Raw genomic sequence first — 288,358 nt, 5'->3', positions numbered from 1 at the left:
GTCTTTTGCATCAGAATGAAGGTGTATATCTTTTGGTTTGTCTTCTGATACAGAAATGCATAGAAGTACCCTCCTCTTCATCAACCTAACAGCAGTCTAATGACCAACCAAGCAAAATTGCAAGTGTATTTTGGATGAGGAGTACGCAAATAACAAATCATATATAATGACACTACAAATTGGAGGCACTGAGGATCTGTGGTGATAAACATGAGAAAAGAAACTATAAAAAATGAAATAGAAATATATGAGCATCATAGTAAGTAATAAAAATAATGAAAATAAAAAGCTGATAGAAGAAATGTTATCCTGAATTCTATTAATAAAAAGTAACTGACTTTTGACACGTAAAAAGAGGGGTTTGTTGTTATTAAGTTTTTTCTGCACCTTAAATTTCATCTCAATATGCTTCAAGTAAAATAAAACAAAAAACTGTCTTAGAAATTCAATTTTGCATTACCCATCATAGTAAGTGCTTCAACTTGCCTGATGGCTCTGAAAAACTGCTAAATCATTTATTTATATGGTAAAAACAACAAATGGCCTCGTTTAACGTAAGATGTAATATATTAGTTTTATACTTTACGTGGATAGTAAATCCAGCTAAAATAACCAAAGAATGCCAGTCCTACACATGGTTCTGAAAGAGCTCTAGAGTGAAACATGGAAAGGTGACACCGTATTTCTCAGCAGTGATTGGAATCATCTGTTCAGGGCAATGTAGTGTTAAAACTTTCCTGCTAACAGATGTGTTAAACACTTCACAACCACTTAAGTATTAACTCACACAGCAGATGCTTGGTCGATCTGTGTTCTTTCCCCTGTCTGCTCATACATACCAACCAATACAATAAACAATAGTTGGGCTGAACTGTATTTTGAAATCAGGTTATCACTTGAACCTGTATTTACTCTGAGGAATGTGTTTCTTATTCTAGTAATTTTAGGAAAAATCTGTATTTTTAATCCTCTTCTTATAAGGGAAGTTCAAATTTCTAGGAAAATACCAGAAATTTTTCCCTTGAAGTTTTCAAATGTGTCTTCAGTTAATAAGAAAACAAAGCCATCTCCTTATTTAATACAGTTTGTAGAACTACAGCTCTCTAAAATGAAACTTGACGCTGAACTATAAGGCTTGCATTTTCTTACTAAGCTTTTAATGCTGTATCATAGCAATCTCAAAATGTAATAAATTTGGGAGTGTTTCTGCTTTTATTTTTGTGAAGAAATGGGAAATTTCTTAATCTTATAAATGTCAACACAGCCTTTTACATATTTTTAGTGTCATATTGGTAGTATTATTTTTTTCAAAGCTCAGTCTGATGTTTGCACTATAAAGGCAAGAACTTTATTTACATGTTCATTCAGTCTAGCTGTCTGCTATAATGAAACTATTGCATTTGTTCAGAGTTCCTCATTTGAAGTAAAAAGACTAAGCAGTAACTGAAAAAAAAACAAGAGTTTGCCTTTTATTTTCCTTCTGTGTGTAGGGGGGGGAAGTTAGAAAGGTTGTGAAGTTCTCATTATAAAGACTGAAATGTCAAAGAATTCTATTTTAAAAATTGTATAGACATCCAAATATATAGTTACCTGCCCAGTATGACTACATGCATGTATATACACATGTCTAGGCATCTATCTATCTTGAAATTTTGCCCAAGGATTACTTTGGCCAAAACTTATTAAATTCTGTATATTGATAACTTTTATTCATGAACAGGCATATGTGATATTCTGAACATGTTTTCACATGTGATGGGTGTGCTAGGAAAAAGAAAAGTAAACTTATTTAAAAACTAAACAATTCTGTCTTGTTTGTTTTCAATTCAATTGCAATTTTCTGCCTCATACAATCTGAGAAATCTCAGACTGAATTGTGAAAAAGGAATTTGCCATTCTTTATTCTCTAAAATATCAAGAGAGAAGCCAAGGTTATAATAATGGATGCCAATCTATACCCTCTCAGATAAATATAAATGAAGACAATATACCCTTTTACTCAGCAAAAAAGATCAAATACGCTATTAAGGTTATACTAGATGGCAAATAAATAAGTTTTAGAGTCTGTGCTGAAGAAGTAAAGTTTGGTTAAGAAGGTGATTTGGATCAATTGACCTGAGTCAGTTTTCCTGGGTGATAGAAAACAGCTTTTTATAATTACCTATAAATATTAAACATGACCTGATGTTTCATGCTTTTGCGTTTGGGGGAAAAAAAAAATCAATGCAAGGCTTTTATTGGCATGTAGTTGTACTGAGTGCCTTGGTGCAATCCTCACTCACACAGACTGTGCCTAGTACATGACTAGGATTTAAATACTATTTTAGGATGGATATCTGAGTTCTGGGGAGGCAGGGGTTGTGTGATTCTGAAGCAAATCAAGCATTCATAAAGGGGGCTAGTCTCAATGCAATTAGTGCCTCATTCTAATTTCAGCTGTTGTTACTACAGTGCTTGTAGGAGGAAAGTATGTCTCCCTCCTTTGCTTCTCTTTCTTCATCTGATGGAAAATGACAATGCCATACACTAGTAAAATATGCTGAGACACATTTCAGTATGTTAAAAAATACATGAGACTTCAAGACTATTTCCAGATTCCATTAATATGTTACAGTGTCTTTGCACAGTAATAATGGCCTAAACACTACATATGCGGGCACAAGTTGCTATTTATACAAAATACGAAAAGGTGTGCAGTTGCACTATACTTTTGGTACTATTAGAAGAGAAAAACTGGCTGAAGATTTCCAGCATAGAATATAATCTGACCTATTTATAACAAAACCTATATACAATAAAAACCCATAAACCTTGCTTAAAGGAAACCCATTAGAGTAATTAGAACAAGATTCAACTCTTACCAAGGGTGACCTGCATATAATGGCCATACTTATTTTTCTCTCTTTGCATTGAATTTTTAGATCCATATAGGGCAAAAATGTACATGTGAAATGCTTGCATCATTTTCTTTAAAAGCACCCCTTAAAGGCTACTGTGCTCAGTAAGTTTCCCCAAAGTTATGAATATTGATGTTCAGTTCAGACTGGGACTTATTATGCTGAGCATTAACTTGCCAAATTCTATTACAGTGAAAACCTTGAGATAATGTTTAATGGCATGAAGTGAGACAGCTGTAGTGAAGTTAAACAATATGGGCCTGAGGAAGATAAGTGATTTAGCAAGAATCTTGACATCTTTAATCTCTCACAGTTTCTTAAAAGTGTGTTTATAGAGCAAAATAGAGGTTTCCAGCTCTAGGAGAAAAAGTGAACAAAAACAATACCAAAATGAAACAGCTATTTTTATTTTGAGATATTTATTTCCTCCAAAAGGGAAAATATGCAATGAGTCATTTAGCAGCTAGTGCTAAAGCTGGGCTAGTCACATACCTATGACCCTCTTAAGATGGGTCTAAACACCAAAAGTTTCCTGAATGAAATAAAACCAGAAATGCATAAAATATATGAAAGACCATGACCAATAGATATCATCTATTCACGTCATCTCATATTTATCATCTTTTATACATCTGTCCATGCTTTTAACCAGTGCTTCCTGCATCTGTATTGTAAGATGAGCATTGTAGTCAAGCTGAATTAAGGTTAGGTTGCTAACAACAGCTTTAACTAGTGTTACACCTAGTAATATGTATTAGCCTGTAGATTGCATGTGCCACGGATCCCAAGAAGTATGGCAGTGTCTGTCTTTTCCCCACATCGTCAATGTTCAGCAATTGCCTTTGGCATTATATTACCCATTTTTCTTTCCAAATTTGGAACTTCAGTTGGTCTTCTAATGAGCTCAGGAAACTGAAATTATTATTAATTGCTCCTTAGAAGTGCTTCCAGACTACTCATAGGAGCTAAGAGCAGCAGCCTGATTGTAAAGAGCAAGTAGTTCCTCACTGTGCAAGAGTGGCTGAGATGTCAAATCTCAGTGAATTTTTTTACAGGTTAAATGATGTGAGTCAGCCTGATCCACAGCAAAGAGCCCTAAGTTCTCTCACATATGTTGTGTACGTGGCTGAGCTGGCAATGCTGGCGTCTAAACACACCAACAGACAGGGATTAGTTACACAAATTCAAGCAACTGAACAGTTGGTAATGTTTATTTAAAATGCTGAAATCATTGCAAATGATGATAGATCACAGCCAGGCAATGATGTGTGATGTCTCAGTGACCCTGCTCCACAACAGAAACATGAAATCATTGGGGAAATAATTTTAATTCTAGTAAGAAGAGGAGCAGCTATTTAGAGGACTGCAGTTGGTCAGCCAGGCTTTCTGTTAGGCAGTTCTAAAAGGGAAAAAATAATAGCCAAGTATTCATTATTTGCAACTGTTTCACACCTTCAGTATTTTTATATATTGCTAATTCTTTATATATTTTTTGTGTTAGGATGTGCTTATTAGAATAAGTCCAAACCAACCTAGTTTGTTACTGCCGTGGAGAAGAGTGAAGCACTGAACAAAATGCATTCAGATGTCAAAATGAAAGACAATTTCATCAGTATTTTTCTCCAGTAGTCCATGCCATGTCAATGCTTTTTTTTTATCCATGTGAAATTTTTATTTAACTTGAAAAATGTGATTATATTTTCTAGAAAAGCAGGTAGAGAGACTTATGTGCATACATTTTTATTATAAACTTACTCTATTTGAATTCTGGTTATTGCCATGATTTTCTTCTCAGTATGCACATGTTTCATCTGACCCAAATTTCCAAATTACTTTTATTTCTTTTTTTTAACAATATATAAAATATATGACAAAATTATTTGCATATATTTCATAAACTATTCATAGATTCTCTTTTATACAGAAATCAAGAAAGTACATTCTACCTTGCTACTGGGGCAGTGTGCACATAGTGCAGAAACTCACTTGACAGGTGGCCCCTTGTTAAGATTTTAACATATATTCTTGAGTGATGTATCTGAGCCCAAAACCTGACTGGTTCTTAGATTTATCAGTGACAAAAACAGTGGTTTTGAGTTGGCCAGAAACCTTTCAGGCTTAGGTGAATTGTTTTTCTGTGCTACTTCTAAGCTGGTTTATTTCTTCTACCATATTTTCCCATTTTCTATTAGAAAAACAGTTTCAATTATTGAACTGTTGTAACAGGTTTTACATTCTTCCAATTCTCCTCATCCTGTCTGGGGTGGGGAGAAGTGAGGAGCTGAGCAAGCAGCTGCATGGTACTGAGTTACCAGCTGGGTTTAAACCATGAACCCTATACAAACAAACACTATTCCAGTGAGGAAACTTCACTTTATATATATAATGTTACATTTCTACATCCCTGAAGCCTCCATTATCTTCAGTAGCACCCCACAGGTTTATGCTAAACTATTTGAGTACTGACAAGAAGGTATTAGGTGTGTGTTGGTGATTGTCGTTGGTCCTACTTTATCTAGGCAATATGCTAATATTTCTCACAATACTGGAAACTGGTACACATTTGGTTATACATAAGCATATCTTCTTTTAATATGTGTAATTTGGAAATGCAATTCACCTTGATTATGCTATACAGGTCATTTGTACAGGTAAAGTGTCGAATTGTCACATCAACACACAGGTAATCTTGCTAGCCTTCTACGTGCTATCCTGCTGGTTCTTTGTAACAGCTTCACACCATCTCATACTACTCAGCCAAAAGACCAGACTCCAGACTGTATATGAAATCAAGGATGGTATAACACAGTAGTCCCATCTGTTCAACAATTGTTTGTAATAGTTTTTTTTACTGGATTAATCTTTTGACTGTTCTTGATGTTTCTGCATATTACTTGTACCGATGTAAGTGAAATCGGAATGGGTCCATGATACTGCATTCTTTCAAATGAGCCATTGCCAGACCGATGACCACATACATCAAAATCTGTAGTCGTTAGTGATCAACTATAACACAGCCTATCAATTCAGAACCAGTTTTATGGACATGCAGGATGCAGTAGTGTGGTGGGTTCATTCTGGCCAGCAGATAAGTACCTGCCTACACAGCTCTCACTGACTGCGCACCCTTGTTGTGCGGTGGGGAACAGAACAGGAAAAGCAAGAGTGAGAAATCTTGTAGGTCAAGATAAAGGCAGTTTAAAATGAATAAAAGTTTAAAAGGAACCAACAAAGCAACAGCTGACGCAAAGTCAGTCACTTACCACCTCCCACGAGCAGACCGATGCCCAGGCCATCTCTGGGGGACAGCTACTGTGGAAGACAACCCACACACATCTTTTTTTGGTAATTGCTGACCATGTAATCATGTGATATGGAATATTCCTCCAGCCAATTTGAGTGAGCTGCCCCAGCTGTGTTCCCTCCCAGATTCTTGATAAACCCTAACCTTACTGACCATGGGCAAAATGACTGTCCTGGGTTCAGTCAGGTAACTTGTTCACTCACTCCCAGTGAGTGGTGCCGAGCTGACAACAATCGAGGTCCGTCCCCCCCTCCCCCTGCACCGGGGCTCTCCGCTTCCCCGCTCCCGGAGGAACGGGGAGGAGGATCGAAAGAGTGCAACTCCTACGGGTTGAGACAAGAACAGTCCAGCAACCAATGTACAACGCAAATCACCACCGCTACTATCAACTACAACAGTGATAAGGGAAAATAACAAGGGAAGAGAATACGACGCCACCGGCCAAGAAAACGAGCTCCACCCGGAAGCCTGTGTCCTTCCGGGTAACTCCCAGTTACCCCCCACCCCGGGCATGACGTGCTGTGGTATGGAATACCTCCCCGGCCAGCCCGGGTCAGGCGCCCCATCTCTGCTTCCTCACAGCTTCCCCTCCTCCCTGGCAGAGCATGAGCCTCACAAAGTCCTTGGTCAGGGTAAACATCACTTAGCAACAACCGAAAACATCGGCTTCACCAACACTGTTCTCAGGCTGGAAGTCAAAACACAGCACTGCACCAGCTAACACAAAGGAAAAACATGACTGCTACTGCTGAACCCAGGACAATGACAAAGCCCTAATGCTGTGTAAGCACTGTTCAGCACCAGGCAAAACATCACTGTGTTATCAACACCGTTTCAGTCACAGATCCACTACATGTAAACAGAGTCCTTAGTGCCAAATCTATTGGACTTAAATTCAGTTAGTGAATGGACTGCAGACCTTAATCTTTCAAAAGGAAGTGCTGCTCATTTCTTTGAGGCTATGACTATAGTCTGCTATTTTTCTGTTAACTATGTAGACAACAGGTGCTAAGAGTGCCCAGTGCCTCCTGGCAGCCTTCTCGCATATGGAAAATGAGGAGTAGGAGAGAAGCAGCAGGAGCTGCTTTGTGCTCAAGTCTCCACATGTGGTGAAGTTGGGAGGCAGCTGTGTTGTGCACTTGGTTCCTGGAACTAAAAGATTTCTGGGTTTTGTGGAACAGATGTAGTCCAAAAACCCCCCTTTATTTCCTCTAAGACTGGCAGTGAGCCAGCATCCTATGACAGACTCAGAGCTGGAGGACAGTCTCATCCACAGGTGAATTTGAATGGGATGCCTTCATCTGCAAAGCATTTAACCACCCAAATACTTTCAATGACCTAAAGTCAAGTATTAAAAGTAGCAGCGTCAACTTGCTGCCAGAAAGCCAACTGTGTCCTGGGCTGCATCAAAATGAGCATGACCAGCAGGTCCAGGGAGGTGATTCTCCCCCCTCTACTCCACCTCCATGAGACCCCACCTGCAGTCCTGCATCCAGCTCTGGGGCCCCCAACACAAGAGGGATATGGACCTGCTCCAGCAAGTCCAGAGGAGGCCATGAAGATGATCAGAGGGCTGAAGGACCTCTCCTTTGAAGACAGGTTGAGAGAATTGGGCTTGTTCTGCTTGGAGAAGGCTCCAGGAAGACCTTATAACAGTCTTCCATTACCTAAAGGGGCCTACAAGAAACCTGGAGAAGGACTTTTAACAAGGGCATATAGTGACAGGACAAGGGGGAATGGCTTTAAACTGAAAGAAGGTTGATTCAGATTAGACATTAGGAAGAAATTCTTCACTATGAAGGTAGTGTGACACTGGAACAGGTTGCCCAGAAAAGCTGTGGGGGCCCCATCCCTGGAAGTGTTCAAGGCCAGGCTGGATGGGGCTTTTAGCAACACTGTCTAGTGGAAGGTATCCCTGCCCATGGCACAGGGTTGTAACTAGGTGATGTTTAAGGTCCCTTCCAACCCAAACCATTCTATGATTCTATGATTCTGTGATTCTATGATTCTATGATTTGATTATTATCATTAGCCTGCGGCTGAAGCAAAGTGTAATTCTGAATTTGTAAGCAGGCAAAGAAAAGAGAGATTCACAGACTTGAATCAATGTAGTGTGCTTAGTTCTTATTTATTACCTTTTCTATAACTTGCCACAGACTTATGTTTCATTAGCAGTTCTGCAAATCTGTATTCACTTGCATTGACTTTTATTTCAAGAAGGATGAGATGTTCCTGGAGCAGCTGTGATATAAGTGTTATGAATATAAGGGTGTTCAATGCATTCTGTTAACAGAGACAGGAATTGTTTCACTGGAAGCGTTGGACAAACTCTGTGTCATCCCTTTGTACGATTTCTACACAGGAGTTGACAGAGAACCATGCTTTGTGTTTATGAAAGCACTGCGTGGCTTCCTGAATTGCTTTTTACATACTTAATCTGAATGCAAATCGCAGCTCTGTGTTCATTATAGGTACTCTAAAATTGAAATAAGTGTTGAAATTTATAACTGATTGAATTTGCTATAATCGATGTGCGCTTTATTGCCTGTTAATGCACAATTGTTGCAGTAAACTTTGCAGTCTTGTTATTTTATAACATTTTACCATGCACATTTGAACAGCATGCTCACACTGGCATAGTTAAGAATGAGTTGCAGTTTCCATTACAAACCTCTGTCTTCAGTCATAAAGACTCATTCACTGCTCTAAGATAATGCATGCAGTTTAGATCTGCACTTTTTTCTTAGAACCAGCAGAACTGGCTAATTCCAAATAATTTATGTATGAATACAAAAGAGTTGGGTATTGGTTAGAATTTGGATTAATTTTCAGTCTTGTATTTAAAAATGCAAGTTGTTTTTATTTAAACAAGGAAAACAGTTGTTTACAGGAGCTGTTCCAGTTTAGTTAAGTGAATTCTTTTCCACTCTTGTTTCCCAGAAAGTAATGGACAGTCTACATTTTGTAAAGTCATGACGATTTGATGTAGACCTGTCTTTGAAATGAGTCAGTCCAGCTGGCCAGTGAGGCTTCTGCCTTAGAGAGGAGTACAGGACCAGTTTTATTATGAGTTGAGGTCCATATAGACAGATGTTTCCAGAAGTGAGGGTGAAATAAGGCATAACATTCCACTGAGATGGCAACTAAGAAATTAAGTTTAATATCCATGAAGTTATGTATTAATTGTCTAAGTAGAAGTTCATGTGCTCAGCTGCAGCATCTTCAAAAATGTTAGTTACTTTTAACAAAGACTAAGGGACTATTGCATGTGCTGAAATGTTCCTCTGACAGCATATTAAGAAATGGTGGAAGCGATTAGCCTATAAAAATACTTGCTATCTGAGAACACTTCAGGCAAAAATGAAGCACAAATCATATTCCCCACTGCTGAACTGTTGTGTCACAACGGGGACTTCCATTTCCTCTGCAAAATACCTGGAAAGTAACACAAAGAAACAGCATTCCTTGATTGCTCAAAAGGCATACGGATACACAAGAATTTAAAAAAAAACCACACCAATGTCATTGTTTCAAGAGCCAAATATTTCCTGAGCTGAGAGAGGGAGAGGTGGCACAGCCCTTGGTCTTCACCCTTGTCCAGAGCCTTTCTCCTAGCTGGGAGGTGGCCCTTCATCCACATCCCCACCCTGCACCACTAAGTGCTCATTAAAGACATGTTTTGTTTAACAAGAAATTCCCCTGCATTGTCTTCTGTGTAAGTCAGCTTCCCTTGGTCTTCCTCTGAGTTACAGCATTACTTTTCTGGGAGCTGATGACAGCCCCCAAGGCAGTTAAACTGAGCTGAGGCCAGCTGAAAAAAGAGGCAGTTTCCATCTGCATAGGATTTTTATTGAACTTCAACTTTGCTCTAAATACTTTTCCCTTTTGAAAGGATGAATTAAGCAATGCTTTGCAGTGACAGAGACATCTCCAAATCTTTCAGCATCCACGTCACAGGGTGACCCGTAGAAGGTGATGTGGTTAGTATTAAAGGGGCCTACAACTCATGCTCTTACTTAACCTCTTCACCCAGCATTTAATACCCACCACTGGAGGGGCTGGATCAAGTAAACCATAGGAAATCATGTGGTGCTGCTAGCCAGGTAGACAGAGGGTGGGTAGTACTGGGGAGGAGAGGAGATTAGCAGCAGCCACTGACCCCTCCCCTTGCCACCACCCCTGCTCCCCCAGTACCAAGTGGTACACAGAAACCATGCCTCCAGGGACACTGAGCCATGTGGGCATTTTCCATTAGATGTCTCTCTCTGCCCGGAGAGGCAGAAAGACCCAATTATTTAGCACTGTGAATTTTTTGTTCATCTGCCTACACAGCTGATCTGCTTTTAATGACACCTTCAGTAATCAAAGGTGGCACACAAGCCATGAGATCAGTACAGTTTCTTACCCTTTCCAGTTGTTTCACATATAACATGATTAGGAGTGATGACAGTCTTCATAGCTCTTGTGAGATCCATGTGGAATTTATTTTCCAGCTACCTCAACTGATCTGGCAATGATATTAATAATGTTGATGTAGCTGTGAAAGATGCAAACAGTGCAAGGTCTAGGAAGAGTGGGTACAGTTTTTAACAGACCTACTAGTTGCAGCTGAAAACACAGATAAGCTTCCAGGCACGCAAGGCTCTAAATTACATACAGACCCTGTTTTCTCCATCTATGAGTGAGTGAGCCTAATAAAAACAAAAAAGGAGGGTTCGCTGTGTGATACTTCTTCATTCTGACAGGGGTCAACAGTCCTTAAGGACACTGTAGTATGGCACATACAGACACCAAGCTAGAGAAAAGAATTCTTGAGGATTAATGTGTTTTCTTCTGTACACAGTGGGCCAACCCCTCAGTGACTGCTGCTCCTCTGCACAACAATCATCTGTGCAGGGGATGCTGAGCTTCCCTCCAGAACAGCTCAGGTGAAAAGCTGTATCTGCTAAAGCAGCCTGAAAACAGTGGTACAGCCTTTGATATTGATGTTTGAGGTCAGCTTCAGAAGATGCTAGTGTACAAGTCCACTGCTCTGGCTCTCCCCTGCCTGCCTCAGGCTGCAGTGTGCACAGAAGCAGCCCAACACAGAGCTCTGTATTGTGCAGCCCAACAGACTTTTTCAAGATATTTCCAGAGCTGTGATTTCTGCAGCACATATTTCTCCTAATTCAGTTGCCATCAATTCTTCTATAACTCTTCCACAGGACCCAGGTGTGGTCCTGTGTGGAAATCCCATGTTTAAATCCTATTTCTAATGAAAGAAAAAGCAAAATCAGAGCAAGCTGAACACCAGGATGAATACAAATTCTTGTGTGTACTTTGTGCCCCAGGGAAATAATATTTCATCTTGTGCCTTAAGATATCTGTTTGCAAAGAGACAATGTAAACAAACATGCTGTCATAGAAAAACACTTCTCAGAAGTATTGTATAAATCCTTCCGATGCAAATGAGTGCACAAGAGTTTAATTTGTCTACACAGCTCAGGAGCCACTTTGTACATGGTGTTATTAAACTATCAATTATAGACAAGTCAGCATGGACTGAAGGGAAAGTAAGGTTCAAATTCAGAAAAAGGAGTATTACCACAGTGACACAGGGGGAAAAGAGAGCAAATTGAAAGTAACAAGGACTCATGGCAGGTGGATTGGAACTAGATGATCTTAAGGTCTTTCCAACCCTAACTATTCTATGATTCTATGATTCTGTGAAATGCAAGTTGCAAAGAGGAACTGCTGCATAATACTTTCCTATTTAAAGCATCTGAATTTTAGCTGTAGCTGAATGTAATCTTGCCATTCTAGTCTGACAGGACATAACTTTCCGAGAACACTTGGAACGTAAAACCTTGAGGTAAAACATGGTGCTTTATCTGAAACTAATCAAAATCTTTAATCAGGATGGTCACGTACAAGGTGGGCAACAGCACCTATGGTTATGAGGGGTCTACAGTTATGAGGATAATGTAACACTCAGACACCTCTGTTGTTTGTTTTTGTTTTGTTTTGTAAATTCTATTTCACTTCCCTGGTTATTTTATTATTTCCCAGTGTTATTTTTGTTTGGTTTGGCTTTGAACATATTTATTTATACATACACACAAATGAATATATATTTTTGTATATTTTTTAAAATATTTAAACCTATATATGTATTTATAATTTTCCTTCACTGTTGTTCTAAAACATGTACTCTGCTGGAGAGTATCACTCAATAAATTTTACTAAAGTGGAAGACAATGTTGCCTCTCCTGCCTGCCCTTATCCACCATTTTTAGTGTGCCAGGTCTGAAGCAACAGAGAAACTGTAGGTGGGAGTTTAACACATACAGAGATTTCCTTACTGAAAACTTGGACAAAGTATAAGCCTTTCCTTTAGCTTCACAGATAAATATGAAATAAAATCCTAGATCCAACACCCTTCAATTTTGAGAAAATTCAGACCTCAAATTGAATTGGCAGATATGCTTTAAGGTTTTCTGAGGCATATTTTAGGCTGGAAGAGACATTGCTGCAAAGATTGTGACTTCAGATTTATACAGCAGCTGAGCCAGAAGCTTTCAGAATTTCCATTTAGGACTTTCTTGACTGCATCCTCCCTAAATGCTACTTTAGGTACCAGAGGGTTTTGGGTTTTTTTGCATTTTTGGCCATCAGATATATCTGAAAAAATCATGCAAGCCCCTGACAGTCAAAAGAATTGCTCAAAAATTGCTAGCAGTAGATTCTTATCTTTTACATAGGCCAAAAAAGCAAAATGTAATTTTTGGCAAGTTTACAGCAGGGTGAAATATACTGTTTGTCCAGTATGGAATGCTTTTCACATTTAGTAAGAGTATAAATTAGGTAAACTTTTCAATTAATTATGGGAGGTATGTTATAAACAGACATTATAAAAAGAGGAAAAAAACCCTACAAGACTGAATGTCTGGAAAAATACTTCCTAAATGTGAAGTTCATTAAGCTGTGGGAAAATGTCCCAAGAGTAGCAGTGGTCAGCTGCATTTCAGTTGAATAAAAGTAGTCTGGACAAAGTATTGCTAAATACACTTTAGGGAACAATTTTGTAATGGCCAGAAAAATGGAGTAGGCAAACTAATAGGTCTTTTTCATCTCCATGTTCTATTACAGTATGGTTGTTTGAAGTGAATTTGTGTATTTAACTTCCTGCTTATGAGTCTGAGAAAGCTGTTGTAAAGTCTATCTAGCCATTAAAATATATACAAAGGTATAACGGAATCTAAATTTAAATACAAAGGGAACCCAAAAAGACAGGTATAAAATACAGTGGTGTGTGATGTTAAAGTCCTGGTCATCTATGACTCACATGGTAATTTCAAGAAGCTTCTGGCATTTTGTTGAGGAGTAATTCCCAGCAGCTATTTGGAAAGCTTTAATAAGTAATAACAAATTCTCACTGCAACCAACCTAAAGCAACATCTTCTTAATGCCCCACTGTCTTTTTAATTGGCATCTTTGGAGCTGTGAACTGAACAGAAGGAAATAGTTTAAATGTCAATCAGGTTTATGTCTTTTTCAGGGCATCTAGGGTAACAAATTGACTAGTGTCTGTGCAAATGAGGTGATTTGTTAGTGTGGGCATGCCTGCCTTGATTGTGCTACAGGTGAGAATGACCCTGTGTGCTGGTTTTGGCTGGGCTAGTGTTATTTCTTTGCAATCACTACTACGGGGCTATGTTTTGGATTTGTGCTGAAAACAGTGTTGATAATATATGGATGTTTTACTTACTGATGACCAGTGCTTACACGGAGTCAAGGCATTTTTGCTTCTTACCCTACCCCACCAGTGAGTAAGCTGGGGGGTGCACAAGGAATTGGGAGGGGAGACAGCCAGGACAGCTGACCCCAACTAACCAAAGGGATGTACCATACCATATGGTATCAGGCTCAGCAGTAAAAACTGGGGAAAGAAACAGAAAGGGATGGATGTTTGGCGTAACGGCATTTGTCTTCCCAAGTAACCATTACAAACCCCTGCTTTACTGGATGAACATCTCCAGGGAAGTGGTGAATGAATTCCTAGTTTTGCTTTGCTGGTGTGCGTGGCTTTTGCTTTACCCATTAAACTGTCTTTATCTCAACCCACGTTTTCCCACTTTTACCTTTCTGATCCTCTTCCACATCCCACCTGGAAGGAGTAAGGGAGTGGCTGGGTGATGCTTAGTTGGCAGCTGGGGGTAAATCACTACACCCTGTATTGCATATGTGCTGGTGTGAGTAAGGTTTTGAGTTGGCTGCCTGTCTGGTGAAAGGTTATGTGTCACTTTTACAACCATCTTATTTCATCAAAACTCCGCCACTAGGCTCCCTTTATAGCTGGTGCCTTAAATCAGTTGCATAGAGGCTCCCAATGTTCATGCTGCATGAGAATACCTGAGCTACAGAGGTTATCACCAGATTACACCAGCAAAGATCCCACAAACATGACGTGCTTGCTTACGTTTTATATTTTTCACAAATGAATTTTGGAAGTGATGTGATGAAGGGCTTTGTGGTCCCCTTGGCTGTTCTCGTTGCTTCTCCACTTTTGGTAATGGAGTGTGTGGCTCTGTTGGGCAAACGTCTCATTCAGACACCTAATCCTGGTGTCCACATTTTGCATTTAGTCTCAACATTATTGTGTCTCAGTTTCACATTGTCTATGTTCAGGTTAAAGGAAAGAAGTGTCTTCCTGGCTGTAAACCATATAGGCAGAGTTGAGCTGGCTCTCTCCTTCTGGTGGTGCCTCTGTGGGGGCCAAAATTTAGCAGCTCAGGCCATACTTTCTGCAATATCCCCTGCTGTCAATAAGTCTTATGAGTGTGAGTGACAGGTTCATTACCTTCCAGCTATAGGGCTCTGTAAGGCTTCTTTCAGTGATGAATAATGAGGAACAGGAACCACAACATACATATTCATAAGGTTCAAGACTCTGCAGGCTCTTGGGGGTAAGAACAGCCAAACACACCTTTTTGTGATCATGTCAGAAATAACTATCCAGCAACTCAGCAATTGTTTACAATAATAAGACCAAGGAAGAGCTGAGTTTTCTGCCTAATACAGTCTGAGAAATCTCAAACTGAATTGTGAAAAAGGAATTTGCCATTCTTCAGTCTTTAAAATATCAACAGAGAAATCAAGTTTCTAATAATATATGCCAATCTATACCCTGGTCTCCAATTTCCCCTACAGGCTAAACAGAAAGAAAACAACTGAACATGCCACTGCTATGCCTTGCTCTGACATGCTGAAATGGATCATATGTCTTGCTCAAGAGTGAAATTCATTATAGTCTTCTTACAAGAAGCCTTGCACCATGTAAAGCAAAATGAAAAGCAGCATAATTCTGACACCAGTAGCTGTTAAAAAAAGTATAGTTCCTCTCTGTGTAATGAAGAAGATGAAGGGAGGCATTGTGCACTGAAAATAGGAGGAGTGCAGCAGATCTGTCATGAAAGACCACCAGACCTAGGTGAGCTACAGTGGAATTTCACTCGGTTGCAGTTCACTTTTGGCTTCTGTGCTTCAGTTGGGAAAAGATAATGGATTTTAGATTATTATTCAGACTTGAAGACATAAGAGACTTGAGTACTTTGCAATATATGGCTATGATAAACCTATGCATTTACCATACATATTGGTAAACTGATTCTTGTCTAACACTAGGGGTCCTACTGATTTATAAAATGTGCAAGGACACACAAAGGGAGACATTCCTTAAAAACTAAACCACAAATGTGAGTTCTTAATTTCAGGTTTAATTCTCCATGTCAGGGAACTTTTGGTGCTCAGTTTGTACTTACCCTCTGCCTCACATCAGTGAGGAAAACTCATCTGTCCTTGATTATGGCACCGAAACCAGAAGTTTGGTAACATTCGAATTCCCACTTTACCCTGAGGACTAGTCTTTAATTTTCAGTTTCTTCTGATTGTACACTGGACCTCTGGCTTGCAGATTCAGTATCAGGAAGACTCTTCGTTTATGCTGCAGTTCACTATGTTAACCATTTTTTGTGCATTCATCCTATGTATTTGTTCCTAGAAAGACTGTGGTGGTTACATCTATTTTTAGAAGTAAACAGTGACAAATATTTCCATCTGGAGAATAATAAAGAAGTTGCTCCAGCTGAATCTAAAGTTTGACTCACAAGCAAATAGACTTTTGCCATACTTTGAATTTTTAAAGTGGAAAATTAGAAGACAATTTAAGATAGGACTGAAGAGGATTTTCAATGGCTGCTGGTTTGTCTGACTTCTAAATGCAAATGACTTTTCTTTGGGAAAGTTTTAGGCCCCTGGCTGGTCTTTGCTGCCTTTGAAAATCTCTTCTTGCCTAGTCCTGTGCTGTACATGCCATGTGGAAGCAATTCTGATTATCCCAGAGATGCTTAGGATGGTCTAAATGCAGTCCCTGAAAAGGCACACTGTTCCCACGAGGACTCCCTGGTAGCACATTTCTGGAAAGGTTTAAAGGCGGGCATGTATCCCACACAAACACCCATGTATGAAGAGCGCTGCTCTCTGAATAGCAAAACTAGCAAGATTGTTACTTTGAAGACACAATGCAAGTTGGCACTGCAATGTGTCAGAGTAAGGTTAAGTGAGCTAAAGACTGCAGGACTATTTAATTAAGTAAATAGACTATCAATCACAAAGAATAATAGTCCCACATAATAGGTTTATAAACCTTGCAATCTTGTTCCATGGATTCCAGTGTTGTCCTGTTTTCATTATGCAGAGCTCAAGATTTTCACTGAAGAATCAGTTCTCAGCAGGACAGCATCTACAAGATCCTAGCAATTTAGGAAAAAATATGACCAGGTGCGCAAAATAAGTTTGGCACTTAAAATGAAGAGATAGATACAGTATCAGCAGTCCCAACTGTGCCAAGCACGCAGGTGACTTCAGAATTTTAAGCTTTCAGAAGGTAGTAAATATACGTAGGACTTCCCGTTGTTTTCTGAATTCTAACACTTCTTAATTTATAGTTTCAGTCTTGAAGGGGGAAGCTTGCTTTATATATTCTAAAGCAAAAACTGAGGTTCTGCTATTACTGTGTAGCTTTTATACCTCAGCTCAAATAAAAATGGCAGAATCTCTGAGATAAGATCATGAGTGCTTGCAGCAGAGTGAGTTGCTGAAGAAATTCCAGGGAGAAGACACAGCAATAAATTCAAGCTGTTAGGAGCCATTTATAATGCAGATGCCCTAGATCTGTTGCTAAATTCTGGAGTATTCAACAGATTTATGATAACTCATGTGCAATCCACAAAATGTTCTTCCCCTGCATCCCGTAATGATGCCACACCTCTGTAGGCAGGGATGATGATGGGTGTCCAGTGGTCTGAAGAGGTGGCTGGGGCACCTGTCAGTGTGCTCCTCTGTTCCTTCATGAATGAGGATGAATGCTAAATCACACAATCTGACCAGTAATGACCATGTGAAAAATCAGACCTCAGCTGCAATTCCTCTGGTCATAGGGTGGCAGAAAAGTTGCCTTAGGACCTTTGCCTGCCTTAAAGAATTACAAATACATGTAGAAAATCCCCAATCAATGTTTTTCTTTTTTTTTTTTTTTTTTAATCTAAAGAAGGGAATTTTCCATCATTCCTGGCTAGCCAGCTCTACTGTTTATTTGTCTTAGACTTGTATTAGAAACACTTTCTAAATATATATAAAAAAAGGTTAACCTAAAGGTTAATGTTCTGGTCCTACTCGGAGCAGCACTGGGGAAGACATGCTAACAATTCCATAATACACTGGCTGAGTTGAAGCATACCTTAATTTTCTGTGTAGGTTTCCTTTTATCTTCCTCTATATGTCAGATCTGCACTTCATCTATATGGTCCTTAAATTGTTATGTGGGAAATGGGATACATAACTTTTTCCTAGAGCAAAGTGAACAGAAAAGATATTTTTCTAAGGGTTGATATGTGTGCTGCATGGGGTAATAGCCTGGCCAACAATATTTATGGGTTGATTTTCCATTTTTTCTCCTAGGTCATAGCATGTTGGGGGAAAAAAAAAAATACAAAAAACAAACAAACCAACAAACCCAAATAAAATAATGCAAACAAAAACTACCCAAAACAAAACAAAACAAAAAAAAAAACCTACCCCCAAAAAAAACCCAACCAAAATCAACAACAGAAAAAAAAAAAGTAATAAGGACAGCTTTTGTTTAAACTAAATTTACTTTCCCTTATCTGTCATACATCACCCCTGATCCTGAGAAAAGCTGACCTTTCATCCTCTCCTGTTCCTGCAAAATTAATGGAAGTTATTCTGTTGTATTATGAGTGATTGTGAGCTTCAGCTGTATGGCTCCAAATTAACTTAACTGGCACTGAAGACAGTGTTGATCCGTGACAGTCCATAACAGTTACATTGCTTTTTATCTGCTTTATATCTTGGACTAAACCTCCTGTTTCTGCTTTCAGTAAACATCTAAAGCCCCATCTGTTATGAAATGCATTAAAATAAACTTTGATCTACCTGAAGCATGATTTATTTTTGTAGAATGGCTGTTCTGAAACAGAAAAAAAAAAAGGCATGTTGCTTGCTTTTACACTGAAGTCACCAATATCTGACATTGAAAGGTCTGATTGCTTAGATCACCAGTCAAGACTGAGTATCTCCTAGAGCAGGATGCTTGCAGGTAATCAAGAAATTAATTAGAATGCTATTAAGGAAATATTCTAACTTCTTTGCTGATGTTAGAAGTAAATGCCGAGGTTTAGAGTCCTATTTTAGAATGTAATTGGGTGAAAATGTAGTAGAGAAGTGGGTGGCAGCAGGAAGACAAAATTTTATAAATGTTTGATCAGTTCAAACTTAAATAAGGGAGATTTAGGTTAGATATAAGGAAGAAATTCTTTACTATGAAAGTGGTGAGGCACTGGAACAGGTTGCCCAAGGAAGTTGTGAATGCTCCATCCCTGGCAGTCTTCAAGGCCAAGTTGGGCAGTGCCTTGGGCAATATGGGTTAGTGTGAAGTGTCCTTGCCTGTGGCAGGGGGCTGGAACTAGGTGATCTTTACGGTCCTTTCCAACCCTAACTATTCTAAGGTTTTATGGTTCTTCCTCTGTCTTTTTAAACTCCTGTTTGTCTTACTGCATTTTGGGTACCTAGTAGTCTAGGGTGAGCTACTTCTGGATTTGCACCTTGGGGAAAGATGGGGGTTGCATTTTTGTCTGCTGATCCAATCCCACAACCACTGTGCTGTTTCTGACCTGAACTCATGGGTACTTAGCTCTTGTTTAGTTTCAGCACCTAATAGAAACACTTTTCAAAGTTCCATATCTTTAAAGTTTCCCTATTGTCGTGCTTTAAACCCAGCCAGACAGCTTGTTCACTCACTTCCCCCCCTTCTTGCCCTCCCCCTACTCCTGGAGGGATGGAGAGGAGAATCGAAAAGAATGCAACTTCCATGGGTTGAGATAAGAGCAGTCCAGTAACTAAGGTATAACACAAATCGCTACTGCTACCACCAATGATAATAATGATAAAGGGAATAACAAGGGAAGAGAATACAACACCTCAGCACCAGCCAACCGATAGCTCACCCAATCCTGCAGTCTCCCAGCCCTTCCGGGTAACTCCCAGTTACATCCTGGGCATGACGTGCTGTGGTATGGAATACCTCTTTGGTCAGTTTGGGTCAGGTGTCCTGTCTCTGCTTCCTCCCGGCTTCCCCTCCTCCCTGGCAGAGCATGAGGCTCACAAAGTCCTTGGCCAGACCAAAACATCATTGTTATCAACTCGGTTCTCAGGCCAAAAGTCAAAGCACAGCACTGCACCAGCTACCAAGAAGGAGAAAAATGACTGCTACTGCTGAACCCAGGACACCTACACTCAAGGCAGTGTTTATCTGATAGTTTTATCTGCTTTATCTTCTTTTGGTCAATGAGAAGCCCAACATGAGCCAGCAGTGTGCTCTAGCTGCCCAGAAAGCCAATTGTGTGCTGGGTTGCAGCAAAAGGAGAGTGGCCAGCTGGTCTAGGAAGAGGATTCTACCCCTCTGCTCTTGTGAGACCCCACCTGCAGTGCTGTGTCCAGCTCTGGTGTCCCCAACATAAGAAGGATATGGACCTGTTAAATCAAATCCAGAGGAGGCCATGAAGATGATCAGAGAGCTGGAGTACCTCTTCTAACGAGGGAATGAGAAAACTAGTGTTTGGAATTTTTAAGTAAGTCTGAAGCTGATTTCAAAATATCTTGCATTAAAAATGACAGGAAGCTGCCTATAAGTCATCTTAAACCCTATGTCCACTAGAAAACTAGAAAGGTGGATGCAAACCCCTACCCCCAAAGAAGGTGAAAAGTAACTAATATTTCACAGGCATTTAATTGCCATGTTTATTTTTGTCTAGCTTTTGTCCTAGTGTTTTCCTAATATTAACCCACTTCTTACGTCACCAAATTCAGCTTCCTATTGAGTGCATTATGTCCTCTCTTCAGAGCTGGATCCACAAATAATTTGAGGGTCACAGCCTCTAGTTGTGCAGTTTAAAAGCAGTCGTATTTTAGATGTGGGGTACTGGGATATCAGATGGTATACCAATATCAAACACCTACTCACAGAGGTATTTGCAACCATTCCCAAGGGACAATCTCTACAAGATGATGGAGGAGGTCCTGGAGAGGGACTCTTCATTAGGGACTGTAGTGATAGGACAAGGTAATGGGTTCAAACTTAAACAAGAGAAGTTTAGGTTAGATATAAAGAAGACGTTCTTTATTGTGTGAGACACTGGAATGGGTTGCCCAGGGAAGTTGTGAATGCTTCATCCCTGGTGGTGTTCAAGGCCAGGTTGGACAGGGCCTTGGGTGACATGGTTTAGTGTGAGGTGTCCCTGCCCATGGCAGGAACTAGATGATCTTGAGGTCTTTTCCAACCCTAACTATTCTATGATTCTATGATATGTATCTGGAGGTATAATGGTCCAGAACTTCACTGGATATCAAACCCTATGTGGATGCCCCTCTCTATGACTGTTAGCTAAGAGCATAAATTTTCCTGCAAAGTCAGAGTTGAGGAGCTGATTTTTTGTGGAATTAGGTGGGAGGAAGGAGGAGATGTGCATGGTTACTAGGTAATCCTGCTCTCCCCTATGGGATTATTCCTGGATTCCTAAATATTCCATGTCTATGATGACCTTTTCCAAACTAGTAGTATTACGAAGAATTTCATAGAAATGTCACTGGCACTGTGAAAACTGTTAAAATATAGGCCTTCTGGTGATCTGCATGCTAAACAAAAGTTTGCATTATCTGACAAGCATGTAAAGTTGATTCTGCACCTTCAGCAATCTGACTGCTTGCAAGTCTTGTTAAAAAGTAAAATATAGTCCACCCCTGTGATTTCTGCTAGTATGATCTACCGATGCAAAGGTAGCCTGGGATATTCACTGTCTCCAGGCAAAGTTTAAGACTGCAGCTGCTCCCTGCTACATGCCTGCAGGAACTGGTAAATGGGAAAAGACCATTTTTTCATGGGAAGACCAAACGTCTAAGCTAGTCTGAACATCTCAGTTCTATACCTGGAAGAGCTCTCTTAACATGTCTTGCTGTGGGATCATAGCATTTATCATCACTGTTGCTTGTCAGGAAAAGTTACCTGCATCCTGACAGGGAGGGAAGAAAGGCAGGAAAGCACCAACAGCATTTAGATGCAAAGTGTACATTAGCATAAACTGTCAGATAGTGAAATACTGCTCTGTGTTGCTCCTGACTATAACTGCAGTATTTGTACTCTAGACCGTAAGGCAATGTATTAGTTATATTTCTTGAAATGCAAGAACACAGTTAATATTCCTTGTAACTACCATATACTATAGTTTTGTTTGCTTTTTGTGTATTACAGAAGTTTCAGAGATTTCAACAAATTTGCATCTGATGTTTTCCCTCCCATGACTTCAATAAGTGACCCTAATCCTTCACAAACCAATGTAAGGGCATTTGCACATAGCAAAGTTCTGCTCAGGATTTTTGGTTAATAAGATGTTTTCTTACTAGGAAAGAACTAATGTAAGTTACTTTTTTCAAGGAAACTGCCTCTGAACAGGAGTTATTTATCAAGAACAATTTGGTTAGTAATCAGTTTTCATTTACTTGTAAATAAAATAGCTCAGATGAAACTGCCTGAATCTTCGTCCTAATCCAAAATTTAAAGAAAAATCCAGGCAACTTTTTATTCTGTTTTGCAGTTTCTGCTGGTTTCAGATGTGCAGTTGTGGATCATTACACGCTTGCATTTTGTGGATCATTACAAAATCCTTTAAGTGGGATCCATGAAAAGTCTCCAGTACTGGGCAAGGGAACACAGCAACTCTGGTGGGTTCCCTCTCCCACAGAAGCCGGTAGGAGTCCTTGCACTTACTGTGACCCAGACCAGCCATGACAAAAAGTGTTTTGTTCCCTTTACTGCTAGTCCTAGGCTTTTCTGTAATGTAGAAAAGTCCAGTGTAAAGTGTTTACACCATATGCGTGTGACAGTCTTAACCAGAAAATCAGCTCAAGGATGAGGTTTTTTTTGTTTTTATTCAGGTTTTGGTTCCCACTTAACTGGTATCTTAAGATTTCTCATTTCTCATTCTCATCTCATGCTGCTTGGTGATTGCTTTTAAAGTGCCTAACATTTTTTCTGTATCATACAATAGAGTAGAAATAGGCATCTCATTTCTTTACTGAGGAATATTGCAACTAGAAATACTGAAAACTTAATGAGAGACATTTCTTTTCTAAGATTTCAAACCAGCTTCCATGAATGCACAAAGCTTAAAAATTCTTATGAAGTCTGTAGATTAGGCATGGACTCCTTATTTGGTTTCTGTAGAAAAATTTTGTGCCTGAGCTCATTATGTGGCCTCTCTTGACAGGTAATGGAGACAAAGACACCTTCATGTTAGAACACAGACCTTTGCCCATATGAGACGTCTTTCATGGATGAGATAAAATGCTATATTAAGGTTCTTATTTCTCTTTAATGATATAGTTTAGATGATAGCTCCACATAGTTAAACAGTAGTTGTTTAACACTTAGCTGAAAGAAATTCATTTTGATTAATCCAGTTATGCATATTTGCATGTCCTAGGGTTTTTGTTAAACTCAGGTAGCAAACAAAATGATTTGATGTTAATCTTTGATTAGCCAGATATGATTTCTTTACCTAAGGATATAACTTTCCATTTCTGGCATGTGGGTATGGAGTCCTAGAAGCCAAACAAAGGAAAGTGAAAAATTATTGCCTATCTTCATGTTTTGTTTTCTGAATTTGGTCATTCTTATTACAATTTGAAATGAAAAGAAAAAAAAACACAAAATCTCTAGTAATTTTTAATGGGTTAAATAATAAAAGAATCAAAATAATATTAAAATTCTATCATTATAATTAAACTAATTTGAATAATGTATTTCTCCATCCTGAAATAACTGAAACCTAATCAATAAATCGATGAATTAAGAATGGTGTGAAATTAAGTCAACAATTATTCACCAGTGTTGGGCAACACTTAGGATCCCCTTAATGAAAATCTACTACATATAAATAACTCTTACAAACTATTCATTACAGAAATAAAAAATAATGTAACCTGTTCCCCTACTGTCCTCCATGTAGAAAGGAGGAATCTCATGTTTCCTGTTCAATAAGGGATTATAGTTAACCCTTACTCCCTGCTTCAATATAATGCAATGCTTTATTTTATGATTTTTGGTAGATTTCTTTTTTTTCTGGGGTTACTTTATTAAGTTAAAGTGGAGTTAATGGAGTTTATTAAGTTAATGGGGTTGTGAAGTCATGTTTGCCAAAAATAAAGATGAGCGATACCTAGGATACTCTTAGGACACCTATTTTAGACAATAAGAAAGTCATAATTCAAACAGGAACAAGACACAAGATTACAAAATGAAATCCAGTGTACTTTACAGGTACCCATGTGCTACATTCTTTCCTCAGCTGTTTGAGCATTATGAAAAGATACTACAAAATGGAAAAAAATAATTAAAAGGTAATTCCAATTTATTTACCATGTATTTTAAGATGGAAAATCTGTGAATAACATGTAAAAATTACAGGTGATAATTGCTGAACAGTTTTTGTTAAGGGTGCTTAGACTGTAGTGTTGTTTGAAGCTTGCAAGTGAAAGTTTATTTATCTCCTAATGCCAATGGAATAATAATTCAAATTTACATTCAGCAGAATTTTTCCCTAAAAAACCCTACCAAATTAGATAAGGAATGAATTTCACTTGTTACATTTTGTAAAGAAATCTTTCTAATTTGCAGTTACACAGTGCTTCGTATCAGAGGATCTCAAAGCATATAACTGTTAATTAAATTTCATGACCTGTCCCTGTGGAAGATATGCCTAGTGTTATCATTTAAACTTTTATTATATTCATTAAAATCTTGGCATTCTTTTTCAACAGTGCCTTCTCATGGAAAATTATGAGCTAAATTTGGTATGAAGTTTGTTTTCCTTGGTTGCACCTCAGTGGGGTGACTTAATAATAGTCAGTAAAGCCTATCAAACTTTTACGCATGGTGGTGCTTGGAATGGATCTCAAATCACATTTTAGGACTCAATAAAAGTATCCTGAATGTGGAACAACCTAAAACAACTCCAGGAAATACTGAGTCTTGAGGTCTTTCTTCTTACACCCCTTGTTTAAAGGTGCAGGATATATTCCCTCCATGTGGGATTCACAGTTCTAAGTTTGTCCTGGAAAATTGGTATTCCCCTTTATTTGAAATATACTTTTAAATGCAGGCACTGTAGAGGGTGATAATGCTGCCTTTCTTTTCACCGTTAGTTCTTTTTCAAGAGTAAGCATAATTTTGGATTCAGGTAATTAAAAGTTCACTCACATACCACTTACTGTACTACTAGTCTTTTCTGGGGCTGGCTTATTAAGAGTAAGTAACAGATCAAATGGGTAATTTGGCAGAAACCAGCAATGAATTGTTAGTGTTTTAGCTATGATTACATTATGTCCACCCAGCAATCCATCTGTGAGCAGCCAGGTTGATTCTGGGAGGTTGATTTTGGGGAATTGTTATTGCTCTGGTTCATTTGGGTTTACCATGTATTCAGTTTCTTACTAGATTTTGTCTGCTTCTGGGCTCTACCTTCTTATTTATCATGAGATACTCAGTGGCATAGTCTTAATGGCATTGTAAATACAAACCAGAAAACTCAGCTCTCAGTCCTTGTGATGCTGTCTGCACTGAGCAGCAGCATTTTCAAAAAGGCTTGTTCTGGGCTCTACGAGGAAAATGGAGCACAGCATAGTTATGGGAATTAAAGCTCTGCTTTTTGGCACTGTTGAAACCCCAAGGCTTCTATGCAGTGATCAATATTCAGTAGTCAGTACTATTTGCAGACATCACTCATAAATTATAGGCTAGTTTATTTTTCTAAGCATTTAAGGGGACACAAAATCATATATAATGCTTCCACTTTGACTGCAGCTGAACAACAAATATCAATACAGGACCTTTTTTCTATATTTTTGTAATTCACTGTCAATAGAAGTCCTCAGTAGGTTTGTAAGACTTTTCAAGGTTGTGATCAATCATTTGACTTCCATCCTGGTTAAGAATTAAGAGCAGCAGTCATCAAAGTCAGGAGTTCATTTGAAGATAAGGCAATTAGACAGTCACTGGCAGTTTAAAGCAATTTGAAGATAAACTGCAAATATATGTGCATAAATATATATAAATACACATAGCACAAACATATTTTTAGTATGATCAAAACTACCAGGCAGAAAAGCTTGGGTTCCATTATTTTCTTATCCTGACTTTTTAATTAAAATTTACTGCTTGGTTTAATAAAGATTGGGATGAATCCCAGTTACCTACCAGTAACTAATTTCAAACTATTTTCTCTCTATTATTAATGGGGAGAAAGTGGGCACCATAAAACAGTGTTTTATGCTTTAGGTATCTAACATGGATGCATGGATACAGGACATGAATCCTAACCAAAGCCTTCCCACTTTATCTCAATTGTCATCAATGTCATCATCTTCTTAGGTAATTCTTCCAGGAAGTGAATATTCCAGGTTCCAAAACACTTGAAATTTAAAACCATGGTGTGGTATCTTCTCCTTTCTTCTGTATGGTGCCATACATGATCTTAGTAGATTCTGTCTCTCTTCATAAGACTTACACAAGCTTATCTTTCTCCAAAAATCTACTGTGAACAGTTTTCTCTTTCTGTTTAATTTTATACCATAATGATTTTATAACTACTATTTGTTTCCTTTGTTTGGAATCCTCATTTGAATTCAGATATCAAGTAGAGAAGCAGAAATCGGTCTCTGTTGTCAGAAATTGATATATATTAGGTAAGAAATTGAATATGAATAAGTTCACAAACAATACAAACATTGAGGAATAATGCATCTTGCTGTGAACTAAAATAAGAAGTGAAAATAGAAATTTTGCCTTGGTATATGTGCTATTTCACCTATTGCTGAAATTAATTATGTGTGAATTTAAATGTGTGCATTAAAAAATAAAATCTGATCACTTATGCCTTCCTACATATATTGATCACCATATTCATATTTTTGTGTTGATGCATCTAATTTGGACTTCCTAACTGAGTTAATGAGTCACTCATTACATGAAAATTCTAAAGAAGAGATGAAATGAAAACTATGGAAGAAGAAAAAATGGCACTTCTCTCCTGTAAAGTCAGCAGTAAATTTGGTAAAGTTCATAGCTGTGAATTAGAATTGAGTGAAGAATCATGACTAGAAAAATGTATTTCCATGACCTATTATTGACCATTATTCATGAGCTGAAAGAACAAAGATAGTTTCATATGGTTTCAGCTAGTGAGGAAATATGCTTCATATGTATAGTAATATTAGATATTTCATAATAATTTGTATTTATGTAGGGGCTTTACTATTACTTTTTGGTTTCTTTTCTTTATTAATTTCTCCATATCCATGCTTCCTGGGACTTACCGGAAAAGACACAGTAATCATGAATTACATGCTATTATGGGAAATATGACTCATGAGAAAATGTACTTAGCAAGATAAGGATGACCAGAAATGTACTAGAAGAAGAACTTGGCAAAGCTAAAGTAAAATTACAGCAAAGCCAAATTCCAACTATTCTGTCCGAAACTTCCTGATTGATCCAAGAAAAGCAGTTGTTATGACTCAGGGAAAAATTCAGTCCTCTAATTTTTAGAACTTCACCCACTCCTTGGAATTAGCCCCCTTGCTTTGGAAAAAAAGGTTTCACATTTCTCAGGAGCAGCACTTATGCTAGAGGTTACTATTTTACTCCTGTGGAAATTGCTTCAGTGTTACAGATGCATCCACAAAACGTTCAGTTCTCACAGGCTCCCAAGTGACTTGATGCCTTTTAGCAGCTGTACTCTCAGTGCATTCCAGACAGTTTTGAAAATCCTTCGTCCGCTTTGTTTTTCTAGACGATGAAGCTGTTATCACCCTTATACATACTTCAGGAGCAAAGCTGAACCTTCTCATTATTGCTGCTTCCTTCTGCTCTGCACCGGGGTGCTGCTATATACCAGAACAGCCCAAGAAACTCTCTCTTCTGTATTTTTCTGCTAAATAAAAGTCTCAGACAGTGAATTTGAACTCTAGAACTCTGACCATCCTGTTTTGAACCATTTAGTTTAGACAAAGGTAATAGTCTAGGAAGTTCAGTAGGACATTCATTTCAGGGACTGTTTCTATTAAGGTAGTAAGAGTGGCTCTGTACCAGGTCCTTCTGGCTTCTAAAGGTGTCCCAAAAGACTTTGCACTCTGAAATCCTATGAGGAATATCTTCACCCAGTGAAAGCTATATATGCTCTCAGTTTCAAGCAAAATCCCTTCACTGTATGTACAGACCTCACATTATTTCAGGTGACAAAAGAAAGAATCTAAGGTGCTGTACAGCCACCGGATGTCCAGAGGAGACCCCAAATCAAGCACTGTGTAGTATGGGTTTAACAATTCTGTGCTGTCAGTGGAAAAGTCTGGATATAGCCTCTCTCCTTAAAGCTTCTTCCTTCTATTGTGATCAGCAGGAAAAGAGTCAGGCACTGCAGAAGGTCCGCTTGGCTGAATAAGGACTCCTGAGGCAGTTCAAATGCAAAAAGGAAGCTCAGATGGAAGCTTTTCCAGGAGATGGAAATGAGGGCAGGTTACGACCCAGCTCCAGATCAAGATATTACTTCCTATTCATCTTTTACCTACTCCTATAAATGTATAGTTAGTGACCTACAGTTTGTGTTTGGGTGGTGTGAAGGAAGAATTCATCAGTCTGAAAAAGATTAAGGACACAATCCAGACTGGGAGAGGATGAAAAGGAATACTTCAGTGCAAGAAACCTCAGACTTCTCCAATGAATGAAAACTTTATGTGTGAAGCTTAAGCTGTGGATCATATAATTAAGATGACTTTCTGTTTACTCAATGGATATAAATATGGTATGTCAGTATGGACACCACTGGGGTACAGATACTATCAAAGAAGCTCCACAGCTTCAAGTTTTTGCTGGAGAAAGTCAATAGTGGCATAGGGACCTGGGAACAAAGAGAAAATAAAGGTACCATATTCACTGTGTAAAAAAATGAATACTCCAGTTAGGAAAAGAACAGGCAGGCAAGGTCTGGTGCCCATGAAGATTGTTGAGCATCACTGGGAATGGAGAAACTGTGAAATTAGAAGTAGCTGGAACTGACAGGATGGGCAGCCTGTGCAAGATGGGCAGAGAAGTGAAACTTAGTACAGACTTGTCAAGGAACGAGACTGAAATGAGGATGTGGAGAAAATGAAAATAAGCATCAAACCTCATGGGAAAGGCTTCATTTCTCACCCTATTTGAGAAATGGAGCACAGATCTGATGAATATACCGGCTCTCTACCATCAACAGTAGTGTGTGAAACCTGCTAGGAAGCATGTTTCTCATCCCTCTCTTACACTTTCTGGTATAGGTTGTTTAAATTAATCTATACATGTATATATATACCTTGCAGCATGCTGAGGACCTGTTTTTCTGTTTCTCAGCTTAGTGATAGCATGCTGCACCTACCGAGTACCTGATTTTCCTTTCTGTAGAGACCAACATGCAAGGACATAAGGACAGGAAAACAGTGCAGATCTGTTGGCTGGCAAAAGCCTGGAGTAGGGAAGCAGCCAGTGTGTTCAGCTGGTTGTGGGAGCTTGAAAGCACTCTGACAGTTCATACTGGGCTGCAGAAACTGCACCTCAGAGTACTGCTAGCAGCCACTACAGTAGCTCAGGCATCTGAAGTATGCAAGTGAAAGTTCTGAGTGTCCTTTCTGTGTCTGAGGGTTTCTGCAATGCAATCTGGTTGAACTTGGGAAGTAACAACAAAATGGCTCCTATTTCTTTTATAAAATCTCATACTCTGAGCTTAAACAAACCAGCTCAGAGACCTTTCTGCATGTGCAAGTTCTTATTCTCAAGCATACCTGCCTGCAATGCAGCCAGGAGGTGAAGGCAAACTACAGCAGTGTTAATGGTGATGCTTACTTTATTAGATGTTGAAGTGCCTCACTGTATTTATGAAAAGGTTGGTAAGATTTTATTTCTGTTACTGTGGGTGCCCTAGGCATGTGCTGGTGTTGTAAAGTAACATGCCCTACTGCAATACTTCCTTATTTATAGGATCCGCCTTTTTCCTTCCCACCTGAGGTGCTCAGGGTTTTTATGGAAACAACAGAGGACAGGAAACTTAACAGAAGGGGTGTCATGGGGTGCGCCACAGGAGGTCAGTGAGTGCTAACAATGTTTGGTTCATGAATGCTCACAGGTATATTTGGAATGGAAGACACAAAGCAAAATACATTCTTTCTTTTATTGCCAGTGGCCAGGCCCAGACTTCACAGGAAGCCACAATCCCATAATAAAGAATAATAGAATAGTCACTAGCACAGAGGAATGTCTTTTCTAACCTGGATAGTTTGTATTTTATATTTGAAACATGAAGTTTATGTCCCCTCATAAATTTTACAGTATTCTAATGCGACTCAGGGATTCCTTTTTTAAAAAGAATCATCCTACTTGTTATAAAATAAATAAATAAATAATAAAATATTGAACTCTTCATTTTGGTAATTTTTTGTGGCTGTTCCTCAGGTTAATTTGATGCCACAGAAACACTATTGTGTTCGAAAACTTCTGTATTTGTCAATTTCTATGTGAGTCTTTTTGTGGATCTTGCTCCTAATGCTAGAAAAAAGTGTCAAGGAACAAAACTTTTCTTCTGTGCAGTTGCTTTTCAGTCTTGGTTCTTGCACTCCCTAGTTCACAATGCATGGACGCAAAATTCTTCCCAAAGACAGAACTGTCACGAAATGTTTCTTGGTTTGGAATATGAAAAGTAGCCAGAGGCTACCTTTGTTTTATCAGTGTTTCTTCCTTTCTTTCAAGTTGAGTTTCAAAAAAGACCTGAAACTCTATAATCAATTCTTTAGTTTGTTTCCAGCTTCCCGTGCCTGAATAAACATGTCAATCAGCCTCAAATCCTCTGTTTCTATCTTTCATATGCTTGGGAAAAGAATAAATAAGAGAACATTCTCTCCTCTTTCATCCACTTCCCCTGGTTTCTTGAGTCCTAGTCCACAGGGTCTGATTAGAAGGAAATTAAGAGTTTGGTCATCTGCTTTTTAAAAATCTGAATCTGTTTAAACTAAATGTTCCCCAGGCCTCATGCGCAAAATATTTAACATTAGCAGAAAACTAAAAGAGATCAGTGTCTGGCATCATAATGGTCCAGTTTATTAAGTGATGCTGAAGTGATCTCCAGTGCAGTTAGTTGTGACTTCTCATGTGCAGAGGAGTAAGCTAAAAAAAAAAAAAAAAGGGAAATGGGAGGTAAATCAGGTAGGTAGACATTTACAGTCTAGATACTCGGTAGAGATGTCTGTATGTGTTTTTGAGATTCACATGGAACATTATGATCAATGCCATTCTTTCGTTATGTAGCGCATTCTGCCATGAATTAGGTATTCGTTTAAGGTATCTATGAGTCATGAATGGTCAGCTTACTCGTCAGGCGCTTCTTTGTCCTGTAAACTGGATATCATATAAATGAACAAAGACCGCAAAATTTCATCATCAATCTGTTTGGCTATATTTTATGGAGCCTCTACTATTCATGTGTATTTGCTCTGTGCTGCTGTTCTACTCATTTACTTGTATGCAGATTTTGTTTTACCTAGGGCCCTTCCCAGGTCCTTCTGGAGCATTATCAAGGTTTTAGTTCTGAATAGATTACACAAGCAAAATTTGACTTCATCAAGGGATTTCCTTGAGGAAGATGCACTCAGAGCATTTGATTTACCTCTACAAGAGCTTAGAAGGGGAATAGCAGAATTTTATTTCAGAGAAAGGCAACTCTAAAACAATGTGAGTAGCAAGTGCTTACAGAACACATTTAACAGTATAACACAAAGTTTTTACACCAAGAGATATCTGTGTCTGTGAACAAATATTAGCTGACAGCATGTTCCGTTCCCCGATCTGTATGCTGACTTTGTACTTCTGTTAATTTTCTTTCCTCTGTGAGCCACAGTAATATAGTTCATGGTGTAGAAGCTCTAATTGGCACTTGTTGAGAATAAAAACCTTTTGTCTTTTCTTCAGTCTTCCTGAGCTTTGACTATAATTTCAGGTTAGTACATGCCTTGTTTGCCTCTGCTGAAACTATACACCTGTACAACTCACTTTATGTTAAATTATGTATATCAGAAACTGAAAGAGGCAGACTAAAACCTGAAAGCTGGTTACGCAAAGAGGTTCTTTTCATTTTGATGACTATAACCTGAGGAAGTGCAAGGAAGTTGCAAACCCACGTTTCCAAGTCTGTAGTTGCATGTTCAGTACATTCAGTACAGGCAATGGCCTGGAAATAGCAATACTCTAGAAAATTTTTATCAGAAGGATACAAGACAAATAACATAAAAGATGAGGTCTTGTTCTAGCCCCTGAGGTGTGGAAATCCTTGTGTCCCACTAAATGTTCTGATAACAAACACTGGTTGATTCCTGGCTTTAGAAACTCCCTACAGCAATAAATTGCATAAATTCATATTTTATGGGAAAAGTAAATTTGTTTTTACTAGATTTAAATTTCTTATTATATAAATACAAGCTGCCTTGTGTCACAAGACATGGTGAAGAACCAGCTGGAAGCTCCTTTGGTGTTCCATGTGGATCCATTTCCTATATGTATAGCTCCCTGATATGTATAAAGTGCAGAAATTAAAAGTTTTGGTAAACAGATATAGGAAATGATAACTGCAAAGTAAAAGACTCTCGCAAAGTGACTTTACTTGTTAATAAAATATATCCAGAATGAATTTTATTTTGATATATTTTGTTTTTGTTTTTTTTTTTCTCAACTTTTCTATTCACCTGGTAAACCTGAATCAAACTATCAAATTAATTTCTCATTAGCTCAGTGGTCACAGGTAATGTCTGAAGACTGCAGGTCTTCCAGCCAGAGGTGGTGTGTACGCGGAAGCTTTTGTGTCACAGAAGGACAATAGGATTTTCTCCCTTTGCTGCAAGAACCAATGTTCTTTTGGACTTTCCTTCTTATTTGTACATGAATTAAAAATCCCTTTAATTTGCCTGACTGGCTGCAACTTCAAGAGCATCTTGATGGCTATAAAAGAGCACAGGGAGCACCAGTGTAAATCCATCCATCCTGTTGTGAGCCTTTCCGAGAACCTCCTTGACTAGTTTTCCATGTTAAGACTGGCAGTTCGTTTTCCAATAAAGGTTAACTCTAGCTGTAGCTTCTGTAAAGTGAAGCTACAGGACTCCTTTCATTGAGCCACTGAGCAGCTTTTCATGCATCTTTTCGGCTCTGTCACTGTCAATAGGAACTGACACCAGTAAGGGCCAAACTTGTCATTCTGACATTACTGGCTGTGTCTCAGGCACCCTTAATTATTACTTAGGTGTCATTCAGTTTCAAAGGAACCTATGGCTTGTATATCACCTTAAAATTGCTCAACTGTTATAATCGAACAGCTGACTCAGGAGGGGCTGCAGTAAAGTCTACAAAGACAGTTGTAAACACTGAAAGAAACTGGCTGCTGGCCACTCAGTTGTGTTTCTCTCTGTGGGTTTGGACACTGGGTTCTGCCTGCCCCCTATTCTAGGAGTGAAAGGCTAGGTATGTAACCAGAATCGACAAATGCACTGGAGCTCAGTGGATCTTAGTTCCTGAAATCCAAAACCATGTTCCAAGGAAAGTTTGCCTAGGATCCATCTAGACTTGCTAAATTTCTTACTCTGAATCTGATTAATTTGAATTCTGAAGTTTATTTCTCTTCCCAATCAAGTGAGATGCTACAGCAACAAGAAACAGGCTGGAGCCCTTCCTCTTCAGTGGAAAAGAAATAGTGGTGGGCAGAATTATGGCAGAATCTATATTATCTCTAAGCCCCTTAACAACTAAAAATAACAGTTTGGCTAATTAAGTGCTTACCCCTGAGGCAGTCTATCACTTCTTCCATGGATGTGATGGCTTTACTTCAGGGTGATGGCTGAGGCCAGATGCTGAAATGGCAGTCTGGCTCGCTCTTCAGTGGGTCTTTCAGGTTGGCTGAACAAAGGAAAATGTCACACAGAAAATGAAACTTTTCAATAGCTCTTTTTATTGGAAAATGTAGGGATAAATTAGACTTGAGACTGGAAAAAAAAAAAAAAAGGCCTTTTAATTTACTGCATCTACACCAGCTTAGATTTTCTCCATATTCTATGTTGGAAATCACTTAGTAATGTTAATGTACATTTTTCAAAGCAGTGATTGCAGGGACCATTTTGACAGTTTTTCTTATTTATTCTGCTAAGATATACACCTGGAACTCTTTCTTCTAGCTAGTTATAGTCCCCTGCCTTACAGACTGTTCCGTACATTTTTTTCTCTGCTAATTTTTTATTGTTCCTCATTCCTGAAATATGAAAGAGACTTATCAGAGGAAAAAAATATTGTGGTTTTCCGCTCCAAATTCAGAACATAATTACTATTATTTTGTTTTGTTTGGATGCTACGGAAACTCTTAATTTACTTTTAATTAATAGCCAAGCTAGCTACAATTTAATATTCTTTAACTGCCATATATACCTTCAGGATTTACACACCACTACTAACCCACTTTAAACTGTGCTAGAGTATGCTATGATTATGCAGAGTTATTCACAGAAAGGAAAGCTAAGAAGGGCAAAAGTTGCAGCCATATGCTTCCTGGGAACTTATCAAACAGAAACAAAGTTTATTAAAAAAAAACCACCAAGGTTATCCCTTTGCCCAGGCTACTCTGTTGTGTTCTGACAGCTCAGAACTTGAAGGTACAAACACAATTGTGGAACAGAGAACTGCTCTAAGCCATGGGTTGGCAAAGCAGTGAAGGTGAGCAGGCTGGGTTTAGCTTTAGGTGTGTGGTTTTAGACAACCTCCCTCACCTTCAGTTTCTTATTTAAATATGTATTTTTAGCCACAGAATTTTTGCATGAAAGGACATTACATCAAAGCTTTGCATAATTTGTATCCCTCCCCTTCTGATCTTTGTGTTGGTTGCTTACAAAGGAAACCATAATGTATTATCACTGGACTAATCAGGAAAGGCAAGAATACCAATGCTACATTTTGACATTTTTAATATCTCTCATATATTTCATAGTTATGTCTAGTCATCTAAAAAATAATTTTAAACTTTTTCATGCAGAACACCTACAAAACTGTACCCATAAAACCATTGTTGAAATATTTAATGCATACAGGAGCTGTCAGCATCTGTTCAGGATATCGGAGCCAACCTTCCAGAAAAAATCATCTGCATAAGTCTGTTCCCTCATGACTTTTTTCTTCAGAAGCCCTCAGATGTTTGGTGAACACTCAGCCTGCTATTCGTCATTTGTTATTCGATGAGCATTCAACCTGTTACGTGGTGGGTTTAAGTTGAAGTGGCTGACCAGCTTGATAGAAAGAGCTTAGTTAGCTTGATGTGAAGAGCCTATGATTGATGGCAATGAAAATTTTGTGCACCAATAACAGGGAGCTGCACAAGCCTATGCTATTTGGTTTTAAGCTGCAAAATTCAATGATTGTGAATAGTGTTTGGCACTCCAAAATAGCATGGGGTTGTGTAACTACTCCACACACTCCGTGTATTCTCTTCTCCTCATCCATACAGCTTCTTTATCACCTTTAACTCCTCTGCAGCTTCATGAAAGATTATTCTCTTCTGTACCTTTTCTAAAAAATAAGATTGCATTTTTATTTTGTATATATTTATATACATGTAAACACACTATAATATGCACTAGTGTGGCCCAGTATCTAAAATGTGTTTTGATTCATAAAACTCTTAAGAACTTAAGAGTTTGGACAATACTTGTAGGGTCCAATGTAGTATATATGAAATAGACCTGAGGGGTTGATCAGGCCTTAGAAAGTCTTTTTTGCTGACTTTCAAAGTGTCTTTTGAACCTTCATAGAGAGGAGACTCAGGTGTATTAGCTTTTATGAAATCAGTTTCTTTGATGGCAACATTTCAGAAATGTTTCTCATTATCTAATAGCCTGGATAGCAAGCCTAAGTACATTATTCTCTACACTATTTTAATTGTTTTTATTACATAGATCAGATTACCTCATAGCAGCCTTCCAGTATCTGAACGGAGCCTATAAGGATGCTGGGGAGGGACTCTTCATTAGGGACTGTAGTGATAGGACAAGGGGTAATGGGTTAAAACTTAAACAGGGGAAGTTCTTTACTGTGAAGGTGGTGAGGCACTGGAATGGGTTGCCCAGGGAGATTGTGAATGCTCCATCCCTGGCAGTGCTCAAGACCAGGTTGGACAGAGCCTTGGGTGATATGGTTTAGTGTGAGGTGTCCCTGCCCATGGCAGGGGGGTTGGAACTAGATGATCTTAAGGTCCTTTCCAACCCTAACTATTCTATGATTCTATGATTAATCTGCCAGTGAATGATTATTAATACAGCTTGATATCGTCTTTTGGGGTGTGAATTTTGGTTTCATGATGTGTCAATTTTACTGGAATTACTCTCAATTTAAACTGATGAAAAGGGAAATTGGAATAAACCCAAAGTTTTTATGAACCAAAAGGATTTTCCTCAGTGTTGAGGGGACATGGTCGAACATTCATAGGCAGAATCGGCTGTGCAGCAATCATGGTATTTTGCAGCTCTCACACTATCTGAATAGAGAGAATGAGAAAGAAGTTTATGCAGCTCAAATAGGTCTCATTACTAAGTGATGAATGAATACTCTTGTGTGCACAGTGTGCAGCACGTAGGAGATATGAAAAATTAAGAATGGCATAAAATTAACACAGAGCTTGCTGTTCCTGTATCTCTTAGGATGTAATTTTATGATTAATTCTCCTGAGAATAGACTGTGTCAACTGATCAATGCAAATGAAAACTGTTGACTGGCTAATACCTGCAGTAACGGTTTCAGCTGGCTGTGGCTAGAAAGTCTTAAGTGTCAGAAGTAAAATTTGTGTTTCATTAACATAGACCCTTTCATCCTCCTTTATGCTTCACTCAAAAGGAAGTCTAGTGTCCCTGTGGAAACTAGGAAACACACTCAATTCTGACAGGCATGCTCTGCAACCCAGGTTAAGTCAATAGGGTTTGATGGGATATGGGACATCAACCCATGTTGAGCATGCCCCTATATCTTCTGTAAAATATCTTATCCCTTATATCTCATGAGAATATAATCTTCTGTACCTGTGCTGATATATCCTGTCCCTACCTTGTTTCTGAGAACCTGGAAGTGTCAAATTGGACTTAAAGCAGGAAATCATAAGGATTTTGGTATCTAAATATCTTTCACTGGTATGTTGGGAAACACATAACAAGTTTCTCAGCTTTCCTGCCTGAAAATACCTGCATGTTGTTTTTTGTTCATACTGCACAGTGCTTTTTTAAGAATTTCATCAGTAAACTTTCACATACAATGGCATCATTATTCATATTGCCTTGAAATCCTTAAAAATTCAGCATAGTATTGGACCTTATTAAAAAAGAAAAAACTGAAAAACAAACCCCAACCAACCAAAATCCACTTTTGGTCAGCCCTGACATGGTCAGGCATTGGAATAGGTAACAGTTGTAGGTCCCTTGCAACGGAAATATTCTATTGTATTCTATTGTAGTCTGTTTTGTTCCATTCCAAAAATGTCATGCATGGTCAGCTTCTGATCCTTTGTCCCCCACTACTGATTTTAAGTTGATCTGAGAGCTCTTGGTGAATCTTCATTAGGATTTTTTTTGTATTAACATTACATTATTGGTCACTACTGCACTTGTTCTTTATTTGTTTGCCTCAATTAGCTGGTGCTGCTCTGAATCTCCAGTTGCTTATTTCTCATTCCACTGTTTTCTGTTTTACTCCTGTCATTTTTATAGCCTTAAATTTAACTGATACATATTTTGCAATTTTCCTATTCTTTCACTACATTTATTTCATGGACTATTACTTGCAAAAACTTGCACATGACTATAGATAAAATCTCTCATGGTTGAATATTGCAGTAAGCCATACTCATTCAGAAAGTCTTGCCAGATACCATCAACATACATATGTCCATTTTTTTTCTGAAAAAGCTTCCTTGCTTTTAGAACTTTAATAAAAAACTGCATTCTTTATTTTTTTATGCTTTGGAGAATAAGAGATAATTTAAAATCTCCTTTAAAGATGGCATAGAATTGAGAGCAGTAAAAGATCTTTTGACTGCATACATATACTCAAAAGGGAAAGAGCAGAGGACAATATGGTGTGCTGTAGTGTACGATTAACTATCTCAAGAACAATCTATTTTGCTGAGAAATGGCATCCAACAGATTTAGCTTTGTCACGCATAGTGAGATTCCGGCTAAACTAGGCAAACTGAGAAGCAGAAATAATTGCCTGATGCATATGTTTGCTTCTTTCTACAAGAACAGTGTGCAACCATCATAAGAATTTAGGTGTCATCTATGATGTACTTCTCAGAGGAAACCAAAAGCTATTACCCTGAGCTCAGTGAGCTCATCAGCTGTACCCTGAAATCTTGTTAGACTTTTCTTTTGGGTGCACATATAAGTTGGGATACAAGTCTCTGACTTCATGAGATGGGTAGCACAAGCAGCAGACTATATGGTTCTTTGTGAACTTGGTTCTGTTTTCCAACAGCTGAAAGCAAGAAAGGAATATTAAATGCATCTAATTTTTTTTCAGTTACCTTAGCAATACAAGTCATGTTGGAATAACCTCTGGCACGTGTGATTATTACTCTTGGCTGGGTCACTGCAGGACTTAACACAAAGCTGCATCCAAAAGTCAACCCAACATTGCCTAACAGCTGCAAAGCAAATGTTTTGGAAAAATTACATGGCAGGAAATCATAAAGAGCTAGTCTGAAACTAGCTGCTGAATCTGCTTCTGAATTTTTTTCCACTAATGATTATATCACAAAGAACAACAAACTTTATCTGATGTTCTCTTGCCCTCATCAAACTCCTAATTTGAGTGATACAAAAGTCATTTGGTTAACAGTTGCTTAAATAGAATCACAGAATCATAGAATCATAGTATCACAGAATAGTTAGGGTCGGAAAGGACCTTAAGATCATCAAGTTCCAACCCCCCTGCCATGGGCAGGGACACCTCACACTAAACCATCTCACCCAAGGCTTCGTCCAACCTGGTCTTGAACACCGCCAGGGATGGAGCATTCACAGCTTCCCTGAGCAACCCATTCCAGTGCCTCACCACCCTAACAGGAAAGAATTTCCTCCTTACATCAAATCTAAACTTCCTCTGTTTAAGTTTTAACCCATTACCCCTTGTCCTATCACTACAGTCTCTAATGAAGAGTCCCTCCCCAGCATCCCTATAGGCCCCCTTCAGATACCGGAAGGCTGCTATGAGATCTCCACGCAGCCTTCTCTTCTCCAGGCTGAACAGCCCCAATTCTCAGCCTATCATTTGAGGAGCCTGTTGCTGGTTTAGACAAGCTGGAATAAATGGGTTTCAGTGTCTTCCTGATAACTTGGAAAGATGGTTAGATACTTGATCCAGCAGCAACCTCCCAACTTCATGACTCTATTTGCTTCTTTATCTGATTGATGTTCATGAATGTTGTTCTCTGGACTTTATAAGGTGTAAGTCACATCAAAGACTTTAAGTGAAAAAAGAACCTGACAGTAGCTGACTTGGTCTTCTCTTGAATGTTCTGGGCTGACTGGAAAAGAAACTTCTAGACTCATAATATCGCACTGGATAAAGTGCAAAAGACAAGCACCATTTTTTACGGCTTGAAAGCTCCTTGAAGTGTACCCAAGGCAGTATCTAAAGAGTTGAGAATTTTGTATGAATTTGATGATAGCATTTGAAACAGTGAGACAACTTGGATTTCAGAGCATCATGGTGAGACTGTCTTAGTCAAGAAAATTTTGTTCAGCCCTGAGATAGACAGCTCTGTGGTGGTATATATGGAACAGTCCTTTCCTGTGTGTCAATAACCCAAGAGTAATTTAAATAAAAATTCAGTTTGTTATGGAAAAAAATGTAGGTTGTTTTCTAGTACTAAAATCTAGTTTGAGAGTGTTCAGAATCTTTTCAATATATTTTGTCTTTCATTAACACACTTCTGAGTCCACACTGTCTCTTACACAACACTGACAAGGTATTTTGGAGCTGCAGCTCAGCAGATAGCTTTTTATTATTTCAGCAAGCCACATCAGGCACTCTAAGTAAAGCCTGTAAAATACACCTAGCTTTGAAATTCTTTTTTACTGCCCTTGTTTTAGTCACTACTAGTAGGTAAAATCTTTTTATCTGAAGAAGTTTTTCAAGGAAGGCCTATTTAGAATATATAGATTACGTGTTTGAGAACCAGTTGTGTAAGTTTCATACATGTTAAGAGCTAGCATATTCCCAAACATTCCCTCCAGGATAAATATTGGCAAGACCTAACCAGTTTATTATATATGAAAAGTTTAATTTGCATCTACACATTTGCATTATTTTAACTTGCATCATACACCTAAATATGTTATGATTTGCTGTAGTCAAACTAGCAGACTAGTTTTTGAGATGTCATCAAGTTCTGTGGAATGTTCTCCTATTGCCATTGGCTGTTACTTAGTTGACTCTTTCCCATCAGCTTCAAAAAAAAAAAAAGAACCTCAAGTTCTCACATTGCGCAGAGAGCTTCTGGCCACCAAAAAATAATGTTTATATGAATATAGTAAAAAGGTCCACTCCAAAAATTTCTTTTATAGTTCCTGACTTGGCTGCTTTCACTGTATCAGATGTGTTACATTTATGATCTTATAGCACCAGAAAGCGTATTAGATGCTTTCTAAAATGCCCAGGTTCATGGTCCCTCTGACTCCGAGACAAAAACATGGTTCAGCTATTTAGACCTGAGAATTTGAAATGATTCTGCATTGCTGTAAAAAGAACTAGCTGATGGAATCAAGTGATTGCATATGAATTTAATTTTTCACATAAAACTTTTCTTCTATTTGATTATTGTTAAGATATAAACTCGAGCCAAATGTAGCCTCAAATACTCAAGAAATCTGTTTTTTCAAAGACTTCCTTCAGAAAATGTAGGCTTATGTCATGCTTTTTAAACACCAGGGTGTTTGAGACTATTAGGAAAAGATCATAGAAAACATTTAGCCTGACTTGCATTTCCCAGACTACTACATGCAGGAGCTTCTGTGTTAACCCACTTTTATCCTCATTACAATCAAGGATGAAATTCTTTCCTGTTAGGGTGGTGAGGCACTGGAATAGGTTGCCCAGGGAGATTGTGAATGCTCCATCCCTGGCAGTGTTAAAGACCAGGTTGGACGAGGCCTTGGGTGATATGGTTTAGTGTGAGGTGTCCCTGCCCATGGCAGGGGGGTTGGAACTTAATGATCTTAAGGTTCTTTCCAACCCTAACGATTCTATGATTCTATACTATTGAGGAAGAGGTAGTTGACTTAGTCAAGTGTGTCTGTGATAATCACAAACATTTTCCAACAAAATTTGCAGAACTACCCAAAATATACTGATGATGGTCCTCCTCTCCCACAGTGCTACAGCATATTCTTACATATATTTATAACTTTGTTATACATAGAGTCTTCTGCCTTCTGTTATCTGAATGTTCATTGCTATCTATTAAAAAGCAGAAGATCAAAGGAGTTCCTTCTTAGACAACTGAGCTCCCTCAATTCCCTCCCTTCAATTCATTGTACAACTGTCGCCTAGACTTTTCTACATCTTTCATCAGAAGCACAGGAGGAATTCATCTTATCTAGCTGTAGACATCCCTATTATTAGCAGCCATAGCTGAGTTGTTCTGGGGGGAAATGGTCATCTGTGTTGTGCATCATATAGTCCATTCTAGACATCTATTCAGGATAAAACCCATGGCAGATACACTACATACCTGAATTCAAGGTATTGGCATTTACTCAGATGACTTTTTAGTCCCTCAGTATATATTATCAGCAGAGAATTTATTCTACTGTTTAGGATAGAGCAAAGCGGTACTTAGCATGAACATCTCCAGCAGTCAAGCCTCCTACACAGCATATAGCGCTGGTCTTTCAGAGTGATAAGTGAATTGGGTTTCATTGACAAAGAAGGTTGTGAGAAGGATTCAGATTGAAAGAGTGGTTAAGGAAAAGATGTAGGTGTAATTTTTAGCTATATGCATGAGAAAACCGCTAGCTAGCCATACTTTTTGCTTGGCTTTGGGTATTTTTCAAGTGCTCCGAATTTCAGTTATCTAGTCTGAAATATTTAATATTTAGGTAAAAGTATCCCATTTTCAAATATACCAAGCACCTAATGATCCTTTTCAATTAAATGGTTCTTGTTAGACAGAGTATCTAAAAGCCGGACAAAAAGTATGTTTAGGAATCAATTTCAGGCACTGAAGACAGAGTCTGGGTCACAGGTATCTACCATTTCTAAACTAATATTCCTATATAGGAGGATAGATATTAAGTGGACATAATCAGTACTGATGCAGAAATCCAGAGGTTTCAGAAATACTTGGGCTGCTTACTGGCCTTTTGACAATGGAAACTATTATTCAACCATTTCACCATGTACATGTCTAAGAGCAGAACTAAGAATACATAAGAGCTGTAGCCATGGAGCTACAAAATATACAGTGCCTGCAGTATCCTACAGTAACACACTTCCAAAACTAACGAATAATAACATCAACCTGAAGTTTGGCAAAAATAAGAGCTTTCCTGGAATAATAAAAAGCTTTAAAAAATAAAAATTATTTACATCTGGTTTTCACCTGCCTTTTGCAGACACATTGTCTTGCACAGAATCTGGAATAGAATCTTGCAGATCTAGAATACAGTTTACTTGGTAGATTACAAGTATCTCAGTGCATCCCTCATAAGCACTGCCATATGCATTCATACAGCACCTTGTTATAATAAAAACTGAATAATAAGCATGCATATTATGAGGTTTTTTATGAGTTTATATGATTTTTTTTTTAATCCCATCTGACCAGTGTTCTATTCACAGTACAACATGCTTTAACATGCCCTCAGGGAGGTGTCTATTTATGGTTCATTAATAAGGGCTGTTTTTACTAACAGCTATCTGTTATATAATTATAAAGAATACTAAAAAATTACCTCCTAGTTTCTGTGATGGTCTTGTTCAATATTTTCTGATGGCATAGAGAACAGATGAAAACATCTGTGCAGTCCTACATGAGCTGCTAATTAGGCAGCTCGTGTATATTTGCTTTTCCTTAAACCATGCAAAGACATTTTTCAATTACATTACCATATTTGTAGTCTGTTGGGTGTAGGGGTAAGATGTAAATTACAGTAGTTAACCATCTTTCTGCCTGCAGACACGTAGCATTTCTCCCTTTTATTTTTTGTGGCTGTGAGTGGCATACTGGATGTTGTCTGGGGACCTCAGGATGTAACTGTGCCTGACATATCATTAAGGAAAATAATATGCAGCAGGAACAGCAGCTGAGAGATGAAACTCCTTTCTTTTGACATCTGCATCAATCTGAGAAAAGGAGGCATGTCAGTCCTGGGGATGGGCAGCAACCTGCTTAGTAGGCTGAGTGAGCAGGGTGAGTCCTGCCAGTCTTCACTGGCAAGAAACACCTGAAGCATCTATTGAAGACTTTGCTCTGAATCACTGCTTGAAGTACTCAGAGCAGCTCTCCTGTCTCAAATATTTGTGTGACTTTGAGCAAGGTGCTGGTTTCCTTGGCCAGTTTGTGAAATAGTAGTGCCAATATATAATTATCCAGCCTACTATGAAAGGGTGATTTTGTGTGTGATAGGCTTTGAGCTTTTGGAATAAAAGCTGCCTAGCAAACACAAGATATTACCATGGTTGTAAAACTGAATGGTATATCAAAAGCGTAAAGGAAAGAACCCTTCTGAAGACTACATAGTGCCTCCAAATATACATTTCCATTTATGTTTTCCAAGAGTAGTTATTGCTTTAAAGATCCTTGTACGGGTGTGAGGAACAATGGGGTGATGAGATCCTGGGTTTATTTCTACCGGTAGGTGACAGAATTACCCATAAAGGAGAAAGTCTCTCTTTTCTTTTTTCTAGTTTTCATCCAATCTCACAGTGTAGTTCTTAGTAATAACAAATCAACATGAATACTGCCATACTGTATTTTCCTTTTCAGCTCTGGAAAGCAAATACTAAATATTATATTCTTTTTAGATCACCTCATAACATGCACTGCACTGCTCCCTAGTAGATGTTATTAAATAACATTACCAGATATATTCTGAGTCACTGCTGCATGAGCAGGAAAGGAGTCATTTTTACTAAAACTTCATAAGTAAACTAATGTATAAGGGCTTATTGGATGACTAATAAGTAGTTGGATAAATAACAGATTATTATAGATTTCAACAGGTCAATAGTTTGCCAATTATCATGGTACTTACGTATATGATGTACTTAAAACCATCTGGTACATGTACAATTTAGACCTGTAGCATGGTCTTGATATCTAATAATAATTTCAAATAATGTATAAATGTAATATTGGAGTTATGTGTGGTTTTTAGAATGTGAAAAATTGAGATTTCAGGTTTCTTAAAAGGAAAGAACCAGTTAGTTCTTGATTGTATCTTCAATATGCTTAGCATCTAATTTGATTTGTAGCTGCTCTTGGTTTATGCCAACGTGATGTTTCCCTGACAGCTTTCCTTTGACAGTGCCAATACTTGCAGTTGCTTGTTCATGTGTGAATACTATTTGATAAGTCTCTATATTCATACGCTGTCATTCTGTGGCAGTAAAATAAACCATCTTTTTCAAAGATGGGTAGAATCAGATCAGAGCTTTTCTTTTCACAGGAAGATAAAATGCTGAGGGATACTATTTGTGTGTTTTTGGAGCATTGTGAACTGAGTTGATTAGGAAGTAATTAAAGGCAGGAAAAAACAATCCCACTGAATCCATCTCATACAAATTACAGGAATCAGAAAAACTTTTCCTATACAGAAGGCTGATTTAAAAGCTTTGAGGGGAGTTTGTTTTTTTTGTTGTTGTTTTTTTTTTTTTTTTTGCAAAAGCAGTCTTTATTTGTAAGCAATGCATAAAATCAGTGGATTGGTCTGATTAAGCATCAGCTCCTGGAGCCAGGAAACTGATTCACCTCTATTGTGTATAAAGTGTTTTGGGGAGTTAGATCCTCAAGTCCTTCCAGATTTGGTCACTGAATCTGAACAATAAAAAAGAATTCTATTATGATTGCCAAACATCAAATATTTCCTACTTACATTTCCTATGGGATTAAAGGTCAGCACTTTAACATCCAGACTGAAAGAGAAGTCAAAAAGGTGAGACTGACAGGGATTTAAAAAGAAAGTCTAATTCGCTGCACACTGGAAGTAAATAGAAAAGGATAATGCTACTTATTAAAGACTATATACAGCTCTTCTATATGATTTTTAGGGACACACACATGATCTGTGTGAGTCAAAGTCAGGCAGTTGCCTCAGAAAGTGCATATTGCTCAACCTGGTCCTAGGCTCTGACAGAATCACACCACCAGTTTACTGCTGCTGAGAATGTCACAAGTATCATGCATGAGCTTGCAGAGTCCTCTGCAGACAAAGGGAGGACTAATGCAGCACTGGTTAAGACACAGGGCATGGTTTAACTCAGAAGGCTGATGGAGGAGAAGGTGACTTTCATAATTTTTCTATGTAGCTAAGCTATGTGTAGTAGTCCACCTCTCCCTAACAGCTTCCACTGGGATATATCTGTTGCAAAGACACTGCAAGTCTTGCTGCTTCGAGGGTAGAGTTAAAGGAAGCTCCAGTAAAATATGAAGTACAAAAACACAGCAGATGCCTTTCCTCATCCCTTCCTCCACCACAGATGTTTGTGGACTAAACAGCAATGAAAAAATATTTGTGGGCACAGGAGATTATTTAGGGGGCACAGGACCTGTTAGTAGGTTCCCCAATATGCTTTTTGTTTGTGCCAGTTTATCCTTGCCCACACTATTCCTGGATACGGCACAAGGGCTATTTCCAAGAGGCTGCCTGGATACAGCCGCCCAATGCTGGAAGCTTCAAGCGGTTGCTCTATAGATGCAAGCTAGCCCAGGTGAGAGTTTCAGGGCCAAAGAAAGACCTTGGGCACATGTAATTCACTGATACATGTGCACACTCTGTGCTTACCTGGTACATTAATGAGTCCGGCTCCTCCATAACCCCTTAAAGTGAGCAGGATGGAGCAGACTGTCACCCCAGTTCTCCCACTCCAGGTGGATTTGGCAATGAAGAGTACTATGCACAGCTGCCTTATGGGGATCTTCACATGCCTCTTCACACTCTCATTAGTGGCTGCTATTCTTGTCAGTCCCACTGTTAAGACACAACTGTGTAAAAGCAATGAAAGCAAAGGAAAGAAAAAGGTCTCTGACTATCGTGAAACTAACACAGTCAATGAAAAGCTGGTGAACCAATATGTGGTGAAAGTTGATATTGAGTGCATTAATTTTGTTAAATGGGTGATAAGGTACAAGTTTTTGGAAAGCACTGCACAACAGCACAGTGTTGCACCACACTGGGAGGATGAAGGTGGACACCAGGAGCGCGGCGAACAGAGCGGGCAAACAGAGCGGGTCGAGGCAGTTTGCGCGGCAGTTTGCGCGGGCAGGCGGGCGGGATGGTGAGCACTCGTCGTATGAGCAGGGCCCAGTCCGGGAGCTCTGCTCTGGCTGCCCCGGCGGTGGCCAGCATAGGCACCCAGACAGAGCCGATGAGAGGGGAGGCTGCAGTGCAGAGCTCGGGGTGTAGAGAGTGCCTGCACTGGTCTGGTGAGGGGAGGGTGCACAATGGGCAGGGCTGCACTCGGTGCTCCCTGGTGCAGGTCCTCCTGCAGCAGGGGCTGAGCTGCGGGACGCTGTCCATAGGCTGCGAGATGTCAGGGAAGCTGAGAGGAAGCAGGAATGCTTGCTCCAGGCCCGAACTGTGCAGGGGCCTCGAGCTTCACCTCTACCTCATGAAGGAAAGAAGGAGGCCGTTAACCTGGGAAGCTGGGAATTAGTGACAAAAAAAAAAAAAAAAAAAAAAAAAAAGAAGGCAAAGGACAACCAAAAGCAAGGGGCTTCCCCCTAAATCCCCTGTCCCCACGCAGAACCACTTTGCTGCCCTGGAGGGGGCTAATGAGGAAGCGCACTCGAGCCAGAACCAGCCGGCTGATGCACTGCTAAAGAAGATCTCTACTGGTGCTGCAGGAAAAAGCGGCGGGTCGTAGTAGTAGGGGACTCTACACTGAAAGGGACAGAAGCACTCGTCTGCCGTCTAGACCCCGTCTCAAGGGAGGTGTGTTGCCTAGCAGGGGCACGGATCAGGGATGTGGCAGAGAGGCTGCCTGCTCTAGTAAGTCCCATGGACTATTACCCACTCCTGGTGATACATGTGGGTGCTAGGGATATAGACAGTAGTAGCCTGGGGAACATAAAGAAGGACTACAGAGCCCTGGGGGAGGTGGTTAGGGGCTCTGGAGCTCAGGTGGTCTTTTCATCAATTCTCCAGGGTACATGGGAGGGCCTAAAAAAAGCTGGGAGGATTGGCCAGGTTAATAACTGGTTAAAAGGGTGGTGTCATAGTCAGGGTTTGGGTGTCTTGAACACGGGACCCAAGTTTGTAGGCCAGGTCTAGTGGGGGCTGGTGGAGCTGGTCTGATTAAATTAGAATTTAAATTAGAATTAAACTTAGCTAGAGGTATTAAAGATAACAGGAAGGGATTCTACAGGTACATAGCAAATAAAAAACAGACTAGGGAGAATGTAGGCCCCTTCAGGAAGCTCTCAGGAGAGCTGGCTACACAGGATTTGGAGAAGGCTGAGGTTCTGAATGACTTCTTTGCCTCGGTCTTCACTGGCAAAGGCTCTGACCACACCACCCAAGTCTTGAAAGGCAGACGCAGGGACTGTGAGAATGAAGACCTTGGGCCCACTGTAGGAGAGGATCTGGTTCGAGACCATCTTAAAAATCTGAACGTGCACAAGTCCATGGTTCCTGATGAGATCCATCCATGGGTCCTGAAGGAGCTGGAGAATGAAGTTGCCAAGCTGCTGGCCATCATATTTGAGAAATCATGGCAGTCAGGTGAAGTTCCCAATGACTGGAAAAAGGGAAATATAACCCCCATTTTCAAGAAGGGGAAAATGGATGACCCGGGGAATTACAGACCAGGCAGTCTCACCTCTGTGCCTGGCAAAATCTTGGAGCAGATTCTCCTGGAAGGCATGCTAAGGCACATGAAAATCAACAAGGTGGTTGGTGACAGCCAGCATGGCTTCACTAAGGGGAAATCCTGCCTGACCAATTTGGTGCCCTTCTATGATGGGGCTACAGAACTGATGGACAGGGGTAGAGCAGTTGATGAGCATTCGACACTGTCCCACACGACATCCTTGTCTCTAAATTGGAGCGACATCAATTTGATGGATGGACCACTTGGTGGATAAAGAACTGGCTGGATGGCCACACAAAAAGAGTTGTGGTCAATGGCTCATTATCCGGCTGGAGACCAGTAATGAGTGGTGTCCCTCAGGGATCAGTGTTGGGACCAGTCTTGTTAAACATTTTCATCAACACTACAGCTACTGCTGTCCCCTCCAGTGGAGCCAGAGTGTGGTTAGCAGAGGCAGCCCACCATGGGAGGACCAGATCAATTCAGTTCATGGTTTCACCAGGACCTCAGTGCATGGACAGGCCTCTAGGGATCTCCAGTTTCAAGATTTGTAAAAGCTCAAAGGTGATGATGTCTAGAGGTGAAGTATTCTTACAGCGATCAGTGGGAGGATCTCAATGCCAGGGAAACATGCCACCATTCAGAAAAGCAAGGTGGTGTTTTTATGCTCAGACTTTTTCTTGAATGACCAAATAGCAAAATCTAAGACTGATAAAATAGCAAACTCTGAGACTCATTAACTCAATAAAGCATCATAAATAAGTACCAAGTCCAACAATTGATTTTCATGTTTGTTTTAGTTTCCATTCTTCTTGTTCATCTGATTGGCAAATAAACTTCATAGTAGAGTGCTGCAAAATCAAATCTAGCACACAATAAGATATACATGATAAATAATGTTAATTATAATTTATCTGTATCTTACAAGCATAAATTTCTATTGCAATTGGTGCATTTGGACTCTTATCCCTGATTTAGGGATGATCTGGAAACCGTGTAGTATTATAAATAAGTAAGATCAAGCCTGATTAGAGTTCATTTAAAAGATTGAGTTCTTTCTATCTGTTACAGCGGTCCTAGGTAATTAGGTTCTAAATTCAGTTATCTAAAAGCAAGTGATGTGACTAAAAAAAAAAAGAGGGCCTGTTCCTAATGAAAGTTACATGTAGCTACAAAATTTCTTGCTGTTTTTGCTGTAATCAGGAAGAAAAGCAGACAGCAATTACTCCCTTCTGTCCTGCAACAAGAGAAGGAGAAAATGTGTGGTAAAAGGGTTTATTTGTATAATCCCTGCAGAAGGGACTGACTTGTAGTCTACCACCACTGCCATGATGAGCACTGGGAAAGTCCATAAAGTCCATGTCCTGTCTTCAGTGGGGGGGGAAAGAAAGAAGGGAGTGGGCAAGCAGCTGCAAGGTTCTGAGTTACCGGCTGGGCTTAAACCATGACAGTACAACACACCATTGTTACTGTAATTGCTGTTATTGCAGTAACATCAAAGAATACCTGCCTTACATCCACAAATCACGGTGTCAGGCTCTGCTTTGTACTAACACAGGTCAAAAGATGATCCTTCCATCAGAGTGTTACCATTCAAAAGCACGACAAAATATTCTTTGGGCTAACACTTGGTCCATGCTGATCTGAATTGAAATATGTGAGTGCATGTGAGACAAGCCATTCTCTTCAGCAGTGTGAATACTAGCTGGATCTTAAAGTTTAATTTGCCTTTGTTCACTGCTGTCCCAGCTCATGTGGCTGTCAGTGAGCTGCAAGGCCACTTCTGCATGCTGCATTTCTGCATTTTCTGCATGGCTGCTGGACCTATCCATTCTAAGTCATTTGAACTTCCATTTTGTCTGTTTTTCTTTTTAATGTATCCACTGATCACTCACTCCTCATTCCTCCCAAGATGAGTTTTATTCTTTCCATTCTCTCTCAACAGTTTCTCCAGCATCTGGATATTTCTGGCATCTGGAAACTGGAAAAAAGGACAGCTTTTAAAAATGTCATGTAGTTACCTCTTACATTATAAGGGATTGCCAACTTTGAAGGCCTTTTTTGAAGATAATCAGCATTGAGGGAATTTATACTGGGTAATTAACTGGCTATGGTTTAAGTTTAAGATTGCGTACCTGAAACAAGTGCATTAGCAGTGATTCTGCTTTCACCAAAATGGGCAGAATTTTATTTACCTCGGAAAAGAATCATTGTGTAGAAGGGTATGAAATGGCATTGATGTACAACATGGGGAAAAACAGTCTGAGTTTGGTTGTGATGCAGCAGTAAACAAAAGCAGGTAAACAGAATAGTTTGTGCACACAAAATAAATTGCTTCCAATTAATAGCATAGTGCACACACAGCTGACAATAAGCACAGCCACATATTTGTCTTTGTCATAATTTTGCATTAAATATTAAATCAACTCAAAAACCAAAGCAAGTTTGGGACGTAAAAAGCTTGTGTCTAAGTCATCAGCACAGGAGTGCCAGTGTAGAGCCAGAGTAATGCTGTAAGAAGCAGGAGCTGTGATTATATCTGTTGTCCCAAGCTGCTGCAGTTCACAGAGAGAAAATAATTTATTACTTTTGTGTGGGTCTCTGAGTAAAAACAAAGAAATGCATTGGAGTAGTAAGTGAAGAAGCTTTGACACAGCAAAACTGTAGCCTGGTCCTATAGAATTAATTAGAAAAAAGGATGCTAAACTCTCCCAAGTATTGAAAGATACCAAAAGAAGCAGTACCTGTTTCCTGTGTTTGTTTTCCCTGTTCATTTTTGACCACATTCATCTTTACATATAAATGAGCATAAAGTCAAGATAATCTGCTTAGGACATAGACAGTCCTGCCTTACCTCCATTTATGTAAGCAGAATCTGGACCTTTGATAGCAGCAAGGAAGAAACTGTCTGAGATGGACTGATAAATCACAAAGCAAGGCTTTGTGATTTTCCTCAGCTGGAACTAGACTTCATCTATGAAGAGCTGTGCTCTTGACATAGTGTGGTGAGACGCTTTTGTCTGTGGATTAATCTAAGTAAAAGTCAGGGGACAGAGAACAGGATTCAAAATGCGGACATTAATTTTCTCCTTTGTCCATCAGAAATGAATTGGAACACCTTCAAAAACCTGACGAGTGGGAGGATCCTTGCCTGACTCAAGTGCAGGAAGTTGGCTTCAGCATGGATGGTTGTGGGTTAATGAACCAGACATGGTACAGGAATCAAGCACCCTTCTGTTGTTCAGAAATATTTGAAGTTTTGAGGGTTTGTTCTGAAACAGAAAAATAAGCTGGGAAATGTATGGAGCTTTCTTAGCCTAGATCTGGTAGCAAGCAAAGAATTGGGCAGACACGAACAAACTGTGTTGTCAGTCAGCTAGGCGAATAGAAGACATCCCTCTTAACTCCAGGTGTCCAAAGATCTTGTTTCAAGTAATCACAGTTTCCTTTTGAGTTACAGTAGAGATACCAGGAAAGCCATTCAAAAGACCACAGATTGCTCTCTAGATGCATGTACATTTTTCCACTGACAGTAAAGGAGCTCAGACATCAGCTTGGACTAAACAGCCAACTCAAGATGCATGAAATTAGTGAAGTCCTATCTTTAGTAACACAAAGCATGCCAGAAACTTGCCAGTCAGAGAGGTATTATTATTTGTCATCAAAATACAAGTATATGCAGAGTGACCTTTTTTGATCTCCTATATTATTTGCAGAAATGAACTTACCCATATGTACACTAGGGCATATCCCAGCATGAACAAGGCAGGTAAACAGAAAGGTAGTTTGCAGTATAATGGTAGTGTTCAGTTCTTAACCTTGACTAATATAAACTGATAAGGTATGAGATTTAATTGACAAACAACCCTGAATGGAGGTAGATCTTGAAGTTCAACACAGAACACAGTATTAGGCCAGGGTGTGCAGCCTGTCTGAAGATGAAATATGGTTTATTCATCCATTGAAGAGTAAAGTTCAATCTAGAACCATTACTTTGAGAAATGCATTGGCCTGACCCAGGCAGAACTGTTCACGCTTTCAAGCCACACACCACTCAGACTCTTTGCAATCGTTTTCATGCTTGAGCTGTTCTCACAGCACAAGTCACTATGATTTCTGGGCTGGGGGCATGCTACAGGGCCCTTATGTGTGCCCTCCAGTGAACAGTCCCTCCTGGAATCATCAAAGCTTTCACAATCCCTAAACAAGAGTTTTCTTAAACAACTGGAAGACACATTTTTATTTTTTTTTTCACCTGTTTCCATCACAACCAACAGCACATCCTGGTATCAGCAGCAGCAAACTGTGCATCAGAAGCAGAATTTAAATTCAGGTTTTGTAACGAAGTGAAGGGAGTGTGGACAGCAGCTCAGGGTCCTCAAATTTTGCAGCTACATGTAAATTGTCATCTTTATGTATGAGATGGTTGACTGAAGTTATGATGCTTGTGGATTCCTTTGTGCTCACCAAACGATTGGGGTCACAGAGCTCTGGGGCCATACCATGCTTGCAGCTATTATCAGGACTTCCAGGATTTCTGTGTGACAGTAGAGACAAGCAGGCTCTCAGTTTTAGCCTGCAGTGAGATAGGTCTACCAGTTCAGAAGCAGGTTTCCACAGCCACCTGGAAGCTAATTGGCCCAGACTCCTACATGCTGGTTGGTGTTCAAAATTGCTGATTCAGTGCTGTCTTGTTTGGGGATGGTCAAGACATGCTTATAGTCTACCCGAGCTGGTGGAAATCACTAATTTCTGGAAAAGGAAATCTAAAAAACAGGTCCTAAATATAAAATCTGTTTTCACAGGAGCAACTTTTCCACGAGGGTGCACAATACACCCTCTTCACATCCCCTGCATATCACAGAATATGCTATGCATTTGTTTTTCCATTTTAAATTGGTGAGCTTCTGATACATTCTGATACTTTGTAAAATACTTTAAGCTCTATGGACAAAATATGGTAGCTACGATCCAGGTATGCTTATCTTCACTGTTACTCTTTAATCCCCCAATAAGTTTGCTGAAATGACTCTATATATTACTTTTGAATGTATCCGACTTAACTTTCTTGTGTGCACATGTAAAAAGGCAAGTGCCAGATGCTGACTGCAATAATCGTATGACCAAAGTTAGCAACCATTCTGTATTATTTAGTTTGTCTCCCACCTTGAATGTATAAATCAGAAATCAAGTGGTGAGCACTGGCTGCCATGACCCCAGATATGGGAAGAACAAGCATAGCAAAGCTTTACTTGGGAGTCCAAGGCCTAATTAAATGAGAGGCTGGAGGGAGGAAAAATAAAACCGCTATGGAGGTGGAAAATAAATTAAGTGTTTTACAAGTTTGCACATACTCCAGGGAATAGTTTTAGTTCAAAACATAAAACGGATGCTTTGGCTTACAAGCATATGGCATGCTTGTTCAACTTAGAGGCATTAAATCTGCAAAAATTAAGTAAATATTCTGGCATCTTTATTAAGAATTCCACTTTCTCTAGAAATGCATATCCTGGATTTGACTAAATTTGGAGATGGGTTCCCAGGCTTTACTCAAGGCATAAAATGCAGCAAATGTATTACCCAATTGGTGGAGCTGCCATCTCTTCCCTTGGGAGGCTTTTTAAAGTCCAGTAGACCACACTACAAAGAAAATCACACCAAAATGTCAGGTTGAGATGCAGTCTATTTTTCCTTTTTTTTTTTCTCCTCTCTTTTTCTTCCTTCAAATTCATGCAAAATATTCTTACGGTCATCACTGAGTTATAGGCTTTTGCACGTCTTGATTTTTTGAGCCTTTTGGGTTAAATAATAATATACGATATATAATAACATATACTATATAATATTTTTATATATAATTATAATTAAAATAGGTAATATAGCTATTACTGCCAGCCAGGAAAACACCTTCAGCATGTGGACTCCTCTGTGCAATGCAAGAAGACATATCAGCATGTAAAGAAAATTTTCAGAGAAAACAGTGAGTTAAACATGGTATGTGTAATAGAAGAGGACCCCTCACAAATCCCTACCATTTAAAAGTAGTGGATACTGAGCTGCACTTGGCATTTCCAGTCAATGCATCCTCTTTGGCTGCTGAAGCTTGAGCCAGGTCAATCCTTTACCATGAAAGACTTAAAAGGCTGTAGCCAATGTGGCCCATAGGTGTCGTCTGTGCCCTCCCTTCTTTCCCATTGTCTCTACTGGGGCATACCTTAATCCATGGCTCACTCCCTGCCTATGCTCCTATGTTTCTTTCCAGAGAGAAGGAGAGTGTACATCCCTACTAATTGTTGCCTCAAGTCACTGAGCTCCTGGGTTGAACCTGCTTCATGAAATTTACTTGGCTGTGCTTTGTGATGACAGGAAAGGCATTGACAATTTTTTAGCCTCAAATGGGGTTATTAGTGAGGCAGTGGGCTTGTGATGTGAGCTCTGAGCAGCTCAGCAGAGACATATCATTGGTGGCTTGGAACAATTGCACAGACATGAACATAAGCACCTAGTGGGTGTTGCTCTGTTTAGGCTTTAGGCTACTGTAGTGTTAGTTTGTAGCTGGGCAGAAGGCTAGAGGGCTGAAATGGTGCTTAAACAGTCGTCAGCAGAGAGACTTGAAACTTTATCTGCTGTAGCAGGGCTGTAGCAGGGTGTCTGTTTCCTTGAACTGAGACACACTTCTACAGAGAAGAAAATAAAATGGATAATTTGAAGGAGAAGGGGAATTTATTGCAAGATTAATGCAAGAAACTACTTTTTTTTTTTTTTTTTTAACAAAGCACTGAAACGCAATAGCCAAGTAGGTCCTACAAAGAACTTTCTTGGTGATGCGAAGATTGAACAGCTTTACATGTTACAGGTTTATTCTTGGATCTGAGGGGGATTCTGCAGCAAAGCAGCACTGTCTGTGGTCTGTGGTGACACCTGGCTGCCATAAAGCCAGTGGGAAAACTCCAGTGACCCTAGAGGATAAGCAGCCTTGATGGTGGGAATCAGTGAGCAGGATCAGGTTTGCTGGCTGTCCTGCCTGTTACTGAATTTCTAGCAGTGCTGAATTATAGGTACTTTGGAAGAATATGCTTAGTGTAAAATATTCAATTTCTAGGGAAGTATCTTGTAGCCAAGATATTAAGACATTGCTTTATGTCCTTAACCACGGTTTTAGATTCTTTAGAAGTTTCTCTCTTTAGATATTTCATAGATTCTTCAGACACAGAAAAGCCATGTCCTCAGCCTTAGAGACAAAACGGTTTCACATTTCAGCCTTTTTTCACCTGGATGCAGGTGATACTTTGTGCTTTCTTTGAAGAGAAATACATTTATTCATGGTCCAGAGTACAGTTTTGTCATATGTCTTCTAAGCTAAACAACTTTTGCCTTCCAAACCCCAATAACTCATCAACAAAACCCACAGGACATCCAGGGTGCTATGAAGTTTTTTCTTTCTGTTTAGCTTTTAACATGTGAATAGGAATGGGAGGTACAGAGGATGTGGAGCCTCAGACTAGCCTGGTACGGTAGCTGAAACACGTCAAGTGTATCAATGCATGTTAGCCTGCACCAGGTTTTGCACAGGTTGAGAGCTTATGAAGCCTTTGTCCAGGTGACCACCTCCATCACAGGGGAATTCAGTGCATTCTTCTGAAACACCACTGAGGTGATATCTCTGGCTGGGAGGGTGTGAGAACAAGGCAATGGACACAGCTGTTTTCCTCATGCCGTGTACAGAGTGTTTTCCTTTCTTGTTTACAACACCATAAATTATTCTGTAGCTGGGCCTTTGTTCTGTGCCTTCAGCTGGGTTTGCTTGTTTGTTTCTGTTCCTGCTCCGTTTCCTCTGCCTGCCTCCCAGCATGACTAACACCGTCTGTGCTGCTTCCCTTGTCTCCACAGCTTCCCCTTCATGCTCTGCCACAGACACAGGCAACTGCCGTGCTGCTCCTCTGTGTGCTGTAATGGAGTGACCTGTTCAGTATGGAGCAGCATGAGGAAGAGTGCTAACAACAACTGAAAGGTGATCACTTCATAGAGTCATAGCATCAGAGAATCATAGAATTAGAGAATCACTTGGAAAAGACTTGTAAGATCATCAAGTTCACCTGTTAACCCAGCTCTGCTAAGTCCACCACTATATCATGTCCCTAAGGGCCCCATCAAAGCATCTTTTAAATACCTCCAGAGCTGGTGACACAACTACTTCCCTGGGAAGCAGACCTTTATTTTCAATTAAGAAAATGAAAACTTTGCTAAATTTTCCTTTTTTTTTCCTCTCACATGTATATGAGCAAACCAAGATGCATGTTTAATGTGGAGATCTTATTAACTGCATTACCTGATGTCATGGTTTAATCCTAACTAGCAGCTACGCCACCCAGCTGTTGACTCATTCCACTCGGTGAGGTGGGGGAAAGAATCTGAGAATAAAAGGGAAAAAACTCATGGGTTGAGATAAAGACAGTTTAATGGGTAAAGCAAAAGCCAAACCAGGAATTCATTCACCACTTCCCATTAGCAGGCAGGTGTTCAGCCGTCTCCAGGAAAAACAGGGCTGCATCATGTGTAACCGTTACTTGGAGACAAACCACCATCACTCCAAATGTTCCCCCTTCCTTCTTTTTCCTCCAGCTTTATATATTGAACATGACTCCGTATGGTATGGGATATCCCTTCGGTGAGTTTAGGTCAGTTGTCCTGGGTGTGTCCCCTCCCAACTCCTTGTGCAACTCCAGCCCGCTCCCTGGTGGGGTGGGGTAAGGAGCAGAAAATGCCTTGACTCTGTATAAGCACTGGTCACCAGTAACTAAGACATCCATATGTTATCAGCACTGTTTTCAGTACAAATCTAAAACATAGCCCCATAGTAGCTACTGTGGAGAAAATTAACTCTAGCGCAATCAAAACTAAAATACCTGAGGTAATTTCTGATGGAGTTGTCTGAGCCTGGGAGATGTAAAACAGCAGGTGTCTTAATTTGATCATTCACATCCCTTTGTACCTGGATGTGTTTTCCTATTTTTGCTTTGTCTTATATTTTTCTGGTCTAGGCTAAACCTTTTGCTCTTCTATAATTGATATGATACATCTTCTTAAATGACAGCTCACTATAGCATTTCAAGCCTGTTAAGCCTCCTTGTGGCCCAGCTCAGCAAACCCCTGTTGCAGTGCTCCAGATGCTGCAGCACCTTTGCTGCCTCTGCAGATGCCAGCAGTCCTTGAGCTTAAATTCTGGTTCATGGTTTTTCTCCACTTCTTAGAAAGTGCAGAATCCCCTCTTAGCACAGGAATAGCTTCACATGCTGATGGATGTCCATGCACTGCAAGTATGGACCTGAGCTGACTGGCTTGAGCAAAAACGTTGAATTATTTTGCTTGTCTACTACTGCTTGTATTTCATGTCTTTTGCAAGTTTAAATGAAGATTAACTTGAACCAAATTTCACTATGGTCATTGAACGGATTCCTGATGATTTCAGTGGATACCGGAGTGTGATCCTGAAACCTACAGCTCCTCAAGGTACTCACCTTGACCAGCTTTGCATCTCAAGATATCCCACAGACTTTAGGCAAGTATTTAAAAGCTTTGCTGAATCCTTTCTGGGTTCACAAAGGCCATGCTTCAAAGCTTGTGTGGCCACAGACTGATGACAGCTCAAATACAGGCAAGCAATAGGAAAAGAAAGTTTTGTCTTTAATGATTCAACAGAATAAGAAAAAATCAATATAAATTTAAAAGCGGATTTAATCTAAGGTTTTCCAATCCTAGTGCATGTTTTGTCATGTACAGGTTTTGCCAAAAGAGAATGTTTTATCTCTGTTTTGCTGATTTCTCTGCTATAAATTAGAATGTTGATAGCAGCATTTTTCATTCTGGACTGTTGCCTGTATCCTGCTGTCAAGATAAAGGCTTTTAATGATTATGAGACACCATAGGCATGATATTGACTGAAAGCACATATGTGGATAGATGTAACCTGTTGGGAGACTCAGATTGGAAATTGGTCTTGAAAAAAATAGATGAGGAGAATCTAAATACAAAGAATGGTTTTCTACTGAATTTCACTGTAATAGATCTGATATTACACACATCACCCTAACAGACAAATGCCTATGTTGTGTACATCCTTTATTGGAATAACTCTGAATGTACATATCTTCACGATAAGCAAAGGAAAGCAATTCAGGATATTGTCCCTGAACAATCTCAGTCATTACTCATTGGTGAAAAGTGAGCAAGTTGAGCATTTCCCCAGCTTGTCAGCTCTCTGGCCACATTTCTGGGCAGAGCTGACAGATGCAGACTGCTGCCCAGGACAGCTTTCACACAGCACCAGTTGCAGCATGCTCCTGATGTGCTCCTGCTCTGGGAACCCATATACAGCCCAGCTCCCAGCTCTGGGAACCTTCATGTCTTGCATGAAGGATGGTGGAAGGAAAACAGAAGTAATGTTGCCATATGTGAGATGTGTGAGACACAGAGAGGGATCATGAAAAAGCAGGCATGTGTGTCTGATGTGACTGTATCTACTAGCAATACGTTTATTCTTTTGTGGAGCAGAATCATGAAATAGGCTTTTCAACTACTAGGGGCAATTTTTTATTTAAATAAAAGAGGGATCAAACTCTCTGGCTATCTCTATGCTACTGAATGAAATGGGCCAGGGATTGCTCTTTGGCCAGGGAACAGAGGACATGGCATAGTTTATCTCTGCACAGCTAAACTCTCCTACGTCAGAAGAGGGTAGGCTCCATCCATTCATCTAGCCAGCCATTCATTCACTGGGAAACACTTCCTGGCACTTGCCTTCTCCAGACTGTGCCTGAACATGGTAAGGGAGAGGACTAGCAGGTCTGAGCTGAAACTATTCCAGGGTTTGTGACCAAACCCTGGCTGGTTACAGAGCAGGGCTTAGGCCCTCCACCTCTTTTACTTTTACTAGTGTAGATATACTGAGTAGGTAATTAGTAGAGATCGTTGCTCCATTCTGTGTTTGTAAAAGGCCTCAAATAGAAAGGTTGTGGTCACTACATAACTGTAGTGACAAATCTTCATCTCAGTGTAAAATAATAAGTAGCAAGAAAGACAGCAGTGTTGGCTTCTTCCATAGTATTGTTATCTCCTCGAGCATATTCTTGTCTCAGATGCAACATGGATGAAATTTAGCCCTATGGTAATAGCCAGTATATAAATATTGAAACTTTATGAAATTGTAGGAGTGATTCCAACTTTTCTATGAGATACACACATTCTTCATTTCTAGCCTAAGTACAAGGACACTAAGAGATGACATTTTGTGGAAGCAAAAGGTGTTTCATATCATTTACAGAAGGTTTTATGGCTCCCTCTGAGTCTGGCTTTATTGAATTTGTGATGAGGATGCACGACTTTAAGACCAAAAGGATATGAAGGTAAGTTGAAATAATTTTCAAACATCCTTAAACTTTCATAACATAAATACCCCAGGATGCTGGAATCCCCAGGGAGTGACTGTCAGTATTAGCATGTAAAATAGGACTTGCAAGGGGAGCATGACTTCAAAGAGAAGGAGAAGATACTGAGAAGGTTTTTCTATATAAAACCTTTAACAGATATTGAAGTTTATCTGTATTAATTTGAGTTATAAGTCCACAGTGTTCTTACTAAGCTAATAAATTGGAATTTTAGCCTGTTAAAACATTGATTATGCTAACTATAAAATTCTTGTCTTCACATGTAAGTTCTTCTCTCCATTCTGCTCACAGTAAAATCCTGAGCCAAAGAGAAGGTAAGAGGATGGTATTCCCAAAAGCTGCATGTAGTAATTTCAGAAATAGTAAGAAAGGTGAAAGAAAACTACAATACCAAGAAAAATTCAAGGAACAGATCAGAACAGAGAAAATAGCGCTTAAAAACTGAGGGTCTTCTTGGAGCTTATATCAGTTTTCTGCCTAAATATTATGACAAACTAAACTTGTGGAATTATAGAAACTGTCAGCATCAAAACATAAAGTGAAAGGACTTCCAATAGAGCAAAAAACCCAACCAACAAACCAAAACCAGAAAAACAAACACCAACAACCCCCTTCCTGCCCCCCTTCCCTCCCCCACCCCCCCCAAAAAAAAGCAAAAAAAAGGAAGAAGTGAACTATGAGAAAGCAATGTTAGTTTTTATATCTGTGCTATGGACTTTTCATTAGCTAAATAAGTTCCTAAGACCAACTGTTTTGTAAAGTCATACTGCCTTCTCAAATTGTGATTTCTTATCTGTAGCTTAGATGTGTCTTGGATCTCTTCAGAATTATTCTTTACATTACAAATAATGTACCTTGGTTTCTAAAAATAACCTAGCTGTTCAGCAAAGCCACTTAAGATCCTCAGACCATAGGGAGCCTATCACCTTTTATAAGATGAATTCACACATCGTAATTGTTCTTCTTTGCAAGGCTAAAATGTGTTTTACTTTTCTCTCACAGCATTATGTACTATGATAAAAGCTTTGGAGCACAGTATTTCCATTTAAGCAAAAAGCTTTCTTCACTGGATCATTGTAATAAAGCTTTTTCTGTAACTAAATTACAATTGTGCTAGCAGCTCCCTGTTCTATTTTATTATTATAAAAAGAATAACTTCCTATTAAAAGGAGGATAGAAGAATATAAAAATCTGGTTTACTTAGAAGCTCAGACACATCAGAATGTATTCTTTTTTGCCATCTTGTTCCCAGACAGTTAGTTTGGCCTTTTAGAGGGCTCATGCATAGGTGAAGTTTGCAGTCACCCATGTACTTCATATCAGCCCTGTAGGTAGAAACACTCGTGGTATCACAGGAAACACACTTCGCCTGGAATAGAATTTTTATAAAGAAACCCACTTCAACATGAAAGTACATTTTAGGAAATGAGTACATTAAATGAATTTCTTCATTTTCAAATGTAGATTTTTTTTTCAATCAAGAGTTTGGAAACTCAAAATAGGATAAGTTTTTGAAACCACCTAAACATCAAAGCTTTCAATGAAGTAATTGGTCCACAGAAAATATATAGCCTCAGACAAATTATTTAATAGTTTTTGTGTTAGGTTTTGAGGTAAGAAGCTGATCTCCATGCACAGAGAACACCCCAGGGTCACTGAGGGAGGACCCCAATTACACCCCAACAAGCTGCTCCTGGGCATCGAAAGAAAGCAGTTGCCATCCCAAAGGCTCATCCCCTGTCCCCCAAGTGGCTCATCCCTTGAGGCACAAGGATGGGAAGAACACCAATAACCCCATCACAGACACAAGCCCCAGCTTGATCCCCTGGTCTGCCCTGGCGAGCCTCAGCCCATGGGATCACTGCCAGGGGCATGGGGATCACTATGGAGGGCAGGGGAAGGGTGTTTTAGGATTGCATGGGACTTATGGAATGTTCTGGGCAGGATGGAGAAAGGGAGAATCAAAGTGGTTTGGGAAGGAGTGAGTGGGAAACAACCTCCCTGCTCAAGCAGGGTCACCTAGATAGAGCACATTGTTCAGGATTGTGTCCAGATGACACCTGAATATATCCTGGGAAGGAGACTCCACAACTTCCCTGAGCAACCTCTTCCAAAGTTTATTCCAATGCTTACTCTCACAGTAAGGAATTTCTTCCTCATGTTCGTGTGAAACTTCTTGTGCTTTAGTTTATTCCAGTTGCCTCTTGTCTTATTGCCTGGCACCACTGAGAAGACTCTGGCCCTGTTATCTTGACACCCTCATTTCAGATACTTACATACATTGATCAGATCTCCCCCTGAGCCTTCTCTCCTCTGGGCTGAGCACACCCAGCTCGCTCCGCCTTTCCTCATATAAGGGATGCTGCAGACCTTTAATCATTCTAGTAGTCCTTTGCTGGACTTGCTCCAGGAACCTCATATCTCTCTTGTACTGGGGAGCCCAGAACTCCAGGTGAGGCCTCACCAGGGCTGAATAGAGATGGTGGATTACCTCCCTTGACCTGCTAGCAATGCTTTTCTTAATGTAGCCCAAGGTAACTGGCCTGCTTGGCCACAAGTGCACATTGCTAGCTCATGGACAACTTAAAAGACCTCCAGCTCTTCCTCTGCAGAGCTGCTTTCCAGCCGATCATCCCCTAGTGTGTATTGGTGCATGGCGTTATTCCTCCCCAGGTGCAGGACTGTGCATTTGCTTTTGTGAGATCCTGAGGCAGCTACTGGGCGAACTGAGTGTCTTAAGCCCAGCTGCTGGAGGGATCCACTTTACATGGCTGTATTCCCCAGTAAGGGACCTTCAGCCTGAACTACCAGATGGAAAGGCAGAATGACACTGTTGGTGCTGTTTCCTAGAGAGATGAGGATTTTTGTATTTCATATTTCTGCCCATGTTTGCTGCCTGAATGGCAACATTAATGACATGCAAGATGGATTACTTCAGCGACAGAGTCAATGTGAGAATATAATACTGTGTCTTTTGGAGTGCTGTGTTTTCTGTTTGTGTAGGTCTGTGTGGCCAGCTGAGTTTTTGTATGCATATATGTACGTATGTTGCAGGTTTGTGTGCTCTGTGCATGTGTACCTTTTGGGAACACCAGTTCAGCCTTACTGCTGGCTGGATCTGATGGTATGAGATGTTATAGACTTGCCTTTGTTGGGCCACAGGATTTAACAGCACCCTAATATCATGTGTGGCTTCACATGCCTATAAACACTAATAACAAGGCAGTACCCTGCTCCTCTCAAATAAAGTCAAAGTTTAAATTAAAGAATTTGTCCTTAACAATTTTATACTAAGAGCAGAAATCTGGTATTCGGGGGACTCAAACTGATCTATGATCTGAGCTGAGACGTGAGGCTAGGAAGCTTAGGTGAAAAGGAAATTGCCTGGTTTCCAGGAGCAGGAGCAATGAGCCATTCTCAGTTAAGTCACTGGGAACCCCACAAAGAGGAGGTGCATCTGCAGGAGGCTGTGCTAGGAGTGCTCACACTGAATCATGAGAAAGCTATAGATATTTGACTGTAGACTTTTGTATACAAATTGAAAACCCAAGTCATGGCAACTTCCTTATCTGTGTTGTGCTTTTGTTTCATGAGTCAGTGCAAATGATTGTATTGAGAATGGCAGTAATTGCTAGAAAACAAAGCTGAAATCCTAAAGGGTGACTCTTGGGTCACCCTTTATGCAGCTTTGACATTTATAAAAGATTTTTTCTATCCTGTACCCTAGCTGCACAGATGTGACAACTTCCTCTGAACAGACAATAGGGAATGATTCCTGGAACTGAAAACACCAGACTTACACAATGACCAATTTTCATTTTCTGTTTCCTCGTGAGACAAGGATCATTTTATATTCCATACCCATGTCTTGCTGCCTGAATGGCAACAACATTAATGACATGCAAGATGGATAGCTGTGATGGGTTACTTCAGAAACAGAGTCAATGTGTGGGGAATACAAACAACCTACAGAGAAAGAGAAAACAAAGGAACCAGCAAACACTGGGATGCACCTCAATAAGAAACCTTTGGCAGGCACCAAACAGGAGCTCAAGATGGTAATTTTATACCCATATTTTATGCATTGTCTGGTGCTTGTTCAAAGACTCACCACATCTGCTGTCCAGAGAGGACAGGTTGCAGAAAAAGCTAGCAAGCAGTTACATGTGAGATTTGGTCCATGGGCTCTGAATTAATTTAGTAACTCATGTCTAATGAGCAGTGGACATTCAGTGATGTGACAATAAATGTTAAAAATGAAGATCAAGTGGTTTCCTGTTTCTCTGGGTCTCACAGCCCTGTGGGTATACTGTCCTATCTTTGCATCCCTCAGGTTTCCTGTAGAACGCAGTTATAAATTCTATCCTCCACGGCAAAAAAATCCTGACCTTACAAGCATCTCTTTGACATTCTGTAATCACAATTATTGTTCTGTATCTCTCCTGGGCACTATTTTTCAAACTTGTAACAATACCCTTAGACATGCTGTTTGATTATTCTTCTGTGGTTTACCTGTTTAATTACAGAGCCTGGAGAAATCTAGACCCATGTCTGGAAACTTGTTCTTCAATCTAAACTATGAACTAAAGCAAGCTGAAGGGGCTGATTGATAGATCCTCCTGAAGACAAATGCAGCAAAGGCCAGGTAAGTAATATATTCAGCTTATGGGTGAGTATTGCACCTGGGAGAGGCATTCTGGCTTCCTGTGCAGCGCAGGAAAAATGGGACTGTCTGTCCTGCCTCAGAGAGATGCCACATGCTACAAGCAAAGAAATAGACAACGTGGTGTTGAGGTGCAGGTCTTTTATGCACTTAGTGACCTTCTCATATTTTGGTACAATACTGCAGTACTCAGACAGTTATGTGCATAGGCAAGGGGATGCTCAGGAGCCAATTATGCCCATGTGGTTACCACACTTTATAAGATGGGCTCCAACATTTACAAGTTAGAGTAATTTATTACCACCCTGCAGGCTTTTGACACAATGTCTTAAAGAACAAACATTTTGCTGCAGGGCACAGTCCTGCAATTAGTACCTGCACTGACTTCCCAGGACCTACATATCTCCCTAGAGTGGATTACTGAAGCTTTCTCTGCTCTGGCAGTGTGGTGTCTGTCTTCTCTTCTGGCATCAGCTATTGAAGCCTAAGAGCAATATACAGATTACAGCACGTAAAGTAAAGGCCTTGGGTATTTGCATTCACAGAAAATTGTGTTACAAGATAAGGGTTTGGGTCCAAAATGTTGCTGACAAAAAATATGACAGGGTACACCAGTCTCTGAGTCTTTGGGTGCTTGTTTTTTTTTTTAATTTTTTTGAAGGGCAACATAAACTGAATTTCAGCAGTTTCTTTCCTCATGATGACTGCTCATGTCTGCCAGATTTTTGAGAGTTTAGAAGGTTAAAATGGGTTAGCTAAAGTGGCACAAAGTTAATCTTCCAATCCTCATCCTGCAGTAGAGTAACGGGCTAACTGTGCTGATTACTAATGACTGCTGCAACTTGTATGAGTCTGTGTGTATGTCTGCATTATTTATGCATGTGCATGCAGTTTGGCAGTGGCATGGTGATTTGTTAATCCTGCATCTTTGTTAATCTCAGGAGATTCCAGGGTGACCCCAATATTTTGGCTTTGGAGGGCTCCCCTTGGTGGCCCCTGGACATCCTTTACCAGCCACCCCTGCACTGCCTTCAGCCTCACAGTTTGGCCATTGGCAGCCAGTAGCCGGGCAGTGAGAGCTGCTGGCACAGATAAGGCTTCCACTGCCTGAACTTGCACCAACACAGCCAAACTCACAGCTGGTCAAGAGCAGGGCAAGCTGGCAAATGCAAATTGTGACATTCTTGGGTTTTGCCAATCTTTCATAGAGAGGCAGGGGCTGCTTCGCACCTGTGGCTGATGGGGATGAAGCTTATGTAGACATAAAATGTTAGCTCATGGTACTAAAGTTACCATGACAGGCATGATCAGATTCATCATTAGATGGCAGTATACAAACCTTACAGACAGAGAGATTGTATAGTGACAGTGATCTAGTATCTTGGTGTCTAAATGCATAGCGCTCATAGAAATCAATACTTGTTAGTTATCTGAGCACCTCTGAAACTCTGGGCCAATGTACTCTAATGCTTCATCAGCCCAGCAAGTGGAGCTTTTCCTTTGAAAAATAAGGACAGAGGCTCCTGCTGAGTGTCTAATAACACCTCATTATGCCTGCTGATTTTACATAAAAGGTGCTCAGACCATCTGCAGGTGGACAGCAGCAGAAATTTTGCAGAAGCTGCCTAGAAAACACGGCGTTGGTTTTCAGTCTATTGGATGCTGCTATTTTACATCAACTCTGCTTTTATTTCTCCTTATTACAGCAGTGATAAACTGTCAGGATTATCAGCAACTTCTCCTCAAAGGTGTGACTTGCATATGCATTTAAAAATCTCTGTTTTCAATCATACTCTAAAGTTATCTATCAGCATAAATTTTAATCTTTATCTCAAGAGGAAATGCTATACTCCAATTAATGGCTCAAATAATTGTGCTCAGTATGCAGCTTGGCTGACAATCACAGCTTTCATTAACTATATGACTGCTGCTGTGGCTTGTACTAGAAAATCATGTTAATGATAATCAGCATTTACTCTGCAAATTCAGAGGCTGAACCGGGCAGAGTCGCATTCTGTGTAACACTGCATTGCAGCAAGACAGCTAATAACAGTGCAGCAAAGCACATTAGCTGTCAAGAAATATACTGTGCTATGGAGAATAGACTGATACCATGTCATACATGTCAATCATGAATACATTGGGGGATTCTTTAAGAGCTGAGGTATATTTCTAACAGGGAAGCTAATATAATGAGCAGTCAAATACATTTCTTTCACTCTGGTTGTTTGTAGCATATTATCACTCTGATCCTTGTAGATGTTGGCGAGACAATTCTCTATCTGTTAGACTGTTTTTCTGATGGCACGTTTGGTAGGGAAGAAAGAATAATGTGACAACCCTGTTGCAGTAACTATACCCCAGTTTATAACAAAATCCAGCAGCAAGTGTTATAGAGCCACAATATTTTTGGATGATATAATACCTTTTCTGTGGGGATATTTTCAGTCACACAAACCAGTTATACATTTGTTTTCCTGGTGAATTTCAAAGTCTGACACTTAAATATCAGCTGTGCCTTTGGAATAAATGGTAATTTCACTGGATAGTTGTCATATTGTAATGGTCGTCACAGTTTTGCCTCATAATTGAAGAGGCAAGCAGCGTAGAAAGTATCAGAGATAGACCTGCTCCTGTGAGCAGAAAACTGAAGACCACACTACACTTTGCCATCTCTTTGCAGGTGATTTGGAAACTCCCTGTTAATCTGTCTTCATGTTAGCTGTACTGGCCAATGTATAATACAGGGGGTGGTGGGAAGAAAGTTAAGTCATCTCATGGATGCTTATGCACCCATGCAGACTTAGGCACACTAATCACAGTTTGCAGCACTCTCCAGACTTTGAGTTGATCTTCACCTGCACCTTTTGCTTTGCACCATTTCCTTACCCAGCAATAAGTGCTAATCCCAAGAAATGGAAGTTTTCCCTCCCCAGTGCATGTCACTGTTTCCTATTAGTAGCTACCAGTACAAAAGGACTGGCTAATAAACTTTCAGCTAAAAAAGTCCTTAGCTTGTCCTTAAAAATCTGTCCTGAACAACTGTGCTTCCACTATCTACACACAAGCTTCCCAAAGAAGCACATGGAGTCCATCCAATCATTTAGGAATGCATTGCTACGTAAGGTGAAATAAAGGCTGAATATTGCTTGACAATATAGCTGTACAGTAACAAACACTTGGTATTACTAGGGAAAAATATCTGCTAGTTTTCCATGAATACATGGAGAAAAATGTTCAAAATACCTTCAGAAATATTAATAGAAGTTGTCATCTTTTAAATGGGAAATGAATCAGTTTGTAGATTTTTTTCAGATGTAATTTTATTATGATGAATAAATAAAACAGCTTTTACAATTTGCACTGAAATTCTGAAACTGCTTTCAAACTACACAGTGATCCAAAGGAAGAGAATGAGCAAATTCACAAGGACATAGTTAACAAAACCACTCTCATTTACTGTACACAAGAATAACTCCCCAAGAAAAGCATAAAGGAAAACATCTTCTGTATTATGTATATCCAATATATTGTTACATTATATATAAATTATGTATACCAAGTTTTAGTGAAATTGTAGAAAAGAGACAATAGCAGCCTGGAGGACTTTTGAATTTACTGATGACTCAAAAGGGTATTAACATAGAGGGGAATTTAACTGATCTAAAGCTTTTACATTTTATTGTGAAACAAATGCATCATGCATAGAAAGTCTAATCTCTTTAAAAGTGGTCTATATGAATAGAAAACGTTACTATTTAATTAAGCAAAGAGCAATAGCAAATCACAAAGGCTTTATTTTACTATTTAATGACCTTGAAAAGATTTATTCTTGTCTTGTCAGAGATACATACAGGAAACTCCAGGTTCAAAGAAGGCTTTTGAGAAAATTAAGAAGTATATGGTAATCATTTGCCCAAGTTCATAACCTTAAAAATAGTGGTTATTTTTTCAAAAAAAATGGATTTTTTTATTTCAGGAATACAGGTTTCACTTTGTGTTCATAAATTCTACAAAAATAAATATATTTTTATTAAGGTGTTTCCCTAAGTTGATGATTATTTTCCAAACATATTTTATGTTATGGGTCATTTGCAAGTGGTTCTCTTTATTATTTCTTCAACTGTGTGACAGTTATAAGCCAACATGATGAGTTTCAGCACTGAAGAAGACAGAAGGTAAAATTGATTCCATACAAAGAACCAGTGCAAATTATTCATACCTGCTATGAATAAATTGAGATTGATTCCCCCAGCATTATAGCTCAAAATATGACCAGGAAGAAGTTTAAACTTGCTTTTTATTCTACTGTTGCCATTTGCATTTTTGCAATGGGTTTGTGTAGCATCTATGAATATCTTGTCTACTTCTTTGGTCTTGTCAGCATGTCAACATGTTAATCAAAATATATTCTGTTCCAGGTTTCGGAAGTTGTTCTTCAGAATTGCAATTGCTGAGCAGCTCAAAAATCTACTGTAGAGTATATGTGTAAGGAAATATTAAGGTAACTAAAAAAATCTGGAGCTGAACAAGCTGACCTTTATCAAAAGTTATTGATTTCATAGAGTATTGAGCTGTAGAGATCCTCATAGTGAGGGTTTTGTTTTTTGTTGTTTTTTTTTTCTTTTAACTAATTTTAAGGTTTTGGTTTGGACAGAAAACACTATAGCTCAGATAGGAAACATCATTTTCTCACCAGTAGCCTTGAGCGTTTTTTCACCAAGTAGTTACTGAGTCAACATTATCTTTCTTCAAAGTTATTTCAGCAAAGGAATGGCATCAAAGAAACATTTTCTATAGAGGATGATGGGCTTCTGGGATGGCTAGTTGCTAGTAGAGGCTTTCTGTGCTCTTTCGGGGTCAGTTTTGGCTGAGGCTTAACCTGTTAATGTCTATCTGAAGCATGAAATGCCATGCTTATCTGAGAATAGCCTTTCTCCATCCTCTCAGTAGCCTCACAGCAGCTGTGTGGCTACAGAGACAGCAATAAGTTCTCCTGCTCTCTATTCTCTTCCTCTGGTGAAACAGTCTAAGCTCCCTTAGCCTCTCCTTTTAAGACAGATACTCCAAGCCATAAATCAGCTTTATGGCCCTTTATTGGACTCACCCCAGGATGTCCATGTCTCTCTTGTACTGGGAAGAATCCTTCCTGTACAAGTAATTCTTAATATCACAGCAATATTTCCTTGCCTTGCCTTCCTCTCCCTTCATTTCCTCCTCTTCTCCTCCCCTCCCCTCCCCTTCCATCCCATCCCATCCCATCCCATCCCATTTCCTCCCTACAGGCTGGGGCCACTTGTGCTCTGTGGGAATTGATACTAGCAAAGGATTTATGTATTTTTGCATTTCCTCTTGATTTCAGGAGTTGCATTCTGCAAAGCTTAGTCAAAACTATCACACCAGTGAATCACAGCTAAACATTGGCTGAAGAAGTGAAGGATTTGTGTGTTCAGCATCCATTGATCTCTGCTGTCATTGGCCTGAAAGTAAGACTTTTAGCAAATTCAACATAATTAGCCCCACTGTTTAAAAAAAAAAAAACAACAAAAAAAACCTCATTAAATTATTTTTGGAAATGGTCCTGGCTTTTACTCTTTTGATCATAGAAAAAGAAAGTGTGGTTTTGAGTCACTTCGCCATTCTTGTGAATTATAAATTTCTTCTGTTTTTATTTGCAGAGAGCCTATCCACTTTTCACCTGCTCTGGTTTGAAACACATGCTGAATAGTCATCTTATGACAGAAACAATGCATGTTCCCTATCTACTTCAGGAAGTTGCTTTTCTGGGCACAGGTATAACAAAACATCCATAGTTTAATTTGCTCTGTGCTCAGTGAAAGAGTGTTAATCATGATGAACTAATGTGATTTTAATGGGAATGTCATAAGTACCCTTATGCAAATTCAATTTTAATGTAGCAATTAATTGTACTGTAATTTCACCAAATGAGATAGCTTGCAGTGCAGCATTGCAGCTAGTGCACCAAAATATTGTTACCTTTGATGCAGACCTGTGCTTTTGACAGGACTTTCTTACAAGGAACCTTGGAAATAGAATGGGGGCCAGGCAGCTGAAAGGGGGGGATGTACAGACCAGATCTGATTCTTGACTCTTGTACATGGTAATTAATCCAACTAAAGAAATCAAAAGCAGGTGAGTAGAGTATGACTGGACAATACTTGTGAGAGACCTAGTTTATAACAAGAATTCCTATTTCCCACAAGGAAAAGGACCTCTGCCTCTGCTGAGCAGCACGACTTATTCCTTCGTACTCACTTCTCTCTACTTGCACCTTTTTCCTACTACTTGCAGTATTTCCAAAAAGCAGACACAGAAGAACAGACCTTCCCATTTTACCAAAAAATATAGACATTCCCTCTGTAATACTGATGAAATAACTCTCTGTCTTCCCAGGGAAGGGAAAGGAAGGGAAAGGAATGGAAGCGAACAACCAAGAACTAGGAATTCAAACCCCCACAGCCTGCAGAGAAGAAAAAAAAAAAAAAAAACAACTTTTTTTTTTTCTGGGCAGTAACCTGATTGATAAGGAGTCTTCCAAAGCAGAAGAATCCATCTTCTGAGGGCATTTTGGATGATTAAAAGTGCTGCTGTGCTGCCCAGGATCAGTCGCCCACTGGACAGACAGCTCTTCAGCCAACAGGCAGAACTTTGGTTTGTCCCCTAGAGTATCACAGTGCACATCATCCAGGTTGTTGTCTGAATCTCTAATATTTCTGCAGCACCCTTTTGGGCTGTAGGAACCAGAACTGCACCCAGCAGTCTAGATATGGTTGAAATACAGTTTTATTCAAAGTCAGCTTGCTTTGTGTTGCTTTCTGAGTAATTCTTAACATTTGGTTTTTGTCTGCACTTTTAATGTGCAGGTTCTCATTTACTTATGTATATTAGAACAAAATCAAAAGAATTTAAGTCTTAGGACAGATGCCAAAACAGTCTCTGGCATGTCTGAACTTTAACCTGATTATAGAGTCCTAATAGTACCAGATGAGCACAATTACTAACAAATGCTTTATTCTGACTTCTATTGTGAGGCTTATACATGGCCTTTTTCTGGTTGGTTGTTTTGTTTTGTTTTGTTTGTTTGTTATGTACACATTATGAGCTCAGGCCATTGTCCTGGAAATATGCAGAGACCTCAAAAGTGATTTCAAATTTAGTGGGAAACCAGAGCACAGACTACAGGCCAGACAGATATAACTGTCTCAGCATGCATGGCTAAGACACACTACCTGGATTTCTACTAGGTAGAATTTCATACGTGCTGAAAGTTCATGCTCACATTTTGCTTTCCAAAGCTCCTCAAACTGGGGAGAGAAACCCAACTCTGTTTAAGGTAGATTTTGTTAAAGATAATGAGAAGAAACTTGTAACAAGATTCTAAATATGGCTGAATGTAACATCAAGAGACTGAGTGATTCAGGAAGGCCTGTTTTGGTTTATAGTCTTATAGTCATCATCTTAGCAAGTGCCTCTGGGGCAAGATTTGGCAGCCTACATGGAAAGATGCTATTAGGAAATTGCTATTTTTCATCCAGTCTATTTTCCCTCTTGTTTCTGCCATTTCATTTCCACTTTTCATCCAAAGTGATATCTGTGATCAGGGTTTGTTGTTCTTGTTTCCAATTAGGATGAACACAGGCAATAAACACCTGAGATAATACCACAGCTGTTAGCAATTGGATTTCTTTTTTTCTTCAGGAAAGCCTTGCAGCTACTGGACTGGAATCAGAAATGCATTTGGAAGTCAAACAGTTTCCTGACTGATGCACATTCCTGCTTTCTAGATGAGAATGCCTTCTCCCAGAGCAATGAGAACTGCATACAACTCATACAGAACTTGAACCTTCTCTTGTGGCTGTTTCCCGCATAATGTTTTCAGATCAAATTCACTCTGCAGCATAGATCTCAATTACACATTTATTCTGATTGTTAAATGCATTGTCAGGAGGAAAATAAGGATAGTGGGGATGGGGAAGATTTATCTGGCTAGAAAAATCACGTTGTGCTCAGACTCCCTGTAGAGCTTTTATTGACTCTGCTGCCAGCAGAGATTAACACAATGCAAAACTGTTAAATACACAGCCCAACACTTCCCCCTATTTAAGTGGTTCAAATAATTAGCAGCTCTCAGCCTCTCCATTTGCATGGGTTTTCCTGCTGGCAAACTAGTTTTAAAAAATATATCTGCATGGATTTGTGTGCCACTTTAACATTTTTGAATTCAAAGGATTTACTGTGCAGTCAATCACTTGGGCTGAATACCTTAGTGCAACATCTTCAGGAGATTGTTAAACACATTAAGTTAGACCCCCTTCACAAAATTACAGAAGACAAGTGTCACATGTAAATTAATTCATTCATTTATATTCAGTCACATAACCACTGCATCTACAGTAGTTTAGATCATATGGTAGCATGAATACAATAAATTACTTTCCAATCAAAGGCAATGCACCCCTTCAGGTAGCCTGCTGTGCAGCACAGGATGAAAGCAGGTGAAGGAAAGACTAAATTTCCTAAGTGCATTATATCAAAGCCAAAGGTTTATGCTTCAAGACAGGGGCATTACTGTAGTAAACTGCTTCTGTGTCTTCTTCGATATTTCATTATATTCTGTATGAGCAGCATTTCCTCTTCATGGGTTTATACAGCAATGTAAGACTTTCCTTCTGCTCTTGTTCTTTTCTGATGGAATGATAATCTAGTTTTACATTAGAACAGGCTCAGAATTTCAAAGATATTTGGGGAAAATGGTGATGGAGTGGAAGTACATAGCATTATTAAACTGTCTACCTAAGAGCAAGATTGCTTCAGACAGTGTGGGACTCTGAGAAAAAAAGAGAAATGGGACCCTAAATTATTCTTAAAAAAAGACATACAGCTGTCCCTAACCTGAAAATCCATGGATCAGACAGTTCAACTTTGTTTCTTCCTTTGCATTAGCCCACTATCCTCAAGAAGTATCACTATTATGAACAGAGAACAGCACATACTTTGGCTGTACCGTGCGAAGACTTCAGATCCAGCACTAAGTGCACTGGTAATTCATTATTAGCTTTGATATATATATTGCCTCCTTCCAGACTCTTTTGAGTCTGATACTTCACTTGAGAGAATTGCTCCCCTGAGAACTTTGCTTAATCTGTTTTGAAATTGCAGGTGACTCCAGGGTTTAAAATGGCAGTCATTAATTGGTAGCTGTAAACACCACATAGCTGAAGTCTAACCCTGTAAAAGTTGCTGCCTTCAAATCCTCTGACCTCCATACCATTGTACGCTCCCAGGTAAAAGGTCTTTGCACTGCTGGCTGTGGAAAATCAATCTCAATTCCCTAAAGATAGGAGTGCTACTGCTGAAGGTCACTAAAAGTTACCACTTGCTTTTTACTGCTGGAGTTTTGAAGGGAAGTTTTAAAATGCAAACACTGATTGCATGCTGGTCCAAGTGTTAGTGTTGCTGTTTCAGCTGTGACGTTTAATACTTGGTATCCCCATCTGAGATGATCTCCTCTCTTTGTAAACAGTCATTTACAGTTTTCTAAGCTTTTTAATGTCTTTTGAGAGCAATTCACAGAGTTGTGTGTTTGTGTGGTTCGTTCCAGAATCAAGGAAATGAAAGAGAGTAGGAGTGATGTTCACACAATTTTGGTCCAATAAATAACTCTGTGAAGACCTGGTCAAACAAAAATCATGTTTTCACAAGAATATTTTATTTAATCGAACCAAATCAAACTCAGAATTGGAACAAGCTAGAAAACAAACAAACAAACTCCCCAAAAATCCATGGATAAATAAGTACAACTGAAAGGTGCCTATGTGTACCATCATATCTGAGTCTGCGCTTTCTGCTGAGTATAGTAAGCATTGATTGAGTCATAGAATCATAGAATCATAGAATAGTTAGGGTTGCAAAAGGACCTTAAGATCATCTAGTTCCAACCCCTCTGCCATGGGCAGGAACACCTCACACTAAACCATATCACCCAAGGCTCTGTCCAACCTGGTCTTGAACACTGCCAGGGATGGAGCATTCACAACCTCCCTGGGCAACCCATTCCAGTGCCTCACCACCCTAACAGGAAAGAATTTCTTTATGTCTCTGTTGGTGTCTGGACCATTTATATTATAGAAAAATAAAATAATAAAAAACCCCAAGCAACCAAAAGAAGAAAAAACAATACAGGTGTTTAAATATGGAATTAATTATGTAAATTCTAGCAGTCCCTATGTTTTAGCTAAACCCTTTATTTTCTCAGTGTTTTTGGCAACACTTGAATCCCTTTCCTCTCTGGAGTGTGGGCATAATAACAGCTATTTGTCTGATTCATGTTGAGGTTTTCATAATAAATATTTTCTTTATGTCTTAACTATTGCAACTCCAGTCTTTTCAACACTCAAAACTGCTGAAAAATACTGTGAACACGATATCTTGGAAATAAAAAGCTATGATTATCTTCTGTTTTTCTTTGGCTGTTTAACTTCTCCTTCAAATTATGATTGCAAACCAGCAAATTATAACCTGCCCAGATAATCTTTTGTCTTTCCATTCTTTCCAAATTTTTGGTATTACAATTATTAATTTGAATGTCTGTTATTTGTAATCATTGGTGTCACTCTTGAATACACAGATTACAGGGTTAAATGAAAATAGTTGTTAAAATACAGTAGTGCTCCCCAACGTATTCATAAATCCTTTTCACTGTGTATTTGATGATAAATACTTGAGGAACTATCCTAAGACCTCAAAAAAGTCTTTAAATGAGATATTGCAGTTTTATGTTTTAATCAGCAGTAGCAAATTATTGCTAGCATTAAATGTTCATCACAACTGACACATTTTAACAAACAAGCTCTACCAAAATGTTATTCTAGCTATTCTGGCACTGTGTCTTCTCAGGTGTACAGTTAATTATTTGACAAACAGGGTGGGATGCACTCTTCTAAATACAGGTTTCAAGCTACCTCCCTAGAAGGGCTTGGGACTCCGTAAACCTTGTTTCACATCTGCTAGTCCCAGTGGGGTGTTTCTGATATCACAAAACATATGAGCAATGTGGTCCTGAATACCAAAGTTCAGGCAGCTGGACTTCACTCCTTGTGTGCCTTATCTATCAGTTAATCTGTCCTGGTAGAAGGAAGGTAGAAAAAGAGGAAGAGGATACAAATCTGTTACCATTTTCATAACTTGTGTAATTTTAAAAGGTTTTGAAATTACTTAATGAACTTCTGAAAATCAAATCCTCGTTCATTCCAATTTTTCCTACACATCAGGACTATGTGGAATTTTTAGAGTCACATAAGTGGTTAGAAGGAAGTTCTGGAGTCTCTTGTTCAACTTCTTGCCTGAAGCAGGGCTGTTGCTGACAATAGATGATGGCTGCATGGCTTTACTGAGCTAAGCCTTGAAAGCCTACAAGGATGGAGATTTGACAGCCTCTCTCGGCAGCCTGTGGCAAGGCTGCACTGCTGTAACACTGAAACAGATTTTCCTCATGTCCAGGCAGAATGTCTCAAGCCAGGAACTGTGACTGTTGCTCCTTGTTACACCATCTGTTGTTACCAAGCGGAGTTTCACTCTGCTGCTTCTGTAACTCTCCTTCAAGCAGCTGCTGATAGCTGTTAGAATTTCCCTCAGTCTTACCTTCACCAGACTAAAAACCCCATTTCCCTCAGCCTTTTGTTATGGGCCATGAGCTCAAAGTCCCTCATCATTTTGGCAGTCCTTCACTGGACTCTCTCCAGTGTCTCAATATTTTTCTTGAACTAGGCGATGTAAAAACTGGTGTTGCTGGTCTTGCCTCATCAGTGGTAAATGGTAATGGTGGCCCACCACCTTCTCTTCTGCTGATGGCACTCACTCTAAGCTATCCCAGGATGAAGTTTGTACTATTTGGACTGAGAGCAAACATCAGACATAGCTGTCTGATGCTCAGGCTGGTGCTGACAGTAACTCTCTACAGGCATGGCTACTACTTGACCTGTCATTACCCAGCTTGTACTTCTGGATAAAGCTAGTCCACCTGGGCACAGCGATTTGCACTTCCCATTACTGAATTCTATGAGATTTCTGCTGGCCCAGTTCTCAAAACTGTCAGGGTCTTTCTGGACTGACACTTTAACATGCACTGTCTTACATGATACCTTCCTTTTTTCTATCTCTGATTTAATGTCATCCACAGATTTGCCAAGGTCTTGCTTTTTCATAGAATCATAGAATAGTTAGGGTTGGAAAGGACCTTAAGATCATCAAGTTCCAACCCTCCTGGAATGGGCAGGGACACCTCACACAAAACCATGTCACTCAAGGCTCTGTCCAGCCTGGCCTTGAACACTGCCAGGGATGGAGCATTCATAACTTTGCTGGGCAACCCATTCCAGTGCCTCACCACCCTAACAGGAAAGAATTTCTTCCTTATATACAATCTAAACTTCCCCTGTTTAAGCCTGAACCTGTTCCTCCTTGCCCTATCACCACAGTCTCTAATGAAGAGTCCCTCCCCAGCATCCCTATAGACCCCCTTCAGATACTGGAAGGCTGCTATGAGGTCTCCAAGCAGCCTTCTCCAGGCCGAGCAGCCCCAGCTTCCTCAGCCTATCATCATACGGGTGCTGCTCCAGTCCCCTGATCATCCTCGTGGCCTCCTCTGGACTTGTTCCAACAGTTCCATGTCCTTTTTATGTTGAGGACACCAGAACTGCACACAATACTCCAAGTGAGGTCTCATGAGAGCAGAGTAGAGGGGCAGGATCACCTCCTTCAATCTGTATTCTTTACATACAGGTCTATGATGAAGACAAAAGACTGCCCTAGTACTAACCTCTGGGTAAGGTACCACGTTTAGAATATTTCAGAGAATTCATTGCTGTATCTGGTTTGCATTATTTTAATTTCAATAGTTTGTCATTTGTTTACATGTATTAGATTACATTGGCACTGTATCTTATTAACATTTAATGGACCTCTTAAAAACACAGTTTAGGTATAAGTTCTGGGAACATGTTTTCCACAGAGAACAAAGACAGCTGGGTGAACTCAGTAACTTTGAAAGAATTGAAAAACTATAATCTAAACATGGACTTAGGTACTAAATTTTTGTGACTGTCGTATTATGTATGAAATTTATGGCTTGTACACTTCCCAGACAACATATTGAGTTTTAAAGTCAGATACTTGACATAGGTTTATCCATATTTTACTACTAAAGAGTAGTATCCATATTCTACTACTAAATAGTAGTATATTTTACAATTAAAGTCAGTAAAGAAAAATAGGGACAGAGAAAGACATCTCCAGCCACACACACTATTCTCCAGTGGGTACTTCATTCCACCCCAGAGGCACCTTTGACTCTTACTGTGATTCATCTCACCTGTTGTTAGAGGTCTACAATGCAGATAGTAAGGTTTCCTGTTAAATTAATGTGGGGAAATAAACATTTTTGGGGCATAATTCTTCTGACTAAATTTAGAAATTCATTTTCAGTTGCCTTTTTCTCTCTCTTGGTTATATACGGGATGTTCTTATCATTGATTTAACTGTAGATGCTTCCATTAAGGACATTTACACTTGGTCAAGTGAATCTCACCCTTGTTGACTATAGAGGGACCCCGTGGTTTACACAAATTCTACACCTCTATGCCTAAATGCAATTTGAATAAATATGTTTCTTCTTTGTGCTCTGCAACTGAATGCAGAAATTGAAACTGTCTTTTACTGATTTCCTTAACCTCAGATCAAATCAACTTCATCTGTTGCTGTGAAACTTCTCATCTTCATGCTTCATGCTGTAATCTAGAAGACCCATCTTTGCTGTACTCATCTGTTCTTCATTTTGGTCATTGTAAGAATAAGTGTCTGCAAACATCAGAGCTATCCCTCTTTCTGTACATCCGTAGAGAGAGGAGACCTTAGGAGGTTATATGAATATGGTCTAGAAAGACAAGCAGTGCTGTTATCCCAACTATAAAGTAAAGAGAGAGCTAATAGTAGTTGAAACTAGGGGTGACAAAAAAAAAGTCCTTGATAGAATCAGAAGGAAAGGAGTCAGGAGGAGCCCTTAAAGGGATGACAGAACTCAATAAAACACAGCATCCATATGGAAAATTAAATGAATTTAGCTTCTGCTTAGCTAGGCAAGACAGTCTTCATCAGAGTAAATAAGTCACTTACTGTCGTGGTTTAAACCCAGTCAGGTAACTTGTTCACTCACTCCCAGTGAGTGGTGCCGAGCTGACAACAATCGAGGTCCGTGTCCCCCCCCCCACCGGGGCTCTCCGCTTCCCCGCTCCCGGAGGAATGGGGAGGAGGATCGAAAGAGTGCAACTCCTACGGGTTGAGACAAGAACAGTCCAGCAACCAATGTACAACACAAATCACCACCGCTACTATCAACTACAACAATGATAAGGGAAAATAACAAGGGAAGAGAATACGATACCACCGGCCAAGAGAACGAGTTCCACCCGGAAGCCCGTGTCCTTCCGGGTAACTCCCAGTTACCCCCACCCCGGCCATGACGTGCTGTGGTATGGAATACCTCCCCGGCCAGCCCGGGTCAGGCGCCCCGTCTCTGCTTCCTCACAGCCTCCCCTCCTCCCTGGCAGAGCATGAGCCTCACAGAGTCCTTGGTCAGGGTAAACATCACTTAGCAACAACCGAAAACATCGGCTTCACCAACACTGTTCTCAGGCTGGAAGTCAAAACACAGCACTGCACCAGCTAACACAAAGGAAAAACATGACTGCTACTGCTGAACCCAGGGCATTATCCATCCCTTATTCCATACCATTCACGTCGTGCTCAGATCCCACACTTTCAATACACCATCGCTCTCCCACATATATACATCCATATACATACAGACCAAGAGGAAAAATCATTTTCTTAGTGCATGGACCAATCCCTATAATGCTGCCGAGTCCATTCGGTCCATGATGTTCAAAGTTCATTCTCTGTTGGGATGATGGCTGGAGGAAAGTCAGGGCCAGTCGCTGGTGACCTGGAGACATCTAGTTGATGGGCTATAAAAGCATTACACAGCAGGCAACAGCATACAATTGAGTTCACTGGCTGTTTTCCCCTAAAATCAAATCCCCTTGAGGTATACATCGGACTTCCCCATCTTCCCGCATTACCCACCAAGTATATCCAGGTCCCTGAGCAAAAGCAATCCCACGAGTGGGTTTGCCTTTACCTGAAGCAGGAATTACCCAGACTGTCTTCCCCAGCGAATTCTTCATATGCACCACGGGAACTTTGTCCCCCCTCTACAATATGTAAAAGTTCTGACTGGGCTGGGCCAGCCCTGTTGGCAGATCCTCTGGTGTTGACCAACCAGGTGGCCTTTGGTAAGTGTGTATCCCAATGCTTGAAAGTTCCCCCACCCATTGCTCTCAGTGTAGTTTTTAACAGCCCATTGTACCGTTCGATTTTCCCAGAGGCTGGTGCATGGTAGGGGATGTGATATACCCACTCAATGCCACGCTCCTTGGCCCAAATATCTATAAGGTTATTCCGGAAATGAGTCCCATTGTCTGACTCAATTCTCTCTGGGGTGCCGTGTCGCCACAAAATCTGTTTCTCAAGGCCCAGGATGGTGTTCCGGGCAGTGGCATGGGGCACAGCATGTGTTTCCAGCCACCCGGTGGTTTCTTCCACCATGGTAAGCACATGGCGCTTGCCTTGGCGGGTTGGTGGCAGTGTGATATAGTCAATCTGCCAGGCCTCCCCATATTTATACTTCAACCATCGTCCTCCATACCAAAGAGGCTTTAACCGCTTGGCTTGTTTAATTGCAGCACATGTTTCACACTCATGAATAACCTGGGCAATAGTGTCCATTGTTAAGTCCACCCCTCGGTCACGGGCCCATCTATATGTTGCATCTCTGCCCTGATGGCCTGAAGTGTCATTGGCCCACCGGGCCAAAAATAATTCACCTTTATGTTGCCAATCTAAGTCCATCTGAGCCACTTCAATCTTAGCCGCTTTATCGACTTGTTGGTTGTTCTGGTGTTCCTCAGTGGCCCGACTCTTGGGTACATGGGCATCTACATGACGTACCTTCACCACCAGGTTCTGCACCCTGGCAGCAATATCTTTCCACAGTGCAGCAGCCCAGATGGGTTTACCTCTGCGTTGCCAGTTGCTCTGCTTCCATTGCTTCAACCACCCCCACAGGGCATTTGCCACCATCCATGAGTCAGTATAGAGATAAAGTACTGGCCACTTTTCTCGTTCAGCAATGTCCAGGGCCAGCTGGGTGGCTTTCACCTCGGCAAACTGACTCGATTCACCCTCTCCGTCAGCAGTTTCTGCAACTTGTCGTCCAGGACTCCATAGAGCTGCCTTCCATCTCCGATGCTTTCCCACAATACGGCAAGAGCCATCAGTAAACAAGGCATACTGCTTTTCACTTTCTGACAGTTTATTATATGGTGGGGCCTCTTCAGGGCGCATCACCTCCTCCTCTGGTGACATTCCGAAATCTTTGCCCTCTGGCCAGTCCATGAAGACTTCTAGAATGCCTGGACGACTGAGATTTCCTATTCGAGTTCGTTGTGTAATTAGTGCAGCCCATTTACTCCATGTAGCATCAGTTGCATGATGTGTAGAGGAGACCCTGCCTTTGAACATCCAGCCCAGCACAGGCAACCGGGGTGCCAGGAGGAGCTGTGCTTCAGTGCCAATCACTTCCGAAGCAGCTCGAACCCCTTCATAGGCTGCCAGTATCTCTTTCTCAGTTGGGGTATAGCTGGCCTCAGATCCTTTATATCCCCGACTCCAAAAGCCGAGGGGTCGACCTCGAGTCTCCCCTGGAGCTTTCTGCCAGAGGCTCCAGGTAGGACCATTCTCCCCCCCCCACCGGGGCTCTCCCCTTCCCCGCTCCCGGAGGAACGGGGAGGAGGATCGAAAAAGTGCAACTCCCACGGGTTGAGACAAGAACAGTCCAGCAACCAATGTACAACACAAATCACCACCGCTACCACCAACTACAACAATGATAAGGGAAAATAACAAGGGAAGAGAATACGATACCACCGGCCAAGAAAACGAGTCCCACCCGGAAGCCCGTGTCCTTCCAGGTAACTCCCAGTTACCCCCCACCCCGGCCATGACGTGCTGTGGTATGGAATACCTCCCTGGCTAGCCTGGGTCAGGCGCCCCATCTCTGCTTCCTCACAGCTTCCCCTCCTCCCTGGCAGAGCATGAGCCTCACAAAGTCCTTGGTCAGGGTAAACATCACTTAGCAACAACCGAAAACATCGGCTTCACCAACACTGTTCTCAGGCTGGAAGTCAAAACACAGCACTGCACCAGCTAACACAAAGGAAAAACATGACTGCTACTGCTGAGCCCAGGACAGTTACATAGCTGTCATTTTTATATTAAAATATGTGCACAGTATTTTAATTTCTTGTAACTCTACAGAACTGAATAGAGAGCCTGAATCACTGATATTACAGGATTTAGGTAGATAAGCACTGGTATTGCATCAAATGCACCATACTTGAAGAATAATGGGGAGCATATTAAAATATAATACAGTGCAATACCATTAGTAGTGTCTACTAACTATTGTCTCTTCCATTTTTCTCAGGGAATGTGGACAGAAAAGATATTTTCTGTTACTTGGGAACTGCTGCCCTGAAAACCTGCCTTTTGCTTGATGTGGAACTTCTTTTGCAATCCTCAGCATCATTCTGGGATGGAAGAGCCCTGTGAGACACACCTGAGAGTACTCAGAGGCCTTCTGGGCTATGGAACCATGACTTCAGACTTCAGTGGGGAAATGCGATCCTTCACAAGGCAATGCTAGACATTAGCTAGAAGTCATAATTTATTTGAAATACAACTATTTTTGCTGTTTCATATTCTGTTTATTACGGAGCATCCCTAGTCTGGGGGTTGGACACTTGCCCAATTGATCTCAATGAGAATTTGTGCAGTGTAAAAATGATAGTTTATGTAATGTTGCATATGATAAAGGTCCTTAATGAAATCATATTTTTATTGGCAATAAAACATACCCCTCCTGTGTGTAGTAAAGTACTGTACATTCTACAGAGGGTTCTGGCATGGGTTGCTTGGATAGTATTTCTTCACTGACAAGCTGTTCAGACTCCTGCCTCAAAATCCGAAGGGGTAATGTGTGCATTTTGCAACTAAGAAGGTGGTTAATGTTTCTACTGCTTTAAAGACTGTGCGAAACTCAACACATATTTCTTCTGATTGCAGAGCTTTAAGAATCATTTGCTGAGTACAGCACAGCATTACTCAAAGAAAATTTGTTGAGGAATTGGCACTGTTTACAGTGAAGCCAGCAGGGGCGGCAGGTAACATTTAGTTACACATTTAAAAGCCTACATGTTTTGCTATGAACACTCAAATAAGAAAAAAATATCACATTTTATTAATAACACTAATGCCCAGTCTGATTATTGTTCCTCATAGCAGGTGGTATTGCTTGGATCACAAAGCCGTAATCAAAAGGGTATTAAAGCCAGATTGATCATTTTATGAACACTTACTTTTTAAAATTTGCTGTATTTTTACCGTTGTTCAAAATCATCTCACTGCATAATTTCATACAGCCGCAGCTCTTTTCTTAGGCAGTGGATTTTTTTTCTTTATGCATGTATTCCATTCCTTCTAACCAACTTTCTTTCCTCCCTCCCTCCCTCCTCCCATCCCTCTCTTCCTTCCTTCTATAAACAGTGAACAATAACTTAGAACTTAGTTAACTGAAACAATTAATTATTAAAATTAACAAATTTGTAATAAAAATTTACTTCTGAATGCAAGAATATAGTTGAAGAAGCTCAGCACAATGCTGTCAGGGAACAGGGTGGTACTGCCTTTCCTCAGCAGCTTTTTCTACCAGCTTAGAAAGCTGATTTTGATTTTATTTTTCTTTTTGGTTAATCTTCATCCAGATACTTCCATGGTCTAGCTCCCTGCATGGTTATGTAAATGTTAACAACAGTGGAGATGAAGAAGAAGAGACTGTTATCTACTAGAGCGATATCAAAGATACTGGAACTTAGTATTTTGAATGAAACACAGACTGTTCTAAATCAAAATGGCATTAATTTAAGCATGCACACACAAACTTTGCTGAATTTCAGTCCTAAACAAGTCTTTTTGAGGTTCAGAGATTGAAGCTCTAGCCTTTAGACATGCTCAGTTTCATAAAACCAAACCAGCAGTACCCAGATTAACAGCACTCAAATTAACCTGTTTCTAGTTTATGGTGAATTTCCTTCTCAGGTTCTAGCTTTCGGACCCTTCTACCCCTCCAGCTATATCTTAAATCAAAAATCTTTTTAGCTGAAGAATCTTGCTGCTTTATATATTCTGCATATAGTGTACTGCTATTTCTAGCTCATTGTGGAATAGTTATTGCAAGTTGTCTTTCTGGCTAATGTTGTTTTCTGTCTCAGAAATTCCACAGGTAATATTTTTAAGCTCACTAATGATACTTAATGTGTATAACTAAAAAAAAAAGTTTTGAGAAATAAACTATAGCACAAACTGGTTTTAGGGTTTAGAAGCCATGTCTGTTTACTAGGTCAAAACAAAATTAATCTGGAGTTTCTGTACAGTTTGAAAGCAGCACTAAATTAAATGCTATCTTCTCTATCATGCTGCCAGGGCTGCTAAGAAATACAGCATTAGAAATAAGATGCCACAGTAACTCTCTTGCACTTTAATTCCTGCAAGGCTTCTAGCATTTGTTTCTCTAGCACTGTAAGAAGCACAAAGAAGACTTTTGAGAGGGCAAGAGTATAATTTATAACATGCCACTTGACCCGTTCCTCACTAATAAGATCAATTCTACCCTCTCTGATACCTGAATGTCATGGGGCATTAATCTTCACTACTTTCGGTCTTTACACAGTTCCCACCAGGCTTACTGCACGATGGGTTCCTTTAACTTAATGTTTCTTCTCAAATTCATATTGCTCATCCTTTCCATGTTATCCTGCTGAATTATTTCTCTGTCCTTTTTAGAGGTGCATCACAAACTCCAGTGGGCACAATACTGAGTAAATTACCATATTAGTAGTCTACAAATATTCAGATTTTCAAAGCTGATTTTAAATATTGATTATGCTCGTTAATGTGACTAGAAATTGTAATCAGCAGTTTTTATTGGTACCTTTTTCTTTTTCTCTCCAACAAATGAATTTGGGTGAGATTTTATCTTCATCCTCTAAGGAAAACCTCTACAGAATATAAATATTTGTAGGGAAGACATAACAAGAGTTTCTAAATGTCACTATTTTTCCAAATAATATCACACATCAGGAAAGCTGGGGAAACTGAACCCCTGATTTGTATTCACTTCCTGATGTGGCAGTTTGAATGTTTTTCTGGCTTGTGGTGATATCATATTGATGCATGTAAATAAATACTCATCACAGACTGAAAACTTTGGCTTAGGTGGAGCATGGTTGCTCTGAATTGCACAGAGGTGTTTGCCCTGTCATTTCAACATAATATCTTTCTTACATTCAAGAGCTAATGCAAAATAAACAGCGTGACTACAACAGAAAGAATAATTCACAGAATCACAAAACCACAGAACCATTAGGGTTGGAAGGGACCTCTGGAGATCATCCAGTCTGACCCTCTGTAAAGGCAGGGCCACCTAGAGCAGGTTACACAGGAATGCTTCCAGGCAGGTTTTGAATGTCTCTGGAGAGGGAGACTCTACAACCCTCCTGGTCAGCCTGCCCAAGCAGTCTGCCACCCTCAGTGTAAAGAAGTTCTTCCTCCTGTTGAAGTGAAACTTCCTGTGTTTTAGTTTATGGCTATTGCTCCTCGTCTTGTCACTGAGCACCACTGAAAAGGTTCTGGCTCCACCCTCCTAGCACCGAACTTTAAAATATTTAATTGTTTCTTTGTAGATCAGAATCAATTAACTAGTAACTGGGATTAAAAAAAAAAGGGGGGGGGGATGGAGGTGAAATGAAATATCTTGCTTCTAAACACTGCCTGGTATGGAGGGACCCGAAAAAAACAGTTGTGTTGGATTGGAATAACAGAAATATAAAGCTGAAAGTTGTAAGCGCCAAACTAAGCTTGGGAGCTGGGGTTTTGGTATAGAAGGATCTCTAGGAACAGCTGTAATGATCTGTGCCACAAATGACATGATATATGGCATTGTATGCATGAAAAGAATTAGTACTCTACAAGCATGATAAATCCATCTGCTGTCCATCCCGAAGGAAAGAGGTACTTGTATAGTTTCCTCTGTATCACTCCATCCATTTCAGTTGAATTCCAAAGAGCATTAGGGCATGGTAGGTTTCCCAGCCACTTGTACATTCTCTCGTAATTATTTTATGGGAACTTAGTCTTTCTGTTATTAGTTGGAATGTACTTTGTAACGACCCATTGCTCTAGCCTGTCCTAACAGTTCAGAAATAATAGGCAGGAAGTTTATATCTTCTGCAGGTTTTATGACCTTTTTGTTATATTGTTTCCTGCCATTCAGTCATCACTGAGAAGTGAATGGAGATCATTGTTTGCCCATAGACAGGGAAGGGAACTTTGTGTTTCTTTTTAGTTTCACCAGATTTTAGCATGAAGTAATGGATGATGTAATCCTCATAGCATAGTGGGCAAACACTTCCTTGGAATAGGCAGTGCTAATCAATAGCATTGTAACACCCACTTTTTTTCATTGAGGAAAATTATTTATTTGCAATGCAATAGTTTGCTTGTGCTTAAATTTACCTTACTTCTACAAAGCATGTCAATGTCTGTGCATTCTTCTTATAAATGCTATACCAACACCACATTTGACATGTATAACTGTATTTAGCATCATATTTCATTTCAAACCTGTATAACTATGGCATGTTAAAACACTGTGTTGGAAAGGGTTGAGGAATCTTTACATAATCAAGTAGTAACAGTAAATCTAGGTGACCTTTATTCAAAGCCCAAGGAGTGATGTGTTTAGTTACCAGTTACTCCTCTGCCCAATTATTCAGCTTTCCATCTACGATTGTGTCTCCTGGGACTAGCCTTCAACCTTCAACAAAAGCAAGACTTAAACTCACCCTTCTGTATTACCTTGTATGCGCTGCTCTCCTTGGGTATCATCCGTCCCTACTCCTTGCAGTACCACCTGCTGGTCAGCTGTATGTACTAGAAAATGAACACAGGATGGCTCACCCATAGCACTTGCCCTGAACTGGGCTTTTGGGTGATTTTGTCAAGGGAGTGCTTGTTCCTCTCTGTTCTCCTTCCCTGAACTGGTTTAAATGCTTGTGTTACAGTCAGCGAAAGTGCCTCTTATGGACCTGTCTCTCTCCTGGGATCTTAGGGATGTAGGCATGTAGGCTCAGCCAGAGTTGTGCATTTAGTCAAAGGAATCCCCTGTCTTGTCAGACATCTCAACCTTGCTGGGTTTCCAGGCCAAAGACACAGTTAAAGACACAATTAATTTTCCAGTGCTAATAAGTAATGCACAATCATAATGTCACAGTAACATAATGTTACTTAAAATAATGTTACTTAAAATAATGTTACTTAACATAATGTTACTTAACATAATGTTACTGAAACTAAGTTTCTTGAGGCCAGACTAACCTTCTTGCTGCTTTTAGAGGAAAGAAGGCTTATATTCATCATTCGTTCTCTGTGTGTCTCTTCCCTTTCTGAGAAAGCTGGTATAGCATATATCAGATAACTGTTTTAAGTCTTCCTCTCTGTGTAGGTTATGGCCCTATGAACCCAAGACTCGTTATCCACTTAGATAAAAATGATAATGCTAGAACATTTTTAAGGTTTTACAGCTCAAGGTGTTGTCTCTTGAGAGTGAAGTGAGGTAACGAGGATGTTCAGGCTTTCATGCAGTTCACCATTTCCCTAAGATCTTCAAGCTTTACTAATATCTTGAGACAGTAAGACCTCTGGGTTCTTCTAACAGATGTCTGAGGTCAACAGCAAATCCTAATTCAAAGACCATGGCAGAGTTGTATGCAACATTTCCTCTTTTCTTATTCACTGAATTTCTCCATCAAAGGCACATTTCTGTGATTTCTTGAAGATGTAAACACCCAAAAGACGAAGCACGGCTGTTATTAGTCTTTCAAGACTTCTGTAGACTTTTGAAGAAACAAAACTGCAAAATTCATAGCAAGAAATTCATCTAAAGTGTTTCAAAGAACTATGACTAACAGCCTTCAGTAACTGTGTTGGCACTGAACAGACTTCCCAGAATTTCCTCTCTGAGCAAATGGAAGCCTAGAAGAGGAGAAAAACGAGAGGGTCTTGCATAGTGCTTGTACTGAAAGCATTCAGTGATTTTCGAAGGAATTCAGAAAATATAGCTGTAGTGTACGAATAATATTTCTCTTTGCCTGCTGATTATTTTTATCTTGATAGAGTAGGATTTAATCTTTTTTTTGCTGTTTTTTTAACTTGGATTTATGGAAAAACATATATATGTATATGAAAAAATATGTATGTGTAATATATATTTTATTTATATTTATGCATACATGACTATATTTATATACACAGATATATTGGCAAGATTAATCTGCTCAGAGGATTGTTCCATTTTGGATTAAATGGAAGAGGAGCAACTGCTTGGAACCAAATGCAGTTAAAGGAATTACCCAAAAAACTTTCAGAGACTAGGAAAAAGCTACACAATTTCAGTCTAATACATGGTATAATATTGTAATGGCAGTTTTCTCAGTTATTCAGTACCATATAAGGTGCTCTACACTCAAGGATGCTAGTTTTCAAGGACCACTCAGATAATTCGGTTTTCCTGGAGCATGCAGTCTCCATGAGTTTCTCCAAGTTAAAGGCTTTAGCACAGCCTTTTAAATTGCCAGCATTTATCTGCAGGCCACTTTTTGCCTAACTTATGCTGCACCCTCATAATCGTACAGTTGACACAAGTTTTTTTAGAGAGCAAATAGCAACGCTGCATGCCAGCCTTCACTCTGATAAGCTAAATAAATGTCAGGTTGCTTCTTTGGTCAAATCAGTTGTGGAAGTGTCTACCTGTATGCCCCTGAAAGCCGGTGTCACTGGATGTCAGTCACTGTAGAGTGTCATAATGCAAGTGGAAAAGGCAGGAGGATCAACGGGTGCAACAGTTAACTTAGAAGATGCCTCACATGATTTAGAGATTAGTTATCACTTTGCCAACTCCTGATTATTCAGTAGGGTCCTACATAACTAAACACTCAATTTTGGACACTAAAAGCAAATCGTTACCTTTAAAAACATGCCAGCAACAAGTAAACTCCCTCAGCACATATATAAATCACTCCAAACATGGTTTTGGTTTGTTTTTTTTTTTAATGTAGACATTTGCATGTCCATGCAAGCTCTGCTACATGCAAGGAGTACTCTTTTGTCTGTGTTATTCAATAAGAACTGCTGTGAAGGGCAAAGAACAGCAGTTTAGTATTTGATGAAACTAGCATGGCTTGTTAAAATGCTTGTCAGACAAAAGAACTTACATACTCAGAAGAAATAAAAAGTACTTGTTGCTGGCCAGAGCTCAGTTCCATCAGCTAGTGATATTAAAATACAAGGACTAGTTTTCATTTGTTCCTTGAATTCGCTTTATGTAGAAGGACTTTTTAAGGGATACTTGTCTTTTGATTATCAAAATTGCTGACTTAGACTACATTGTTCAATCCTAAAGATTTCAGGTATGCAGTACCTGCATTTCTCACTGAAACTAATTTGCTTTTCTTGTCAGGGTCTTAATTTGAACCCAATTGTCCTCATTTTAATTGGAAAAAAAAAAAAGTCTTCTTCATGGAAGCTTACATGGTTTATTTTCATTTAATAATCAGTTATGCAATTGGTGTTCAGATACAGTTTAACTGGGAAAATTGCAGCATTTTGCCTAAGTGGAATTATTTGAATACTAAAACTGCAGCTTCCTATAAAGCAATCAGTTCCTTGAGGGTACACAAATCCTTGCCTGACCTTTTGAAACAAATTAGCAACAGAATCCCAGGGTTGGTATTTTGATGCAAAGGTTGAAATGAATGCCATCTGTCGGGTATCAGAACAGTTTAATGAAGGCCTCTTTCACATCAGGTGCTCTCTGAGTTCAGGAGGATGCTCTGAGGGCTGTGCTGCAGCAGAGCCTTTGTGCTGCAGTAAAGCTGGACAATTTGCCTACCTCTGACTTAATGAGAAAATCTATCTGGAAGCTGCAAAATACTGCAGCCTCCAATTTTGTCACAATTATGAAAGATCTCCCTGTGATGGCTTGCTGAACAGTGGTAGCAGCTGCTGAGTCTGGTGGCCTGATGGAGGCAAGGCTGCCACAGCTCTGTGCATCTGTGTTCAGCCATAAGCAGGGACAAACAACTGTTCCCATAGACGCACTCTCTCACGTGCATGCACATGGGTCTCAGTTGATCCCAAGGCCCCACAGTCTCTCAGACAGTTGACTGACGCTCTGGTCTGCCCAGCAGCTGACTTGGTCTCTCCAGTCACTGGCATCTTGGACACATAGGCCTCCAGACTCCTGTCACACCCCAGGGACTATCACTAGATACTACCACCACCACCACCCCCAGGACAGAGCCTCTTGCCTGGCAAAATGGCTAGAAACAGGGTTTAGTGAGAGGCTAGGACAGACTGTGCTGGTCACACACAGGGCACAGCCAGGCAAGTGCATGTACCAGCCCCTACTTGCATATGACTGTCCCTTTTTTTCCCCTTATCCTGCTGTTTTCCCACTCGCTCCTCCCCAAACCACTTTGATCTTTCCTTTCTCCATCCTTCCCTGAACACCCTATAAGAAATCCTGTACAATACTGAAATACACTTCCCTTGCCATCCCATGGTGGTCCCCACGCCCCTGGCTCTGACCACCCCTCAGTCTGTCAGGTGATGGGGACCCTCTTGTAAGAAAGCCAACAGGATGCTGAGTTATGCCAGCAAGGGCAACACCAGCAGAAATAAAAATGGCATCATCCTACTCAGTGCTAGTCAGGCCACACCTGGAATATTGTGTTCAGTTTTGGTCTCTGCTGTACAAAAAAGGTGTGGACAGGCTGGAAACGATCCAGAGAGAGGCCACGAAGGTGATTGAAGTGATAGAAAACTGTATAAGGAAAGGCTGAGAGATCTGGGTTTGGTCAGCCCAGAGAAAAGAAGGACCTTATCTCCATGTTTCAGTATTTGAAGGGTGGATACAAAGAAGAGGGAGACTCCCCTTTTACCAGGAGTCACTTGGAAAAGATGAGTGGTGATGGGTACAAGTGACTCCTGTGGAGATTAAAACTAGACACAAGAGGAAATTTATTCACAATGAGAACAATCAACCACTGGAATAATCTCCCTGGGGAAGTGGTGGATTCCCCAGCACTGGACAGTATTCAGATTTGGCTGGATAGGGTGCTGGGACATCTACTCTAGGTCATGGCTTGCCAAGAGAGATTGGGGCAGATAATCCTTGAGGTGTCTTCCAACGTGGTATTAATAATTCTATGATTCTTCTGTGGCTCATGATGATAAGTGTTCCCCTGTCCATGTACTGAGGCTCCACAGGGCAGCCTGGGGCTGTGGGGGTTGTGGGCTCCATTGGTCTGATGAGGTGACAGGGGCTATTTCCTGTGCTGGTGTGCCCCTCTGTTCCTTCTAGTGTGTAGGGACAAGACTTCAGTCATGTAAGCTAACAAGTTATGTCTTTTTTATTAATGAGCCAGACATTTACTACACTATTAGTGAGGGAAGAATCCTCCTGCAGGTATGGTTGGCCCATCTACCCACACCACCTAAGATACATGACTCTGTCTCGTCCTTCAATTACCATACTGCTGATACTGTTGGGTAAGTATGGGGCCAGAAGCTCAAAGTCCTGCCTACCCTGGCATGAGAAGGGTCTGATCACCAACGATTGGACAGTCTTCCCTGAGCCAGAGCCCTCCGTAGAGGTTCGAGACTTTGTCAGACTTTTCTCTGTCTCTTGTTTCCATCCAGTTTGTCAAAACAAACTAATGTCTCCCTTGCTCTACATGAAGTCTAATAAATATAGTGGAGTCTCCAGCCTTCAGAAATTCAAAACCCAACTGGACAATACTGAGCAACCTGTTGTAGGTGACCCTGTTTTGGGCAGAGGGTTGGAAAAGACAATCTCCAAAGGTCCCTTCCTATCTCAGTATGTGATTCTTCAGTGCATAATAGCTTTTTATTTCTGGGGAGAGAATACTCTTTCTTCATGTATTAGGTACAAGTAGAAATACCATATTACCAAAGCAAATTTATTTGTTTATTCTTTGTTTGGTAAAAGGCAAAGAAATTACGACAGTGGATAGAAAGATTTCATACAATTGTATTGATATGACCATCCTCATTATGGAGAAGGTTAACTGATTTCAGACTGGGCTGAGAGAGCTCATCTTGGTGTACCCAGTACTTGAGATGATATCCTCCAATCTAAAACAAAGAACAAAAAGGTTTTGTTGTCTACTCTTCTTACTTATCTAATAAAATGTAATGAATAAAAAGCAAGGGTTTTTTCTTATGTCATCATCCTTTATATCAAAGTATTTGAAAAGTACCCAGTTCTTTTTGCCCCTTTCTCTTCGCGCTGGCTCTGAAACTGAAATTCTTTCAACTGAAGCAGAAATCCTTTGTCAGTTTGAAATTGGAGCATCTAACACAGTAACTGGTATTACATAACTAGTTCCATTTTTATTAAACCATGTCTGTGCCACAACAACTTTGTATAAGCAGTACATAAAAGAGGTTTTGAAACTCAGTTTCAAAAATCAGGTTTTATAAATTTAGTTTTGAAATACCACTTTCACTAACTATAAAGGAATTTCAGACTAAGTCAAGTCAAATCAATTTCAGAAGATAGTCTAAACCCTAGAATACTTCTTTTCTACTATTCGTGGCAGAAAATTTGTGGCTTTGGAAATCCTCTTTCTTGAAGAAGTCTGTGAAAATAAATGCAAAATAAAATCTGTATTTTAAACACTTAAGACAGATTTTCAAGGCTGGTCAATGAATAACCAAACATTTTATGAATGTTCTGTATTTCAGCATATTTCACCAAGACTATCAATAAACAAAGTTAAATTTAAAGTTCCTCGAATGAGAGACCAGAATGCTAATTTTTGTATTTTCATTACATACTGCACTGGAGTCCCTGGGAGAATAAGTACGAACTGGGCATCTGCTGAATTTATGTTACAGCAGCGTGCCTGGGCAATGCTCTCCAGAAAGAGCAAGAGAAAAGGGAAATCTTATATGAATTTGCAGAGAAGTATTTTTATAGCTGTCGATCTTAAAATCAGGTAAAAGATTCGGCATTCTTCAAAAATGGGAAGAATAATTTTTTAAATATACTTATGTTTAAAAAGGAAAGGTAATGGTGAGTTCCTGAATGACCTCAGGAACCATATATTTTTTCAGCTAGAGACACAAAGCTACTTTTTATGTTGCAGGTTTCTAAAAGCTTTCACAAGGACAAACTAGTAATTTTAGCTTGCCATTAGTTACGCAGGTACATAGCAATGCTGGATGGGAGGAGCTTTGTGCCATCCTTGGACACTTGCTTGAACATTTTCTGAGCTGCTCTCTACACAGTGCATTTCTGAAGGGGAAAAAAAATGTATTCTTTGCCTATTAAATTCATCCTTGTGCACTGTGCAGAACAGAACTGCTTCTTTTGTTAGTGAATGGCTCTTCAGACTGCCTTCCTCCCCCCTCCCCCCCAAAACCCCCAAAATCAAGATATATGAATACTTTCTCTAAGGAACAATGACAAAGCAAAAGACAAATATGCTTATCTGAATGGCTGACTGTTCCATATCAGTGACATTACTGTACATAACAATGTGCACGTGCATGAGGACAGGCTGCAAAGCTGGGTCCCTGGACTGTATGCTATCTGTATTTCCTGTATCAGACTGTCATCTAGTTAATGAAGAATTAATTTGACAAAAATTTCATGTTCTTATTCAGTTCAAGATCAAGTGAAAGCCTAAGGCAGCTTTAGTTTAGCACAAGAGACTTAAATTGGAAGTTAGTTATCAAAGCTAAGAAAGATATGTTCCAGATGCAACACAACAAAATTTGTGTCTGCCAAAGCTGGGGGAAGTGCCTGAACTCACAAGGGTGGATTGAATTTCCCCACCTTGAGAGGCTTTGGATTTCTCCAGCTGCCCTGCACACAAAAATTGGATGCTTAAGTCTGCCTTGTTTAAGGTGAGTTTCAGACCTTCAGTCAGTAAGAAGCTGCTTCAGTAGGGCAAGCGAGGACACCTCTGCTGGAGCCAAGCCCGTGGGGGCTGAGACCAGCACTAGGTCTGGGGAAGCACCCTGATCTGGCCATGTGAAATGCCGTGCTGCTGTCATGCTGTTTCACAAGGAAGCTGTCCGCTCTTCTACCTCAGGCTTCAAACTGGATTACCCCAAAATTTCCCTTCAGTACTTCCCTCTTGCTCCTGGGAATGACTGCTGAAATTCACAGAGATCTAGCATGGAACGTGTCATGTTGTGGAAATGTCTTCCAGTAAATTGCAGGTTTTAGTTCATCTGAATTCTGAATAATCACTCAGAGTATCTTCTTTCAAAAGCAGTATTTATTTTTTCATCAAGGTAAGACACATTACATACTGCATAAAGTAAAAAATACTGCTAGGAAAGCTGCATTTAACTGAGATAACAAAAAATGTATATAGATTGCACTTAAGAAAGTAGGCTCCATCCCAGAAGAATACAGTAAATAAGAAGCTAGTGAGTGGTTTGAAACTAGGAATCTTTCTGAACTTCCATTGAAAAGGTATTTATTTTGGGGGGGGGGAACAGGTTCCAATTCCACCAGTAAAATGAATCAGATTAGTTTCTTTAATAACTTTGCTTTTTATGTTAAAATAGTATGCAAACAACATAATTACATAGACAAAAAAGAGAACAAAGTTATGCAAAAGAAATCTTTGCAATTTCTGATAATAAATAAAAAGGAAACAATTTGCTAATATTTGGTTTCACCTGCAGCTCAGGGCTTGGATTTTGGGGAGTTTTAGTTCGTTCACATGTGTGTTATCCTCCCCCACTGCAACATAAAGCCCATCCTTGACTCTCCTGCACATGCAGTCTGTATGGCAGGCAGCAGCATGAAGCAGTGAATGGTTCCCTTCATTATGAAGTGTCCCAGTAAAATTTTGTGACAAATTTAGTCTATATTTAAGAAAATGAACTCAAGCAAGAGGATAAACCCTATTATATCAATCTCTTTACAGCTGCATTTTCTGCTGGACCCTGGTATCTACTGCTGCCTGTATCCAATGCAGTTAGCTAAACTATTAGTTGTTCAGTCTTTAAAATGAGTATTCATACCATCTACCTTTGTGTATCTCACTTAGATGCCCAAATCAGTGTTCTGATCTTGCTACATAATCAAAAGAGAGAAAGAAAACTTGCCACACTAGGTGTGGGCTAAGGCACACTTTGGAAGAGCCTCTTTCTCCCAGTTGCCTGCAGCAGTAACTCAGGCTTACAGAAAAGGCCGGATCTCCCAAATTAGGAGGTGTAAATACCCCTCTCAACACATGGCTATTGGGGTGAAGAATGGGTAAGCAGGCAGAGGCTCATGGGAGATGCCAGGCACAGCTGATGCCTGGTGCACGCTCTTCCCCTGGCAGGTGGGAATTAAAGGACCACTCAAAGCACAAAACCATATGAAACTGATTTTTCCCACAACCATTGCTAACTACAAGGGCAGAGTGCTTAGGCATAATCTGGGCATAATTCAGTCAAGAATATACATTGGAGTGCACTGTCTCAAACCCAATCAATAATGCCAAGGTTTCACATGCAAATTTCTTCCAAAATTATCTAAAAATTATGGAAGGGCTGGGTCAATCTGGTTATTAAGCTAGTGACAGAAAAAGAATGAAGTCTCCATTAAACAGTCCTGAACTATGAAATGAAGCTGGCAATCTCTGGTTACAGTGCTGTTCTTTTAATGTGAATTGCTTTGAAAAATGATGAATCACTTCCCAAGTCAGCATTCAGGAACATCTTTAAATAGACATCTGGGAGCCAGAGGGGAAAAATTAATATAAATAATAAAACCCCCACACTTTTTGAATCTCAAAGGTTAAAGTACAGGAAAGAAAGAAACACAACATTTCTAAGGGATGTTTCAGTAAAGTTTTGCTAAAATTGTTAAAGAGCACTTATACTTGAGCTGTTAAAGAGGGAAAGGCAGAATATTAGGGCACTTTCGTAAAAAAAATCGTAGATTGCTAACACTTACTGGCTTGAAGGCTTTCAATATTATATTATAGCACATGCCAGTTTCCACGAATTATAACACACTACTGTCAACCTACTTCACTGTTTAGGAGACAGAAACACAAGAGGCAACAGAAACAAGATGAACTGATGCAGTCTGTGACTGCTATTAAATATAAGACCTCAGCCATTAAATATGCTGCCCCTGCTACATTCATGATCAAAACTCCAATTCTTCGCCAGGCTTAAATCTGTCTGTATTTTACACTTTTGGAGCAGCATGTAAAAACTTTTAAAGCTAGTTTAGAAGGATATTTTTTTCCCTTTTTCAGCTAGAGCACTTTCATAATATTTTAAAAGGCATAGGAAGCTATGCTGTAGCTTTTAAAGTGCTTATTTTATTATGAGGTGGTGTTTAATAATATTCTTGTAGAAGTTATTAAATGATGCACATTTTCCATGACAGACAGACATTGCTTAATGTGCCTCAGCAAAATGCAATCAAAAAAGAAATTCACTGTCAACAGTTTAACCATGGCAATACACAGATTTGAAATAAGACAACTAACCTCAGATAACTAAGATTAATGCATATATGACAAAGTTATAATAATCCATATTTAAAACAAACAAACCAATCCCAAACCAAATAACGATAATTAAATCTCAAGCACAGTTTTGTTTCCCAATATTACAACTGCAAAACAAATCAATATTTTCAACAAACAAGTGCCCTATCTTCATTGCCTGTGTGGGGAAACACGATACTCCTTGAACTGCATTGAGGAGTATGCAAGGGGAGGGTTGTCTCTCCCTTTTTTTTTATGTAGAAGGGGCTTCTCCTGGGCAACTGTGGGCAGCTCTGGGCAATGGGCAGGAGTCCAGTCCAGGTAGGTAGAGACAAGAATCAGCCCCAGTCCACAGGGATTTACCTGGGGACTTGGTGGGAGCCCCATCTTGCAGAAGTGATGGGTGATGGCTCCCACGGAGCCACTATGGCAAAAGTACCAGCCTCCACACGCCCTTACCAGCACCAATGTCCTGGCTTATGCAAAGCATCTACTAATTTCAAGACATGATTTGCTCAAGTGCAAAAAGTAAGATTTGATTTTATCGGTGTGTTATTTTATGTAGTGATGGACTTCCTATGCTACATCTCACTCTGTTGGGCCAGAATGCTGGGAAGTTCCCTCTCAGGGTGGAAGAAGCCATTTTACACTCATACAGGCCCAAATTCTGTCTTCATTTATACCCACAAAAGCCTACTGACCACCAGGAGAGCTAGGCAGGTAGAAATGGCAGCAGAATTTGAGAGTAGGAACTGGTGAGTGAGAAACAGAAACACAACACTATTTCATTGCCAGCTACCACAAATACCTAACTGGTGTTTAATTTCAGTGGGCATTGCATGCCTAAGGACTGGAAATGAGCTTTGAAAATCTCAACCTTCAGAATCTAGATACAGATAACCATAATCCTATTGTCTTGGATGCTGATACATAAAAATCTATGATATACCTGTTTGGCTGCCATGGCACTAATCAGCAAAGCTATGCTGAAACATAGCAATCATTTTTGCTAATTGCAAAAGGCAGGCTAGTAGCAAAGTTCAAATGATTAGTGAGTAAAGGTCCTCAGAGCAATCCTGCTTAAAAGTAAACATCTGGTAAGCTGCAATTAGTGTGTCTTGGTTTTTTTTTTTCTTTTCTTTATTTTTTATCGGGGTGGTCTTGAACTGCAGATACAATCACAACGCTCATGGTGATCCAGCTGTATATCTACTAAGGCCATGTTGTTCCTGGTTCTGCCTTTTCTTCTGGGATGGCCAGCCTCAGGGACGAATTTCAGCACCTGAGAGGATCAACAGAAATGCACTGGTTAGAAAACACTGTTAGATTTGAGGATGAGAGTGTTGGGGCCCTCAGGGCCCCAACAGCCCTTAATAACCCTAACCAGCATTAATTTGGACACATTTTTTGTTTTACTTCCAGCTTTTTCTTTCTACTCTGTGACATCCTGCTGCACTGTTTGTCCTGGAGCTTTGACAGATTGGATTATTTCCTACATCAGGTGTCTTCAGATCATGCAGTTCCCTAACCATGTCCAGAGTTGCTCCTTTGCATGCAAATTATCAAGCATGTTTCCTTTGGCTCGTACTTGTAGTCTCATACATATTTGAATTGCTTTGCTCCCTCTCTCACTTGTATAATGTTTCTGCTCTGAAGAACAAGGAACACTTTTAAATGCAATTTGAAATTTCTGAAGCACATATCATTAGAATTGGACCAAAACTGAAATGACTGTGTGAGGCAGAAGGAGATGTATGGAGCTTGTTCAAAATATGTGCCAGATCTTATTGTGTTTCTCTGAAATCTGACTTTTGTTGGCTTATCCTACAAATCTCTGACTCAATTCAAATTATTTCTTAAGAATTTACTGTGAAAAAAAAGACAAAACCTCAACTAATCAAAAAATTGTTTCCTAGGGAAATATACATCATATAAAAGGTTTCTATTGCAACAAAAAGAATCCTATTTGGGTATATAGAAGAAAATACTAAAAGTGGTTAAACACTGGAGCAGATTGCCCTAAGAAAATGCAGAAACCCTGAGGACAGTCAAAATTAAAAAGACAAGGCCCCAGCAACTTCTTCTAAGTTCAAATTACTCCCTCCTCTGAATGGGAGATTGAGCTAGATGAACCCGAGGGCTACCTTCCAACCCATATCACTTTATGAATCTGATTCCCTGAAAATGATTCAGTGGTTCTAAAATGGCTTTTTGGTTATAGGAAAACAGAAACATCCTATCTAATCTTCTGTGACAGTATAAGTATGGAACTAGACACAGCTGGCTGAAACAGCACAGACTGGAAAGAGCTGAGGAAGATGGCAGTTTGCAGGGGTAAGTTTTGCAAGCCCACCGTTGGAGGTTAAGTTGCTGTGAAAGAGTGCATACCTCCACTAGCATGGTGGTGCATATTGAGGGGGGTAATTTGCTGTTTCATTAGTTTGCTGTTGATGGGCCTACAGTAATTTAAGAAAAGAGATATTAATTTCTACTTTCTGCCCTGAAGCTCAAATACTAGTTTGGATTAGGTAAAACAAATGAGTTAAGACTAAGAACACTAACTCTCACACAGCATTTTTCTTCCCAAATCTCACAGCACATTGCACAGAACGATATGCATCATTGTCAAACTTATATAGAAGGGGAATCTGAAACTGATTTGCTCAAGGCAACATACCAGTAGAAAAACTACCAGTGACATTATATGGGCCTTTCCCTTCTGAAATTACTTATTTACTGATGGGGAGCAGAACAAGACAATTTCAAACATTGACTGAGTCAATATATGCAAGAAATCCTGATGGACACCAGGACAACTCACTGTACAATGTCATCAAAAAAAAACAGAGGAACTGAACCCAATCAGGTTGCTGCAATTATTACAGAGCTGAAAATAGACTGGATCTTCAAAGATACTTTTTTAAAGAAAATATACTTTTAAAATCAGGTACAGCTGCTGCTGCTGAGCCCATGATAAAATTCTTTATTTAAAGAAGTCTTTCATCAAAACCTGGCAAATTCAGGTGATTGTCACTTTGGGTACGTAGGTCTGCTTTTTTTTTCAATTGAGAGCGAATGAAAGTATGCAATGGGATGAGAGCAAAGATGTGGGCTGTATTTAAGCTAACAGACCTCCTGACAGCTTGCAGATTTTCCCTGTGTTTTATGTTTAGAAACATGAGCACAGTATATAGGCTTTGCTGATAAGAGTAGAAAAATGAATTTGCAGGCACTTCCCCAGACAAGATGGAAAAACAGTGTTTGAACACAGCTGAAATTATAGAACCGTAAGATCACCGAGATTGGGAATGACCTTTAAGGCCCCCAACAGTGGGCCAACAAGGCCAACTGTTAATTTAGCAGTGCCAGGTCCACCACTAAACCATGTCCCTAAGTACCATGTTTAAATGGCTTTTAAATACACACAGGTGATTCCACCACTTCTCTGGGCAGCCTGTTCAAGTGCCTGACAACCCTTTCAGGAAAGAAATTTTACCTAATATCTTGCCTAAACCTTCCCTGGTGCAAATTTCTTCTGTCACCTGTTACTTGGCAGAAGAGACCAACACCCGCCTCGCTATAACTTCCTTTCAGGTAATTGTAGACAGTGATAAGGTCTCCCCTGAGTTTCTCTTCTTCAGACTAAACAACCCCAGTTCTCTCAGCCGTTCTTCATCAGACTTGTGCTCCAGACCCTTCATCAGCTTCCTTGCCTTTGTCTGGACGTGCTCCAGTACCTCCATGTCTTTCCTGTAGTGAGGGGCCCAGAACTAAACACAGGATTTGAGGTGCAGCCTCACCAGTGCTGAGAACAGGGGGATGATCACTTTCTTGGTCCTGCTGGCCACAGAAATATCAGAAATAGTTCTGATACAGGTCAGAATGCTGTTGGCCTTCTTGGCTGCCTGGGCACAAGCTGGCTTATGTTCATTTGGCTGTCAACCAACACCCCCAGGGTCCTTTTTCTCTGGGATCTTCTCAGCCACTCTGCCTCAATCCTGTAGTGTTGCATGCGGTTGTTGTGACTCAAATGCAGGACCCAGCACTGAGCTTTGTTGAACCTTATGCATTTGGCCACATTCCATCAATCCAGCCTGTCCAGATCCCTCTGTAGAGCTTTAATAGATGATCACAGAACTGATGTTCAAAGCTCTCCACCTAGTTTCCATCTAATAGTTTTAGTTCCAGCTAAATACAAGGGAATTGAAAAGAATCAGAAAGTAAGGCCATTTCTTGTGACTAGAGTAGCTGAAAGAAAACTCTTTATTCTGAAAATAGCTTATGTTTATTCATCACACGGTCAGGTCCTTGGAAGGTGAGGAACTACTGAATTAATGAAAACAGTTCAAAGAAATTTTGTTCAGAAATTTTATTGCTTCTTTTTTGATGGGATCAGTAGCAGATCGAAAATATGGATGTGAAGAAGATCTGGAATGCTCAGAAGGTTTGTTTTACGTGGGCAAAAAAGAGTAACTTTGCAGTTTTCAAATTAAAGGAGCAACATCTGTCACTACCAACCAGAATGTGGTGCCTTGGTTGTTCAAATCATTGCCTCACAAAGAGTACCCAACTACAGCCATATCCCCCCCATCAAACACTGAATTAATTATAGTCATAAAAGCATTAAAGTAATTAAAAAAGAAAAAGACTAAATACTTAGCTTTTGAGCTGGATTTGGTAGTGCAAAATAGTTACAGGTAGTGCAAAAAAAGGTATCAGGGCCTTGTAGCATTTACTGTGCAAAGAGGTCCATAGAAGTGCACCAATATGCTGGATGGCATTTTACTCTGTAGATGTGCCTGAGCATCTGAGAGGTTTTGAGGTGAAGTGACTGTGACTACTGCATAATTTTCCTTGGGGATGGTGGTGAAGAAAACATAAATAAATGCTTACATGGGCTTCCCTGACAAGAATCTTGCACATTGGTCGTGCATTGAATGTGCATGCCAGCTTCTGAAACACTCTTTAAATGAGAGAGAAAAGCCATCACAAAAAATAGCATCTAGAAGCTGAAGCCAGAAAAACTCAAAACGGAGTTAGGGCACACTTGTTTCAGGCTCACTCATTGCTTGGACAGCCCTTCAAGGAACCGTGGCTGCCTTTCCAGAAGGTATACAGCAGAATTCTGGGTCTTGCTTTGGGGCAGAAGGGTACTCTTCAGGGGCCTCTGGAACACAGACAGCCCCTCTAATCTCAGCAAATCTGCAAGAGCACTTCATGATCAGGGGTCTGGAGAGCAGAGCAGCAATGACTGCAGGGAAAGGACCCAGATGGAGATAACCTGTTCACCCTGAACCAAAGCTGGTATTTCTCCAGTAGAAGCAGAAATAAAGAGGTGACTCCAGAGAACAAGTCACCTCAAACACCCATCTCTGGTGGTGCTAGCTCTGATAATTAGGAAAGGAGCCTAAAGGCTGGACTTGCAGCTTTAGATGGGTAGAGTTGGATGAGGTGAACCACTCCCTCGAGTACTCACTGATGTCCCTTGCCATATGTCATTTACCTTTGAACTCAGAAAATATTTAGCCATGACAGTCCATGATTGATGATTTCTGCTTTAATAAGAAGCAAGGAGTAAACCCAGTAACACTTTCAAAAATCATAATAACAAAGGGGTATCCGGTTGCTCATATCCATTTCTTCCTTATTATCATTTACTTATTAGGAGCAATAATAACATTATTTGTTAAATTCCTGACCAGCAGTTTAAACACCAATAGAAATCTCAAGTCCCATTTAAAAACTACCTTTTAGGCTTTTTTTAAATAATTATTAACTTAAGAAGACAGTAGATAGTCAATAACATGACTATGGCTTAGCAAATTTCTGGTTAGCTTCATATTCCAGTGACAGAGGATGGAGAGAAACTCTGGATGCTATTTTAGATAGTGAAACTTGTACTTTGCAGAAGTTATTTTAAAATCCTGCTATGCAGCATTATCTAATCTCCTTCTGCTCATCTAAAAATACCATCGTTCTAGCATGCAAAACAAATTATATTTGTCTGAGATTCATGAAAGAGGAAGCATCAAAAGTGCAAAATGTTCAACACAGATCCAAATTCTGATAAAGATGAAAAACCTTACTCTGCAGTTTTTGGAAGTTATTTAATCCAAAGGTCACACACAGTTTAGCTGTGCTCTGAGCGTAAGAAACCAAGCATTATGGGAACGTGGTTCATAATTTAGCATAAGGACTTTTATTTCAGTAGTAACATAGCCTAAAATAATGACACAGACCCTAAACTGTATTCTTTCTTACTAGCTATAATTATAGGCTATCAGGACAAAAAAAAGTTTGCTGATCAGTGGTAGAATTCAAAGTAAAGGATTATTAAATGTAAATGGGATTATTGATTAAATTTTCTTTTATTTGTATGAATAAGAAACACTTGATTTTAACAGAGGAAAGATAAGAAAAAAATTAATTGGCTTAAAATTCAGGCATCTGAAACAGTCACTAAAGCTATGATGCTTTTGATATATGTGGCATCGAGACTCTCACTTTTGATGATCTTGTCATACATTATGGCTCCAGCTATTGCTTTTTTGACCAGACGCAAGGGTTTCCCCTTCCCAAATTGCCACTCTGCCCAGACACATATTGCAGGATGTCTCACTTGCTTAACTGCCAGATGTCATCCAAAGAGCTTTAATTTTAGTAAAAAATGAACCTTTTCTCTTTCACTGCACTTCTGTGCTCTCTGTGCTCATCCTGTGACCTAGCAGTTGTTTAGGACTCAGTTTCCTTGTATTTGCATTCCAAATAAATCCCATTGCTGTTTCTTATATAGTATTTCTATCCATTAATTTTTTTGTCAGTGTAATTCTGTGCCTTTATTACCATAACAACGTTTTATTTCCTTTATACATGTGCTATCAGCTCCAAGACATACAAAATCAGACCATATTCCTTGCAGACTGGTTTGATAATGCTTGCTTTACTTAAACTCTTAGCAAATTTCCCTTTTTGTATCAGCAGCATTTATATGATTTTCATCCAGTTATCTTATATTTCCCTGTGACAGGGTGAGAATTATTGTCTGTTCTCTCAGGTGCCTCCTTAAGGTTTGCTTCCCATTTCTCGGAAAAGAGGAAAAAAGACCAAACCCAACAACAACAGCAACAACAAAAAAAGTCTCCACAGCACTGCTATCTCTTTCAGGGCAGCAAGAGGCTATATGATGTAGCCATCCTAACAGTAAGCTAGACCTTGTCATTGACAATTAATTGCATGTATGTCCTTGTGAAGGCACCAGACAAGTTCCAGTCAAAATGGGAGACGCGTAACATTTAAAAAACGGTTGAAATTCTATTGAATGCTTCTATTCACCATAAAGAAAGTGAAAAATGCATCAGTCTTTACAGGAAGAACAAGTAGGTAAAAGATGCAATCACTTTCACCACTTGCTTTTTTCTTTATGTGCCTGTTAGCTGTGCTGCTCAGCACTGTGTTTGTGGAGGTTTATACACTCTGACAAATTCTGGTTGCTACCTTAAGAGCATTTATTCCTCATGAAACTCATTTCACATCTCATCAGTTACAGCAATGAGATGGGGAAACTGATTTCTTGTTTCTTGGAGGTATGTGCATGTTAGGTTGATGGCACAGCCACAGCCTGAGCTGAACTGAGTCCTGGCTTCAGCTCCCCCACACCTCCTTTGGGCTGGGTGTTACCCAGGTTTAGAGTTTCATTCTCTTTAAAAACAGACTTCAGGCATTTCCAAAGAAAAGCATTGCAATGGAAAACACACTTTCATTTCATCTCCCCTTTAGCAAGTTGGACAACAGTAGATGTGAACATTTGATTAAGGTGTGCTGCAGCCATTTTGATGTATTGCTTTGTCAGTCATTCTCTTTCATGAGCCCTGCTACATAACTCAGTATCACTTATGGTAGACTGTGCTGAGATGGATTTTGAGACACTGCCAGCACTTGGCCTGTTTGGCTTGTGGGGTTCGTGACACTATGTGATAAGTCATGAGTATCTGTGCATGAGCTGTGATCTCAAGCAAACCCAGAAGCCGTGGAAAAATCACACAGCACCACAAAAGCTCCCCCTCCCATAAAACTGTTTACTCAAGTTATGAACCCATTTACTTCTGGAATCTGCTGAGTGTTTTGGCAAAGTTATGGCAAACTTCGAGGTCACAGAAAAGACCCGAGATCTCATTACTAGACTTCCCAGCGAAATAAAGAAAAAGATACCTCTTACCATGGCATTCTCATTTTCCCATTTTCCCTGCTGTTGCATTACTTCTTACAATTGGACATCGAAGGAAAGAGCTGTACAGTCTGTTCAGGGAACAGGAACAGCACTCACAGCTTGGGGAAATTAAAGGCTACACGTGACAGCTATTAGTCCTGAGATACTAGGAGGGAGTGCTTGGTGGTGAGTACAGTGTGAGGCTTTGAACAGGAACTAGGGAGGAACTAAAAAATATTAAGAGCATAAGGAGAAGATAACCTTGAAATTTCGGGACTAGGAGCCTCTCTCTCAACAAACACTCTAAGCATTAGTGTCCCAACAGCTGCTGGCATGCAGCTACTCTAGCACTGCAAGGCACTGACCACAAAGTGGTCGAAAGGCTTCAAAAAGGAGCTTACTACTTCTGGAAAATTTGCCTGCCTGTCTTTCTCATCCAGAAATATTCAGTCACTCAGAAATGCCAGACAACTTCTAAGTGATTCCCAGTTGCATTTTTACTGTTTAGGACAAGCACATTAATGTGCAAGACAAACTACTCTGTTGGGTCTGGGAGCTCAGTAGATAAAGCTCCAGGATAGCAGTTAGGCAAAATCAGCCTGGCAAGAGAAGTGGTCTGGGGTCTACAAGATTCAGTTTCAGCTGCTACAAACACTTTCTTTGCTCCACTACCTTACATTTCCTTCTGGTGTCTTTTGCAAGTAAATCAATGAAATTGAGACTTGTGTTTGAATCTTTCCTACATGCTCCTGCGGCAGAAGGCAGAGATTTTTAACCAAATTAACAACAGTGAGGCCTTCATAAAGTATGAAGCTCTATCCTTCATTATGCAACTAAGTATTTTTTGGTTACCGTTAGTGTATTTCAAATTGGCTTCAAAAAGTGTAAACCAACTCCATGGTTTTAAACCTGGCATGTTGAAATGCCCCTCCTCAGTGCCTTTACTGGAAGGCATTTAAATAAAATTAGTGTTAATTGCCTAAGGATGATAAAGAATAAAACTGATTAGCTGTGTGTGGCTAATAATAATAATAATAATAAAGTAGAAAATATTTTGGACTAAAATTAATGGACACATCTTTAGTATGTCATATGTGAATTTAACTGCATGACTTCCACTCATGTTAATGGGAGCCACTTGGCTAAATTTCTGCTCAGTGAGCTATTAATTCATCCCTAAGGGATTAAGCTTAAATTTAAACTTACAAAAGCTATTTAATGTTAAAGCTGAAACACTGTTTTGAATTCATAGGGTTTTCAGAGAACAAAGGAGTAATGAAATAAATTAGCAGTGATGTATTAGTTGAATATTGGATTTTCTGAATTTAGTGTTTAATTTGTGGTGGTCAAAAGTCATGACACCCTGGATCTGACCAATACCTGGTCAGTGTAATATCCTGGTGCCCCAGCACCACATGCTCCCAAACATAGAATAGAAAAATAAGTGCTTGATAACTTGATAATGTTTATAATATTTTTTTTTTTTCTGGCTACTGTCAATAGTTGGCTTGATACAGATGTGACCAATGATTCTTTAGTTTATATTTTACTTCCAGTTCTCTCAGAATCCTTCTGAATTATGTGCCACTCATATTTAAGGGTTGAAATATATAAATGAGTTTCCTTTCAATCTCTCTTGCTCTTTTCTATCATTCACTGTGTCCTAATTCCCATTTTTTTCTAAATTAAATTATCCAAAACTTTTGAGCCACTTTCCTTACATATGTTTTTGATGTATATCTTCTCCCATATTTTCCTTGATGAGTTTTTTCTGTTTCTATACATATTTTCTGCTCCTGCCTGTATCCTTCTAAGCATCGGTGGTCAAAACCCAGTATAAGTACCCCACCAATTTAAGCGTGCCATCATATTTGTGTTACTTCCTGTTCACCTTTATTTCTGCAGAAGACTGTCACTTCCTTTTTTCCTATCATCACTGCACTAAACAACTATTTTCCTGAAGATCTTCACAGTGATTCATTATTCAGCTTTTACTTCAACTTTCACCCTTTATTTCTCCCTCCTCTCCTCACACATGCAGTGTTACATGAATAGTTTAGACTACTCATCCTAACGTCTGCTGCTTTTCTAAACTGCATTTAGAAGTAGTTACATAGGCCTTCTGAAGTCCCTCATAGCCTTCTCTGCTGTTACAAGTGTATTATCTCCTGTGCTAGCTGTCATTTTTGCCACCTCTCTGTTCACCTCTCTCCAGATTGTTCATACATGAAACAGCACTTAATCTGTGTGCTAGAGGCACCCACAGATAGCCACTTCCTATGTAGAAAATTTTGCATTTCTTCAACCTCTTTGCTCATTATCTCTTAACCATCTTCTAATCCATGTCTGATCTTGCCTGATTGCTCTCTGAAGGAAATGCCAGGTCTTTTAGCATTCTTGTACAGTGTTGTTCTCTACAAATATTTATTCATACATAAGGCATTCTGAGTTCATTTTATCAGTTCATAGTCATCTAAGTGGTTTATACTATTAATTTTTTTCTAATTAACTTTTCTACCACTGAGATAAGACTTTCTGCTCTGTAATTACCAGGGTCATCTGCTTCATCTTGTTTAAAATTAGATAAACTATTAACTATTCTGTAGTTGTAGCTGATGCTGTATTCTGCAGTTAATTGTGCTAAAAAAAATCTCTTCCCTTGGAAAAGAGTAACCACATGCTCACAGCAAGGCAAAGGTTTGACCTTCAATGGCCATCTGCTATTGCAGCCCTAGTGTCTCCCAAGTTAATGCCTTTAAAGTTAATTTTCACTTAAGCCAAGTGGTAAATCAGGTTCTTGTAAGAGATATATGTTAGAAATTAAGTCAGAGTGGCATGCAGCCTCCTACTTTCAGACAATTGAAAAGATAATATCAAGTAACTTTCCTAGATATGTTCACTTTGGTAAACATTGCTCACACTGGTTCTGAAAATACTGATTTAGAGGCAAGAAGATAAAAAGCTGTTTCCTTGTTTCTTTCCTCTCTAAATGTATTCTGAATGGGTGAAAAATATATCACAGAATCATAGAATCAATGGTTTGGGTTGGAAGGGACCTCAAAGGTCATCTATTTCCAACCCCCTGCCATAGGCAGCAACACCTTCCACCAGGCCAGGTTGCTCAAATACATGTCCAACATGGCCTTGAACACTTCAGAGATGAGACATCCACAACTTCTCTGCCAACCTGTTCCAGTGTCTCACTGCCTTCACAGTAGAGTTTCTTCCTCATATCTAATCTAAATCTGCCCTCTTTCAGTTTAAAGCCATTCCCCCTTGTCCTGTCACTACATGCTGTTGTAAATACTATAAGGGACTTTGCTCTTATGCAAACATAAAGTCTTTTAAAAAAATGCTGACTGGGAAAGAATCTAAGGCTGAAAGATTCAGCTGCTTCCTACAGGTAATAAATCTGGAGGGAAAAGAGTTTACAAGTGACTTAGCTGTCATTTCCAAGCATGGTTTAAGATGATGTAGCATACACATGGAAAGGTGGCAAAAGTTCTCTCAAAATTCTTCTAAATCAACTTATCCATAAATACCTGTTAACATTCCTGTCTGACATATATATAATCTCTTTCCACTCTGCTCATTCACTACTTCCAAGTACAATTTGCTCAGTGATGTTGAGGCATCAAAGATGCTAATATTAAACTTACTTAAAATCAGGGTTTCCTGCCATACATGGCTCTGAGAAAAGCCTCCAGCAAACACGCAAGCAATAAATACCCAAAAGAAGTACCAAAGAAAATAAAAAGAGTGAAAATACCTCATGATATTTTTTCACCGTTTTCCCTGACATGCACATGCAGGATTTCCAGTTTGAAGTCCCGCAGCCACAGTTTCCTCCACAGCGCTGGACAAGGAGGCATCGGGGGAAGAAAACGACATTTGTCAGCTTCAGTTCCTCCCTTAAATTGACAGAGTAGTTTCTCGGAGTGCAGCTGTAACGTTTCACATCATCATTCAACCTATCCAGGTCAACTGCAATGCAAAAGAAGTTTCATTAGTAAGGTCTGAGTGGGACATTCTTCTGATTTGAACCACTCCCCAGGCAGTCAGTAAAACAAGTGGTGTGACACTAGTTGGAAAATTTGTGAAATATAGCAGTGATTTCCAAACAGACAGACATAAACCCACCAATTTTAAATCATTAAAGGTGGCCATCCAGGCTCTCATCCTGTGCCCACTGACTCCCATAGCAGAGATCACACTGACTATAAAGGTGAAGGGAAGGCTTGCCTGAAATATTGGCCTGAAAGCTGAAGGCTGGTTATTTTATTTGCTTTGTCACTGATCTGTTGGATCCTTGGGTAAGACATTTTCTCCCTGTTACTCTTTTCCCTCCTCTGCTTATACCTGGCTTACTTGGATGATGAGCTTTTTTTTTTGTTATTATAGGCATAACTCCTTTTGCCTAACTGCTGGCATTCAAAAGGGAATACTTTAAACAAGGCTATTGCTGAGCTTATTAGAGAAAGGTCTTTGGACAGTGATTCATCTCTTCCTCACAAGGGCATTTAGGACAGGTGGCATGACTTGCTTTCTAAAGTTGCCTGTCTGTATTGTTTATGAATAGAGTCTAGATAACTCTCTTTTAGATGGTCAAATCAATCTAAGCAATATTAATTCCAGCTGGTAAATGTTACTACAATAGGCATACAGATAAATACAATTAAAACTAATGAACTTCATTGAATGCCAGTAGTTGGTTGATGTTTAAACGCCTGGTATTCTCTGTGAGATATGTCATGTAAACAAGTAGTAAAGACAACCATAAAAATAACTTGTAGACTAACAACTGTGAGTTTAAGTGCTGTTTCTAGCTTTAGCTTGTAAACCTAAAACAAAATAAAAACCCCCATCCATATTTTCCATAATTGTAACACAGATAAAAGTAACAAATTTAATGGCTTTCATTTCTCTAGAAGTTTTCAGAGTTCTTTTTCTCTCCTTTTCTGCTTTCTTCTTTTCCTTATGATTCTGTCCACCAACTAAGCGTTCAAAAGCTCAGGAATTCAATCAGGACTGGAGGACATGTCAACTGGTGTTGCATTCCCACCCTCATTTGCTAATAGAAATATCATCAGGAAAATAGGAACTGTTTAAATGAGAAATGAGATAATGATGTAATGTAGGTGAACATATATTTTCATGGGCATGTTTAATAGGTCAAAACCTTTTCTGGTCCTGATGGTACATACGCATTTGTTTTACGATAAGCATGTGAAAAACTTCCACAAAGATACCTCTGTGACTCAGTCCTTGTCAACATCACAAAGTAAACTGTGGAAAAAGCTGTGATTTGTAAATATCATGCACCTTTACATTCTGGCCTGGAGATAGTCACAAGGCAGATATGCAAGATGCAACTCGTAAATGTCACAAGTGCTATTACAGAAAATCATAGCAGCTTCACTTTTCTCGCAAGGTGTTAGTCAATGGAAATTTAGCAGATAAATTGTGATTTTATAGCAATTGTGATACATCTTACCATGAAATCTCAGTGGCTCTCTGCAGAGAGCTAGCATCTCTTCAAAAGAGGTATATATCATCCTCCTGATAGAAGCACAAAATCAATGGGGCTGCTGGTATACTCACGCACTGGGAGAAAAATACACTCCAAATGTCTACAGCCAAGACTTACAAGTCCAGAGAATATTGATTTCGTTGTTTTAACAGATGATATTTTCTTGTCTACTACCATTCTCCAAAGCCAACCCTTCTCACTGCAGGGTCTCAGGCTAATTCTTCTCACAGGGAAGTGTTTCCCTCTATTCTAAATGTTCTCATCGGGACTTTTGCCATCATCTTTGCTTGCCAATATACCAAAGAGGTATCTGGCTACTATTCATTTTAGCCAGTTGACGTGAAAGGAAAATTAACCAATGTAAAAAGAGGGCAGATAATTTTGTGTCTTCATGATTAATTAAAATTCTTGAGAGGAAAGCCTGGATCATCCACACTCATGCAGCAGTCCATAGGAATGGATACTGATATGAGCAGGCTCCTATCAGGACAGGCTGAACAAGGACTAGGATGGCATCTGCTGTTGGTGCCTCTCTATACAGTTAGAATAAAATTCCTAAAGGCTTAAGTCAGCCTTAATTCAGCTGAAGTAATGTAGGTAACAAGGCTTCCAGTAACAAGCTGGTAATTAAAGAGGGCCCAAACACAGGTCACATGAACTGACTGACATCTATGTCCAGGAGATGTCCAAGGGACTGAATAAAATTTGATTTATCACAGATGAAATTTCCCCTCTGCCTCAACAGTCCCCCTTCCTGCATTGAGCTGATACCTATTATCACTGATGCATTATCAACACAGAAATGAGTCTGTAATAAGACTGGCAGAGAGGGAAAGCATCAGCATTCAGAGAGCCAGGGTGGGGGGGCTTTCCTGCAGACACCATATTATATTCATCACAGTGTTACAAATATTAGCTTCAGTACTTGAGCTACTTCATTTAAATGGCAAGGGGTGACCTGGCAAAGGGCTTTCACTGGAGGGAAGGCTTTGTTCACTAGCCTTCAAAAGCCTCATTTTGTTGACTTTCAGAAGTCTTTGCAAGGTCTCTTAAGACTGTAGCTGAGTCAGTACTGTGGAGAGCTGTTGACTTGCTTGAAGCATAGGAGGGAATAACCAGATAATTAGGGTAATTTTTTTTCCTATGCAGTATGAAGGAATCAGTTGTTTTCAGTGAGGGCTCAAAATTTTCTCTGGATGCATTCTTAAGGAATTCTGTAATCAACTGGTAGCAAAATACATTTTATTTAGTGTATTTTAATATGTTGAACTATATTTGAAAAATCTATGGGAAATTTTCCAGTGGAAAATTGCATGAATTCTCCTTGGTGTCTTCTCAAGACATTCTGATCCTGACTTATTAGCATTTTTGGGGATCCCATATCTCAAAGTTATCAGTTGAGGTATGAATTCTCTGCACTTTGTCACATCTTAGGTATCAGAGTCTAGGCTGGAATGGACAAATACAATAGCAGAAAGGTCTTATTTTAGTGATTTTGAAATAATAAAAATAACTTCAAGCAGTGGAAGAAAGGCTAAATAAGGGGTTTAAGAGATACACAAGTCATTCTCCATAAAAAATCATACGGACATAAACAACTACACTCTTTTTGACTCTGGTCTACAGAAACCCACTGCTTGGTGGGACAAGGTGAGCACACAATGTCTTCTGTGAACAGGGCATACTATACTTTGATAGCATCAGACTGATACACAAGAACACTTTCGAATGCCTAATTAGCTTTAGACCATGGTTTGCAGTGCCCTAACAAAAGAACACAGTTTGCTCTGAACAACTCTCTGCTGAAAGCTTCAATATGCGTTTTTCCCTGTCTTGGGATTGTGTTACTGTCTGGAGCCAGTCCATTTCCTCATATAACAATGAGATTTTACAGTACAGTCAGTTTTATGCATCACTTCACTGCTGTAACTAAAATGTAATCGAGCCTGTGTGATTGGTGTGAAATCCTACGGCTTTTCTTATAAGGACTGAAACTACTGGAGCCCTTAATTTAAAACTAGAACTAAAAGGTTCTCTAGACTAGATGCAAATAATTTTGAAGTGTTATTACAGAATGTCTGCATCAGATTTCAATTTAAAGGCAAGGCAGACATGAAAAAATACACTGGAGCAGTAATTTGGAAAGTTGGGGTGCACTGTTTGTCCCCTCCTCCCTCTTAAGTCCTATGTCTACATGCATACCCATTTCACATAGTACTATGGCATGTGCTTGCCTTGAAACATTGATCTTAATCAGAGGAAAGGACTGATATCAGGGATTGCAGCTAATACCAAGTTTTATTTAAGAAGGGACAGCCTTAAAGATTCCAGAGAAACCCTGTGCTGCTGGTCACTGATTAATTTTAAAAAGACAGGCAGTCTGCTAGGGTTTCTTTTAACAGTTCATTATTCCAAGTTCATACATGGCCCTAACATTGCTGTATCTGAATATTTCACTATTTTTTTTCATGCATCAGCCACAGACCAGAGCTGAGGTGTAAGACATGGTAGCCACCTTGCCACAGTATTCCTATACCACATGTCAAGGTCATCTACAAGGCAGGCAAGAAGGATTCAGGCAGCCTAGCCTCATCCCAGCATAAGATAAAGGGGCAAATTCTCCTGAAAGCAACATTCAGGCACATGAACGACAAGAGGGTGACTGGAAACAGCCAGAATATATTTACCAAGGGCAAATCATGATGGACCTGCCTGAGATTCTGCTATAATGAGATAACTCTTTTGGTGGATGAGGTGAAATCAGCGGTCATCTGCTGGGTCATCTGCTGATTTTTGGCAGTGATCCATAGCATCCTTGCAGCCAAACTGCTGAGATATAATGGGATAGGTGGACTACAAATTTGGCAGATAACCAGAAGGCCTTAGAAGCTTGAGCAAAATGCCCAGCAATTCCAAATACAGCTGGTGGCTGGTTACTAGCATGCTCCCCAGTCAGTAATGCTGGGATATACACTGCTGAAGATCTTCAGTAATGATCAGAACAATGGAATTATATGAACCCTCAGCAAGTTTGTCAGCGACATCACATTGAGGGAATTCGTCCATGTGCTGTAGGGCTGCCATTCAGAAGGATCTCAGCAGTCTGTATAAATGTGCTGGCAAGAACCTCATCAGGTTCAGTGATGGCAAATGGAAATTCCTGTGCCTGACATGGAATAACCCCATGCATCAGTCCAGACTGGGGACACACTGATTAAGCAGAAGCTTTGCAAAAAAAAAAGCTTTAGCATCCTGGTAAACAGCAGGTTGAACATGAGTCAGCTGTCTGCCTTGCAGTGACACAGGCTGCATGCTGAGCTGCATCAGGAAGAATTTGGCAGCAGGTTGAGGGAGATGAATACTCATGTTCATTCAGCTCTTGTGAACCTGCATCTGCAGTACTTTGTGCAGTTTTGAGTCCCCTCCAGCAGAAGAGGATGAACAAACTAGGCGTTCAATAACAGGTGACCATGATGGTTAAAATGCTGATCCAAAACAGCCACAGTGAGGCCTAGAGAACCATATTTGTTTAGTCTGGAAAGAAGACTAGAGGGGGTTCTAATAATTGTCTTTGGCTGTCTAGAAGGTGCTACTGGGAGCATGGAGTCTCTTCTTGAATGTGCACAGCAAAAATACAAGGGAAAAAAACAGAAGTTGCAGCAAGGAACATTTCAGTGATCTCTAAGAAAAACTAATCACCATGAGGTAGTCTAACACTGGGACAAATTTATCCAACAGCTTGTGGAATCACTTACCCCTGTTCATATTTTGTGCATCAGCAAGGGATGGAACTGTAGTGTGGTTGGAGTATTGTGTGTCAAGTGGGGATCCAGAGCTCATCATCTGTTTTCATGTGTGGTTTAGTTTATAACAAAGGTTGTGCTGCTGTTTTAATTTTGACTTTCGGGTTTAAAAAATTCCTCCTATAAAGCATGGCATTTCACAGAGAATTATGAATACATTGAACTCTTTCTCCCCAGCATTCACTTTCCACTAGCATGAACTTGTGTGTCAGGGCTGTGACAGGTAGAGCAAAGACATTCATTCAGAGCAGTGCTGTAGCTGATTGAAGCTATGGTGTGGTTGAACTTGAATTGGAAAATGCAATCTTGTACATACAATAAACAGTTACATCTTCCACTGGGTAAATCACCTAAATGCACTGGCACTGATGAAATTATTCTCCATAGTAAATGTTGACCAAACACTGTGGCCTTTAGTCTTCAACACATACAGTTAAAGGTTTTCACTGTTCCACTGCACATACTTAATGATACCACAATAAGTACTTTGTTAAATCTACCTGAAAACTTTGGTAGATATCCAAGTCTTTCTCTTGGGAGCTGGGGAAAAGATGCTGCAGTTTGGATTTACTACAGAATCACAATGCCAAAACAAACCTCGTCAATACAGCAACTATTATTTTAGAGGATGAGAGATCAGAATTGCAGTGGGATAATAACTGTCCACGTAAAACATGGTTCACAATATATAGGCCTATTATAGACTGGCAAACCAATTATTAGCTGTGGTATGGGTCAAGTAGCAAAAGCAGGCCAAACTATGAGTGTCACAAGTGGATGCAGCTTCATTGAAATCAATGGGATTGAACAGCTTATTCCAGCAATAAATAACTTGCTGCAAGTTTCACTAGCATTTTAAAAAAAGAGTCTAATAAGAAAAGCTTTCACTGCAGTGACCAACAGGAATGTCACATAAACCATGAGGGAAAATCACATTTGTTGCAGAAGGGGAAGAGTACAGGTACAGATATGAGTTAGATGATTGTAAAATGAATGGATGTGTGTAGTTTGCATGCAATAGACAAATTGGCTCCCAGATGAAGATGAGTGGAAGAAATACCCTACTTTTTTAAGCATGGGGAATACTTTGCAGGTATTTGGGAAGGTACCTATAATATTCACATTTCCTGTGAATAAGCAGGCATTCAGCATTTGTGATGCCTGCACATTCTATCTGGTGCACTGAAACTTGCTGGCAGCCATCCCAGAACCTTTCAAGGAAGAGTACATGAATGTTTGCAGTAATTTATTGGCCACTGTTTGCAGCCCCCCTGAGAAATTACATTCCTGAGTTAAACTTTTAACTTCTTGCTAGACCACTGTAAGTAGTGACAATTAAAAACTATTGTTAAGGACATGGCGAAACTTGCCTGATCTTGGGAACCTGTTTGGACAGCAGAAACATTCCATGCAGATTTCTGGTCTCATCTTGCTACTCCCCTTCTAGAGAGCAGTGTGGCTATGCCAGCAAGTGTCTATTTATTTAACCTGTAAAGCTGTCATTGCAGACAGATGTTATTGCGAGAATGTCCCACCTGATTAATTTCCTCTGATAGCCAAAGGCTTCATGCATACTATTTCCAGAAAAGAAAATGAGCACAGAGGCATGTGTAATCTTGTTAATGACAAGAATGTATCTATCTGCAGCTGCTCCTGCTCCCCAAATTTATTCATAAAAAAAGCCCAAACAAAACCACACAAATACAAAATCAATAAAAAACAAAACAAAACAAAACCACAAACCCTGAAAAATAAACAACCTTCCAAAAAACACCCAAACCAACAAATAAAAACCCCCTCAAAAGCCACAAAACAATAACAACAAAAAACAACAAACCCCCATTCTTTTTATAAAGATGATCCCTTTCTCTAGGTACTACCCCCTCGACATTTCTGTGAAGAGAAACAGTGAAATTTCTCTTTGCTTTCTTCATTTGTAGACAACTCATTTCACAGGCAGAGAACTTTCAAAACCCGTATTTTTCAGTTCAAGGTAAAACTTCAGAATGACCAACAGAAGATAAATACAAGCAAGCATGTGGGAAAAGTTAGATGTTTAATTGATGGTTGAAACTGTTTAGAACAGTATCTCTGAGGAGTTCTAATATTGTCAAGCAGATACATCGGTGCTTTCAAAAATTTAAATTATAAGATCAAAAGTTTTCCTTTTAACACTTCTGAATATACCTTATGACTCTGTAAAAGAATATAAATCTAGAAGTTAAACAAAATTATAGATGTTGGCTGTTTTTTATATCTACCTATGTTCTTGCTTAGAACAGTATTAAATAACCTAATAGCCAGTGATATAGAGATGTTTTATATTTGTAACAACCAAATTACTATGACACTGAGATGAGCTACAACATATTACAGCAATGCAAAAGGAATTATTTTAAAGTATATACTTTATTTGGTATGACCTGCTTTTTTCCTAAGAGCCTAGGATGAGCTTAAGGCTGAATATTCACTTTCAGAATGCAGCAATGGATAGCAAAACTTTTTGAGTATATTTACCACTGCTGCAAAGGGTAAAACATCTACTTGTCATATTTTCATGAAGGAGGAGTATACTGTAGTTCGTAGTTTACACAAGGCAGCTCATTCCAGGATTTTGAAAATGTGCATGTGTGTCTTCCCCTTTTCTGTCCTTTTCTGCCTGTCTGAAGCGGTTAACAGCAAACCCCATTGAACATATGTAGAATTAAATTTCAGACTTCATGTGGTTAAGAGCAAGACACACCTGATACCAATATCTCACTTCAGTAGTGTAAATAGAAAGAAATGCATTTAACTCAATAGAGCTGCATCAGTGCTGTAGAGGTGTGAGATCAGATTCTGTAGATGGAATGGAGTTATCACATATACACAGACTTAATCAACACACTTTTCATCTTTAAGGTTCTTGCAGGAGGTATTCAGGGATTGATCTATCTGTGATGGAAGGGAGTAAAGAAGATGGAGCCAGAATCTTCTTTCAAAGGACAAGAAGTGATGGACTCAACTTGTAACATAGGAAAACCTATTTAAATGTTTAAAAGAAAACAAAGACCCCTCCTTTGTTTGGAGGGTGGTCAGACACAGGCTGTCCAGAGAGGTTGTGTATCCTCCATTCTTGGATATATGCAAAACCTGACTAGATATGGTCCAGAGCAACCTGTTAATGGTGACCCTTCCTTAAGCTGGGTGGGTGGACTATGTAAACATCTGAGATGCCGTCTCACTCTGTCTATAATGTGATTCTGAATTTCAGTTGTGCTAAAACACCGTGCTTCTTATTTCCTTACCCTGATCCTTACCTTTATAGATGATTGATTGCCAAATTAGGAAAACTTAACATTTAAATATCATTTATCATAGAATCATAGAATCGTTAGGGTTGGAAAGGACCTTAAGATCATCTAGTTCCACCCCCCCTGCCGTGGGCAGGAACACCTTACGCTAAATCATATCACCCAAGGCCTCGTCCAACCTGGTCTTGAACGCTGCCAGGGATGGAGCATTCACAACCTCCCTGGGCAACCTATTCCAGTGCCTCACCACCCTAACAGGAAAGAATTTCCTTCTTATATCCAACCTAAACTTCCCCTGTTTAAGTTTTAACCCGTTACCCCTTGTCCTGTCACTACAGTCCCTAATGAAGAGTCCCTCTCCAGCATCCCTATAGGCCCCCTTCAGATACTGGAAGGCTGCTATGAGGTCTCCCCGCAGCCTTCTCTTCTCCAGGCTGAACAGACCCAACTTTCTCAGCCTGTCTTCATACAGGAGGTGCTCCAGTCCCCTGATCATCCTCGTGGCCCTTCTCTGGACTTGTTCCAACAGTTCCATGTCCTTTTTATGTTGAGGACACCAGAACTGCACACAATACTCCAGGTGAGGTCTCACGAGAGCAGAGTAGAGGGGCAGGATCACCTCCTTTGACCTGCTGGTCATGCTTCTTTTGATGCAGCCCAGGATATGGTTGGCTTTCTGGGCTGCAAGCACACACTGCCTGCTCATGTTCATTTTCTCATCAACCAACACCCCCAGGTCCTTCTCCGCAGGGCTGCTCTGAATCTCTTCTCTGCCCAACCTGTAGCTTATACCTTTTATTAGAATTGGCATTCAGCAACACTACCTCTTAAGCTCAATTTTGTGGCATAATTTGGTACATGAAGAGAGTTATATAGGAGCGAAATCATTAGAGATCCATTTACACTACATATATGACATGTTCTGAAAACTCTGTGAAAGACAGGCAGAGATTACATCAAATTGTTGTTATCTGCCTCAGTGCTGTTCCAACTAGGGATAAAAAATGAAACCCAAGCTAGAAGCAGAAACAGATAGATATCTGAAATAAATGATGATATAATCTGTTGCTCTCTTTGCTGCAAGGTTGTCCTATTGCCTATAAACATCCCTCAGAGATCCAGTGTCTGTGTTTAAAATCCACCAAGCATTTCTAATATAAGGACTTGTTAAAGCTATTCCCCACTCCTGACATCATTCAAGAATAAGCGTTTAATCTTGCCAGAAGTTTACGACTAAGTAAAAATTCGTAACTGAATTTTTTTAAGTATCTGATTGTGGTGAGGTGCTTTTGTCCAGAGAGCTGCTAACAGTCAGGGAATTTTGCCTGTAGTTTGAAGACAAGAGAAAAACTATTTTACAACTTTTTTTCTTATTTCTGTAATCAAAACAATAATCAAAAAAACCCTATTAAAATAAATCAAGTGTTACAATAATAACTGGAAAACTCTTTATGTTTTTTACACTGCTTTGTTATGCAAGACGATGAATTACATTTACACTAAATGGAGAAAACGTTATGCATCTGAATTTCTGAGCACTACTAGATCAGATTAGTAACTCTAGCCTACATAGTCTGAACTAATAAAACAGCAAATGCTATTTCCCATATATTTCGTCATTTAAATATATGGAGTACTAGGCCAAATGTGATCTGAGAGTCAAACGAAATCCGAAGAGCAGAACCAGTACAGTATTGAGGTTTCTAATCAGCTTCTATTAAAATCAAATCAGACCCTTTATTTTGTTTGTATATGTGTCTGTCGATGTCAAATCCAGCCTGGGAATAAGGGACACACAGAACATGTTTCACAGACCCCTAAATGAGGTCAAATTGATGTCAGAAGTGATGCAGTGGCAGTTACATGACATTTTTCACAAAATGTGCTGTGTCATGGATGTGCCACAAAGGTACAGAATGAAAAGGTTCAGTTTTCACTGGAGGGGTACTCAGGGCTATATTGCAGATTCCTTTGAAGTGCTGAGCCTAAAACCAAAGATGGCCAAAGTGCCTTGGAAACCTTACACCAAGCTGGCTGCACATCTAACAATATATTGTATGTGCCTGAGATCCTTCTACTGCACAGAGGTCAACATCCATGGGACAGCCCATATCCCTACCATTTATCTCTTAGTCTTTAATACAAGGTGGCCGGTGCAAACTATCACCAAGAATGGCAGCTGGCTTGTGCCAGCTCCTGTTTCAGGTCCAGCAATGACCTGAGGTAATGACATTTGGCCTAGAAATAAGCAGAGACCAGGCCAGATAATTTAGCAATATGGTGATTGGATTTCAAGTCCTGAGAACACTCCTCAACGCCATTTTCCCTAATACAGATGCAATTTACATATCTCTTTTAAGATCAAAAGCTTATCATTTAATAGCAAGTAAATTTCATAGAATTAAAATCCTCTCTCCCTGCCCAGCACATGCTTAACATAGGGAGGATGGGAATTAAGATGTAAATAAATGTTAAATTTCACAGAATCAGAACTGTGATTTGGGCATTATAATTCTAAAGTTGTAAAGAAGAATGCATATGAATATATAACTTGGAAGACAATACTAACAGGAGAACTCACTCATATCAAATATTTCACTCCAGAGCTCCTGTGGAGACTACAGTAATTGTCATCTCAGGGAACCCTAACAGACCTCCTAGATCTGTTCTTGCACTTAAAGGGAAATTTCATCAGGCCCTTCAGCCCATGGTTACCCCAGAGCATGACATACTTCTAAATAGTGTTTCTTTATCATTATGAGTTTGTACTTATACCTTAACATCCCTTAGCTTTACCATTTGGTGGATGATTTGACCTAACAGAAGGAAACAAGAAACATAACCCAGAATGTGCGCTTTGCTCAATTACAAAGATGTTAAACCATAATAATGTTCCCTGCCAACATAATGAAAACCAGTGAGATGCTCACATCCTGAAAAAACAGCTGCACATACAGGTGTCTGCACCAGATGCTTCCCTAAGCACAATGTGATAAAAATTATTATTCCTCACTCAACAGAGAATGATCCCTAAGCAGGGTATTTAAGGAAAGATGATAGTGCAGGTAATTAGGAGCCCCATGTCTTACACACAAAGCATTGTTTAAGAGGGTGAAGCTGAGAACCATCTGTCCTTTACACATGGGCTTATGTTTTTATTTGTGAATTCATCATAACGATGGGCAGTTTTCAGCCTGATTTCTCAGGCGAGTTCTTAGTCAGAAAATGATTAAGGATTAAATAGCTTATCCCTGATTTTAATACCCTTGATGTTTTATTGTCACACTTGCCCTGTGACTCCAACAGGAACATGGGCACAAGAATCTAATAACTGCCCAAAGGACATTTCTATGAAGAGTGAAAGAATATCCTGGTCTTGCCCCAAATCATGTATACAGTGTCTTTTCCTACCTTTTGACTTCCTGTCATGGTAGCTCCTGCCTCGATAATGGTGGCCACTCTCTGTGTACAAATTCTCAAGATCTTCTTGCCAGGAGTCCGGGTTAAAGTGTTTGAGCAGATCCTCCACTGTGTCAAATGCAGCAATGGTCTGATCCAGTGCTTCTGCCGTGAGGGTAGGATCAGTCACTGATGGAGAGGGATAGGATACCCCCTAAGAGTGACATACATCTCAGTGTACTTGGAATAAATTATAACACCACTTAAAACAATTCAAAGCAGTTACTGAGAAAATCATTATTGACTGAAACAGCTATTTTGGGCCATCTTTTGAAGTCCTTAGGTGAGCCATGCTGTGTTATATCTGTGTTTTCTTTTTGTAAGGAGAAAATTCACCAAGGAACTTCCAAACAAGTCCTAGAGGAGATGCAGGGAATGGAAGCACTGCCACTGTTGGTCTGTCAACATGCACACCCACTCCTCAAAGGAGATAATGGTTTGCACATACACAAAGATGTAATGGAAATATCTTTGGAAACCACTATGGTAGCCATGATCAAAGACCAGAAGTGCCTTCACAGCTCTGCCAGCTTTGTTAGCAAATCCATAACAGGCAGAGGAGAAACCACAGCAGAGAAAGACAAAGGCAGCAAGTCCACTAGATCTCCCTCCTTTCCTTGGTCAGTTTGGATGACAAATTTGGCTTGGTTAAAGACTTGAAAAGATGGCCTTTTATTCCCAAGAATTAAATGTATTATGAAACACTGATTAATGTCAATTCTCCCACCTTATTACAAAAAATATAAGTTACTAAGCAAATGAGAAAAAGTGTGATATTTGGATCTCAGTGGTGTAACAATGAATGCTGTGATTGCCACCACAGTTGTATCCTTACAGTTATATCACAATACCGAATGGAATATTATTTTCCACCAAGAAGGGCCAAGTACCATTTTCTGAGTGCGTTTGGCTCCCACTGAACTAGTGGCACAACTTGAATTTGTCAGAAAGATTGCAGCACTTTCATTTTACTGGAGAGGACTTCAAACATTTTTAATAATCATCAGTTAGAATCACAATATTCACTACCCTGATATCACTTTTTCCTCTGTCCAAGCATAAGGCCTAATAGTATGTGTAAAATACATGCAAGTAAGCTATTAATGCAGATCTGTTTCTCTCTGAAGGACCACAATCAAAATACCTGATTTTGTCCAAGCAGAAGCATAAAAAAGAGCAGGACTTGTTTGAATTTTGGTCTTGTGAGTAAAAGCAGTGGGGGAAAAAACCCTAGAAATCCTCTTATCTTATTAAAACCCATCTTTGAAGTAAAGTGGCAGAAACATGCCATTTAAAATTAAATATTTTTTCCCCAAAAAATGCATATGTTAAGCTATTGATCTTTGTGATCAACTTTACTCAGCTGGGTAGTAATGGAAATGTCAACTCATCCAAGTAAAGTTACTTACTTTTTTGCAGGATTGTGTCCTTCAAAGCTTACTAAATCGTTTTAAAGTATATATGTCTTTTAAAACAAACCAGCTGTCTGTAATGGTAAGCTATATCACAGAAGTAACAGCCCTTGATATTTTACTGCATATGCTTACTGAAAGTATGGACTGTTCAAATTATAAAAAAAAAAACAAAGAGAAGAAACAGAAAACAATACTTTGGTCAATAAAGCATAGCTGTTCTTTACTGCTTCTCATGAACAGCACAAGAAGTTTTAGAGGGCCCACTTGCGACTGCAATGCCTCTACGATACAGAGCTAAATAAGACACAGTGCAGATGGCTGTAAAAATTCATGACCCACTAAAAGGGAAAGCATACCTCAAACCATCTCTCCAGACTCTCTAAGTGTCTTGGAGTAGAGACTGTCAGAGAGACAGGAGCTCAAAGAGTTGAAAAGCTCACACCAGCCAAGAGAACACAGCGTTGTTGCCTAAAAAAAATGCTGCAGGAGACACTGTGCTGTGCTAATGCACTCTTTGAGGTTACAAAAGAAAAATGAACCCAAATGTTATTGCTTACTGAGGAGAGCTCCGTGGAGCTCATGGCTCATCTGTGACTGCAACCCAACAGGGAAATGTCAGGCCCCGATTGCCTTTCAAAAATAAGTGAGATGGTGCAAGGATGCTCAAGAGACAGCAGCAGAAAAATCAGGCCATAGGTGTGTGGCTGGGATGATGCAAGAGGTTTTTTTTTCACATGTTCAACTATGCATTTAATTACAGAACTGCAGGTCAGGCTGTGAATTTGCAGGGCATTTCAAACTAAAACAGGCAGCAGGGATTCCCCATTTTCTTTTCATACAAAAACTTCTACTCAAGAGATTTGTGCTGCCTCATTCACACACAGAAGAAGGCTTAACTTTTTTCTCAGTGACAGTCTAGTCAAGAGGAATTATTTCAACAGCTCACATAACCTACTGGCAGTGACACCATGTGACAGGCCCAAAAGCAACTTCAAAGCTGCCAAACCAGCTGGCTCTCTTCTGTCCTGCCAAGAATGAGGCACTAGCTTTAGAAGAGCTTGTGCTCATCATAATCTGGCTTCCAAGACTGAATCCAGAAAAAGGGCAAGAGGAGTAGTGAAATGCAAGAAGCATTGAAGAGCAAACATTTTCCACATTATGTACCTCTTGTACATTTCTTAAAAGCACTGAAAGTATTTTCAGTTTCATGGGAAACAAAGGGGTTATTTTTGTGGGAGGGGGTTGCCAGTGCTCTTACCCTTGATTTCTCTTCCCCCATTCTTTTCCATTTCCTGTCTGTACTGTGAGGTTGACAGACAGTTCAACGTATATCACACCTGTTTGTTGGTCATAACATTACTTCACAGGTAATGGAAATTAACCTAACAAGGAGTAAATTTTATTTCCTTTTTTTTTTTTTCCTGTGTTTGCCATGCTGGGTTATGGGCAAAAGTATTAGTTTTAGCTTTCTGAGGGAAAAAAAAAACAACAAAAAAAACAAGTACAAAATATGACTCTGTGATATGACCACAGACAAGAAATAATTTGCTCCCTCTAAAGTTTTCATTCTGAGAGTTGTACCCAGATACTAAAATGAGTCTTTGGGTTCCCTGTAGGTTTGAGCAGCAAAACTGCCACGCAAACTGAGCTATCAGCAGAAGAGTATGTCAGCGTGTTGGCAGGTCTGTGTTTGTCCTTCTGCTCCTCAGGACCATGGCAGAATTCCTGAATTTTTCTGTCCTGAAGAATTTGGATGTTCTCATACTTTTTTCATTGTGCCTTTGGGAAAAATCACTCAACCTCTCTACCTTATTGTACCTGAGGATAAGAAAAGGCTCATGGGTGCAATGGATGTGCAGTAGAAGAAGATATGTTTTATTGGATAGGGGACAGCATAGGAAAACCAATGAAATTGGAGTTTACTTCTGGTTTAGCTGCAGGTTTCCAAGTGACTTTGGGCATTGGCTGGTTACCTGTAATATTTGTACTGAACTACCCTACCTGTAACACATTAACAATTTTTCAGTAACAAACAGATGTGAAAGATAAATGAGCTTTTATATATATGTGTGTGTATATATATATATATATATATGAAAAAAATAATGGATTATTGTTTGGTGTATTGTGCATCTTACAGTGTAAAGGATGATAACTAACATGGTGTTTACCATATACTTCATCTCATTTTCATACTTACCTGATGAGGGAGCCCTAGGCTTACATTTTCAAATACCACCCTACCATATTTTTAAACAAAACGTTCTAGATTTTCTTTTCCAGCCCAATATTAGAATGAAAATTGAGTTTATGTCTCTCAATAACATGTTGTTTTACCATCTTGTACTTGGCATATCCAGTAGATCTCAGCCCTGCTAACATTACTACTCAGGACTTTCAACACAATTAGTTTAAGGCTATAAATGAATTGTATCATGAAGTGCAACTGTTATTTGCAAGCTCAAGGGTAAACACAAGTGAGATTGGATTAACCTCTTCTAATTTTGGCAATACAGAATCTTCTCTCTACTTGCTGCCTGGCTTGCACATTAGTCGGTAGAATTTGCCATTATTTCATTTACTGCTCCTCCACTGGCAAGTCCTGGCAGTTACTGTAACAAAGGTGCTACCACTAAATCCTCTTCTATGAATGCTCAAAACATTGGTCTCAAGTCTGCTTTGAGCACTGACCCTTGTCTCATGTGTTTTAAGAGGCACTTACAAGAGCTGTGACATGGTTCTGACCAGCAAGCAGAGCACATATGAATTATGAATTCTGATGCTACACTGACATTCCCCAGCATTTATCTTTACTTTGGAAATGAAAGAGGGGAAAATTTCTGCCCAGTGACACAAATCAAATGTAATAAAGAGTAAAGTAAAATTTTATACCAGATTACTTGTTTTCCTGATTTCTTTCAAACTTTTTTTTTCCTAAGTTGCATTTCACTGATGAATAAGATACTTCAGATATAATACTTCGCTACAAACACTTAAAAACCCCCATAGAATCATAGAATAGTTTGGGTTGAAAGGGACTTTCAAAGGTCATCTTGTCCAACCCCCTTGAAATGAGCAGGGGCATCTTCAACTATATCAGGTTGCTCATTATTGACAATGAAAAGCTAGAATCATCTTCCTGCCAGTCTGTTTTAATATAGTCTTCTATTCAGGTTAAGACATTTTACAGTTGAAAAATGTAAGTTTATATCTTGTATTTTCATCTTGGCAGCATGAGTTTGAAAGCAAGAAATGTTTCCCAGTAGCTATCTCATGTGGTTACAACAGCTGAAGGAATATCCTCAGTATTTTCTCCTTAAAAACACACTGGTTGAGTTGGATAAATACTTATTTCATCCGTCCTCTGCCAAAGGTGAATACATGGTTCCTCTGTACAGGTGCCATTTAGTGAGTGGGATTCCTATCACCCCATCCATGGGCAAAATAGTAACAAATTACTTACTGAGACAGAGCTTGTGACTGACTCCCAGTTGGTTTCTGAGGCTGCATGCTGGAAATCATCCTAAGGGGAAAAACCCACAGGAAAAATCACCATTAAGGTAATGTCCTAAATTAACTGCAGAACCTAAAAAGTCTTTCAGCATTCATTATCTGTCATCTTTTTCAACCTTGTTTAATGCAAGAGCCCTCGCTATGTGCCATTTCTAAATAATACTAGTTCCATTCAGGCTCCTCCCTTTTCACTGTTTGTAAACTAGCTCTTTCTGAGCTTGCTGAGGCAAAAATAGGTATTATTATTATTTATAATATATGTTCCTTTGCATAGCAAGACCTAATTTGGTCAAGACCATTACATTCATCTTCCATCAGAAATATTAAATACCACCTCTGTATGTCTACATACAGGTATTAATGCTGTTCCTCAAACTGATCCATTCTGGAAAGAATGTGGATGTGATAATACTCTGGTACTATTTAGACAACATGAAAATCAGGACAATCTAAGCCATTTGAAATGTAGTCCTAACATCAGTGTACTGCCACTGGTGGCCTTACTGAACAGAACTTGCTTATCTGTGCAGAGCACTGAATAGCACTATGTCCTTTGCATAAAAAAAAACAGCCACAGTACGTTTACATTGGAAGTGTCATCACACAAAACCTGTGGGCATTCATGATTAATTGGAGCACAGGGATGGGATTCATCTCATCTGCCTTTGGAAATCTACACAGCAAAAATCTAAGCTAGTCACCCTTGTTTCCATTTATGGTCAACTGAAACTAGCATTTCCAGGGTGCAAGTCATAGAATCACAGAATCATAGAATAGTTAGGGTGGGAAAGGACCTTAAGATCAACTAGTTCCAACCCCCCTGCCATTTAGAAGCTTAATTTGGGATGACATTGCATTCTAAAAATGTTTTTTTTCTCTCCATTGTCTACAGAGGGAGTCTGAGAGGACTAGCTTAGACACAGATATTAAAAATGTAGATGTTTACATGTGGTCACCTGAATCTGAATCCACTTATCTGACCAGTGATAAGCAATCATTGCTTAAATAACGAAGTAGCCATTTCTTTAATCTTTTGGCACTTCTACTCATTTCCAACTGGAATAATTAAACAACTAAAAATGGAAAAAAAAGCAATATTACAGAATGGTTATTTAACAGACACATGCAGTGAATAGCTAATGATTGGCATGCAGGTAATGAACGTGGACTGAAATGACAGCTTACCAAATTTTTATTTTTAATAACAGAATTTATAATGAAAGCACTTAAAATGGATCAGTGCCTGGGCTCACCATTCTACACTGACTATGCATTTTTTAAGATGGCAACTGAAGGGGAAAATGGAAAGGCAGCTGCTCTGCTGACGTTCTTGAGACTCGGTGCTGCATTGCACCATAAATATATGTTTATATTTCAATTCTTTCTTCGGAGTGGAAAGAGAAAATTGATCACATAATCTGTTATTTCATCAGTAAAATTCTCCTCTAGTCAAGAAGAATCACTTTCAGATCCAGACTCAATATACATGGTATTTTATTTTTAAATTTCCTACAGAAAAATATTCAAATATCTTAAAAGTCACAAGATTGTTTATTCAGTATTGTTGATGATTCTTCTTCTTAAAATGTTCCTTTCTCGCAAATTTGAGGCGTTAGAAGTAGTAGAAATAGAAGCCCTGCATAACAGGGCTAAGGGAGTTACTGAGGCCCAAAATGCCATCACATTACAAGTCACTAAGTGACCACTGAAAATGCAGAGCTATTTAAGCATTAATAATTAAAGTGGTAATTTTATTCTAAGAATACAAAAGCAAAATATAATTGGTGAAATTTTAAATGCAGATTAAAAAAATTAAAAAACAAACAGTAAAGAGATCTGCAAATGCTATGACCAGGTTATAAATAATTCAGGAACTGTGGCCACATTCTTTACACATTTTGTTGCCCAGTTCTTGACAAGCCATGACTTAGAGTAAATAAAAATGGATTTGAAAAGCTCATGCATCCTTTTGTAACGGTTGCCACTTGTAAAACTTGGAAATCGTTTCCTTTCTGTCATTAGCTTCCATTTAGCACTTCCAGAAAAAAGTGGCATTTTGCTCTGAGGCATTATTTTAAAACAGGAACAATCTGCCTCATTGAATGTCTGGAGAAGACCACAGACAAGGAATAATTTTGTGTTTGAAGCGATGGTGCCCTTGTGTTATCTAACTGTAGATGTCAAAACTGTTGCTTTAGTCTATGATTCTTTGAGATGGTTGATGCCAGGAAACCCCTCCAAAACTCTGAGATAGACATGTACCACCTGCTTCTTGGATCAAAAACCTGATGACTGCACATTTTGACTATGATTTTATTTCATCTGCATAAACTATTCACAACTATATGGCTTTGTTCCACCATCACTCAAGGCAGCTGTAGTCATTTTTGGCTTCTCGAAGCTTTCAAACTCTCCAGTTTGAAGATTATTGTTATCTATGGCTTCTTCTTGTAGCTATTTCAAGTAATAATACTAAAGTGGTTCTCATCATTACAAAACCCTCTCTTCCTTTATCAGCATTGTCCCTAGCAGAACCTGAAGGACAAATCTATTTTCAGTGCTATGTATTCAATTCATGCTACCCTGTTTACGCAAATTTGCATGTGATCACTTGACTATTTCATTATGATCACTTACAGATCACTTGACTATTCTTCATTATTTAAAATGGTATATTATATTAAATATTATAATACCCAATTAACAAAAATTAGATCTTTTTAAATGAATACTGGAAAAATAGAGTAGTAATAATTTAGCTACATCAGCCTGACAACAGTGCTTCTATATTTGCATATGTGTCATGGTAACATAACAACATTAATGAGACTTCAGCAACACATTGCATTAACTGTCCTAGAAACAGCAAAAATACAGGCAAAACAACAGGGCTACCAATTACCTTCTAATAACAGCTACTTTTACTGTAGAAAAATGACTTCCATACCTCAACTTCCAAAATTACACCTCAGAAAGAGAAATCCTGAGTAGTTCTTAAAGATGTATAAATACATAAATATGCATGGACATTGATATAATGTTCTTGGCTCTGTTTGAGACAAAGATAAGCTACTCTTTCCTTTGAAGACTCTGTCTATAGCCTGTCTCCCCCCCATTGTTCTCTAATAAGTGACAAGGACTCAAGGGGGATACTCTTTGCCTCACCTAGGGCTTTTACAAGTGGAGATCATGACGCAAAATCACTGCTATCAAGGATATATGAGACTGTTGTCGTGGTTTAAACCCAGTCAGGTAACTCGTTCACTCACTTCCCCCCCTTTCTTGCCCTCCCCCTGCTCTCGGAGGGACGGAGAGGAGAATCGAAAAGAATGCAACTCCCACGGGTTGAGATAAGAACAGTTTAGTAACTAAGGTATAACACAGATCACTACTGCTACCACCAATGATAACGATGATAAAGGAAATAACAAGGGAAGAGAATACATCATCTCACCACCAGCCGACCGATAACTCGCCCCCCAAGCCCGACCAATCTCTGACCGATACCTCCTCCAACCCTGCAGTCCCCCAGCCCTTCCGGCTAACTCCCAGTTACCTCCTGGGCATGACGTGCTGTGGTATGGAATACCTCTTTGGTCAGTTTGGGTCAGGTGTCCTGTCTCTGCTTCCTCCCGGCTTCCCCTCCTCCCTGGCAGAGCATGAGGCTCACAAAGTCCTTGGCCAAACCAAAACATCGCTTGTTATCAGCTCTGTTCCCGAGCTGAAAGTCAAAACATTGCACTGCACCAGCTACCAAGAAGAGGAAAAATGACTGCTACTGCTGAACCCAGGACATTATCCACCCCTTATTCCATACCATTCACGTCATGCTCAGATCCCATATTTTCAATATACCATCGCTCTTATCTCAGTGCACTCTTATCTTAGTGCATAGACCAGTCCCTATAAAGCTGCTGAGTCCATCTGGTCCATGATGTCAGGCTCCATCTCTTGTAATAGTCTTCCAGAGCAGGAGAGACTGTGTGCAGTGTTCACACTCGTGAATAACCTGGGCAATAGTGTCCATTGCTAAGTCCACCCCTCGATCATGAGTCCATCTCTGTGTTGCATCTCTGCTCTGCTGGCCTGAAGTGCATTGGGCCCACCAGGCTCAAAATAATTCACTGTCCCCTTCAGCAGTTTCTGCAGCTTGTTGCTGGGGACTCCACACAGCTGCCTTCCATCTCCGATGCTTCCAAAGCACTGGAGGGGCCCAGTGGACTAGATATTTGCCCATACTGTCACACACACCCTGCCACTCATGACTGTCCAGCTTTGGGGAAAATCTCTTGGTCCCCCCATATCGTCGTCTAACCCCAGACAAGACCCAGACCTGACTCTGCTTAACTTTTGAGATCAGACAAGATGGTTGTGGGTAGAACACAGTCTGTGTGTGTGCCAACATGCTGATCCCCATCACAATCAGCAGGCAGGTCCCAAGGATGCCCAAAGGCCATTCAAAACCTTCAGAACTCTCAAACGATGCTGCTGTACTTGTCACTGGGGCTGGTGTAGCTGCTGTGCTTGCCGGCTCTCCCACCGCCAGCTTCTCTTTTCCTGAGTCCAGCTCTTCCTCCTCTGCCTTGCTGGGAAATGCTGCGGGGTCTCCTGCATCCTCCTGGGGCTCGGCGGGCGGCGTCCGGGAAATGCTCTCGGCCGTCGCGGGGCTGGGCTCCTCCGCGGGGCTGGGCTCGGCCGCGGGGCTCGGCTCTGCCGCGGGGCTCGGCTCCTCCGCCGCCTTCTCCCGCTGCTCGGCAGCCCCTTCCTTCTGCTCCTCGACCGCCCCGACCTCCTCCACCGGCAGCCATCCCCTCGCGGCCTCCGGCCCCGCTCCCGCCGCTGCTCGGTCCCCGGGGCCGCTCTCCCGGGCCGGTTCGGCTGCCGCCGGCTCCCGGGGCCGCTCCCACTCTGCTCCCCGCAGCCTCACGAAGATGGAGAGTAGGGCGAGGGCCAGGACGGTGAAGAGCAGCCGGACGGCCACGTACAAGTCCACGGCCACGTCCGTCCCGCCCTGCTGCTGGAGCCCGCCCGTATTACAAGCCATTGCCATAAAGCACAGTGAGACAAGAACCTTAGCCCAAGCCCCATACTTGATAAACACTATCACAGCAAATACCGGCTCTACATAAGTTACAACATTCTGAAGCTGTGAGATCAAGCAAAACAACTCTGAGACCCAATAAATCAGCATTGTGACGAGTGACTATTAATCCGGTCAGATCTGTCGTTATCTCAACCCTTCGTGCCCCACGTTGGGCGCCAAAAAGAACTGTTGTGGTTTAAACCCAGTCAGGTAACTCGTTCACTCACTTCCCCCCCTTTCTTGCCCTCCCCCTGCTCTCGGAGGGACGGAGAGGAGAAGAAAAGAATGCAACTCCCACAGGTTGAGATAAGAACAGTCTAGTAACTAAGGTATAACACAAATCACTACTGCTACCACCAATGATAACGATGATAAAGGAAATAACAAGGGAAGAGAATACATCATCTCACCACCAGCCAACCGATAACTCGCCCCCCAAGCCCGACCAAGCTCTGACCGATACCTCCTCCAACCCTGCAGTCCCCCAGCCCTTCCGGCTAACTCCCAGTTACATCCTGGGCATGACGTGCTGTGGTATGGAATACCTCTTTGGTCAGTTTGGGTCAGGTGTCCTGTCTCTGCTTCCTCCCGGCTTCCCCTCCTCCCTGGCAGAGCATGAGGCTCACAAAGTCCTTGGCCAAACCAAAACATCGCTTGTTATCAGCTCTGTTCCCGAGCTGAAAGTCAAAACATTGCACTGCACCAGCTACCAAGAAGAGGAAAAATGACTGCTACTGCTGAACCCAGGACAACTGTAAACACAGATAGCACTAGTTGCTGCAGAAAATGGTTTGCAGCCTGGGAGTTCATGACCTGTATCAGCACAGGCTCTGCCAGGGTCAAGCCATTGGGTTTGGCAGGGGTATGAACAGGGAGGTATCAGGGAGACACCAGGGATGAGGTTGGAAAGCTCATCAATTTGAGAAGCGTGTTGTCCATGACTCATTTTTCTGCATCACAACTATGGCAAAACACGTGAGTCCTCCAAGCTATGGTGAATTACTACCTGGTCCTCAAATTAAAAGCAAGAAACACTTTCTAGCATTCCTGTGATTCTTCACTTTTTACATACTTTATCACTGTAGGCCAGCCTTTAGCCATCTTGGTACATGACATCTATGAGGCATGATGCCTGGGAAATGCAATGACCGCCACAGCATGGGCAAAACACATGAGCAGTTCTCTCCAGTGAAAAGAAGCAGACCCATATCTCTATAAGATCCTATATAAATTCTTTCCCTTAATCTGCAAGTCTCTGGGTGATTAGATTAGGTTTGGTAAAAGATTGCTTATCTGCCAAAAGGACCATAAACTACGGATAATAAACGCTGAGGTGATGCCCTCTGCTTCAGGGAATGGGAAAGGTTCACAAAAGCGCTGTGGAAAGAAGAGTCCAGACAGCATCCTAGACTGATGTTTAAGGCCTACTGGTTTAATAAGGTCCACTCCAGAAGGAAAAACCTTCTCTAGTGTGACCTGGTCACGGAAGCGGAAGAGAAGTAAGGGTGGAATGGTGAAAATGCAGGCATGTTCTTGGGGCAAGTAAAGATGAGAAAGAGGAGAACAGAAACAAATTAAGGAAAAATTACCAATATTTTCTCTGATCACTGAATTTATAGGGATTACATTTTATATATAAAGCAACAGGCATTTCAAGCAAATAAACCCCGAACTCTGGAAACAGTAAAAGCAACAGCGTTTGGTAAGTAACAGACAAAAGAAAAGTTATAGTTCCATTAAAAAAATTGTTATGATAATCAAGTTTGCACACTTCCACTGATTAATTATAATTTCCTATATAGCATTTTAGTACACTCCAATTTCTATTCTTAAAGATAACTGAAAGCACAGAGATATACACCTTAAAATGCCTTTTTCTTTGATGATATTTTCAGTTCATCACATTGCTAGTTTTCATATTCACATCAGAATGATATTTATCACCACTTCGAATGATGCTGAAAGATGCCTATTTTCCTACATCTGGCTACTGACTAGGAAGTCAGAGGCTGCATTTTCCTCACCTGCATTAATGGGTAAGTAACTGCTCTGTTCAGTTCTAGTGACCAGGCTTTAAAATATAAGATATTGAATTTGGAAACGATGCAACAATGATTGTTCACTATCTGGAAATCATACCTTGTAATGATTGCAACACTAAATGGAGGCCAGGGTCTTTCAGGAAGGTTAGAGGTAACTTAACCTTATTTCTCCTGATAATAATCTGTAGTTAGCTACAAAAGGCCATTACCAATGTCAACAAGGTCTTTTATCTGGCAGTGCAAAGTATTTAACAAAATCAGGTGTTTGTACTCTGAAGGCAGTTAATTTTCAAACTGAAAGTACAAGCACATTTTACTACTGATGGCAGCTGCCACTGGATCAGATAAGAAATTAAGAAATAACTTTAACCATACTGATTTTTCTTTTCTATTTTTCGGTGTAGTCCCATAAAGGCAGGCCATCCATGACATCACGGTTTTAAAGCCAGTAACAAGAGGTCAGACAGCCACCAAAGTGTCTGATCCCTAACGTGATAGTATGATTGTTGCCCTTTAAAAAAAGACATAAATTGAGTGTCTAAAGCCCAGCTGCCACAACATATCAATAGCTACAACCTTATCGGTTATGACTAAGTTAATGCTAGTGCAAAATGACGTATAAAATAACTCTTTGATTTGTTCTGACACATTTACTAGCTATAACTTAGTGGGAAGAACAAGATACTTAAAATTTCAAAAGTTTAAGGCTGTAATAATGATTTAGGTTAACTGCAGTTTGATACATTTATTTATGAAAATTTGAAGTAAAACTGAAGCAGAAAAATATACTTAGTAACAGTTACATTTGGCCAATATTTCTGTTCATCCTTCACCTAGTTATAGAATTAGGCAATACTGGGTGCATGTTAAGAGTCCCCAGTACACTGACATTTAAATGATCTCTCTAAAAGGTCAGATATTACTTGCTCAAAAGAGATGATAGCTATGCCTTTGAAAACTCAGATGTCATCTAACACTACAGTGACAATGAACACCCTGTTGATGCACATACCCACAGGAGAGTGCACAGGCATTCACTGCCATGCAGTGCAAATTGTGCATTACCTTTAATTTTTCTGTTCATCACAGAAACCTCTCCTTACATCTACAAGGGATTTTCTTTGCTAACAGCTACTCTGGGTCATACTAAAGTTAAGCAATTGTAAACAAATTATAAATGAATCCTCTTTTTGAATTTTTACCTGATTGGCAAATTTTACTTCTGCAGTTAAACACTGGGACACAAAACTTGAAAGGTCCTTCCAGGTTGTCATTTCCAAACCCCTCACACTGGTTGGCTGTTTCCAAACTAAATTTATCCTTATTGCACTTATGTAAGTGCCAGCTTTGCCCTTTTCTTTCTCTCCCAAGTTTGCTTCCTGCAGTACTTCTGAAGAGATGCTACATCTCCTCTCAGCATCCGCTGTATTACACTAAGAAGCCAAGTTGTCTTGGCCCTCAGTAAGAAATGTCCTCTTTTCCCCTCTCTGTCCTCTAGCTGTTCCCTGAACACAGTCCAAGAAAGATGTGGTTGTTCCATGCTGCAGGAACTGAAACTGTACAAATCATTCAAGAAAAGATGCAAATACTTCCTCACTGGTCCTATGCCTAGTACATATAGAAATTTTCTTCTCCCCTTTTTGTAAACCAATAAGATGCCATTTAACAGAAAATGTTTTTGTTGTTAATCCCTACATGAGTGACCTCTTTGATCTTTCTGGGCTGTTGCATTTCACTGAAAATCAATTCTCCAGTGCTCAAGGTCATTCAGTCATCCTATCTGACACTCATGAATTCCCATTCATGAGTAATGCAATTCAGCTCTATGTGTGCTGCAAAAGCCACTAAAATGCTACTATGAAAGGTTGTGCTCTGGTCCCTAAACTCCCCTGAAAATAAAACCAATCATAAGACCAACCCTTTAGAAACTCCCATTAGTGAGCTCTCCCTGGCTGGATACTCCCTTTTGCATTAAAGCATATTATCTCCCCTTTGACTGCCTCACAGCTTTTTTATTAATTGCTATCTCCTCCAGCGTGATTGTTTCCTGTGTGGCACTGGGTGAGATGCTCCCCTGAAGTCCAATTAGATTTGCTATACAGCATTTCCTTCCTCTCTAGACTATTCTCCAGTTTGGCATGAGCTCCTCTGATAAAGAGACCTGGAGTTTTTTCTAGTTGACAAGTGCCCTATAAGCTTTCTAGGTCAGACTAATGAGGGTACTGCTGCCCTGGCCATTCTCATGCCATTGATGCTACAGAATGCCAATGCATTCATAGTTTGTACATGAGCTATAACTCACCTTATCGCTATCCAAAGATGCAAGCCAGGTGTGTTAAGAATCTGGCTGCTCCCTGCTTGCTTCCTTTATATTACTATTGTATAGGAGACGCTTTCAGCAGTAACTCTGTGCCTTATGGTCTGTGGTGCCCACTTCTTGGCAGTGACAGCGGAAGATGCTGAAGGCAACTAGGGTGCTTTCTCACCTTGTGTCTAAGCATACTTGGGCCACAGTACTGGTCCATTTCACATGGCTTGCTGGTGTCCCTGTGATGTCCCAGCTCTGCTAGGGCAGTGGGAAGTGGACGTCAAGAGGAGTCCTGGTCAGTGTGGTGCTGCACATCGAGATGGTGGAGTTGGACTGCTGCCAAGTGGAAAAAAGCTTGGGAGGACTGACCCTATGAGCCAAAAACTCTCTCCCAGGTCAGAGTCCAGTGCCCTTGGGAGAGCTTTGGTGGACTTATGCCATGCTGACTGACAGAAGCAGCCTCTCTAGTAAAAGGCGAATCTGCCTGAGCAAAGCTGAAAAAGCTGACACTTCACTTGCCTGGCAGCCTCCAGGTGGAAAAAAGTCCTTCAGAGTTAACAGAAGGCAGTGGCAGCTGGTTATTTCAGGTCCTCCTTCTTGGTGTGACTCACACCAAATGGGAATGCACTGAGAGGCCCCAGTACTATGGGTATAAGGAAAAATATTAATGAAAGAAAACCTCCTAGGAGCTACCTATTAATTTTCAGTCTACTTCCCACTTGGGTTTCTACCTATTTTTTATATATTTAAGCATGCTCTATAATCAGTGGAAATAATCATTTGCAAATAGAGCCTAATTTCATTTAATATTCCAACTTTTCCATGGTTCTACTAGGAGGATCTGCTAAGTGCTCTGACATGCACACTCATATTTTCAGTTGTGATTTGGGAGAAACATGGGAGGAATAATAACAGTAATGAAAAACTCTAATGGAGCTAAGCAAATTTAATTGCAAAGCTGAGGACACAATGTAAAAAGGTACTGGTAAGGGACATTACTTGTCCTAGCAGCAATCCCAGCCTATTGATTTATTTGTGAAAGATCCATTTGTTTTTGAGCTCTCTCCCAGAGGATGCTGCTTCATTCTGCAGTAAGCATGCAGCAGGAGCATGTATTATGTTTCACAGATAATGCAAAGAAAAACAATTTGTTCACTCTCCTGCTTTGACTGGAAGGCATCGCTTTTTCTAGGACAACAAGAAGGGACTGATATACAAACTTTCAAGATGACAGCAATAATCACAAAACCAGCAAGAATACATAATCTCTGAAGGATAAAAGAACTGTTTTCTCTTAGCTTTTTCAGGTTTTCAATAAGATCAAAACCAGTTGATTCAGAATCACAGAATCATAATAATAGAATCAGCTAGGTTGGAAAAGACCTTTAAGATCACCATGTCCAACGATTACCCCAGGACTGCCAAGACCACCACTAAACCATACCACTGACGGCCTACCTGGCTACCCCCTCTGTAAAGAAACTTTTCCTAATATCCAGGTTAAACCTCTCCTGGAGCAGCTTCAGGCTGTTCACTCGTCTTACTGCTTGTTACTTGGTAGAAGAGACCAACCCCCATCTCACTACAACCTCCTAGAGATCTATAAAGTCCCCTCTGAGTTTCTCTTCTCCAGAATAAACAACCGCAGTTCCCTCAGCAACTCCTTGTAAGACTTGTTGCCCAGACCCTTCACCAGCTCTGTTGCCCTTTTCTATACCAGCTGCAGCACCTCAATGTCTTTCTTGTAGTTAGGCACCCAGAACTGAACACAGTGTTCGAGGTGCGGCCTCACCAGTGCCCAGTACAGGGGGATGATCGCCTCCCTGGCCCTGTCGGATACGTTATTTCTGATACAAGCAGGATGCTGTTTGACTTCTTGGCTACCTGGGCACAAGCTGGCTCATGTTCAGCCGGCCGCCAAACATCACCCTCAGGTCTTTTTCTGCAGAGCAGCTTTCCAGCCACTCTTCCCTAGGCCTGTAGCATTGCATGTGGTTGTTGTGGCCCCAGCGCAGGACCCAGCACTTTGCCTTATTGAACCTCACACCACTGGCCACAGCCCATCAATCCCGCCTGTCCAGATCCCTCTGCAGAGCCTCCCTATCCTTCAGCAGATCTGTAGCTTCACCCTGGCTAGGTGATCTGTAACAGAATCTTACCAGGATATCAGCTTGGATGGCCTTCCCTCTGATCGTCACCCACAAACTTTCAGCCTTCTCACTCACAACATTGAGTTCAAGGCAGTTGGTGTACTCCCTGACATACAACACAACCACCTCTTTTTCCTTGCCTATCCCTCCTAAAGAGCCTGTAGCCATCCATTGCAGCACTCCAATCATGCAAATCATTCCACCGTGTTTCTGCGATGGCAATTATGTCATGATTTCCCTGCTGCACAGTGGCTTCCAGCTCCTCTTGTTTGTTGCCCATGCTGTGGGCTTTGGCATAAATGCCTTTAAGTTGCCTTGTGGATCTCTACTTCAACAGCGGTATGCTACCCCATGGCTCATTTCTATCAAGATTTATTGCAAACAGCATGGGTTCAACTTGGGTTTCATCAAGCAGCTAGAGTAAGGAAAACTATCCAGACTAGACTTTCAGCCTATTCCTAAAAATGCCATTGACACTGTTAAAGCTAAGTACCTTAAGAACACTTCTCATTTCTCTTACGCATTTCTTACAAATATCAGTTATAAGTAACACAGTGAATGAACACTAGGTAAAAAGAAAACACCTTACATTTGTCATATTTTTTTAAACAATCTGACTAAACCATGTTATCAGGTTTGGGATCAGCTTACTAAAAGCCAGCGTGGGAAATCCTTCTAAACATTAAACTGAGATCATGATCTCAGAATCAGGAAGGTATGCACTGGATCAGAATTAGTCTGTGACACATTTTATTTAAATTCTAACTAAATACAAGCATAACCAAATAGACTAAGTATTGCTGTAGAATTATAATAAAGGTTTTCCAAACAATGAAAATCAAGAGGAATAGGTCATTTCATTTTTATACTAATGACCTGGAAATTTTCACACAGTTGAAGCCAAAAAAAAAAATATTTTTTTTTTTTTTAAAAAAGAAGTTGTAAACACATTTAATACAAATAAATATTCTGGGACTACTGGAGGTCAGAAGCAGAGGCAGGAAATAAGAACAAGTTCTTATTTAGAAGAATGCAAATGGAGAAAAAGATACAAGCCATAAACTCTATTTGATGGCACGCACGGGCTCAGAAAGGAACTAGTGCCAACAGCCTGGGCTGAGCAAAGAAGAAAAACAAGAAACTAACCGGTAATGTGACATGGTGACATGGGATACATGATGACTTATGCCTGCACACAGTAGATTTCCCCCAGGATGCAGATGATCTTCTCTATACCAAGGCAGTGCCACACCATCAGAAATCACTACCTCCCAGGGGACAACAGGCAGAGGTGGGTGTGTGTGAACATCTATATGTCTTCACCACCTTCCCATGGGTGCAGATCTGGGTTGTGCTCACAAAAGAGTGAGGTCTGTGGGTGTAAGCAGCTTTTCTGGAAACCAGTAATGGGTATTCTCCAGATAACAGGCACAGACAGTTTTAACCTACTTGGGTGCGGTATCAGATCTATAAAAATTTCAGGAGGTAGCTTCATTCCCCACCTACAAAGATGCCAAGGTAGCACCAAACACATGACATCCTGGCCTTGCAGTGCTGGTCTGAGAAAGCCAGGTTTTTAGGTTGCTCACCTCCATCAGCAATGCAGGTCTATGGGAAGAAAACGGGGAGAGTACTCCTGTACCTTCTGGCAGAAAGACTTTGTGATTCAAAACTGAGTCTTTCTTGAACACCAGAGAGCATATTTAATGTATCAAACATACAGTCTGTTTTTACTGCTGGTTCTAATAGAGCCCTCCTGGCCATACTGATAATCTTTGCTCAGAATGGCAAACCCTCCTGGATAGCCACTAAACCAGAGGAAGACCAGCAGCCATGCAATTCCCCAGATTTCAGCTACTGGCACTACAAGTGCTTTCTCTGTTTTTAATCTACTTCTTAATGCACCTCAAAAATGTAACTGAACCAGCACTGAAGTAGCAATACCAGCACTCAAAGTTGCTGCTAAGGCGGGAAGGCAGAGTGTTTACTTTCACATATTTGTGATGGAGATAAATTACATATATAGAGAGCAGTGTCCTATTTTCTGCTGCTTTGTATTATCTGCCCTGTCTGCTCTTTTTATTTTTTTCCCTTCAAAGCTCAATAGTACCATTTTTTTTCTGTATGAACTCATTCATATGCAGAAAAGGGGTGGAGGGCCTGAATATGAATGTGACTTATATATCCGGGCTCTTTGCTAACCATGAGCATAAGATAAACACATTAGACCTCGTGTTCATCATGCCTGCCTAGAGGATAGGCAGCTCAGAGGTAATATGGACATGCAGCACACTGTTCATCTTGAAATAAGGATATCATTTCCAGTCACATGCAAAAGTTTCACCTCCTCTGTAAAAACAACAATTGTTTTCTGTTTGATTTAGGTATTCATACCTACACAGGATTTCCAATTTCTATTCACTTCTAGAGAAAACAAAATTTTCAGCAGCCTATTTCCATCACAAGCAGCTTCTTCAGCATGCAACAAAACCCATATGGAGCAGTCAGACTATCTGTCCTCTTCCAAGGATTTTTTTTGTTTCAAGCTTATTAGATGGATCTTGGTGTGAGATAAATTTTCATGGCCCAAAGGTGGTTGTCCCTTTCTTTTTTTTGACCCAGGATAATATTCTCTTTTCAAATTGCCTGTAAGCCTGCAAACATTGAAAGCCAAGGCTAACAGATGCCATTAATTCTGTCACTCACTGTGATGTCAAGCACTGATGAGAAAATGAAAGATCGACCTCAATGTGTAAGAACTTTTGGGCTACATGTATATTAGTAAGTAAAATGAGGTAGAGATTGGTCAGATATAGTATGACTGTATGACTGTCCTAGGACATAACTATTACTCTGCAAAACAGAGTGGCCACAATAAACTACATATTGAAAGCAGCCTGAGGCTTGTGTTGGCCTCAAACCAGACATGCCGAAAATGTGACAGTGCAGACAACCTTGTGCCTGTGCTTTGGCTCACATCCAGCCTGTTTAAGTCTTTGTTAACAATTTGGGATGCACAGACTTCTTTATTAGAGGGTGCTGCAAGAGCTTGTATTTATGCTTCTTTATATGACTGATGGTTGGACAGCAACAATACTAGAATCAAGAACACACAATGAGACAACACAGTGCCTGACTCCTACAGTCCAAGGAAAACTTTCACTACAGAATACTTTTTTTACATATCAACTAAGAAATACATCAGGACCTAAATGTTGATTTAAAGGAAGCATGTTTATAGCCACTGCCTTCAGAATTATTATTAACACACACTAAAAAAGGCTTCTGCAGCTTATGAAAAGAAGGGGACCTAGAAAATAAGTTTTGTCTGACATAAAATATCAATTTGTACCTTTAAAATATTTTCCCAAACAAAAAGGATTAGAATGAAAAAAAAAAACAAAACCAAAAACAGAAAACCAACCCTGCTGTCACAGAAAAATTGGATATTATTTGATTCTGCTTAAAATGGTCTGACAACAAGATACACAAATTCCCCAGATCTAACCATTATATTTAGCTTCCAGTGCTGCAGATGAGTTACAAAATCTGAGCTTGTGTAGTTACAGGCTCAGACCTTTTCTAGTTAAGCATGGACTAGTCATCAAACTGACAACCCAGGAAAACAGAACTACATTTTTCTTGGTATTTCAAGAGATAGAAAATGTGTTAATTTTGGGGGGTTTTGTTTTAATGTTTGTTTGTTTGTTTTGTGTTTTTGTTGTTTTTTTTTTGCATGGCATGTACATTCAAGATCAGCTCAGCATGGAGAGAAATCTGTGGCATGAAAAACAGAGAGGGTTGTAGGCAAAGGATTATGCTAACAACCCAGGCACTGGATCTGAGGAGGTGTTCAGTTCAGTAGCACAAAGCTCAGCACCAGGCAGGGGCTTATTTTATGTAACAGTGTCATTTAGCAAAGAATTTTCTAGTAAGATTTATCCTATCAAGTCTAAAGCGACAGGAACTCTGCAACTAGTAACAGATGTGTGTGTGAATATGCATGTGTAATGGAAAACCAGAAATACCCTGTGACATATCTGTCATCTGTGTTATTATGAAGACATGCATGGACTTTATCGAGTGCTTAGAGCAAACCAGAAGGTTCTAAATTTAATAAAGATGTATGCATAGAAAATAAAAATTGGATTTATACAGCGTTATGGGTGCCTTTGGAAAGCTAATATATAGCACTAAGGTTATTTAAGCTAGACACAATGTGCTGAGCAAAGAACAGTGCCCGCCTGCAAGCACACCAGCTTCTGCAGCATGGAGGAAGGACCTTCTGTGATGATCTGTGCCTGGAACAGCAGAGTCAGAATAAGACTAAGAACTGCTAAAAGGAAGTGTAGACATCCCAAGAGCTCTAGTTATTATGCAACCTATGAAGATGGGGAGGGATGAGAATAGCTGCAAGTCTTCTCCCACCCACAAAAACAGTTGCAAGTGGCTTGGTATAGTCTGAAGCTAATTTTTGCTGGTTTATCTTCCTGGTTTGGAATCTGGGATTCCTGTTCTCGATTTTTTAATCATACAATTTCTCAAACTAGAGAGGACCTCAGGTAATTCTGGCAGGCACAAAAAAAGCAAGCATGCAAATAAAAGAGCAAGCAGACAAATGGTTTTGCTCATCAGCCTCAGTTTGGCAATGAAGCCCACCCTTGCTGTCACAGTGTGACACACTAGACTACAAGCAGGAGCAACACAGTGTGCCTTTATAGCGTCTTTTAGAAGTTAATCCTGTGGCATTTTACAAAGGCTCATGGTGCTTGTGTTTGAGGTTGAAAGACCTGAGAATGTGAGAAGGTGTCAGGGCAAGCAGTTGTGGAGCCTGGCCTGGAGCTGCAGCTGTAAGGCCAGCACCCTCAGGACATGATGCTGCATCCAAACCTGCAGGCAATGCAACAGGAAGCACAGCCATCCATCTCCACTGAGGACATGGAAAAACCACAAACACTATCACAACCCAGGAAACGGAAAGCTCACCCTGGAAAAGGGCAACCTAATGTGTTCCTAAATTACAAGCTGAGCACGAGGAGGAACCTAAGAAACTTGGGAGCGTAAAGATGGACTTAGCTGACAGCAGAAAACGCATTAAAAGATACATTCCCAGTGTTAGGGCAGCCAAGCTGGCTACTGTTGTATAGACCTGCTTAAGCAGGGTACTGCGGCAGCTGACACTCCACCCATAATACAGCCCTGGTGATGTTCGAACCACCAGATTCAGCTCTCTTCACTACCACAATGACATTGTAAAAAGCTGGGAAAATCTGTGGGAGTTTTGAAAAGAACATTGGAAAAAAAGCTCTGAGGGGATTGGATAGCCTGAATTTTTAAGAAAGATTAAAAGCTAGAAACAGACATAATTTCTTGACTAAGCAATATGCAAAGAAGTGTGAGAGCACTCTGAAAATATATGAAGGAGATGGACACACACAACAAAGAGAACAGGCTTCTTTTATCAAAAATTAGGAAGGACTATAATAGCAGGCAATGGTATGGCACTAAAAAAAAGGAAAACTAAAACTGATTAACAAACAAAAAATGTCTTTCCAACAGTGATTTATTAGTCTATGGCTTAATCTCCTGTGAAGTATGCTCCTATGCTTGTTATATTTAAAAATTATGCTAGATGAATGACCAATGAATTTAAAAACGGAAAATTCTTGTCCTTAATGAAAAATGGGCTGAATGACCTCACATCTTTAAATCATCACATTCTAGCTTTGGCTGCATTATGCATTACTAAACAAATAAAAAAAAAAAAAAGCCTACAATCCTCCTAAATTTAGACTCAGAAATCTTAAAACAAGCACTATAATTTGATCCAGGACTGTATTTTCCAGCAGTTACAGCTGTTGCAACAAACAAGGCAAAGATTTTTGTCTGTAAACAATTAAACACACATTATACACAATGCATTGTTTTCCCTGGCTTGCCAAGAATGACAAAAACACATTGAACAGTGTTAAGGTTGAAACAGACCCTGAAACCCAAACTTGGGCTAGAACAGTACAAGAGCAGGATTTGGCTGTCAGGCTTCCTAAGATAACACTGACACATGATCGAAGACATAGTTTGGTGGAACACAAAACATGAAGTTGAGCCTAGAAGCCCACCTCTCCACCAGACTGTGAAGACATGCAGTTCTGGTTTTGATTTAAAAAACAACTTGCAACCAAAACCTGCAGTGATGGGTTTTCACAAGCTTTTCAGTGCAGGTTGGAGATCTAGCATGTTTCAATTCACCAGTCACTTTCTCTGGGAGTCTGTCAGAAGAAAATCCTGAATCAGACTGACTTTCTGCTCTTCTCCAGCACAGTTGGCATACATTAAAGTTAAGCTGCACCTTCAGCTTTTGTGTAAAATGTAGAGCAGAGACAGGAAAAGGCCCTGCGAGGAACAGGCTATCTCCTCTTCCTTTGTGGCCACAGTGGTAGGGGGGATAAGCCTTGCCACAATAAAGCACTAGGAGTTAATACATACCTCTTTGCAGCACTGCAATACAACCTTGTAGTGTACCCTGTATTTTTCTTTAACAGATTGCTTGACCCTAACTAACTGATACGTGAAGAACAGGGAGAAGATTAGCTTTCATATGAATATTTTTTTATGTATCCAGCTATGTTAGTTCTAGAAACTAATTCAGTTTATGGACTGGGAAGCAGCATGGGAAGCAAGCAGACTGGGAAGCAAGCTGAAGGGACAGACAACTCACCACGAGTCTTCACACATTCCCTCACTTAGCCAAGATCATGGCCAGTTACTATGAGACTGGTGTTCCCTTCATTCATTTAATTAAAAACCCCAAAGTCACTATTCTGTCGGTATTACACACTTTCCAACAACTGCAACATTCCTGTGGCCTTCATCTGCTGTTCTTATACACTATGTAGTTGCTTGATCTCATTACTAATATGGTTGCATGCTTCTTGGAATTTTCATTTTCCAGTTTGTTTCTGCTGTATTTGCAAGAAAACATGTTGTGGTTGAATAATGCTTTTGAGCTTCTACAAAGAAACTATGATTTCTTTCTGGCTAACATGGGTAGTGCACATGATGGTCTTTTCCTGGTTTTGTCTTTGTATCTTTAACTTACCTTGGAAAAGTAGGAACTTCCTCTGGGTCACTGAGTTCCCCAGGAATTTTTAAGACAGGTAAGTACTGCCAGCAGGAGCTGCAGTCCTTCAAAATCTAAAGCTGTCCTAAATGAACAATGCCTCTAAGTCTTGTTACAATCAAGTATTTGTGACAGGATACTGCATTTGAGAACAACACTTGTGTTCGTATAATCCTTTGAAGATGTGAAGTGCAACATTTTCTTGTCCTTGGCCACTAACAGGAGTTAGGTGAATTTTCAAATAGTGCGTAACACACCACTAAATTAAAGATGCAGCATTTTCAACAGGAATTGGACATCAACAGGATTGCTGTTATGCTAAGACAGATTGATGACAATGATGTCCTGCAAAGGAGCCATGCTTTAAGTGAGCTGTCAACAAGTCAGGGATGGTGGAGAGTAAATGTCCACTTCTTCACCATGCTGTTCATATAACAAAACTGCCAAGCACACATGCTTGCAGCTGGGAAAACACAAACACTAAGGTCTATTTTCCTTTCTGATTAAAACAACTGTTTTATCAGTTGAGGTCTGGCAGCTTTCAGGAGCTTCTGTATGCTTACTGGGTCCTGCTGTTTCTGTTTCTCGTATCTGTATTTCCCAGCCATAATTCAATTTTTCACCATGTTCCCAGCAAGCCTTTTTCCACCTCTGACATATCCCAAATCCAGCTCTACTGCTGTTCAAGTTCAGTCAGAGGTTTTGCCCAGAGTGGCTGATATAGTGAAATGGTCCTACTTTTGTCCTGCCTTTTACACCTACCCGATGCACACCTGCCCTCTCTCCTCTCCTAGACCCAGTCTTTCCTATTTCAGGTCCACTGCCTGTTTAAAATCTTCAATTCATTTACCTCATTTCCTTCACTGGGCAGAGAAGAGATTCAGAGCAGCCCTGAATTTTGCACATGGGTTGTTTTTATAAAAAATCTTTTTTGTCTATCATAGGCAGGAAATCAAAACCAAAATCAGAGAAAGAACAGCAGACAAACAACTGATAAAGCATCCCCGTGTAAGTTCTTGCTTCTTCATAGTGAGATCTCTTTCATGTTCAACCATTTTATCAACCAAGACTTTGCCTGTCTTGTCCCCCTCCCTTCCCCCGCGCCATTCCTCTCCTTTTGTACACCCAGCAATTTACTGGGATTACTTGTGTGGATTATTTAAAAGCAGGGAAGGCAGTCATGCATCATTATCATGACTGTTGTCACATGAGATATATTATAAGGGTTTTCAGGCAGAATATTTTGTCTTGGAGACAGAAATGAAATGTCTATTTGTGAAAGAAGTGACAAGCTACAACAGAAGCACAGCAGCAACGACTCATGCAGCTTTCAGGCTGGATCCAGTTTTGTAGCCGGCGATAAAGAATTAATCATTCTTTATGGTCTTTATGAATCTGTATTCACACTGGTAGCTGAATCTTTTTGTGATCATGTTGACTCTTACAAGAGAGTTTATTGATTTATTCAAAATCCCTGCAGCCTGCTGCTGCACTACTTGTACAAACAAATCTGGTAAAATACAGGGAGCCAGTTTAATTCACTGACTGCATGGTAGCACAAGTATCAGGATGAGGATCGTATTTTGCCCATTTTTATTTTCTGATTATGCTTTGAATTTTTGGTATTTTCTTGAGCTTAGTAGGAAAGCATCAAAGAGCTTAAGTTCGGTATTTGACTAACTTTGCTTAGTCAATATTTTTTATATGGGAAAGTAATAAAATTTTATTCGACTGACTGTGGTGTCTTACACCACTTTTTGACCAATGCTCATTTTTTTTAATCATATAACTGATGACCTATAGCCTTGGAAAGTAGCAGAACACTATTTTATGTAAAATTCCACATGATGGGTCAAAACCCAAAGTTGTGCTCTCCTCCATTCCAACAATTTCTTTATGGGTCCTTCATTCAAAAACTGTCATTTCAAACAAGTAAAAATTACTCATTATCTAACACACTGATACATATTTTGACACATAAGTTTATCCTGGAACAAATGTACTTATGTTCTCCTGTTTAGCGCAAGATGTCCACCACTGTTGGTTTGCGATTCCAAATAAGTAAAGATTGCTTTTAATGCCATGTGATGTTTTCTAGTTATGAATTACAAAGAAAAGAAAGTTAAAAGCACACAGATATATGTGTATATATGTAAAAAGATATAAATATATATTTAAACTTTACATCTCTGTATATATGCATGTTTGCACATATACATATGTTCCTAGCTTTTTTGTAGCCCTTGTTTCCAATAATGATTTTAGTTGAAGTTCCAAAATATGGGTTCCATTTAGGATTAATGAAACAATTAGTAAGGCAGTAACAATTTACTGTTATAAATGTATAACAAATATGTGCCTTTTACAATAAACTTAATGTTTTTAATTAGCAAATGGAATCCAACATTTTCTAGTTGTCTCATTAAAATGAAACTAGATGCAGGGTTGGGAATTTTAATTCAAAACATTCACCTTTATCGTTGGAACATATTCCTGGGTGAGTTCTTAGGTTATTTTAGTAAATATCCGTGCTAATGCACTTGTAAAACACGGGGTACAGTCTTGTTAACATTCCCTTCCAGAATTAAGACATAGGAAGATTTTCATTTCAGAAGGAAAGAGGGGATTGTGTAAAATGCCTTCAGTCAATCAAATATCTTTTCCATGTGTAACAGTGTAACTTAATTTACATTCCTACATCTCAAAATAATTGATGCTGTATTTTTAGTAATTACTGAATACTTACTTGCTACACACAAGATACCTCCATTGAGGTAATTGCTCTGCAAGCAGCAGTGGAATGAAATTTTATATTTGTGGTAATGCGAAGTTTTTGCATCACCTCCTTCAAGGTGGGGACTTTCTCACGACAGTGTTACCTCCCATCCAGCAACTGTGTAAGTAACTTAAGATTACTTACCTTCTTCTGAATTGCATATTTCTATAGTGTTTTATACGACACAGTATGTCCTTAGAATCATAGAATCATAGAATAATTAGGGTTGGAAAGGACCTTAAGATCATCTAGTTCCAACCCCCCTGCCATGGGCAGGGACACCCCACACTAAACCATGCCACCCAAGGCTTCCTCCAACCTGGCCTTGAACACTGCCAGGGATGGAGCATTCACAGCCTCCCTGGGCAACCCATTCCAGCGCCTCACCACCCTTACAGTAAAGAATTTCTTCCTTATATCCAATCTAAACTTCCCCTGTTCAAGTTTTAACCCGTTACCCCTTGTCCTGTCACTACAGTCCCTAATGAAGAGTCCCTCCCCAGCATCCCTATAGCCCCCCTTCAGATACTGGAAGGCTGCTATAATTTCTTAGAGCAAGAAATTATATAATGTGTGAGAAAAAAGTCTGGAATACCTCAGTGCTTTCTATACTGAAAATTAATGTTTCTAAGCCAACTAAAAAAAACACACACAAAAAAAAACCAAAACGCACACACAAAAAACAAAAACAAAAACAAACCAAAGAAAATATTTGAGAAATAAGCAGTTTGAGTGATAATGGCAGGGAAGGATTTCAAACAAATCTGCACCTAAGGGAGGCTCATTCCTAATTGCTGTCCAGGGCTTGCTCAAGACCACTTTTGCTCTAGGTCTGTGAAGCTTGAAGGAAAAGACAACTTTTAAATAGGTTCAAGGGAGACATTTCTCTGTGTGGATACCCAGGCTAAGCCAACAAACTGCACAGTTACAAGTGAGCATTTGAATGTGAAGTACCTGCAGACACTAGCCACCAGCTGCACATGCTTACTAACTGCACTGCCACAAATAGACCAGAATAGGTGTGATATTTTCCAGCCATGTTAGGATACTTTTGATTCTTATTCAACTTGGGATAAGAAGTGGGGCACAGTCAACTCACTAATAATCTCCTGGAGTCAGGTACATTTTGGAGCCCTCATCCTACACATGAGTCTTATAGCTTCAAGGGCGAAGAACGGATCAGGGACAGCAACAGTCAGCAGCATGTTGGATAGGCCCCTTCCCTCCAAAATCACGCTCACTGCTCCCCCTCTAGCCTTCCTAGTCCTTCAGCCCCACAGAGGAGAGGGCATAGCCAGAGGTGCTCATACACAGAGTATGCAGGGAGAGGAGGAGAAAGTGGAGGGAGCCAGCTGTGGCAAGCAAACGTTAAGCACTGCATTTAAGTGGTCAGACTTTATTTCATAGATCTTCTCCCTTGCCTATTGCCTCTTATCTTATACTGGAGCAGTTAATTACTCCCATGCATCTGTGTGACTTTCAACCTTATCCTGTTAAAGATCATGCTTGTGTTTTTCTCAGTCTAATTTTTCAGAGTCACTTTGAATTCTAATCCCACCATCCTGAGTGACTGAGCCCTTTCATCTTACATGGGTCAGTTAGTTTTGCATGCCTTGTTTCATAAGGGCAAGCGTGATTTCCATGGACACAAGTCTAATTTATGTCTTCTTTAGAAAAATAATCCCTTTTTGTTTCTCTAAATTGAACTGAAATATGAAGTTAGTACAAAAACACCAGTAGATAATGAAGTATGTTTCTGCTAAGCTCTGTGGTGCCTCATTTGTGCCTCACGCAGAGTGCTGAAGTAAGTAAAAACTTGATCTGCATCAAATGAACTTAACTGACTTCCTTGAACTTATAAATGGGAAGGCCAGAGAGCAAGGCTGCAAGTCTGTTTGGCTGCATATGCCATCAGAAGAAATTCACCCAGCCATTCTGGCACCACGCTCAGAAGATGCATCTGATCAGTAAACTCAAGTGAACTCTCCAAATCTCTTGCTTCCATTTTGCTTGGAAAATTTATTAGTCAGGTTCTGGTATACATGTAAACAACAGCTATGGAGAGGCAAACTCCATATATAAGAGGAATCATGGAAGTTAAAGATTTGCACATACCTTGTGCACCGTTTTCCAGGAAAGCCCCTAGAAGCAGCCTTGTTTTGGAGGAATTTACAAAGGAAAAAAAAAAAAGGCAATATAAAGGTCCTTCATTTCATCTTATACAAAATACCGTATGTTTTTGCCTGCTTCATTAATGCTACCTGGTTTGCTGCCTAGAAAATGCACACTGAGTTCAACCTTCAGGGGTCAGCAGTGCTCAGCATATCTATGAACTGAACTCTAAGTGGCTGTGGGGACTATCAAATAAGGGCTGACTCTGATGAATATTAATTCTGCAGTTTTAGTAGAACTGTTTGGAATCTCAAGACTAGCTAAGCACATATCATCTCCCATCTCGCAAATGCCACTGCAGTTTTTTTTCTCAGAAATGTAACAGTATTTCATTCAAACTGTGCTCTTGGAGATTATGCTTCTGAATAGATTTGCTAGACTGTAAAATTCTCTGTTTACTCATAGTTTTGAAATTAGATATATACAGTAGTCTTTTCTGAGCTTTCTAGTGCAGAAAGTACTGTGTGTTATGAGTGACAACATTCATTTCTGGAAAGCCTAATACTATCAGACTAGCTGTACACGGTCTGGAATAAAGCTTTCTAAATGCAGCTGAGTTTTTGTGGTTGCACTGAAATATGAGCAGTGTGAAAAGAGGCTGCTTTACTATCTCATTTTTCTGCCCAGTGGTCTTTCATAGACTGTTCAACCTAAATTTCAGTTTTAGTAGATTACCTTGAAATCACAGTAAATTAGAGCTCAGGATTTACTCGCAGTGCAATGCCTTACTCTGCTAGAAGCCTAACAATTTAAATGCAAGGGAGCACAACCTTTATAGCTTTATAGCTGTCTTGACAATGTGCTGTTTATGGACTCTTTTTAGCATACATAGCCACGCATGCATGCAAAGCCAAGAGCCTGAAATGAAATGACTCAAACAATGAATCTCTCCTGTTACAGCACTAACATTATTGCTATTCCAGGCTTTCTTAGTCTTGTTAAGTAACAGTGGATTGAATAAAAAGGGAATACAAAGTGTGATGGATATGAAAATATAATGATGACAGTACAATAAATTAATGCTTACCATTTCCTGGGTGTTTGCAAAATCTGCCTCTTTCGAGCTACACTGCACCAGAAGCATTATAATATCAATCAGGAGAATACAAACGAATATGTATTTCTATCAAAACCTACTTAAAGCAATAAGCATTCCTGCTTCCTGAAGACAAAACCAAAATGAAAACAGAGGAGGTTTTAATCTCATTGAAACAGTACACAATACACTGCTAATGCCACTGCATATAAAAAGAGGAATGTTTATATGTGGTTAAAAATACAGCCTGAGCCTTAGCACAGTGTTTTGCATGTAGAATAAACTACTCTGCATCTAACTCAGAATCACAGACATAACCCCTCAAGGTATTTTTATTTGCCCTCAAATGAACACAAAAAAGGAGTTCACAGAGCAGCCATTTCTTTGCTATTTCTGCAGTACCTCTTAAAGAACTGGCAGCGCAATCTCAGTATAGAAAGTGTTGGTGCTTCTGAAACATGCTACTAGTGTAAATCTTGGCCTGGACTTGACTTTATTTTATATTTAATGACAGGACATAAAAAAAAACCTTTGATCTGTATCTGAACTACATTGTTGCTGGATTGAAAATACTTTCAGTCAATTAGTGTTTTCATCCAATACAGTTAGCGACACCATCCAGTCTCCAAGTACCGATGCTCTTTTACACTACTATTTCTCTCATCCATGACACAGTTAAGTGACTCACCACAAGGGAGTAACAAATCTTGAATCCAGGTTTAGCCACAAAGTAGTCATCAGATTTGAAGGTTATCTTTATATGATTTGTTCTTGATGTTATTCTTGGAGGTACTTCCTTGTGCCCACACCACCGTCCTCGTATAACTGTGCTGGTCTCCGATACATCTTCCACTTCCACAAAGTCATACCTGGGAACCAGTTTAAAGAATTAGCTTTTGCCAACTCTGGTTACAGAAGATAATTGCAATTAGACAGGAGCACAGCTAGAGACACAAAGACAACTGCCCCCCATTCTCCATTGCAAAACATCAGAACAAATACTACTAATGGTGGGCATGCTCAAATGGATGATTTTTGGGCTCCTGGAATATGACAGTATTTTCTACCACATTAAAGTAGCAATGAGAGGCACTTGCATGTGCTTGGTGCACTGTAAGCATACACATTGCATTTCATGTGGTGGGTAAATAATAGAGAGACCTGATAATATTATTTAAGGCAGGCTGCCCAAGCTGAGAAGCTGCAAGCACTTGTGACGTTTCTGATATTGTCTCAGAGGGCTGGAGCTGAGCTGCCACTGTGCCCAGGAGCAAAGGTAGATGCTGGAAGGACACAGGGCAGTTCATGCCACTGAAAGGTGCTTTTTAGGAGTTTCTTTGTAGGTGGCATGGTGCTCCTGCTAGATGGTTTGGAAAGACAGTGGAAAAGGGCAGGCTGGCACACTGTGTGCCATGGTGGGGACTCCTCTGCTGTTTGCATGGGTGCTGTCACAGGGTAAAAGAAACAGCATGTCTTACCCTATGAAAGGTCACACCTTGGCCAGGCAGTCATGCCACAGTCTTGGTGTCCTGAGTCCAAACAGGGCTCTGTCAAGAGCAGCAGACACTAAACCCCAGGGATGATGGGACACATAGATCACATTCACTGCCACAGTGTGCACATTTGCTTGCCTGGGTTGTTTATTGAGTTCATTTATGGAGCTGGCGAATAAGGAAGGCAAAGAATAAAGTCTTGATCTCACTCACCCTATGAGAAAAGCAGTCCCTCAATATCTGTGGAGATAGAATTAGGCCACACACATTGCAGCCGGCGAGAGAGAGGTGATGGTAAGAGTGGACAGTTGATGGGGGCAATGAGAGATGAGGAGACCTGCCATCCTCACAGTACAGTTAAGATCTTTACCAGGGAAGGATTTTACTACCAAAACATTTGCTCCCTCCAAAGAGAGAGTTTAAGACCGTTAACCAGTTCTCACTAGCAATATGCTGCTCCCCACCCCTGGGTCTGTGGGCCAAGCGCCTGCCTCTCTGCCCAGTTGTGGGAGCTGAAGAGCTCTGTAAATAACAGACCTGCTTTTCTTTTTCTTCTGAGAGCCCACGTGAAAAACACAAAAGTACTATGTGGCTTGAGAATATCAGTACTGCTGCTCTTATATTCACCAACCCCAAATTGCATAGAACAGAAAATAACAGATTTGCCTTAACCAAATCACTTAAATATGCCAGAACTCTGCTGAAGTATACATTTTTTGTAACACAGCAAAGTTTAGTTCCAGACAGAGGTAAACTCATCTCAAGCTCTCTCCAGAGTCTTCTACTCCTTCCCTCATGGTATGGATATGGTACCAGAGCAAAGCTCTGCACTGCCTGCCCAGGGGCATCCACCATTGCCCCCAGGCAGCACAGCAGCCAGTGAATGCTGACTTTAGCACAAGGGGTTGCAGAGGCTTCAGAATAAGATGATAACCTTGTAGGCTTCGGGGAAAATTGTCCTCCCCACTCTTTGAGGCCATAAAGCAGACTAACAGCTAGGAAAAATGGGGCTTCCAGGGATTATTTCTGCTTTCAACGGCAGCAGCTTTGCTGCAATGATCGTGGAAGTAGGTACAATCTCGGCTGTTTCTGTGCATCCAAGGAGCCTCAGAGGCTGGGTGATTTAATTGCTTTTCAGAATCATCTCTTATCAAGTGCCTGTGGAAATGCTAGCAGCATGTCTAGAAAATTCTGTAAAACCTTGAATATTTGTTCTCCTTCTGAAACAGCTGTGCTAATGTATACCTTTTTGCTCCTCAGTCTGAATGAATTTCAATCAGTTCAGTCTTAATAGTATGCAAATTAAAATAATTAGCATTAATGAAAAAATGAAAGAAAACACTAAGAAGTTTCTGGAAGAAAAAAGTGTAAGGTCAAAAGCAAGTACAAAAGGAAGGTAAGGTGCAGAGATCCTGAATTACTTGTCCACTGTGCACAGTATTCAAGCACACGCTCAGCTCTCAGTGTTCATTTCAATTAAACATGCCTGGCTGTCTCTCTAAAGCAGCACTGCAGGGATTGTCAGGGACTGTAGCTGCAGAAAGGACCTAGTTTTGAGAAACATACTGAGCATTAGTGAAAAATCTTACTATGCACAGAGTACTTAACAGGCTTAAAGCCATCATGAGCTGTCTGTCCAAGAAAGTCCTCACTCTGGAAATAATACTATGCAAATAAAGGTCTTCCAGGAATGCCTGGGAAAGCTTTATTGCAGAAAAGAATGTGATATTTCTCCAGCTTCTACAGACACTATGGAAGGTCTTTGCTTCTCTCCGCATCCTAAATTTGCTGTTCTAGAAAAAAGACAGTCCCCAAATCCGTAATGCCAGTAACAGCTTGACTTCCCCTCACCATGCCACCACCTTCAATGGCTCTTGACAGAGAAGACTTAATCTTTTTTTTCCACAGTAAATTAGTCCTCAATTTCAAAGTTGCAATGCTTTAAGGTCAGCCACAGTTTAGCTGCTATGTAAATATTAACAAGCCGCTTCTGTATGCATTAGGCTCCCAATCCGAGAGAGCATTCACGGTGTTAAGAGGTAACTGTCATCACTGATTCTGCTGCTGATCTTGGACCAACAGTACCACAGCAGAGCAGCTGCTGCCAAGACCATCAAGGCAGAGGGAACGACAGCCAGTTTCAGGATGCATCCTTTTATTACTAAATGGAAAGCAAACCTGCAGAAATGGTTCTCTCTCCCAGTAACACAGAAAATTAACAAAGTAAAACAAGAAAAAAAAAATCCATCCTGTAAAACCCTGCAGAGATACCAAATCTTATACATGCAAACTAATTGACAAAGAAGATAAGATAAGCAGATGCTCTGTGTGCAGAAATCCTAACAGCCCAGTTCTCTGCATAGATAAGGTGTAAGTAACAACATGATCAGGCAGGGAGCTGGAAGCTGAGACTCGAGCCTTTTATATAAGTAGCATCACAGCATTCTGCCTTTCAGAGCACACGGAAAGCCTGAGCCTGCTCTCTCCTGCATAACAGCTGAATAAAAGAAATGAAATATAAACAGAAAGCTCCATGGTTTTATACTGCCCCAGTGAGTGTTGGCAAGGCTCAGATCTGTGCTCTGCTAATGCAGAACAATTTATCCACCTGGGTTAATGAGCCAGATCAACTGAGCTTACAGTCATTTCTGCTTAAAATGGTAAAACAAAGCAACTGGGATATAGTAGATTATACTTAGATATATCAGTATGCAGAGTACCCTAATGTTTGTGGACTTACATTTAATGGTTTTAAAAGAAACTATACCAGTGAAGTTTAACAATAAAGACAGGTAATTTGAAGAACATAGTTATGTTTTTCAGTGTATTTTTATCTGTCTCTTACACCCCAATATAAACACCTACTTGCTCACACCTCCCAGAGCCTTCCACCTACTGGAAAAGATGGTTTTTGCCTGGCTAAAACATAACAGAGGTGGACAGAGGACAAAATCCTGTTAAAGTAGTACCTGAGTTGTTAAGTAGCTGGATTTAAGTGCACAAGTACCTTGTGCTTAAAATATTATAGAAGGACCAAAACCTGCCAAAATGGCTTCAACTCCAGGACAGCTCAGTTTATTTATAAACTCAAAGACTGGTTTGGGTTGGAAGAGGCCCTTGGAGGTCTGTCCTCCAAGAAGGGCCATCCTAGACCCAGGCAGAAATACGCAGGTTTTGTTTTGCAGTCTCATGCCAGTGGCCACATCCTTAAGCTTGAATGCAGTGTTAAGGAGCCCTTTGTAAACTTCCACAACTCACCTGCAGATATCATTTTCAGGCTCCTCCAGTCCAAACTGATTATCAAAAGCCAGCTGGATCCTGGTGCTCTCAGGTGAGTGGAGCCGCCATGTCAGCAGGAGATTCCTGGGGTAACTGCTGGGGAAGCGAGGACTGTGGATGCAGCCGTTCCCTGCCACGCTGATGGTCTCTTCTTTTCGGTACAAGTCTGTGAGGTGATTGCTCTCTGTTAGTAGTCACAACTTGTAGAAATTAGTATGTTGTTCCAGTTACAGGAAGGCAAAAAACACAACAGTTTATAACACAGAACAAATTACTTGCATTTAAAGTCTATTAAAAGTTGGGTCTAGGAGCTGTTATTAAACAGGAAATAAAGTATTTTCTATTAATTCACCCCCTAAAAACAACAAGAAAACCAGTACTCAACTATATATATATTTTTATTTCATGATAAATATATCATTATTTTTCCATTGATATTGATTATGTGTATATATATATATATATATATATATAAAATTTCATTCTCACTATTTTGGTTTTAAAGCCTAATTTTAACTTCAATAGAAGTACAAGCTTGAGAGCAGTGTGAGACAGAGTGAAGTGACACGATAAAGGGCTCTTCTTCCCAGATTTGGTGCTCTGGGAAGAGATGCCCTCTCATCAAAAGCAGCAATAAAAAGCTAAAGGAAAGTGAGTTTGAGTGAGTCTAAGTTTGTTTGTTGTGCTTCAGTATTTCTTCACAGGTAATATTTTTAATTATATGGTGTGAATAATTTGCTGTCAATGGGTCACGTAAGCTATTCCATTCTTACAAGCGATGTAACCAATGAAGTCAGAAACTGCCCCACCATCTTCCTAACTTCAAGACAAATAGTCAAGTCTTTAATTAAAATTCCACAACTTCTACCTAAGCAAATACTCAATTTTCCTGAATTTTACTTATACTGAGGTAAAGCAGTAAATCTCTGGCTCCAAAGATTACAGGAACTGTGGCAAGACCCAGCTCTCTGAAAGTCAAAATGTCTTCTCAGTTCCAACCTCGGACTTGCATTGTCCAGCTGTTACTGATACTGGAATTTGGCTCTCAGCATCAAAGAACTACAAATAACTATTTTTTGTGCATTGACAACTTTAGCACGGTAAAATTTTGCGAACCAGAAGGCTCCAAGGCAACACGCAGATCATGGCCGGGTCCAGTTCCTAGTTAAGAAACTCAGACATGAGCCTCTACCTGTGAGGCAGCTGTGTTCCCCATGCAGTGTGCAGGGATCTAGGGCTCAGCTCGGTTACCAACAGAAAGATTTCTCACACCATTTAAGACACAGTCCTTCATGAGGACAGGGAGGCGTGGCAGCACATCCAGTAGCCCCCCTGAAAGCTGTGCTGTCCTGTGGGCAAGCTGAGCCCCTTGTCAGCAGCCTGTGGGAGCTACCCCCGGACAAGTTCTGAGTCAGTCACAGCACTGCATCGACCAAATTTCTACTTAATATGGGAACTTTGCGACCTGCTTTCATGTAAACACCTGAACTCCTAATCTTAAACTGAGAATTGCCCCCAGTACTCCGCTGAATGTCAGGTCATCCTTCAGTTCCACTACATGCAATAGATATATAAAACTGATGCTTTCTGCTGAATTTGGCTACTGAGGAAGAACAAATGGGAAGAAAACTTCTCCCACTAAGCCACTCTATGAACATTGGAAATAGAAATCTAAAGTAAGCAAACAGCCACAGCCATCTGTCTTGTAATCAAAGCTTGCTTTCTTAAAATAAAATCTTATGTTTGACTGAAGGTTTCTAAGCTCTTTATCCAAAAGAAATAGATTTGTTTCATAATGCTTATGGTAAACAGGAACCCAGAGAAATAGGACAAACTTCATGCTAAGTACATCTATTTTTCAGCTTGCGGTTCACTGTTTCCAGGCTGTAAATACCTCCCTGCACGTAGCTGTAAGCAAAGTGTGGCTGTGTGTCAACAGTTCATTGTTACTCTTCTGACAGGGTAATAATTCTAGCTCACAAGCAACCTGAAACTTAGAAGATAAAAGTCTGGGCTTCCTGTAAAAACTATATCCAAATATCTAATTGTGACATCTTTCTAAGATGTTTTCATTCAAGATTAAATGTTCTTATACCCTGAGACACCCTTTATAAGTGAATACAGCCCTAACTTCATATCTCACAAAAGAGCAAAACTACCCAGTTTTGGTTTATTCTGTTTTGACCAAACAACTGGAAATTCCAAGCATTGGAAATATGACAATTCAATGAAAACAAAGTTTTGCTGCAGTTTTCATCAGGAACACCTACACGCAAGTCTGGTTTCTATTTTCTTTTATTCCATTTTTTCCCACTAAGAAAAAAAACAACACTAAAACCCCCCAAAACACCCCTATTCTCCCCCCCCCCCCCCCCCCCCCATCTGGAATGAAACGGAATGTCCAGCCAGCACTAATGATTTCCTACTGAAATGCTGAGGACCTTTGGACTCTGAAAACACCCAATGAGCCCAAGAGGACAAGGTATTTACCAGACTGTGTCTAAAATATCCAAGAAAAGGGATAAAAATAAAACCATTCAATGATAGCAAATTTTGAACTTTTAAATGAAACAGCCATTCCCCAAGTCTGAACAAAAGTTACTGCAGTAAACCATGGCAGAATTTGGCCTATATTTGAGAGTACTTTGCTTTTCTTTCTTGGACAGGAAACTCTTGCCATTTTCCCACTATGAGCATGCATTTGACCATGTGGTTCAATGTGCTTCATGCCTCTGAGGGAAAGGCTCTCTTTCCCCAGATAGTCCTAGCACAGGTTTTACTCCGGAGTTGTTAGCTGCTGAGATTAGACTGCTAGGGACAGTATCTTTTAAATGTGCTCATATATATACCCCCAAACAAAAAAAACTGTGCACTTTTCACAAGCTGAGAAAATATGCTAGCAGAATTCTTGTATCCCAAGAAGATAAGCTCTGTCAAAGCATTTCTTTTAAGTTAAATTCTGAATTCCACAGACTGGGGTGCTCTGTCAGCAAGTCAATCACAGCCGACCAAGCTCAGTTCTGAAATGTAATGGCTGGTGCAGCTCTGCAGTATCCAAGTTGAACAGGTAAATGGAGAAACAAAGCTGTACATGTTAAAAAGCTTAAAAATCAAAGCACAGCGACTTGCTATTTTTATTATGGTAAATGCAGTAAAAAGTCATTATAGAGGAAAGGCTGAAGGGAAGCATGGGGAGACAAAGCTTAGTACAGTAAAGCAGTATTACAGTATGAAGATATGCCTTCTCCACAAAAGAAGAAGTATATTTGTCAAGAATGCACATAAATACTGTTTCTATAACTCACATAGGATGAAATGCAAAGCCACTCAGAGCCTTCACCTGACAGTGGAGTAGACTCTTCAGGAGCTCTGGTACAGCTTGATTCCCTCTTACCCTTTCCCCATGCACTAAATTACAACCTAGAGCCAGGTAGCCAGGACAGGAACCAAAAGCACTACTCTTCTATGGAGGTTTTCAGTGGGATTTTGCAGAGTTAACTGGTTTGGATAAATGTGGAAACACAGTCAACCCCAGCTTGGTCTCTGGAGGTTGGCCCTCATGAATCATCAAGCATCTGGGAAACAGTTCGAGGGGATGTGAGCAGCTCCTGTACTTCTTGTAGCAGCTAAGATGTAAGACTAAAATTACAAGACCTTTCCAAGCAGACAAGCATTGTCCTCATCAGATACACTTGGGGAACTTGTGGAAACCAGATACTGGCCATGGGGAAAGTCAGGAAAAAAAAACCAAAACACTTGGGAAAAGATGTAGGCAAAGGAAAAGGCAGTGCCCCTTTCAAGGCAATGCTGCCAAGCAGTACAATGCAGCATTACAGTATCCTGAATGTCACTCGTTAACTGTTTTCCATACTGCTTTATGGGAGTAAATAAAAGATGACACTGGGTAATACACTGCCTGTCACATTTACTAAAAAGCATATAATATCATTTCACAAGGAATAAAAGTAGATGTTAAGTCATAAGGCAAAAAGGCCATTTAAGCAATACACAGAAGGAGGATATTCTACATGGCAGGTGTTACAAAGACATCCCTGCACTGGGGGAGGGAAACCACCTCATGAGTGGAAGGAACCTGGGAGACATCCTTCACAGTGAGGCAATTCCCTGCAGAGAGTCTGAACTGCCTGGGAAGCAGCTTGCTCTATATTTTATTTATCTGTACTAATCTCTCTTTTCCTCTTAATTCTTTCCCAACCACTAATTTTAAACATAGTGGTATACATGATAGTCCAGCTGTCCATGTTAGAGGAGCTTCCATTTAAGTGCTCAAAGCAGCTGCATTTTCAGAAGTGTTTGCCTTCTTCCCCCTTCACAGAAGGCAGCTGGGTGTCAGCACTGGAGCTGGGAAGTCCAGCTCAATATTCAGCAAATACTGATTGTCTCAAGTCTCCCCAGTGTGGGTGCCCAGCAGATCCATTATTTCTCCTTTCCAGCTAGGGCATGTTCTCCTAATGCCATGTTGCATGAACAGCAAGATTCAGAAACACAAATTTCATCCTGTTTGCTCTGAATACCCGCATTTCCTTGCAAGCTTCAGCAACCTATTGACACATTCTTGTTAAAGATAATCCCAGTCATGACATGCCTACTGCAGAAAGAATTTCACTTTTACTGTCATCATCCAGTAGACAATGAATTCCTTCACTAAAATTAAAAAAAAAAAGGCAATTACTGCTTGCTAATAGCTAATCTGACATCTCTTCTTGGATATCTATTGAGGAAGAAGAGTTTATAAGTTTCAATTCCTTCAGAAAGAAGAAGAATTCAGAGAATGACCTTGACTAAGGACCTAACCAATGATATGGCATATTTAGTTCAACTTTTCTAAGGTTTCTGGAATTTCAGCTACATTTCCTAAGGTATCCTGTGTACAAGTTTGCTTCTGTCTTTATTCCACTTGTGGAAGTGGTTTGGCCAATGTAAACAACTTTGATACAGTGGCAGAGGCTGAAAAGATACCATATTCTGAGATGTTTTATGACAAGAAATATGCCCTCGTAAACCCCATGGAATGTAACCTGATGAGCTCATCCTCTGTTACAGCTGAGGAGAGAGTTGCTAAAAACCATGTGAAGTTCATTTTACCACTTGTGAAACTATTTGTTCTTTCAGGAAAGGACCTTGGGAGTTTGCATGTGGGAGTTTTCTAGATACAACCATCCACCCCCAAGGCCTCTCTGAAACAAATACAGCAGTTAATGGTTTGCCACCAGTTTTTAAACAAGTAAGACAACCTTCAGGGCGAATAATAGGTCTTCAGTGCCTTCAGTTGAAAATTAGCCTCATCTAAATAGCTGAATCCACAGAGTGAGACACAAAGAACAGTAAAACGTTTTTGAATCAAAGCCACAAATCAGTTCATCTCAGGGACAGGCATGCCAAACAAGCTGTATTTATGGCAGCATGTTCAGATATTCACTGGCTTTTTTTTTTTTTTTATTTTTTATTCCCCCACCCTTCAGCCATAAGGAGAAACTTTATTTGTTATCCAGCAGGTTCCATATAAATCAGAGGAAAAATGACAGAGTTCATGGTCAAAATAGCGCATCCCATAGCTAGTCACAGCTTGTTGGAAAGATATAAAACTGTTAGGTCATTTACCTTGTTTTGTTGGTTTTTTTTTTAAGTGAATATAAGCAATCAAGTGAATCCTAGTCAGTGAACACAACATCACAATTCTGCTCTCTAATTAAGAAAATAATACTATATGCTAGTACCAGTCTTAGACATCTCTTCCCTTTTAAAGACAGAAGCCTAACACACCTAAGTCAGCTCTGCTCCCACCATGATTCACCAGGTTTCCAAGAAGGCAGACCAAGGGAGGCAAAGAGTTGGGATTGCCAACGAGATGGGAATTGAACAACCCTGGCCAGACTAAAAACTGTAAACTGCCTGTTACAGGGGCAATAAGCTGAGAAAACAGTCATCCTGGTATAAGAATGCATATGTAAGAGTATATTGGGCCAGTGGATCCAGTCCAAGGCATTACTTCAGGTTTATTTCAGCTTTATACAACTTGAATAGCCCTGTTTATTTCAAAGGCAAATGAACTTATAGTTAAACTCATACTTAAGGAGTTTGCTGGATCAAGACGCAAATAAGAATAGCATTTTAACATCACCCTATGTGTCACTTATCACTCAGCAACCGAGTAATTTAGAAGTGACCCAAACCCCACTGGAGTTGATGAAAGACTCAGTTTGGTTGGCTTGCCACTGAATTTAAAAGAAGCAGTTCCAGGTACCTGCTCCTCTTATCAACAGGCCCTTTCTTTTTATCAGAAGCATGAAACATGAGTTTAAATCCAAAACATGACTTGTCACTGAGGCCATATCAAAGGATGCTGTGTGCCTGTTCAGCCAAATTCAGACCTTGCAAGCACGCGCTCGTCCCCAAGCCCCTGAGGTGTGTGGAGATTTTTGCTAGAAGAAAATGTTTTATATCTATGTAGGATGTATCAAAGCAATGAAAAATTGAGTTGTAGTTGAAAGAAGCAGAATACCAGCACAGAAGGTATCAAAGAATGAAAAAAAAAAACAAACCAGCCATCTAAAATTCTATTCAGAGCCATCATCCATTTCATACCAGAATGGTTAAAAGTCTGCCTGTGCTTCTGTGCAGAGCAACCCCACGAGTCTTGGCATTACACAGTCAATCTGTAGTTGCACAGGATGGCATCAAAGACCACTCATGAGAACATCAAGTGGGTAATTGATAAGGAAGTCCAGGAGTATAATTCATAGAGCCTGCTACAGTGCTTCTTGCCATAATAAGAATTACTTTATTTGCATTTAATAATATTATATGTACTCTGGAATGTTCAGTTTTATCTTCATTTGAAATGCAGTACTATAGAAACAGTCCTGAAATGAACAACAGGATGGACTGCATTTTGGTGGGATGAAGGTTGTGACTCTCCTTGTCCCCTATGGAGGGTGCCCTGCTCCAACTACCATAGATGAATATTGAGAAAACAATTTCTTACATATTTTTATGGGGATATTAAACTCTGTGATGTTTACTTTTTGCAATGACTTGTATTATTTTGCTTTTATTTGACTTCTTTTTCTTCCTACATGAAAGAATATGCTGCATGTCTTACTTTAAAGCAAAAGTGTCTATAGAAAAGTAACATATGCTAGCCCAACATGTAAAAACTTTGTTAACTGATAGTTCTTTCATGGCTGGTAGTGTTGCAATGCATCTCTCTTGGACTCTTAAACCAACAACAAACTGAATGTATTTTTCTCTTGGAATTCCATAATTAAATATGAAAAAGGAAAATGTGTATATCAAGAATGTGCAGCTCTAATGATGTGGAGTAAGACTAATGCAAATAACCCCATAATCATGCAAATAAAAATACATAAAACCTTGAGAAACCATGTGAAAAAGCAAAGAGGGAAATGACTCTCCTGGTGTTACGAAGAGCTTAAGGAAAACCTTGTAACTGGAGCAGAAGTTTGCAGTGAGTGTTGATTCGGAGAAGGCTGGTCCATAATGAACTTGTGTAGCAAGATGATGCAAACTACAGACACAATTGCTATTAAGCATTAATATCAACACTGGACTTTGGCTCACATTGTTTTGCAAAGAACTAATGCATTGTGGACTTAGGCACTCCAAATTTTCCTGTTTAAGGCAGTGGCTTCAGGTAAACTGTGGAAGCTTCCTTCAAATCCTCAGGGTGTAATGAAAATATACTCTGTTCTTATTTTCCCTTCATTTTTTTTTTTTTCCAAAGGAAGGACTTTTGTGCCTCAGAAGCATGGCTCAAAAGAAAATTTGGTTCAAGATACTGTTTCAGAAACTGTTTCAGTCAAGCAGTCCTAAGACTCAAGAAGATGTGAAATTTCCTTAAAGAGAGAAAAATGTCAATAAAAGGAAAAAGAAAATGTAGTCAAAGGGGGAAAGGCTTCTCATGTTAAACATATTGTAGCAGGCAAACAAGCAACTGCTGAGTGGAAGGTCATACATTAGAACATTAGGCAGTAAAAGGAGAAGCTGTTTCAAAAGACAAATCAAGGCAATTTTCTCTTGTAATGTGAGTTTCCTTACCCTCTATGTCAGTGTTGAAGATGCAAAATTTCTGGAAGGGACTGAAAGGTCACTTCTTATAATGGAAATTCTGGCAATAGTATTTGTTTCCTTGGACTGAGTTTGCCATGGGCATGCTTTTATTCTCTTAAGGTCCATATATCAACTGATTGTACAAAGATAAAAGCTTATGGGTATATTTCAGTCCCTTTAAACCAGGTGCATTAAAGACCTAAGTACCTAGAAGTTACCCAGATCTTTAAAAAAGAAAAAAGGCAGATCTCACTGCATTAAAATATGATTGTCTGTACTCCTTTCCTTTATCTGTAGTAGTCTAACAGGCTAAACCTCTTCCAAGGAAATAACAGCCTGTGTTGTGATTCTTCTATTTGCTTGAGACAATTCAGACCAGTTCTGCCTCCTCTCAAGGATGAGTTTTGGATGCTGTTTCAAAGATGGGTTGTCCATTTTCCAATAAAAGGTTAGAGGTAAAATGCAGAAGCAGTTCTTGGAGCAGGGACCAGAACCCATGACTTAGTCACAAAGTAAATATCCAGCAGCATTTCTCTTTTCTGTTCCAAGACACACTGTCCTGGGGCTCTGACAGTTTAGACCAGAGAACACCATGGCTCCCTTTTTGCTCCTATGCCTCAGGGTTGTTTTTTTTCTTTTCTGCTGGAACCTACAGCACTGGGGCCAAGAGGGTAGCACACACTGAGGTCTTTTCCCAGCATGGAGGTAGAAGACAAGCAGGGCCAAAGGGACAGCTTTCCGTCATTTAGATAAAACCCCTGTGTTGATAAATATTTTCCCAGTCTGGAAAGTGATTCAAGTTGTACATACTGAAAGTACTCAGTACTTTAAGTGCAGAGGTTCCTTCCTGTAAGTGCTTAGGATTTTCTCCGGAGGTTTGGCATCAGAACACTGCAGAGCTGTCATGTGGACAGATACTGCAATTTAACAAAGTTTCCAAGCACATTCATAAAATTCTTGGCTGTGGCCTTCTTTTACTGTTATGATCTTGCACCAAAGAATCATCTAGAGATTTCCTTAGTCCTGCAGAAAAGAACAAAACTACATGGGGTGAAAGAGCGGGAGAGCTCATTCACTGTCAGTATATGACTGGTGGCTGGGATGATACTGATGTACATCAGCACAGCCCACCAGCTCAGATGCTGCCGTGCCACATGCAGCAGCAATCTCTCACACCAGTACAGCTACATCCTGATCGCTGTAAGTTGAAACCAAAATTGGAAATAGTGTTGGCTCCAAAGGCTCGATTTACACACCCCAGCTTCCCAAGTCCTTTCTGGAAAAACAGCTGTTCGGCTGTTTACCAAGAGGAAGTGATTGGAAACATCCTTTCTAGGCTGTGTGTGTGTGGGGGGGCGTTCACGAAAAAAAACAAGAGCCTAAGATGTAGTGGAGCTAAGCCACAACTCAAGCCCACCTTGTACTGCTGCCCCATTCAGTCCCTGCTGCAACCATCCCACCTGGATGCCTCATTGGTTTTACTCCCTGTGTGAACCTAACATGTTCATCATCAATTTTGTGGTGGTTGGAGATTCTGATCAATGTTGTGTGGTGCACTATAGAACACAAGAGAGATAACCTCTCCACTGAAAAGTTTACACTTTACAAGATAAAGGATGGAAGAACAGAGAAATGCTATTTATATTGTTCAGCAAACCAGTGGCAGGACAAAGAATTAAATATATATTTCTAGATTTCTATTCCAAAGCCCTTATTGGGCAATGCCCTTAGAAAACAAACAGGTTTTGCTTTTTACCCAGAAGCTCCTTAAATGGAATGGGGAAACTGCAAATAATAATAACAATAATGATGATAATAATAATAATAGGCAAGCAGTAGGTTACTTTCTCCTTTTCTAGCAAATTAGGTGCCAATAAAATGAAGATGTGCATGGAGGTCTTCTTCTTGACAGAAAGGTTTTCTGTCCTTTTTACCTATTAAATAAATTCCACCTCACACACTTGTAGTTACAAAACGTGTGATCAAAGCAGGACTGGGACTCGGCTGCACATGTTCCCAAATCTTTTGTAATACGTTTCACTACTTTTAGGCTTGTAAGTTAGAACCACAACAAATACTGCATGAGCAGATGAAAACACACTGAAACCTGTGTGGAGGAAATGATATTCAGAACTCTGCAAAGACTCCACGGGGAGCAGACATTATGTATCTTTATGTTCTGAACAGAGCTGAGTACACTGTTGGCAAATCAAGAAGTAATTAAATAATCCTTCACTTTCATGGGCCTTCGATGAACTCTCACTTTTAAACGAAAAACTGGAGTCCCCTGTGTAATCTCACTGGAGGCAAAACCAGACATGAGAGTTGTCCTCTGACCGTGGGTTCACTGAAAGGTCTGACACAAGAAGAACGCGGCAGTTACAATGACAAATTCAGCCACCTTCAGCTCCCGCTCTCGCCAGCAGCACATTTCACTCCTCTAGCTTTCAGAAGACACGGGGTACAATGTAACATTAACCAACAGGCGCCTTCAGCACCCCCTCACCTTAAAGCTTCCAGAGAAAAGGTAGTGAACCAGACAAACTCGGTTTGCCCCTACCTTGCTAAAGCCTAGTGCTGTGGAGAAATACCAGCAGGTGTCAGGGCAGAGGATTTAAGGGAGAAATCACAGGCTGTGCCTTACTGCTCCTGAAGCACACAACGGTGGTATGCATGCGGCTGGACACCAGATGTGACTTTGATGCCTGGCTCAGGCATAACCAGAGTAGGTCTGTGGGAGCATGTGAAGACCAATCCCAAGCCACCAAGCCTTGTAGGCTGCGAGTAGCCCTGTGGTGAGAAGGTCTACTCTATATCTGTGTTGTCGCGAAGTCAAAGGGGACTATTTCACTGCTGTCTCACCCCAGCTCTGTGCTGGTATTGATGTTGTACATCTAGATGAACGTCACATGCTGAGGTCCTGTCCCCTAGAAAGGCACAGCTGCATGTTGACTATTTAACAAAGCTCTGACCAGCTCTTTTGGCGAAAGAGGAACCTGATAAGAAGTTTATGTGACTGAGATAAAAAGGGTGAGAAAGTCCAATAAGAACAGTACTCTCACATCATTTCATGAACACTCTGCACAAGAGCTATCGAATGGAGATGGGGACCCACAGCGCCATTTCCGAGGAAAACGTTTTTTGACACTAATGCTTGGAATGAAGAAGGCTACCTTGGCATTCTTTGGACTACCCAAACAAATTACTTATTCAGTCACCTTTTTTTTTTTTTTTTCTAATTTCATGACATCTAGGGTTAAAGTCCAGTAATAAAAAAGAAATAAGCATCTCTACTCATAACAGGAATAGAATATGATGTCAGCATGGTTTTTTTTTGTTAGCTTTAGCAACCTTGAGCCAGATATTACCAAATATGGCACCAAGAAAAGAAAAATAAATTCACCATAGTACTGCCTAAAACTATGCTTTGATCAGTTTCCATTTAAAAAAAAAAAAAAGAAGAGAAATATTCAATGTTCCTTTATTGCACTTAAAGCTCAGAAAGTAAGTTACATGCCACTTCACTCTTGCCAGGTTGAAATCTTGCCCAAAAGAGAAAAAAATGTTTAAAAGTCCATGTGTTTGACATGAAAAAGGAAAGCAAAAAATTCAGCTTGGCAGAACAAAAATGAAAATAGGATTAATGACAAGTTTGGTGTCAAAATTGTATTTTTCTGGTTTGTATTTGTTGGAAAGAATGCCAGAGACTTGTTTTTCATTGTTGTTTGTTTGCACTTCCAACCTGCTTCAGTCATTCCTACTGAGTTTATCTAAGTCTTTTCCATGGAAACCATGGAATAATAGTCCATCACAGGATAAAATTTTAAACCTTTCTTGATTTAGAGACTTCAGAAATCCTACTTTACAGCAAACACCCAAGAGTACTCAGTAAGATGGAATGGCAATGACCATTTTTGGATTCCCTAGGGTGAAATGTTCTGGTTTTCTTTACAGCTTAGACTGTAACTAAGAAAATACCACAACAATGACCTTGAATGTCTTCTAGTATAAATTATAATTAAATAATTGAAATCTTTGGTAAATAACAGCTGCCCTGTGTGTTACTAAAATCAGTTGTGAGCAGTGTTAAGAAGCACTGCTGTCCTACCAGTTGCTTGGCTCTGTATTGAATTACCTGATTTAAAGCAGTTACTCTTTTTGCATTCTCAGGGTGCTCCTCATCTCAGTATCTCATCTTTCTCATACATTCACTTTTGTTACTAAAACAAACTTCCTACATTGCAAGCCTCATGAGCTTTCAGAGCCACCATTCTAGCTGGTCTCCCCAAGAGCATCACAGGTTACGGATAGAATGGAGCATGCTATGGCATGTGCTGCCTGCATCCACTCTCTGAATTACAGGTCCATACATACTTTTTAAATCCACACTGACATGAGCAAACACTACCAAGATTTGTGCAGCAAATATTTGGCAAGGAGAAGGTGGTCCTCCCTTCCTCCCTCCATCCCTGCCCTGGTGCAGCAGGGTTAGTGCTGGCACGCGCTGGCAGAAGGCACATTCCCCAAAAGCAGCAGGAAAACCTAAAATGCCAGGAGACCCACAGGTTGCAACCTGCTAAGGGCTTGTCTGATACACAGCTGCAAGATAAAAGCCTTGAGTCTTCCTGATTCATTCACTTTAATTAAGGGACTGCTAATCCCCCACCTGCCAATTCAAGTCTACCCACATACACATTTACTTTGTTATTTCATACATAAAGCTTAAAACAAAATGACTTTCTTTTTCTTTTCTCCTACTTTTTGATGGATGCAGAGAACCCTTCTGTCAAGAAAGAAACAAATACTCCACTAAACCCATCTCAATGGACAATTTTGTTTTTTCAATGCAGCATTTAAGTAATAAAGAAAGAATAAACATAAAATTCTCCTAAGAAATAAAATGAAAACACCTTTAAAAACAACATGTCTCAGGCATATTAGGATGCTAATAAAGTCAGATGAGACATTTACAGACAAAGCTTGTTCACCAAATCCATTGTCATAAAGGAGTAAGACAACCTGGACCCAGATCACTTGCTTGTGTAAATCAGCAACATCCTTAGAGTGTTCACAGCTATTTACACCAGCTGAGGATCTGACCAGAGCTGCAGATGAAAAGGAGAAAACTCTAAAGCAAGTTGCAGAATCTGAGAAGGAGCAGGAGCAGTAAACACCCAGTGCAGTGAAACACTGAACCCCTGAGAAATTGAATTAAATCAGCTTATAGTGATATGAGGACGTGGCTGGTCTCTTCTCCCAAGTAACAAGAGATAGGACAAGAGGAAACATCCTCAAGCTGCGTTAGAGGAGGTTTAGACTGGATATCAGGAAAAATTCCTACACCACAGGGGTTGTCAAATATTGGAAGAGGCTACCCAGGGAAGTGGTAGAATCACCATCCCTGGAAGCCTTCAAAAAATGTGTAGATGAGGCCCTTAGTGGCATGGTTTAGCTGTGGACTTGGCAGTTCTGGGACTGGACTTGATGATCTTAAAGGTCTTTTCCAACCTAGTTGATTCTATGATTCTGTGATCAGGGGAAATCCACAGTGTCTATCTGACCTATTATTTATAGTGGAAGAAATAATGGATGTTTTTCATTCACAGGTTGAATTGGTGAGGGGAAGATTCCTATTTATATCAACATGGGATGAAATGTTTGATCCAAAGGAAAACATTTTATTTCCATGTATTACTAAACAAATATTAAAAGATAACAGGGCAATCATTTTTGTCATTTCTGAATTATCTGCTGGACACAAAAGCAGTAGTTGAATTCAGCCAAATTTGTGAATTTCATTCACCTACTCTTATCAAGTTCAGTGTGGTTATGATTTGCTGGGGCCAGTGAGGTACCCTTGAAAGTCTCACCCACTTGTAGTGGAGACTCTAGTATGACTCAGGAAAACACCTGCTCATCAACCAGTGCTAATCGGTATTGTTCAGATGACTAAAACTGAGCTGGTCTGATTTACGGTCCTGGAGCTGGGGCTGAGCAGCAAGCACACAGTGAAGGCAGCTGCCCTTCAGCCAGCAGGAGCAAGACCCCTGAGCTCCTTGCCACTACTAGAGAACAAAGGAAAACACTCAGCCCTTAACCAGAACACAGTCATCAGTGACTTCACCCAGGCAACATAATTCCTGTTATGTTTTCGCCTTTCCTAGTCACGCCTTTTGAACAAAATTGTTGTTACTGCACACAGAGGTAGAATGCAGATGTTGAAGTAAGAGTATGACATTAAAATGCATAGTTTACCATTTATAAAATTACTCGGATGCTATCCCATTTGTGATTTTTTTTTTTAAACTAATATAATATTAGCATTGTGTCATTGTGCTCCTGACACAAACACATAGTTTCAGGTTCTTAATTTAAAATTCACCTAAAATCTTGTTGATAGCAGATTCCTGGGCATGGTGTTTGATTTTGTGTTGGTTTCATTTTTTTTGTCTCCCCCCCTTGAATCATCTGAAATATTTCCATGTGGCCATAAAAAGACTGCATTTAAGAAGCAAGTCCTGAAAGAAATGCCAAGTAGTCATTAAAAGCCTATGAATCAATTAGATATGTGCTGAGTTCTTCACATTCTCCAAATACAGGTTGCTGTTTATGTCAAGATGCAGAATTATCAGTCTTTGTGTACTATAAAAATTAGTCAGGAAATCCAAGAGCAGAAGGAGTCAGCATAAAAAAGAGTCTGGATGAGCTGGTTCTATAAAAGCCCATTGGCAAGAGCACTTTTTTAAAAGGAATACTGAAGGACAAAAAGTCAATCCAATTGCAGGCTTGAATCAAGATAAATAATGAAGAGAAATTAAAAAAATGGGTATTTATTTTCTTAGTGGAGAATGTACAGCACGGATCTAGGGATTCATTTTGTTTTGTCCCCCGTCCCCCAGGAAGACAAGTACTCACAAGCCGGGCTAACTGTTAGAGAGGAAAATGTTTGCAGAGAATGACTTTCTACCAGAACATAATGCATGGCTGATTACAAGGAAGTCTGCAGTCTGTGTTTTCTCTCAGAAACTAAAGCAAGAGGCAAAGACTGTCAAACCATCTGACGTTACCATAAATATCTAAGGTTAGTGGAAGGAATTAAACCTAGTATTACTCTCCAGCTTCAATAGTGGCAAATAAGAAAAGGGAGCTTTCTTGGCTGCTGGGAAAGACAAGAGACATTGTTAGAGCTATAAATTATTGGCATTATCATAGTAGCAGCAATATTGTTAGTATACAGTAACTTCCAGCAGACAAAGATCAAAGCTCTGTTACGGCAGGTGTTGACAAATATGATGGGATACAAACTGTAGTCATAGGAGGCTATGTATTGAATAAGTATTACCAAGGAATCTAAATTATCTTGGGATTCAGACAAAGTTCACATTTAAGAGGGCCTGGACACTGGATTGCTTTATCAGGAGAACCAATACATTTGTCATTACTCATATCTGCTGTACCCCAAATTGTGCCTACATCCAAAAATACCAGTTGGACATTGTGTCTGTACTACAGTTCTGGCAGAATAGCAGTCCTGAACTTCACCAGCACACTCCTTAAAACTTCCACCTCTCTTCTCATATGCCCAAGATCCTGGAAGCATCGTACCTTCTGCAGGGCTGTATTCTTCATGTTCTGCCAAGCCCACATCCAGGAGGTCCCACACACAGACTGACTTACCCCTGATCCCACATTTGTAAGATTTAGTAGGTATCTTCTTGCAGATTACAACAGCTTTTCATCAGGCACGCCAAGGAGCACTGTGTACTGTGACAGAAGTCAAAATATTGACAGTTTGAATTTCTGTGCATGCAGAATTATATATTCACAGACATTTTTTGAGTATCTGCATACACAGCTAAGACATTTCTGCATGAATGCCTCTGGTGATTTTTTCTCCCTAATTGACTACATCCATGATTAAATTATAATAGTTTTCTACATAGCTTTCTTAATAGTGAGACTGATTAGTAGAAGAATATGATTTACTCCCATTACTTGAAAAATCTCTCTTACTGAAAGTAAATACTTATTAAAGAAACCATAAACATTGCTTCATTCAGAATCAAAGCTACTTCAGGTAATTCTTTTGTAAAAACTATAGAAAGAAGTAAGGCAGAAAGGGCACTGTTATTGAACAGAACCTGCTCACAGCACAAGTAGTTTTCTTTTTCACAGGAATTAATACGATTATCAGAATAGGCCTGGATCTCAATATGTTTTATTATCTTCCTCGCTGGCATTGCTAGCATGAATAAAAGTAACCAAGCAGACAGACACTGAAAAAATATTAAACCATAATCAAGTTGCAATTAGTTATTATGGAAGGCTCCCTTGTTATAATATCCTTTATTCTAGATCCTGCTTGTCATTAAAAAGGGAATTGATTATTACAGAAGACACCCAGGGGCTTAAGCTCATTCTGAATGAAAAATAGAAATCTGGAGAGAAAAGCCCCCACTGTTCTTGCCAAGCAGAATTAGGGGAGGATGGCATCTGTGGATCTTCATGTAGCCTGTCTTTTAGGGAGTGATCTTATTCTCCTTGAAGCTGTATTAGTTTCATCTTTAACAGGATTGGGCTCAAGTTTTTCATTCATGCTGGATTTTGCTTCTGTGCTTCTTTTCTGCCCATCCTTTTTCACGGTTGGGAAAGATTTAAACCATATAAACAGATGGGATTTTGCTACACTAGTTAACACGTTGATCAATCACATCATCTGCTGTGTGAGCCATCCTTCCCCCCCCTCCTTCCACAAACACACAAAGAAAACCACCAGACTGTTTGTGTATCATTGGTCAGGATGATAGGCAACACATTTCTCAGTTTGTTCCCCCCTTCAAAGATATAAAGGTCTACACAGGGCTTTTGCACCTAACTTAACCATAGACAAAATTCTTAGGAAAAAACCCAAACCTGTCTCTGGTTTCTGCTGTGCAATGTTTAAGATGTAGGACATATGTGCCCGCAGCTTCTTGGAAGTCTTCCCCTGGGGTTGGCAAAGGATCATGTCACAACTGCCTGAGGACACCTTCCGTGAAGAGATGTCTCTTTGTAACATGGCTGTTGCTTCTAAAATGTGTTATGGCAGTGAGTTGTAGTCCTCAGGATTCAAGGCATTTCCTGAGCTAGGCACCATATGGTTATGCAAAAGCCTGCTGCAAAAGCTGCCGTGATGACAACAGGCAGGACAGGAAAAGAAGTGGAGAAGGAGCACAAAAACAAGATCACTGCAACAATGGTAAGTGATAAGAGAATATATGAAAAGCAATAGTCACTGCACATTCACATTCATTACAAACTATATTTCTAATGTTTGCCAGTAGAAAAACACTATGTGGTGTGAAGATAGAAAATTTTGCAAGAAAAGGTTTGTTGTTTTTTTTTTTTTAATTAGACTAGCTGAATTGGCTTTAAAAAAAAACCAAACACCTTTGGGCACTAAGCATTTTCATCAGTTCTTTTTTCTTTGTGGCTGAGCCCCATTGGTGAAGTTTAGATGTTGATTTTTTGAGGCCTCACTTCTTATGCAGGACTCAGGAGTGCAGGAAGGACAGGTTAAATACATTCTCCAGACTACTGGGACCAGAGCTGGCCTCCTGGAAGTGAACACCTTGAAGAAAATGGAGAAAGGCCAAAGCATTTCTGATTTAAACAGAGGACTTCCTTCTTGCTTGCAAATTAAATGTTAGGGCTGGAAACTCATATATTCAATCATACCTTATCTATTCCAAGCACTTTCTAGGAGCAACTAACACACATAGATTGTGAAGTTCCTCTAGCATCTGTGATACTATCCAGTAAAGATGCTTAGGAAAGACATGACACTCTTCTCCGCCTTAAAAGATGTCTAAGAAAAGCAGACTTTAATTCCAAATTGCATGCAGAGCACATGTGGAAGCAAAATCAGTGTTTGGCCAAACAGATCAAGGAAAACAACTCCTTGTCAAAGTAACTGTATTTTTCAGACTCCTATGTGCCCTGTTCAAATGCTACAGAAGTCAATGAAAAAAGTCCCTTGGGGTTTTGATAGCATCAAGAAACGATGAATAAAAAAATCAAATATAAACCCCAAACCTTGACCATGAATCACATTTAAAATGCAAGCAATATTCACCTCATATTCTCTGAACCCAGTATTTTAGTGCGAGAATCAGGCAGAGGTGCACAGGGACCTGTCAGCTGGTGTCCACATTAGTGAGATACTTTTGACAACCATCAGGACCTGAACTGAAACATCACTGTTTACTGTTGACTGAAAGAGCTGTAGCATCTAATATTTAAATATCAAAGGAGTTAAACACATCCCAACAAAACTATTACTCTTTAAAGGCAGAAGAAAGCTAGTATTTTTGACATACTGAGAGACTAAGGATTTCTTTGCATTTTTCAATAATCTGTGTCCATTCAGAGGTAGCAGCACATGCTTAAAATGTTGGGAAAAAAAACCCACAAACATTATATTCCAGCAGTGGCAAAAGTATGGATGCAAACGACTTTTTGATTCCTTTGAAGGAAAAAGGCTGAAGAATGGGGAGGTATTTATGACAAAATCAGTGCAAAAATAGTTGAGGAAAGCGAGGGAGAAAAAAATGCTAAAGCTTTTCTTATAAAATGACATCTGAACTTGAACATAAAGATTCAATTATTATTTATGAAGTTACAGACCTTTTTATCAAACACATAAAGGAACAAACGACACCAGCATTAATCACCAATCATTTGTATTTCACCATTTTTTCCATTTTTGTGAGGATTTATCACTAGAAAGTGGTTGCTAAAACTCCATATTAATCTCTGAAACTGCATTTCTTTAAAAAACTCTCAAAGTTTTCTAAAAACACAAATCCACAAAAAACACACAACAAAAACCTTAAAATGCAAGCAAAGAAATGAAAGAAAAGGGAAGCAGTGGACAGAACTAACATAAAAAATTACGGATGTTATGTAAGCATTACGCACAACCTAAGAGCAAGGAGTCGCTACACTTCAGGATGCAATGTTTTATGCAATTTTCCTGGTTTCAGCTGTAACAATTATTTTCCATCCTAGCAGCTGGTGCAGTGCTGTGTTTTGGCTTTAGTCTGAGAACAATGCTAGTAACACACCAACTTTTAGTTGTTGCTAAGTAGCGCTTACCCTGATCAAGGACTTCTCAGTCTCTCATGCTCTGCCAGTGAAGCGGGGCACAAGAAGCCAGAAGACACCTGACCCAAACTAGCCAAACGGGTAGTCATGCCCAGTGTATAAACTGGGGAAATTAGCCAGGAGGGACCGATCCCTACTCAAGCTGGGTATCAGTCAGCAGATGGTGTGCAATTTTATTGTGATTCACTTGTGTTTTCCTTCATTTCTTCTTTTGTTGTTTTTGATTATTATTATTGCTGTTATTGCTGGTACTCCTTTTATTATCACTATATTTTATTTTATTTATTAAACAAAAAAAAAACAAACAAACTGTTCTTATCTCAACCCATGCAGTTTACATTCTTTCGATCCTCCTCCCCATCCCACCCTGGAGAGGAGGGGAAAGGAGCAGGAGATGAGCAAACAGCTGCATAGTGTTAAGTTACTCGCTGGGTCTAAACCACACAACAGCAACACTCACTCATTCTTTCCAGGGAGAAACCATAGGCAATACTACTTTGGTTTTCCTTAACTCCATGACCAAATGGCAAAATCATATGCAGAGCACTGCCTTATGTGTGTTTGCATTCTGCAACTAGATTCAAATGATTCAGAGCATTTTTTCTGATTACAATCTTGTTCTTTTTTGATGATCTTTTCCATGTCTGGATAATGAAATTATATCAGCGAAAGAGACTCCGAACTGAGTAGGGACCTAACATGCAAACCTGAATGCACTCTCTCCCACATGGTTTGCTTCAGCAAAGCCTTTGCATAATACTGAATTTCCAGAAAGAAAGTTTAACAATTGTGATTAAAAATTATTCTTGTGATAATCAACTAGCTTTATGGAGTACCGAGATAAATGATTTCCCAATGAGTAAGGATTTCTGTAGAGAACAATCTAGTATCAAATAGACCACTATTAAGTTGTTTATCTCATGGATGCTAAAGCTAGTGAAACCTCCTGTGAAAAGGAAATTGGATAAGAGATGGATAGCAAATTAGACTTACTGTTCAAGTCACTTAGTTATTCTTAAAGGTGCTAATGCACCTACAGTAATACCTAGAAGATAAGATGGAGAAATGCAGGGCTATCCTCATTAAACATCCATGGATGAAGGTGGAATAAAATAGCTTGAAGAAAATAATTAAAGTTTGGGATTCCCCTCTTCTCAAACCTCAGTCAAGAGGTATTTTCAGAGCAGTTTTGAGACAAGAGGGAGCAGTTAACAAGCTAATAAATAGATTAATCAAGAACCTAATCACACCAAACCCAAATCATTATCTAAATCTGTGATCAACAGGTCATAAAATGTCTTTTTTTTTTTTTAAAAAAAAAGGCAAATAAAGAGAAAAAATGGGACAAGGGATAGATCTTGATATGTATCCAAGAATCAACAAATACATTATTGTCAGACAAACAGTTCACAGATGATAAAACCAGAAGGGAGCATTGTGAACATCCGTTGTAACTTGCGGCAGGACACAGGCTATAGCCCAAAGCCAAAATATATTAGGTTTGAAACAACAGTTCTGTGAACAGCAGAACAAATGAAGATTCGCTTCCTACTGTCTCTCTCTTGCTTGCTCAACTTCTGAGCTGAATTATTCTGATATATTCTGTTATTTCTGCCTTTCTCCTTACAAACCTTACCCCACAGTACCTGGCAACATTTGCAGACCACTCCAGCAAACAGCTCCCAAAGATATTTTGGCTGCAGCATTTAACTGGCCTGTTCAATACCATGCAGTAAGATTGTGGCAGGATTGATAGGATAACCTAGCATGAACAGCAAGCACCTGACCTTCAGCCAGGGCAAGAGCTCATGGTGAGCGTTTTCTGAGGCCAGACCCATTCTTGGTTTCAGACTGAGCGTCTTCATAAGACAGATCAGTCAGATCTGCTGGGACTAGATGATACCAAAATTACCTTTTCTGAACCTTAATTGTGAACTTCAGAGATCAGGAGACAACTGATAAAATTATTAGATGTATATATATGTATGTATACATATGTATGTATACATATATATTGGTAGTAACCAATACCTATGCACGGAAAAGAGATATGGCACTTTGGCTACTTATAGGGAAATACTAGTAACAAAACACAGAGGTGCCTCCCAGCTTGACTTCAGCAGCAATATGGAGTATATATTCATGACTCAGATTTCTTGTAGATGCCTTTAGGGATAATGAGCAAAACTAATTAAAACGCCATCAGAAAAGTAATAGCAGCTTTTCTTCACTAAATTCAGGCACAAATTTAATTCTCCAAATGCCATGTCAAAGCTGCACTCTGACAAGGACTAGTAGCACATGTTGGCTGAATAGGATGTAACCAGATCTCAGGGACTGCATATTGTATTTAAGCTAGCAATCTTTCAAATAAGCAAAAAACACCGAATAGAAAAGGAATGCAGAGAAAGAAGTTCCCAGCTGCATTAATTTCTAACCCTGTCTTTTCACAGAAATTATTATATAGCAAGTGGTCAGCACCGTTCCTTCAGTTTTATCCAGGGTGACAGCATATTCATGTGTTTGATGGACACGATGATCATTACGTGTTACAATTCATTATGGATCCCAACCACATTTCCCACACCTTGTTTTGAAAGTATACACATATTGAAAAAGCAGAAAAATAGATGAGTAATTATATCAATTTATTCCACTTTGAATCCTAAGAATGGGAAGCTGCATGTTTGTCAGTGCTCATTCAGTTGATGGAAAAGGTCAACGTGTATAGAAGAAACAGTTACTAACAAAATATTATCTAATCTTTCTGTCATAAGTAGTTTTAACATACCCTTTACATGGGTACATTAAAGAAAAATGAAAGGGTCAACTTAATGTAACAAGGCAATTGCAGAATTAGGTAAAGAATGGAGGGTTAGAACCAATAATCTAACTAATTATTTTGGCAGCAACATTGTAAGGGTTTGTGCAATCTAGAAAATGTCTTAAAACATCAACAGTAGCAGCAGACATGTAATAAAGGTGTCCATTACAAAGGGGGGAAGGTTTTGTTTGCGTAAATAAAGCAAGATTTGTCAATTTAGAAGACAAATATGTACAGTTCAATTCTAGGGAGACTGTTTTCTATTACACTACAAACTAAGAATTCCAGGGACCTTCCTGGATTTTTCATTCACAGCAGCACCTTGTCTTTATAAAGTAAGTCAGAGAAAACTGCTATGGGGCCCAGCAGCTACTCCTTGAGATTCTGGAGATATTCAGATCATGCTTAGTCAGGAATACAACATGGAAAATATTTTTATTTTAAATAGATATTTTCCTAAGTTCATATTCAATAGGCAGCATTTTTCATCTTGAAAGGCAGTTATTCATTGGGCTTCATCTATCCTCAGGCTGGATGGACTGAGGCCATTTGCAAAATGGATTTAAGTCCCTCAACAGCACTTGGTACAACTGCTCACAACTCTGAAGTTACATATGGTTCTAAATGCCCTGAAGACGAGGGTCACTATATTCTCTTTGTTTTCTAACAAGCATGAATAATACACACAAAATTCACTTCCTTCCCTCTCAAAAATATTTGTTTCAAAGGTAGAACTCTAGTAAAACTGACTTCAAGTTTTATTATTGGACTAAGTACTTTAGAGATGCCTTAAAACTAAACATATGGCAACCATTTATTTTAAAAAGGCATTCTTATGGTTTTCAGGGGGGAGAGTCTGAAATGCCTTGTTTGCTTGCTTTCCCTTGTTCAAGAGTAAGTTCTGTGGTTCAACCCTGTGCCGAGCTAACTATGCCAAGCTCGTTACTGATGCAACATCCACAAACCTTGTACAAGTGTCAAATTTCTGAAGACTGAAAGCACTGATATTCTGCAATTCTAAACTGGAAGAAAAATAAGTAAATTGCCAAACCTGACCTTGTCCCAGCACCCACGTTTCTCTGTTATTTTTTCATGTAACCCAACAGCAGCCATTAAAAATCTGTCACTGCCAGGCAGTGAGACATCAAAGCTTTGCTGATACTCCAACCCTGAGATAATGTATTTCAATTAATAGCTGACAAATGCTGATCTTTGCTGTATCCAGTCATATATCTGACAAAAGTTGTACTGACATGGGGATAAAAAAATGGGTAGTGCCTTCTGTCTCACTTATTGAGGCACTGGCACTGTATTTTTGGCCCTTAGCATTGGCAGCATTTTCTCACTCCAGATCCTGTATTTGTTATGCCACGCATAAGCTGCATCGATTCTCTCTGGATAACAGGATACAGACTTTCACAGCCATCTGTACAGCTAAAATGCAGCCTAAGCTGTCATTTCTTCCTGTATTGCGTGAACTTGTGCACCATTCACATGCAAACTGAGACCTCCTGTAGACATCATTTCCCAAGCCTTTCACTATATCATCTCATCTATGTCACTTACTGATCTGCTTTGATATGTCATATCAAATGAAAGGTATTTGTCCTGACTTCCAAAGCCTGTATAATTTATTATTGGCTCACCCGTAACTTGTTATGTGCTATCTAACTGTTGATGACATAGTGGTAAACTATGGCCTGCAGTCTATGCAGTATAGTTAGTCTGCTATCTAACTTTATAAGATACGTCTTCTCATCAGCTCCTGAGGAACTTATTTATACTTCCTCACACTCTCCTGAATAAAAGCCCTTATGCATATGAAAACTTTGCAATGGCCAGGTCAGTCCAGCTGCTGGTCATTATGTTGTTTTAAAATCACAGAATGGTTTGATTTGGAAGGGACCTTTATTTAGCTCACGCTCCCTGCCATGGGCAGGGACAGCTCTCATTACATCAGGTTGCTCAAAGCCCCATCCAACCTCACCTTGCACAATTCCAATGATGGGATATCCGCAGCTTTTCTGAGCAACCTGTTCCAGCACTTCACCACTCTTACCATAGGAAATTTCTCCCTTACATGCAATCTGAACCTCCCCTCTTTCTTCTAAACTGAAGCCCAGTTTAAAACCATTACCTCTTGACCTGTCACTACAAGGCCTCGTAAAAAGTCTCTCTCCATCTTTCTTATAAACCACTTTTATCTATTGAAAGGCTACAATATGGTCTCCCCAGAACTTTCTCTTCTCTCAGCCTGTGTTCATAAGAGAGGTGTTTGAGCCCTCTGATCATTTTCTGGGCTGTCCTCTGGCTCTGCTCTAACAAGTCCACATCCATTTTGTGGTGTTGTCCCCCGAGCTGGACACAGTACTGCAGGTGCGGACTCGTAAGAGCAGAGTAGAGGGAGAAAATCATCTCCTTCGATCTGCTGGCCATGCTCATTTTGATGCAGCCCAGCACAATGGTTGGCTTTCTGGGCTGCAAGCACACATTGCTGGGTGTCCAGTTTTTCATCTACCAATACCCTGAAGTGCTCTCTGCAGGGCTGTTCTCAATAGTCTGCAAATTTACCCTGCCATTGCTTGTATTGGACTTGATCTGGTCAGAGTAACCTCCTCTTCTTTTTCATTCATGCAGTACTCAGAACAAAGAAGATGCCCAACTGTATTGATGGCAGAGGACGAGACTGATTTTAATTTGTAACCTAAAAATATTCAGTAATGGGATGTGAATAAGCTGAAAAAGATCATGTCTTTGATATTTAGCTGACCTAAAAGAAGGTATCTTACTAAACCTGTCACATAGCTCCACTTGCATGCAGCAGATTCAAATTAAGATGTTTACTGCTGTCAGGAACAGCTGCATTTTCTCACTTTAGGATGCCCATCATTTGGTACAGTAATGCCTACCTTGGAGTAGGAGGCAGCAGGCAAGGGCATAGGGCTGCTGGTTTCTCCACCTCCTCCCTGGGGACCCTGGAAACCACCCACATTGGTCCACTGAGGACCTGCTCACACCTGGGCAAGGTCCTGTGACCTGCAGTAACTTTCTAACTTCAGCCCCCCTTGACACAACCAGGTACCAGGTACAACTGAGATCATGATAGCATCTGGTCTCACTGAGAGGGCTAAGAATCTCGGGGACTGCTGCCACATGTTTTAATCGGTTACTGGACTTTAAGATTATAATAACAGCAAATTGGATTTAAGGAAAAATGGATCAGCCTCCTTGTCTGCCTGCCCTTCTGTCAATACTCTGCCTGCACTGGAGTAACAGGGGCTTCACATACACGACTTGAAATAAATGGTTTGTATTAAGTTTTAGTGAGAGGCAGACAGCTAAACTGGATCAGGAGGACTTTGGTCCCTCCCAGCTGTGTTAAAAACAAGGTTCACTATTCTTGGACAAGACCACATTTCACCTTTTTATCTTCCCCTCTGCTGACTCAAAATCAGAGACACAGCACTTGTGCCTCCAAGACTTGACATCAGCTGTTTAAGGTTGCAAGGCTTGACAACACTGACAACTTTACCTGGTTTTGTAGGAATTAGTTATTTCTGCCTCCTTTTCGGAAACCAGAAGACCTGACTTCTTGTTCTCACCTACTAGAACAAGCTTGGATTTTGCAGGTATTTCTTTCTCCTTATTCCTTACCCAAACCCTCCCCAAACTAGCACAGCTTAAAAGGAACAAAGAGGTTAAAAGAGTAGGCTTGATTATTTTTTTTTCTTCCTCTTCCACCATTTGTGCTGCTGTGGGATCACAACAAATTCTGGCTTTTTGGCCTTTTTCTAATGAGGATAAATGCAACTGCCAGTCCCCAAGACACAGGATCACCCTTTATGTAAGAAAAAAGCAATCTGCATACATTTCAATTTCATGAGACAAAGTACCTCGTTCATCTAAAATCTCTCCAGGGTGTGTATCAGAGTTACCTCGCCCTCAAAAGTCCAGCTTTATATAAAGTCAATAAGCATTTTTACACAGGTCAAAACCAGACCTACATGGGGCACACGCGGAAGGAGAACCCTCACCATTAGTGATCACTGCTGGCTGGGTTTAATGGCAAGAGTGTGATTTCCAACCTCATGCTGCTGCTTTGGGTATTTGGAGTACTATGAGTTATGAGTCAGGAATCTGTGAGGACTGAACCAGACCTCAAATGCTGCAGCAGCCAATGATGCATGGGAGCATGCTCCAGTTCACCTGCTGGAGACAACATACCTGATGTGAGGCTGCGCATCACCCACTGCTTTCACACAGAGAAGCAGAGTGTAGTGGTCTCTCCTGAGTAGTCCCTTCCTCCTGGTGCACACTGGTAAACATGGTGCCTCCCTCGCACAAATCAGCGACCTTCAGTCAGCAAGCATTTCATGGAAAGCACAAGCAGCGTTGTGTTCCCCATGGAAGCCCTGCTGCCACCACAGGGAAAGTCTTCTTCAGCCTTGACTGGGAGATGTTCCACATGGCTGCACCCACAGGTGCTCCAGGGAGTATCCACTGAGCACGGACAAAAACACACAGCTTTTCTCTCAGATAAACATAGGAGGAGCACATCAAAAAGCCATTTCTTATCAGAAATTCAGCCCACCATTCCCACCACCAACAATCTCCTGACAAATTTCAGGTCTCCACCAACACACAGAAGAGTTACAGCTACTCAAGGAAAGCCACCACATTTATCAAGATCAGAAAACAAACATTTTCTTCCCCTGTTTTATTCCCAGAAATGCCTGAAATTTTCTGGTCACCATTTTCCCAAAGAAAGTAATTAAAATAATATGGCTCAGGGCAGATATCCATCTTGGAAAAAACTCATCCCAAGTCAGAGTGTAGCACAGTCATTAATCTCAAAAAAAAAAAAAAAAAAAAAAAAGGAAATGAATGAAGGCTTCGCAAGAGATGTTATTGCTAAGGGTGCTCAATGGGACTGCACACAGAGCTGAGCTGAGACGATCCTTGCTCCAAAAACACACCCCACTACAGGGTCACTGGTGTGCCAGGCCAGCCCCTGAGTGTGCTGAGCAGCAGCCGCCACCACTCCTCCCTGGGGCCATGGTGATCAGCATGTGAGCCCTCACTCCACACACAGCACTAAAAGGATAAACTCCAGGCCAGGGTAATGAATCAAGTTTAGCATTAAAGGCAGATCGATATCATTAATAATCCTACAGATTTTTCTTTTAAGAGCACTATAAATGTCAAGGAGCTTCCCTGATCCATCTCCACCATGGACCTCCTCTGCTTTGGTGTAACACAAGGGTTTATCAACACTCCTCTGGGAGAAGTATATGACTCTGTCATGCCACATCTCCAGTAATACAGCCAGACCCTGAAAGACTCACAATAAAATCCTTATCTCATATCTCACAGAACAGTGTTTTTTCCCCTCAACCTTCCTTACTCCCTCTCATAAGACTTTGAGAGCATTTCCACATACTCAAGTGTATAATCTTGTATAAAATATACAAATTATATTAATTACACCTGAAAAAATAATCTCACAAAATACATTACCCCAGTTTTGTTTTTAAAAAAAAACATGAAATGCTCATCACATTATGACATTTAGATTTCTCTGATTAAAACTGATTAAAATGTGCACACATAGAAACACACACACAGAAGAGAGAAGGTGAATACAGGTACTCTCAGAGAAGACGTCTTTAGCTGAAAACCGCTTTCACATTTCTTTTTTTTCAAGGATATACTTCTAAATGCTATTAACAGAGAAATCTTCATTACTAAATAATATACTTAATCTCAACTTATTCTGTGCTTTTAAAACCCTTCAGTCACTGATGCCTTTGCCCTTGAAGGTCAGTCATTTAAGATGACAACATTTTGTCTTTTCAGAGCACCATATATTACAGGAAGTGTTGAAGAAAGAGCTTCACTGAAAGCCCTTGATGAAACATTCCTCTGAAAACCCCAAAATCAATAAAATCTTTGAAGTGTTGTTCTGAAGTACAACTGGTCTCATTTTCTGATGTGCCAGCATAAAACTGACTTCTGAGCAATTTTTACAGAATGAAATAAGTAGGAATTGTCTTATTTGAAATGAAAGGCACAATAAAATCAATAGAAAACTTACACCATCTTTTATATAAATGCTTTGAAAGGCTAAAAAAAAAATAAACAAATTTAGTAAACATTAAAAAATTAGTGACAGAGTCATATACTTGATTTCAGTGAGGTACGTGTTCAACATCTGCCTGGAATTTCGGATGGGGGGACAGCAGGATTTGATCTCCCAGCTCCCAAAACCCTCCCAATTTTCTTGGAAAGAGAGCTGAAGAGGTCTCTGGCAGTGCTTGCCGCCTCCTGCACAGTCCCACCAGTGTTGGTGTGGCTCAGGAAGATCGCACGCATCCCACAGGAGAGGGCACACCCAAGCCCACAGCAGTCTGCTGCAGCAGACATAAAAGTCTGTCTGTGCTTAACTAATTCCAGTTCTTAACAGCATGAATCATTATTATTTATTGTACTCAAAACTAGCAGGGCCCATACCCACACCACATTCACTAGTTTTTACAAAAGGCTACAAGCTTTAGCTTCAACCCTTACAAATACACACCATGTACTTGCCACAGACCCACTTTGCATCACCAACTTTCTAATGTATTTATTCTACCCTTCACTAGAGTGCTACGATATCTATATAACTGTATAGTCCAAATTAATCCTAATCAGTGTCTAATAATCACAAAGTGCATGAAGACTAGTAGAGTAATTCGCAACCACTAAATAATATTACTTCATAGGGTTGCAAAAGACTTTGTCATCCTTTCTTAAATAAAACTTGGTAAGTTATGATGTGCAATGAAAGGTGTACAGCTCAACATTTATCTTCAGATGTATCCTCCCCTGCTTCTAGGGTTATCATAGCGCTTCTGGTGTACTCATAAGCAAAGTAATGTTTTAGCTGCTTCAAATATCACCACATTTTCATGTTACATTGGTAAGAGATGTTTTGACTTAACATGGTATTTTTATGTATGTCAATGCCTTAATATGTTCTCATAGTGCTGTACTTTTTCTTTTTTTTTAATACCATCATTTTTTATGTGCGAAAGGACCTTTGTGAGATTGCTATTCAAAAGGCATCCTTGGAAGGAAGGTTAGAAGCAGTTATAAGAAGAGACCATTGTGCGATTTTTTCCTGACATCCATCAGGAGAACAAACCAAACACTCAGAACACTTCCAAGGGACCATGGGCAATACTCACCATGATCCTGAAAAGTACAGATAACTGCCTGGTCCTTGTCTCACAGCTCCCATCTCTGAAGAGTTGTTTCCACTCCCCCTTTTATGTTCCACATCTTGTTTCATTTTGAAACATAATTCAGCATCACTCCCACACTGCAATGCTCTGCACAGCCCCAAAACTAAATTATTTGCAGTACACAAACATGCTGGCAGCACTGTCTTGCACCACACCAGGTGTCTGAGGAAACACAAAACATCCCTCACGCAAACCAGGCTCATATCACTTTGACCTTCAGGCAAACATGAATGTCAGGAACTATTAATTTTGCTAAGTTCATCATGTAGTGAGTATTTTTCTTGGAAATATTCTTGTTTGTGGTCTGTGTTGTATAATGTTATGCTCACGATTGTATGACTGTGTGGAATAAGACTCTGAACAACATTATTACAAAACCAGAACAGATGTCTTTATGTTTCCTTAATTTTCAGACAAATAATTGAAAATAATAGAGAAGCAGCAAATGGGCAATGACAGCAAACCAAAGCAAATATGGTCTCTCTTTATAATGTTGCTGACTCGTGTCACCAGATCACTGCTTGAGTGAAAAATGAGACAACATCCCACTCTTCCATGAGCTACAGGATTTCATGTAACTACATGAAATGATAGGAATTATGCCAACATTAACATGAGGTCTCAGTGTTTTAAAATCTTTTTACTGTACAGGGGTAATTTGTCAAACAGAAGTGTCCACGGCAATATGCATGGACCTGGTAAGATCTTTAGGATCATGCAGGTGGCTTTTGCCACCTTCTAAATGATCTTCAAAGGCCTAATCTTTTAATGATCTTTAAATGCCTTTTAGAATCTTCTGCAATATTAGAGGGTCTGGCATGGTTAATGGGCAACAGCTATTCTGAAGTAAAGCGAATAACCTCTCAACATCTCTGTAACAGCTCGTTCATAATAATGGGCTCCAGGCTACACTAACAATTTTTTTTGCCTTAGAGCAGTTCCTCAAATATTCAAAGTAAACAGTGTGATTACTCTCCAGCTATATATATGTGTGGGTGATATATGGGATCTCTGTGTCTTTCACCCTTTTTCATACCCCTGCAAGGAAAAAAGGCTTGATGTCTTCATTAATATTTTGCAGGTCACTAATACTCACTATGAAATGCAGCCTCAAGCGGGAGGGGAATAAATTTACTTTCTGAGCCACTGTCAATTAATTTTGAAAGACTGTGTAGATCTAATGAGCACCCCTCCCACCCCCCACAAAAAAAAAAAACAAAAAACAAACAAACCAAAATCAACCAACCAAACAAAAAACCCCAGAAAATGAAAATGTGACCTCTTTCAAAAAATAGAGGTAACAACAACCCCCAGAGCAAAGCAACAAGCCTCTGTCTCTTTCAAAGTCCCTAGTCCTCTACTTTACCAACAGGGTAAACATACCACTTGGGTCTTGCACTGAAGTAGTAGCAAAAGAGGAACAAATTGCTAAGCTACCTATGGGACAATGACCACACTGTGACATGGAAGAACAGCTGCTTTCTGCATCACAGCTGCTTTCAGGAAAAACAATGAAGAACCTGAAAGTTCATTTGCGATGTAGAAAACCTATCCAAGGGGACAATACTATCTCTCAAACAAAGTGCTCCGTATGAAATACTTGAGTTTGGTTTTAACCCATTTTATCATTTACAAAGAAAGACTATCTGCGAATTACATAACAAGAATTTTACATTCTTGGGTGACAGAAACTGCAAGTCTGTCACTGTGAACCATATGTTAGACATAGCTGGCAATTCCTCTGCTTATAAATCTGACACTGGCTTTTATGAGCCCTTGCTGAAGTCATGGTGATGAGGTTGTTACTTCATAACTGAATAATGTAGTTTTATGGCTTGTAAATTCCCCGCTGAATGGCGAACTCGTGGAAAACAGAGGGAGGCAGAATGGCTGCAGAGTAAGATTGCTGCAGAAATCTGCCTTTCCCACTGCCCAGAGGAAACCCCACACTCCTCTTACCAAAGGATGAGCCTGCAGCTTCAGAAGCCACACAGATTTGAAAGATATTTCACGATGCATGATAAAAATGGTGAAACGTGTTTCACCTTTGTTTTCTACATTGGTTTGAGAGTAGGGGGAGAGCACTCAGAGGCCATGCTGAGCGTGTTTAGTTAATCAATAACATTTTGCACTCTAAAGTTATTTCAGGAGACCTGAAGTTGCTGCAAGTCAGATCTGAGCCTCTTGAATTTCTTGGATTGTAAAAGCAACCTATTCCACAGAGTTTATGTTCATAATAGAAGACAAGAATCCTGCAAAAAATACTAGCAGAGAAACTCAAATGGTTTATGAAAAAAAAGTCAGTGCTTTATTGCAAAAGATAAAGGAGAGAAATTGCAGTACAGCATTGCAGCATAGCAATGCATGAACTTGAACGAAGTGTTACAGCAGAAGAGGGAGGAGAATTCACAGAGACACACAGCAAAGAAAACCTCCAAATACAAAAGAGTAAACTGCATTTTTATGCTACACGCTAAACCCCAGGCTATTTCAGGGCATACATATTCTCAGTTAGTGTGCCTAAAGAGTCTGGAGAAAGCTGTTTCTGTCAATTAAAGGCAGATTTTTCTGTCACCAGTGCTGAAGTGGCCATTTTATTCCCTGCCAAACTACAGATTGCTTTGAAAGACAAAAGGTTTCTTTTTTATTATGATGACTCTAAACCAGTTACAGCTGTCTAACAAAACAGATGTGGGACAGCAGAAGTGGAGCAAAGTTCATTGGATTGACTCTAAAGGAAATAATTGCGAGACAATACACTATTCTGGAATCCTAAGTCAGTGCAGAAATGCTAACAGCTTGCATGTGGGCTCCCCCTTCCCTCCCAACAGCACTATCTACTGACAAATGTAGGCACTGTTGAATTGTATTTGCTTGCTCCTGGAAGGCACTGATGCCGCATGTGCTGCTGTGATGATCAGAATTTTAATGCTGCCCTATCACATGTAGAAACAAACACAGCGATCCTTATCATGACAGTGTCCTGATCCTCCTTCCCATAATTTTCCTCACCTTTTTTATTTCCTGCAGGCAATCCGAATACCTGCAAATGAAAAAAAGCAGTCTTCCTTTTCCGTTTTCCATTATCTTGTTGGGTATACCACATATATCATATAGAATACTTATTCACCATGTAATCAGAGTAGTTATTCACAGTCAACACTCCAGTCACTCGAGCTCAAGGGAACATATTTGGACTATCTTTAAATTAGCTCTCTTAGTATTCATAGCAGGGTAGCTATCATAACACAGAGCACAGTACAGCATCTCTTTTGAAGTCACCACAGGTATTTCTAAGACAGCTGCATTCTCAGCAGCATTTGCAGTGAGTGGCTCTTTTTCTACATGTTTATTGTAACTATCACAAGTTCAGAAATGAAGGAGGGAGGATAATGAAATTGAGAAAAAGAAGGAAGGATGAAAAATTACATGAATCAGCTGGAGGAAGAAAACAAAAAACAGGATCACCTCCTTCAACCCTTAAGTTATTCAGGTTATTAAGTAGCATTTTGTTACCAAATTATGGTGTAAAACAATATTTTTTGCCCAGATCTGTTCAAAAGCCAAGGGGCAAAAAATAAAATAAAATTAATGGGAGGAGGCTATCAGCTGGAGAGATTTCAAAGGACTTAAAAATACATGGAAATGTGATGACAAACACCAGGAATTTTGGAAAGTCATTACACTGACTAAAACTTAGGACTCTGAAAGAAGCTAAGTTTGCACTTGTGTAATGGACACTTACACATTTGCTTAAATTTTCTCATAGGAAAGCAAGAAAGCATATACTTACTTTTGAGTGAGAGAGGGATATAGTGCTGGTAGGTAGTATAGATGGATAGTGGGAAGTTCTCAGGTATAACATGCCAGCAATATCTAACATTCCTATTTATTTCTTCAAGCTAAGGACATTTCCAAGTAGTTAGTGCTGGAAAATCACCCACATGTGAAAAGTCACATCAGACATCATGTACACAACAGAAAGATGATCAGCAAAAGGACAACACAACTTCCAACACAAAACTGGAGCTCTCTTATTGTTCAGCCTTGGTTGACTTAAAACATTATCTGGGCAACCCAATGTTCTTGATCAGAAATCTTCATGCAAGGAAGAATACGTAGATAGATGAGTCATCAGTCAGATCTTTCTGCTCCTGTTTTGAAACTTATGATCTGCACAGCTTAAAGAAGCATTCCTACTGATGCATTTTCAATATTTTACATACTTCATTTTCACCTAGGTGGTTTGCTTAGTCAGATAATTTATATGATCAATATATTATGAAGCAAAAAATTACCAGAATATATTGCAAAAGATCTGAAAGACTTGAACAACGATACTGAAAAAAATGTTTTGAATATTTCCCAAAACTTGCATAAAGCCCCCAAACTTGTGCAAACCTTCAGTAAACCGAACCCTCTTCTCTCATTCCAGTGGATTACTGCATGTCAGAGGTCTTGTACAACCCAAGTAGAGATATGGAATAAAAATGAGCCCAAAAGCCAAAGTCTATCAGAAAAGATTTAGTTTACAAAAGAAATACTGCTATAAATACCCACAAAAAGCATTCCTGGCAAGTACTCACCAGAGGGAGTGCCACAGATCTATAAAGAGATACTAAAGATGAATGCTGAAGCTTATTTTTCTAAAAAATATCAGATTTTTGGTCTCTGTAGCCTCTAGAGAGAGAAAGTGAATTTGATCATGCAAAGAGACTGTGATCAAAAGGTTGGATAGTAATAAAAGTGCTCTGGGGGAAAGGGATGATATTGAATAAAACAAATAGTTAGTGTTGTATGATGGTCCGCACAGCTTCTTATCAATAAAAAAATTACTTACCTGAACAGATCCTGAGGCAAATATTGTCCTCAACTGAGGTCCATGAGTTTGGACAGATGCAGAAAAAGGCAGTTTTATGCTGTTTAGTGAAACCCATTTAGTGAGCCACGTTAACAGCTTCCACTTGCAATACAGGAAATATACAAAAATATCTAAATAGGTTGTTACTGGTTAACTTTTAAAATAAAATTATCTTTCCCTTTGGAGAAATTAGTCTTTCTCAGACTAATGCAGCATATTCATTGGTGACTATCTATGTCCTCAGAGAACAGTAACATTAGAAATAATTATGAGCCATGTTAATTAATTAAAGCTGTTTTTCCACCCACTTAGGTATTTAATCTATTGCTGCGCTAGCCAACTGAGAATTGACACACTGACAGTATGGAAACGATTATATCACCACCTTTTTTCTGAAAAAGCCAAGAGCCAAACACTGGCTTGTCCTTGAGAAAGAAAGCAGCTCTAGGAAACAAAGTGGAACTAAACCTGTTATAAGCAGTATCAGATGCAAGACTTGAGGCATTTCTGTACTGATGCCTCTTCCCACAGCCAATTTCAGGAAGACATATGTCCATACTGCTACAGGTAAGAGGCCAAAATGAGATCAAAGTGACAAGAACACACACAAGTCAACAGAACCAATGAAACCTCCCTGCAATGCGGGGGAACAAAAATATTATTTTCATTATGCCCTTATTTTTGGCATGTATTTCAAAAGTCTTTTCAGAAAGAATGGTGCTTGCATGCTCCACATTCAAACCCACATTTTTATCAAATGATGTTAACATTTTGGCCAGGAGTAACTATAGCGTGACTTTGCTACTGTAGGTGCCTGTACATAGAATTATAAGATTATACTTTGTGGATCAGAGAAGGACTGTTCATGCAATGAACAGAGTGGTCATAGTACAAACCTCCTAGACCAAGACTTGTAGGGAATGGTGATGTGAACTTTCAATCATTCAAGAAAAAGAAGTAAAAGTAATAAATAAAAGCTACCAATGGCTCAAAAAAAAAATAAACGTATTTCACAGGTAAGCTTTAAAATTCTTGTGTTTGAGAGTGTTTTAGTTATGCTCAGCTCTTCTGGACCTGATATTCAGCAACAAGAAAGGACTGATCAGAGATGCGAAGGCTGGGGACAGCCCTGGCTGCAGGGCCATGAAATGGTGGAAGTCAGGTTTTTGAGAAGATGGAACAAGGCAAACGGTAGGATCTCAGCCCTGGACTTCAGCAGAACAAACTTTGGCCTGTTGGGATCTGCTTGGAAGAACCCCATGGGATACCATCCTGGAGCAAAGAGGGCTCCAAGAGCTGGCTGATTTTCAAGGATGACCTCCTCCAAGCTCAAAATCAGTTCAGCTCTAAGAGCAGGAAGTCAAGCACAGGAGACAGGCAGCCTCCATGGATGAGTAAGGACCTTCTTACGGAACTCAAATATAAAGAAGAAAGCATGCAAGAGGTGGAAGCAGGGACAGAAGAACTGCAGAAAAAGTCTGAGTATGCAGGGATGGGGTTGGGAAAGCCAAAGCCCACCTGGAGCTTAATCTGGTAAGGAAAGTGATAGGCAACAACAAGAGCTTCCACAGGTAAATCTGAAGCAAAAGTAAGACTAGGGAAATGCAAGCATTTCAGATGAAATATAGACTAGATAAAAAGTGAGTTGGACTGAAAGGCACAGGGTTGTAGTCAGTGGCATGAAATCCCAGTCACTAGTGGTGTATCCCATAGGTTGATACTGGAACCTACTGAATACTGTTTATCATCCTCATTAATTATCTGAACAATGGGACAGAATGAATCCTCAGTAAGTGTGCACATGATACAAAACTGGGAGGAGTCCTGATACACCAGATGCATGTGATGCCATTCAGAGGGATCTCAAGAGGATGAAGAAACAGGATGACAAGGTCCTCATGAAGTTCAACAAATGGAAATGATAAGTCCTGCACCTGGGAAGGAATAACCCCAAGACCCAGGACAGGCTGGGATCAAACAACTGGAAAGCAGATTTGCAGAGAAGGAGCTGGAGGTCCTGGTGAACACCAAGTTGAACATTAGCCAGAAATATGTCCCTGTGGCAAAGGCAGCCACAGAAACAGCCTCCTGGGCTGCATCAGGGAGAACATTGCCAGCAGGTCGAGGGAGATAATCTTTACCCTCTGCTCAGCACTGGCGAGGCCACAACTGGAGCGCTGGGTCGGGTGCTGGGCTCCCCAGTACAAAGGAGACATGACATACTATTGAGGACAGTCTAGCAAAAGGCCATAGAGGTGACTGAGGTCTTGAAGTGTCTGTTGTATAAGGAGAGGCTAAGAGAGCTGGTACTGTTCAGCTTGGAGAAGGGAAGGCTCAGGGGGATCTTACCAATGTATATAATCACCTGATGAGGGTGTAAACAAGATGGAGCCAGAGTCTTCTTGGTGGTGCACAAAGAAAAAGAGGAAATGGGCATGAACTGAAATGCACAGAATTTCATCTAAATACCATAAAAAACATTTCTTTACTCTTAAGGACAGTCAAATGCTGGAAAGGGTTGCACATGAGGATTGTGGAGTTTTCTCCTTAGAGATACTCAAAATGCAGCTGAACACAGCCCTGGGCTAGTTGATCCTGGTTTGAGCAGGAGGTTTGTACTAGATGAACTCCAGAGGTTCCTTCTGACCTCAACTATTCTGTGATTGCGTGACTCTCTGATTCTATTTTTCCTAGAATCCTGATAATTGGCTCCCTCCAGTGTGGGAGTACATAGCATTTTAGGAGCGTGACAGCAAAAAAATTCATACATGCTGGCATATATACACAAGCAGTCCACCACAGTGTAGTAGCAGAGGCCTTTACAGGCAATACAGTGCATTTCTGACTGCCTGGAAGTTATACCACAATCTCTGTTCCGTGGCCAAGAGAGAGAATTGATCCAAGTCCCTGTATAGCAGAAAAGCAATTATTCCTTACTCATAGTTTTTCAATCAAAGGAAAAGAATATAAGTGATGTGCATGCCACATGGATCAGGAATGTTGGGAAGCAAAGTGCCAGCAAGGAAACCACATCTGTACCGCTGGTATATCATTTCACACTGTTCATGGCTGGAATGTGCTAAAGCAGCATGGCCGAGTTGGCAGCCAGTGAGTCAAACTCAGTGCCTCCACTGAGCCTGCTGCCTTTTCCCTGGTCAGCACAAAGAATGGCTGGCTGAGCAGCCAAATGCCTTCTTCCATGACAGCTCACAGGCCTCTGGGCTCTGCTGGCTGGATCTGAGGGAGTAGCTGGGAAGAGGTTGCTATTTCTGCAGAAGAGAGGGAGGGGATAATCATTGATTGCCAATGGGATGAGAAGCCTGCTTAAGGAAGGAAAAGGTGGAAGTGGCTTGCTGCTTCCCTGGTGTGGTGGGGAAGGCAGGTGCTTGGGTAGGGAGATGAAGAAAAGCAGATGCTTTTAGAAGAGCAGGTGGTGTTTAGGGTGGAGGGACAGAGGGGTAGCTCTCTCTGGGATAACACAGAATGAATCCAGCTGCCAAGATCGCTCTGCACAAGTGCATATCCACAAATCCCTCCCAACAGTATTAGTGCTGAAATACCTTATTTTTAATATCGCAGTCCCGTGCTATTTAATTCCCACCTTCCTCCTCCAGCATGATTGAGCGTGCTTCCTCCAGGCTTGGGTACGATGCCTGGCTTCAGGAGGTGTGCACAGCTGCAGCCACCCCACACTGCAGCAAGACTGTGTGGATGGAACTACCCATCTTCCATACTTGCATGTTCCTGCCTTATGTGATCACTTCTTCTACATATGATACTAAGCACCAACAGTGCTTTCTCTTAATCCTGTAAATAGGAAGAATCCTATAAATAGGAAGAAGAGGCATTAACTTTTTGTCTACCAGTAGACTTTTAATAACTTATTGGCAGTTTCCTGTCCTCTCAAGACAATTTTTCACATTACTTTTACTTTACTGTGTTCTTTATCTATGCAAAATTACAATGTCATTTTTCACAGATACATACAAAATATACCTATATGCACAGATATATGCAATATTAGACAAGACACGTGGCATCAGAATTTATATTAAAATGCAGTTAGTAACTTGACTGACCCAAAAGAAAGCATGTTGGACACTGATAATCAGAGGAAAATGTATTTGATGCACTCACTGTACCCTAACTGCACACATGTATAGAAACTGCTGTGCTAGCCTTACCACTACTAGACAGGCTAGTACTCTGGCTGAATGCATAATATTGTTTCCAAAATGAAGGCAAACTGTAGGTCCTAAATCCAGCTCGCTTATCAGACAGACTCAGAAAGCTAATTCCCCACTGAGTCTGAAGAGAGGTGCCCATCTGTTCTTCTCAACTGAAGATATATTTCCACAATGATAAACAGCTGTTTGAAAAACTTTGAGAGACAGTAACTTAGAACAATATAAATGAAGAAAAGCTGTATAAGAAAAGTCACTTCAAAACCAAGCATGTCTGATAACAAACCAAAAGGCCTGCCCGAGTTGTAAATACCCTCTTAAACTGGTGGCCCCACATTAGCACCCGTAATGCCACAACTCCAGGGAATATCTTCTACCCCACTGGAAAATTATGTCTCTCTAAAAGCTGCAAGATGCTAGACAGATGGGGTATTAAGGCCACATGCTGAAGACATTGAGCTTTTTGTGGCTATCGGTCTCATTTGGCGGAACAATCAGTGTTGCAGACAGGGTAATGTGGCCTCAGCTGTCAGGAAGGGAAGACTCCATGCAGGAGGTGTCTACAAACAGCTGTGAAACCTCCCCACACTTTCTACCCCGTGATAAACCAGCAATGAAACAGTAATTTGTAAACCAAGTAAGTACCCGGATTCAGTGTGGACTTTCCTTACAGTGACCCCTGCAACACTCTGCAACGATGGGAAAGTGTCACGGTGTTCATGTTACATGGGGGAACTGGCAGCACATTTCCATCATGGTAGTGATGGAAATGAAATCCAAAGCTGCAACCCTGGCTCCATGGTAATCCAAGAAGTTTTACCACTAATGTCACTGAAGACAAATTTCACCCAGATCTTCTGACTCCTGTACATTCCTTTCAGCCTCTTGTTTGGCATGATTTTGTTTCTGGTTTGGGTTTGGTTTTTTTTATCTTTAGGGTGTGGGAAGAGCTATTCCCTAGGATTCCTCTTAACAATGCCCATCTCTTTGTTACAAACATGTTCACTGCACACCAGGGAAACAAAGACCCATTCTGTGCTTTTGAATTCAGGAGTCCTATGGTGGCTATAGAGAAAGATGAACACTGTGAGAAGCTGAGAGAAGAAAAACAACCTAAAATTTAAAAACAATAACCTGAAAAAATTGTTTAACTGCTTTTGCTTGTATTAAAATTGTCAACATGCATGGGTAACAATGCAAATTTTCTCCATGATATCCTCCAAACACACTATATCCTGGATCCACTGGGATCAATTCTAGATGCACAAATATAATTCAATGTCCATAATTATTCAGGTTGAGACATCTGAGGTGAGGTACATGGTGTTGTCAACATCACTATGCCTTGAGCATGATGCAGCACCACTCCTGTTATCTCCAGTCTTATACTTTTCTATCTTACCAATAGCTTCTGCTGGAAGTCTTCTCCCATGGCTGATTCTCTGACTTCAACTTTGCACCCTCTCAAAACCTACTCCCAGCTTTCTGTTTCCTGACCCCATTGTATTAGAAATTCTGCCTTCACATTTCCCTACAGTGCAGTCCCAGTCACAGCACACCGCTGAGCCTTCCTTCAGCTCCATGGACCCCCATGCCTGGCACTTTGATCCTTCCTGAAGGCATTATACTGGTTTAACACAACTTCACTCAAGTGAAACATTCACAGAAAGGCCATGGGACTACTGCTCAAATAAGGACTTTGCAAAAAGTTCCAGATTTGGCTCACTGAGGCTATACACCTCAGGAGGAAACCAGTTTGTGGATTCAGCAAGGCACCTGAATGCACAAACAAGACAATACAGTAATCTGAACTACGGATAAAAGGTATTGCTTGAATAGTGTCACAGAGGGACACTGACTTCTATTGTCACCTTAACCAACCAGCACATGCTCTCTCCTTACTCCAACACAAAACCCAAACAAACAAAACCACTCAACCCAACCAAACCCAGCTAAACCAATTCAACCCAAACCATGACAGCTCAGGAACTGTTCTTAAATGGTACTCCAAAGGTACTGTTGTGCCTTTGAACAACACAGAGCCATCACCAGCTAATTAAGTTTAGGTGACCACAGTGCTTTTAAGAGGGTAGTAGAGTACAATCCTTACAGAAGGCAGTCCCACTCCTCCCTGGCCAGTGTTTGGGATAGGGCCATCATTCACCCCCACTGGGAAAACCAGGAGCATTCACCACCACCTGTCATCACAGGTACAGGAGTAAAGCAACTCAGCTTGACTGATGCCAGGACACATATGGGACAATGGCTTTATCTGGTCAGCCTGCACGCAGCATCATATGCCATCAAATACAGTGGGCATGATGCAAGGTATTTAAAAGCTGCAGTGAGGAGACAACATGCTCTTCAGTGATAGACTGCTCTAAAAAAGCTCATGCATAAAATTAGAAGCAATCTGTAGAAGTGTAATTTCCATTTTCCCATGGAATTGAAAGGAGGATGATTATTATAGCAGCAATTGCTAGGGCTGCTATATCAAAAGGTCAACTCACGATTTCATTACCTCCACCTCTCAATACATGCACACATAACAAAGACCAAACCATTCACATTTCAAGAGCTTGTAACTCCTCCAGACATGTCATGTAGTATACAAATCAAGCCCAGAAGCCCTCACTTGCCATAGTAAAAGTAGAAGGTCTGTCTGTATTTGAAGAGGTCTAATAAAACCTGGGTACATTTTCATGTCAGTTTGTTTCACATACTTCAGCAAAACAGCTTTTACTTTTTGTTGTTGAGAAATTCTGAACCCTATTAACCTTCTCCCTATTGTAACAGGAACATGAGCACAGCAATATTATTCCCCTGTGCAGGAACCAGAGAGTGGACCTGTCGACTGGGGAGTGATCTTTCTCTTTGATCCTTTCAGTCTCAGTACATTTGCAGAATGTAACCAACTTACAAACCACAGTCTTATGTGATTACAACATATACTGCTACAAGCACTAGAAGGTGAACCACCATACTGAAACACAAACTTTAACCTGGCATTGTCCCTTTAACGTTGCTAAAGTTTCTTCTGAAATAAAAGCCATAATTTCTATTGGTTTTAAGACATTTTTTAAATTGCTGAATGTTTTGTTATTGTTATTGGAGAAAACTGAATTACCTTTTATCACACAACAGCTTCACCTTCTAAAAATATCATCAAAGAAAAAATGATATGCTAGTTCAATATGATGCTCAGCTACAATCACCCACAAGAACATCAGTGAAATTTTGGGTGATGAACACTATAATATTGAACATTATATGAGACTGAAGATAAAAATGAGGGAATCTTCAGTGTATTAAAAGCATTTACCAAATAAACTAAGATCAATGACATGACAAACTACAATACAGGAATGTTTTTGCTTACTTGAACTGCTGCGTCTGCTCTCAAGCTTCAAACAGATACCTAACTTAAGAGTTTTTGAATTTCATGACCTTCGACTATAATTTGCTTAGTTCACACCAAATGAGATAAATGTTTGAGACAAGTTACTGTGATGGCATAAAACCAGTCTGCACCTGTTGCAATACATTCTTTTATACAGCAACAATACACCATAGTTCACACACTGAGATTATTTCAACCTAAAATATACATTTATTCTTGATACCAAACACATTATTTGTTTTTAAAGGATTTTTTTGTAGAAAGGTTATTATAAAAAACTACAGGGGAATAAATCTCAACTTTCTTTTTAGAAGATCTGACATCAAACAAAGCATGGAGGCCTGGCAAAGAACCTACTTTTGGGGGCTTCAGCAGATAATTTGGCATGAAAAAGTAGGAACATGCCAGAAAATATCTGCTTCATCCCAGACTTCATACAAGCCAAAGTGGATGATACTTGCTATTAATTCAATTCTAAGAAACTTAGCCCTGATGTTTCCTAAATGATTGGGTAAGGGATAGGAGCATGGTCTGGAAATTTTGGCTCACTCTGCCTTTATACCAGCAGTGCCCCATATTCTCAGTGGAGAAGACAAAATCCATCCTGCTCCACAAGAAAGCAAACACATTAGCGGGTGCACAGAAGTGTCCTTTTAAAAACTGGCTATGGATATTCAGGGAAAAAAAAACTACTTCAGCATAAGCTGATCTGTACAAAATCCCTTTTAATAAATTAAGAATGGGGAAAAATAAGAGAATCCTAACCCAGAGATATGACTGTCTCCAAGATACTTGCTTTAAAATCCAGATGGACTCAGCTTCTTCAAAGGACAAAATCCCACCATCTCCAAACCTACCAAAACCTAAATATCAAATTATGTATTATAATGCTACCTTTGCAGGAACATATTCCATATAAGAACAACAACTGAACATGAACAACCTCACCTGAAATTTCAGTCCCAGTTATTTTTTTGTAAGGACATATCCATGGCATTCCTATGGCCAGCACAAGAGGTAATGGGTTCAAGCTTAGACAGGGGAAGTCCAGGTTAGACATAACGAAGAAGTTCTTTACTGTGAGGGTGGTGAGGCACTGGAATGGGTTGCCCAAAGAAGTTGCAAATGCTCCACCCCGGCAGTGTTCAAGGCCAGTCTGGATGGAGTCTTGGGCAACATGGTTTAGTGTGAGGTGTCCTTGCCCATGGCAGGGGGGTTGGGACTAGATGATCTTAAGGTGCTTTCTAACCCAAACTATTCTATGCTTCTATGATTGTAAAATCTTCAACACATGTATCCTTACAAAACTCCTGTAAGGCAAGGGAGTATTACTGCAACAGATAATTTAGGTCTGTGCTGTAAAAAGGATGTTAGCACATCAGATGGGATTGTTTTATACTAATGAGAGAAGAAAATTGTCCAACAGCTCCCAAAATAATTCTCATTAACATTGTACAGAAAATTGGTGAATAGGTATTGCAACGGAAGTTGTAGCAGACACGGGGTTTAAAATGGTGGTTTTTTTAGAATCATAGAATGACAGAATGGTTTGGGTTGGAAAGGACTTTAAAGATCATCTAGTTCCAACCTCACTACCACAGACAGGGATACCTTCCGCTAGACCTGGTTGCTCCAAGCCCCAGCCAACCTGGCCACGAACACTTCCAGGGATGGCGCAGCCAGTTACTCAGAGCAACCTGTTCCAGTGTCTCACTGCCTTCATAGTAAAGAACTTATTCCTAATATCTACTCTTAATCTACCCTCTTTCAATTTAAAGCCATTCCCCCTTGTTCTATCACTACATGCCCCTGTTAAGGGACCTAATACTTACCACCTTCAAACATCCTCTAGGCTTTGTCATCTGCACAGGACTTAAAAGCAAACTATTATTACAGAACTAGTGCTGGCCTGAGAAGTCAATGTTTCTCTGTAACACTCTCTATGAAGTCTCTGTCCCTCTGTGACCAATTCAAGAGAAGAAAGAGGAACTCACATCAGGAATTCAAGCCTCCTGAAGATTTTGATGAGGAAGGAGAAAGAACTCACAGGAAATTAATATGGAACTATATTTTGATTTCCAGTCTACATCTGGAATCTTTTGCCTTATAATGACTGAATCCACACTTAGAACAAAAAGGTCTCATCTTAGCTACAGTGTACTGCCTAAATGCTTACTGAGATAGGTGCCTAAATGCTTACTGAGATGGGTACTTTGTCTGAAGTCTCAAAAGCTATGGCAAAAGTTAGCTACCTTTTTTTTTTTTTAAGTACATATTGGAATAGCATGGTTATATGTTAAGGATAACAAAGAAAAGCATTGTGGTTGAAGTCTGGCATGTGTTTGGGAATGTAAAACAGCAGACTTGCAGAGGAGACATTGGCAGAGTCTCAGTTATAACACACAAGTTATTTCCACTGTAAGACAATGCAGATATTTCAAATAATAAAAACATTTAGAATTTTTATACAATCACAAGGCTTTTGAAATCCCACTGCATTAGCGTACTGCATTTATGTGGCTGAGGGACAGGATGAGGCAGGCAGAAAAGAGGTTCATCCATCATGGGCAGAGGGATGCCTCTAATTGGGGCAGTGACACAGTTCTAGCACACATTTTTACATGCAGCTATAGAACTTCAGACTCAAATAAGAGTCAATTTTTACTACACTATGTCTAATACAGCTTTGCCTTAAGAAGATCAATGCATATTTGTAACCTTTAAGTCCTCTTTTCCTCATGATAAAATCAAGCTAGTTTTTGTTTTCTTTTGTTTTGGTTTGGGATTTTTTTTCTAATAAGTGGAATTATTATTTTTTTAATGAAATATCATTTAAATAAATTTCTACAAAATGTGCAAATTCCACAAATTAGGTACTAACTACCCTGGCTTTTGCTTCAGAATAACAATTTTGCACTGTTGGTACAATTTCTTCTTCAGCACAGCTAACCATTAAAGTGACATTAACTTTTACTACAAAAATAGCAAGGGGCTTATGAACATATCCTATGTAAAAATAGGAATAAAATATTGAAACAAATGAAACTTAATGGTAACATCTCTCCCTATCCCTATTAACAGACTAAATTAGAAATAAAAACATTTAAGCATTTAATTCCTTAAACAATTAAAATCTTACCAGGGTTCAAAGAAGGAAAGAAAGCAGAATATATTTGACATTGCTTCACTTAGCATTTGATGAACTGGAAAGGAAAACTGTCTATCTACTTCTGGAATCAGAGGCGTTTAGATATGACTGTGCTTTGTTTTCTCTCTGTGCAGGGAGGTGTCTAAATCATTGCTCTACAGCACCCACACAGCCACACTCTCATGCCCTTGCCAGAACCCAGCTTTATACTTGCCATTTCACAGTGAATCGAGGCTCAACCTTAGTCCTATGAAATCAAACTGAAGCTTCCCTTGCTATCACCAGAGCATCAGTAATACCCAGTGGGTGGTTCACACCACCTACCACAGTACTGCCTCTAGACCTGGATGACTCACCTTGCAGAAGTGGGTAGCTCTTTCCATCGGCTGTGGATGAAAGACTACAGAATCTTTCCCTATCTTATATGCTTAATTTTAAAATACCCAGAGCCAGATGGATTCCAGTCTGACCAGGAGAGTTCTGCTACCCATGACAAAGGAGCCCCAAAGGCCAACACACACCTAGGGCTGGCTCATGGGAGTTCAGGGGCAGTCACTGGGCCACGTTTCCAAGAGAAATGGACCAGCCTTTACAGCTCTGACTTCTTAGAAACACAGGTGTTTCCACAACCATCCCATAGCTACTTAAAAGGAAGCCACGGAATACAACAGACATCAAATAAAAAGGGTGTGTGTGGTCCTCAGAAGTGACCCTCCACCTCAAGTGAGTTTCCTCCTTCCCTGCTTATCCAAAATCACTTTACTGTGATTCCTCTCTGTAATCTCTTTCCTCTCCCAATAGCTAATGTGAAAGATGTCTGAACAATGGACTGTGACCCACCTGATTCACTCTGATACCAACAACACTATTTTTGCACTGTAGGTAATGGACATCAATGGCACCAATACAGCCCTGCAGCTTCCTCTATTGTTTCGTGCAAATACCCTGAATTTATATGATGTCAGTGAGATCACACCCTTACCCTTACAGCTGGAGTGCATATGGAAAAAGGTTACTTACTTGACCCCAAATATGAAAGAAGAGGCCTATAAGGCTAGCACAGGTATTCCAGTTGACTCAGGCTGTAAGTCATATGATCAGGTTATTAGAAGACTGGAAAGTGCCTTGCATCAGCACCAAACTTCTTATATCTGAATATATTTAGCCTGGAGAAGAGAAGGCTGCGTGGAGGCCTCATAGCAGCTTTCCAGTATCTGAAGGGGCTATAGGGATGCTGGGGAGGGACTCTTCATTAGGGACTGTAGTGATAGGACAAGGGGCAATGGGTTAAAACTTAAACAGGGGAAGTTCAGATTGGATATAAGGAGGAAGTTTTTTTTACTGTAAGGATGGTGAGGCACTGGAATGGGTTGCCCAAGGAAGTTGTGAATGCTCCATCCCTGGCAGTGTTCAAGGCCAGGCTGGACAGAGCCTTGGGTGACATGGTTTAGTGTGAGGTGTCCCTGCCCACGGCAGGGGGGTTGGAACGAGATGAACTTAAGGTCCTTTCCAACCCTAATTATTCTACGATTTTATGATTCTATGATTCTATATACATATTTAGGTCTATGTATTTATACAAGAAGAAAAATCAAAGGCACTCTATTTGCTCCAACAAGTCACCAAGATGTGCAGAATCTCTCACTTCATGAATACAATGAAAAATAAACAGGAGTTGTAACATATATTATTTGGAGAACAAGCCATGAGTGTTCTTAAAGCTTTCGATTGGCTTGGCAGCGCTTTGTGCTTACAGACAGGCTGTAATTGCTGCCCCTCAGCTGGAGTGAGCCTACAGCTTGGTATCTGACCTTGTAGTCACCCCCACTTTCATCTTTTATACTGGCTTAGTAGACAGCTTTATAAAATCTGTGCCTAACACATTTTGGCAAAGTACCACAACTTGATACTGCTTTGCTTTAGAAAGGCTTCTCGTAACTCTGGCCACTTCTGTAGCTTCACTTGCTTCAACTATCCGGTATCATTCAGGGATTGAAATGTGCAAGTGGTATGCTGCTTGTAAAACAAACCCCCAGAAACCTCCTTTATACCAAAGGAAATTCACCCTTGAGCTGAGCTCACCTCATTCTCAATCTCCCTGGGCTTGAGTCTGGAGGCAGAGATGTGTCAGAGGAGAAGCTGCCAGCCCACAGCAAGGCTCAGGTCTGGCACAGACCCCAGCAGAGACCTCAGCTGCAGGCATGATGGCTGGGATGTATGACAGAGGTGGAGCTTTCAGAGCAACCAGGATGACAGAGCTGGCAGTTCTGCAGCTAAGCCAGACTTGACCCAGATATTTTGGCCACTGTTTGCTCATAGGTTTGGAAACAGATCATCAATAAAGTTTCTCAACAAGAAAAGCCACAATGAAATCAACATAGTGATAGAAAGGAATGCAGGTTCTTGCACAGAGCCAGGAGTTCCATGTAACAAATTCCATAAAAAGAAGGCAAAGCTGACACTTTTCTGACCAGAAAGACTGAACTGCTGTGTTTGCATCATGCAACTAACTACTCCTGACCCCAAACTCTCCCAGAGGTGAATGGACCACTCCTGCCCTCTCTTCCCACTTTGAGTCCTAGATAGGTACCGGTTTGAACCCACACAGGAAATATCCTGCCCTCTTCTCCAAAGAATTCTATAATAAAAACATGCATCCAACTATAGCAATTTAAAGCAAAGGTATCTATACCACATCAAGGCTTTTCCTGTAGCTAGCGAAGACAGGCTACCCTAGAAAGGAGTTCACCCTCCATGCATCTTAGAATGAGATGCATTTTCTTTTAAATGAACAAAAGTTGGATGACAGAAATTCCCACCAGAGTGTGGCATCTTCCATGTACTTTCTTTTCTACACACATTCAGGACAATTGCAAGGAGCAAAAAGCTGCCAAAACAAAGCTAAAATAAAATGGTCTGCATCAGTTCAGGCCAATCCCTGGCTTCAACTGTGGTCAGGAATTCCTGTAGCACTGAATGGGAGCTTGCACTCTGAATTTCATGCTGGAGTCTGTGGTGAGGATGTGACAAAGCCACTGAATTATTGGCCTGTATCATTCCTGTATCGGGGATTGCTCTCCTTGCCCCACTGCAGCATGTTCATGGCACTTCAATGCTGACAGGAGTGCATACACAGGCTGTGTCAGGGATGAGAATCAGCTGCTACAACTTGCTGCATTCAAATGCCGGAAGACAGCTGGCTTCAGCTATTTTGTACCCAGCAAAGTGATGGAGATGAGAGCCAGAGGGAAAATGCAGTACTTTAGGAGCTCCTTATAGCCTCACTCCTCTGCTCCCTTGATTCTCATTAAATGTTTGCTCAATCCATCAAATTTATTCAACTATTGTTTTCCCAGCTCAGCTGTTTTTCAGGGACTCTGACAACACAACCATTCCTGACAAACATCTGGGATTGCAGAAGAAAGAATGCCACAGAGTACAAAACAAAAGCATAAGAAATGGCAGAAGACATGGAGACATCCAGACTGCAGACCACAAGACAGTGAAACTCTCTTTTCCATGTCCATGAACAAAGTAGAAAGACTAAAAACCTACCCTGAATGAGCACTACCCTGCAGACTGCTTTGTAGAATACATAAAGTTTCAGTGCTATAAAAAAAGGTAAGCTAGATTTGCAGAAAAATTTTAAAGTGTCATAAAGGTTGTCTGAAGTTATTTTTGGATATTATAAATAATGCAGGACTTTGTAATGTGGACATGTATGGGGCAAACAGCCACAAACATGATTTCTATCTATTGCAGTCCAAATCTCATCCTAGAAGTCTCCAATGAAAACCAGACCTAAATAAAAAATCCTAACAGATTAAAAACAAAAAAAAAAAAAACAAAAAAAGACAAACAAAGAAAAAAAACCACACACACAAAAAAAGAAAAAAAAAACAACAAAAAACCTAAAAGTCACTGGCAACTTAACAGAGAAGAGTGGCTGGAAAGATGCCTCACGAAAAAGGATGTTGGTTGATGGCCATCTGACTATGAGGCAGCAGCGTGTCCAGGTGACCAAGAAGGCCAACAGTATCCTTGCTTATATCAGAAAGAGTGTGGCCAGCAGGGCTAGAAAAGGGATTGTGCCCCTGTACTCAGGACTAGCAAAGCTGCACCTTGAATCCTGTGCTCAGTTCTTGGCCCCTCAATACAAGACGCAAACAATTCTCAGATTCTATGTACGAGTGCCTAGGGGGTCTCACGTCTCTCTGCAAAAGCTTCAGCGTCTGAGGCCTAACAACTAGAAACTGATGGTCCTTGGGCTTCCAGGAATCTTCTTGGCTGACTACAGGTGAGTAAGGACCAATTGAGAAAGACCAAGTAGAACCTAACCACTATTTGTTTAAATTATAAATTATGCTACCGTATTTGAATATATCTGTCTTCAATAAACCTATTTAAAGTCAAATTGAAAACAATTATATCTATTAAAACATAAAATACTAATGCTGTTTTACTTACTCTGAATAATTGAAAAGGTACACATTTGTTGTCAAAGTTTTAAGTCAAATAGCTAAACTGGCTTATTAGTAACAAGTTAAATGGAAGACAGTGGTTAAGCACCTGGAATAAGAAGTGCTAAAACAGATAGTGACAGCACTAGTCTCTTCTGCAAATACAGATAATGTATCGTTCTTGATAGTTTATTTAAATATTTTGGTTCACTGAATAATTAATTCCATGTTGAAACCAACTAAGGGTTGAGGGAAAAAAGGAAAAACAAACCTAAACTAAAAAGCTTCAGAGACAGCTTGCTTTCCAATTTCATCATGTGAATAAAAGCATGGATTGAGACGATGAGCACTGCAGCTCTAAAACCCAGAAGGCGGTTATCAGAAATAGACAGATCGAGTCATTAATTACAAAGTTCTTCTGTTTAATTAATCGCTTTGTTTTAAATGACAAAACTTGCAGAAAAAATATTGAGAGGCAAAATATATATATGTAATGTAGTTCTAACTTTTTAACAACATTTTAAGAATGCTGGTTTTGAACACTTTTCTATAAATCTGATGTTTTGTAATTATGCAAGTTGGGACTTCAACAAGTAGAAGAAAATTATTATTATCTGGGGAGATATGTGTTATTCTTTCTTACTTGTTTGTTGTATTAAAAGTACAGGTCAAGGATTTAAATGAACCTGGAGTTTCTAGGTTGCAAAACAGATGCTAACTGCAAATTGCAACTCGACAGCTTGTAGAAGAGGAGGGCTTTGCTCATGGAGCAAAACTGCTGCTGGGGAAGGTGCCCTACATGAACAGAGGGTAACTAACTGCAGCACAACCCTACAGCCTCTCTCCTTAGCCTTGAGCAGTGAGTGCTAGGTGCAGAGACTGCACACAGATCAAGCTGCATTTGATCAACAGAGTCCTGGAATAAGAAGAGGCCACAGCTTTGCACTGCAGATACATAAGGAGCAGGTTTAACTATCGCCAAGTATAAGCCAAGAGTCAACATATGAGTTTAGTACTCCCAACATCAAAGCCCTGCTCTGCCACCAACCTGAACTCTAGCAAAGTCACAGGCTTTCTTTGACCTGCATACTGGTCAGGAGACTTTTTGCTTTGATTTTGCTTTCTGAAGTTATAGAAGCAATGTTTCCTGACTTTCCTTGCAGCTATGCAAGAAAAGTGATTGGGCAGAGGTTTGGGTGGTACGTCAGACTAAAGGAAATGCCATATATTTAAATCAAATTGACTGAAAATTTTGTACTAAAATGAACAGGAAAAGAAGGTAGGAGGAGGCATTCAAGACCGCCTCATTGCTTTCTTAGAAGCAGGTTTGAATTTGTCAATAATCAGTACAACAAAGACAAAATAACTCCACCTAAGTAAAAAAGAAATGAGGAAAGTCAGTGTGAAGAATTCCTCTTTCAGAGATAAAGTTACTGCAATATTTGATTTCTGTTAAAATTTTTCTAGCTGTAAATTTAAAATATCACAGGTCCTTTATTACTTTGAGAGGGCAAATTTATGTAGAAGAAGATTCACCTGACACTCAGTTATGGAGTCATTTTTTAGCTCTGCTGTATTACTGCACACAAGAGAAAAAGTAGCACCATGGGGGGACCTTTCACTGCTGCAAGGTAGCTATCAGTGCATGTTCTCAAACAGAGACCCATTTCACTCACTGCACCGGCTTTCTCTGAAAGCTGTGCTGCAAATGAAAGGGTGGCAGACTACCTCACTGGGGTGCCTGTCTGCTCTCTGCAGCAATTCAATGTCTGGAGATACTCTATAAACAGTTTCCTTCAAAGATGTTACTTCATAAAAACTTCAGTATATAAATGAAGATTTGGTCACATCAAACATTGTTCAGGCACAAGAAAAAGACTACTGTTGTGACAGAAAGTCTACCTGAATTCTACAGTTTGGCACTGGAAAATCTCAACCCTTTCCTGTACTGCAGGGACAGAAACAGCAGTGAGAGTTACTGTTGTCAGTGGTGGGACACAAATGCTCACACAATACTGGCATGCTTTACTTCCACTAGCATAAAATGGAAATTACTCAGGGCTTTACCTGTATAAACAACCTTCTGTACTTCAGTGATCCCTGCCAAGAAAGTAAAACAAGAGGATTTACTTTCCTGCATATGACTACAGTGAGCCTTTGCTATTCCTGAGATGCTGGAGTGGTGGCCACACATCCCCATCACTCCCTGTGCACTCAGATACCCATCACAGTTTTGGTGGTCAGGAGGAGGACGAATGGTCCATTGCACCCCCCTCCACCTCCCAGTGCAAAGAGGTGATGACAACCCCAAGACTGGGCACCTTGGACAGTCCCAACGCCTCCCTGCTGCCTGACATTGCCTCCACAAGGGATCTGTATCCCACAGTGCTGGATGCTCAGTACAGATCCACTCACTGCTCTGAGTCTGAGCATCATGATGGCTGCACTAGTCACGTGTCACAGGAGGTCTGAACTCAAGGAACTTCAATTAATTCTCAGATCCTTTATGAGGAAACAGAAGCTGCTGAAGCATCTTGGCTTCCCAAGACAAAGCAGGAGTTAGCCTTTGTTTATCTTGCTTGCTTCTTCCAAGGTGGTCCTGTATGTCTTGGGCACAAAGAGTTTTGCAGACACAAACAGCATTCCTGGGCCTTTGCTGCTGTTTCTGGTGGGGGTGGAGCCATCCCTAGCCAATGCCTGAGATGCTCCTCCTGGCTGGGAGCTTGACAAAGCAGTGTCTCCCAAGGCCAAACTCTATCCCATGACAAGACCATTGATTATGTCATTAAGAATCATAATCTTAAGGCAGAAATTAATCTTTGGGGTAGGGGAAAAAAATCACTATGGGAAATACCATGAGATAGCACCATGGGTAATCAGTGCATCATTAAAAAAAAAACACTACAAAGCAATCCAGACCGTAGCAAAGCAGTCCTATCGAACAGGTATTTCACATCTAGGATTTATAGAAGTGCTAGGAGTTCAAGAAGAATTACTCTAAAAAGCCATAGGATTTATTAGACAGTGCTAAACATTCTATTAGTCTTTTGACCTATCACATATAAAATACAACAGGAATACAGCTTTTTAGTGTAAAGCATGTTCCAAATACAACATAGCTTTTCTTACTTTCTATTAAAAGTTACATGAGTTTTCATCAGGCATTTATGCCTATAGAATTTATTTGAGATCCTTGTCTGTTAGTCCAGTGGTGGTCCAAAAACACTTGAAAGGTCTCACAATGACATTTTTCCCTCCACTGTTAAAGATTCTTTCAAAAGGTGAAACATTCTCCACGAATAGCTGGCTAGCTGCCCAGCATAGTAAAGAGATGAAGCACCTGCCACATCCCCTCCTATTTCTGGAAATCTGTACTGAAAAGCATGAGCTGAGCTGCTTAGACAAAGAATTTTGTATACATGCTGTGGGAAGAAATATGGGAAGGTCACTAATGAACAATCAACAGGAATCAGAATGTCATCTTCAGACAAAAGGGAACTCCACCTAAAAAATGAACAAGGAAAGACCTTGAAAATTTGATTTTAGTGGTCTTTAGCAATTTGGAGCAATGTTGGCAGACCTGGGCAGGCACTGTCTTGCAGAGAGACGATGCTGTTGCACTTGCAGGGTCCCTCTCCTGCTCAAGGGATTAAAGCATTAAAACACAATACCAGACACACACACCCCAATCTGGTATTAAAAAGAAGCAAAAGAAACCAAAGAAACCATTCAGATTTCTATGGATATTAATCCTGACCTTGTGTATTATTGCTGTCCACCATAATAAGTACAATTAGTTGTGTATTAAAGATAGTTTATATGTGACTTTAATTTTCTCTTTTCTAATTACCACGAATAAGTAGGTTTAGGGGGTTTAATTCAAACTAACTGAAATAGCGGTCTGATTGTTTTAATAACTAAATGCTTTTCAATTCCTAGTCTGAAAAGGGTACAGCACGCTTGTAACACAGAGGCTGTGGGGAAGGTCAGACACTTCACTGAATATAGTCTCTTTCCAGAAAGTCAGCTTTCTGACAAAAGAAAGCAGGCCAAGAAATGGTTGGGTTAAAGTTAAAATGAAAAGAATATTCCTTTACTTTCCTATAGGCAGGGAATCTCAAGCAGAGAGGCTAGTCACTCCAGCTGTGTGCTATTTGGCTGATGAGAGGCAGGACAGTCACTACATCCACAAGCACAGCCAGGCACCTCAAGCCCCATCCTTTGACACCTCATGCCCTCTGCACAGGGACAGCATGGAAGCCACACTATAGTGAAAGAAATGGATACTGCAGAATACAGGCAGAACGTTTACAGACAAGAAATTGAACAGTTTCCGTACAGCATACAACTACCTCAGAGACCTCACTGTTACACAGATATGGAAGAAGCAAATGGTTTAAATGAGTTCAAGAGAGGATCAGACAAGGATGGACATATGACAAGCTGTAAAATATGATGGCTTGGATGCAAATTATGGTTCTACAAGTCTCTAGAGTACTATTGATTATTGAAAGTGAGAAAAGTGTGGCAGAGAAAATGTCACTATATCTCCTCCGATTTTTATATTCTTTGGTCCACCCCTTGGGTAATTGCAGTCTTTGCACAACTGAAAATAACCTCTCTGCATGTAAGAGGCTAAAGCAAGCAAGCCAGGAACTGCTTTGCATTAGGCACTGACTCCTTTTAAGGCCCTGGACAAGGCATTTGGTTTCTATCTTCTTTCTGCAGTCACTAACTTATAAGAAGTTTGAGGGTAACTAATTAGCTGAAAATGCATGTCTTAAAAATGAAACAGACAATGCTGCTTGCACTGGTGGAGATGCACTTCAGTTGGGCTACTGATTCCACCACTTTTTGGGGTAAGAAATTCATATTTGACCATTCTCAGGTGCTTCTGTGACTTCTAATATCTCAACAAAACTTGCATTTTTGCTGTCACATGGATCTCCATCCCCTGTCTCCACTGAGATGGCAGACAAAAGGACCTCACTAGTACAGTCTCCCTCAAACACTGGTGTGCTGCCCCTAGGCTTGTCTCTAGCAAGACTGGTTTTATCTCTTTTCCCCTTCAAATCCTCAGATCTAGTTTAAAGATCTTTCAATGAGCCCTGCTAACTTCTGTGCAAAGATCCTGCACGGCATATGTTACACAGAATCAATTAGTTTCATTTAACAAATCCCCAAGAAAAAATATACATTAACCCACTCTATTTCTTTAGGAACTTTTACAAAGAAGCTGTTACAGCTTCTAGCACAGCAACCTGACATCTGAAAAAAAAAAAGAAATCTCTGTACTAAAATACCATATTAAAACAGCCTTGTGGGCATGATGGAATAACTGATGACACAGTGAATTCTAATCAGCTTTTACACAGTACTAGCTTCAAAGTCATGATATTAAATTTACATGGATATAAACCAGGTGCTACAGACTTCCAGAGATATTATATATGCAGTATCTCCCAGGTGGATCTTATCTTAGAGACTGAAAAATGTGAACATGATTATACCATGGTCTGCAGCAACAGCAGCTTGTGGAAAACACTGCATTATCTTTAAAATACCTAAATCTGGACAGTTGTAAAGGTACAGGTGCAGCAGCATAAAGCTCAGGATGAACTATCAAATCTGTCCAGCTCCTTAGGCAAGCTTACCCACCTATCCTAAGCTCTATACTTATGCTGGTGGCAATGTGTAATCAAGGTAATACAAAATTACATTGGGTATATACAAACACAGTCCCTGCAGTCAAAGAGAAATGTGCTTATTAGCTGGAATAGGCCATCTGAAATTACCTGCCCAGTCTAAATTAAGTCAGGATTTCCTCTGTAGTCACAAGAGCTGGAATGACCAAGCACAGAACCAAAGCTGACACTGTGTGTAAGAATCAGCATCCAGTTCCAGACACCAGATTTTCTGGGCATCACATGTGAACTACATTTATACCTCCATCCTTCACTCAGGTTGTCTGCTGTTTTAATTGCATAAAGTAATAAAACTATCACTGTTCTACATTAAAAAGCCTTAATATGGCTGCCAACAGGGCAAATTAAGAGAGACAAAAGGACCAGTAGTTTATCACATGGTTTCTTGCTTAGAAAAACAGTGCTCTCAAGCTATTATCACTATTATGCTACAAGTTATAACAGGAAATCAAAAAGGATAAGACAAAGAAATGTTCATGCTCCTCCATGAGGCACTGAAATCTTCCCTCCTTTATGCAAAAGGAAAGAAGGCTGAACATCTGCAGTGTCACTGACGATGTCAAAAGGCACATCCATTAGTCACAGAACAACTGTTGCTGCAGCAGCTATTTAGTGAACTTAGAGTTTTTTAATCAAGTATTTTAAATCAAAGCTGCCTTCAGTGTATTTCCTAGCACACAAATGGGGTATAGAAGGGAATCCTCTGCCAGAAGAAATCCCCCACACCATCACCCTGATGCTGACTGGAGGTGGCATCTGAAGCGTCAACAGGTAGGTCTAATGTGTATCCCTCATGCAACTGCACGTGAAGGAGCTCCCCTCTGCTCCTGCTCTGTACCTGATTATGCTTTCCTTTAGCCAAGTCCAGCTGCAGCGCAGGCTGTCCCTCCCTCCCCAGTTCATTGCCCCCTGACCTCCAGGACCTTCAGCTCAATGTTGCCACTTGCTACTATCATTAGTACTTGGAAAGAAATGTATCTATCTGCAATGCAGAATGGTAGCAGACCAACAACTCAGACAGATACCTCTAAATGAAAGGTCAGCTTGCTCTCCTTGGGGAAAAAATATAGTAAGAATGACTTTTATGCAACTGCGTTGCATCTACTGATGTTGCTGTGTGGCTCTTGTGAGCAAGCAGAGGAAAGAGCAATACAGGCAGTGAGGTCACTCATGATCATACCTGCTCGAGTCCTCCTTTCATTCCAGTGTGCATCCCCTGCTACCACCCACATTAACCCACTTCTGCTGCATGGTTTACTCTGGCCTGTGTTGTGTAAAATCTGAGGCACTGGAGGGGCTTCTGGTAAATTACAAGGGAAAACACATTTAATCTAGGCTATTAAAATTATTGGGGGGGGGTAGAGAGAGCAAATATTTTGGATTCCCATTTCTTTTCAATTTCTCATGAATCCTTTAGTCTCCTTTCACAGACTTTTCTATCGTATATTAAATATATTAAATTCTCTCTAGTAACAGGACACAAACACAGAAATTGCCAGCTTATGGAGGTTTTCAGCTTTTCCATGCTGTCTTCCATCTCAGCCATTTTTGGTCCCCGTTGTGCAACATTTAGCACGTGCTACAAGCTCTTTGGAGCAACACATGACCTAGAATATTAATTTACAAAGAGAAAGAAATGAAGTAAAAAAAGTAATGTAAATTAATATATTTTCCTTAGAGCTCAGGAAAAAAAAAAAAAAAGGAAATGGAGGAAGACAGGTCATAGATGAAGAAAATGCCCTAACCAAAGTTTTCATTGAATGGAAATTAAGGAACAGCTAAGTGTGCTCTGAAATGCTAATAGTTACAGGGATGCAGACTTCTGTTGTGCAAAACCAGTCCCACAGTCAGAAAGTTAGCTGAAAAAAAAAAAACAGGAAAGCAGAGGGGATTAATATCACTTTGCCTTAACATCAGTCTGAGGTGGTGTAAAGCCTTCTCAGGATGAGCCTGCCATTGTTCATTACCTACAGACAGAAAGCAGATTCACATACACACTGCTTAAATCATTGAGTGAGATGAACCCAAACCTGTCACCAACTCTGCTCCTTTTCAGTGGGACATTCTTCAACAAGGACAAAAAAAAAAAGCAAACAAACAACAAAACATTAAATGGCTGTAAAGCAGCTTCAGGGAACATCTGTGCCTGTGTGTGCCTTTGAACCCCTGCAAATCTGCGTTGTACTAAATTTCCCTGTAAACAAGATGATATCAGTTTCTATTTTTCCTCCTTTCTGGCACACTAGTTCATCCGTATTTCTTCTGTAATCACTAACTGGAAACCCATGCTAGAATTTTCCAGCATAATATTTAACACTGCACACAGACAGATCACTGCCAAAGTTTCACTGTGTCACTGGCATGTTAGGCAATGCTGGAAATACCCTCCCACCAGAAAGCTTGACACCTCCACAATCCACTCTTGGGTTTGGTTTGGGGTTTTGTTTTCTTTTTTTATAAATGATTTGATATTCATTCCTCCAGAATTTGCAAAAGTCTCAAGTTTTCTGGAGTATTATCTTGATCCTTGAAAGCTTCATTAAAGAAATTAATAGATTAATACAACTTCCAGTTAAGTTCAGAATGTCCTTTTTCTGGAATGACATCCTGTACTTCCCCGCAACCCCAAGCTTCTGTTAAGCAAGAGCCAACTTCTCACAGAGGGGTTACACGTGGGGCTAACCATGACTCATGAAGCCACACCAAATCTGAAGGATGACCATACTGGAGAGAGAGATCCTATGTGGATACTTCCTAAACTAAACTTAGAGAGCTCTGATCAGGATAGGAGGAAAAAGAAACTTTACACATAAAATCATGTCATCCAGAGTTCATGGCTTAAAAAACTCTGTATCTGCTGCTGTCTCACCACAGTCCAGGCTTCTGGGGACTGGTAAGCATGAATCATAACAGTCCACACTTCCAAAGTTCTACTGCAAGGAGGACAGAGGGGACCAGATGTCAAAGGAAACACAACACACCTTAGCAGGTGGAAGGCAGGAGATACATGTCCCCTTATACCAGCTGGAAAATAGCTAATTCCACAGTTCTCCCAAATGGAAAGGACCAGACACATCAAACCAGCAGGGGAAATATTTCGTTTGTACTAATAACTTTCACTGGATAGTCCAAGATATAAAGGAAAGTATGTACTTTTGGCAAAGGCACTGTGCTGTGACCATGCTTTTCACCAGTAGATCATAAGCTGCTCTGAGTCTCGAAATCATCCTGGGATATACCTCACATAGGTACAGCAGGGCTATTTGACTTCATGTCACATCTTACTTTAAAGTTTATTATGAAAGTGAAAAGCCATCTTGAAAAATCCGAATTCTAGTCAGTCTCATAGGTGACAAAAGTGTATAAAACTGACATAAAGAAGTTTGTCTTTTTGTCTTAAAAAGCTGTGAGTGGTCTTTCACACTAAAGTAAATTCACATATTGAGAATTTTCTTAGCCAGTAAACTTCTGTTCCCATTGCCATTATTGTAAGTATTTATATTTGAGGCACAGCAAGCTGCTACAGTTCAGACAAGTCTAGACAATTTCAGACTGAAAATGAGATCAAATTAAACTCTGAACCAGTGGAATAACTTAACAATGGATTCTAGCAAGGTTAAGTGTTTTAAAATAGGACCTTTAAGTAATGAAACAAAAATTTGCTCTAAACTTAATCAGAAATGTGTCACTGCAATGAAGTAATCATTTGGTGAAATATAGTCTACTTAAAGAAGTATGCCAGACTAAATACAGTGGTTTCTTATGGTCTAAAACTTGCTTGCAAGTTCTGTAGGAACTACTCTTGCAGAATAACTACCCTGGGATAAATAAACCTGCATTTATAACAATATTGTAAGTCCACACAATGGAATTACTTGAAAAGCCACTGTCAGCATTACAGCTCTTACACATCAGGCCATTCCTCTGTAGCATCCTACTTCTTCTGCAATCATACAAGCTACAGTTGTAGCTTGAAACAAGAGAGAGCTCTTGAAGACTCAAAAAATTGAGTCTTTTTTCAGAGCTGAGAGATGGTGAGATCAGTCTTTCAACTCAACATCTACATCATGAGCAGCAACCACAATGGGAATAATGACAATATGCAGATGGAGTGTAAATAGGCTTCAGTGTAAGAGATAGATTACTCAGTCTTTCCACCCTAAAAAAGTATTTGTGCTTCTTCTATTGTATTGTTTATGTCAGATTTACTCATTCTTAAATGACCCTCTTAATACAAAAAAAACAAAACAAAAACAAAACAAAAAACCCAGCTCCCCAAAGATTAACAATACCAAATTTATTAGGTTATTCTGAGCAAATGTAGATATCAGTCATGTTTCATCCTCAAGTGACATGAAACTTGCGGTGAGAGCCCCCTTAGCTATAGTTGCTGGCACACAACAGTACACCCTGCGATCTCCTTAGTATGAAGATTTGACAGTGCATCTGAGAAGCAGATTTTCACCTTTAGGCAACTAATTCACATAACTGCTGCAGTTAGACCTTCATTTACAATGTACATGCATGGACACAAAGAAGCTTAAAGTTTCTTTGGGATGGAAGTACGTGCTTGACTGTTGTCTTGATTCAGGGCCAAAATGTAAAGCTCTTGAAAACAAGAGTTCAAAAATGGGTGTTGGAAGGTGGGATACACTCTAATGGAGAATTCTGGTATTTAATACTCAGTAAATCATGAAAGCAAATACTCTTGCCCCCTTTCTCCCACTTAAACTAACATAAAATCCAAGAGGTGCAAAGCTTTAGAGCTCTGACATTTGACTGCCTCAGTGGATTGTGTATGCTGATATTTCAAGAATATCAACATTATTTCCACTTTCTGCAAAGGACCATAATAAACAGACAGAGCTAGTCCTTTATACAGGCATGAGATTGTCCTTTGAACTGTTTCCACATAAAATCTTTTAGACAGAAGTCTTTAGTCTTTTTTCCAAACTATCTCAGTATTTTTTAAGCATGTGCAACTTGCACCTGGTGAGCTGTAAATTAAGAAGTATACTATGCTTGAAGCATGAACAATAACATTCAACACACAAAGGAATCTTATATTTAGGCAGTGCATCTACAGGATAATAGAGTTTTACAGCTGGTTTCCCATAAGAACAAACTAAGTCTACATGTCTGCTTGTACATGAGGCTGCAACGTTTCTGCATGTTAAGAGAATATAGGATGCTATCTAGGAAAAGGGACTCTGTTAATGACACCACTCAGAAAAAGGCTGCAAAATGGGAGTGCCTTCATCATGTATCAGAAAATCCATACTGGCTCTAATCATAAAGACTAAAAAACCTTAAGAAGCCACTCTTTGTTGGTTCACTGCTCACAAAAGAATTTATTGTCACACAGAAAAGCATTTTAATAACTTAGCACCCAAACCCGAATTTAGCTGTCCTCTCTATTAGTTTTCAACCATTCTTAATATGCTGCCACTCCTTGTCGGCAGTATAGTGTTCATGTACTAAAACAGGAGACCAGCATGATAGTTCTGCATTCCAAAAGGGATCAGGAAACAAAACAACTTGCAACATCTTCCTATTAGCAAGGGTCAGTTTATCAATATGTAACGTGATCATTTTCTATAAATACACCAAGGAGTTAATTCCAAAGAAAATGAAACTCCCAGGCTAGAGGACAGAGTTCATCTGGGAGCAAACAGATATAAACTTGGAAAACCCAAATCATGGCCAGAATTATAGGAAGGTTGCTAAGCAGCATTGGTACAGCCCCTAAGTAGTATCAGCAGTAGCACAGAATATCCTATTTTTAAGATAGAGCTCACTTGACCTGTATACAGGGACTTGAACTGAGGCAGCCCTTCCAACTGCAGTGTAGGGTAAAAAAGGATAGAAGTGAAGCACCAGTACATACTTTACATTGAATAAAGTATGTGAATTTTAGCAAAGGATTTCATAGGAAATGCGAAGAACCATAAATTATGTTAGGAATATTGCCTAGCAGGCAGCCAAATACAACTCTGTTAATGAGCAAAGATTCAGGCCTTAGAAAAAAATGCTGATTTAGCAGAGTATAGCATAAAAAATGGCACGAGACGTGAAAGACAAACCATGGGTAGTATGAGGCACTACTTACCTCTAGTGAAAGCTAGAAAGGGGAATGAGCTGCACGGAGAAATGAAGGAGAAAAATGGTTTAGTCAAAGAATGGGAAAAGACAGTTAAGCTGAGAAGACTCCAGTCATACGTCAAAAAAAGCACTTGAAAATAGACTATAGCTTAGACACACCACAGACTTGCAAAATTTAAAGGACACTGAGTAATCTACTCCAGGACTAAACACATTTAATTTCTTGCTATATCTAAGCCACAATCCTCAGAATTTTTTAAGACACACCAGGAGGAAGAAGAAAGACATCTAACAGTTGTGAAACTCATGAAGACAAGTGAAAAGATGGAGAGATGCAGGAAGACAAATGAGGACCTTAGCTTTATTTTTAATGCCTTCTAGATGCAGACTAAAATTAACATATGAATTGCTACTACTATCTTCAGTTCCTTCATTCTGAACCAGCCTTTACCCCAGTAGACTGCTACTAAAACCAAGAGAGGACTGATGGAAAGGTCCTTTGGTTCAGATCACATCCAAGTGAATTTTTTATCGGTGTGTCAACAGATAATAATCAGAGAGGACAAACAAATACATTTTGTCCAAATTATTATCTCCAATATACTCTACACATCTGCCTTTGCTTTTCTGTTTAACCTGAGCTCAGTAATAAGAGCTAAGAAGCAGCTCTTGTGGTTGTTGGTTTGTACACCATAGTAGGAACTGCTGAAACAGGCCAAATCAGTCATTCAGTCTGGTACCCGTCTTCCGATAGTATTTGTGTCAAGTTTCTCAGAAGGCATCTTAAAACCACAATAGGCATAAATAATTTGGTAATATTAGATAAAAAAATAAAGCATTATTTTAATTGTATTTTTATTTAATTCTATTTGGACTCATAGCCCTATAACATTCAGTGAATGTATTAATAGTTTCGATTTGGTTTCATTTAGGGCCAAATTCTGCATACTGGAAACAATGGTAGCAATGTGTCTTAGCATTGCTCAAAACTTATTAAACCATTTGTCTCACATTAGATGCAATCAAATAACCTTTAGAAATATTCTGAATCAGGACTTCTACCACTTGAACTTTTGCAAGTGAATTTATTGCGTAAATAAATCTAGAAACACTACAGAATCTACAGAAACACTGTTTTTTAGTTAAACTGGGTTCTATCATGTATTCCCAAAGAGGGTGAAAGAATCCCATCCCAGCTATTCTGTACTGTATAATTTATACATCCTCTTACTTTTGCATTCCTATTCACTCTTCTATATATATATATTTTTTTTTTAGTGCAGTTTATTTACCCAAATAAAAGATGCCTCACAGCTATAAGACAAAGAAGACTAAAAGACCCCACTGGACATGTCTGTATTTCCTCAGGTTCAGATTTTTGGTGCATTACAATCTAAAGCTTTCAAAGCTTAACTATGAAAAGCTAACTGATTATTAATTACACCATTTAAACTACAGGTTATTTGTGAGGACAGAAGTCTAAGTTTGCAAATACTTTCTTAAACACCAGTAGTTGGAAGGACATAATGTGAAGGTCTGAATAAGAATAGGCTGGGATCTTTTCTTGAAAAGGATGAAATGGGGCATGCTCAGCTATGTTTTATTTGTGTTGTAAATGCAGTACTTGTGAATTAGAAACAGTATTCTGATGTCCAGAAAACGCTCAGTTTCTAGTTGCAACTGTTTTGGATTCAGAGCCATTGCACAATGCTAAACAAACCTCACAGTGTTCCTACTGAGACAGTATTCCTGCTTAGCCTAATATCCAAAATGTGATTTACCTCTCTACTTCACCCATGAAGTCTGTCATCTATGATACGTGTAACACATATATTCCACTTTCAGATGGGAATTACACATTAACTACCTTTACTGGTAAACTGAGATACACATACTTTATGTTCATCCTTAATGGCACAGAATCTCTCCAGACTTTACTTCCACTACCTTTTTTTGACCATTATCATTTTGAAGAAGAGACATTCCTTTTCTTTTTTTTTTTCAAGAAGATAAATACCATACCTCCTATGACTCTTTCTTCCTTTATGTGTTTAAATTCTACTATCCAAAATACTCATAATTCTTTGAGAAATAAAAATATGACTGGATGGGGATTTCTGAAAGCTCTCAATACTCTATTCCCATTTAAGTCACCACTAGCTTTATTCTATGCTCCAGTGGGATGAGAGCTCAGGCAATGCTGAGGGCCGAATTTCATGTAGTACTACTTCCATAAACAGACTTGTAGGTATACACAAAATCTATTTTTTAATACTTAAGCACTCAGTAACATCACCAGTGTTTATTTGCTCTATGCCTATATTCCCATCTGTGAGCTTCCCTAGTAACTACTGAATCTGTTGGCTAAATTGAGGATAAAAGCTCCAAAGGTATTTCAGTTCTGTTAGTTTTCTGAAGACAGGCAGGAAAACAGAGAGAAGAGAGACCATATTAATGCATCCCTGGAAGCAGGGAGGCAGCACAAGCCTCCTCCTCAGTGACCAGCAGGCAATCCAGAGGGAGAACATTACTGTATATCTTAACACTGGGAAAAGTTTCAGATGCAGCTCACATTTCACAGCACAGCCTGCCAAAGAGGTACAAAGCTTTAAGACTGCATTACTTCTGCTGTCCAAAGAATTGTATTTTATTTGCACTGAATATATTAGCTAAAGCTTAAGGCCTTAACACAGTAAGATCTAGACATTTTATATCTTTATTTAGATAGGTTTACATTAAGCAAGAAAATACATTTTAAACCAAATCTTAAATACATGTGGGATATTGTTTATTATTATCTTTGCTTTTATATCTATTGATAAACAAGAGAAAACATGTGAGTGGTAGACACCAAATATCTCCCGTTAAACTGTCTGAGGTGCCAGAACAGATGCTGAAGTCAATGACTACATGCAATACAGCTGCAGGTCCAGGGAAGTGATCTGCAGGCATTGGTCCCTCTGTTAGCATCATGTCTGAATGGGTTCGGTCAGGATGAGGGAAGAAAGGGAAAGGGGAAAAAAGCTTCAGTTGAGCAGCAAGACAGACTGCAAAGATTTAGAGGGTAGAGAGGCAATGGGCTCAAAAAGTGTATGTTCATGTTTGCACTTACATGTTCATACAACCAGCTCACACCCAAAGTTAGCTTCCTAGGAACGCTACCACAACAAGATTAATCATCTTTGGCTTTTGGGAGTCAGCATTCAACCAACCTTCTTCTCTCCAGTACTTACATCTCTGCAGCAACCTCTGGCTCAACTTTCGTGACTGTGTAACTTCAACCAGGCGTTGCTGAGAGCTGCTTCCTTACAAACAGTGATTTCAGACCCTGCTAGAAACCTCTGACAAATTCATTCTCCATGAGTCAGAGCCCAGTGCCATTATGAGGTCTAAAACAGCTGGCAGGGGTGATATGTATTAATCTCAGTTGACCTCTGTACATATAAAAAACTGCTAACACAAGATCTTGCACAAATATATGCTGGTCTAAGTCTATTTAATAACTGCCTGTGATCCTGAAAAAAGAAAGGAAGCCAAATCTAATCCAAAACCTGCACTTATTCCAACAGTAGTGTCAACCCTCCATATTTTATCCCAGAAGCAGTGGTAGCAAATGTTACTCTTGAAGCTCAGAGTCCCAGTGACACACTGATATCACTTGCTAGTCAGAAATAACTAGTATAATGCCACTGTTCATCACTATAAAGGAATCTCTGATCTTATCCTAAACATTCAGCATTTTGAAGAGATCAAGAAGACCAAATTCACATTTCTCAGAATGATTAAAAACTGGAATAGTTTTAGGTACTTGTCTGAGCTTGCTGTGTTAGTGACCTATTTGCCGTAGATTTGCTCTGTATCAAGTGCAAAAAGAAGGCACATGCAGAAGTAATTCATCCCACCTGAAGACAGACATCTAAAGAAAAGGGGATGAACAGTGTATAATTATACATAGGAAAGCTTTAGCAAGATGCACCATTTTTCAAACCACAAAAAAGTTTAGTAAAATTAACTTTTTTTCTCTACCAGTTACACTTCTGCCTCATTTAAACACACGGTAAGGCAGACTGAATTTAAAAGTAAATGTATAACAACTCCTTAAGCACTTAAACATGTACACATGTACATACAGATGTATGTACACGTGTGTATACAAATTCACACTTTTTAAAGGCCTGCAGCCAAGACCTGAGATAAAATTACTGACTTCACTACATATTTTCCCAAGTCCATCTAGTGTGGACTTGGGAAAATAGACTGATTCACATCTGAGATTTCAACTTAAATTTAAAGTTACTCACAGGTAACTTAGCTTTTCATCTTTAATTTTAATCTGATTTTTCATTTTTATTTTTCAGACTTGTTTGCTTTAAAAGAATATTTAAAGACACAACCATTAAGAACATATTTATCTGCAATTAAATATAACAGCACAAGATCAAGTAATTCTTTCTGCTCACTAGGAATATGTGCTATGTATAGTAATATTTAAAGCTACTTTCTCTCACTATACATTTTTTGTACATCCTGAATTTTATATTTTTTTCAGATATCAGAGAACATGTGCATAATAATGAAAATTATTGTTTTGACTGCGATTTGCATCGAGCTGCATTTGGATAGAAATCAGGATTTAATTAAAATGTGCACACCCCAGCATTTTAAAAGCTCTCAGTTAAATTAAATTACCTTGATAGTGTTGAGAACATCAGAAAAACTACCATAACATGGTTTGCATTCAAGTTTGACTTAGTAAATCAAGGAAATACTACCTATCAATGAACTCCTATTGCTTCTGTTCGCACCATGGCAACATGTTTCTGAAATGATTTGTGGACCCTGAACTAAAATAAAATGAAAATTTTAATCTTTTTGAAAGTATCTGTGCAGGTATGGCCTATTTGTATTTTGGATGTTTTTCTCTGCAATGCTGAATTCATACACTTGTAGTTATTTTTTACTTATGGACTGAACAAGAAAAATCATTGTGGTGTTGGGGGGGGGGGGGGGGGGTGTAAGCCCACACTGATTTCTCAATTTAGAGTGAGCTAAACAAAATGAAAAAAAAAGGGTATTGATTCTGCATTTGCCAGGCAAATTGAAACCAGGAATAATGAACGCAAAATTTCTGTACGGCAGCAAATGAAGTCTCAGATTTTGAAAAAAATGCCAACGCCAGCATTCGATATAGTGTAAATATAGAAAATACAGGTGTTTAATGAACTAGATCCAACGTGATATGGTTGTAAAACTTAAGCTGACATCAAGAGATATAAATAGTTCTTCAGTTCCATACATGATTAAGAAAACAGCAATATTTCAAGGAGTAGAATCTGCAAGAACCCAATGAAACAGCATTTTGCAGTTATCCAATACCATGTGCTACATCTTGCAAAGTATTACATTTTGTTCACATCTTCAAATAAGCTGTCATGATTTCAAATGTTTTCTTTTTCAAAGTAGAAAGCATGCATTTTTGATTAACAGTGTTTTTATTACACAATCTCTATATTTAAAAAAAATAAATTTATATTTAAACATAAAGGAAAAAAATGCAGATTTTATGAAGATTTGTACAGAATACTCTCCAGAGCACAGCAGCTCCACCAGCATTCATTTTGCAGTGCAACAGATGTAAACAATGCAAAAAGTAAACAGACCTTCGCAATGTTATTAATTTCATCAAGGTCATACCACATCATTTCTTCAAAACAACATAGGCTTAGAAGGATTTTCACTGAAATATAAAATAAGATGATAGCTGAGAACAACACATTCATTACTGTAGTATAAAAGTTTTATGTCCAGCTGTAGTTCCAAAACTGTAGAAGCAAAAAAAAAAAACATGACCTGCTTTTCTATGTCTATTAGAAGAATGAAAAGTCCTGTAAAGAGTTTATATAGAAGGTTGTAGGGCCTGTTAACAAAATTGTATCATTTGAACACCTTAATTTGGAGTTAGGTCCCAAATACTCAGAGATGTGCATCAGCTTAGATCCCACACATACTACCAGAGATAGCAAAACTCAAGAAATTTCGAACACTTTACACTCATTGGAGAGAAACCCTAACTTTAAGTGACTCAGGAACCTTTTCACTGTTGATCATGTCATTTGATCCATGGCAGGGATTCTTTTCAAAAGAGGCATATAGTCTGTCAGGAAGAGCCAAAGGAATGAAATGCAAACGTTACAGCATAGAGGCTGCATATTATCTTTAAAATGCTCTATGAAAACACAGATATTTACACTAGAATTAAGTAATACTGCATGGCATTTGATTACCATTCCACAGACAGACTAGCAACTACACACACAGGTATATGCACATACAGAATCACACAGACCAGGAACCACTGTTTTTCTCTTAGAAAAATAGGATGCAGAAGAAGGTTACCGAGTATGGTTAAGGGCTCAAAGGGCTCAAAGGGCTCAAAACTAGATCTTTGAGAGTAGTGGAAACCAGAAATCTCTCCAAAGAAGCCCTTAGACCTCCACCTACCACCCCCATCAATGGCAGCATGAATGCAAGCCTGAATCACCTTTGTGGCAGAGGACTTCTCCATGGGAAGGGCAACCAAAGCTGGCTGAGCTGTATTGATTACATTTTAGTTTAGAAGTTGCCAGAATAATCACAGGGAGAGACAGTAACCACTAGAGAACAATACAGCTTATAAAAGAATAATTTATGTGCTCAAAATTAGATGGTATCAGCTGCTGTCCCAGTGTTGACTTAGTGATCCTGATGGATTTATCAGACACAATGCTAGAAACTATTTTCTCTTAAGATTCCCCAAGCATATGGCTTTTTGCATACAGGATAGCTCTGACCACCAGATCTAGAGGGAACCACACATGAAGATGCTTCCTCTCATGCTTTCTGTAATATTCCTTTCTCCCCTACGAACCACAAGGAAGAAAAAATGCTATTATTTCATACATAGTTTAACCAGTTCTATTCCTTCTCTTCTCTACTAAAGGTCAAATATAGATCCGTAGAGTGTGAATGTAAGAATACCAGTTACTACTGGAAACATAGCCCTCACTTAAACTGCAGTGGCACTAACAGTTTCATTACAGTTTGATTTCTTCCAGCAAAGATGTCTAAAAATTCTCAGATTAGAGTAAATGTTCAGTGTAGTGTGGAAATTAGTTGCTAATTATCTGAATACCTGAACTTTTGCAATACAAGAGCTGTATAATAAATTAGCATTTTATTTACCAGTCATTAGTAAGAGGTGAACAGCAGCTGAAACCAAACTTCTTTAATAAGGTCATAATTACAATAAATTAATTTTGTACAAATTGAGCACAGTCACACAATATTTAAAGCTCTATTTTTCCCAGTCTTGGGAGCAAGATGAAGACAATATCTACACCCAGTATCCATCTTCTGTGGGAAGTGAAAATGCATCCATTGACACAAAATATACATGTCTCAGGTGAGGCACATATGGATTGTCTTTCCCACACAGCTCAGTGAAGAATACAGAGACTGAACACATCACCTGTTTTTCTTAGCAAAAGTTGCAGTACCAAGTGGAGGAGTTGCAAAAAGTCAAATCTGGCAATATATCAGATTGTTTGCTGGCACAGGGCTACGCTGTGGCTTCAGCTCTTCGGCCAGAAAGGAGAACAGGAGGGAACCCTGTTCGGTGCACATCAAAACGAGGGCATGCCCTTCCATGTGTATCAGCAAGACATGAATGGAGCCGGGAGTAAGCACACTACTCAACTTCTTCCATGTATGGGGTATCAGAGATAAGATGGGGAAGGAACTGCAGCCCTGCCTTGGTTTCCCAGTTAATCTTCCCCTTGGGTGTCCAAATACAGTGCAATAGAAATGGTGTTGTTGTAAATAATGATGTAAATAATGACTATGGCACTCCATACATGGCTGGTAACACACATACTCAGCTTGCATGGTTTTACCCTTTAGTCCCGTTATGTCTGGTCCCACAATGAATCTGACAAAAAGAAAGATAACATTTTTATTATCCTGTTTTCTTTACTTTGTACATTCAACAAGGCTGTGCAGTCAATTCCACCTAACGGGATTCTGAATTTCATTTTAAAAATGTTTCATGTTAATCCCATGTGTTCAGTTATTTGACAATTTTTTTTTTTTTCATCCTGACCAGAATTGAAATTAAAATGTCTGTTGTTAAATTTTTTTTTCTTCCTCTCTTTCTGGTTGCTTCCCTTTGTCTTATTATAAGGGCAAACATTTGACAAAAGGTTTGTGAGGGCAGTGTTTTGTTTTCCGCATAGTGCATGTGGGAATTTGACAGATAATAGAAATTTTCATTTTCCAGTATTGTCAGTCTATTCTCAACTTCGTTTTCCCGGGTCTCAGATGCCAGCATCAAAAAGTAAAAATTTACCAACTTTTTAACAGAAATGGTGCATATCTGGTGCATATGTACGGGGGAAAAAAAAGAACAAAACACCAAACCACCACAAAAACAGAAAACATTCCATCATTCCATGTGAAATAATTCAGCAACCATTATAGGTATGAACTCTTTATTAGTATCCATGGTAAGCAAGCACAGTGTCTCTTGGGTGTGGCATGTAGCTGTCTTACAACAGTTCAGCCAAGTCCCAAGTGGGAGCTCCCCGAGTTTCTTCAGTCAGCTTTTCCAGCAGGCCCACTCATGCTCTTAGAAAAGCCATGCCAGCTGCTGCTGATGGGTAGGAACCTCAATCAGAACCAATTTACAGAACTGCCTAGATTCACATGCTGGCATTGGATCCTTTATTTTATCTGCTAATTATAAGAAATTTTAAACCGGAAAAAACATCAAGCCAACAAAATAACAATAATACTGTGAAGGTCATGCTGGTTTGTTTCTTAACTACAGGCTTTATTTTAGCCACAGTAAATGTAAAATAAAAATTAAAAAACTACAATATTGATTTATAATAAATAGGCAAAGAAATGCTTGTCTCCTGACTGTGGAAAAAAAAGAGAAGTAGAAGCTGCATTAGGTGACCAGGATAGCTATCTTCTCTAGAAAGAAACAAGGCAGCTCTGGGTATGTCTGTTCTCATTTGGCCAATCATCTTTGAAAGCCTTTTTGAAAATGAGGTGCTAGAAAATCTCTGTCAAAACTACAACAACGTGTCATTAAACTTGCAATCACTTCATTGCCAAAGCATATATAGAAATACATTCTGTCTCTCTTTAAATAAGAAAAACAGGTGACACTTTTTTCCTCAGCCACTATTTTATCTAATGGCTTGCCTAAGGTAAGCTGGAAAGCAATCTGCCTAACAAGGTTTGACTTCAGGTCCTGCACGAGTTGATGATGGCACAAAAAATAACAGTAGCATCAGGAAAAAGCACCGTTGTTGTAACAATGCAAAGAGAAGTCCTGAAACAAGATCCTTGTACAAAAATAAAATGCAGCACATACAAGCCTCTAAAAAATACCCTGCACTTATTGATAAAAAAAAAGCTTTTAAAGTAATTCTTAATAAAATAACTGAACTGACATATCAAGTCATTATTGCTTCTTCTTCGTGGCCTTCGCCTATTTCCTTAGATGAAATAAAACCAGGATAATCGCTTTCCCTGTTTTGTTCTGAGGTTTCTTCAGAGCGGAGACTGTTATTTAACTTCCACACCACACGAATTATTTCCAGGCAAGTATGTGAGAGCCAAGATATTTGATTTTTATGCAGGACATAACATGCTGTTGTTTTGTATGATTCCCTATTCCCCACAAATGGCTATCCATGTGCCCTGTTATTTTACCTCAGTAAGTCACACAGCTCTGAGCCTTCAAAACATTGGCAACACTGAACATGAAAACCAACAGGAGGTGGAACAGCACCCACAGCAGGGCCACAGCATTTTAATGATGGCTGCACCCAGGTAAGGATCTCATCTTTGTCCACAAGTTATGATTGCTGTGAAGAGCGGGACTGAACAAAGAGCAAGTTGAGCAGCCACACAATCTACTTCTCATCCTCCTCTGCTTGCCGCTGTGGCAACAATGTAGGTTCAGGATCTGTCCTCAGATATGCACTAGAGTATGGCATGAGGTTCCTCTGTGCTGCAAAGTTTATTTTCTGAAGTGATGTTTGTTTCCATGTTGTCATTTTGCAAAGAAATTATTTGTTTCTGGAAGTCTGTTGGGAGGCAGGCTGTACGTGTGGAGAAGGGGATGTATCAGCAAAACTCAGCTCTGCCATGCACATCCACAGACATACTCAAAGCATCTCAGCATTCCTTACAGGTGCTGCAAAGGTGGGCTTGTCTCAGAAGCACCACTCAAAACACCCTGCATGTACTAGGCAGTAAACATGGTGTGCACTGTCAGAGAACTGACTTTGGAGGTTCACATTTGCACGTGCTAATTATGTAAAAGCAGACCACATATATATTAGCAGCAGCTATCTTACTACAATGTGATGCAAGAATTTTATCTCTTTCTTGGAAGAAGAGGTTAACTTTGGCTCCCACTTTCCAGGACCTAATGAACAATGTGAACTGGTGAGAAAAGTATACCTGGGTGACAAACCTTAATTGCAAACAAAAATAAAACCAAGTCTACCCAGGCAAAGAACTGTTCTCTGCAATTATGAAGATGGAAGGGGCAAAGAATATCTTTTATCCTTTTCATAACTACATAGCCATCCCACCAGAACAACAGTGACAGGAGTTTGGGAGCCCCAGGTCACACTGTAAGGACAGCAGTGAAGCAAACCAGCATTCCCCTGTGCTGACTTCCAAACGTTCAGCAACCTAACACACCAATGTGAAGATGACTTCCAGCAAGGGAACAGGCCTACAACCTGATCCAGGAAAAGAAACAGTACTGTAACTTCTGAGCTTTCTATGAATTTCAAAGCAGCAAAATCTCTGTAGGCTTCTGTGATTAGGTCTTCAACCCTTTTACTGACATCTGGATGTGTTAGTGAAATCATTCCTATCAGTGTTTATCCCTGCTGAGACATCGTGATTAAGAACCTGTGTTCGGTCCATTTCCACAAAGAATCCCAAAGCATTATTACCACCTACTTGCTATTTTATGCAGCACTAGTCACTGGTTTGCTAAAGCAAAGGATTTATCTTTCAAGCAAATTCCTGGTTGACAAATTAAGGGCACAACAGTACATAAAGGGTTTCCAAATTCCACAGTACTTCTGGTAATCAACATTCATTGTAACTATTTTTATTCCTACTCTCTAAACTGTCTGGGCCTCTGCTTTATCTTCAATACACTTTTATTGTGGGTGACATCAGATTAGAAATACATTCAAGTATGACAAAAATTTTCTGCAACTGATCCAAAATGAAACAATAACAAAACCTCACATATATTACTGTTGGAGCCCTCTTTAAAACTAAAAAATAAACAAAAACAATGCAAGACACTGAAAAATACTGACAGGTTTCCTTAAACTATTGTTTAGAAATGTACTGCTGCTAAAGTCTTTTGTAGGATATCCTGTGGGTGACACAGAAGAATTTCAGTATAGGAGAAAAAGCAGCCGGACACACTGAACCCATGAGGCTTTGCTCTGTACTTTTGTTACATGAAGTGTAACTACATTAGTTGCCACTTCACGTCTATCAGTGCACAAGATTTTTTCAGTGCATGGATGCTAACTGAATATCTTAATTGTGAGTATTGTAAAGCTTACCTACATAAGCCACTCACTACAAGGAAGACACTGAGGTGCCAGAGCACATCCAAAGAGCAATGAAGCTGGTGAAGGGTCTCGTGCATGAGTCTCATGAGGAGTGGCTGAGGGAAGTAGGGTTGTCTAGCCTGGAGAAAAGGAGAGTCAGGGGAGACCTTACTGCTCTCCATAGTGACCTGAAAGGCGGTTGCAGCAAGGTGGATGTTGGTTTCTTCTTCCAAGTAAAAAGCAATAGGACAAGAAGAAATGGCCTCAAGTTGCACAAGGGGAGGTTTAGATTGGATATTAGGAAGAATTTCTTCACTAAAAGTTTTGTCAGGCATTGGAACAGACTGCCCCAAGAAGCCACCATCTCTGGCAGGATTTAAAGTACACGTAGATGTGGAAGTCTGGGACACGGTTTAGTGGTGGACTTGGCAGTGTTTATGGTTAGACTCAATCTTAAGGGTCTTTTCCAACCTAAATGAGTCTATGATTTTATGACCCTGTGACAAAGTCATCACTGAATTCCTAACCATTTTATTTTATCCTGTATAAATTTGTGTAAAGTGTAAGCCAGACCCTGCTGCAGTAAAAGCTGATGGAAGTTTTGTCACTGATTTCAGTGCAAAGAAGGTCAAGACGGCTATTCTTCAAATTTTTCATGGACCTAGTGTTTATTAAATATTTTTACAGAGTCTAACATCATCAAGACCCATGCACAGCAGGGCTAAAATACATTGGCAGGAAGTCTGTGGGGAAGTAAAAGTGTGTTCTTCTGCACCATCTCCAAACATGCAGAGCTCTGACTGCCAAAGCAGAAATATGGGATGTTGGCTTTCACAGCATGGGACACAGATCAAAAAGGAAGCACGAAACTGAAGATTACTCAAGTACAATAGGAAGCCTGAGATCATGTAGGATTTATTCACTACCAAAAATACTGGAGCCAAGTGCAAATTCCCCAAAGAAAATCTAGCCAGTTTGACACTGTAAACAGGACACTTCCTTAGCTTTGTAAACAGGAGACTGATTTGAAACAAACTGCCAAGTAACCTAACACAATCCAGTATTCTAGCCACGATATCTTCAACAGAAGCAGGGATATAAGTGGTCTCTTTTATCCAAAATATGTCATGATGTAATCAACTTTATGAATATAACAGGATTTTTGGAGGCAATTCTTGAATACAGCTTGAATCAGCTAACTAAAAGGAGTACTAACGAATTTTCCAAATTATCAGATTTGCATTAAGGGGCAAATTCTTACTATAAAGAATGCCAATACGGAACTTTCATGATATTTCTTAGGTCTCATTTAATATCCTAGTGTCAAATTCCTGCAGTTCCACAAAAGCCAGAGTAAGCAGTGGCAGACATCGCTTCTCTAGGATTAGGAATATGCTACAAACATTGAGAGCTAACTCAAGGTTTCTCAGTTGTGTAGGCAAAATTGAATGTTGCTACACAAGGAATGGAGAAGAGGCAAGGAGGGACACAGTTAGGTCTAGATATGTGGGAGAACCAGACTTCATGTTCCTACTACAGCTCTACATGGGAAAAGGGGTGAGAGCGGGAAAGAGGTAGAGCAGGACAGAAGATGACCACTGCGTCTGACACAGGATGTGTTCCACCAGTCGTCACCCTTTTGTCAGTGGACTAGATGCCATTACAGTATGGTTGAGGTTGGAAGGGACTTCTGGAGGCCCTTATTGTTGTTCTGGAGGCAACAAAGAGCTGGACATTTTGAAGCCTTTTGGACTCTGATACCACAGGCAGCTGCCTACTTTTCTGGTGTTCAGAACCAGTTGTGCAAGATATTTTATTTGCTGTCAAAGAGATCTATCTGTAATTTGCTGTAGATATATTTTAATATAAGCAAGATCATCCTATGAAAAGACCAGAGCATAAAACATATAAACTTCTACATCTTACATATATTATTATTATAGCTATGAAATGAAAGCCATTCCCTGTCCTTTTAATTTAACTCTCCCCAAACGAATTTCTTGCTGTATAAATAATACTGATTTTACAGATCTGTTTCTTTATCTAATATTTACACCCAGTCTAAAGAAGGAGTGTCAGATATTTAATATTCTGAATTTGTATATTATTTTGTTAAAGAATTTCAGCCTTCCAGAATCCCTTTCCCTGTAAGCTCATTTTCACTAAAGAACCAACATGTAAATTAGTTTCAAAACTTCCACTTGCAACCTGGAAAACTAACAAATATTTTAACCATAACTGTTTCTTTCAACCTAAATTCCGTAAATTGCACAGCTAACAATATCTTGTAAAGAGATCACCATGGACATGGTACAGTCACCATTCCTGAAGAGATTTAAAGGACATGTACATGTGGCCCTTAGGGACATGATTTAGTGATGGATGCGGTGGTTGAACTTGATGATCTTAAAGGTCTTTTCCTAACTAAATTATTCTATTATTCTAAATTTTGCAAATACTTGCACTCTTGCTTCATTGTAAGATACAATTATACTTGACATCATCTTACACGCACACGAGCTATTCGAGCTTTGTTATCACAGAATCCTGTAGGACTGAACTCTTTGACTTTAATGCAATTACAAAGATTCTCAAAGTTAAGAATATGAAAAATGTTATTTCAGTAATGTTTCCCTGAGATTTTCCTATTTATGCCTATTCCTATGTGTTTTGTAACACGGACGCTCTGTGGGATCACAATGTGAAAAATCCATTATTTTAGAATTTTCAGCAGTGTTCAGTTTCTAAGAATCAAAGTAATACAATCATCAAGTTTTCTCTGCAAGTGTTTTAGGAATTACCTGTCCTAAATAAATTTCTTATAATTACATTTTAAACAACAAAAAAGAAGAAACAGTAGTGTTGAGAGACTGGCTGGAGAGTTTGTAGTGGCTTCCACTGTAAGATACACATCTGCAGGATAAAACATGTTTCAAAGCTCCTTTGCAGAATTCCCTCATACTGCTTGCTGCTGAGTCAGGGTTGGAATTTTCATGCAATAAGCTTTGATACTTCAGCCCAAACAGTAATTATACAGATAAGAGACATCATCAAAGTCAAACAATTGTAGACCAAAGTGCATTACTGCAGGTAAATTGTTAAGGTGGGGTTTTTTAATCTGATGAAGCCTGAAAGATACTTTTTTTTTTTAATTTTAATAAAGCCTACAAAAACAATCACGAAAATAAAGCTTAAAATGACAAATTTATTACAGCTGCTTTCCAGCTGACACGATTTTATGTTACCAGAAACCTTTCAAAAAAGCATGCAAATAAGTCTATTATTAAAGAATCCAGAAAGCGCATTCCAAAACTGGTGTTCCCTCACTAGTCATACAAGAGCCGTTTCAAAGTAGCATGGAAAAAAAAAGCACCACCACCTCAGTTACACCTTTAACCATTAGCAGGCAGTTAACACCTATTTGGTGAGACAATAATGCCCAAATCATCAAATACTTTTCCCTGTGTTTAGGCACAGGCCAGCTCAGAGAAGAGGAGGGTAGAGTTAATGGCACACATCCCTTTGGACAGGTCACCAAAGATCAAAAAGCTGTTCCCATTTCCCCAGAATAGTAAAGAACTTTTATTTGTATTTTGGTGGTGCACAAACAAACCAAAGTTTGGAAACTCATAATTTTCTTTTTCTTCTTCTTTTTTTTTTTTTAATCCTAATAAACCATAAGAGCCCATAACCTTATCTCATTGCCTGCTATGTTATGGCTTCAAACCCACATCAGAAGATACTGATTCCATGGATTTCATTTGTTTACACACTGAAATGCTTTGACACTATATTGTCACTTCTGCCTTTTATTTAAACTTTGGTTTTTAAAGTTTAAAATATGTATAGTGATGCTTAGTCTGAGTATACAGATGAGGCATGCTTTCCTAGATTGAGCATTCATCCAGATGTTTGTTCAATAAGAACAAGCAACTGATGTTTCAGTTAGACACTATACAGTAAATAATACTACTTAGTGGCTTTCATCTCCACTTTTCATATCCAAGTACACATCGTAGCAAAAACAGCAGCAACAAAATAGCCGACTTGTTATAATTCGGCAGTATTACCTCCATGCTGCAAATCTGGAAATTGAAGCAGATAGACCAACACAACCATCTGGAAGTCCTCTCTGTGCGCTATTCTGATGAACTTCAAAGGACCTAACAGGTAATCACATTAACAAACACTTTAAGTAAATACCACTACATGTGTTATCAACCAGGCTGGCATCTCCAGGACACTTTAAATAATTGATTAGTAGCACACTGGACAGCTGAATCATCAACGCCTGTCCTTCCACTAGGACAAGAGGATGTCTTGTAAGCAGGTTATTTATATTCTTAATACCTTCGGCAGGAAGTACAGTCTGTTTAGGTTTGGTATCCATGAAATGGTATTTTTTTGTATGTGCTGCCCTTCATCTATAGACTGCTTCCAAGAGCAACCTCAGACTTAAGTAAGAACAATCATCAATCTCTTTTAGGCTAAAAGAAGAAAGACAATCTTGAATCGTGCACAATGCAAAGGTTTGTTTTGGCCAAAAGCAAGACCAACTCTCCATATTAAAGCTCTGTGTATGCAGCATCACTAGTTTATCTTGCTTGGAGATAACAAAGAGCTGGAATCCAAAGGACTGTTTTCTTTTATAATAAAATGTGCAGGTGGTCTTGGACTTGCCAAGATATAACATTTTTTTAAAGAGCTAAATAGATATTGCTTCCTTCTCAGTATCTCTCTTAATTCCACAATATGACATTCATGATCATCAACCCAGGACATAATATTAAATTAGTTTTTATCCCTGCTGTGCATTTTGAGAGAAACTGTTGGAACATATTACCCCCAATGTATTGTGTGCTCTTAGATCCAAGTCCATATTTTCATGTCTGAAAATATTTACAGAACAAAAATACTGTCTCACTCAGCAATGCAACCCACATGTCTTTAATGCTATTCCATATCAGCGCTTCAGACCAAAACAAGACACAAACACCACAGAAAATTATAAAAGACAGAAATACTTTTAGTGGCCTACAGCCAACTGTGGCCTAAACACTTCACTGTGAGCTTATCACATGCATGGAACATTTGGAATACAGCTAATAACCTTTGGCTGCACAAATATAGACCTTTAGTCAACAAACTCAAGCAACAGTTTGGTTCATTTGAGTTACATCAGGGTGAGTAGCAGTAGATCTGCTTTAGATGCTGTGACAGAATGCCCAGCTCCACTGGCCACACCAAAACACACCATCCTTTGAAGGGAAAAAAGCAGGTTTCCCAAGCACAATGAGACAGCAAGCCTGCAGCCTGCTAGGGGCATGTGGTCCTTCTGAAAGTGTGTTACCTCCTTAGCACATGGATGACATCCGCTACAGGACTGCAGAGGTGCCTGACTTTGGCGTGGATGTGTTTCACTATGTCTGTACACTGTAGGCCTCACCTGCATACAGCCCTGGGCAGGGCAAATGTAGTATGTAATTTCATACGGATCTGCCACTTTCCAACAGCCCCAGTACCAGTCCATTCGCATACCCAGACAGTTCAGTCACTACAAGTTGCAGAAGATCATTTTAAAGGTACAAAGCTTAATCACAGCGTTCAAGAATCACAGGTAGGAAAAGAGCAATTAACTAATCATTTTACAGAGGCTTCTTCTTTTAATCATGCCAAGAAGCAATTTCACCACAAGAAGTCACCTTCAGTGGAGTAAAACATCCATCACACTGCCAGCAAGATGAAATATTTATTTATATTAGGGGTTACTGGTTTCTTCACTGACTGCACAGAAGATTGGAGTAAAACACATTTTGAAGTTCTAGGGAAATCACTGCAGTTTTCTGCAAAAAGGATTGTTTGGAGTTTGACTTGGAAGCTTAGTTCAGAGATGGTCTCAGGTCTTCTATGAAGTTTAAGATGGCAGGCAACAAGACATGAAGCTTGGCAAAACACATAACAATTTGAAAGGACAAAACAGAAATAAGGGATATATGATTTTATAACACATAATTTTTCCATTAGATTAAATTTGGTTTCTGAGACAGAAGGAACTGCAATTCTATCTTGTTTCCAGGGTCACTGTCTCAGTTCTAAGGAAAAGCCTCTTCACCTTCACTATGCCTTTTTTCAGTGACTAGGAAAGGCATTCAAAAGATTATTATGTTCAATATGGCTCCAAAGCTGAAACAAAAACACCTTCCTAAATAACCTGTATACCCATTACACACATTGCATACTTGCTGAAAAGTAAACACGGGCAAATACAGAGTACAGTCTTGGAAATGGCTCAAGTGACTGTTGTTCTGTGGTTTCTGTTTTGTTTTGTCTTGTTTTTTTAAGGGCTTATAAAATATATAAATTCTGGCAACTAGAAGATGTTAATGTGAAGACTGAACATTTTCAGGGAGAACATCCTGCATTTTGTTCTGCAAGAAGTTCCCCTGCAACGTGCTAAAGCAGGTCCTCCCATGTGAAGGGGGAACACAACAGGCTGCTCCACAGCCAGAGGCTCGTTGCCTTTCCTAAACCAAAGGACCTGGTTTTCTTTAATCACGAACAAGTGGGTCACAAAGGTGAATTTCAGTGGTGTTGTTCTTACTCGGCCTCCGCATTCATTCACCACAGGGCCACGGCATATGGCCACGCGGACCGCTCACTGGCAGACCGTCGACAGCACCTCAGCTGTCCAGGAAATCCTCTGCCGGCGGCTCGCCGCGGGAAATGCGCCACAGTTCAAACGCGAAGACTGAAACCTCCCTTGCTTTCAGGCGGGCAGTGTCCGAAAGCCCGCAGCCGCCCCTCTTGGTGCTCACCATCATCGGGCATCCCACTCCAGCACACGGTGCAGCGGGCACAAGGGATGAGGCGAGTCCTGGCGGGGCACTGCCCAGCAGCCCTGGCGAACAGCCCGCTCGTGGCCGGGCGAGGACCCGCGCTCCCGCAAAGCGCCCTGAGGCGACGGCGGCGCTGCCGGCGAGGCCCAACGGCCGCAGTTCCTGCGCCCTCCTTCCCCCGCCACTGCGCCCCGACGGGACACCCCGGGGGACACGGCATGTCCTCGCTCGGGCTGCCCCTGCCGCAATCCCGCCGACCTCCCCGCAGTGCCCCTGGCGTCGGCACAGCAGCGGGACGCAGAGGAAACGGGACCAGCGGGTGCCGGAGAGGGCCCTCCGCGGCAGCTGGGACCGGGCACCCCGCACTGCCAGGGGCGAGGTGCCACCCACAGCGCGGGGGGGGTCGGACGCTGAGAGCTCCGCCGGCACCTCGGCTCTCGGGAAACCTCCTCGAAGGTGCCCTGAGAAGTTCGGGACCGCCCGGAGGTGCAGCCGTAGGCAGAGCGGTCCCCTCGGCCCATCCCACACCTCCTGCCCGCCACCTGGTCACACACGCCCCGGCCTACCCCCCGCCTGGACAGAGCACCGAGAGCCCCTGCTCACGGAGAAAGGGGTGGGGAAGCCCTTGGGTCGTGCTCCGGGCTTCCTCTGCAAATCCAGCCCTTGAGAATAAAAAAAGTCAAAAGGACACTTACCATCTCGCCTGATATTGGAGGATCGCAGGGCTTTTATAGATCCGCTCTGGGCAGGGGCAGTAGTGCCCTGACGGCTGCAAAAGTTCGCACAGACGACAGCGTAAAAGAGTAGGAGGATGAGCAGTTGCATTGGGATCCGCTGTGAACGGGACCGTGGCTCTGCAAAGAAAGTCGCCTCTCCCCCCCGCCCTCCCACGGGTGCTACCCTCGCCCGGGTTCTTTCCCCTTTCGCGGGCTTTTTGGTTGTTGTGTTGCGGGTTGCTTCCCAACCCGAAGCAGCAGTCACAGTTGCCGAGTTACTCTCCGAGCTGCCCCCAAACTTCCTGCGCGCTGAACTTTCCGCCCCGGTGCAGGGGGCGGCCAGGCTCGGCCAAGGTGAGCCCCGCCCGTGCCGGGACCCGGCAGGGGCTGCCGCAGCCGCGCTCCCTGCGCTCCGCTGCCGCCCCGCACAGTGCCGCTCCGCTCGGCAAGAGCCGCCACCGCAGTCTGGAGCGGCGGGAGCGCCCCGCGCTGCGCGGCGGGGCCGGCGGGGAGAGGCGGCCCGCGGGGAAGGGGGCGGCCCGCTGGCAGCGGTGGGGGGGGGGGGCGGCACCCACCGGTCGCGCTGTCTGCAACCCAGGCAGAAAGCGGCGGGAAGGGCCGGTGGTGCGGCGGGGGGGGGCGGGAGGGTGGTCCCAGTGCGTAGTGAACCTGACCCGCCGGGACGACGGAGCTCCCCGCCAGCAAAGGGGCCCGCACCCAAGTGCCCCGTCGCCCCTCGGTCCGGCAGCAGCCACGTAAAGGTTACCCGTTAGGCTGGTGGGACTCAGTCACCGAGGTACAATGGGGCGGGTGAGGAGGCTTGGTGGAGTAACTGCTGAAGAAACACGTGGGCTGAAGAAAACTCACAGTTGTTCCTGGGACAGATGCATGGGCTTTTCTGCCATGCCAAGCGCTGCCCAACACTTTTCATAAAAAAAGTTCATTCCTAGTAATTTAGACTCTCATTAAACTGAGTCTGATGTTAAAGATCCTATTAGATGATATTACTGCCTGGAAGTGTTTAAGTCAAAACCAAAGGTATGTGAAGACTGCTCTTTTAATACTTTCCTTCCATTAGCTGCAATGAAAATAAGTGAAGACAGAAAAAAACAATGAGGTTTTAACAGTTCTCTAATAAATCCTTCCCAACTCAGTTTATTTCTTAAGACGTTTCATACGGTCTTGGCCAGTTTAACGAATTGCAAACATGCTGCTGGACCTTTAACACCATGAAGCACCACCTCACTGGTAGAAGAAGAATGTCAATACAGTGCTGTATCAGGAATATTGGGTGAGTCCTGTTACCGCCTCTGGCTGTATGAAACATTTTCTCCAAGAGCATGTTAGGATGACAATGGTACTGAAACATCTTGTATGTTTTAAGGAACCAGTAGGGTGCAACTCTGTTATGCATAATTCATAGTTCTTTATCCCTTTCATGTTCCCCAAAAATGACAGCAAACCATAATCCTGCTCTCATGTGGTAGATGATGGAAAGGCTCCAACAGTGCTTCATTTGTGAGCAGATGTGCCTGTATTTTAGGTGCCCATTTGAACAAGGCAAACAGGGGGAAGGTGGCCAATCCCATCATCCTAATAGTAGCAAAGTCAAACAGAGGACACACAGCCAGTCAAGACGGGGAGCTCTGAAGATGTCTTCTGTTCCTTCAGTCGATGTATCTGCCCCTTTCCAATTATGTTACAAGGAACTGGCAGAAAACGTCGGTAGGATGCCAGCTACCTATCTCTCTTCTGAGTGCAGGTACCTTTTAGGACAAAAGGAGGTAGTCAATACCATGACCTTTACCACAACCACTTGGTGAAGTCATTCTTCCTTCACTCAGGCCCTCCTCTCAGAGAGCTAGAACTTGTAATTGCTTTCTCTTGAGGGCATGCAGCAGCTGCTTTGAGGCAGTGGAGGTGGAAGAGAAGGAAGGACAGATTATCTTCTACTCAGAAAGCAGACAAAAGGAGTTTTGTCAGTCTCTGAGCAGTTGCATCATTCAGTCAAGAAAGGGCTCTGTTTCCAAGACTGTTTCTCTTTCCATATCCAGCTTCATGCATATCAATTTTCTTATATAAAATTCATACATCTTCCCAGGAGCTGGATCTGGAGCTAGACTCTTGTCATCTTTCTGGCCCTGTACTTCCCTGGCTGCACAGCTCTAACTTTGACACAGGACTGGAACAGGCTTTCTCCTAAAAATCTCCACAGCTCTTTGGCTAATGTGTGCTGTGGCTTACTATAGACTTTAAGTTTAAACTTCCTCAAGCTGACCAGGGCACAGAACTGATATTTTCTTACCTTGCTTTTTTTCTTTTAAATATTTTACATACTCTTTTTACGCTGTGATGCATAAGAGAAGTTCCTGTTTCTGAAGCACAGGTGCTTGTTGCTTAGAGAGCTCTCAAGCAAAACAGCATGGGACCTCATAAATTAGACAATGATGAAAACAGGCAAGTGGATTCCACCACCAATGTCTGATACATATCAAGCGAAGCTGTGGATAACTCCTATCATACTTTCATGGTACATTTCTGTTCCTGCCTGTGCAAAGCATCTTTGTTCTAAAGCAAGTAATATTTTTGTAGTACAAGAGACAAGTATTTTTCTCAGGTCAGAAAACACCAGGGAATATTACTGTGGGGTTCCAAACACAGGCCTGGCTTTATCAATTCTCAGGTATTTATTATAGCCCCGGTATCAAAAAAATCCCAGATTTTTCCATTTGGTGTACAGCTGTACAGAAGATTTTGGGATAGAGCAGCAAGACTGACACACCTTGGTATACCTTTGTAGAAAAGGCCTGCATTTCTATGGCTGTTGCTACAGCTTCTCAATTCACTTTGAAAAGTACTAAGCCTACTACAACTCAAAATGGTATCTTCATAATAAGGTGTCAAAGAACCCCATGTCAAAGGGTGTGAAGTTTGGATTATGCTTAGGCAGTTTTGTGAGCAAACTACTGGATCTTCATCTTCTGGAGAACAATCTAGGACATTGGCTGATATTCTAAGGGTTCGGGATAATTTAAAGCATCAGGTAATTTCTATATGAAGACCTACAGCAAATCATGATTACTACACAAAATGACATACTGATGTATAAGTGTGATGACCTAGGTAATTACAAATCCGTCAGCCTGACTGAGATCCTGATAGCATATTGTAACAGTTGATATGAGACTCAATTAATACAAATTAAAAGAAAAAAAATAATATAATTGATGCTAATCAACCTGGAAAATCTTATCATGCTAACTTGGAAATCTGGTTGACAAACAGAATAGCATCAAATTACAGCTTTCATAAGGCATTTGACTTGGTACCACACAATTTAAATCATATGAAATGAAAGTCATGCATAATAAATGCTTTCAAAACTCATTAAATGACAGGTTTAAAAGTGTTTACTAAAAAAGGGAAACATTATTAAATGGGTTCTTTGCAAGATAGTGCCACATAGGCAGATTTTTGCTTCTGCATTGATTTGCACTTCCAACAATGACTTGGGAAAAAATGCAGTCATCACTCACGACTTTTGCAGATGACAAAAACCTTGGGGGAGTAGTATGATGATTTATAGTATTGGTGTTATATAGAGATATAACACCAGTACTATGAATACTGTGGGTACTGAGTAGAACTGTAATGCTGAGCCCTGGCATAGTTGATGCTTTAAAACAGCCAATGGCAGCACTACCCAGTGCCTGTAGCATTCATCTCACCTCATTTTAGTCTTCTGAAGGTGTCTGGTGCAAGCTAGACACAGAAGTTCTCATTGCTCGTGGAGAAAATTGGATACCCATCAGAGGGCACTCTAGCCCAGCGGTTTTAGGCAGTTGGCCTGGGATGGGATAAATTGTTTTCTGGAAGGTCCAGTTTCTCTCCACTGTCTATAGAGAGAGTATAGGGAACAAATACATTTATAGTTACCAGCTAAGTAGCTAACCCCAGAAAGCACTGACGAAGGAAAAGTGATGGGGGTGAATTATCAAGGAATTCAATGGGCTACCCCTCTGATATAATTTGCTGGTTGGGACATGCTCCAGTGTCACACAGGTGGGCCATAGAGCACAAATGTGCTGTGTGCCCCCCCCTTAGAACACTGAAAATGTGGTGGTTAACTAGCAAACCCCAAGATTTTGTGCTTTATGGCTGTGATCCTTGGATATTTATTTGAAGAGGAAAATATCTATTAGAGAAGGGGCATTATGCTTTCTTCTGTTATTATTAGAATGCTGCTTCATATTCCTGTGAATATAGCCTAAAAAAAGGACTATAATAAAGTGAAAAGCACTGAGAGAAAAACGACAGGATAGGTTAGAGGCTGAGAAATATGCCATTAAGGGAAAAGCTTAAAAATCATGAACCATTTAGCTTGTCAAGGAGAAAATCAGAAGGGTCACAGCTATTTTGCAGAGGTAGGATATTGATTCTAGAAGGCTATTTTATCTAGTGAGCAGTAACATATCAAGGTGAAAGTCAGACAAATTAAAATTAGAAGTAAAAGGCATACTTTTCAGTGTGGAAAGCTACGGAAGTGTCAAAGTTGTATATTTTTCATCACTGAAAATTTGAAAAACAAGATTTGATGTTTTCCTATAATGAGTCAAGTGTTTTCAATCTGTACTTATGAACTTGTGGATTCTACTGATCACTTCTAAAAGGTCTATAAAGGTGACAGAGTATGATCATATGTACCATACTACAACCCACAGATGAAATTTCTAAGTGGTTCTGGGGTTTATTGGAAAATTACAACTTAAAAAAAAAAAAAAAAGAAAAGTATCTCCAGGGATTAATTCAGGGCAGCACTATGATTTCTGTCATATAGGAGGGCAGCAAGTGATGGAAACAAGCCTATTCCCCAGTTTAGAATCTGTGAATGATTTGAGAATTGTTGTGGTTTAAGCCCAGGCGGTAACTCAGAACCACGCAGCTGCTCGTTTATTCCCCCCCTTCTTCCTCCCCGGCTCCTGGAGGGATGGGCAGGAGAATTGAAAGAATGTAGCTCCCATAGGTTGAGATAAGAACAGTCCAGTAACTAAGGTATAACACAAACGGCTGCTGCTACCACCAATAATAACAATAAGGGAAATAACAAGGGAGAGAATACAACCGCTTACCACCCACCGATCAGTACCCATCCTGACCCAAGCAGCAATCTAACCCTTCCGGGTAACTCTCAGTTACTCCCTGGGCATGACGTGCTGTGGTATGGAATACCTCTTTAGCTAGCTTGGGTCAGGTGTCCTGTCTCTGCTTCCTCCCGGCTTCCCCTCCTCCCTGACAGAGCATGAGACTCAGAAAGGCCTTGGTCAGAGTAAACATTACTGAGCAGCAATTAAAAACATTGGTGCTATCAGTACTGTTCCCAGGCCAAAAGTCAAAAACACAGCAGTGCACCAGCTACTAAGGAGGAGAAAAATGACCGCTACTGTTGAACCCAGGACAAGAATGCTTAGAGTAAGATGGAGAAACATCTCACAATTGCTAAAATGTGTGTCTTAAGTGAATAAGTGTAACCATGATGGCAGACCAAAAGAATGCAAGGAGAAGGTAGACCAAAGCCCTTATATGTCTGGAATTAGAAATCACGTGTTGCTAAGAAAATCACAATACCCCAGTGACATCAAGACACCGAGAAATGCAGCACAGTGATCCCTGGTCCAGATTAACTATCAGAGCTTCAGACAGCAGTTCAATGACATGAAAGAAAATCCCCAGTGGAACTTCAGGTGTTGAGATGATCAAACACAAGCCCAAGGACTGCTGTTTGGTATCATGATGAACTTGGCATTGACTCATGGGAACTCACTTCAAAACACTCTGAACATCAGATCTGGGCCACAAACCTGTGACTGGTGGTGTTGTTTGTCTTCTTCCAGCAGCCAGCAGTGCATGTTCATTTCTCTGGCCCATTCTTGAGAACAGATGCTTTGATTTCTCCAGCCCTGCTGTTTTGTCCCTTGTGTCTGCACTGCTATAGGATGCTGTGCCATTCTCCCTTGCAGTGTGCTGCTGCTTCCCTTCCCAATTCTTAAATTACTTTTGCTGGCTATATGTAACTTTTTGCTAATTCTCTACTACAAGTGTTAGAGACAAATACTGCACCACTGACATGCACACAGGAAGGGAGAGAGAAAGGGTGTTCCAAGGTCAACATGTTCATTTATTGCATTTTGAGAAATTGCTGTATCATTCAGACTGTTCCACTGGTGCAAATGACAGGGCAAATTGACATATAGTGTTCATGCAATATTCAGAGTCATGCTTTTAAAATGTTAGCATAGAAAATAATGAAAAAAAAAGAGATGTTGCCCTCCTGAGGTTAAGTGGGATTCCTCTCCCTTCTCCCCCACAGATATCAGTAGAATTAGCATTTAAATATAAAAGTTGGGTTTAAATATAATGGACTATGCTTTCTCAGAAGGTTTTCTTATTCAGAAAATAATGCCTTCAAAAAGGCTGCATTTCTTCTGCATCCCAGTTCCCAGGTTCATAGATTTAAAAGAGAAAAGAGACCTTTCTGTCATGATATAGTTTGACTTCTTTCATAAATAAGCCAACGTGTTTTGCCATCTGAGCTCCTGCTTTGATTTCTGAAGAGTTAGCATGGTATCTTTTAGAAAAAAAGATCAAACCTTGATTTTAAAATAGGGAGGAAACTCAGTTTCACAGTCACTTGAGATAAAGAATCCCTGTCCATCACTATTGAGTTATTCAGGTAATTAATGACTATTTTTAAAGGTTTGTTTTTTTTCCCCCCCCGTCTGGATCTCATATTGTATGTGAACAGTAATGCTTTATCAGGATCTCTACAGGACTTTCAAAATATTTGGATGCATGTAATTTGAACCTACTTTGGACTTTGCAAAGCAGATGTCCTCAAACCACAGTAACTTCTACCCAACCACTCTTATTTCAGTGATCAATCCCTTTGCACCTGTCAAAATGAGATCAGATTTTGTTCGTCTTGGATATAATATATTTGAGTTGGAAAACTGTCACCTAGAATTTTAGAGAATTTCTAGAATGTTTTATTACTGGTAGCCTGAGATCTCTAGGATCAGAAGTTTGAGACTGAAATTTCTCATCATAATTTATGCTTTACGTCTGCACATTGTAGCTATTACTTCAGAAATAAAGCATCCAGTTTTAGTGAAACAGAGCAATATGGTGTAGGTTTCTCCATGTGTAATCCTTCCAGACATTCTCTCTGGACTATTTTGTGTTCTCTCCTCTGGGACAGGAAGCATTTTCCTTCTCTTGACTCCATCATTTTCCTTCCCCAGCACATATTCAGCATGGAAATGCTCTCAATTCTGTAAATTATTATCTTGTGAACAACTTAGAAGATGACATCTGAACACAGTTGTAAAGACTGAAATACACCTTGATGCTGAACCCTCAGATCAGTAACTTGTCTCTTGGCACCACGAAGATGGCACATGAACTCCTTGTCATCTACTGTTTTGCAGTTTGTGCTCAGTTGAGAAAATATGTAAGAGATCAAATGTTTCCCTTTGTCAATTAAAGGTTCCCCCTCAGTTTCCCAAGAGCTGAAGTTCTGAGCAGCCATCATACATGTGTGTCCTACACAAAGTTCTCTTTACAGCCATCTAAATCATCATAAGTTTATTGTAATATTTTCTGCATTTTATGAGGAATGAACCTTCTAGTTATGTGAATTCTTTCCTTGCCCTCCTGAGTTATGTCCTCCTGAGTTACAGCTTGCCTTTAATCCTTTGTATTCAGTTTTACAGAACTCATCTTGTCGTCGCTGTTTCCAAAGTGATAAAACATGACTCTGGGCTGTTTTTTTCTTATTTTCTTTATGGGTAATTTCATTCCTCTTTGACATCTGGGTGCACATGTGCAGTGGAGATATTTACTAAATCAGATTGTCCAAAAACCTCAGCCTTGGTTTTTTTTCTGTACTTCTTGCTCCCCCAAATTTTTTTAAACACTCTTTTATGAATAGGGGTATTCCTGGCTTGCAGTAAGAAATGTACAACACACAATGGAGAATCCTTTTTTGATTGCTGACCATCCTAGCATGTTTGGTTTTGTGACTGGAATGGAAACTTGTTATACTTCCTCTTGACATGCTTCTATTTCACAGGTACAGCAAAATGAAGCCTTTTCACTTTCAGTCATTTCAAAATCAATAAGTGTACACCATTAAATGGACTAATCCAGAACATAAGGGTCAGAAATGCAAAACTTTGAGGCTCAGAACTCTGCTCCTGGAACTTCTATTATAGAATCATACAGTGATTTGGATTGGAAGGGACCTTTGAAGATCACCTGGTCCAATCGCCCCTGGGAAGGACATCTTTCACTAGATCAGGTTGCTCAAAGTTGAGCATATGTTATAACATATGTATATGTTCAACATATGTATATGTTCAACATATATATATGTTGAAGGACCACAATAAGGTCTCCGCAGTGCTTTCTCTTCTCCAGGCTGAGCAAGCCTAGTTCTCTCAGCCTGTCTTCATAGGAGAGGTGCTCCAGCTCTCTGAGCATCTTTGTGGCCTCCTCTGGACTTGCTTCAAATGTCCATGTCCTTCTTATGCTGGGGGCCACAGCTGAGTGCAGTACTGCATGTGGGATCTCATGAGAGTGGTCTAGAGGAAGAGAATCACCTCCTTCAACCTGAAGGTCATGCTTCTTTTGATGCAGGCCAGGGTATGGTTTGCCTTCTGGACTGCAATACACTGCTGGCTGATGTCCAATTTTTCATGCACTGGCATCCCCAGGTCCTTGTCTGCAGGGCTGTTCTCAGTCCATTCATCCCTCCATTCTGTATTGATACTGCCAATTGTCCTGACCCAGGTTCAGGACCTTGTGCTCAGCCTTGTATATCTTAAAATGCACTCTGTGCTTACAGTTCAGTTTTTTTAGGGAAGGTAATTTTACATCATACTGAAAATAAAACCCATATACAACACAGTACAATACATAAGCAACCAGATTTTTAAATGGAGTTGACTTATAAGTCAAATCAGAGAAAGCACCTGAAATATATTTAAATTTGTTTCTTTTAAATATATGCAGTTTGTAAATCACCTTGTTATGAAAAAAGTTTTTCAATCTGCTTTAGATGGCAACACAAGAGAGTCTTCAGCTTGTCTTAGGGGCAGCAGTGAGAATTATTTATCTGTGGTTCCAAATTAGTGGGAATACATTCAGTTTGCCCAACTCTTTCTTCAGATCACGTTGCCATACAGGAGTCGAGTTCGCAGTTTTATGCACACAACACATTAACATAAACTAGTTAACTACCTGGCATTGGTTAAGCGGAATTTATGCTGATACTGTGCTAATGACCTTGCACTGTCATTAGACTAAATCAGCCTCCTGGGGGAGAACCCAACAAAGCATACTAATTCAATGCATTCCTGGGAGGTAGCATATACAATAAAATATATTTTGTCATTTATTGAGCTCCATTTTCATTCAGAAATACTTTCTAAATTAAATACCAAGGCCTCTGCAGAGGCCTCTGGAACAGCGGAATGAAACAAGACAAACAAAAGATTTATGCACACCTACAGTCACTGTGGGCATTTTAAAGTATTGGTGTACTGTATTAACAAGTGGAGGAATAATCTGCTCTAAACATAAACTTAGAAAACAAAACTTAGAAGGGTAATCAAAATTTAGAAGGCTAAGTCTGATGTAGACACCATTGGCTCCCTTTAGAATCTGTGAGAGAAACAGGTGTCACCAGAGGGTGCTTAATCTATCATGCCATTTGATAATTATCTTTGGAGGTGTTGCATTCCCCTTGCACACACACACACACACATCCACACATCCACACACACCCCTTTCTTTTTCCCCAGTGACAGTAAAACAACTATGGGTGATTAGCAGAGAGTTAGATGTCTAACTTACAGAAACATAAGTTAGGGCAGATGAATTTCAGCCCAAACCATCACAGCAATCAAGAGTTAGAATATTTCAGAAATAAAATGCTTTGTGAATCTCAATTCAGCCTCCTTTTATGTATGTAGGACATAGGCATTAATTGTTAGGCATGAAAACTACTTTTTTTTTTTTTTTCAGAGGATTCAGTACACATAATGGAGGAGATTAATTATTATTTTACAGTACAAAGGGAGATAATCTGTTGAACCTTTACTTCATTTGTTGGAGTGTTGAAAGTTATGGAGTGTGGAGGGGAGGTGGATTTAAAAGAAAACTGAATCCCTAAGGCAGTTGAGTGCCGTGCAAGGTTTTCTACAGCCGCCTGTTTGTGTTGCCTACACAGATGATGTAAATCAGATTTCTCACAGCTGGTCTCTAGTGCTATGCTTCTGAATTACTGGATGCCCAGCTGGAGACAGTAGGGTCTGACCTGAAGAAGTGCAGAGCATGCATAACTGTATTTGAAGTTAGCAGAACTTGTTTCTTGAATATATGTAGTGCTATATAATGCCAAGCACTGTAAATCTTATTATCTAAAACTAGTGGAAACTATTTGCCTATTTTTTTTCTGCACCTCAATTCCATTTGAGATAAGGGATGATGATGTACTTCAGTATACACTGTAGCACCCAAATTTGGTACACTGCCAAATAAAATCCTTCATTTAAACATATATATGTGTGTAACATAGACAAAAATTGGCAATTCTTGAACTGGGTTCATGCGTTTTAGAAGTCTGTCTAAGAATAAACTGAGTTGCACCCTGAAGTACCTCTTTCTTTATTCAGTAGCACTAAGGGAATCCCAGAGGAACTAATTCAGATGTAGATATCAGAGCTGCAGATATCTGAAGACAGGGCAGGTGAATCCTGCCTTCTGTGGTGACCTCCATTTCGGGCACTGAATGAGACAGAGACTCTAAAGTTAGCTGGTTTTGTAAAAGATATGCACAAGGGACCAAATCAAGGTTGCAAGGAATGCCTTTTGAAAGCTTGGCATGGCAATCTTAATAGCAGTATAATAGGTATTCTCTAAGAATCAAAAGGCATCAGCCTGAGGCAAACACTTGGAATGTTGCATTTTAGTTCAAACACTTGTTTGAAATAAAGAAAAGGAGGGCAAATTAATAATAGGTGGTTTTACCAGCTCTCCCTGAGAACTTTCAGCCTTTCTCAGGTCTGTGGCAGCCCTGAAGCCTGTGCACCTCTCAGCTTTAGTACTTTGTTCAGCATTCCTTCAGAGTTAGGAAGAAGTTTACATTTTCAGAAGCTTTTTATAAAAATGGCCATCAGAGTCTTTCTCTGGAACCTAGTTAGGCGTTTTTCAACATTCACACTGTAGAGAGAGGGAAAACATTGGTTAAAATTATTTAGCCAATGTCACATCACACAAAATTACCAGGTAGCGAAGGGCAGTTCAACTCACTGTTTAGCTTATTAAAAGGTCTAAGAAGAAATTCTCTCAGATTCTTCCTGGCAAAGCTTTGCTACACCACTGCATATATGGTGCAGTGCAATGACTTTGGCATGCTGATGTTATAGACTTTTGTAAAAGGAAAAGGACCTTGACTAAGTTCTTAAACCCATGTGATATCGCCACTTTAAACATCTCAGGGACTGCAGTGTCTGGCAGGAGGTGATTGTACTGCTTGATTTGCAGTTCCTGAGACACAGTTTACATTAAACTTGCAAAGCATCTTTCAAGTATCCTCCTGGTGTAAGTCTTAGGGATATTGTATGAGCAACAAGAATTCTTTCAGTCTCACCAAACAGCATTAATTACCATTGCCTTTCCTTCCTAACTTCTTTTTCATCTTCACTTTGCTTGCTCTGAAGCTGCCCCAGATGGTGGAAGTCAGCAGGATCAGGCATCAGAGGCTCTGCTGTAGGCTTGCTCTGGATGTATCACAATGCAAGGGTAGATCATGTGAACTTCTTATTAGCAATTATAAACCCACTGAAGAGTGTATGAGAATTTGGTGACCTTCCTAGGCAAAGCATTAACATCTAACATGTTAGAAATGGGCTTTGAAGGCATGAGTTCTAAGCCTGACTTGATTTAGGTTACTGCAGGACACTGGAAAACTGATTTAGACCCATATTTCCAAAATTGCCTACTAATTTCGGAAACCTGATTTTCAGAAGAGTGCATCATCTACAGACACAGTATATATCCAGGCATTACAATTGTATGCCTACTGCAGTTGCAAATTTACTTGGTAAGGGAGAGGAGAAATGGACCATGAACTTTTTAGTCATTCCATTAACACTGACCAATTCAGCACATGATTATGCATATCCTCATTATCATCATTCCCCACCCTCAGTTTGAATAAAGACTGTGGGACCTATTCACTATTAGAAAGATGTTTTAGAGAGATCTGCTAGTCATATGGCTACACTGGCAGCTGCCCTATCTCGAAAGTCAGTAGAGGTGGAAATGAATTGTATTTAGCAACCCAACATCTGAATTGAACACATTAAGGTGCTGATGTAAATCTAAGGCACCAAGCAAAAACTCTAATAAAGAAACCTACAAATATTTAAGTGTGAGAGAAATATCCTTGCTTAAAACTTCAGAACTACAGAATCTGCTGCTCTGGTTTTCAGTCAGTTGTCAAAGTAAACTAATCTGGAAGAAAATCAGTCAAGTCATTGAGATCTGAAAAGAACAATTTGTGGAGGGCAAAATGGTCAGGCTCTTTCTTGGATGAAAAGAGATAAAAGAGGTTTACTGCAGGTTTTACAAAAGCATTTGAACAATGTTTTCTGATCAAATCTCACAGTTTTAACAGAGAAGGAATTTATTTAAGTGATGGAAAACAGTGGTTTGTGTAGGATTCTGTATTGGAAGTTATGCGCTTATCTTGACTGTGTTCTTACAGCTGACACTTTCACCTACCCACACAGTACAGGTTATTTACTGACTGTTGAGTAATTTGCTGTGTATGCCTGCACACACACACACATAGACACACACACTGTTTTCTAATGTATTTGCAGAAGAGTGGGACCCTCTTTTATATTCATCATCAGATCCAGTCAGTGATGAAAAGGAACTCAGTTCCAGTAACCTTGCTCCATGACTGTGGGGCAGGTAGCCAGTCTATGAGTTAAAGTCTAACTACTTTTGTAGCATTTTTTTTAGTGTTTTCATAAACAAAATAAGGATAATAACCCTCTAAAGAAGGAGTAAATTATTCCAAATTCTGTTGCAGAAGACACAGAGGAAATAGCAGATGAAACGTAAGGCGCAATTTCTGTTTGCCTGACAATTCCCCTCTAACTCTGTTACACTTTGAATTATGTAAATAGAGATTTAGGCGAAAAATGAGAAGCATTGCTCATAGATAATTGACGAGCACAAATAAAAAATGGAACTCAAGGAAGATGTGCCTTCTTAGCTTGGAATTAAATCCATAATTGCAGTGGAAGGAGCTATGGTTTAAAAAAATGAATTGACAATGTAAGTTTGTTATTCATAAAATTTGAACAGTATATGATTTTAATAGCTTTACTTCCTGCCAGCTGATGTGTATTTCCAGGTAGAGTCTTACTCTGATTACCAGCCATCAGCTGTAGTCCACATAGGTAATTATTAGCTGTAGCCAAGGTAACCAATTATTAACATATGTTGAACTACCACACGCAGCATTTATAGTTTTTTTTTACTTCCATCTTGAGTTTTAAGATACTCAAGGTGATCATTTCAGAGGGAGTGGTGTAAATGGCCTTGGGTTTGTTTACAACCAGAATCGATTTGTGAGCAGGAGTTTATTTGTAGTTTATTGTTAGACTCCACTGAACATTATTAATTTAAAAAAAGGAAATCCATCATGTTAGACATGCCTGGTTTGGTAAGAATATCTCACAGTTTGAGTAGATCAAGCTCCTGGGAACTTACACCAATTTGTATCTTTTCAGGAGTATTGAAAATGACAGTCTACCTGGATGCAGGATGAGGTGTCTCTATGTTCTATACCTGTTGATTTATTGTCTTAAGTACAGTCTACAATCACTAATGTGAGACTCTGTGTAGGTCACACAAAGGTGTCAAATAGAATTAGTGAAATCACAACACGTTTGTGCTTTCCTTTGATTTACATTTAACATTGGCTTCGTTTTCCTTCTACCTTCCCAGATTCCCACTTTCTTCCTTTTTTCTTTCTTTGTAGCTACTCTCAAACTTTGCTATCCACTTCTTAGGCTTTCTGAGGCAAGTATATTGGCCTGTGCTGTAGTAATCTTCCTTAATTGATTTGGGATGTCTGCCACTTTCTTCTGTTATTCTGTGCTGATATCTTTATATGACTGGCTTTTAACCAAATGCTGTCATCTTTTGCATTCTCTTTATCTCTTTGCTCTTTTTGTGCTGAGAGGCTGTATTCTTAGCACTTGAGTGTTGTCCCTTCGTCCTTCACATTTTCAGTGTAAAAGGTACAAAGGGCAAACATTCCAAATATTGAAATCTCCATGCTTGGCATTTCTGATATTTTTTCTGCTTTTTTTGTTAAGTCAGTTGTTGCATGGCATTCACCCACAAATGAATAAGACATTTAAAGATTTTGATTAATTTTATTCCCATGTAGCACTTTGGTGAATTTATTTTTCATGCCTATTTTTTTTCTCAGTGTTTTACTTTGTATTTTCCACTCTAATGCTAATTCATTAAAGAATAGTATTCAGAATCAGAACACTGTGCCATCATCATGTTCCTTTAAAGCTTTCTCATGAAGTGTCTCTTCAGTGACTACCTCACCTTCCCAGGTCCCCTCACATAATAGGTACAAGTCTCTGCAGGTGGAACTGAACAACAACAAGGGCAATGGTCCACCTAGCTTGGAGATGTCACTGAGGTTAAGTCAGCCTGTGCCCTGTGTCAAAAACTCTTTCATAAACTAAAAAAGACAAGTCATTTTTGTAGGAGACTCCCTTCTGAAGGAAGCAGAAGGCCCAATATGTAGACCAGACTCACTTGCAGGCAAGTCTGCTGCCTCACTGGGGCCTGAGTTAAAGATGTGAATATAATGCTTCCTACCCTCATACATCCTCAGATTATTACCCATTATTGATTATTCAGGTAGGCAGCATTGAAATTGCAACAAGAATTCTGGGGGCAATGAAGAGAAACTTCAGAGCCTTGGAGCAACTGGTTAAGGGATCAGGAGCACAAGCAGTGTCCTCATCCCAGTTGCAAGGAATGGAAAAAGGAAGAAAGATCCAGCAGATCAATACCTGCTCTCTTTGGCACCACTGGCAAAATTTGGGGTTTTCTGATCATGGCACATATCAACTGGCTGAGCCCAAAGAGTGGTGTTAAATGGAGTTAAGCAGAGTTGGCAGCTGGTCACAAGTGCTGTTCCCCAGGACTCAGTATAGGGTCACATCTGTTTAATATATTTATCAATGATCTTGATGAGGGGATTGAGTACATCCTCAATAGGTTCACATACGATACCAAGTTGGGTGGGAGGATTGATCTGCTTGAAGGTAGGAAAGCTCTAAAGAGGGATCTGGACAGGCTAGATCGATGGGCTGAGTCCAATTGCATGCTGGTCAACAAGGCTAAATGCCTTTAGGACCCCTCACTACAAGAAATCAGTGCTTGAGCATATCCAAAGAAGGGCAACAAAGCTGGTGAAGGGTCTGGAGAAGAAGTCTGATGAAGAATGGTTGAGGGAACTGGGGTTGTTTAGTCTGGAGAAAAGAGGAGACCTTAGTGCTCTCTAAAAATACCTGAAAGGAGATTCTAGCAAGGTGTGTGTCAGCCTCTTCTCCCAAGAAAAAGAATCGCAGGACAAGAGAAAATGCCCTGAAGTTGCTCCAGGGGAGGTTTGAATTAGATATTAGGAAAACTTTCTTTACCAGAAGGGTTGTGAAGCATTGGAACAGGCTGCCCAGGGAAGTGGTGGAGTCACCATCCCTGGAGATATTTATAAGACGTGCAGATGTGGCCCTTAGGGACATGGTTTAGTGGTGGACTTGGCAGTGCTGGGTTAATAGTTGGATTTGTTGATCTTAAAGGTCTTTCCCAACCTAAATGATTTTCTGATTTGATGATTTCTATAAAACATGTTGTAAATTTATGATTTTTAATGTAATTTAAATCATAGGTTTATACTGGGGATTGTTATGTTTTCATCTTCATTATAAGATTCATAATATATATATAAATACATAACTTCTTTTTAGATTAAAGGGAGAAAGCTATCTCTAGACAAGTGAAAATTCCTTTGTTGTGTTTATATTTGATTGCTTTACATGGTCCACCTTTTTCTTCATGTATCATCTGATGCAAACCAGCCCTGCTCTGAAAAACGTAAAACAAAAGTAGTTCTTTGGTATCTTCCTAGAAATTATAGAATCATAGAATAGTTAGGGTTGGAAAGGAGCTTAAGATCATCTAGTTCTACTCCCCCTGCCATGGGCAGGGACACCTCACATGAAACCATGTGACAGATTATCAACAGTGATCTACAGAGGAAGATATATATAGCCCAATTTAATTATGGACCAAGACAAAAATCACATATAACCAATTTCCTCAATACATTTAATCCAAATCTCAATTGAAACAAAGGGCTTTTTTTTTTTTTTCTCGTTTCAGTGGTCTGTCAGTCAGGCCATTTATCCTTGGATAATAGAACAACTGTATTCAGCACAGTGTATTACCATTACCTTATCCAAAAATATGTGGCTAATTCACAGTCAGTTGAACTAATGTCATTAGTAATAGGCCCCTATGTCAGGTTAACATTGATAAATTAAGTATTTGCTAAAGAACTGGGCCTTGCAAAATTGTTTTTCAGGATGTATTATCTGATCAGCCAAATGTCTATCACTATCTTAATGAAGACCTTGTAGCCATCGGCTCTTGTCCTCAGTTCATGAAATCATCATTGATTCATCTTCTATTACTCTAAGACCTAGTCTTTTTTGCATTTGGAAAAGCTTTCCTGAATGAACCCAGTAGGACCCCAGCTGTTCAAGTGAATAAAAAAAGGCAGTTTCTTATATTATTGCTGTAATCAGGATTATGATTTTTGTGTCTATGTTCTTAGGGTTGTAAACACTGGAGCACATTCATATGGAAGTTGGAGCTCTGATTATACTAACTGTAAGGATTGTTATCTGAATGCTTTAGAGATCACAACATCTGGATACATTTCAGGAGTATTAGATTTCTTCCTGGATCATTATGAAAATATTTATATTTACATATTACACATTATAACTGTCATAGTTTTTCTTTTATTAATAATAAAAGTAATAATGAATTATTATGCCTTTCATATATTTTGTGTAATATACTACGTGGAGCTGATGCACTTACAATCAGTAATGTCTGCTTATACTCCCCATCTAAAATAGTATCTGTGCCATTTTCAAAATATGTTTATCTCCATAATACCTCTGTTAAGCATTATTAATTATAGCCTGCCACTGTTGTACAGAAGAACAAACAGCTTTTGCAAAGCTGGCTCTGTGTACACTTTTTGAAAGCAGATTCACCAACTGACCACTTTATTCATAAGGAGTAACACAAGGGCCAGGTTTAGAGAGAGCCAACTGCTGCACACAGTAGGAAAATCTCTAGTGCCTTCTGCATTGTAAAGTGCATCCAAAGGTACAGTTATCTGCACTGACAGCAGATCCACCCCTGCAGCATGTGCCTGGACATTTTCATATTTCTTGCCTGCCTTTGCAGTGACATCACAGGACTAATATGCAAGCAAGAGACACCAAAATTCTTCTTAGAAGGGACTGATTTACCATTTACAAGGGAAAGTGGAATTTTTAGTCAGTCCTCATTCTGATTGCTTACAGGACAGGATAGATACCTGAAACTAGGTCTTCAGAGTATATGAGCATGTGGCATTGCTGTGACCAGGCAGCTCCAGTTCAATAAAGACTCCATCATTGAATTGAGTAACTTGCCTTGTATCGCACAGGGAGTAGGTGATAAAGTAGGGAATTAAATTATCTTTTTCCACTCCCAAAGTAATTCTACAGCTATTGGGCCTTCTATCCTATAGAACACCTAGCTGGTGTTCACAAAATTCTTAGAAGGCAAGAGAAGATTGTCCTATGTACACAGGTATTAGTCCTGAACCCAAAGGCTGCAGTGTTTAATGCAGATCATAAATGTGAATTTTCTGTTCAACTTGAAATTTAAGACACAGCAATGCAGAAGATCAAATCTTTGCAAGGCTTATCCAAATGACCCGGTAGGCTATTTTGACATCTTGTCCCATAATTAACTATAGCAAGTAGTAATTAACAAGGGTGCTTTAAATCCTTAATTTAATGTTCTTTTAAAATAGATACAAGGTAAATGGAACCCTGGACAATCTGTCTGGCTTTCTCTTCTGTAGCATTTCAAAGGCACCTAGAAACTTGGCTTCTAAGTACTGCTAAGCAGATTTAGACCCAAAGGGCATGAAATACATAAAAATTAGTCTGGTTGTAAAAGAAAATGGAAAAGGGCAGATTGGCAGCACTACACCAGAGAAGACAGTCTGTTCAGCATAAAAGAGGAATAGAATATGATACCAGGTTGGACTACCTCTTAAAACTCTTAGACTTCAGATGACTTTAATAGGCTACTTTCTCGCTCATGCTTGTAGTATTACCATGTACAGAATACGAATATAATATTCTTGTGTATAATTTATCCTGTTCCCAACCTGTAGCTTCCTAATCTCTAGGAGAGATTAGGATGCTCTAAGGAGAGTTTTCAGAGATTGACTGCAAATTTGCAGGACTTTTGGAGATGCCAGAGCAAATATAGCTGCAGACATGTGAACAATAAAGATGATGTTAAGGAAAGTAGATAGGACAGTGAACTACCAGTATAACTGATTGCCACGAAGTGTACTGAATCTAGGAATTCAGAAGCAAATGGAAAGCACTGGATAATTCATGAGTAATGTTTAAAAATAATTTAAACCAGACCCAAACCAAAATAATAATTGGAATTACTCAGGGTATATTCCCACTGAATGATGGGAACATGTGAATATCTCTTGCTAAATTATTTGATGGTTATAGGAGAAGGGTTAGCCAGTATGATCAGGAGATGATGCTTATACTGTAAGTGAGAGGTAAGGACTATTGTGGCGTGAAATAAATTTTATACTTGCATAGCAGCAAGTGTTACAACTACAGCCTTTTATCTGCTCTGCCTGGAGATTCAAATAAAACTTAATCCTAATAGTGTTATTCCTTCCTGTGGTAAATTCTAGTATGTGTATGTGTGAAATACTCTTTTTCAAAAAAATTCTTATTGTCTTTTTACTAGTTGAGAAATATGAAGCAAGCTTAAATTAATTACACAATGGGAAATAGTGCCTAACAGTGTAGTAATCAGACTGGAAGTTATGAGATCTGTAGTATGTTCTATTTTTAATTACAGTGAACTAATACCAGGTTTTGGGGCTTTGGGATTATATTTACTTCTGCCCTTATTTGTGTCTGAATTGGTCAAATAGTGAAACAGTTTGTACTGGAGCAAAGAATATTAAATGTATTGGCATGTTTCCACATGAGGCACAGAAGGCATTAATAAATATCAAAAAGTGGGAACTTCTCCCATCATGACAATTTCTTTAAAAATATGACCTATAGTGTGGCCAGCAGGCCAACAGGGCAGTGATTTTCCCCTTGTACTCAGCATTGGCAAGGCTGTGATCAATCCTAGGCCCCTTCACTACAAGAAAGACATTGAGGTGCTGGAGCAGGTCCAAAGAAGGGCATCAGAGCTGGTGAAGGGTCTGGAGAACAAGTTGATGAGGAATGGCTGACGGAACTGGAGTTGTTTGGCCTGGAGTAAAGGAGGCTCAGGGAGGGTCTTATTGCTGTCTACAACTAGCTGAAAGGAGGTTGTAGTGAGGTGAGGGTCGGTCTCTTCTCCCAGGTAACAAGTGATAGCATGACTTGGTGTGCTCATGTTGTGCCAGGGGAAGCTTAGATTGGATATTCCGGAAAATTTCTTCCCCAAAAGGGCTGTCAAACCTTGGAACAGGCTGCCCAGGGAAGAGATGGAGTCACCATCCCTGAAGAGATTTAAAGTAGGTGTACATGTAATGCTCAGGGACATGGTTTAGTGGTGGACTTGACACTATTAGCTTAGTGGTTGAATATGATGATCTCAGAGCTCTTTTCTAACCTAAATGTTTCTGTGATTCTATGATTCTTTAGTGCTAAGTCACAAAGCTGTAGCATGATCCACCAGGAAGTCTTCAAAGTTTAATGTATGGTATGATATCATCCTAGCACAGAAAGAGCCTGTCACTGCTAGCTCTGTGAGACCCACTGAGCATAAATGTTATTTCTTTCTCACAACATAGCTTCTAAAGTATTTTCCAACAAGAAATTTGCTGTGCATTTAGTTTTCTATTCAGGATTTTAAACAGTGATGAATTTGGTTGTCTTTTGAGTCAAACCAGCTGATTTAATTAATGAATCTATTCATCTGATATAAGTGTGCAAAGCTGAAGTAAAAATTCTTTGAAGATAGGGCAAAAGGACTGTAGAAGATTAGCTAGACTGAGCTCCTACCCTGAAACAGGATGACAAACGTAGAGGTTGAAACTTACTGAATATTAAAATCTATCCCTACTTCTTGTTTTGTAAAAATTACTTCAGTTGCAAATGGCATTCATAGTAATATAATTCTACAGGATGCATGAAACACTTTTATTGTACAAATTTTGAAACTTTCTGCATGTTCAAAGAAAAGCCAAATGTAGTTTGTAAAATCAATTCATACAGATTTCTCAGCTAACATTAGGGACTGTAGTGATGATGAGGGGTAACGGGTTAAAACTTAAACAGGGGAAGATTAGATAGGATATAAGGAAGAAATACGTTACTGTGAGGGTGGTGAGGCGCTGGAATGGGTTGCCCAAGGAAGTTGTGAATGCTCCATCCCTGGCAGTGTTCAAGGCCAGGTTGGACAAAGCCTTTGGTGACCTAGTTTAGTGTGAGGTGTCCCTGCCCATGGCAGAGGGGTTGGAACTTGATGATCTTAAGGTCCTTTCCAACCCTAACCATTCTGTGATTCTATGATTCCATGATTCTATGATTAGCTCCAGGTCTGTAGTAGCTTGCTTCACTTGATAAGATGTAACCTTAGTTTTCTCGCTACATATCCGCTCAAGGGAGGAACAAATTCTGTAACCCTGGCAAGCTACACAATTGTACATTGTATGTAAAGGTCCTTCATCTTTTCTACTTTTCCAGCTCTACTGTTTGGACTTTATTAGTCTATTTATTTATTAGTTTATTAGTTTTTTACTTAAAGCATTGCAATTATTCACAGACTTTTGCATGCCCATATTCTCAGGCTGTGATTACATTACTCTTGCATGCTTTTCTGTGACACTATACAGCACACTGCGAGTAGGGAGAAAATAATTAGGCCCTAAATCTGAATAATCTATTGAACCTTATTTTTAAACCCTGCAGCATCTACCTTCCAATTGAACCCCCTTACAAGTCCAAGTTTAGGCACCCACTTAATTATTTTGTTGTATGGGAATGCTGATGAGCCACAGTGAAATAAGAGAAGGAAATTTTGCTGAAAAGTTTTAATGGTGCTTTCTCTGTGTCCCAACTTCTCAGGATACTGCAACATCAATAGTGTAAACCAACATAAAAAAATGAAAAAAAAAACCAACCAAATCCCAGAGAACAACTGAGGGCAAAATTAAATGGAGAAAAAAAATCACTTTGAGCAATCTTTACTGATAAAAATGCTTTTAAAGTACTACATAAAAAAAAAAAAAAAACAAAAACCAAAACCAGTTGTTGTGACTAAAAATGGATTAGTTGCAAAAAGCTAAGCCAGCTCCAGATTCCTCTGAAAATCTACCAGGTGCTCTTTTAGATGTGCCAAGCACATCTCTGCTCTTTTTCCATTTACTCTTTCTATAGATTTTTTACAAAATTTGCTGTATGTTATAAAGCATTAACTTCAGAGGTTTTTTTTCATGCTTGATTGATGCGCCTGTCAAGATCCAAGCTTTTGGGCTGTCTCACCATTAGAAATCCATTTCTGTTGTCATTTTTTATGAATTGTATCAGGTCAGTATTGTACCTCATGCACAGTTTTTAGCCACTGGTTTCAAGGGGTTCTAATGGAATATGGGAGTTCTGAGGGAAGAACCTGATTATATTTCAGGTGGAACTGATATATGGGAATATTAATTCTCAAATCTATGAAATATTCAGACACTTCCCCAGGGCTGGGTGGAATTTAGATTTCAAGTGCAGAAATGCAGACCCTAATCCCATGCCTCTTAACAGTATGGTTTGGCAGATGCCTCATGTTCTTGTCCTGGGCAAGATCAGGTACATGTCAGTCTTTTATGGGGGCTGAAAAGTTTGGCTTCTGACTTGTTAAGAAACCTTTTCCAGAGGGCAGGCATTCCTACAGTCTGTACTCATAACTGGCCCAGTGGCCCAGCCCAGTAAGGGTGCCTTTAGCTTTTCTTGAGAGGATCTACAGAATCATGCACAGCGTGAAACCCAGTGATCACTGTATTCATACAACAGAACATGAGAAGAGGAAGTACTAGCTTTCATTTTGTACAGCAGAATGGTGGTTAAAGCATTTCCCAGAAACATATCGAATGCAAGTCATAACGTAGTTGATAGCAGATTTTATCCGGTGAATTAGCTATATTTACAAATGTACCCCATTCCCTGTAAAAGACACAAATAAGACACAACATAAGAAGTAAAGATTTTTTTGTAATTACTTGAATAATTTTGCATTATCATATTTTAGAAGTGGCCTGGTTTCAGCTGGGATAGAGTCATTTTCTTCCTAGTAGTTGTATTTTGGCTTCAGTTTGAGAATAATGCTGATAACACGATGATGTTTTAGCTGTTGCTCAGAAGTGCTTACCCTGATCAAGGACTTTTCAGTCTCTCATGATCTGCCAGTGAGAGGCTGGGAGAGAGCACAGGGAGGACAACTGATCTGAACTAGCCAAAGGGATATTCCATACCACAGCACACCATGCCCAATATATATACTGGGGAGAGTTGGCTGGAATGGACCGATCACTGTTTGGGGATAGGCTGGGCATTGGTCAGCAGGCGGTGAGCAACTGTATTATGCATCACTTTGTGTTTTATGAGTTTTCATTTCTCCTTTTTCTGTTGTTCCCTATTATTATCAGTATTGCTATTGTTTGTATTATTTCTATTATCTCTATATTTTACTTAATTTCAATTATTAAACTCTTCTTATCTCAACCTGCAGGGTTTACGTTCTTCTGATTGTCTTCCACATCTCACTCAGGGGATGAGAGGGGAAGTGGGAAATGAAAGGGGAATGAGAGGGAAAGTGGGCAAGTGGCTGTGTGGTACTTAGTTCCCAGCTGAGGTTAAACCACAACAACAAGCAAAAAAACAAGGATTTCATAGGAAAGGAAAAGTTACCAAGTAAAGTGTAAAAGATAATGTTTTTTTTTTAGATAGTGGAAAGTGTTTTACAGAACAATTTCTTTATTGCCACTGCTGCAGAAAGAGAAGACAGAACATGTACAGAGTTTTAACTATCATTTCTTCAAATCAAAAAAACTTCCTGTGTGGAGCTAAAAAAACAACCCAAAACCTTTTTCAGGTTCATGAACAGGTAATCAGGTGATGCATGGTATTTACAGATACAAAATCCTTATACTTAACTGATATCTATTACAAAAGAAAAAAGTAAGAAAAATTGCAGATGCCCCATCAGTAGAAATGTTGAAAGTCAGGTTGGATGGGGTTTTGAGCAACGTGAACTAGTGAAAACTGTCCCTGCCTATGGCAGCAGAGTTGGACTAGATGATCTATGAATGTCCCTTCCAACCCATTCTATGATTCTACAGGATGGATTATTCTGTGCTATTCTTTAGTTCCCAAATCTACACTCTACCCCGCTGACAGAGTAATCATTGGAGCATCTCTTCTATATGCTTGGGGGTAGACAGGGCTATGGAGTCTAGAGGAGTTTGCTGAAGAGGTATGAGGCTCCTCTTAACACTCAGCTGATCACATACTCTTAACAGCTCAGCAGCACAGAAATGGCAGTGGTGCAGAAGCTGCTCTGGATGTCATACCTTTTTTTTTTTTAGTTGGAGTTTATGTGGTATGATTCAGATATAGAAATGTGTGCAAGATTAGAGATGTTCTAGAGAATTCATTGGTGCTGACTTGTACCACTTAGGACTTGTAATAGCATTGTGCCCTTCTGCAGTAGCATCTGAAGGCTAGCAGATACCAAAGGCATTTCAAATGGCACCAGATACCTACCTCTAGAAAACAGTATCCATGCCTAGTGCTTCACTAAGGCAGCACTCCACAGCAGAGAATCATCCAATCAGTCATTTTTAAGCAGTTTTAAAACACCAACTTACTCTCTCATATCTGGTTTATCATCATAATAAAAATAGAAATCCCTGACATTTCTTAATTGCCACAATATCAACTTAAATTATTTCCTAGCAAATCACATGGGAATTTTATTCTTTTTATTGATGCACACTGAGCTTGAGAGAGCTTTATAAACACCTGTAATTTCCCATGGAATCATTGCTATATGGATTTTTTTATCTTATTTTTCCCATTGCTAGCTGCATAGCTTGTTGGGAATAACTGACAGAGGATCTCAGTATTTAAAAGGCACTCATTTAGGGTATTTTGGGTACACAATCCTGAAAAAAAAAGGATAAATAAATAAATCCTCTTATATCCACTGAACTGATTGGTTCTTTTGATTAGTGTAATACATGTTTCTTAGCAAACATTCCCTTTCTTCTCTTTTACTACAAAACTGCACTGTCTTTAGAGGAGCAAGGCATGGTTTTATCTGCCCTTAAAGAAGTCTGTTCAAACTCTTGGATTCACTGGAAAACAGACATATTACAGGAGATTTAAATTCACATCCAAAGAAGAAGGGGAAAAAAAAACTTTCTTTGACTGTAACACCACCCAATACTGAATCATACCCTGGCTAAACTGGATTCCAAAGAGTGGGTAGAAAAATGATATTTGAAAAGTAATCATTTGATCATTGCCTCTGAGAGCTAGCAGCCTTTCCCAGAGCATAATTAAAGATGCAACTGTTGTCTTTGTACCATTGGCTTTGTGATCCAGTGCACAAAAGAGGTAAATAAAAGATGTGCAGGGTGGAAAAAGACACAAAGTTCTCAGATATCAGCTTAGAGTTAGAAAATGGAAAAGTCAGACGTCACAAAAATATTCTCAAGCTATGAGGAAAAACATGGAGTAGTACAATTTTTTCAGGAAAGCAACATCATCCTAAATGTGGTAAGGAATTTGGTAGAGTGCACTTTTTTTTGACTCTTACAGACATTAAAGAGGAATGTTATGCTCCTAAATGAAGCCTGGGAATGGCACATAATCAAATAACAAATAGTTTTCTGAACAGCTGGAGTCTACCAGTGTTCTTTTACATGGTTGGGATTTTTTCCCTAGTTTTTGGTAACTGTACTGGAAAATGGATTTTTTTTATTTTTTTTTATTTTTTTTTTTTTAACTGTATGACCTTTCTAAGCCTTAACAGTAAGAAAGAGTGGCTCAGGTAATAAAAATCAGTTACATGTAAAAGATAAGTTTTGCACTGAAATAAGTGGAGCTATGCTAGTTTACATCAACTGTTCTAACTCTAGGAAGCCAGTACTGCATATAGGAAAAAAGTCTGTGATTTGGCAACATCTAATCCTGCTACTAAATGGAATCATTGAAATGTAATACTGTAATATGTGTAACAGTGAAAGGCCTTGGTTGTCCTGAAGCATTAAGCACAACTGATATGAAGTAATCATATCCTCACATCCATTTGACCCAACAATTACTTCTCTTCAAGCATTAGTTCTAGTTTTGATTTAACTTTGTCTTGCTTGAGCTTCCAGTCACTGGGATTCTTTACAATTTTTTTTCCAGATCCTACATATTGTAATTTTCAAAGTACTTACTCTTTATATATATATAATATATATATTATATATGTATATATGTATTTTTTTTTTACATAAATAGACTCTCTTCCTGTATTGCAGATTTTCTTAACATTCTTGTGGCCTCTGATGCCTTTCAATTTTCTGGTATATGTTTTTAAACAAAGACATTAGTGGCCTTTCATAAACAGTCCTGTCATCTCTAGGCAGAGAGGGAAAATGATCTTCCTATTTGCTTCTATCTTGCTTAAAGAGGCAAAGTTTGGATTTGCCCAGTTTGCTGCAGCTCTGTTTTGGGAATACACATTTAGTTGATGACTTATATTTTTAACAGTTATTTCATCTCCCTGATGATAAGGAAGGCAATCATATATAATAATTTATAATAATTCCTTGCAATAACAACTCTGTTTCAGTATGATATATGCTCTTTGCTTCCAGATTTGAACTATTTGATTTAAAGAAACCAATAGCAGGATAATAACACCAAATCCAAATAAATCCCCAATGAAAACAGTTTAAAGATAAAGAAATCTACTTTCAAACAGACATCTGGAATGAGATGGCAACGCATATGACCTTGGAGTAGTGGCCAGACCATTTTCTTTACCCTGACAAATTACAGGCAAAGCATCCAAAGAAAGCTGTATGCAGCCATAGTATTGAGCAATCCTTCCCACGTTATTTGAGGATTATTATTTCTGTATCTCCTCTGATGTGTCTAGGTGGAAAACGTTTGTCTTGCCTGGATCATTGCAGCCCATTGCACATGCCTCCATAGGGAACGTATGAATGAAGGCTTGCAAAGTCCTCCATCTATTAGCATTTGACAGGCCCTTCTACTACAAAATTCTCTGGTGGATGCTTTTGTACTAAAGTCAAAATGTTGAAGGGTTCACCGTGCCTTCCATTAAAAGTTCTTCGTTATACAGCACACATTTGTTCTCCAGACAGCATATTCATAAATGAGCTGGAAAAGAGAGTAATCTCTGAGGTAGGTGATGAAGTCTGCTGATGGTATGAAGTTATTCAAAATAAAAGACACTATGAAGAACTACATAGGGAACTTATGAGACTGAGTAGCTGTGCAATAAAATGAAAAATGAAATTCAGTGTAGAGAAATGTGAAGTGATGCATGTGAAAAGAAAGATACTTAGCTTCCTGTATAAAATGACAGGCTCTGAGGTGACCAATAATGCTACATAAGTGATACTTGACATTGTGAGACAGTGTGGTCGGTACCTGCCAGATGGCAAAACCAACATCTAGCCAAACAAAAAGACCCAACAGATCAAATCCTGGGACTTATTATGAAATTATTTGAGAACAAAACAGAAAACAAAATTTAATACACCTTTGTAGTAAATGGTTTGCTCTTGAGGAAGGGAAATGAACATCACAGGGAAGTCTGCCGTCCTCTTCTAGTATTTATAACCAGGAAGCTGATTTCTACATAACACATGAATCTGCAAATACCGTTAAAATTAGTGAACATATAAAGAAGAGGTCACAATATCTATAAATTTAGTTACTTAACCAAAATTATTGACTGCAGAATTCTTACTAGTCAGAACGTTGCAGTCACTTTACAGAAGCATAGTTAATCATGCTGCCAGATAACACAGAAGCAGTAGCAACAGGATTAATTCCTAACTGGAACCCTGGAATACACGACTGGGTGTTAATCAGATATTTCTTTTGGTACAGAGTGGTGTCTTTTCAGGACACTATTTATATTAAAAATGTCAAAAGCTTCCAGAAGAGTGGCACAGATTAATTGCTAGAGAAGAAGAAAAGAGAATGACACTAATGCAATGAAATAGCATTGTGCTGTCTTGTTTATTCCCTTAGTAAGTCAGAAATTTCTGGCAGGATAGAGTGAGGAACTGAATGAAAGATAATTTAAATACCCCCAAAGAGTTTAATGAATAGAGAAAGAACAGTCTTTCTGATTGCCTATATACATATGGCCTGCGGTGATGTACCAGCTCACTAGGGAAAAGGGAAAAATAATTAATAATAGGTAAATAGATATTAGGAAAGTGGAAACTATAGATTATTTCTATGGTTAGAAGCTTCTAATGGACTGTCTTACATCATCCTGCAAAGAAGGAAATGCATCTGAGGGCAAGGGTATGAGAAAGGCAATCTAATTTCTTCCTTAGTTTACATGTTAACCTGTCTTCACACCTTTCTTTTTCATTTTCTGCTTATCAATCTTTTCTCCTTTCCTCTGTTCCTTCCCATCATTTTTGGTTCTCATTCAGCCTCCATATCAAGGTCTACCACCAAATATACCTGCCAACATTCTCTCATAAGCCTGCATGTAACGAATTGCAAGCAATGGGTCACAAACTGAGATGATGGTGAAGAGGATTATTTTGTGCTACTTATTTTGTATATTAATTGAATTGTAAGCTCTTAACTGGAAATGTTGGGAAATGGCTTCTCCAGGGATAGGTGGCTTTATCACCTTGTGGGTTTCAGGTACATTTTCTACTTCCTACCACAAAAGGGAAGGAAAAACTATGGGGAAAGGACAAGAAATTTTTGTGACCCATGTTAAGTTGCATCCAAGAAAGGTGTAGTAAAAGGGTGGACTTCTGTAAAATGAGAGTGATATTATTTCCAGTGCGCCACCTCTTCACATCTTTTGTATTTATCTCAAAAGCTGTTTGGGATAAGACTTTGTTTTGCTAGAGGCTATAGACCATGACTACTAGCCTGATGCTCCTGTGCAAGGGAACAGATGCCAGGCAGCAGGCTGTGCAGGGTCCTCTCTGCCAAGATACATGGGAAAGGTGGGAACAGATAAGACCTGCACCATGCACAATAGTCTACTTTGTGCCATGTAAAGGGAAGAATGATTTTGGACTTGCTTGGTGCCTTAGGAGTAACATATTATACAAGCTGGAGGAAATGTTTGTTTGACATACACAAGATAATTGAAGAAACTTTGATCTGGGCAATCTAAATGGAAATGTTTGAAAAGAGATCAGAGAAAAAAAAGGCACATTTTCTGGGACTGAAGGTACTAGCTGAAAACCATTGACACGTATTTCTTACATTTTCTGTAGATCTCTGTATGTGGAATCTGGCTTCAAAAACCTGGAATAGATTCCTGGAAAGTTCTCTTAAGGCAGGGGCATGATAAGGGGAGAACAGTAGATTTGGCAAGTCTGACAAGCAATCTATTGCTTATTTTTGTTGACCTTTGCATTCACCTCACTTCTGTGTGAAAGCACATTTTTTCAGAATAAAGCAGAGAGGAAATCTGTTCATATTAAAGTCCTAACATGTTCCCTTCCTGCTCAGACTTTTATCCTAACAAAGGGTGTTGCATCTTGGCATGAGAACCCAGGGGAGCTATAAAGATGAAACTGATGTATTTTTGCTCTTTAGGACTCAGAGTCATGTTAGGGCAGAACACAGAAAAAAAGACAGAAATGCTTTGGAGGCTACTGTTTATATGTATTATGCAATAAATATATCTCACAGACTCCACAAATAACCTGGTGACACCCAGGAGTTCCTCCTTTTACGTGAGCATGTGAAACATCAGTGTTCAGGTTCAAGTTTTGGAAAGTTGAAAACTTCATGCAGAGTGGGAACAAAACTTGCTCCTCAACCACCAGGCTGTGATGCTAAAGAGGCATTGTTTCTCCTTAGAAAACTGGTTACATTACTCCTGCAACAGTTAGTGGAGAGGAACAGGAATATCTAATGTTCTTATTCATCTTAATCAAAGGGGTCATCTGCCACAGAAGTACTGATCACTCACCGCTGACTCAATTGTCTGCCTATGATTTGCCTATAAATGTATCTATATTGTGGTAAAAGGAGACAAATACCAGTGCCTGATGGTTTTGTTGGTATACAAATGTTACAAAGTCAGTATGAGTGATGAATATCATATTAGGAGACCTGCAAAACCAGGCCTTAAGATTCTAAGATGGGGCACTAAGAATTTGCACTTTTAACTTTCTGTGCCTAGAGATCCCATCTATACCTGTGGTACTGGCTTACTTTGAAAAATGGCTATAAAGGCTGCAAAGTGGCTATAAAGTCTATGAAGTTGTATAATTTTGGCAATCATCACAGAATGAGCAGGGAGGAACATATGTGCACTAGCTTTGGATCAGAAAAGTACCACGAAAAAAAACCAACTATTAGTAAGGCTGTGCACTGAGCAACATTCTGTTATTGTTCTTTAATGTAATACAATCCACTTTGTTCAGTGACAGCTAATATGGTAGTCATTCTGTTTTCAGGATTTACTGAAAGAAGATTAATATAATTCAAAATACATATATAATGTTCAATATAATTACAAATTTTGAGATCAAATTCTCTGCTTAGCAGAATAGTGGGTCATCATTAGTGCTAAAGTACAAAAGAAAATCAACATGTCTAGGGGTGAGTTCATCCCATTCTGACACAGTTCCAAAACAATTTAGATGATCGCAACCACCAGAGCACAGAATCAAGTCTCTCATGGTAACTGTCAGCAATTTCCAACTAAATTTAGAAGTCTAAATGTAGGAAAGCATTTCAGAAGTCTAAACATCCATGTAGAATCATATCTTGGACTTCCAGAGGCAGTGACATAGAGCTGCTGTGTATGACACAGGATCTACAAGGAGGTATCTGAAATGGCTTCTGGGGATCATGACAGATACCTAGGGATATCTGACGTGCGCTGCAGACCTCACTTCATGCTCGTGAATTAATACATACAGAGTGTGTTCAGTTCCTAACAGATAAATCCTGAGTGCCATTTGGGAGGTCTTCGCAGTGCCTGAGACCCCAAGGCAGAGCAGACTAGTGCAGTGCCACATTCCCACCAGCCCTGCCCTGTCCTGGTGTAGTGGCTACAGCCCACATGAGGCTCCTCACAGTTCCTGAAGTTACACAGTGGAGTTTGTTTTCAGACCCCTGAAATCTTCTCTGTGCAGCCAGGTGTGAGCGAACTGCCGATGCATGGAGACAGCAGATTTCTACGTGTTACAGCATTTAGTGTGATGTGAGATGCCCTCGTGTATTGCTCCTGGCTGATCTAAAGAGCCATGCATTTTTCTTTAAAAAGTGAAAATGCCTCAAAAGGAGTGTGACCAGCAGGTTGAGGGAGGTGGTTCTCCCCCTTTACGCCACTCTGGTGAGACTGCAGCTGCACTCCTGTGTTCAGCTCTGGGGCACATGACACAAAACAGACATGTACCTGCTTGAGTGAGCCCATAGGAGGGCCAGAAAGATGCTCAGAGAGGTGGAGCACCTCTCCTATGGAGACAGACTGAGAGATCTGGGTTGTTCAGCTTGGAGAAGAGAAGGACCTGGGAAGACCTTATAACAGTCTTCCAATACCTAAAGGGTAATACAAGAAACCTGTAGAGGGACTTCTTTGCAAAGACATGTAGTGACAGGACAAGCGGGAATGGTTTTAAACTGAAAAAAGCAGACTTAGATTAGACATTAGGAAGAAATTCTTTACAATGAGGGTGATGAGACAGTGGCACAGGGTGCCCAGAGAAGCTGTGGTTGCCCCATTACTGGCAGTGTTCAAGGCCAGGTTGGACTGGGCTTGGAGCAACCAGGTCTAGTGAAAGGTGTCTCTGCCCATGGCAGAAGAATTGGAACTGGATGATCTTTAGGGTCCCTTCCAACCCAAACCATTTTGTGATTCTATGATTCTATGAATAGTTCACAGATTTCTGTGCTGTACAGCTTTGGAGAACTGATAATGGGTAAGACCTTTCAAAATATAATAAGGGGGCCTACAAGGATACTGGGGAGGGACTCTTCATTAGGAACTGTAGTGATAGGACAAGGGGTAATGGGTTAAAAGTTAAACAGGGGAAGTTTAGATTGGATATAAGGAAGAATTTCTTTATTGTAAGGGTGGTGAGGCACTGGAATGGGTGGCCCAAGGAAGTTATGAATGCTCCATCTCTGGCGCTGTTCAAGGCCAGGTTGGACAGAGCCTTGGGTGACATGGTTTAGTGAGAGCCATTCTTGCCCATGGCAGGGGGGGTTGGAACTAGATGATCTTAATGTCTTTTCCAACCCTAACTATTCTATGATCCTGTGATTCTAAGAAGATAGTTTCAATTGAAATTATGTAAAATTTAGGCACCTTGGCTTCTTTTGGAAACTCGCTTATGCAGCTTTTTGTTTCTTCACAATTTGCTGTCTTGCAATTACCTTATTCCTGTCATTCAAGGTAGAGGAAAGATAGAGAAGGATGCCAGTTCTTAGGAGATCTACAAGAAATTTTTAGCTCTGGATGTTTTTGTTATTAGTTGTCACCTTTGATAGTTTAGGCTAGACAACCACAATGATTTGTGTTCTCGTTATGAATACATACTATTATTAACATCCCTCACCATGGTCAACGTGCCCCTACATGCTCCATCTGTGCGTGCATCTATGAAGTCAAGATGACTTTAGTCTTAACAGTGACCCAGCATGTAGAGAATCAGTAGGAAAGCTAGCTGGTGAGGTCAAAACAGGAAGTGTGGGTGTGCTTCACTTGACATGAATGAAATTAATCACACATTAATTTTAAAATGAGCCTCTTGTTTTGTGGAGAACATAGGTTCCATTTGTTTTTATTATCTCTCCAGATGACATTTCATGGTGCTTAAGGGTAGGGTGTATTATTTTTTTTTGTTTGTTTTGGAACTGTAGAATATCATATCCTTTTGATGTATTCTTCACAAGCAACTGAAGAGATTGACTACTATATGTAAGTTGATCACAGAATAAGCTTTGAATAAGAAAAATTCTATTCTTGAGGTGTTCAAGACTTGGTTAGACAGAGCCCTGGCTGACCTGGCTTAGCGATGAGCTTGTCCCATGTTGGTGGAAGGTTGGTTTAGAGACCCCCAGGTCTTGCCACCGACATTTCTATAGTAGATATCCCTCTTAGAAGACTAAGGGAACAAAGTCCTACCCTACCTCCCATATGAAGATAGGCTGAGAAAGTTGGGGCTGTTCAGCTTGGAGAAAAGAAGGCTGCTGTGGAGACCTCATAGCAGCCATTCAGTATTTGAAGAGGGCCTATACAGATGCTGGGGATGGACTATTCATTAGAGACTGTAGTGAAAGGACAAAGGGTAACAGGTTAAAACTTAAACAGGGGAAGTTTAGATTTGATATAAGGTGTCGTGGTTTAAACCCAGTCAGGTAGCTTGTTCACTCACTCCCAGTGAGTGGTGCCGAGCTGACAACAATCGAGGTCCGTGTCCGTCTCCCCCCCCTGCCTCCCCGCACCGGGGCTCTCCCCTTCCCCGCTCCCGGAGGAACGGGGAGGAGGATCGAGAGGGTGCAACTCCTACGGGTTGAGACAAAAACAGTCCAGCAACAAATCACCACCGCTACTATCAGCTACAACAATGATAAGGGAAAATAACAAGGGAAGAGAATACGATACCACCGGCCAAGAGAAACGAGCTCCACCCGGAAACCCCTGTCCTTCCGGGTAACTCCCAGTTACCCCTCACCCCGGGCATGACGTGCTGTGGTATGGAATACCTCCCCGGCTAGCCCGGGTCAGGCGCCCCGTCTCTGCTTCCGCACAGCCTCCCCTCCTCCCTGGCAGAGCATGAGCCTCACAGAGTCCTTGGTCAGGGTAAACATCACTTAGCAACAACCGAGAACATCGGCTTCACCAACACTGTTCTCAAACTGGAAGTCAAAACACAGCACTGTACCAGTTAACACAAAGGAAAAACATGACTGCTACTGCGGAACCCAGGACATTATCCACCCCTTATTCCATACCATTCACGTCGTGCTCAGATCCCACATTTTTCAATACACCATCGCTCTCCCACATATATACATCCATATACATACAGACCAAGAGGAAAAATCATTTTCTTAGTGCATGGACCAATCCCTATAATGCTGCCGAGTCCATTCGGTCCATGATGTTCAAAGTTCATTCTCTGTTGGGATGATGGCTGGAGGGAAGTCAGGGCCAGTCGCTTGTGACCTGGAGACATCTAGTTGATGGGCTATAAAAGCATTACACAGCAGGCAACAGCATACAATTGAGTTCACTGGCTGTTTTCCCCTAAAATCAAATCCCCTTGAGGTATACATCGGACTTCCCCATCTTCCCGCATAACCCACCAAGTATATCCAGGTCCCTGAGCAAAAGCAATCCCACGAGTGGGTTTGCCTTTACCTGAAGCAGGAATTACCCAGACTGTCTTTCCCAGCAAATTCTTCATATGCACCACGGGAACTTTGTCCCCCTCTACAATATGTAACAGTTCTGACTGGGCTGGGCCAGCCCTGTTGGCAGATCCTCTGGTGTTGACCAACCAGGTGGCCTTTGGTAAGTGTGTATCCCAATGCTTGAAAGTTCCCCCACCCATCGCTCTCAGTGTAGTTTTTAACAGCCCATTGTACCGTTCGATTTTCCCAGAGGCTGGTGCATGGTAGGGGATGTGATATACCCACTCAATGCCATGCTCTTTGGCCCAAATATCTATAAGGTTATTCCGGAAATGAGTCCCATTGTCTGACTCAATTCTCTCTGGGGTGCCGTGTCGCCACAAAATTTGTTTCTCAAGGCCCAGGATGGTGTTCCGGGCAGTGGCATGGGGCACGGCGTATGTTTCCAGCCACCCGGTGGTTGCTTCCACCATGGTAAGCACATGGCGCTTGCCTTGGCGGGTTGGTGGCAGTGTGATATAGTCAATCTGCCAGGCCTCCCCATATTTATACTTCAACCATCGTCCTCCATACCAAAGAGGCTTTAACCGCTTGGCTTGTTTAATTGCAGCACATGTTTCACACTCATGAATAACCTGGGCAATAGTGTCCATTGTTAAGTCCACCCCTCGGTCACGGGCCCATCTATATGTTGCATCTCTGCCCTGATGGCCTGAAGTGTCATGGGCCCACCGGGCCAAAAATAATTCACCTTTACGTTGCCAATCTAAGTCCATCTGAGCCACTTCAATCTTAGCCGCTTTATCCACTTGTTGGTTGTTCTGGTGTTCCTCAGTGGCCCGACTCTTGGGTACATGGGCATCTACATGACGTACCTTCACCACCAGGTTCTGCACCCTGGCAGCAATATCTTTCCACAGTGCAGCAGCCCAGATGGGTTTACCTCTGCGTTGCCAGTTGCTCTGCTTCCACTGCTTCAACCACCCCCACAGGGCATTTGCCACCATCCATGAGTCAGTATAGAGATAAAGTACTGGCCACTTTTCTCGTTCAGCAATGTCCAGGGCCAGCTGGATGGCTTTCACCTCGGCAAACTGACTCGATTCACCCTCTCCGTCAGCAGTTTCTGCAACTTGTCGTCCAGGACTCCATACAGCTGCCTTCCATCTCCGATGTTTTCCCACAATACGGCAAGAGCCATCAGTAAACAAGGCATACTGCTTTTCACTTTCTGACAGTTTATTATATGGTGGGGCCTCTTCAGCGCGCATCACCTCCTCCTCTGGTGACATTCCGAAATCTTTGCCCTCTGGCCAGTCCATGATGACTTCTAGAATGCCTGGACGACTGGGATTTCCTATTCGAGTTCGTTGTGTAATTAGTGCAGCCCATTTACTCCATGTAGCATCGGTTGCATGATGTGTAGAGGAGACCCTGCCTTTGAACATCCAGCCCAGCACGGGCAGCCGGGGTGCCAGAAGGAGCTGTGCTTCAGTGCCAATCACTTCCGAAGCAGCTCGAACCCCTTCATAGGCTGCCAGTATTTCTTTCTCAGTTGGGGTATAGCTGGCCTCAGATCCTTTATATCCCCGACTCCAAAAGCCGAGGGGTCGACCTCGAGTCTCCCCTGGAGCTTTCTGCCAGAGGCTCCAGGTAGGACCGTTCTCCCCAGCTGCAGTGTACAGTACATTTTTTACATCTGGTCCGGTCCGGACTGGTCCAAGGGCTACTGCATGAACTATCTCAGTGCACTCTTATCTTATCAAGTATGGGGGGGGGGAGACGGACACGGACCTCGATTGTTGTCAGCTCGGCACCACTCACTGGGAGTGAGTGAACAAGCTACCTGACTGGGTTTAAACCACGACAGTTCTTTTTGGCGCCCAACGTGGGGCACGAAGGGTTGAGATAAGAACAGATCTGACTGGATTGATAGTCACTCGTCACAATGCTGATTTATTGGCTCTCAAGGTTGTTCCTCTTGATCTCACAGTTTCAGTATATGATATCTTACGTCCATCCGGTACTTGCTGTATTAGTGTTTTTCAAGTATGGGGCTTGGGCTAAGGTTTTTATCCCATTGTACTTTATGGTAATGACTTGTAATACAATAGAATCATTGATCATGAAATTGATCTGGCTTATGTTCCCAGTGTGGTCACCACCTTTATACTTTGGGAGGTATATGATGGAGGTGCTTAGCAATTACACATCTTTTTTCTCCTTCTCAGGTGCTCAACCTGGGAAGGAGACATCCTTTTACCCTCCTAGTCGTCCCCCCAGACCATTTACATTTGAGAGTTTTGAATTTTTTGAATGGCCTTTTAATGCTGTTGAGACTTGTTTGCTGATGGTGATGGGAATCACCATTCTAACACGCATACAGAGTGTGTTTTACCCACTACTGATTTCAAGAGTTAAGCAGATTCAGGTTTGGGTCTTGTCTGGGGTCAAACGACGATGTAGGAGGACCGAGAGATTTTCCCTGAGGCTGGACAGCCATGAGTGGCAGGGTGTGTGGGATAGTATGGGCAAGTATCTAGGTCAGTGGGCCCCTCCAGTACTTTGGAATTTCACTACTGAACAACTGCAAAATCCAGAAGAATTAGTAAAACACTTAAATGAGGTGTGTGGTCATTCTGGCCATACCAGAGATGGACAAATCATGGCAACGTGCTGGGGCTTGGCCTATGCTTACAGGGCCTTGTTCAACACTATCCAGCACCTTCAAAAGGAAAAGAACTGTCGTGGTTTAAACCCAGTCAGGTAGCTTGTTCACTCACTCCCAGTGAGTGGTGCCGAGCTGACAACAATCGAGGTCCGTGTCCGTCTCCCCCCTGCCTCCCCGCACCGGGGCTCTCCCCTTCCCCGCTCCCGGAGGAACGGGGAGGAGGATCGAGAGGGTGCAACTCCTACGGGTTGAGACAAAAACAGTCCAGCAACAAATCACCACCGCTACTATCAGCTACAACAATGATAAGGGAAAATAACAAGGGAAGAGAATACGATACCACCGGCCAAGAGAAACGAGCTCCACCCGGAAACCCCTGTCCTTCCGGGTAACTCCCAGTTACCCCTCACCCCGGGCATGACGTGCTGTGGTATGGAATACCTCCCCGGCTAGCCCGGGTCAGGCGCCCCGTCTCTGCTTCCGCACAGCCTCCCCTCCTCCCTGGCAGAGCATGAGCCTCACAGAGTCCTTGGTCAGGGTAAACATCACTTAGCAACAACCGAGAACATCGGCTTCACCAACACTGTTCTCAAACTGGAAGTCAAAACACAGCACTGTACCAGTTAACACAAAGGAAAAACATGACTGCTACTGCGGAACCCAGGACAAAGGAAAAAGTTCTTTACTGTAAGAGTGGTGAGGCACTGGAATGGGTTGCCCAGGGAAACTGTGAATGCTCCATCCCTGGCAGTGTTCAAGACCAGGTTGGACAGAGCCTTGGGTGGCATGGTTTAGTGTGAGGTGTCCCTGCCCATGGCAGGGGGGTTTGGAACTAGATGATCGTAAGGTCCTTTCCAACCCTAAGTATTCTCTGGTTCTGCATTGGAATCATAGAATATTTTTTTGATATCTTATTGCTTGAGCTTCATAGTACAACTGAATTTCATTATGGGGTCAGACTTTGTCTGTAATCTATTTTATGCTTTAACACCCCAAATATGTGTGGGTTTTGGGATGCCGCTGCCTAGTTTGTTATGACTTAATTTGATGCAGAGCTGTTGTAGTGGGAGATTGATTATATATTGTGGTGACATGGCATCCTTGTTTCCCTCCTGCTCTAAAACAATGACTCATAATTCCTCATCAGGAAAAAACTTGTAAAGAATATTAAAACAGCTGTTTGAGAGCATTAACAACAACAAAGTATGTTTCTGTTTGTTGCTGGCAGCTGGGGTTTATAAATTATTATTTATCAGTACAAAAATACAAATTAATCTCTCCAAATATTTTTGGATGCTGGGTGCCTCCAAAATTTATTGATAAGAAACACATGATATGAATATTATACTAATCAATCCTGTACAACCAAGTATGGTAATTACTATCCAGCAGCTAAAACTAGTATATTATCTAGATATGGACATTGAAATTAAAAAAATAAAAGTAAAAATCCCAAGAAATAGCCATCAGTTGTATTCTTTTAGTCTAGGGAAGTTAAAATAGAGGGTAAATATGATAGTTTTAAATATCAAAAATATTGCAGCAAAGAGGCTGTAAATAAGTTGATCACAGTGAACTTGGGCAGAAGAAAATGAATGGGCAGAAACAGCAAGGAGAGATTTGGTTTAGGAAACAGAAATGTTTGTAATGGTGAGGGAAGATGAACACTGAAATAGATTGCTTGGGGAAGCCATGAAATCTCCAGCACTATTTGTTTTTTTAAAAAAAAATAAATAAATATTGGTCAGGAGTGATACAGGCAGACATGGTTGTAGCCAGGAACAGGAGGATGGTCTATATTACTTTCTTTTGGAATTTATGCCATTATATGTCTCTTTATTGAGGGCCAGACATTGTGTGAGTATAGAGAATGATTGTTCCTAGTGACAGTGTTTGTCAGTGTAGTTGCAGTTTGTATTAATGGTGCCTTTAGAAGATCTCTACCAAAGTGTCTGACAGAATTTCTGGTATTTCATAAACACTTTGGAAATGAAGCGCTACAATTTGCAAAAGAAACTTATCAGAACATTTTGGCCAAAAAACATCTGAAGAGCTTATGCTCTTTTGTATATATTTATAAAAGCTGTATTCATTCTCTCTCTATCTGTAAGGATTTCAGTGATGAGGATCATCAAGCACTTCAAAAGCACTTTATGTGTGATCTGAAACTTGTTGATGACAGTAGAAATTTTTCTATTCTTAATAGGCTTTATGCCAGGCTTTTTATGTGCTGTTCATAGAGTGACTCCTATGTGCTTACTAGGAATATACACACAGCATGACAAATACTACTTTTACCTTGGTCAAGGGAAGTGTTTTCCAATTCCACAGTCAGGTGCTTCTATCTGACACCATGTTCAGCACATGGGCTGTGCTTAGAAAATCTGTGATATATCTATGGAGTGAGATCTGTCTGTAAGAGACTGATTATTTATCCCTGTTAAGAGATCGTCATACAGCTTATGAAAAGACAAGCTCTGTTATCAAAAGACTGTTAACTATACATAAAACCATTGAAAACCTTTATTTTATTTATTTAAATGCATGTCAGACTGAAGTAATGATGATATTTTTCCAAGACATATTTTAGAGTACACCTGACTCTGTCTGACGTAGACCTCTTAAAAAGCACAAAAAGGATTTTACAAACTTGACTGCTGTTGAACCTATCAACATCTGTTAGACCCTAAGATCAGGAGTTTGCAAACATGTAAGTGCTTTTCAAAAACTTTTTTTTTTTGAGATTGCTACTAAAATGAACATTTATTCTCTCATTCTTTATCCCTCTCTTCCCCATAACTCCCAGTTATGTAGGCCTTTCTGCATTTCTCCCCTCACCCCCTCCTCCAAATGCAGTTATTTGCTGAACTGCTGAGCTTCATAAAGTAGGAACATCTGCTCTATCTGAATTATCAAAAAACCCCCATAAGAAGTAAGAATTACATTAAGACAGAATACCAGTGTAACTCAACAGTGCTTTGGCAGGAGTATTGGAGAACTATGAGAATAATTATTGTTGCAGAACATATAAACATAAATTTGAAGGTAGATGTTTTCACACTCTATTTATCACTTTCAATACTCCTCTGCAGTCCAATTGCTATTACCTCTTTAGGTTCTTTGTCGGTACCTTTTCTGAGAAAAGCAGGAAAATTTGGCAAAATTTTATATTTTCAATTAGCATTCTTGCCCAAAGCTGCATTTGTCTCACACATCCTGGCTGTGATAGTGAGCAAGCAGAGTGATGCTTTGAAACTTGGCAGGTTGTTTTTCAGCAAAATCCAAGGGTGTCTGCAGGGAGTAAACCCCAGGGTGAAAACTGCCTATTAGTTCCTGAGGGCACAGCCTTTAACACTGGTGGTCATAGCTTGAGGGTTTAAGAGCTCCTTCCTTCAGTGAGCCCTGATTATAAGTGTGGCCGGAGCTCTGATTGTCTGCCTTCCTGGAGCTTGCTCTTGAGTAAAGCTGGACACCTGTGCTTACTGTTAAATTCCAATTTCAAGGAGGTTGCAGGAGTTTTAAGCAGGTGATGATAGGATGTTACTCATGATTTCAAAACATTGATAAGGCAATACTTTCAGTGTGTATCAGTGGTACAGGAAAGAAGCAAAAATAAGGCTATGAGTGACAGATTTGCGGTTTTGGTCACAAAAGTGGTGAGTGTCTGGGATGAATTTCTGTGAGAGGTGATGTGTTCTACTACTTTTCCTTTTTTTTTTTTTTTCTCCCCAATTCAGGTTCTGTCTTGCTGGATGTGTTTCTTTAGGATAAGTAGTTAGAAGAATAATGGGAAGCATTATAGAGGAGGTTGGATTAGGTAGTTATGGTTTGTTTTGATTTTAACTGCATTCATGTAATGCGTGCTTATTTACTGAATGTCTCTGAAGTCTGCTTGTCAATGCTTCTGATAAATATCCAATAACTTTTTGTAAATTGGAATATTTTCTACATTTTACCAATACATCAAATGCAGACCCAGTTTCTCTTGAAAAATTCCCTGTAGATGAGGTGGGTGAGTACATTGAGGCATCTGGAATTGAAGCAGCTGTACCTCACCTGTACAGCTCCTTTTGCTGGAAACACACTAAAAACTGCTTTGGGAATTACAAACTATCTCAAATATAATATAAGGGTCAGAATTTCTTTCTTGGGGGAGTGTGTGTCTGAATGCTTACATTTCAGTAAAAGCTACCCCTGCAGTTACAAATGTTTTCCAAACAGTTAATCTTCAATTTTCTTAACAGCAGTCTGAACATAGTGTGTATAGATTTACACTTGACAAACAATTGGTGGTATGCTTCTTTATGCCATCAGTTTATGGAGCTGCACTTTGAACTGTTACTAGCTTACCACATTTGTCTTTATTCTACTCAGATTATACTTAGGTTGCTTCCCCCTTTCAATCCCTTGCATCCCATTTTCAAGTTTCTTTGGCATTTCTCTTCCTAAAATTGCTGGTAACGTTCAAAGTCTAGGAGCAAGTATAACATTTGAACCATTGCTTAATGAGGAGCCGATAGTCAAATGATTTATTATTGTTGCAATCACACTGAAGGTAAAGTCTTCCAACAGTAATGCCAACTAGAGTGAAATACACTTAAATAATCCTTTGATACTTACCAAAGCTATGTTCGGCTTCTAAATACTGGAAAGGCTGTGCCTCAGTATCTAGTAGAATGTGTGTCAAAGTGGCCAATTGGTTTGGCAAAATTAGCTGAAGTATTAAATCACATCCTGTTGTTTTCCTTAGCTTCATGTCTTAGTCATCCACATATAACTGATTTTTTTTAATACTTTTTTCACTGAAGCTTACAATATGATGTAGATGCTTTGAAAACGGCAGGCAGGTGCTTTTGAACTGATGTACTTTTGCCTTTATTCTACAACATGAAGAGATTTATTTGGCTTCTGCTGTGCCATAAAATTACAGAGGTTTGATAAGTTAGACATCCAGTTACTTCTGATGAGTGCCTGCAATGACTTGCACTAAGGTAGTCTGCGAACTGATATTATGTGCTCACTATCCAGTCAAAACTCATTCTTTTTTTAAGTGCATTTAACTTGCCATTCAGACTAGATTATTGGATATGATTTTACCAAGCACTTTACAGAGAATAATGGTGGGACCACTGTTAAACCCATGATCTACTAAGCGATAATGTCTGAGCTGAAAGTCTATGGGGGAATAACACATAGAATATATTAATCTTTAACAGCTGCAGTCAGTTATCCTGTTCAGTATGTTTTGATACCTTGCTACAGTGATACAGCAAGGTTAGAATAGCAGTTGCTGGAAATGTTCAGATGCTTCTGTTTATGTCTGAAGAGCTCACCAAATTCTGTGGCAGCAGGAGATCACCAAATTAATTTTCCAGTGTTTTTCCAAATGTCTCAGAAAAGGGCCAATAAAACATTAGCAGCCTTTTGGAGAATTCATCTGTGTGGTCTACGTAGCTCCTCTGGTGCCACAAAGGAAGTTACTGTGTTATTGGATCCCAGCAGTGCACAGAGCAGACAGAATCCTATTATTTCCTGTTGCTGTCACTTGCAGCAGTGTAGCAGTGTTGACAGGCTACTACAGAGAGCAGAGAGTTGTTGGTAAGCCTGTTTGATTTGCTTATACTAGGTGCAGCATGGCTGAGTGTTCTGAGCCCTTTTGTACATTGTGAATAATTCCAGCCAGTCTCCCAGATGGGCTAGAATGTAAAGGTCCATCTCAAAGGACAAGATGTAGTTGAAGCAGGAATGATTGCAATTGAAAAAGGAGGTTTCAATGTATATGACTTGATCGGGATGTTGCGACCTGGAGGCTGGGTTTTACTGGCTGTTGATAAATATGCCTGCTGAGGTCACTGAGGGCACAAATGAGTATTAACAGAAAGAGAAGGCAGACCAGAACTCCCTTTCCTCTGCTGAAAGCAAGGGTGCATTCCACTGTTACCTCTGCAGAGGATTCCATTTCCTCACTGTACATTGCTGCAATTGCTAGGGGCACAGGCATTCCCGTTGCTGCACTCTTGCACTGTGTAACTTCTCTGAGCTTTGTCTACACTAGAGACGTTTTTCTTCCTGGTGGCTGTCATAGTTTAAGCCCAGCTGGTAACCCAGAAGCACACACTGCTCGCTCACTACCCCTTTTCTTCCTCCCCCCACTCCTGGAGGGATGGGGAGGAGAATTGAAAGAATGTAACTCCCACAGGTTGAGATAAGAACAGTCCAGTAACTAAGGTATAACACAAATCACTGCTGCTGCCACCAATAATAATAATGATAAGGGAAATAACAAGGGAGAGAGTACAACCACTCACCACCCACTGACTGATACCCAGCCCGACCCTAGCAATGATCTAACCCTTCTGGGGCATGTCTGCCCCCAATTTATATACTGGGCATGACGGGCTGTGGTATGGAATACATCTTTGGTCAGTTTGGGTCAGGTGTCCTGTCTCTGCTTCCTCCCAGCATCCCCTCCTCCCTGGCAGAGCATGAGACTCAGAAAGTCCTTGGTCAGAGTAAACATTACTGAGCAGCAACTAAAACCATTGGTGTTATCAGTGCTGTTCCCAGGCCGAAAGTCAAAAACACAGCACTGCACCAGCTACTAAGGAGGAGAAAAATGACTGCTACTGCTGAACCCAGGACAGTGGTTAACCCTCTGGTTACCGAGTTTGAGCACCAGGTTGACCACCTAAGTCTACCAGGTACCACTTGATGACATGGGCTTTTTCTGATTCTGCCAAGTGGGGCTTCCCTCTGTCTGTGCCTATTGTCTGGCAGATACGCAGCAGATGCCTCTTATGAGGTGCTCTTGTGATGGGTCATTGCTCTTAACATATGCTTCTCTGCCCCATCTTTGACCTTATGATAGTGTGCATTTTTTAAGACTGTAATCATGTCAAAAGACTGACAAAACAGTGGAAAGATTTGGGTCAGGGTGAAAGCTTTTATTCCAGTATAAATATCTGAAATAACATAGGCACTACCAAGTCTTGACAAAGCTTTTCTGTTTGCATGTGCATTTCCTTTTCTTTTTAATGAAATGCGCTTTGTTCCCAAATTCCCACTTCTGTTATGGAAGTGTTAGAATTGAATGAGATCTGTGTTAACCTCTTGAAAGATTAGTGATCCTCTAGCACAAATTTTAATGTCTCATTAGTGTAAAAGGAAGTGTTGCTAGACTGATGGGACATAAACATGATTCATATTCAAAAATAATATATTCCTCTGAGTCTAGTTGTTAACTCCCTCTGGCTAAAAAGGCAAAGTGCAGCCATTAAAAGGCAGAAACCAAGAAAACATGGGCAAGGGCTTCTGACCTGAGTGATACGCAGGCAAACTGTAATCACTGAAGGAGATCAGATTGTTTTACAGGTGTAAGTGGATGCACTTCTATGGGATTATGTAGAGCTACTCTGATTTACAGCTGCCAAGAATCTAACCCCAAATGTTTTGGTAGTTTGGTATACAGTTGGGAAAACAGAAAACTACTGTCCATCATTTAGTTTCTTTGAACATTTGAACCAGCCATGTGTTTCCTGATGTCTCCAGCTCACATTGCAACTCCAAAGGAAAAAATGTGGAAGTACCAAAACCAACTAGATCAAGTTTTAAAAATGAGATATTGGAGATGGGTTTTAATTTGACCTGTTTGCTCTGTTTGTTTCTTCTGTGACCATGTCATCCCTGAGTATATCTGACTCAAAAGTCCCTTTGGCAGAAGTATCATGTAGCTGCTTTGGAGACAACATTGCCTCTAACCACTGATGAGCTAATCACTGACTATCCATCCAGAGTTGGTGTAAAACAGTTTGTTTGCATTGCTGTCTGCTGAGAGGTGGCTGAGTAACCTGATTACTTGCCTAATGCATTTGTCTATCTCTTTTATTAATTCTGTCATTGTTTGACTCCAGAACCTGCCTACTAATGTTTGCTCTGGTACTTTGGAGGAGGTTTTCATATATTCAGCACCTCCTTTGATGTTCTGAGGCAACTGGGAAAAAAAAAGCTGCCCTCCAGGGCTGAGCACTAAGTGCCTCTGAAATAGGAAGAGGTTTGTGTTATCACTATGCTAGCAAGATGTACTTAAGAATATTTCTGTCTTGCAGGTACTCAGTAGCATTAATTTAATTTCAGTAGTAGTTCATTCAGAACAAATTACCTTCATATTTTTGCTAATTGCTATGCTTAGGTTTAGAAATTACTAATTTGGAGGTTTACCTTCATTTGGGCCAGTGACCTTGCTTAAATAGCTCTTTCATGGTTTCTAGTGCAGTGGTTCAGCCAGAAACTGTTTTCAGCTACTTGAGGGGATACCTGGAAGTAAGAATAATGTTAGTCTATTGGAATAGTCCTATGATTTCTGAGTAATTCCTCTAGTGCCATTGTATAGTGGGTTTTTAATAAGTTGCCATTATCAATTTAATACTCATGTTGTGTCTGTATCTGTTCCTGAAAAAATACCTTGTTTCTCAAAGAGCTTGCTTATTGTTTCCTTTCCTTCCTACTATTCTCACCTTTGCTATCACTTTTGCACACTTTTTCATTTGTTTGTTTAAAACCACTGAATGCATATGTGTTTTAAAGTCTTCAGATTGTTGTCTGGAGACATGACAAATAAAGATGGTTTCCAAATGAAGTTACCAAGTGCATTAACATAATGATAGTATTGTGCCTACATTTATTTCCCCAGCAGTTGTGTTCCCTCTAAAATGTGAGTTGTGTAGATAAAGAGAGCTTATAGTAGATAGCTGAAATTAAATTTTCTCTAAGAAGTTCAAACTCAGCTAAGAAAATGTAGTTGTAAACAGAATGGTGGAAATACTGTTGTAATTGATTGTTATAGTGTTAGCTTAGGAGATAGAGCTGACTGTACTATGTAATTAATACATTGCAATGAATGCACTGGATGATATTACTTAATAGGAGGAACTTGTGTTAACCATCTTTATCAATACTGCATGATTTTTCAATTTCAGATTGTGGTTAACTGATTTGACATTAAATTCCCCTTTACTTTTGCCCTGCACTGCAGAGATAAATTGTTTTGTGGCCAGAGATTAACAAAATATCGACCTATAAGTCAAATATGTCTACCCACATACTGCATGCCTTTTTGCTTACTATATGGCCAAGTAAATTAAACCGATCTGCTACTGTAAGCTTCTTTTTCAATATCAATATCTCCTTTTATCTTAAGCTCTTTATCACAGTTTTAACAGTGAATTCTGCTCTCAGTTATTTCTGCCTGTTCAGATTCACCAGTTCTAGGATACTTCATGCCAGACAGTATCTGCTTCAGTAGGATCAGAATAATTTAGAAGCTTTGAAAATGGTACTGCCATTTATTCTAGGAGACAGCTGTCTTAGAAGGACCAGGAAAGGCCAAAGTAGTTTGCATTTACTGGCAAGTTACGCTTGTGTTAGTACTGACTTTAAATTTCACTGCAAAGAGGAGAAAGTAAATATTATTTTGGAAACTTTAGTCAGTAGAGATTGTTGAGGAAGATTTTCCTTATTTAGAAGAAAATAAACCAAGTGTTAATACTGGAATAGTCCTCAAAAAAAGGCTAATGCTTTAAAAGGCTGGAATTCATAAGCTGGAACAATGAAAGTCTGTAAATAATATCCTCAAAATGGTTTGGGGACAAAGTTGGTCACTATATGCATATATTTACCTAACTGAATTATCCTGTTTAAAGAACACAAGAACAAGATGCTGGTATAAAAAGCTATCAAACTGTAACCATTTTGGGAAAAATACAAGGTTTGTCTTTAAGTCAGAAAAGTAACAGAACCAAATATGAATCTGTAAAGATCCAGTTGGTATGTCTTGTGCTTTGCCAAAGAGATTTGGGAAACCAGCCCTACTTGTGTTTAGAGAAGGAGAATTTGTGATTAGATCCACAGCAGGCTCGTGCCAATGACAAATGTCACCAGGCAAACTCAATACAATTGTCAGATTTATGCACCCATATTCCTTTGGAATTACTGCAAGAAAAGCTGGGAAATAAAAAATGAGTTTTCTGTTGAGATGTCTGAAATCATCTTTACAGAGATGATGATAAAGTCCAAATTTGGTGACTAAAAAAATCACACCACCCATATAGTAAGAGAAAAAGAGGCAAAACAAACTATATACACTGCTGTACAGCATATCTATTATAGAGTGGGAGAGAATGAAACACCAATGCCCATTCATTTTAATATAATTGTATCTGACTTGCACTTCCAGACATAAGTTTCAACCCCATTTTTTACAAATACAATAAAATGAGTGATATAGAGAGGACTTGGATATTTAGAAGTATATCAATTAACGCTGTCAGAAACTTCAAAAGTTTCTAAACTATGAAGCATGAGGTCTAGTTTAAGAGATAACCCTCACTATTATTTCAGCTTTTGCTGGACATTCTTTGATACTTTTATACTCTTTGTATACTGGTTCATGGCAATTTTTTTTTTGTACAAGTGTGATGGAGGGATATTGGTTTTGCTTATCAGTACTCAGAATGGGCATAAATCAACAAGTCTCTGCAGATGTTAGCTCAATTTATGTTAGAATTGTAAAAAGAAGTTTTGCTGCTGATTTTGACTACAGAGGTGATTAATAAAACTTTTAAAAGTATTTTTAGCAGCACAGATTACAGATGAAAATGATTTTATAGCAGTTTTGGGATCTACATTTCTGTAATTCTGCATTAACTTTGAAAATCCTTTTGGTTTAGGTATATTCTGTCAGACAAGTTTGTCAAAAATTCCACTGATACTGACGTAGTCTAGAGTTAATATGAGAAAGGAGCTCCTAAGCAAAACAGATTTGACCAGTGTTTGAAGATAGCAGTACATTGAAGTTGGTTACAGGTTTTGGAAATCTTGACCAATTATTATTTTGATTTCCTTTCTAGTAGTGATTGTGCCTTTAGGAGAAGGGACATTGAATAATTGCTCTGCCCCATTTAAATATCTCAAGCATCAGTAGCTGTTTTTCCCCTCACCCTGCATCAAGGTTGTCTTGGATATAGAAGACAGGGGTTTTGTTCTCTGCTAAAAGAAGAAAAGCTTTTAAGCACTTCAGTGTAGTGTACAGCAATTTTAAAATTTCCAGTATTGACAAGTCTTATGAAGTCTATATATATATTTTTCAGTATTATTACCAGAAGTTTTAATATTCTCTTTGGAGTCTGAGCTCTGGGAGTCAGGGCCTTGTATGAAAATCGTAGCTTGTACCAAGGAGGTGTTGGGGGGGAGGGGAAGGGTGTGTGAAAGTGTGATCCTTAGCAGCTCCATGGAGTTCAAAAAACAATTTAAAGCATCTTCACTGTTATTTCATGATGTTCTGTCACAAGAGAGGAGGAACAGGAAGCAGAGTCAAGCTTGAACACTTAAGAATAAATTCTGACTTTCAACATGTTCAGTCAGAAAATAACTCTTCTTTCTACTCTCTGTCCCTTCTCTGCGAGATCTGTCTGGTGAATAGCAAAGATATCTTCCAAAGGAGGTAAATATAACACCACAGAAAAAGTATGGCCTGGAAGCCTGAGGTTGTCACTTGCATCAGGGAAGCTCAGCCTGGAAGGAAATGGGTAACGTGAGATCCTCCAACACCAGAAAGGCTGTCTCCCACTTTCTGTAGGCTGAGGAAAGAGGGCACTGACCGGAACAGCAGATTATGGCTATGACTAATAAATAGTACTTGAGGATAGTTTCTTAAATAAAACATCAATTTATTCATATAAAATGATTGCAGTAATGTTGTACTTCACCAGGACAACCAAGTAACAAAGCTACTTCCAGTAACTTTGTTTTCCTGCAAAACTGCAGGCAGCAGAAAGGGGCACTGTGTCATCTCGGTGACATTTTTATAATCATTAACGTTTCAATTTCAAATTCTTAATAGCTGCAGAGAGGCTCAGTCACTGAAATAAATGTGTCCGCAATACTGATTAGAAACTGAAAGGGTTAGCTTGATGTCTCTAATGTCATTCCTTGCTGAAATGAAAAGGAAAAAATGTTTTAAGGTCCAGACATAATGCACCTGACTTCCCCAGACCTATCAAAAGGTTAGCATCAATAACCAAATGATGGCTGCTTTATAGCTTGAATTTTCTGGCCTGTTGTTTTCAAAAGGCTAATAAAAAGCCACACTGCTGAAAGGAAATTTTAGGTTGGAATGGTTATAAAAACAAAATGGTAATGATAAAGCAATTTGTGTTGGTCTAAGAGTGGAAGTTAAACATGTAGCTGCATCTTTCCTGAAGAGCAAGCTGAAAAAAAAAAGCTTCAGGTTTGCATATGCATAGTCTTTATGTATGCGTCAGCCTTCATAGAATTTGAACTAGGATTTGGAAAATACTCAGATTATAAAGAGAAGAGTTTTGGCCTAAAGAATGTGGTAACTCATTCACTAGAATCAGTGGAGTTATACCCCACAAATTCAGCTTGTGTGTGGCGATACTGTTATGTTACCAGTGGCTAGAGCAACTTCATGTTAAATACAGCATTGTTAAAATTAATTTGAATTTTGTACCTGCTTCAAGTTTCTCCAGTATTAGCAATAAATCTTAGGGAAGAGACACAAATTATATTGGCTATATTGTGTCTTAAAGAATTTTTATTTTCTCAACATAATTGTTTTAAATTTTGAGCAATGTGCTCAAGCAAGTATAAATAACATCTAATAGAAAAGGGATTTTTCTCTCTCAGAAGTAATTAACACCTTCTTTTCTTTTTGGTTTGAAGCTTGCAAAATCTTTCCATCTAGAAAATAAAGATCAGGAAAACAGTTATACTATGCCCAGTTATCTGAAATTAAGCTTCTGTAGCTCTGTCAGATAGTATAGTCAGCACCTCTGGGGCATGTACTTAGGCTTTTGGCTCATACAAGGTCATACTGGGACTCCTTTGAATCTCGCTGGGCCCAGAGAAGCTGTATCAAATGTTGAATGATCAGAAATCATTTATTCAGCTATATCAGTGTGGGTTGTGAAGACTGTGGTGTCTCCATTTTATTATCTCCCATTCTACATTCAGAATCAGGGTCACATACTGCTTTCTGTACCCGTTTTCCCTGTATTTGGGATGACATCTGAAATGGGATACTCGAGTGTGCTTATTCAGGTAGCAGTCTGAGAGGATACATAATGTGGAGAAGAGTAATGGAAGAGAAATGTTTTAACCCTTCACTTCACAAAGTGGATTGTTTACTCTTTTGTTGAATTTTCTTCTCATATGTATAGGTCATATTTATTCAGTTGTGTACTGTTGCACCCATTATAATGGAACTGAGTATTATGTGCATTTGCAAGGCCAGAAGTGGTGGTTCAGCCAGGTGTCTTTTGCTAGTCTGAGTTCTACACCATTTTTCTAGGTGACTTCTCTCAAATACCGCTAAGAGACAAATACCACTAATGGAGACACTCTCCATTTTCTTTGTAGGTCTAGGTTTTACTTTCCCATTACATTAGTTGCCTGGCCCGTGATCTTAGTGCTTCAGGGAAATTTCATTTAGATTTACACAGCTCATAGACAGAGATCTTTTTATGCCCATTTTGCTGATCCCATAGAAGTAAAATCCCAGTCATATGAAAGATTACAGAACACAAGTAGTCTTTCATAGTTGTGTCATGTGTGATTTACTCATAGTTAGTGTTAAATATATTCCAGTTTCTTTATGTTCATTTGTCAGCTCTTTTAAGTAGATAAGGTCCCCTGTTATCTGATGACCAAGGTCAATCTGTATTGAATAACAAAAGAAACTGGGATATCAAACCTTCTGAAAGCATTGAAGAGTTTCCTAAGCGAATCACAAGAACTGTAGAAATGGGCTAAACATCTGGTTTCATTAGAATTCAGTAAAGTTGTATCTAATCAGAGTGGTACAGTATTGAAATATTTAGAAATACTTTTAAAACTCTGAATAAACCCTTCCCTTAACAAATTTTCTTTTTTTTTTTTTTTTTCAATGCCCCTACTCTACCCCATGCAGAGAATTTGAAAATAGCCATTGGGTGACCTATGGGCTTCTGGCATGAAAAAATTGGGTCTGCTTCCTTAGTATGCATGGACAGAAAAGCATGCTGTGAAACTCTATTTTTTATATATATGTGTGTGTGTGTGTGTGTGTATGTGTGTGTGTGTGTATATATATATATAAAAGACCAGTGGTAGTTTTCAGTCATGCTGTGACACCCACAAAGGGATTGTTTCTCCACAAGTTTAGCTGAGCTGACTCTTGCCTCTTGTACTTCTGTCATCTGCAGCCATACATTTTCTGGAAATATGTGCCTGTTTCCCCACAAAAGATGAAAAACATGGCACAGTAGTTACAAGCTGTTTAAACCTGAAATCTCAAAGGCTACATATTCAACTGTCAAAAAAAATATGTTTCTCTGTGAGGTCATTGCTCACATGATTTGCTTCACTATGAAACTGTTAATAGAGAAAAGACACAATTGATTTTTACATAGGCTGACATTTTAACCAAGTTTAAGCTTGTGTAGTTGTGGTATTGGGAAGTCTGTCTCCGTTTCCTTTTTGTTTCCCTAAGAATTTGGAGAAAGCATTTTCTGAGACCCTGATCAGCTGTATTGCTTAATTTTCTGTTCTTTCCATTGGTCAGTTTTGTAGTATTTCAATGACCTTGCTCCTAGATAAATAGAGAAGACTGGCCCTAGAAAATGTTCAGATGAACTAGGTAGAGCCATTGCCTCAGGGTCTGAATCAGTGTCTGGACTTTTTCAGCTGGGCACTAGATACAGACGGAAAGAATAAGTTATTTACCTTATGTGAATCTATGGCAGAGCAGGGCTGGATGCTGGCTTCTGATCTCTGAGAGAAGCACACCAACTAGCAGCCTACTGTTTTTCCTCTACCCTCTGCATGAGCATCATGCATGTTCATCACATTGTGCATTGTTGTGGGTCTGTTTAGCCATTCATAGGAACAGCAGTAATAACAGCAGTGCAATGTAATTCAGTGTCAGATGAACATTATCTTGTTGAATCATGCTTTCCTCTGACTTCAGAAGAAAACATGGCATTGCACGTCCTACTGCAATTTAATAATAAAAAGAGGTTATGTTTTCAATGTTTGGAAGCCTTTGCAAAGATGCATCTTTACAGAAAATATTACAGGCAACTGTTACTCTGCATGGACAGTACCTTAGTTTGTTGAGTAGTTCCTTAGGTTATTTTATACTACTTTAATGAAAAATCAGCTTGTGCTACCAGTGGTTTTGTAGAAAATTGGGTATAGCGGCAAGGACAGTGGTTGAAATGAGGCATTTTAAGGCCTGGTTTCCTATCTTTACACAGTTACAGTTATGAGTTCCCACTTGGTTAACAACTATTGCATAAAGGTGAAAATATCCCAAGTACTGAAAATGAACATTATATTTCTCTTCAATATGTACTTGTTTTCATGACTGAGAAAATCAAGCAAAGATATTTGATATGAATCTGAGGAAGAGTATATAATTCCTGAGCAAAAAAATACAATGGTGAAGCACTATTTTTTACTAAATTTGTGCTTTCCATCACTCAAAGCTGAAAGTAAATTTTCAGTTTATTTGTAAACCAGTTTGTTAAGGTTTAGATTAAGTACATCTGTGGCTTCATTTTTCCCTTTCATTAGTTTTATCCATCTGGCCAACCTAAAAAGAAGAGCTCTAGTCAAGCCCCTGGACTTTGAAGGATAGTTGTATGACTTCTAGGTAACTTATTGGTTCTTCAGTGTCCTCTCTGTTTGTCCTCTACCATACATTAGCCTCAAAACCCAATAAATCAAAAGATGCTTGCAACAAAACTAAATGTTGCTTTTTTTTTTTTTTTTTTTTCTCCACTATTTCTTACCCTGGTTTCTTAGGGCTTCATTTTCTTCATTTTACTATTTTTTAATTTCTTTTTTTTTTTTCCCCTGTGGGAACTAGGTAACTTTTTTCACTCTTTGCTGTCAAAAATCCCATTCTGATCTTATTCTTGAATTCAGAAACAGGTCAGTCTTTCTACAGAGGAAACAGAAGCTGTTGTTATATATGCTACATCTTTGCTCAACGTTTGTTGCTTTCTGATCACTCTGATAATCTCTGGGATTATAAACTGAACATGTCTTTTTACAACACCTGTTTTTAAGGGTCTAGAACACAAAGGTACAAGTGTTGGTCATCATCCTTCCAGCTATATGCCACAACATCCTGCTTTACTTGCCCTAAGATAGAAAAAAGAGAAGATTTGCCCCAGTGAGGCATTTTCAAGCCATTCACTACAAGTCTGGAAACCTTTATTACCCACTGTGAAAACATGTTGCATCAGAATCAATTCTATTCTATCCAAAGAAGCCACTACAGTTAACTGTGGGATAGCAGGTACAACCCTTTAATCTTTTAAAGTGGGATGTGCGAGTGTCCTGTACACTCTTAGAGTGAGAAATACCTGGTTAATAACTTCATTAGTAGGAATCTGGCTGTGGATTAACAGTGTCTGAAACAGAGGGAATCAAAATACTTCCCACGTTGATTATTATTTCTCCTACCTACATGATAGCTACTTCTGATGTCCTGCTGTGAAATATTATCAG

General features: G+C 40.0%; 1 protein-coding gene and 1 long non-coding RNA gene across 6 annotated transcripts; one reads left to right on the top strand and one right to left on the bottom strand.

Annotated features, from left to right (window-relative positions):
- The first annotated feature begins 63,957 nt into the window (after nt 1-63,957).
- On the top strand, nt 63,958-82,092 carry LOC134161803 (uncharacterized). Its single transcript, XR_009964096.1, has 3 exons — nt 63,958-64,072; nt 69,453-69,576; nt 81,711-82,092. It is a non-coding gene; the product is annotated as an uncharacterized LOC134161803 (long non-coding RNA).
- An 11,599-nt stretch (nt 82,093-93,691) lies between these two features.
- Nucleotides 93,692-235,495, bottom strand: PDGFD (platelet derived growth factor D). Of its 5 annotated transcripts, none has more exons than XM_062615330.1 (8): nt 234,995-235,495; nt 154,595-154,781; nt 150,532-150,712; nt 149,835-149,876; nt 125,107-125,166; nt 120,181-120,382; nt 107,913-108,127; nt 93,692-97,219 (listed from the first exon to the last, which is right to left on the bottom strand). In XM_062615330.1, the coding sequence occupies exons 1-8, from the start codon at nt 235,122-235,124 to the stop codon at nt 97,085-97,087; spliced, it is 1,152 nt and encodes a 383-aa protein (XP_062471314.1). In that variant the 5' UTR covers nt 235,125-235,495; the 3' UTR covers nt 93,692-97,084. The 5 variants fall into 5 exon arrangements, with proteins under 5 accessions (XP_062471314.1, XP_062471313.1, XP_062471316.1 ...); XM_062615329.1 differs by having other exon boundaries at nt 93,928-97,219; nt 154,595-154,799; nt 234,995-235,494; XM_062615332.1 differs by lacking the exon at nt 149,835-149,876 and having other exon boundaries at nt 93,928-97,219; nt 234,995-235,493.
- Between the last annotated feature and the right edge of the window lie 52,863 nt (nt 235,496-288,358).

This window comes from Pezoporus occidentalis, unplaced genomic scaffold, assembly GCF_034315485.1.
Source record: "Pezoporus occidentalis ecotype Australia unplaced genomic scaffold, CSIRO_AGI_Poc_V1 ctg18, whole genome shotgun sequence".
Classification (NCBI taxonomy): domain Eukaryota; kingdom Metazoa; phylum Chordata; class Aves; order Psittaciformes; family Psittacidae; genus Pezoporus; species Pezoporus occidentalis.
Note: the sequence above shows the minus strand (reverse complement) of the source record. Positions and strands in the feature narration are given on the sequence as shown.

What these genes read in the sequence shown, in the direction of transcription:
- PDGFD (XM_062615329.1), bottom strand. Translation starts at nt 235,124, where the DNA reads ATGCAACTGCTCATCCTCCTACTCTTTTACGCTGTCGTCTGTGCGAAC. An exon ending in CCTGAAAATGATATCTGCAG is followed by an intron (nt 150,713 to 154,594) that starts GTGAGTTGTGGA and finishes ACTGGTTCCCAG; the next exon opens with GTATGACTTTGTGGAAGTGG. An exon ending in AGATTTGTTACTCCCTTGTG is followed by an intron (nt 149,877 to 150,531) that starts GTGAGTCACTTA and finishes CTTCTGGTGCAG; the next exon opens with TGTAGCTCGAAAGAGGCAGA.